The 288,358-nt window shown below is 39.4% G+C and overlaps 9 protein-coding genes, 4 long non-coding RNA genes and 1 other non-coding gene across 25 annotated transcripts; 8 read left to right on the top strand and 6 right to left on the bottom strand.

Moving 5' to 3' along the window:
• The first annotated feature begins 23,859 nt into the window (after positions 1 to 23,859).
• On the top strand, positions 23,860 to 60,570 carry LOC101742935 (vesicular acetylcholine transporter-like). The gene is made up of 3 exons (NM_001288670.1): positions 23,860 to 23,913; positions 25,887 to 26,330; positions 58,518 to 60,570. Exon 3 carries the CDS (start codon positions 58,649 to 58,651, stop codon positions 60,449 to 60,451), a length of 1,803 nt encoding a protein of 600 aa, NP_001275599.1. The 5' UTR covers positions 23,860 to 23,913; positions 25,887 to 26,330; positions 58,518 to 58,648; the 3' UTR covers positions 60,452 to 60,570.
• Positions 58,434 to 58,549, top strand: Mir3283 (microRNA mir-3283). The gene has a single exon (NR_107568.1). It is a non-coding gene; the product is annotated as a microRNA mir-3283 (primary transcript).
• Positions 60,571 to 74,271: 13,701 nt separating the features above from the next.
• On the bottom strand, positions 74,272 to 82,701 carry LOC101740279 (translocator protein). Its single transcript, XM_004926544.5, has 4 exons — positions 82,542 to 82,701; positions 81,745 to 81,982; positions 75,655 to 75,749; positions 74,272 to 75,077 (listed from the first exon to the last, which is right to left on the bottom strand). Exons 2-4 carry the CDS (start codon positions 81,977 to 81,979, stop codon positions 74,922 to 74,924), a joined length of 486 nt encoding a protein of 161 aa, XP_004926601.1. The 5' UTR covers positions 81,980 to 81,982; positions 82,542 to 82,701; the 3' UTR covers positions 74,272 to 74,921.
• An 8,181-nt stretch (positions 82,702 to 90,882) lies between these two features.
• On the top strand, positions 90,883 to 114,208 carry LOC134198692 (choline O-acetyltransferase). Its single transcript, XM_062669227.1, has 12 exons — positions 90,883 to 90,976; positions 93,183 to 93,262; positions 93,683 to 93,874; positions 106,270 to 106,442; positions 107,193 to 107,379; positions 108,832 to 109,009; positions 109,290 to 109,468; positions 110,096 to 110,316; positions 111,307 to 111,429; positions 112,453 to 112,654; positions 113,326 to 113,526; positions 113,990 to 114,208. Exons 1-12 carry the CDS (start codon positions 90,883 to 90,885, stop codon positions 114,206 to 114,208), a joined length of 2,049 nt encoding a protein of 682 aa, XP_062525211.1.
• Positions 114,209 to 119,918: 5,710 nt separating this feature from the next.
• On the bottom strand, positions 119,919 to 155,889 carry LOC101743223 (mitogen-activated protein kinase kinase kinase 4). 8 transcript variants are annotated; one of them, XM_038011563.2, is made up of 32 exons: positions 155,552 to 155,889; positions 151,141 to 151,278; positions 145,949 to 146,043; positions 145,288 to 145,427; positions 144,560 to 144,772; positions 144,183 to 144,355; positions 143,732 to 143,835; positions 142,196 to 142,383; positions 141,988 to 142,121; positions 141,295 to 141,491; positions 140,608 to 140,794; positions 140,002 to 140,116; positions 139,033 to 139,151; positions 137,843 to 138,002; positions 136,442 to 136,606; positions 135,175 to 135,311; positions 134,842 to 134,940; positions 133,479 to 133,632; positions 133,032 to 133,190; positions 132,262 to 132,417; positions 130,481 to 130,666; positions 129,710 to 129,924; positions 128,976 to 129,057; positions 128,476 to 128,586; positions 126,741 to 126,843; positions 126,025 to 126,209; positions 125,780 to 125,947; positions 124,007 to 124,172; positions 123,790 to 123,912; positions 122,540 to 122,640; positions 122,233 to 122,415; positions 119,919 to 121,345 (listed from the first exon to the last, which is right to left on the bottom strand). In XM_038011563.2, exons 1-32 carry the CDS (start codon positions 155,632 to 155,634, stop codon positions 121,295 to 121,297), a joined length of 4,590 nt encoding a protein of 1,529 aa, XP_037867491.1. In that variant the 5' UTR covers positions 155,635 to 155,889; the 3' UTR covers positions 119,919 to 121,294. The 8 variants fall into 8 exon arrangements, with proteins under 8 accessions (XP_037867491.1, XP_037867494.1, XP_037867493.1 ...); XM_038011566.2 differs by having other exon boundaries at positions 144,183 to 144,343; positions 144,569 to 144,772; XM_038011565.2 differs by having other exon boundaries at positions 144,183 to 144,343; positions 155,552 to 155,878.
• Positions 155,890 to 162,352: 6,463 nt separating this feature from the next.
• On the top strand, positions 162,353 to 173,790 carry LOC110385264 (retrovirus-related Pol polyprotein from transposon 297). Its single transcript, XM_062668916.1, has 2 exons — positions 162,353 to 168,070; positions 172,744 to 173,790. Exon 1 carries the CDS (start codon positions 162,726 to 162,728, stop codon positions 167,910 to 167,912), a length of 5,187 nt encoding a protein of 1,728 aa, XP_062524900.1. The 5' UTR covers positions 162,353 to 162,725; the 3' UTR covers positions 167,913 to 168,070; positions 172,744 to 173,790.
• Positions 173,791 to 178,792: 5,002 nt separating this feature from the next.
• Positions 178,793 to 179,767, top strand: LOC134199021 (uncharacterized). The gene is made up of 2 exons (XR_009973336.1): positions 178,793 to 179,460; positions 179,546 to 179,767. It is a non-coding gene; the product is annotated as an uncharacterized LOC134199021 (long non-coding RNA).
• A 1,215-nt stretch (positions 179,768 to 180,982) lies between these two features.
• On the bottom strand, positions 180,983 to 199,981 carry SCRB12 (scavenger receptor class B member 1-like). Its single transcript, NM_001279493.1, is given in 10 exon segments — positions 180,983 to 181,263; positions 182,994 to 183,119; positions 184,316 to 184,434; positions 184,836 to 185,071; positions 188,414 to 188,538; positions 188,898 to 189,098; positions 190,434 to 190,581; positions 197,862 to 198,025; positions 199,658 to 199,755; positions 199,962 to 199,981. Coding segments are annotated over 10 exon segments (1,470 nt in total). The 5' UTR covers positions 199,978 to 199,981; the 3' UTR covers positions 180,983 to 181,026.
• A 539-nt stretch (positions 199,982 to 200,520) lies between these two features.
• On the top strand, positions 200,521 to 204,663 carry LOC119628611 (uncharacterized). Its single transcript, XR_005244770.2, has 2 exons — positions 200,521 to 201,071; positions 203,520 to 204,663. It is a non-coding gene; the product is annotated as an uncharacterized LOC119628611 (long non-coding RNA).
• A 1,839-nt stretch (positions 204,664 to 206,502) lies between these two features.
• On the bottom strand, positions 206,503 to 228,673 carry LOC101743641 (lysosome membrane protein 2-like). Its single transcript, NM_001309541.1, is given in 11 exon segments — positions 206,503 to 206,950; positions 207,752 to 207,877; positions 208,737 to 208,855; positions 209,748 to 209,998; positions 210,702 to 210,823; positions 212,515 to 212,715; positions 213,418 to 213,565; positions 214,645 to 214,808; positions 218,129 to 218,223; positions 218,331 to 218,421; positions 228,514 to 228,673. Coding segments are annotated over 10 exon segments (1,515 nt in total). The 5' UTR covers positions 218,377 to 218,421; positions 228,514 to 228,673; the 3' UTR covers positions 206,503 to 206,707.
• A 152-nt stretch (positions 228,674 to 228,825) lies between these two features.
• LOC134199019 (uncharacterized) lies at positions 228,826 to 230,886 on the top strand. The gene is made up of 3 exons (XR_009973334.1): positions 228,826 to 228,981; positions 229,774 to 229,907; positions 230,185 to 230,886. It is a non-coding gene; the product is annotated as an uncharacterized LOC134199019 (long non-coding RNA).
• On the bottom strand, positions 230,874 to 252,018 carry SCRB11 (scavenger receptor class B member 1-like). Of its 5 annotated transcripts, none has more exons than XM_038011378.2 (12): positions 251,879 to 252,005; positions 246,410 to 246,463; positions 246,137 to 246,229; positions 245,272 to 245,366; positions 244,552 to 244,715; positions 243,142 to 243,289; positions 242,202 to 242,402; positions 241,005 to 241,129; positions 235,100 to 235,353; positions 234,790 to 234,908; positions 233,823 to 233,948; positions 230,874 to 232,353 (listed from the first exon to the last, which is right to left on the bottom strand). In XM_038011378.2, exons 3-12 carry the CDS (start codon positions 246,186 to 246,188, stop codon positions 232,129 to 232,131), a joined length of 1,509 nt encoding a protein of 502 aa, XP_037867306.1. In that variant the 5' UTR covers positions 246,189 to 246,229; positions 246,410 to 246,463; positions 251,879 to 252,005; the 3' UTR covers positions 230,874 to 232,128.
• On the top strand, positions 239,322 to 275,855 carry LOC134199020 (uncharacterized). The gene is made up of 3 exons (XR_009973335.1): positions 239,322 to 239,439; positions 274,180 to 274,465; positions 275,169 to 275,855. It is a non-coding gene; the product is annotated as an uncharacterized LOC134199020 (long non-coding RNA).
• Positions 269,728 to 287,876, bottom strand: LOC101743784 (scavenger receptor class B member 1). The gene is made up of 11 exons (XM_038011780.2): positions 287,724 to 287,876; positions 286,262 to 286,314; positions 285,287 to 285,381; positions 282,842 to 283,005; positions 279,689 to 279,836; positions 278,825 to 279,025; positions 278,125 to 278,249; positions 277,337 to 277,602; positions 276,476 to 276,594; positions 272,967 to 273,092; positions 269,728 to 271,088 (listed from the first exon to the last, which is right to left on the bottom strand). Exons 2-11 carry the CDS (start codon positions 286,272 to 286,274, stop codon positions 270,858 to 270,860), a joined length of 1,488 nt encoding a protein of 495 aa, XP_037867708.1. The 5' UTR covers positions 286,275 to 286,314; positions 287,724 to 287,876; the 3' UTR covers positions 269,728 to 270,857.
• Between the last annotated feature and the right edge of the window lie 482 nt (positions 287,877 to 288,358).

Raw genomic sequence — 288,358 nt, 5'->3', positions numbered from 1 at the left:
AGTCACAATATATAAGAGCGAAATTTAAGTTGTAATTTATTTAAGAAAACTACGTACGGTCAATACTTGCCATAGATACATACAAATGAATGAGTTAGCGTTGGGGTTACGATACAGTCCGAACGGATAATCTGTAAGATCATTGGGTAGAGAAAAGTTATTTAAATGGATATAATAAGGCAGACAGATTTAGTACTATTTGGTTTTATTGTAGTTCTCATCTCTATCTGTCATCTAAAGTATTATTTGTCAAGGCGCTTGTTTCTACCGGTGAACAAATTATGCATTCATGTTTAAAGAGTAGGATGGTATACGCTGGTTTAATGATTTTAGACTTCAATGCCATTTCTTAAGGTATCATTTACATTGCACTCCAGCATAAAGGCCAATAATAAATCAAATTGCTAAATGCACTGGTGGTAGGACCTCTTGTGAGTCCGCGCGGGTGGATACCACCACCCTGCCTATTTCTGCCGTGAAGCAGTAATGCGTTTCGGTTTGAAGGGTGGGGCAGCCGTTGTAACTATACTTGAGACCTTAGAACTTATATCTCAAGGTGGGTGGCGCATTTACGTTGTGGATGTCTATGGGCTCCAGTAACCACTTAACACCAGGTGGGCTGTGAGCTCGTCCACCTATCTAAGCAATAAAAAATAAAAAAATGCACTAATAATCCAAGTATGCCAATAAACAAAACTATAAAGAGAAAGCTAATGCTTTAGTGATTGTTACAAAAAATTTGCACAAATTTAGATTCCCCCATTTTATCACGGGCACTCTAATAACGTGTACAAATATGTTTCGTAATTACAATAATGTGTGTGGCTTGTGATTGTCGGGGAAGTGACCTCTTACGTCACCGACGATCTCGATTCGGATGACGGAGGATGGCCCGAGAGATATTAGCGAAAACGAGTGTAACGCTATGCTATAATTTTGTAATTTTGTGAAATTAGTTTTTATCTTATATAGCTATACAGTCGTATTTTGACTGCACACTGTTCTCGAAAGATTTTTATCGTAACACTTTAAAATTGCTTTGTAGTTTGAAAATTAAATCACCACTGTCTGAAAGCTAGGCGTAGTTTCTATGTATAATATAAATAAGCGTCCCAAACGCTAAATTCACTAAAGAACAACTTCATGTAAGAAAACCGTTAAGGTCAGTATGCGTGAGTTTCGGTAAACATTCGCCAGTGTTGCCAGCTTCGAGACAGCAATATAAAATAATTTAACCTCTGTGGAACTACTTGAAAAAAAAAAAAAAGATAACTATGTCAATTTTCGATGAGATTAGTCAATGACCACTTACAATCAAGAAGCCAGGTCACCTACACTTGCAGGTCAATGTTGAAACGGCTGTGGTTCAACATAAACACGGTAACTGCGCAATTTTATTGCCGAATAGGCAAACATATTATGTTACGTCATCTTACAGTATGCACAAGACAAATAGAAGGGTGACAAACCAACATTATTGCAGATTCAATCTTTTTCGAGGCCCGATGGTATGATTCACATCTCTCAAAATTATTTCAGGTTCGATACTGGGCAAGTAAAAGTGGGTGAATGATCTCACGGTTCACTTGCTGTTAAGGGCACCTTGAGACATGAATTCGAAGTCTCAGATGTCAAATTATCTCAAAGTCTCAAGTGTGATATTATTTAAATTTAGAAATTGTATAGAAATTCTGCCTTTTAAATGGCTAATGAAAATTGACTCGAAATATCGACAGCCTAGTCTCAAGACTGCTGCTTTTTCGTATTTTTAAATATATTTTTTACTAAAACCCCTTTTTATACTATAAAGTATATATCTTGTAAGTATCATCGAATAGTGGCTATGTAAAGTTACTTATACGTAAATATTTATTGATTATTGAAATTATAAAAATATCGACGCTTGAAAGGCAAACGTGACTAAGCGACAATAACTGCTTTGTATATAAATGATAGGCAATAACCATATTCGATGCGCAAAAAAATATATTTCTAGGTCCATTAAAATCATTTCAATCCTACAGCTAGATTCGTTAAAATAGAATTTTTTTCAGGTATTTCAACTTTAAATTAGTCTACTGTACAGTTCACACATTGTCGCTTAGTCACGTTTGCCTTTCAAGCGTCGATATGTATGGTTCTGGAAAAATCTATAATTTTTTAAATTTGAAATTTTCCCGCCTCCGCGCCTACATAACTTGTTTCATTTAGTTTAGTTTGATGGAGTTTCAAAGGGATACTGTTAATGTACGATTTATATATCTCTTTGAATATATTATTAAATAATAAAATGAATTCTTTTATTTGTTTAATTTAATAAAAAACAATTATGAAATTTTTCAATTGCATATTGTTCTGTTAAATATTTGTATTCAAAACGCAATTTTAATGAAATATAAATAAATATCATTTTCGATGATTCATTTTATGTTTAAGTCTTCAGAAATTAACAATACATGTCAAAGATGCGTACATGTTGACAGCTAATTGTGTTTTATTTTGCTATGACAAGTGAGTCGACTATTATCAAAGCCGGCAATGTGACTTTTGGACAATTATTGGTAAATCAGAAAAACGAATTATTGACTTTGTATTCCATTGGCAGTCACAAAACTCTTCTGAACGACATCTTAGATAAATAACAGATTAAGTATTAACCTTCATTTAATGCAGGTTTTGAACCGTATTCTCTGAAGGAGACGATTATATTCAAATCAATCTGTATTGACATATCAATAACATTTTTTTGTCCAAATGCACAGATTGCCACCTTTGATAATAGACGACTCAAGTATTATTTTATTCGAACATCAATTAATTCGTTGGCGTCAATCTTTAAATGCCAGCGCCATGGTAAAAACAAAAATGAAGTTTTCCTAATATTTGACTTGATTACGTGAACATGTTATCATTTAAATCTAAAATATCTAGTTTGGAAAAAGACTAGTAGTACATACAAGATTCAACAATAGACCAATAGAACCTAAGCATTGAAGACATGTGATCAGCTGCCGAATACAAGTTTTTGACTGAATGGAGAAAAAACAACCAAAGGATGACAAATTGAAAAAGTTAGGTAGAAACATTACGAAGACAGAAGATAAGAGAATATTCTAAAGCTCACCAGAGTTATAATACCGCGAAGAATTATTAGAAAGCGGGAAAAGAAAGAAAGGAAAATAATATAAAAATAAAATCAGAGACAGTACGAATCATCCACATACAGACGTCTTCATATTTTTATTAGAGTTGGCTCGCGGAATTCGAAAGTATTTTATTGAAAGCACGTAATAATATTTGAGTTAGATAATTTTTGTGGTTTCTTCTATTACAAATTCAACTTTTGAACTTGAGGTTCAATTTGTTAGAATTGAGGTCAAAATTGCTTCCTTAATCAATGTTTGAAAACTTATTCGTTTTAGTACATTTAATAGTTACAATTATATAACAGTAATATCCATAACAGTAATAATAGTGTCTTTTTTTTTCAACTTTCAAACCTTCGCTTCTGTCAATTTCTGATATTCGACGTAGGGATCCCGGACGGTTATTTCAAAAAATTGGCGCGCAATCTTTACGCACACAAATGAGCGAAACGCCATTACGTGTGACGTCAGTCGGATTAAAATTTAGTATCCATCTAAAAATATAAGTAAATCATTAATATTTTAAACCTATACTATACTATAATAAATAAATAAATGTGCAAGCGAGTCTGTTTGTTTTTTTGCACGTTGCAATTTTGCACGCACGTTGGTTGAGAAGGGCTGAGAAAAAGGCGTATCTTATAGACTCAGAAGAAAATACAATTCCCGATTTATTTTCTGCATTAAAACGAGCGAAGTCACGTTTTAGAGCTAGTCAATAAGTTAATGTTAATTTAAAGTGAATTTAAATAATTACACAACAGTGCTTGGACCACGTTTTATTTTAATTAATAATCCCAATGGCGACTTTTTAAATGGATTTGTTTTTGATTTCCGGTAGAATATTTCATCATTCCATTGTTACTAGTGGTCCCGCAGTAGTCGAAATTCGACTATAATTCATTGACATTATAAGTTTGAACATTACTTACTTATTATACTTCTATAATCACAAATTTCGCCAAGATTACACTATAGACAAATAATATTAAAGATAAACAATATTAACCTATTTTAAATTTGATCACAGACTTTAAGCATTAACTAAAGTTTGACAATAAACAAAGAGTATATATACATATGTGTGTGTGTGTCAAATACATGGCAGTGTGTAATGTTTTCTATATTAATTTAATGTATCTTTTACGCATTCTTTTTAAAAAATATTAGCATTGTGCACTCGTTCTCTATATTCTCTATAAGTGTGGGAAATTTCATACTCCTCCGTCCGCGCAATTTTCGTAAAAAGGGGTATAAAGTTTTTGCTTCACGTATTATTATATAGATAAGCACATTTATGGATTGCATTTATATTTTTTAATGAATATAAAATGATGAATATAAAGACCCTCATCCCGCAAGTGTTGTCTAACCCCATCTAGTTCATTCATGGATCCAGGGAATTCATCTAGTCTCTGCCTATAAACATAACAGTGGAAATTCCACTTAACCCCATCAGCGTAACACGGTTGGCATTTAGCGCGTTTCACCTCGTCAAGCCAGCAGTTGTGCAACATGACATGACCAAAGATGACCCGACCATTACTTGGTATGTCATTATTGACACGTTGATGTTAGATTATATTTATAAGCTCACTTGTTCCTGATGACCTACCTGACGTAAAAGGGGTGCCGAATATTAAAAATTCAATGCTTTTCGGCTCGAATCTTGAAATATTAGTTAGAAATTTTATTCCATTACCGGTATCTTGACCTCCATACAACATTTTATTTATTTATTTTTTATTGCATATATGGCTGGACGAGTTCAAAGCACACCTGGTGTAAAGCTGCTATGGAAGTCCATAGACATCTATAACGTAAATGCCACCACCATCTTGGGATATGAGTTCTGAGGTCTCAGTATAATTACAACGGCTGCCCCACCTTTCAAACCGAAACCCATTACTGCTTCACGGCAGAAATAGGCAGGGTCGTGGTACCTACCCGTGCCGTTCACTTTCTACTAACATGTGATTTTGACGGCGGAAACTAACTTAAATTTTGTTTACCTATTTTCTAAATATAGTGTGTGTTTGTTTTTTGCATTGTCGATTTCCCTAATAAATAAAATAAAATAAACATTATCCCGAATATTTTGTGACCTTGATTTAATTGTACTAATGTTAGCAGAACAGAGGCTCTTCAACTCCATGCGTGTTCTATAATTTTACTTGGTCTGTTGTTCGTCAGATTTTCCGGGTACACTATCTACAATCTTAATACATTTCAGATTAGAATCAAAATGCGGTGGAAAACATTAGGTTATTGAACTGACAATGTGATGAACGCCCGATATAAAACCAGCTTAAGTCGACCACAAAATTATGAACTCTCTTATTTATTTTTGCAACTAGTATAATGTTAGAAAAAAAATGTTTCATTTAATTAGAATTGTTTTTTTTACTTCGGTTGTATGAGAACAAAAAAGTACCTATTATCATTTTGAGAATGGGCAAACGAGATCTTGACATAGCTTGTGTTGTCTATGGTCAATGTGTTGAATATAATAATATAGAATAGAATATAATATAGAAGTCACACACGGTAGAGGAATATTGATAATCTTAATCGAATACCAAGAAATACATTTTAATTGGTAATAATGTAGATACCCCATTTTTTTTCATTATCACTAATTTCGTAGTGAATTATGGTAGGTAATAATTTTTTGCACAATTTAATATGGATAACCTTTTTTTACCTACCTAGGCTGACCTTTGATTAGGCTATATCAACGTTACCCTAGCGTGTAGGTGAGCTCTCAAGGCTCAAACCGGAGGTGTTGCTACAATGGCCCTAGCAAGAGCAATGCTTCGCAAATCTTCCACGGGATCGGAAGCACGACCCACTGAAAAGATCCGGCGAGAGACTCAGTGGGCTGTGTCTGTGGGTTTAATGGTCAAACGTATTGCGACATTTACTGAAGTTAATTGGGATAAAAGTGTTCAGTGGCATTATTCGTGTCGGCCTTTGGAAACTCATGCCTGATAGCAGCATGATAAGATGACATTCTGCGCTGACTCTACAGAGTGCGGAACAAGGACAAGTAAAAGAAACTGGTCTTAGTCTAGACCGCACTCTGTACCACACATCAAGTGCATTGGAAAGAAGGTTATTTTTAGCAAGTCCTTATGCAGCCGTACAAACCCACGCAGTGTGAAATAACTCAGTTAATAAGTTTAAGGATAGAGGGAGCTTTCCAACCTTTCCGCGGTTAATGCTTTAACAGCTACAAAAACTTTGATTAACCTCTAAAACGCTACAGCGATGCGGAGCTTAAAGCTTTACGGACTATCTTGCTCACAGATTAAGTTTACGACCTGAGCTTTTGATGTTGTTGTAATTTGATTTTTATGTATTACGTGCGGGACATTACATTTTGCGTGGCAGGACATTAACGTGGTGTGGACATGTGATGCGTAGAGAGAAGATGCATGAGATATGTGACTAGGAGATGTATGGAAAGGTAGTGCAAAGTACTGGGGGAAGAGGTCGACCGAAGAAGACGTGGATGGAGTGTGTGAATGACGATATGAGAGAGAGCGGAGATGACGCCTGATAGAAGAGAATGGAAGAGAAAAATTAGATGTGCCGACCCCCCCCCAGTGGGATAAGCTGAAGAAAAAGAAGAGTATTACGTACGAGAACTATCCAATATTTCATAATTTCAATACAATGAATATAATTTCTATCAACTTGCCTATTGATTTTTTCACACTTTAGAAGAATCATGAGTATACGGTCCCTTTGACTGAGAGTTGTCACAGTCGCTTATGTAAACTTAAACATGTATCAGTAGTGTAGAGTATTAAATAGTAGGCATCGGCTTGGCTCTGCCTCTGCCATTACTGAAGTCATTAGGTGACGGTAATTACTCACCATCAGGTGGGCCGCTGGCTCGTCTGCCTACAAGGGCAATAAAAAAAGAGCGTCAGGAGCACAAACGACCCGCGACTTACCGCTAAAAATTCTCAAGGAATCATTTTGAATGACATCAAAGTAATTAAGGAATCCTTTCGAAGGTCAGTTCATTTTAGAGTCAGATGATATTTGACAATAAATAATAGTCTAAAAAAACAAAAAACATATACGCATTTATAAAAAATCCACCTAAAAAATTAAAAATAAATTTTAATAAATTTGAATTAAAAATAGTGTAAGAACAAATGATTTTATTGTAAAAAAAAGTGTGGGGTGGATGGTATCAGTAGTTTAAATAGTTTATGAACATATATGAGTAGTAGGGTTATTTTGATAATATCCTAAAAAGCTCTATTACACAAAACTATTATTTATTCTTCATTTTTTAGTTGATTTTAAATTTTTTCAAGATTTTTTTTAAATTTTAAATATTGTTTTGTCATCGGTCCTTAATAAGTATGCCAAATTTCGAGTTAATCCGACGTTTTGAAGGGGAGTCAAAATCATGTTCAAAGATTCCGTTACATACTAACATACATACATACGTCCGAAGCTAATAAAAGCGTATTAAAAACGACGCCCTGAAGAACCACACTGAAGATGAAGGCAGCGGTTCTAGACGGGAGGGACGAACTCTACTCCGGTGGGGAGCGAAACGTCGGTGCATACGACTTCTATAAACGAGGATCCTACTGGCTTAGATACTAAAAAATGGTGGTAGGACCTCTTGTGAATTCGCGCGGGTAGGTACCACCACCCTGCCTATATCTTCCGTGAAGCAGTAATGTGTTTTGGTTTGAAGGGTGGGGCAGCCGTTGTAACTATACTTGAGACCTTAGAACTTATCTCAAGGTGGGTGACGCATTTACGTTGTAGATGTCTATGGACTCCAGTAACCACTTAACACTAAGTGGGCTGTGAGCTCGTCCAGCCACCTAAGCAATATATAAATAAAAACGTATACAATTTGAACGAGTATAATAGAACAACTAAACAAAAGAAAATGGCGGGAAAATGTTGTATACTTAATATTCATGGTTCGCTTCCTACTTTTTGTGAAAACGCTAATGATGCTAGCGTTTTTAAACGCGATTTTAATATAAGGGTACGCCGAGGTATATTTCAACTACACTATGCTCCTTGAATGAGCAGATTCGATGGAAATTCGTATTGTCCGTACATGCTTGTTCTAGTTTCAAAGATAAGGAGCCCTATGTTATAGATATTTGTATGTTTTGTATTTTTTGACTTGTTTTTTCGTTTATTGTAAATATTTCTACTAATTAAAGAAAAAAGAAGATATTTGAGAAAAAACAAAAAAGAAAGCCAGCTGAGTTTGTTTCGCCGGTTCTTCTCAGGACTGTGGCTCTTTTTGGAACCGGTGGTAGAGTTAACATTGTTATTTATATTTTGACATTCAACAAGTATGTTATGCTGACATCTAAGTTGAAATAAATGATTTTGAATTGAATTTGAATTTGAATACCGATTAAGCTTTTAAAACCTTTTCTTATTTATCCTATGACCATCGGACCTCAGCAATAGCAACAGCAACAAGAAATAGTTTCTGTTTTTTGGTACTAGGCCAAATGTAGCCGTTAAGATCTCCAGTAGACCAGATGCCCGTGGACACTACCACCCGTTAGTGGTGGTAGGACGTCCTGTGAGTCCGCTCGGGTAGATACCACCACTCTGCCTATTTCTGCCGTGAAGTCGTAATGCGTTTCAGTTTGAAGGGTGGGGCAGCCGTTGTAACTACAAGGGCAATAATAAAATAAAAATAAAAAACTATACTGAAACCTTAGAACTCATATCCCAAGGTAGGTAGGCGGCATTTACGTTGTAGATGTCTATGGGCTCCGGTAACCACTTAACATCAGGTGGGCCGTGAGCTCGTCCACCCTCCTAAGCAATAAAAAAATAATATACCCATCTCGGGCTACTTTATTTACAAAGTTCATTGCTTTATATTAAATTCCTTCACTATCCCTGAATAGTATGTTTAATTAAGTGATATATAGTCTGATACTTTGATTCAGTAGTTCTCAAGGTACCTACTCAAAGTAAAGGGCGTAACAAAATTCTAACCACTAATTGTCGAAAGTGCACGTAACTTGAGTAAAATATACCTAAAAAAATTTAATGGCATCGCGTTTGAGATATGTGCTGGTTCTTAATAATGATTAATGTAAGCAAGCTTGGAACAAGCTACCTCGTAAATATACCTGGGGTCTTGTCTCTTGAATTTATCATTCTATTTTATGAAATTATTCACGAACTTATTTCAGGTGAAGTCGATGAAAATAATTATTAGATATGTCGGCTTAGATGGGTGGACTAGCTTACACTCTAACCGATGTTATGAGAGCCGATGGAAATCGCAGCATCAGTGCGGTTGCCTCCTTGAGGGTCGATGTCTTATTTGGAATACTTAGTTTTGGCTTCATGAGTCGAGTCAAGCCTATGCACTTCCGCATGAACTTGGTGCTTATGATCTGATCTTTCTTGCTGCGAGTGTTGCCATGGAGCAGAGGATCGTATTTCTCGTAAATGGATTCAGCTGTATCCTTGGAAGAAAAATATTGAACATGGATTTTTTCAGGGTATTACAATATATATATATTATGTATATATTTATGCAGTTTTATTTTTGTGTCCAATTCGTATAGAGAAGAAAAAGCGCTCAGGTTAACGTTTACCAAGGCAACTAGTTCTTTTTCTATTAAAACTAACAAGGAAGTGTTGCAGTTGATAATATATATAGATAGATAGCCTCAGAGCGGAACACATGATGCTTGCAGCTTGTTCCTTAGTTAACTATTAACTGAGATTTGACTTGGACTATGACAACTAATCAGGTGAAAGGTCAAAGCAAAATTCAGCAGAATTGACCATTGTAAATAAATTTCACACGGGACTAATTTCATCTTTCAATATTACATATCTATTTCAATAAAAAAATCATATTAAAATTTTAATCTGTATTCTTTGATATACATTCCATACTACACTCATCATAAATTTAATAATATGAAAGATATAAGCCTGGTAAGATGTTAGCTAATGAAAAACTTAGCTTACGTTACAAGCTTCATTGACACGACATTGTATTTTTGTAAAGTCGTGGTTACACCGCAGCGTTGACTTATATTACGGTACATTACCGCTCTAGTGATACACGCCCTACATGACCCAGCCCTAGTAATTAAATTGAACACAGTATTAAATTGTAACAATTGTTTTTTATTTATTGAGCGCATATACTGCCACCCTATGGTACATGTATACGATGTACGTGTAGCGGTACAATTCCGTAGTTTTTTGTTTTAGAATTAGTTTTTATTCTTGTACAAATCATATTGTTACGCCGGTAAGAGTAACGCCATCTATTGCCGAATAGTCGAACGAATATCGAAGGACCTAGAAGGCTCGAGAAGTACAACGCCATCTATTGTCAGATAGCGGGAACGACTACTAGAGATGTGTGGAACTTTCTCGATATTTCTGGGGATGTGGTATCGGCTATATATAAATGCGTTGTAAAGATGGCACGCAGTCAGTTAGTAATTGGAACTACTCGAAGCGAAAAAGCGAACGGATCACCTGAGGCGAAGTGGAACAATCGAATTGAGAGTTTTAAAGTGTTTGTTGAGTGTTTTAAAGTGTTTGTGAAGTGTTTAAGTGCTTTGAGTGTTGAATAAAGTTGTTTAGTTGTACTTTGGTGGAATTTTATTTATCCCGAACCCCAGCGCGTAACAATATTATGATTCCTAATAAAAACATTTACAGTTGCTAGTGTACAAGCAAGGGCGTTCGCTCGACATCGCAATGAGTTGCATCATCGCGGGGTCGGGCTCTGGCGCAGAGCGTTTCCGATCTCCCGCGTGACCGCACCTCGGCGAGGCAGTGACCAGCGTCAGTCGCATAGATAATAAATACACTTAATATTTGAGAGTCGGTCGGCCATCACTACAAGAAGTAACCCCGAGCACGCCGCGCTCAAGCGCCGCTTGGCTTTCGCAAAATCTGCTTTTGTTTAATCCGTAACAACTCCTCACCTGCATCCGCCACAGCACGCGTAAAAGAAATCCTTCTGGGAAGGGAGCTCAACACGTCATTTCGGATCGTCGCTTGTACAATAAAAAGAGATAATGTAATAAAATAAATATAAGCTAGGTATAAGAGATTGTGGTCGAATGAAGATTAACAACACCAGTTTTTATAAATAAATACGATCCTAGAATAGTACGATTAAAGAATGGGGTTCTTAACATATACCCTCTATAATAGTGTACTCAATGTGGAGAAATCTGAGACGCAAACTTTACAATTCAAAGTGAGTTAAATACAAAACGAATGCTACAAAAGTGGATTCAATAGAAGGAAAAATCAAAATAAATAACTAGCACCAATATCTATCTGTAGGACACAATTGCTCTCTCTTCAAGACAATATTAGCACAATAAAGGCACTGCTATCAATTCTTATATTTAGTTTCATTGTTACTGTAATTTTGTAATATTTCAGTGAACATTTTTGGAACGAACTTCCTTATGGGACGATGCGGAGGAGTACCCTAACCGGGAAAAAACGTCCGTAACGTAAGATTTTTAATAGTAATGCACACAGTGTACGACTTAACTTTGTAATAACGTACAAAAAATAATATATTATTATTATATATTTTTTATAAATCATTGTGAATAAAATAAAGTTGATAACTTTGTAAAGTAGTTTTTATTTATTTTTATCAATACAAAAATCATACTAAAAAATGTACACCCGAATAATTATTTTCTTTATACCTCGAATAGAACTTAAAATTAATATTTTTATAATAAGGCACTTCGTTCCTATCCGGTGTCCCACGACACCACACATCTTTTTTTATTGTATATCCCGCTATCAGCAACGCTGTCACAGAATTCGTCCCAATCGCCGAGCGATGTCTGTTACGTGGCGAGCGAGACAAGTAGCCAGTAATGATATCCGTGAACGAAAACGAGGGGCGAATCGCTAAATATTTTATCAAAATACCCGACTCAAAACACACCCTTATCTTTTAACTTGAGTCTAGGAGTTGTCTAAATGAAAATCTAAGTACTGGAATGGAGGGACGGGGTGAAATTACTTTTATGCTTAAATTTGTTGCTTGTTCATTTATATTTAACGAGAAAATGAGGTTTTATAAAAAAAAAACTGTATTTTTTGCCTTAACAAGTCTGGAATTTAAATCTCGAGACCAAACTATCATACATAAATACAATGATCTAATTTAGGCTGGCGAAGTCGGAATTGTAATTAAATATTTTAACCGGGATCTTTTTTTTCCTACCTATGCTGATAGCCTTGAGAGGCAATTTCAGCTTCTCCTTGACGTGTAGGTGAGCTCACGGGACTCTAAGCGCGAATATTGCTAACACTGGCGCTAGCCAGAGTAGTGCTTTGCAGAATCTACCAACGAATCGGAAACGGGACCCACTGAGAAGTTCCGGCGAGAAACTCAGTGGTAATTGTAGGAGAATTACAGGGGGAGTCAAATTTTGTCTATGGACTGTACTATAGTCCAAAGTTTCGATATCGTAGCATGTATAATAATGATTATACTTCCTTTTTTCATTGCTTATACTTGTGGCCGAGCTCACGATTCACCAGAAGTTTAGTGGTTACCGGAGCTCATAGACATTAACAATGTAAATGCCACCACCTACCTTGTGTCATGAGTTGTAAGTCTCACTTTGTATAATACAACGGCTGCCCCACCCTTCAAATCGAAACGCATTAACTGCTTCATGCCAGAAATAGGCAGAATGATAGTACCTACCCAGGTAGGTTAGGAAGTATATGCCTCACAATACTTCCTAACACAGGCATTTAAGTAGTAAATTCTATAGACTTCCGTAACCATTTAATACCTGGTGAGCTCTGAGCGCTTCCATCCGCATAAAGCAGACTAATGGTACCACCACCACCCTGTCTATATCTGTCGTGAAACACTAATTAAAGAGTTTCAGCTTAAAGAGTAGAGCAGCCGTTTAACTACAGAAATGAGATTCTAAACTCATATCTCGAGGCGGGTGGTATTGTTGGCTTGTATATTAAGCCCCAGTAACCATTCAAGATCGGGTGGGCCGTGCCTTGTTCATCCGCCTAAGCAATGAACAAACACAAGCGCAACATTGTCTATTGTCTATACACATGTATGTACACTTCAAACTGGAAAGCAGGACTGCTATGTGAGTGGCAATGCCGCTCAGCTCAGCTGCTCTTTCTATTATGGGTGCTTTAGTTGCCGCTGAAGGTTATTTAGGCTGTGAATTCGTCTGCTTATATTAATTAACTAAAATATATTACATAACATAGAAACAACAGAATGCAACAATTTTCTTATGTAAATATTAAACACAATAGTAATAATAAGGTCGAGAATACGGCTTGCCAGTCCGGGGTGCGTTCTCCGCGGGATCTAACTGGATTACTGGGTATCATCACAATCGTGACGTCACTGGGATTTAGGGTCTTATATTGTGTGGAATGAAAATAATCCAAGTAGGGCTGAAGTCAGAAAGGCGGCTGATTTTTAACTCATGACAAATCCTTATACAGCGTGATAAGAGAACATGCTACGACGCCCCACATAATGTGGGTTTTTTTGGCAAGAGCAGTGCTTTGCAGAATCTACCGTCCGAACGCAGACACGACCCACTGAGAAGATTCGGCAAGAAACTCAGTATGCTGTGTCTATGGTTTAATTTGCTTGCCTAGTCCTTCGTCGCAAGCGACGGGTACGGCGAAGACGGTGACCGGTGCTTGAGGTACCCAAAGAACCGTGAATGGATCGGGAGGATCCGTAATGACGTGTAATGTGTGATAAGCGATAGAAGAAGAAGATCTTGCAGGGAATGAAACGCATAAAATAGGGCCTAGCCTTGAGATCGTAAGAGGGATAAAGAGAGTTTCTAAGTTCCTTCATGAGTCTTCTGTTGTAGGTTTGTTATAAGGCAGATCAAGATTTTATTTATGCACTCGACTTGCAGATTGCTAACTATCGAGTGGGATAAGGACTAAAAGATGAAGCTCTCTTAGTGTACAAAATGCCTTTGCAATATTATTCAGCGCTTCGTTGGTTAAGTTAGTAACTATGATGCATGTGTGTATCTTTGAGAAAGCTATTTGGCATTCGAGGTCAGAATACACCGGGTGTTCTGATCTCATCTGTCTCAAACAGGAGACAACTCCTCATGCTCATGCTGGTGAATGTAGAAAGTCAATTAACTTATTTAAGCCGTGTTTTATGAATAAACTCAATTCTTTTCGTTCTATACTCACTGTTGATCTGTGAAAATAGAATATGTATGTATAAATGAAAATAACACAGGCGTGTCGTTTCAAAGCCTCTGCTGAATATTTAAACCAAAGTTAAAAATGAATTGTACTTTTAAACTATTTTCAAACTACAGAGCTTTCGATTCAGAATTTAATATAGAGAAAGTTTATCTTTATACCTTATAAGTTAGAGGTTGTTTTAACCAACCTTTATGGTAGGCAGCGGCTTGGCTCTGCCCCTGGAATTGCTGACGTCCAGGAGCGACGGTGACCACTTACTATCAGGTGGGACGTATGATCGTCAGCCTACAGAGGCAATAAAAAAAAAACTTAACTCGCAATTCACCATGACACATGAGGTCGAAACAAGAATAATTACCCATCTTACCCTTCGAATTGGAATGTAGGATTGCTTTATGGAAGAAATAATCAAACGGGTTCCGTCTAGGTCAAATTTATTCAAATTGGTTCGTAGTGAAACTTATTTTTGAAATTCTCTTCACATAGTGAGCGCCATTGTTTACTTTGAAACAGTTTAATTGCTTGTGTCGCTATTATAGCTCCACTGTCGAATTAGGTAGAATGGTGGTATGCACCGCGTTAATTTTCTAACCCATAATCGCAGGTTTGAGAAGAGTTCTATAGGACCATACTCAGTGTGTGATTAGTCTCACACCAAATTTTTTTTATTGCTTCGATGGGTGGACGAGCCCATAGCCCGCTTGGTGTTACGTGGTTACTGGAGTCCATGGACATCAACAAGTAAAAGTTCTAAGGTCTCAGTATAGTTACAACGGCTGCCCCACTCTTCAAATCGAAACGCATCATTGCTTCACCGCAGAAATAGACAGGGTGGTGGTACCTACCCGTGCAGACTCACAAGAGGTCCTATCGCCAGTAAAGTTTGGGAATACTTCCTTAGGAACATAGTCAGTGTGTGATTAGGCCCACACCAGGTCTGCATTAGTCAGCACCGACCACAATTCTCTGCAGTATTATTGCTGGGAGGTGCCAATTTCAAAACCACAATTTCATAAGATGACTCGGAGAAGATGTGCTGAAGTCAAGCCCTTTGATCACAAAGTACGCTTCTTTGCTGATCTAAAAACACATATACAAACTAGCTAGTTTAGTTTTTTATAGCGCTCCCGACTCAGTGGCCACAGCGCATGCTCGCCGCTATCGATCTAGGCACCGATAGCCTCTGGCTGTTTCGAATACATGTTCAGACCCCTGTGCTTTTAGGTTTCACTGTTCTGAGCTTAAATAAATTACTCGAACTTTCTTTTCTCGGGTAACAATTTTGTTAAGTACCTACTTAATATTTGGTTAAATTGGTATAAAAAGTTTATTTTCTGGCAATTGTTTTTTTTTCTTCTAAATATTGGTAGAAGAATTGTGTTATGTTATGTATTGATTAGATGTGTGGATGAGCTCACGGCCCATCTAGTGTTAAGTGGTTACCGGAGCCCATAGACGTCTACAATATTAATGCCGCCACCCACCTCGACACATGAGTTGTAAGGTTTCAAGTATAGTTACAACGGCTGCCCCACCCTTCAAACCGAAACGTATTACTGCCTCACGGCAGATATAGGCAGGGTGGTGGTATCTACCCGTGCAGTCTCATAGGACGTCCTATCACCAGTAAAGACGACAGTAACAAACTTTTTAAAAATAGATGCATTACTGTTTTTGACATCTAAGTTGAAATAAATGATTTTGAATTTGAATTTGTATGATAAAATTCTCGCGATTCATTTTGGCAACGCTTGTTTGAATTCCCCTATGCGAAAAAAATAATTGGTTAAAAGCGCCACGGTCGCAGTGAAGGGTTCTCTGCTTTCTCTTTCATTTTTTTATTACAGCTCATCGGTGATGCTCTTCAAATATATTTTTTTATTTCTTAGATGTGTGGACGAGCTCACAGCTCACCTGGTGTGAAGTGATTAGTCCTAGTTTAGTCTGTAGTGGTGGCAATTATAGAAGCAACAACAATTTGAATTGTGTTAATGAAAATTTCTCGTTAATCTATACCAACATAATAACGAGATAGTTCAGGCGATCACTCACGCTCAAACCACGGAATCGATTTTGAGATAATGAACAATTAACTGGGAATAAATCACGACCCAAATTAGGATTCTCTGTTTTAAGGGTACCAGAGACTGATGATGAGATATATGTACTACAGAGACTGGTATACGTTTAAATGTATTGTTAGGAACATTATATTTATAAAAGTATTACTGGTGGTAAGACCTCTTGTGAGTCCGCACGGGTAGGTACCACCACCCTGCCTATTTCTGCCGTGAAGCAGTAATGCGTTTCGATTTGAAGGGTGGGGCAGCCGTTGTAACTATACTGATACCTTAGAACTTATATCTCAAGGTGGGTGGCGCATTTTCGTCGTAGATGTATATGGGCTTCAGTAACTACTTAACACCAGGTGGGCTGTGAGCTCATCTACCCATCTAAGCAATAAAAAATGCATAGTCCACGCGGGTGGAGTTGCAGACAGTAGCCTCGTCTTGTCTATATGTATTCACGTTTTCCCTAACAACATTCGAGACTCTGTTTACGAAGCATTATCACAATCTTTTAGAGGAAGTTTTACACTGTGTAACCTGCAATATCATTATAAATGTTTCCTTGAAACTATTTGTTTTGTATCAGAAAGTTAGGAGGGCCGTTGTCACTCCAAGAAGATTTCGATCTTATGCTTGAACGTGGGCGACGGATTTAATATGGATTTAAGAAAACCGGACTCGGCTTAACGCTATCCTTTTGACATTCCTACGATAACTAGAAAAGAGCTGAAGCTATCCACACTAGCGATGTGAACCGATTACAATTTCTGGCTCCGGTTTATTACCGGTTTTTTTCTTAAAAAACCGGTTTTTTTTAGGTATTTTTAGGTTTTTTCCATAAAGGCTAAATAATCTCTAAATAAAACAAATTGACGTACAAACGAAGAGTTTTCTTCATACAATTAATTGGGTGAGCATATTTTATATAGGCTTTTAATGATCATATATATTATCCAATAATAAAAAGTTTTTCCATCCAATCCATCCAATAATAAAAAAGTGTTCCAATAATAAAAATTTTTGATGCAATAGGCATAGTTGGTCCACTGCGTCATTCAGAAGCCTGCTCCTTCTGGATGTTAGCACATGCCAGCAATTTCGGTGTGGTTTACTGTGGCGGCTTCAACCTCAATATACATTCGCACTATATTCACTGCGGCCGCCGTGGCGTTCGGAATATCCCGTTTTCGCGAATGCAAAAAATCCAGAATACCAGGTTTTTTTAAATTGTTTGTGGTTTTTTCTGGCTGTTCCGATGATAAAGCGAGAGTGGAAAATTCTTCAAGAAGATTCCCCAGTTCACGATGCACCATCTCTTTTGCAGACAACATGTGCTCTGGTTGGCGAAAGCCATTTCTGAGTGTTGGGTGCAGATATATGGATATTTGGGTCACGGTCCTCATTTCGTACGCTAAAAGTCTACCAACCATATTGTGGTTATTGCACTGTAGTTTTTAAATGTAATGCACGGTAATTTGATTCTGAAACACGGTTTTTTATATTTGTAGCTTGTCTATTTGATCTGGTAGCACTGGTGTGAACTGTGAATGTAAAGCGTAAAAAACCGGTATTTTTAAATAAAAACCGGTATTTATCAGTATGTATAAAAACCGGTTTTTCTCCGGTTTTCTTCGAACCGGTTTACATCCCTAATCCACACCTCTGGATATAATTCTAAATAAGGATAAATATATATATTTTTATTGCTTGGACGTGTGGACGAGCTCACAGCCCACCTGGTGTTAAGTGGTTACTGAAGCCCATAGACATCTACAACGTAAATGCGCCACACACCTTGAGATATAAGTTCTAAGGTCTCAGTATAGTCACAACGGCTGCCCCACCCTTCAAACCGAAAAGCATTACTGCTTCACGGCAGAAATAAGCGGGGTGGTGGTACCTACCCGTGCGGACTCACAAGAGGTCCTAAAACCACCAGTAAAAAATATAATAAACATAAATTCTAAGGACTTCAATTATTCTTCTTCTCAATCGTGTCACTCTTGACAGAGTGGTCGTGATCGTCATGTAGTGTTGGAAGGGGCAGACTTGATGCGTCTCACGATGCCCCGCCATCTCTTATGCGGCGGGCATCGTATTGCCAATATAATAAAATAAAAGCAGTATTAATATCGGTTCATCTATTTGGAAGCATGATGCAACGCACAAACAGAGAAAAAAATATGTCTTTTTTTGAGATAAGACCATAGTTCCTTCTGATGTGTGCCTTCAGATGTACTAACCTATGAAGTGGTGATAGACATTCCGTCAACGCATCATTATTGAGTCAAGTTTCGTTCCACAGTCTCGTCAACCACTTAAATCTATCAATTTGGTACTTTGCCAACATCACAACTTAAAATTAATAACGCGCTTCTATCGCCTGTGTTATTTAAGCTTTAAATATGTGGAGCTTAAAAGTATCGCTTCAAAGGTTACAAGTTATTCTGTTTGTTGAATTTATGATATTGAAATTTTGAGGCGATGAACTACCAAGTATCAAGTAAGTTGTACATGTATGGAAATGATAGTGCAAGGTAGAGATAGAGGGGGAATCGGTGGACCGAAGAAGACATGGATGGGGTTTGTGAATGACGATATGAGAGAGAGGGCTGACGGCTAGAATGCTAGGGACCGAGCCAAGTCGCTGCCTACCGCTAAGTACTCTCCGTGGGCCTCATTTGAAGAAGGATACCCCATCGAATTCATTCCAGAGCCGGATAATACGTGGCAGAGAAGATCGCTGGATTGCCGTGGACGCACGCAGGTAGACCCAGAGTTTCCAAGCGATCGGTGAGATTGGAATTATTGATAATATTGATCTTAATTAATTCTTCTATATTATTAAGCGCTGCGCCTCACTATAGTTGCAATTTGAAGAAGTCCGGCTCTGGCGTTTCTGAGTTTTGAGTTTCTTTGATGGATCGAGTCAGAAATGATGAAATCCGTCAAAGAACTAAAGTTACCGACATAGCCCTAAATATTAGCAAGCTGAAGTGGCAATAGGCCGGACATACGTGTCGCAGAACCGATGGCCGATGGAGCAGACGTGTTCTGGACTGGAGATCGCGTACCGGTAAGCGCAGCGTTGGGCGTCCCCCTGCCCGTTGGACCGATGACTTGCGGCGATATGCTGGGAGCATTGGATGCGGAAGGCGGAGGATCGTTCGTTGTGGCGGACTATGGGAGAGGCCTACATCCAGCAGTGGAGAGATACAGGCTGATGATGACGGCTCTGGCGAATAGTACATATTTGGACTAATTAAAATGCTTTGTGAAATTGAAACGCTGTAATAGTTTAAAGAGTTTCCGTCCCTGTTTTTCTTGCAAGTCTTTCTTAGTTATGAAATAGCTTTCGAAATTAGCGGTGAAGTCTTGTCAAAGCATCTAGAAACATCTATTTAAATCAAAACTTTCTGAATTATTCAACAAAAATACAAGAAACGCTTTAACTATTAATGAAGAAGCAAACTAAGCATGATAAATTCATAACTTTTTTGGTTGAGTGTTTTCTTATAAATAATTTTCTTAACAAGTTTCACAATTGACAATAAACAAAGAGTACATTTATATGTATTTGTTGTGACAAATACATGGTAGTGTGTATAATGTTTTCTTTATTGATTTAATGTATTTTTATTGATTAATTTTTAAAAAATATTAGCATTCTGCACTACTTCTCTATATTCTCTATAAGTGTGGGAAATTTCATACTTCTCCGTCCGCGCAATTTTCGTAATAAGGGCTACAAAGTTTTTGCTTCACGTATTATATAGATAAATATTTATAATGTTAATTTTAATTTATAATGCAAATTTGTTTTTATTAACTAAAAGAAAATCACTGTTGGTAGAGCGTTTCAAGATCTCGCTTGAGTACGTGCTACCGCCCTGTTTATTTCTCCCCCGAAGATTTTATATATTTTGGTTAGAAGCTTTGAGAGAGTCGTTATACTATATAATAGAGATGGAGACTGAGTCTGACCGCGACGGGGCAACGCAAAGCCACCGTCGTCCAAAACATGTCTAATCAGATTCCCTGGATTCACTTGGAATTTAGGCCCCTCAAGCACCGACCACCATCTTCGTCGAATTCGTCGATTACGACGAAGAACGAACTAGTCCATGGACACATCCCACTGAGTTTCTCGCCGGATATTTTCAGTGGGTGGCAATTTCGATCCGGTAGTAGATTCTGCGAAGCACTGCTCTTGCTAGGGCTAGTGTTAGCAAATTCTCTTAAGTTGAGCCCGTGAACTCACCTACCTGCACGTCGTAAGAATAGCCTCTTAGGCTACCAGCGATTGGGTGGGGGAAAAAGACACAGGGCATTGTGGTGCCTACGGGCTCCCGCAATTACTTAACACTAGTCACATTAAAGTCGTCGTGGCCTAAAGGATAAGTTGTCCGGTGCATTCGTATGTAGCGGTGCATCGGTGTTCGAATCCCGCCGGCGGGTACACACTTTTCCAATGAAATACGTACTCAACAAATGTTTACGATTGATTTCCACGTTGTAGGAATAACATCGTGTAATAAAAATCAAATCCACAAAATTATAATCTGCGGAATTACTAGTGGTAGGACGTCTTGCGAGTCAGCACGGGTAGGTACCACCACCCTGCCTATTTCTGCCGTGAAGCAGTAATGCGTTTCGGTATGAAGGGCGGCAGCTGTTTTACTGTAAAAATTGAAACTTAGAACTCATGTCTCAAGTTGGGTGGCGGCATTTACGTTGAAAATATCTGTGGGTAACCACTTAACACCAGGTGGGTTGTGAGTTCGTCCACCCAAGGAAGCAATTAAAAAAACTGGGTGGTCCCGTCTCGGCATTTTAAATATATCCGTACTCGGTTTAAAAATCTGGGAGCTAATGAAATGATTCGTTCGTGACCGAAGTCAGTCACTACAACCTCGGAAAGGTATTTTTGATTCTTACTGCAGTGCGACTCTCTTAGATAACCGTTTTTATTGACGCAGTCGGGCTGGCGGGTATGAGGTTGACTTATAAAATCACGGCAGCTTTTTTATGTTGTATTTAGTGTGCTGTCTGCTAGTTCATATTATGGTGAGTGATCAGTTTTATTGTTATTGCCCTTGTAGGCACACGAGCATAGGGCCCAGGTGATGGTGAATGGTTACCGTCGCCCATGGACTTCAACAATGCCAGGGGCAGAGCCAAGCTGCTGCCTACCGTTAAGCGCTCTCCACAAGTCTCGTTTGAAGAAGGACATGTCATAGCGTTCGGGAAACACCGTGGAGGAGAGCTCATTCCAAAGCCGGGTGGTACATGGCAAAAAAGATCTCTGGAAACGCACTGTGGATGACCGCAGTGGCTCCAGGTAGTATGTATGAACTCTACTCCGGTGGTGGGCGGTGCGATGGTAAAAACGAGATGCCGGTATCATCTCGAACAATTCCTCAGAGCATTTTAGCACAATATACTATATTTAGGTAGGTAAACGTCATGTTGCATCTCTTCTCTCTCTCTCTTTCTCTGTCTCTCTTTCTATCTAGCTCCAGAGTCCGCTTACTACTGTTGAAGCATGGTCTTATTGAATACGATATGAATTTTTAATTTTTACAAACATTCCTTTTTAATGCTACGAATAGTAATATGGTTTTAAAAATAAATTATGCGTAATGAAGTGAAATACGATACAGTAAAAGCTCCTTATTCGCGCTTCCTTCGTTCGCGTTTTCACTATATACGGATGAAAAAAATGCGACCCATTTGCTATATTCGCAGCTAAAGATTTCTTTATTGGCAAATCAATAGGTACATCGGTACCTATACATTGATATAAAGGATTCCAAAATGTAGATATCCAACCGAATATACTTTGTAAACGCGCTTTTCCATTTTCACGGTTTCTGTATTCGCGGTATATTCACAGAGCATATATCCTGCGAATAAGAAGTTTTTACTCTAATATCTGTAATTTTAAAATAATTAAAATTTTCTTTATTGAACCAGAGGGTAGACTAGTTTCTAGTCTAATTGGTGGTTATCGAAGCCCATAGACTGCACAGAGGTATGAAGTGGTGGTCTCGATTGCATTGTATAACGATCTCACCCTTCAAACCACACGGCTCCTGGTGGTGACGCTCTGTACCCCAGGCAGCGGCTTGGCTCTTCCCGTGGCATTGCTGAAGTCTATGAGCGACGGTAACCACTCACCATCAGGTGGGCTGTGTGTTCGTCTGTCTACAAGGGCAATAAAAAAATCCATACACCAGTCTGTATTCTTTTTTTCTTTTTTTGTTCATTGCTTAGGTGGGTGGACGAGCTCACAGCCCACCTGGTGTTAAGTGGTTACCTACAACGTAAATGCGCCACCCACCTTGAGATATAAGTTCTAAGGTCTCAGTATAGTTACAACGGCTGCCCAACCCTTCAAACCGAAACGCATTACTGCTTCACGGCAGAAATAGGCAGGGTGGTGGTACCTACCCGTGCGGACTCACAAGAGGTCCTACCACCAGTAAAAAATTCTGTAGATGGTACAACAATTTTAACAGACAATTCAGGATTACCGAGTTAAAGTCAAGAAAATTTACATAATTTGATACTTTTATGGTTTGCAGAATTTGTGTACTGTATCAAATATAGCTAGCTGTCCAATATACATAGATGTGGGTGAGGGGTGAGTATTATATTTTTGACTTTCCACTGGGGCTCTGGGGTACGGATGTCTTAGCAACAATTAATAGCACTTAATCGAAGAAACCACAAACACGGTTTTTTGTATTAGCGTTTATCTGCATTTTGATTTTTAGCTGACTTAAAAAAAAGGAGAATGTTCTGAAGCGACCTTTTTTATGTGTTTGTGTTTCAGAACTTTGTTGACGCAACGATTGGTAATTTTCTTTTTTTATTTGTAATATGGTAGCTTTTTACTATCATTAATGTAATGCGTATTTAATTGCCCTCGATTACATTAATGATATTGTCATTTATTTTGTTATTTGAAGTTCGTGAGGTGCATTACCAGGGATCATACTACTGATAGGCTGTTAGCAGTCGTGATCTATAAGGGATGACTTCAAGGCTTCTTTTATCAATGCAGCGAAACAATGTCTGGCTCGTCAAAACGAATGATTTAATTCCAAGCGTCAATTCTGATTAATGGCTTGCGAATGTGTGGTCTCGCGTGCACACACGTACACAAATATCGACCAATACGGATCCCAAATGTCCTTTAGGTTCTATTTTTAGTTATCGACCTATCTCGTCTCCTGCCTACATGAAAGTTTCAGGGCGCCGTGGTTGGTGGGTCGTCGGTGACGTCAGGGCAAGCCGGGGCCCAATCACGGGGCTTCGGTCCGCGCATGTCAATACAGCCTTTTCAGGCATTACCGGCCAGCCTTGCCAGTCCGGGCAAGGTGTTCCCAAGTGTGCCAAGCTCGCCCCGCCACAAGAACGAGGTGATTTTTTCATGAAATTTATTTCTGTTTTTTTTTTATTTTTTTATTCTCATTTTTGTCTTAAGGTGTAATTAGTGAGAATGTGTGCGTGAGTATAAATGTTCTAGTGTGTGAGTTTGTTATGTAATTGGTTACGTAATATGTGTGTATATTTGTGATGGTAGTGGTATGTCTGTGTGTGTGGGTGGTTTATAGTTTTGCATGAATTAGTGTATTTTTTTTTTTTTTTTTAATTCTTTTCTCTTCTTCTTTTGACAGTATTCGTGATTCAGAAATTCTAAATAAATATTACATTTTTAGATTTTCTTTAAATTAATATAATAAATTTAAGAGGTATAATCATGAAATAAAACCGTATTTACGTACCTTAATATGATTAGAAAAAGGATAGCTTTAGTATATTGCAAATTAAGTAAATTTTGGCACAAAAAATATTTTCAATTTCTATTTTTAAATTTGCTTCTCAAAAAAACTGCTACATAAAAAAAAAATTCTAAGAAAAGCACTAAATTGAATTTAGCTTAGGAACCTTTGGTTTATTCTTAAAGTGGCTCTGAAGCTAGCTAGTCATAGCGCGTAAACCATACTACGCTGGTTCTCCGACCTACGGCACAGTTAAAATATAAGAGCATAGTTATTTTTTTGCGCAGAAAGGTAGTCCAGTCCACGCCCCTGCCGGTATTAAGTTATCACATCGACATGAACGAACTTAGGCGAGATTTCTATTCCATTGGAGCTTTAGCAATAATTTCCATGGGACCGGAAAATGGAGGGATTAAAGCTCTTAGTATAGGATAAAGCTGAATAGGGCCTAAATGGTATCTTGGAATCAATACGCAAAAGGACCATTAAGAATCCTTTTGTAAGATCGTGTGTTAATTCTGAAGCTCCCCGAAAGTACTTATTGGATTTGGAAAATACGACAGTCTTAACACTAAGTAGGTATAATAGATTACCTATTAAGGTATGGGTAATATATAGTAATAGGTATAGGTAATATAATAGATACAATATGTAATAGGTAATAACCAGAGTTGAGCTAATCTTGTCAAAAATAAATTAGTTTGCTCGCAAAGACGAATACGCCAGAAATATTTGTAGGATTCTCTCGAAGTGAGGTCGGAACTAACGCCTACCTCAAAGAACATTTTTATTATACACAAAAAGTCATGAATTTCAAACAATACTAATTATAAATATTTTAAAGATTTAATTTCGCGTTTATTAATTTTATTGTAGTATTTCTAAAGTTCCGAATAGCTTGCCATACAATTTTCTATAAAGCTAGACATTTATAAATGTTGGAAGCAATGAATGAGATATTATTCCGTAAATATGGCTATTAATTATATGTGCGACACGTGTAGTGCCAATTAATTATTAATAAACTAGAATATTGGCAAGCTATCTTAGAACCTGATTTCCAGACAAACTTAAAGTTTGTAAGAATGAATAATAATAATATGTGCTTTAAAACATTTATTTTATTAAATTATAAATGTAATCAATACGTCAATACCCGATACCTCATACGATATGATTCAAGGTAAATGGTGATATTGATTATCAAGTACAAGTTTGTTCTATATTCTAAAGTAATAGTGAACAAAAAAAACCATTTTTGCTGACTTCAAAATAAAAGTGCAACTCGATTCGCGTTAAATAATTGTAACAAAAGAATGTGAATTCAATTAAATCAAATTTAAGCTACCCTCAGAAGGAACATTCGAAAAAGTTACATTATTTCACACAAAATAACCGGATGTCGTAAACCGAAAGCGTTCCGGGAGCAAGATGGCGGCCGGATGTTGGGCGAGTGGTTGCTTCCGCCTGCACACATCCGGCTTCGCAGATTCTTCTATAGATACAAGACAAAGATTTTATGAATGTTTTTTTGTAGGACCGCATCGCTGTACGAGAAGAATAATTTGTTTTCCAGATGCTTTAACTATCGCATTTCCTGATTGTTCCAGGCACACGGCGCACTATGGTCGAGCACTGAACCCGCAAACGATACATATCAAAACAAACACTGATTTAGTCTTTAAACATTAGGTATTTTAAACGTAATTACTTATACATTTAAAATTGAAATAAAAAATTCAATTCGTAATTAGCCACCGGTCGAACTCTGACTTCAAATACAAACCTACATAGCCCCAGCGGTCAAACGAACTGCCTGTCCATACAGCACATTTGAATTTAGAACTCCAAGTTGAGTATAAAGTTAGGATTTGAAGGGTGAGGGGCAGTCGCCCCCAGGGGCTCGACCGTGGAGGCGGAGGGGGCCGCGCTGTTTGGGCGGCTGCAGGGCGCGCTGCGGGGGGGCGCCGCCGCCGCCTCGCCCTCGCGGGTCGCCAGCTCCATCAAGGGCTACCTCACCAACAAGGTCGGCTCGCTGCAGCTCAGAGACTCAGGTAAGGTTATGTTTCTAAATGTGTATTTTGAGGTCAAATTGTTTGATGAAGCAGAAATTTCATTTTGAGTCTATAATACGATTCGTAAGTGTTTTCCTTATTTACTCCGATAGCTACTTATCACCAGGTGTACTGTGTGTGAGCTTGCACATTAAATATAAAGCTCTTTAAGCAAAATTTTTGCGTTTTCCAACCTGCAGACAGGCTGTTAAACTGTAAAGAGACCACTCGCAGAAACATTCGGTATTGTAACTTGGCTTCGGGAGCAGGGTCCTTGCGTCCTGTGTGCTCTGTGTGCTTAGTGCGAGTTTTTAATTATTAGCGGCAAACGAAGTGAAGCTGTTCCAACTCCATACAAATTTGAGTTAACTTTTACGTGATCGAGAACGTTAAAAAACTCGCACTAAGCACACTGGACGGAGCGGCTATTCTCTTTAGGCAAGTTAAGGTCCGGGTCAGGACCGGCATCGCGCATTTTGCTCCGATTTGAAATTTAGGATGGAATGGACTATTATAGCGTTGAGATCTCGACCTATGGATCGATGTCTCAACGGTATTTAAAGATTTTCGTAACTTATTATCAATCAATAAGCTTTAAAAGCTGTCGACAGTTATTTAGCATGGATTAGTACAAGGATAGGGACACAAGCCAGCCGATCATGAAGCTTTAAGGTGTCAGCTACAACTTGCCGATACCTACATTTAGAAGTTGAAAGAGACTTCTCAGTTTCTTCAAACTGATTCTACCCGTCTCATTGAAGACCACGTGTTTTGCGGCTAAAATAGACAAGCCGGTGGTAACAAGCTGCGTGGTCTCACAACACCCTAACACCGACAGAACATGTGCTTGCTCCCTTATATTTCTAATAACATTACAACCCTCGTATATTTAATAACATCGCTTGCACAAATATTTGGCATTCGTTAGCGTTCCGAATAAACATCAATGCTGACCTTTATCACAACGAGTTAAGGTTTAATTTGGGCATTGGTGGCTCGTTGGGGCGAGAACAATATTTGCGAAAGGAAGGTGGCTTTTTTGTTTGGAAAAATGTTTTTATTAGTATTGTATTAACTCAGGGCATTGTGATCCTGTGTCTTCTATTCAAATACTAACAAGGTTTCAAAATGTGCAAATAAGTTTTTAGGTTTTTGAAAAGTGTATAAAGTTATACCTCTAACTTACCAGACCTTAAGAGGGCTAGCGGCATTCACGTTGTGATGCCTATGTGCCGGTAACCGCTTCACATTACGAGACCCATAGCTTTAATTACTTTAATTAAAAGCAATGAAACATTATTTTGTACAATAACTAATTAATGATGAAAACCGGGCGACTCGCTGAGCCTATGACCTTACGCGTTGACTTTGTTATACATGACAGATTCATAATATAGAAACTTACTCATATGACTTATCGTTTTGATATGGATAAAGCGCACTAAAATCTACATTTCGGCTTCGGTACAAGATTGTTTTCTGTAATTAGGCAGACGAGCGTACCACCTGATGGTGAGTAGTTACCGTCACCCATGGAGTTCAGTAATGCCAGGGGCATAGTCAAGCCGCTGCCTAACACAACTGCCTTTTACAATTTTCCTTGAATTACCAGTGCGAATCCATCACTGGTTACAAGCCATACAGTAATGCCCCCCCTCGCATATCTCCGCTCCAATTTGCCCGTCACAACCACACGACGAGCTTGTTACAATTCCCGATCTTTCAGATGTGGCCATAAAATGTGAGGCTGGTCGCTATGTGATTTGTTAAATTGAAAATTGAAGTCAATATTATATTCACGGGATTTATTTTTATCGATCAGTATCTGTGGGATAGTTCTAACTACGCTGCCTTATTTTAAATTCTTCTCTCAATTTCTCTGGGTAGAGCTTGTTATGAGCCGGCAGTAATGCTACTTTTCTTTCTAATCCGGTCGCAAAGATTATTATGAGTTCCAGCTAAATTTGTCGCTATGTGATTTGTTATGTTGAAATAAGTCAATATTATATTCACAGGATTTATTTTTATCGATCACTATCTATGGGAAGGTTCTAACTACGCCGCCTATTCTAATTCTTCTCTCAATTGCTCTGGGTAGAGCTTGTTATGAGCGGGCAGTAATACTACTTTTCTATCTAATCCGGTCGCAAAGATGTTATGAGTTCCAGCTAAATGTCGACTCGATTCCTTTAAAACAAAAATGGTGGTCTATTTTAATTAGCATAGAAGCGCTTATGAGCTTGCGGACCAATTTAATAGCGATTTTCCATTGCCTTTGTGTATAAATAAAAAACACTTATCTCGTGGCCCACACATAGCGACATCGATTGTGGAATTTGTCAAGCAAACTTAGTTACGTCGGGAAACCATTATAATTGAATCTATTGTCTCCACTTTGATATTCTGTTGTTACGTAATTTTGTGTTTAGCTTCGAGAATATTCTTTGAATTTTATAAAAGACAAGTTTCCAAGCCGCGAGCTTCGATCAGAGCTTAGGTGACGCCTGACCAGAAAGCTTTATCGAGCCAATAAGCACGAAGCTTCCCACACATCATGCCCTTCCGTTTGTACTGGCAGTCAGCTTAGCTTCTGGGATGGGGCGTATTGGAATTCCGTAGACATAGCACCATACTATTATTTTGATCCCAGATATGGATTCTCGTTTAACGGGACATAAAAGCCGTTATACAATATAACTGACATTTAGAACTAACCACTTAATAACAGGTGGGCTCTAATTAAGCCTGTCCATCGTTAGCAATAACGAAAAATAGAAGTAATTTGTACTTCGACCACATATAATTTTTATTCAAATAAGTTTGGGCTTTTTTTTCTTGCTTAGATGGGTGGACGAGCTCACAGCCCACCTGGTGTTAAGTGTTTACTGGAGCCCATAGACATTTAAAACGTAAATGCGCCACCCACCTTGAGGTATAAGTTCTAAGGTCTCAAGTATAGTTATAATGGCTGCCCCACCCTTCAAACCGAAACGCATTACTGTTTCACGGCAGAAATAGACTGGGTGGTGGTACCTACCCATGCGGACTCACAAGTGGTCCTACCACCAGTAAACCAGGTTTTCGATGTATGTCAATTGGCCTACTATGTTATATATGTAGCTGAATCTTAAACCTCCTGTCCCAAGGTAAGTGGCAGCATTGTGTTTATTATCGGATTCGGTAACCACTTAACACCAGGTGGGCCGTGAGCTCGTCCACTCAACTAAGCAATAAAAAAAAATAGCACTGGGTGAGCCATGACCACGCCCACCCGTCTAAGCTACAACAAAAAGATGTATGGTAAAAATAATAATAATTTACATTGATTATAACAGTGTAATTACTGAGCGCCTCCACTCCGGTTCAGTAATTGCATCAATTAGCCCCAATTCGACCCCCGCTCCGGTTACAGACGTTAACCCATCGACTAATAGACTCGAAACATATAAATCAGATTAATATTTTCCCTTGTTCCCCGAAAACGTTGTTAAAACCACGTCTAAAGACAATAAACGGTTTTTGGCTTATTTAACTATTTGCAGCAGTTCCACTTATATGACGAAACATTAAATTAATTGAATTAAATTAATAGTTAAAATCCTTTATTCACCAAGCTGCGATATTCTCCTGTTTTATTTTTATTTGCTGCAATTCAAGTATACATACCACAACCTGGATACCAAACATATTTACCAAAAATACTGAGATTAACTTTCACCATTAATGCCGCTTATCGACGAAGCAACGAATGCGAGATTAGAGAGTAGACATGTGTCTAAGTAGCCCCCATGTTACCATATCAAATACGCGGGTATAAACCCCTTTGAGATAATGTGAAGTGCAAATCTCGAATGCTCCAGAATAAGGACTATCTTACCCTTGACAACAAAATTGACAACTGCTTCACGACAGATAAAGTATAGTGACGGCATCGACCTATTTAGACAAACCCATCTTAAAATCTATCAAACCTAACATTTTCAATCCGAAACATAACAAACAAAATAACCCTGAAATATAAATCCAACGAGTATTATGTAAGAGAAATACAATTTTAGAAATGCCCTAAGGCTTTCGTGCACCAGAAGTTTCCACAGCGTGGGGTGGGAGCCCCCTCGTCATGAATATTTGATGGGTAGCGCCGCGGCGCGGAGCAAAGTCGAAACTTTTGTCCTATGCTAATATAATGTGGCAGGTGACGTGAAAGAAACGAATGTAGGTTTGAAACGCGAGGCTGTTTGATAGAAGCTATCTTAAAATACGCGCAGCTAGCTGTAGTTATGTGTTTTTCGTTTTGTTGAAACTTCTGAACGTGACGGGTTTTCATTGTTGATCAAGACAGGATATCCCGTTAGCGATACTATGTACATTGGTACAGTCTATACACGTGCCGCATATTTCTACTCCAATTATTAACCAATAATAGGGTACTTTAATGAACTGCTAATTAGGTCTAAGTACAAATAAATCCTAATCGATTATTTAGTACTTGGATATCTTAATTTAGAACTGATTATTTAAAGTGATCTCTTAAAACGCACTATCCGGTATTAGGGACGAATTTTGCACCATTATAGTTCTAGAATTCAAAACGATCGACAAATATAAAGAAAAAGTGCAGTTCAATGAAGATTTTGGGGTTTAATAATCATTAGCTAACCACAATAACCACTACGCGTATCCCTCAGACGATTGTCGTGATTCTATTATCGATTGTTCATAATTGGTAGCGCGTGTGCCACTCCAATTGGAAATGCGTGACAAATCCGGTGTAGGGGTGTTGGATTGTTGTGCCAAAGAATGCTGACTAAAGCGTGTCGGCAGGAAACAGGTTAAGTAATTTATTGATATACTTAAATAGACTACCTTAGAACGAATGGTGCTACCCACTTTGAGATTAGATGAAGTCTGTAGTGTCTTCATTCTGCTTCGCGGTAGAAATGGGTAGGATGGCGGTGTATATTCCTGCTTTTTTTTGGTTAGGGCGGTGATCTTCGTACAAGGTGTCCGAGCGTAGGGGACGCGCGGGGTATGCGGGATTTTACGGTCTGAATATGTTTTTAGGATATTTTTAGAGTCCTACCTACCAACCGACTCCCCTCTCACCGAAAGTCCGATCTCCACCTGTGGTTAGAAATCGATCAGAGTAGGGGTTTCCGCGGTTAATACTACAACCAGACTCGCGGTGCCATCCCAAGGAGCCCGGCCGACAGGTCGTCGAGGCGAATACGCCCTACCATCAGTTAAGGTCGGTTTGCAATTGCAGTACGCAGTCCAATATTCAGAGGACACTGCTGGCCATGGAAAAAGACAGGTGGTGCTATTCTAAGTCGATACCATACATTCTAACTCTAAAATACTCCTATCCAAGAAATCTGAGCAAACATTCGTAAACATTGGTTTCGTCTAATTGGCATGTTACCGTCAACAAAGATCCCACCATGCTAGCTAAAGTTCAGGTTCCCTTAGCCCTCTCAAAAATAGCCCCTACAAACTACATGTTAAAATATGTACATCTTAACAAACTCAACCCTTTGTTGCTCATAGGGAACTGTCGTCATAAACGAGAATACCATTTCTATGTTGCCGTATACGAGATAATCTCACTCAGAAATGTTATCACTATGCTTAGTGAGAGTTTTGCAACGTTCTCGATAGCGTAAAAGTTAACTCATTTTTCTATTTTTATTATTATTTAGATGGATGGACACATTTTCAGTTTATGGAAGTTAGTCTAGTAACTTTTAGACGGCAGAAATAGGGAAGGGTGGTGGTACCTCCCCAAGCGGACTCAAAAGACGCCTTTACGATGATGGTGACTCCATAAGATTGCTATTGCCTCATCGTAAAAGTCAATCATGAACATTTGTAAAGTACGTAGTTCATTAGAATAACAAAACATTTCAAATACATAAATAATAGCGATCCTTTACAATGCAAGATTAGATCTACAGCATCCGTATTCGGATCACGAGCTATCTGTAATCAGGGTAGAACCGGCCTATTTATCCCGCCGTAACTAACTGCTTCCGGCTGTAGAGTCGTGTCGAAGCTCCCCTCGTACGTGAGCATTGTCGATCGAAAGCTATTTTAAAGCTTTACAAAAAGCTTGCGTATTTATGATTTAAGATATGTTATACGAACAATATAATATACTAGCGGTACCCGTCCGCTTCGCTGGGTATTTAAAATTAACATTATTATTTCGCACCCCCACAATGATTGTCATCATTAACGCCTCCACAACTGGTGTAGGGAGTCCAACACTCATATAAATATTAGCTTATCCATTAAGTGCATGTATTTTCTACATGGGTACCAAGTTTCAAATCAATCGGATCCATGATTCAGTAGTTATAACGGAACATCCGTAAAAACTACTGTAAAATAATATATTAGTATAGATTATAGCAAACAAAAATTCAGGTTATATTCTGTTTATTTTCACAACAAATACATTTGGCGGATTTGAATCTTTTGTCGTAGTATTTACAAAAAAAAACATTAAACGTTTTGTGTACATAGCAGCTTTGGTCCTGCTTCAAACACGATCTACCTGGTCTAATGAGGTTATAAACATCAAACTTGAATACCACCATCCTGATCTTTCACGTTCTAGTCTCAAAAGTATCGCATAGCGGCTGTTTTTACTATGACTCGGAATCCTTGAAGACTTCGCGACAGATGTGGTGGCTGTACCTTCCGGTGCAGACTCGTAGTGCACCCTGACTCCTCCTAGTTGCGTCGTTTTCCTCATTATTGAAGGTCGTGGCTTTCCGTTGCATCATTCTATCACGTTTCTCTCTTGGCTTGACGGAGAGCATCGTGGAACATGTTACCCTGGTTATAGTAAATTAGAAAAAAAATGTGTGCGTGTACTAGTGTACACACGTAAGAAGTGAAACTTGTTTATGGCCTTATTTTTCGAAAAATGATCTACATGCAACTTTCTAGAAATTGGTTAAATAAAGTTAAATTAGATAAAGTTTAAACAAAAGGATTTTATTATCATAGACATGAATACAAATAATACAATTATTTCACTTTACCTTTTTGCTACTAAGATTATTACAGCATTTTAATAATACATCTCTTTGATATCATAATACCCTGGTACTTTTCTTCCTATAAATTAATAATAATAGCACGGTCCACGTGGTGTTAAATGGGGTTCCTGAGGTTCGTGAAGTTTGACCCACCTTGAGACATGAGGTCGATTTCTCAAATCCGAAACCATGCTTCAGAACATACCGCCGTTAATTATTAATAAATCTCTTTGCTATCATAATACCCTGGTACTTTTCTTCCTATTATTTTACGTAATAACAGTAATAAATAGCACGGTCCACGTGATATTATTAAGTGGGCTCCCTGAGATTATTGGAATTACAAAATGATTTCCGTAATCCACCTGGAGACATGAGGTCAATTTCTCAAATCGGAATCCATACTTCAGAACATACAGCCGTTAATTAATAAAGAAGGCTGTACGTCAGAGTAAAGTTATAATAATACATCTCTTTGATATCATAATACCCTGGTACTTTTCTTCCTATTATTTTACGTAATAACAATAATAGCACGGTCCACGTGATATTAAGTGGGTTACCTGGGATTATTGCAATTACAAAATGTATTCCGTGACCCACCTTGAGACATGAGGTCGGTTTCTCAAATGCGCATCCATACTTCAGAACATACAGCCGTTAATTAAAAGATGGCGCGTAACGGAAAAATGTGACGCGTAACCGAAAAATGTGACGGTAAATTTTTTTCCAACGCCGATAAGGAAGTTTCACTTCAAAATTATAAAGCAATTTATCAAAATCGAACAAAGGAACGAGAATTATTTCAACAAATTAACACGGTCGGTTGCAGGGGCTTCCGTCTCCCCCACAATAACCCGGACGACGCTAATAAATGTTAGTTGACAGGGCTTTATTAAAACTGGCATTAAGTTTTGGCATTGTTTGACGGTGTTGTTGCGAACAAAGGGTACTTTCACCGTAGGGGGATCAAAGGTAAAGTGGTGTTCTAAAAAAAGGGGTGTTGTTAATAAAAAAAAAAAATATTATCTGATCTGATGAGCCATAGGACCTTTTTTTTTATTACTTAGATGGGTGGAAGAGCTTACAGCCCACCTGGTGTTAAGTGGTTACTGGAACCCACAGACATCTACGACTTAAATGCGCCACCTACCTTGAGATATAAGTTCTAAGTATAGTTAGAAGGGCTGCCCCACTCTTTAAACCGAAACACATTACTGCTTCACGGCAGAAATAGGCAGGTTGGTGGTACCTACCCGCGCGGACTCACAAGAGGTCCTACCACCAGTATTATTCTTCTAATGAAAGCTTCTATTGCTTTTAGAATACTTAGAATTTTAGCGCATATGCAAGCTCATTACTTATCATTCACTAATCTGCAATGCGTTTAAATGGAGTTTTAACGTGCAATGGGATCTCAAAGTTAAATGAATTTCAAGCGTTCTCAACACTTATATTGTCATATCGTTCGAATTACTGACTAAACCACCTGACTAATTTTACTTCAGCGCTTTATTATGCCAATGTTAGAAATTTATTAGCTATTAACCCAACTCAACTAACCGCACATACATATTATAAAAACATGCTATCCAGGAACATCTGGTAATAGAAATAAAATATAATTTGATATTTATTTTCGCAACCAGCCAGCAGGTCCGTTAGAGTAATGATGCGTGAAACATTATCATAATAAGGTGTGGGGTGCGACATGCGGTTGTATTGCACGATCACACTTACTGTCTTGGAGGGGACCTTGCGTATAAGGGTGCGGGAACTATTCTTTTAGAAGAAAAATGGACCGGACATGCCGACGAGAACGGAACTTGTGGTGGACACGGACAAAATGACAGATGTGAATGCTATAGTTAGATGTCGCTTGGAACATCTGGGTCTACGGAGGGACTTCGGTTCTCTCTGTGTTTTATACCGTATGTTCCATGGGGAATGCTTTGAGGAATTATTCGAGATGATCCCCTCCTCTCCCTTTTATTATCGCACCTCCCGCCATCGGAGCAGAGTTCATCCATATTATCTGGAACCGCTGCATTCATCGATAGTGCATTTCCGAAGATCTTTTCTGCCACGAACCATCCGGTTTTGGATGAGCTCCCCTCCACGGTGTTTCCAGAGCGCTATGACATGTCCTTCTTCAAACGTAGCTCGCGGAGAGTACTTAATGGTAGGCAGCGGCTTGGCTCTGCCTCTGGCATTGCTGACGTCCATGAGCGACGGTAACCACTTACCATTAGGTGGGCCGTATACTCGTCTGCCTACAAAGACAAAAAAAATCGTATTGCTTTTACTTGTAACCACTAACCAAATTACTTCTGCTGCAAAACATTTGTACGTTTCATTCAGAAGGATAGCAAAGTCTAATGGTATTTCCATCTCAAACTTGCTATCACCTAGATGCTGACGTGTAGCATCGCTTTTACCGTCGCCTGACTTTAGCCGGTCTCAAATAAATCCAGAAACACGTTTGGCTTCGTAATCCAAGATAGCGTTCTATAAATCTAATATAAGCGCAGAAAAAGCTAACCGCGATCTTATCTAACGAGAGATTTTCCTCGTGAATTGCGGTAAGCTTTATTTGTACAAATTCAGGTCATGTTCTTGGGTCCTGCCCGAGCCGGTGTTACTTTGTATCAGCGCGATCGGCACAAATCATCGCGCCCTCGCGCCGGCCCTCCGAAGCGTTACTGACGCTCAATTTCACGAAGGGGAGATTGTACTAAATTGAACACGTCCGTGGATGTTTTGATGGAAATTCGTTTCTTATTTTTAAAATAAGCTGAGTCATTTCGTAAAGCCACTCGACATGTTGCTTGGCCGTTACTCACGTCTAGTGCACTGATTGACGCGAATATGTACGTCTAAGAACCTACTTCACGGCTTTTTGATGGTATATTCAAAGGGATTTTCTTTTTGAAAGTACGCGTTTACGTAAATTGAAATAATTAAAATGACCAATTCTCTGCGATTCTGAATACATTTTCCGTAGCTCATTATCTTTTTGGCGTTTATAATGCCACCTTCTCTGTCCAGTCTCCACCTCATGTACCTTTTGTACTGTGGCCACACTTTTTAACTAAGTAATATTTATAGTTACCATTTAACCTATAGACAAAGCCCACAGGGTTTCTCGCCAGATCTTCTCAGTGGGTCGGGTTTTCGATCCGGTGGTCGATTCTGCGAAGCACTGTTCTTGCTATGGCCAGTGTTAGCATGCTGATATAGCCTCTCAAGGCTATCAGCATAGGTAGAAAAAATAATAGTTAAAAAAAAAACGCTTTTTTAAAATAAAATCTTTTTTTTATACTATTTTTAATTCAAATTTATTAAAATGTATTTTCTATTTTTTAGTTGGATTTTCTATAAAAGCATGTTTTTTTAGTTTTTTTAAACTATTATTTATTTTTCATTTTTTAGTTGAATTTCGATTTATGCAAATTTTTTTAAATATTGAATTGTCATCGGTCCTTAAAAAGTATGCTAAATTTCGAGTTAATCCGACGTTTTGAAAGGGATCAAAATCATGTTCAAAGATTTCGTTACATACATACTAACGTCTGAAGCTAATAAAATCGTATTAAAAAAGTTACCATGCTTAAGGCTAGATGTAATTAAAAACAAATGTTGGAATTTGAAATTCGTGAATTCGATTATCGAATTGTGGAGCTCTTGCTTGCCCTTTTATAAAAATTGAAACTTATTCTCTCCAATTTGTATACCTCAATTAACTTCAAACGGAAGTAAGTTTGTGTTTCCTGTCATTAAACAAAATGCCAAAACCCTCAACGTTGACATTTCCAATCCTCCGAGGAGAATTCTTAAAAGGTATAGTTTTACGTTTCGCGGGGTCTGGTATCTCCGGAATATTCTCGTAAATGGTTTATTGGCGCGCGCTCGTTATGGGGTCGACGGGGGCCGTAATACGCATCATGGATTTACTGCGGTACACCACGCGATAGATGCGAGATAAGGGTTCTTTTCATTAGCATTCACATAGGTTTGGTTCATTGGTGAGGCAATTTTAATTTTGTACGTCAGCATACGCGATATTCCCTATACGATAACCAGCACATCGTCTATGTATCCTCATAGTTGTATTGTAACTCTAAAATTGTCACTGCACTATGAACACTAGTCTGTAAGGGTATGCATATTACACATATTACATCATTTGTAGACACTCAGAGTTTCTGAATTTTTAGTATACACTTAGTTAATACTAATGGCAAGCCCTAAACTCTTTCTCTCAAGAACGAAATAAATAATTAAAAAAAATACAAATACCCATTTTCTTTAACAAACACCTATATTGTGAGCACAGCACAAACACGTCTCGACTTACATGAATAAAATCATTATTTACAACAAACCACACATCTTGTAACACAACCCCGAGAGTCTAACAACAAATCTCACAAAACACTCTTATTTCAACAGCATACTGTCTAAAATTACTCGGCAACACCTATGAAATGACTGGTAAAATCCATGTAAGTCATTTCAAGTTTCAAAGCCGGAGAGATAAGGCACAAAATGCTTTAAACTGTGCTTGCAAATATATTTTTCGTCTAAGGTTTGTGGGAATGGCTTCATTTGTTCTCCCCTCCGAGCCGGTCGCAATTACCACGGTGTTTTGTGTTGTACACCGTGGAAATTTAATGATGCTGTGTTTATGTTTATCGTGTAGACAAAAGGTTTTTATGGATATACATTGTTAGTTTGTTTTTAAAAGCACCATTTTACCGTACCTAAGATCCTCAGATCAGCGGATGTTAAAAATGAAGTCGTGGTCTAAAAGATAAGACGCTCGGTGCATTTCTATCGAACGATACTACTGTTCCAGTATTCGGATTTTGCAAACAGCTACAACTTTTCTAATAATATACGTATTTAATTCACGAATGATTTCCACAGTGAATAGATTAACACGTGCAATAAAAAGAAAATTCTTAAAATTTAAAATTTCATTAAAAATACTCTTCCCGTATTATCCGTATTACTGAAGGTAGGGCGTTTTGTGAGCCCTCACGTGTAGAGACCACCAGGTAGGTTTCTGCTGCGAACCAGTAATGCGTTTCAATTTCAAGGGGATAATTAATTAGTTTTTAATTAGTTGTTGTAGGGGTTAATTAGTTGAAAGGAAACCTTCTTGGAAAGCGAGTAGCAAGTTGTTGTTGAGTTTCGACAGCCAATGAATACCAAACAACTCTGCAGATCTTCTGCTTGTGACGTCTATAACCCAGGAATGACACTCACCGTATACAGACATGAATCCGGTAACGGAAAAGATCAGTGATATTAGGGCACTAATGAGCTTAGTTGAATGTGGTCTCTCTTTAGTTCGACTCAGAAATATCTTATTGAAGAAAATAAACTTTTCTTGAATCTGATCGTGGTATTACCATCTACCGAAATATATACTGTCACTTTTGTCTTGCTCTCAAAAACCTTTGTATACCAAATTGTTTCTGGACATAGTTCTGGTGGTAGGACTTCTTATGAGTACGCACGGGTAGGTACCACCACCCCGCCTATTTCCGCCGTGAAGCAGTAATGCGTTTCGGTTTGAAGGGTGGGGCAGCCGTTGTAACTATACTTGAGACCATAGGACTTATATCTCAAGGTGGGTGGCGCATATAAGTTGTAGATGTCTATGGGCTCCAATAACCACTTAACACCGGGTGGGCTGTGAGCTCGTCCAACCTATATCTATGTAATTTAAATAAAATAAAAACTGCTTACTATCAGCAGGTTATTTATTATATACGATTACAGTATTGCGTAAATATCCCAGTGCCCCATTTTCTCCGGCCTCCCCGTCTCAAGGGACGTCGGGATAATCCAGTTTGGCCCATTCTCAACCAAGATCTTTTCACGAATTCTGTTTTATTTTCTTACCAAGAATTTCGATTTCGTAAGCGCATAGCTTTTTTTGTGTTACTCCAAACAGTATATTTATGATCGTAGTACGTTTCCAAATGATTCTTGTCCACCTTGATGGTTGTCTGGAAGAGATCGCTCTTAGCGATAAGACCGCCAATTGTACTTTTTTGTGTTTAATGTATCGCACTGTTTATTTGTTTTTTGGTGTACAATAAAGAATACTCTCTCTCTCTCTCTCTCTCTCTCTCTCTCTCTCTCTGTATGATTACGATATAAATCGGTTGAACGAAAATTAGAAGAGAACAAATCGACAGTTCCGATCGCAACACGGTTGAGCCCGGACGCGTTTTCCCGAGAAATTGTCGCTGCTGTCGCGATCGTGTGTTTGGATTGCACGACATTGTCGTCGACGTTGTTTTGCATTCCGGACGCTCTGTCGCTGGCATCGCGACCTTGAATCGGTAAAGCGTATTTCGTGTTCGTAGTTTTGCACTCGAAACGACAACTCATTTATCATCCACTCATTTCATTATTAAATTTATTTATCTATTCGGCGTGCAAAACAGTCTTTTTAAAGACTGAACCCCCACTGCGATCACCGCTTGTTGTGGCACTCACAACCCAGTGGGCCCCCACCTTCCAAACTCCACCCCAATCCCCAGCCAACTGCCGTTTTCACGGCAGAGGCACTCCCCCCCCTGGTTGCTGGTAAAGCACAGGGGGTGAACTCCTACTCAGGGGACTCGCCTTTCGGCGAGTGTGCCTTAAGTCCCGGGGACGCCCCCCCCGGGCAAGAAAACCATCATGAACACGAACAGCGCGCTATTCGCGCAGTTCGTGCAATTAATATGCCCGGACATTATGTCCCGTTTTGAGGCCTACAAGGCCACGCTAGAGTCAAACCCCGATGGTTCATCCGCCGCCGCCGCGATTATCATCCGCGACTCGCCGTTATCGCCTCCCGCGCCGGCACTCCGCGACTCGCCGATGTCGCCCCCCACCCCCGCGCCCGCGTCGATCGCGTCCTCCGTAGCGGAGAGCTCCGGCTCCGACTCCGAGTCGGAAATGGAGTACGAGTCCGCCGCGAGTCCCCAACCGGGAACCTCGGAAGGGTTCACCACCGTCGCGCGCGGGAAAAAACGCGCCCGCGCCGTGGAACCGTCCGCGGCGCCGAAGCAGCCCAAGGCCGCGAACGCGTCGCGTCCCAAAGTCGTGGTCACACCCGACTCCCCTCGCCGCGCAACTCCGTCGCCGCGCCCCGGGCCCGCGCCCGTCCGAAAAGTTCCCGCGCCGCCGCCGGTCATCCTGCGGGAAAAATCTTCTTGGGATCGCGTGTCCCTGGCCCTTAAGGCCCAAAAGATCAATGTCGTCCATGCGAGGAATATCCCGCATGGAATTCAGATCAAGGTAGAGACATCCGACGACCATAGGTCGTTGACCGCGTACCTCCGCAAGGAACGCATAGGGTATCATACCTATGCGCTCCAGGAGGAGCGCGAACTCCGCGTCGTAGTACGCGGAGTCCCAAAAGAGCTCGACGTCGAGCAAATCAAAAATGACCTGGTAGGTCAGTCCTACCCCGTCATAAGCGTGCACCGGATGCACAGCGGTCGCGATAAATTCGCGTACGATATGGTGCTCGTAGCACTAGAAGCCACACCGGAGGGCAAGAAAATTGCCTCATGTCTCCGCACCGTGTGCGGCCTATCGGGGGTCACCGTAGAGGCCCCCTACAAACGCGGCACTCCCGGGCAGTGCCACCGTTGCCAATTATATGGCCACTCCGCGCGTAACTGCAACGCGCGACCGCGTTGCGTGAAATGTTTAGACGATCACGCGACCACCGATTGCTCGCGCGTGAAGGAGACAGCGACGGAGCCGCCGAGCTGTGTACTCTGCCGCAAGCAGGGACACACGGCCAACTACCGTGGATGCCCCAAGGCTCCACGGAAGCGCCCGGCAAACGCGCCCCCTAAAACCGCTGGCCCAAAGACTTCGGCGCCCCGCGCGCCGAAACCGGCTTTCGTACCGGCTCCGGTGCCCACCGTCTCCGCGTGGGCGAAACCGTTGCCGTTCACGAAGGCAGGAACGACACCGGCACCCCAACCGCGGTACGCGCCGCAACCTCTACTCGCGCCGCGCCCCGCCCCCGCGCCCGCGCCCGGTCCCGCGCCTCGCCCCGGCCCCGCGCACTCAAACGATTTTACAATTATTCGCGACTACATCGCCGCGATAAACATCGACCGCATGCGTGCGTTCGCCGACGCCATGCGCAGAGCGGTCACGGCCGAAGACCGCCTAAACGCGACGTTCGAGTACATCGACGTCATCGAGTCCGTCCAGCGCACGCTGGTTTGATTACCGGTAATCAATGGCGTGCAACGGTAGGGAAAAACCGCGTTCCATAAAGTTAGCATTTTATAATGCTAACGGACTCGCGCGTCAGCGCGATCAAGTATATGAGTTTCTCCGCGATAATCTCATCGACATCCTTCTGGTGCAGGAGACCTTCCTAAAGCCCTCGCGTCGCGACCCCAAAGTCGCGAATTACGTCATGGTTAGGAATGACAGACTCTCCGCCCGCAAGGGCGGGACTGTCATTTACTATAGGAGGGCCCTGCACTGCGTCCCCCTCGATACTCCCTCGCTCTTACATATCGAGGCGTCAGTGTGCCGCATCGCGCTGACGGGACACCAGCCGATCGTCATCGCATCCGTTTATCTCCCCCCTGACAAACCCCTCCTGAGCAGTGACCTCGAGACACTGTTCGGTATGGGGGACGCGGTCATCCTGGCAGGCGATTTAAATTGCCACCACACTAGGTGGAACTGCCATCGCACGAATGTGAACGGTAGGCGTCTCGACGCGTTCATAGACGACCTCACATTCGAAGTATTCAACCCCCCGACCCCCACGTGCTATCCGTACAACGCCGCGCGTCGTCCGAGCACAATAGATCTGGCACTGCTGAGGAACGTAACTCTGCGCTTACGCTCCATCGAGGCAATGTCAGAACTCGACTCAGACCACCGACCTGTCGTCATGCAGCTCGGTCGCCCACTCAACCGCGAACCAGATACGAGGACCATGGTGGATTGGAAGAAGCTGGGCACGTGCTTAGCTGACACCGCTCCACCAATCCTCCCTTGCGGCCCGGATTCAACTCCATCCCCCGAGGATACCGTCGAATCCATAAACATCTTCACTGATCACGTCTCGACGGCGATCATAAGATCCTCGAAACAAGTCGATGTCGAGGACTGCTTCCACCGCATCAGACTTTCCCCCGAACTTAGGGACCTCGTTAGAATTAGAAACGCGGCAATCCGAGCCTACGATCGATATCCCACGGATTCAAACCGGACTCGGATGCGTCGCTTACAGCGGGAGGTCAAATCCCGCTTAAGCGACGCCCGAAACGAAAACTGGGATAGTTATTTAGAAGAACTCGCGCCCACTCACCAAGCATACTGGCAACTAGCTAGGACCCTCAAGTCCGAAACTATAGCCACTATGCCGCCTCTCGTACGCCCCTCAGGCCAACCACCGGCTTACGATGACGATGACAAGGCAGAGTTGCTGGCCGATGCACTGCAAGAGCAGTGCACCACCAGCACTCAACACGCGGACCCCGAACACACCGAGTTCGTCGACAGGGAGGTCGAGCGCAGAGCTTCCCTGCCGCCCTCGGACGCGTTACCCCCCATTACCACTTCCGAGGTCAAGGAGGCGATCGATAGCCTACAACCACGGAAAGCTCCCGGCTCCGACGGCATCCGCAACCGCGCGCTTAAACTGTTACCAGCCCAACTGATAACGATGTTGGCCACCATATTAAATGCTGCTATGACGAACTGTATCTTTCCCGCGGCGTGGAAAGAAGCGGACGTTATCGGCATACACAAGCCGGGCAAACCGAAGAACGAAACCGCGAGTTACCGCCCCATCAGTCTCCTCCCGGCGATAGGCAAACTATACGAACGGCTCCTTCGTAAACGCCTCTGGGACTTCGTATCCGCGAATAAAATTCTTATAGACGAGCAGTTTGGATTCCGCGCCAGACACTCGTGCGTCCATCAAGTGCACCGCCTCACGGAGCACATCTTACTAGGGCTGAACAGGCGGAAACCCATTCCGACAGGAGCCCTCTTCTTCGATATAGCGAAGGCGTTCGACAAAGTCTGGCACAACGGTTTGATATACAAACTGTATAACATGGGAGTGCCAGACAGACTCGTGCTCATCATACGAGACTACTTGTCGAACCGTTCGTTCCGATATCGAGTCGAGGGAACGCGTTCCCGGCCCCGTCACGTCACAGCCGGAGTCCCGCAAGGCTCCGCCCTCTCCCCGTTACTATTCAGTTTGTATATCAACGATATACCCCGGTCTCCGGAGACCCATCTGGCGCTCTTCGCCGATGACACCGCCATCTACTACTCGTGTAGGAAGAAGGCGTTGCTTCATCGACGACTTCAGACCGCAGCTACCACCATGGGACAGTGGTTCCGGAAGTGGCGCATCGACATTAACCCCACGAAAAGCACAGCGGTGCTCTTCAAAAGGGGTCGCCCTCCGAACACCACGCTGAGCATCCCTCTCCCGACTAGGCGCGTCAACACCCCCGCCCCCGCCGTTCGCCCAATCACGATGTACGACCAGCCCATACCGTGGGCCCCGAAGGTCAAATATTTAGGCGTCACCCTCGACAGTAGGATGACATTCCGCCCCCACATCAAGACGGTACGCGATCGTGCCGCCTTCATCCTAGGACGTCTCTACCCGATGATATGTAGGCGAAGTAAAATGTCCCTTAGAAATAAGGTGACACTCTACAAAACTTGCATACGCCCCGTCATGACCTATGCAAGTGTAGTGTTCGCTCACGCGGCCCGCATACACTTAAAATCCTTTCAAATTATTCAATCCCGTTTTTGCAGGATAGCCGTCGGAGCCCCGTGGTTCGTCAGGAACGTCGACCTCCATGACGACCTGGACTTAGAGTCCATCAGTAAGTATCTGCAGTCGGCGTCCATGCGCCACTTCGATAAAGCGGCACGACACGAGAACCCTCTCATCGTGGCCGCCGGTAACTACATTCCCGATCCTGCGGACAGAATGGAAAGCAGTCGACGTCGCCCTAAACACGTCATCTCGGATCCTCCTGATCCACTAACGGTGCTTTTAGGTACTTCAAGCACCGGTCACCGTTCTCGTCGAACCCGTCGCTTGCGACGAAGGGCTCGACGAGTAAATTAACTCTCAGACACAGCCCACTGAGTTTCTCGCCGGATCTTCTCAGTGGGTCGCGTTTCCGATCCGGTGGTAGATTCTGCGAAGCACGGCTCTTGCTAGGGTTCGTGTTAGCAACATCGTCAGGTTTGAGCCCCGTGAGCTCACCTACTAAAGTTAGGGTTACGCTGACATAGCCGCTAGGGCTATCAGCTTAGGTAGGAAAAAAAAAAAAAAAAAAATAGAAGAGAACATTTTTAAATCCAACTCTTAGAACTGTCAATGATAACAACTAATGTTATTTAATTATCTCATTTATTTCGTAGATTCTTCAAGGTATTTGTTCGCTCTAACTTGCTCGAATAGGAGGATTAGTTTACCGAATTTTAGTGAAAAGATAATCATCATATGGAACTAATGTAGGAAATTATTTTAAAAGCTTTATCAAATAAATAATAGTTTAAAAAAAACGAACAAAATACGCTTTTATAGAAAATCCAACAAAAAAATAGAAAATATATTTTAATATTATAATTTAGAATTAAAAATAGTGTAATAAAAAATGATTTTATTGTAAAAAAAAAACGTGGGGTATCGTGCATGGTATCAGTAGTTATAAATATTTTATGAACAGATATGAGTAGAAGGGTTATTTTGATAATATCCTGAAAAGCACCCCACGCTTTTTTATAATAAAATAATTTTTTCTCACACTATTTTTAATTCTAAATTATTAAAATTTATTTTCTATTTTTTAGTTGGATTTTATATAAAAGCGTATTTTGTTAGTTTTTTTAAACTATTCATTATTTTTCATTTTTGAGTTGAATTTCAATTTTTTTCATTTATTTTTTAGTATTGAATTGTCATTGGTCTTTGATAAGTATACCAAATTTCGAGTTAATCCGACGTTTTGAAGGTGATCAAAATCATGTTCAAAGATTCCGTTACATACATACGTCTGAAGCTAATAAAAGCGTATTAAAAACAAAGGCCACGGAATACCTCTTTGTTAGGAGTCGGCTGAGCACTGTCAAAGGGTCGAAGCTGGCAGCGATAGGGCACGTAGAGAGCCCTTCAGCTGTTAACCTTTGTTCCTCTCGACTCTGTCATTGGGCTTCCCTTTAAAGCATTGATGGTTTGTAACATGGTAGCCAACTGTAAAAATATAGTATTATTTTATAACGTTCACATTTTGTCTGGAATTCGTTTTGGAAACAAAAGTCTGATCTAAATTTTAGCATGATATTTATAATATTGTACATTTAGACTTTAGCATGGTATTTATAATATTATATTTTTAAAAGAATTTTGTAAATGTTTTTTACTTCTATCGTAATTCTGTATAAAAAAGTTAAGTGCAGGTACGGCATGAGAGGAACATGAGGAGCTAAATGCTTACGTGTACATTGCGGGCTTCCAAAATACTAAACTAAGACTAAACGGGAGTGCTAGCTTAGCTAGTGCCTAGCTTCGTTAATGAATTTTTTTTTTGTTACATTAAGACATTAATGAATCAAACCCACTGCTGTTTCTGCTTCAAGTTCACGGACACCAGCTCGAGTATCAAATTTTTGCGAGATCTATTGAGGATGTATCTATACAAGCATCAACTATGATGACGACTTTCCTGCCGTGACGTACTCTTAATACACAATGAAAAAATCACGTTGATCAGTCTTTCCGGTCACCGTTCTGGTCGAACCCGCCACTTGCGACGAAGGGCTCAGCGAGTAAATTAACCCACACACGCAGTCCAATGAGTTTCTCGACGAATCTTCCCAGTGGATCGCGTTTTCAATCCTGTGGTAGATTTAGCGAAGCACTGCTCTTGCTAGGGACCAGTGTTCGCAAATTCACCAGGTTAAAGCTCCGTGAGCTCACCTACTCGTTCTGTGAATCTGTTATAACCCTTCGAAGTTACTAGAATAGGTAGAAGGAAAAAAGATTAGTCTTCATAATGTCACCGAGACAGAGACATTAAAATGTCTTAAATTATATACATTCTAACACATTCTAACTTCATCACTAAAGGCACTCCTAGCCAGTGCCATAACTGTCAATTGTACGGGCACTCTTCCCGTAACTGTCACGCGCGCCCCCGATGTGTTAAGTGTTTGGGCGATCACGCCACGGCCCTCTGCGCTCGCGACCAAAAAACCGCGACGGAACCGCCAAGCTGCGTCCTGTGTCGAACACAGGGTCACCCCGCGAATTACCGTGGTTGCCCCCGAGCCCCTAAAATAAATCGCCGCGTCGCCCGCCAAAACCGCCTCCGAGCTTCCGGCCCAGACATCAAAGCCTCGGCACCCTCTGCGTCGCAGGCTAAGCCAGCGTTCGTTCCGGCGGCGGTGCCCAGTGTCTCGGCCTGGGCAAAACCGCTGCCGTACACGAACACGGCTACAACTCCCTCCTCCGCGATTCGTCCCGCCCCCGCGACTCGTCCCTCTCCCGCGACTTGCCCTCCGACCGCGTCCGACAATCTCGCTTTAGCGATCGACTTCTTTCAGTCGATCAACTTTGAGCGCGTTAACGCTTTGGGCGACGCCATTCGCGCTGCCTCCACTGCACAACACTTTATCGCCGTTGTGCAGGAATACGCCGACGTATACGCGTCATTAAATACGTACGTCCTCCCCTCACTCCGCCGGTAATCAATGGCGTATATAAGTAGAATAAAGCCCCTATCCGTAACGATAGGATTTTTTAACGCTTACGGTCTCGCAAATCAACGTGATCAGGTTTCTGACTTTTTGCGTGACCACCAAATTGATATCTTTTTAGTGCAGGAGACCCTACTTAAGCCCGCGCGCCGTGACCCTAAAATCGCGAACTATAACATGGTCAGGAACGACAGGCTCTCTGCCCGTGGTGGTGGTACCGTCATTTACTATAGAAGAGCCCTGCATTGCGTCCCGCTCGATCCTCCCGCGCTCGCTAATATCGAAGCATCAGTGTGCCGAATCTCACTGACGGGACACGCGCCGATCGTTATCGCGTCCGTTTATCTTCCACCGGATAAGATCGTTCTAAGCAGTGATATCGAGGCGCTGCTCGGTATGGGGAGCTCTGTCATTCTGGCGGGCGACCTAAATTGTAAACACATCAGGTGGAACTCACACACCACAACCCCGAATGGCAGGCGGCTTGACGCGTTAGTCGATGATCTCGCCTTCGATATCGTCGCTCCGCTAACCCCGACTCACTACCCGCTAAATATCGCGCATCGCCCGGATATACTCGACATAGCGTTATTAAAAAACGTAACTCTGCGCTTACACTCGATCGAAGTAGTTTCAGAGTTAGATTCAGACCACCGTCCCGTCGTTATGAAGCTCGGTCGCGCTCCCGATTCCGTTCCCGTCACGAGGACTGTGGTGGATTGGCACACGCTGGGCATCAGCCTGGCTGAATCTGATCCACCATCGCTCCCGTTTAACCCGGACTCTATCCCGTCTCCTCAGGATACCGCTGAAGCCATAAACATCTTAACGTCACACATCACCTCGACATTAGATAGGTCATCGAAACAAGTTGTAGCGGAGGACTTCCTTCACCGCTTCAAATTGTCCGACGATATTAGGGAACTCCTTAGAGCTAAGAACGCCTCGATACGCGCCTACGACAGGTATCCTACCGCGGAAAATCGTATTCGAATGCGTGCCCTACAACGCGACGTAAAGTCTCGCATCGCCGAAGTCCGAGATGCCAGATGGTCTGATTTCTTAGAAGGACTCGCGCCCTCCCAAAGGTCTTACTACCGCTTAGCTCGTACTCTCAAATCGGATACGGTAGTAACTATGCCCCCCCTCGTAGGCCCCTCAGGCCGACTCGCGGCGTTCGATGATGACGAAAAAGCAGAGCTGCTGGCCGATACATTGCAAACCCAGTGCACGCCCAGCACTCAATCCGTGGACCCTGTTCATGTAGAATTAGTAGACAGTGAGGTAGAACGCAGAGCCTCCTTGCCACCCTCTGATGCGTTACCACCCGTCACCCCGATGGAAGTTAAAGACTTGATCAAAGACCTACGTCCTCGCAAGGCTCCCGGTTCCGACGGTATATCCAACCGCGTTATTAAACTTCTACCCGTCCAACTCATCGTGATGTTGGCATCTATTTTCAATGCCGCTATGGCGAACTGTATCTTTCCCGCGGTGTGGAAAGAAGCGGACGTTATCGGCATACATAAACCCGGTAAACCAAAAAATGATCCGACGAGCTACCGCCCGATTAGCCTCCTCATGTCTCTAGGCAAACTGTATGAGCGTCTGCTCTACAAACGCCTCAGAGACTTCGTCTCATCCAAGGGCATTCTTATCGATGAACAATTCGGATTCCGTACAAATCACTCATGCGTTCAACAGGTGCACCGCCTCACGGAGCACATTCTTGTGGGGCTTAATCGACCAAAACCGTTATACACGGGAGCTCTCTTCTTCGACGTCGCAAAAGCGTTCGACAAAGTCTGGCACAATGGTTTGATTTTCAAACTATTCAACATGGGCGTGCCGGATAGTCTCGTGCTCATCATACGGGACTTCTTGTCGAACCGCTCTTTTCGATATCGAGTCGAGGGAACCCGCTCCTCCCCACGACCTCTCACAGCTGGAGTCCCGCAAGGCTCTGTCCTCTCACCCCTCCTATTTAGCTTATTCGTCAACGATATTCCCCGGTCGCCGCCGACCCATTTAGCTTTATTCGCCGACGACACGACTGTTTACTATTCTAGTAGAAATAAGTCCCTAATCGCGAAGAAGCTTCAGAGCGCAGCCCTAGCCCTAGGACAGTGGTTCCGAAAATGGCGCATAGACATCAACCCAGCGAAAAGTACTGCGGTGCTATTTCAGAGGGGAAGCTCCACACGGATTTCCTCCCGGATTAGGAGGAGGAATCTCACACCCCCGATTACTCTCTTTAGACAACCCATACCCTGGGCCAGGAAGGTCAAGTACCTGGGCGTTACCCTGGATGCATCGATGACATTCCGCCCGCATATAAAATCAGTCCGTGACCGTGCCGCGTTTATTCTCGGTAGACTCTACCCCATGATCTGTAAGCGGAGTAAAATGTCCCTTCGGAACAAGGTGACACTTTACAAAACTTGCATAAGGCCCGTCATGACTTACGCGAGTGTGGTGTTCGCTCACGCGGCCCGCACACACATAGACACCCTCCAATCCCTACAATCCCGCTTTTGCAGGTTAGCTGTCGGGGCTCCGTGGTTCGTGAGGAACGTTGACCTACACGACGACCTGGGCCTCGAATCAATTCGGAAATACATGAAGTCAGCGTCGGAACGATACTTCGATAAGGCTATGCGTCATGATAATCGCCTTATCGTTGCCGCCGCTGACTACTCCCCGAATCCTGATCATGCAGGAGCCAGTCACCGTCGACGCCCTAGACACGTCCTTACGGATCCATCAGATCCAATAACCTTTGCATTAGATGCCTTCAGCTCTAATACTAGGGGCAGGCTTAGGGACCCCGGTAACCGTACTCGTCGAACTCGACAAAGAGGTCGACGTGCAACCTAACCCATGCATCAGCCCGCTGAGTTTCTCGCCGGATCTTCTCAGCGGGTCGCGATTCCGATCCGGTAGTAGATTCATTCGCGAAACAATTGCTCTTGAGTTGTTAGGTCTCCTTCGGAGGCGCTCGGGCAGTTGTTAGCAAATCCCACCCCTCTTGGCTGAGCCTTTGCTCGCCCACCTGTCCTGGTGAAACTGGAAAGGCCTTCGGGCCACCACAATCATAAAAAAAAAAAAAAAACTTCATCACTGAGAATGGCCCTAAGCACGTCTTTACGGATCCTCCTGATCCATTAACGGTGCTTTTAGGTACCACAGGCACCGGTCACCGTCCTCGTCAAACCAGTTGCTTGCGACGAAGGGCTCGAGGACTAAATTAACCCATAGACACACCCCACTGAGTTTCTCGGCGGGTCTTCTCAGTGGGTCATGTTTCCGATCCGGTGGTAGATTCTGCGAAGCACTGCTCTTGTTAGGGCCGGTGTTAGCAACACTCCCGGTTTGAGCCCCATGAGCTCACCTACACGTCAAGGAGAAGCTGAAATAGCCTCTCAAGGCAAAGGTAGGGGAAAAAAAACTAAGGACGCTGTTTTATTTTCTTTCTGAATGAAGATGTAAGTGATGAAGTAAATGAGATATCGTGACGTGTTTGAACCCCTCACACACAGTCACTGAACAAAGGCGGACCCCGCCGAGAAAATAGTACAAAACGATTATATGTTTCCTTTATTTTTTAAATGAGTATTCGATCTATTAATTATGAATGAATCACAGGCTACACTTCACTATAATGATTCTAAAACCATATTTTATTCGTGATTCTAAAGTTCATAAAAGCAACTATTGTTACAATCTATCTAATATGCATTTAAAATTTATATTGTCTGATCAATTTTACTGAATCAATTTTATTCAAAGTGTTGAAAGAATCAAAGCATTTCCAGAGACAAGCCGTACTATCGTTAGATACCGTAATTGTTCTGTAATAGAAAGATTCTAATTAGAAGATCACAAATTAGCGTGAACTCACAACAACCCTGAACTCCAATATTATCTAGCTTCATCATTTACAAATGTCATTACGTGATCGTGTTCCTTCGTAGTGATAGACGTTCTTGTTATACTGGTTAATACGCTCAATGCGGTGTGGAGTCATATTGATCCATGTATGCAAACAACACAAGCAGTGAAATAATGTCCCGTTCTTTAGACTGGAGTGACTGCTAACTGTTAAAATAATCATGATAAGACTCAATTTATATTGCCTCACGAAAATTAGCCAAACTTACTAGAAGCTGCATGTTTTCTAAAAAAGAAATATACTCAAAAAGCAACAATACAAATTCCCCATCGCATATTCAATTCATGACAGAAGATATTTTTAAAACGAATAGAACAAACAAAACATTGAGAGCTTTCAGCGAAAAAACGCTATAAAAAATTCAAAGCTCAACGTCGGAGCTTTTCACCCCTCGAAAGCTCTACGGGACAGGTCACTCCCTGCTTTGCCCTGTCTGCACCCCTCCCCCGGGACACGTTGCAACCCCCGCTGAAATTAACTCACCCTACCTCACCTGCCCTTTGAAGATGCCGCCTGTACGGTCGAAGGTAGTTTTGGATCATGATAAAAAATTATTAAATTTTAGCCCACACAAATGTCATAAATTTTTAAAGTAATAACTTGAAGTGTTTAGTGTTTGTAAACATACGTTGTGTGTTTTAGATCTCTACGTTTCCAAAATAGACAAAATTTCCATAAAAAAATATTGACTTGGCGGGATGATAGTACGTATCCGAGCCGGTCCTGAATAAGCTACCAACAAACTTCCTGAAAGCTTAAAGTAACTAAAAAACAAAACGAATAAGTTAAGTAGGAGTGGGTAATATCGGTTTTGCCGCGTATCGAATCGTATCTATATATCGAGGATCAATATCGGATATTGAATCTATATATGTTCTGAATCTATATATTGATGGATGCTAGTAGATTTTCTCGATTCATGATATTTGAGATTTGAAACGATACGCTGATATAATATCGTAGTAGATATAGATTTAAGTCAACGTTATACGGTTGGTTTTCTGATATCAATTTATAATATGATCATAAAGTAATAAAAAGAACATGAAAATAAAAATATCAAAAAAACTTTCCTTCATGCTTTTACCAGGCTTAGGACTGGCTACATTATTTTCAGTTTTTAGTATTTTGTGTCTTAATTTAAAATTACAAAATATACCAAAAGAGTGTAGATTTCAAAAGTTTAATACAAACACAAGAAATAAACTCAATTATTTGGATTCAACTAAAAATAGAAAAATGTGTACTTTAAAATTCAAACACAAAAAACTTTTAAATATTTATAAACACTTGTCCAAAAATTCTAGTTCAAGGTCAAAGCGCGTGAAATTAAATTCAACGATGCAAATAGGCTATACTGCATTAAAGTTAGGGTCGAAAGTTGAAACTTCTTTCCTTAATTGTATCCTGCTGATACGCTAAGTATAATCTACAGACATATGGACTTAAATATAAGGTTTACAATTGTATGGATAATGCCTGTTTCTGTTTCATTCATCACATGATATCCCTATCGTGCGCTCACTCACTCTGGCCGATTCGATACGAACCAAACGAATATTGCTGATATTAACGAATCGGTACGATATGCCGATGCGCATCACATCGAGCAATATCGTGTATCGGCTGATATCGAAATATAGATTTCGATTCACGAATCGGTACGATATGGCGATGCGCATCACATCGAGCAATATCGTGTATCGGCTGATATCGATATATAGATTTCGTGCGGGGCGATATCGGATTCAACGATATTGCTGCGATATATAGATATAGAATCTATATACGATTTATATCACCCACTCCTAAAGTTAAGTATTCTAATAAAATTATTTACTTAACCGTCTACTATACACAAATAATTGATCGTTCACTTGCGTTTCAAGTTGCTGAAGCATTCGCGAGGTCAAATGTTATAGAAATAAACCAACAAAAAGTCTCTTGTAACAAAATATCGAAGAAGATAATAAATTTGAACCGCTTTTGTTTCTGAAACTATGGCATAACTCTCTTCTTCAACTCGTATCCACCCAATGCTGAGTGTAGCTTCTTCGAATGCACCCAATTCTCTTCGTGGCATAACAGTAATATAAAAATTTTTATTGTGATTTTTTGTAGTTGCACACCTGCGCAAAAATATGAATATAAAGTTTTTTTTAGGTCTTATGCTATAACATGCACTGACGCAATCCGCTAAATCCGCAGAAATTATCTATTCCATTATCTTTCTGAGATTGAATTTATATTTTTCTCATACTTTAAACCAGGATGCGTGACTGCTTCGCGGTAGCTCAGTCATAGCTGATAGTCAGGTCAGGGACACCTACCCGTATGTATAGTTAGCCTAACCACTAGTTATTACGGAAATTTATACATATTGCTGGTTTTATTCATATTACCTCTTATATTATTGCATGATCTTGGATGTCGTTGGTAAGAAAGCTTAAAAGTGGTATGCCTGCGGGATTTAAGCACTGGTCTTATCTTTTAGACCATCACGATTCTAGTAAGCGACTTTTTTTTAATTGCTTAGATGGGTGGACGAACTCACAACCCACTTGGTGTGAAGTGGTTACTAGAGCCCATAGACATTTATGACGTAAATGCGCCACCTACCTTGAGATAAAAGTTCTATTACGCAAATTAGAATTTTGCGGATTTGATTTTTATTTCACGATGTTATTCCTTCACCCTGGAAGTCAATCGTGCACCGGACGTGTTAGGTGTGTTATCCTTTAGGCCACGACGACTTCAATAAAATGACGTTCTGTTGTTCGAATGCCATTGAATCTGCCTTTGGTATCAGGTTGAGTGACTTTAGAGATGGGTGAGTTCCTTCAACTTAGTTGAAAAACTCATGATGTTAATAAAAAATAAGTAAATGGTACAATATCGCGTCAGTTTCGCCTGCAGCCGTACCGTCCCCGGGGGCCCCGGCTCCCATAGAAATAGCAATTTCATTCTATTTTAATACAACTGTTTACTTTCCATATAATTCGGTTAGGGACTCCTTCGTCACTCTACGTCAGTTATTGTACCACGACCCCCTACACTTTCAAAGGCTCAACTATATTTTTCTTTATAGAAAAAATACAATTTCAAATACTATTAGCTAACGCCAAATTTCCAATGCTATTGAGGCCTAAGAGAATGCCGTGGTCAGGAATTTATCACAATTTAAGAACTGTGGAAGTTAACTACAGGAAAGATACGGTTGAACTAATTAAAACAATTGTAATTGTTTTTATTTTTTGTCATTGCAATTGTAACTAGCATAGCCACGTCGCTGCCTACCGAATCTTTGGAGACGGCACAATATAAACAAGCGAGAGCTATTCGTTTTTCACAAAAATGTGAATAGAGAGACCAGGATAATGAAACACGAAATTTCCAAAGAAAACTCAACTCAACTCAAGAGCACGCTATATTTTCGTTAGATTAATACTTTCGTGACCAATTCGCCAGTTACGTATGGTGTTTTATACAAGCTTTAGCGGTTTCTAATCAATAAAAGCAATCTTAAGTATTTTGTATTTGATCACATTGAAATTAATATCGAAATTTTGTATTGGATTTTTACACTGAATGTATGTATTGAGCAATTAAAATTAACCTCATGTGAAATAATACTGTTTCATGAGCAGACCTCCAAGTCTCGGTTGTATAGCGACTGTTCTACCCTTTCACTGGAATACCAGGCTCTTGTGTAGTGAGATATTAGGCGTAAACTTTGTTCTAACAATAGTAGATTAATATACATACATTTTATTTTCGTCATTTAGTCATAGTGGTCAAATTGATAAAAGAGCGAAAATGAATTGCAAAATACATTGTGATTACGTAGCCATTTGCTTAATTTTAAGTGTTGGCCTGAAGTTTTTTGCAAAATGTACTTTTTTCAGTCGATTTATGATTTATTATTAAGAAAATAATGGCTTTCTACAAAATTAATAACATCTTATCAAACACGCGATCACTATATAAATTATACCAAACTTGTTTCGATTTTCCTTAACGCCACCACGTACGACACAGCCTTGGCCCGAACTTGCAAAGCTACCTAAGCTTTCCTTCAGAAATTACGACTCGAGAAAGTTCGAGATATTACTTTTTCTATTCAATTATCAAAAATATTATTTTGTGTTGCTATATTTTGTTTCGTCTTAGAAATGCTGTTTATGATGATAGTTTTTAAGTTGCGGGAGCTGGGACATTACTTAAAACAACCACTGGCAAAGATTTTAAGTCTAAATATATATAAAAATAAATTGCTGTTCGTCAGTCTCGCTAAAACTCGAAAGCGGTTGGACCGATTTGGCTAATTTTGGTCTTGAATTATTTGTAGAAGTCCAGAGAAGGTTTAAAAGGTAGATAAATATGAGAATGCTCGGAATTTAATAAAAATAACAAATTTCCGGACGGATTCCTTTTGTTTATTTTATACAAAAGCTTAGGTATTTTGTTTATTGATTGAGGCACTACGAAGTCTGCCGGGTCAGCTAGTATGTGTAATATTTATTTAGGCTGACAGCTTTATCAATTAATAGCACTTTCTAAGATACTAAGTATCGTTACCTTCAATATTTCTACGGCTAAACAATTTCGAATTGTGGTACATTTTAAGGTACTATTTTAATACAACTGGCACTTCAGCTTGATTTCTCTCGTTGAGGAGTGTCGTTTACGTTATGACATTAATGTAGACCTGAAAGTTATTTACGTCCAGGTAGGGCGTGAGGTAGACTGCCCATGTATAGCAATATGAAACCTAACATCGAGAAAGGCATGAAAACTTCTGTTAACATTGTATCTTTTACACATTAGAAAACTCAAAATTAATAAGACAATGTGACCCTAATTCACAAATCACGAAGCGCTTCTATGGTTTAGTAATACTAAATTAAATCAATAAACAGATTTCTTGCAGCGCCGTCATCAATGACCGTCAATTAAATGTCTTTGAAGTGTCTGAAATGAACTAAATCAGTAATCGCTGGATAGCTGTAAAAGTACTTTTGATTATGCTTACGTCATCCGCCTATCTTATAGTATCATCGAAGTATTAGTAAGTGGCATATTGCTTATAGTCTTAACCATTTTGGTTTTCAAAGTGCTGCCCAGAACGTTTTATCGAAGAAAAGGGTTGCTTACCCTAATCATTTGCCTCGTTAGTCACTGGATCGCAACCCTCATTAGTATTCGGTGGGCAGGAACGCCTAAAAAGTTCTACTCTGTGATGAGACTGTCGTTGAGTTTTAAATGGCTTGGTGGGGTCGGTTTAGTGCAGCGTGACGGATGGTAGGTATGCCTAGTGGCAGGTGTCATTATAATCGGGTAAACATTCGTTTAAACACAAGGTTTGTTTCTTATGTGATTGCGTGTCTATACCTATTTATGTAAATAATTATACGTATGTAAATACATAGATCAGTCTCCGGTATAGTCAGAGTACTGGGAATCGTAGTTTGGACCCAGATTATAATAAATGTAATTGTAAAACATTAATCTTTCAGATAATAATCCTATAATGGTTTTACTCCAATTTGAGTCTAATGTTCTGTTAACACAATACAGAATAAAAAATAATGATTTTCAATTATATTTTGTCGAAAAAAGCGTGTAAAAATGAGCGAAATACCCCTCCCATTTTGTCGAAGCTTGGATAATGAGGTCTTTAGACGGGCCGGTCGCTGCGACAAATTGGATTCCGGCTAAACAAGTCGTCCGGATTACTGACTAGAAACGTCTCTTTGAGGTATTCTAGAGATTTTCGGTGATATAATTACTTACCTGAGTGATGGAAAGCTAAATGAGGATATTCCGAGAAAATATTTTAAGGTTTCTAAATTATTTCTCGCGTAGTTGGATGAACGGGCTAATGGTTCACGTGAAGTGGTTACCGAAGCTGAAAGAAACACACTGGGGCTCATCACAATGGGGATGCCGAAATCCAATTTGACATTAGAAGTAGGCGTCTTAGGTAATATCCCATTCTTCATATATCCGTATCTTCTACGGCTGTTTCATGCTAGAAATAAGCAGAATGGGATATCTACTGATGCGGACGTAAAATATATAGGATAGACCACCGGTGTCTAGTAACGCATGGCTAGGCTAGTTAGGCGCAGTACTTTCGTATAAATACTCAGAGCAAGCTGCTGACCATCTCCAGTGAACCCTTTAGTCGCCTTTTACAACAACCAAAGAAAGAAATGCGGTAGTCCCATTTCAGGCCGATATGATTGATGATGATAGTCAAATAAACGTGGGTATTTTCATCCCTTTCTGAGATTTCAAACGTCAATTTTGCCAGCCACCTTGAGATTTTGGGCTTTACCATCTTTCAAATAAGACCCCAATGTGAATTTGTTTTTACCAAAGGGCTTGCCGATTTCCATGGGTAGTGGTAGTCATTCACAACCGGTGCGCTGTCTATGTTTAGCAACTCGAATACTACAGGTTGAAGAAGTAATTGCATTAATAAAGGATCCCTAAACTTCAAAACGAAATGATTGCATTAGGGTGCGCTGCATGCCCTCTACAAACGGTTACTAGTTAATTGCGATGTTGGAACGTTATTCTGTTAAATATTAAACTCTGTTAAATTTAATTCGACATTCATAAGCGTGCACGTTTGAAATTAACAAAGAAAACCTAGTTATATTGACAGTTTAAAAGTATTTTTAAAATGGAATGGTTGGCCGGACTAAATGATTGATTGATTGGTTTGAAATTTTGTAATTTCTATCCCAAAGGGCTTCTAAAGATGAGGTACATGAGGTAGCTTCGCAGTAGGAACTGGTAGGGTGGCATTATCAACATGTTTGGGCTCATACTACTTTTATCCGTCCAACAGACAATACATTTATATTTATTAAATCCAAACGTATTTCCAAGACTCTTTTAAATCATTGTAAATTATAATTAGATAATTGAAAAAAAATTAATAATTTAAAATTTTAACAAATTTTTAAATTAATTTTAAATACGTAATTTTAAGTACTAGTATAATCCTGATAAACATTATAGTGGCAGTTGCTGAGGTTGCTGAATTCGCGATTCTTAGACATGATTAAAAAACCCTTTTAAATTTTAATCTCATGTTTATTTGGTGAATTTTCTTTGCTTCGTATACTTAAATGCTTTCGTGGCAAATATCTCTGGTGCTTTAAGTCATTCAAAAATGTGCTTTGTTCAAAAGGACTCTGAATCGTCTTTGGGTTGAAGATGTTGTGTAACATGACCGCTCCGGACAGAGGAACCATGCCAACTGACAGAAACAAAGATCGAATCGAAATCCTTTTGAATCAAGTCACCCCATCCCACAACAGGGAGTTCCTTAACTTTCTTTAAACGAAATGATAATAAATGATCATTTCTGTTTGTTGTCAGGTTCCGAAGTCCATTGAGGGTTGTGGAGGACGACCGGTAGATGTATGAGAGTCCACAGTGGATTAGAAGATGATCAGAAGCTGCGATAAGAAGTAATATCTTACTGGTAAACAGATATAAAAGAAGTGAACATGGCGGAGGGACCACAGACGATATGGCAGAGGATCGACAATTCCATGATTCCAATCGTCAACTTGGAAGTGAGGGAAGTAAGGGAGATATTATGGGAGAAAATCAAAGAGCCGACCTCCCAGAGAAAAATCATCCTCGTTATAGTATCTATAGCCTTGTTGCTAGACAACATGTTGTATATGGTCATAGTGCCAATAATCCCAGACTATCTGAGATACATTGGCGCATGGGGTGAGGCAGCTTACGACCACGTGGTTACTTTGCCGCCAATCAAAGAAGGGAACAGAACAGTGATACCGACGAAGATCATTCCTGGTTCTCATGAGGGGCAAGATTCGGCTACTGGAGTTCTGTTTGCATCAAAAGCTATAGTTCAGCTGATGATTAATCCCTTTTCCGGTGCTTTAATCGATCGTATCGGCTACGATATTCCCATGATGATAGGACTGATCATTATGTTCCTGTCGACATCGATCTTCGCTTGCGGTAGAAGTTATAGCATGTTGTTCTTTGCTAGGAGTCTCCAAGGGGTCGGATCGGCGTTTGCTGATACATCAGGCTTGGCTATGATCGCTGACAGATTTACCGAAGAATCCGAGCGCTCTAAAGCACTAGGCATAGCACTGGCATTTATTAGTTTTGGAAGCCTGGTCGCTCCACCATTTGGCGGTGCTTTATATCAATTTGCGGGCAAGGAAGTGCCATTTCTTATTTTGGCATTGATATCCTTAATGGATGGATTCATGTTATTACTCGTCATGAAGCCAATAAAGACTCAGATCAAAGAGGCGAATGAACCAAAACCAGCTGGAACTCCAATTTGGAAGCTCTTGATTGATCCTTACATCGCAGTTTGCGCTGGAGCTTTAATGATGTCGAATGTAGCGCTTGCATTCCTAGAGCCCACGATTTCATCTTGGATGGAAGACAATTTGACTAAAGATAATTGGAAAATAGGCATGATATGGCTACCGGCTTTCTTTCCTCATGTTCTGGGTGTGATCATAACCGTCAAGATGGCAAAGAAGTACCCTCAACACCAATGGTTGATGGCTGCTGGTGGGTTGGCTCTGGAAGGTTTATGTTGTTTCATCATACCTTTCGCGAGTTCGTATAAGATGTTGATGATTCCTATTTGCGGTATATGCTTCGGGATTGCCTTGATCGACACAGCTTTGCTGCCAACTCTTGGATACTTGGTTGATGTTCGTTATGTATCTGTCTACGGAAGTATTTATGCCATTGCTGACATATCATACTCCTTCGCTTATGCTGTAGGACCCATCATCGCTGGAGAAGTCGTCGAGGCTATTGGATTCACTGCTTTGAACCTGCTAATTGCGTTCAGTAATCTTCTTTATGCACCAGTGCTGATGTACCTTCGGCATATTTATGACTTCAAGCCATTTGAGAACGAAGCCAATATTTTGATGGCTGATCCACCAGATAAAGAATACCAGACTTACACCATGCAAGACCAGAAGCCGATTAATGGAGACTATAAAAATCACTTGGAGTACAATAGTAGTGCCGGTCAAGCTACTCAGGAATCAAATGTGGATGCTGGGAATTATTCTTACGACCAGACGTATCAAGGAGGAAGTTATAGCCAAGGCTATGAACAGCAAGGATACCATCAAGAATATCAGCAGGCGGAGTACAACCAACCGAGGCAGTTACCGGCTCAGCCACAGACGGTCAGTAACCCTTTCAGGGCAGGGGCGTCTACTGCACCCGTCGCAGCCCCCGCCCCCACCCCGCCGGGACCCACCATCAAAAATCCTTTCCGCCAAGGATTTTAATCTCCTAATTCAGTGTTGTTGCAGATATTTTTGAAATTTAATTGTTGTGTAATTGTAACTAATCTATATTTGAGTATATGTATCTATAGTCTTATCTTCGATCACTGAGTCGCAATACGACCGCGGCGTTTGGTGTCTCCATAGCTGTGCTTGTAATTACTATGTAGGGTACATGTTGCATTCACAATGACATTTCAAATAAAGTGGAACCTCATTCACTTTGAAAGATTGATGAGGCTCTATTGGACTCTTGGTCCAGCGGTATCGTATCTACCTCATATTCATGGGGTCTCTGAGCCCTACAAATCAGCATTATGCTAACATTCTTTGTCAGGATTATGAATACGAAGCATAGCTTGTGTTAACAAGTGCCCACGGTTTGGACAGGTTGCTGCAAATATATGGCACTGCTAATATCATGGGTGACGGTTTCCACATACAAAGCGTTGGCTCTACCGCCTGCGTAGTGTCAACGGAATGATCAGCAACTAAGATGTCATTTTGAATGTGACCGAAATTTTACTGTTGATATTTTATATTGTTCTACTATATATGTATATGTTATGCCTTCTAGATATAAGACATATATTCGTGTAAATTTTAAGTGCATTTTTAGACCTGAATATAAGCTAAGTGCACTGAAATTTTAGGTAAGGACCTAAAGACCTTATGTAAATGACAATTGGTAAAGAATGGGTCATGCAGTCAGCGATATTTCATAATTCGTTCGATCGAAACCATCTCTTGAGCTTCAAAGGAATGTCGTGGCATAACACAGTTTGAAAGAAGCTAATACTTTGTAAATATTGTGTAATTTGTGATCAATTATATTCACTATCAATATATTTTTAGATGTTGTATCGTGATGGGATATGGTTTTGTTGCAAGAGTGTATAAGTTGCGAATTTTATTAAATGATATTGCAGTTACGACGTTTACACATGAACTAAGGTTCACGTATGAGTATTGGAAATGAAGGAACTAATCTATTATCATGGTATTTACTATAGTTGTATGGTGGTTTCTCTATAAATATGAAGCGCAAATATGAGGAGCCAGTCAAACAAGGCCTTGACGTTTCTAGTTACATTAAAAATATTACAGTTTCCTTAAGTGTACCTATGTCGAGTATATTTAAAAAAATATCTTATCCGTTGCATGTAATTTGCATCATCTGCGCGCTTGCTTCAAAACTGTATCCTTAAAATCAGCAATACTAGATTAATAACGCTAATATCAATTTAAAATATCAATTAATTGTTTTAAATTAGTTTTTAATCAACTTGTGATAAGTTGCAACCGAGGTAACGATACATATCAGAATCTTTTGATTCAACTTAATTATAGGAATATACATATTACTTTGTTAGATATTATGATTAAGTGTAGTATGTAGTTGTGAATAAAATAAGTACATAATATCGGGATGGTGAAAGCATTGCGGGACAAATACGGATAAACATCATTTGAGAATAGTCATTTCAGAGAAGCATCATCTAAAATACTAAATCGTCTTTTTCGAGTATCAAAGTACTTAAAGATTAACATTAGATATATCGTGACGTCATATTACGTTTTGATAGGGCACGTGCTAAGACGCATTGAGCGATACTTTATTTGCCAAGATACGAATAGTAGACGCTATAGACAGTAACTCAAATTTGTATGGAGTTGGAATAGTTTCCCTTCGTTTGCCGCTAGAGGCGCTGTTCCAACTCCATCCGAATTTGAGTTAACTTTTACGCGATCGAGAAGTTAAAAAACTCGCAATAAGTATACTAGTGCATATTTACAGTTTCAAATCGAACAACTAGTTAATTGTGTTTGAAAAGGTAATGGGAATGTACAATTAGGGTGCAGCTGTCATTGACTCGAGAATTATTCGATAAATATCACAAACAAATGCATTGGCCTTGTATTGCAATGTTCGCATGGCTGGCTGGACAAAATCAATGCGAGTTAGTTTAAAACTGATGAAAGAAAGAAGGTAGCTGATCCATTGTAAATACACCCTAAGGTATTGGTGTGATTGTGATACAAATACTTCATTAAACTGTTTGGTCGATGTGAGAAATGCAAATATGCCAGTTGCGTCTTAAGAGCTATAAACATAATGTGATAACTATATAAAAAAGTATGTGGGCTTAAAATAAAGTTCAAACGCGAAGAATCACCATCCCAGGGTTGTAATCATAGGAATATTAATGAGTGTGGTAATTAGCTGTTGTGTGTTTAGATGTTTGGTCGTTTTAATGGGTCGTACCTCTTGAAAGCTAATTTCATTATTAACTCTACTAAATGTAGAGTTTGCAGTAGAGTATGCTGTGTTATTTTTATGAATTGATGCCGTCATCTCGTTCTTACCATCGCACCACCCGCCACCGGAGTAGAGTCCATCCGTGCTACCTGGAACCACTGCGATCATTGACAGTGCGTTTCCAGAGATCTTTTTTGCCATGTACCATGTGGCTTTGGAAGGAGCTTCCCTCCACGGTGTTTCAAACGAGGCTTGTGGAGATTATATAACGGCAGTCAGCAGCATGGTTCTGTCCCTAGCATTGCTAATGTCCATGAGCGACGGCAACCACTCACCATCAGGTGGGCCGTTTGCCTGTCTGTGGCAATAAAAAAAATAGTAGTTTTAACCACAAAATACCATCACATCTTAATACTCTCAAAATTTATTTAAGAAAGTAATGTAGCCAAAGCTACCTCAATATTTATATTTGTTTTCAAAATATACTCATAGATAAAAGCGGACATTCCTAGAAGCGACCAAACACATTTATTTTGCATATATCAGAATAGCAGTTAATGAAATATTCTTATAAAACTATATAATTATTATTGTACAAGACGAACCCAACATGTCAATTGAGAGTGTATAGTAAAAAAAAAAGCATTAATTGTGTAAATATATTAAAATTATTGTACTTTTAAGACTATATTTAATTTTGAGATGCGTAATATTTCTTGCATTTATAAACTTTCAAAGCGAATTCTGGGATATTTTTCAAGCGAAAATGTTCAAAGTTTGCTGGAGAACCGATGCCTGTGCAGACAGAGGAATTAATTAAAGTTTTATTAAAATAATTTGTGTATTGCAAATAAAAGCAGTGATGTACACTTATCGAAGAAAACAATAGTATATTTAATATTATTAAAAAAGAAAATTGAATTTCCTCTCGATTGCACCTACCTTTCATTAAAAAAGGCACTGGAAAAGACTAAAATTGAGCGTGAACTCATTCTAAATCAGAGTCTTGAATTCCAATATACTCTTGAGTTATGTTACTCAAATATTCCCCAATACTTGGAGCTGAGAGACCGATTGAGATCTCACTTGATACTCGAAATATATTCGCTTTGAAAATATCACTGATTTAAAATTAATGGTCTCAACATTAAATAATACATGCATGTAATGGAATGTTAAAATTATGTAATTTGATATTATTGTAAAAGTTATTCGCCGTTTGGCGTGTGACTAGCAGATAGCCTGCGGAGTACAATAGATCAATAGATACTGTAGGATGAAAAGCACAAATGTTTATAATTTCGCACAAATCGTCTAATGTTAATGTCGGTAGAGGTTCTTTATTTACTCATATCGCTAGCCTGAAGTGTAGTCCGGTCGTAATATGAATTTTATTATAAGATAAAAAACCTCTTTGCTTCGGCCGTTATGTTCTAAAATAGTACCGAAAACTATTTCTCACAATCTACAAGGATGTCTAATCCATTATTTCCATTATTAAGCATAGAAGCATATATTTGCCGCGACCTTTACATTCGTCAGTCCGAAGGGTGGAATAATCGTATTATTGTTGAAGCTTCGATCTTACGCCTCAAGGAAGGCTTTACTGATGGTACCACCGCCCTGGTTGTTTCTGCCGCGAAGCAGTAATGCGTTTCGGTTTGATGGGTACGGCAGCCGTTGTAACTATACTGAGATCTTAGAACTTATATCTCAAGGTGGGTGGCGCATTTACATTGTAGATATCTATGGGCTCCAGTAACCACTTAACACCGGGTGGGCTGTGAGCTCGTCCACCCATCTAAGCAATAAAAAAGAAGGCGACAGCGGCGGCGTTCGTTAAATTATTAATCGTGAGTTTGATCTAATTCAATACAAACATTCTTGAAGGTATCAATGCTCTAGAATGACCTGATATTTTCCGTTTTATTTGTTTAATTTCTAAGGATTTCTCTCACTATAACAGCATCGAATCCAAAGTGCATTTCCACATATAATTTCGGCCGTATACCGCTAGACTCATGAGCGAACTTCACTTCTCCGCTTCGAGAGCACAAATTAATTCTTTAAGCATTATCTGATTTTTTGTCATGATCAGTCCTCCTCCTTGCGTCGATAATCCTCAGTGCTGAGGGTCGTGGCCTCCTCTAATAACTTTCTCCTACATTATCTTGCGCCATTCCTGCCTATCCTTGTCTGTGTGGATAGCAACGTGGACTGAAGTATTGAGAATGGAGCGTATCTGGTCCGACCACCGCATTGGACTTCTGCCTCTGTGCCTTCTCCCGCATACCTTGCCTGTTACCAGCAGCTTTTCCAGATTGTCACCTCTCTTTCTGGCGAAATGTCCAAAGAACTCGAAACTCCTCCGCGCGCATGTAGTGTGTTACAATAAAAAGTTTGAACAAGTAACAATCAAATAACAGCGAAATGCCTTTTAAATTTGCTATCGTGTGTAATCAAAAACATTATTTTTTATTAATTACTGAAACAAATTTACTGAAAACTTATATTCAAAATTTATTTTTCTAATAAGGAGCCTCACCCACAATTATATTCGTAAGTAATATTTAAATGTCAATTCATTCAAATTGGACTCTCCCGAAATTCAATTAATTAGTAGTACATAATTTTGTGTAATGATTCTAATCGAATATGTGCTTAGTCATACACGTATTTTGATGGTTTAATTAAATAAATTATTTATTTTAATGATTGAAATTTTGAAGTGATCACGGAGCTAGTGTAGATAAATGCAAATTTACTTAATGCCGTGTGTTATGTTAACTACATGTAATGTTTTTGTGGAATTTATTAAAGTTGCTTTTATTCATTTTTTTGCGAATTAATTTAAAAAACTCTTGAATGGAAATTTACTTTTTTAAAGAGTTCCCAGTCCCTAGACTATGCCTCAGGCATTTTTGATGTCATTCGTGACCATCGTCCGTCTTGAATGGCTAAAAATGAATGTTTGACATAATATATGTTATATTGTCAGTCTCAAGAATAAAAAAATACAAATGAGCACCCGAATAAAATAGTTTTTACCAAACGTGAAACGGGGCGCGATGCACAGCTCAAGTCATCGATACATGTGGCTTCATAAAGTTGAAAGTTAGTCAAATTCATGAACTTCAATAGAAAATGTATCTACCGCTGCTTTATCTTTACAAATAAATCTCATTAGTATTATCTAATTACAACCATCAAAATACATGTACTATGACACATTTGAATATCAATGCTTAGTGTGTTGTGAGAATGTATATTATCAATTTAATGCGCAATTATTTTATAATATGTACTTTTACCCTAGTTAAGAAACCGTCGATATCACAAACATATCACTAGCAGTTAAGTATACATTTTACTATATATATTATAAGATTTTTTTACTATATTATACTTAATATACAATACATATTTTTGAATTAATTGTTATATTAATATATGGATAATATTCTGTATTATCTAATCTGTATAATTCTAACTAATGTGATGAAACATTTTAGTGTTTCAATCTGTTTCTTTCTGGCACTTATAATTTGATGCATTAGAAAGATACCTACCCAACGTTGTTTGCAATCTTTAATTCGTTTTTGTTACTTGTTTATGTTATAATCCGTATGATTTTGAGAATTTATTTATATTTAAGTGACATATTTCAATATATCCAGTTAATTTATATTTCGGATTTGAAATTTACCACATCAAAGAACTATTTTTAATGATCATATCTTAAGAATTAAGCTATTTAATACGCACATCATTAAACTTTAAATTAAAATCAATAATCATTATCATACAATTAAAAAATACAAAATGTTGTACAAAATTCCTAAAATCCAACTGCGTAATAATTATTATCTACCCAGATATCAATAACCATTCTACTCTGTAGTCTGTCATAGATCCAAGATCTGGTGCACAATGCAAGACTATGCTAGAGGGCGTTCTCCTTGAAATTTTTTCGCGAGACTAAGCAAGCTTGACCTATCCTACTAACGTACCGTTGGAGTTACACATGACATCTTACCAAACCAGTACAAACATGTCATACGTAATCGATCTAAAACACACTTGCGATTGATCTAAAATTTAATTCATTCATATCTAGTTAAAATAATTTTCCATTATCATTTTCCATTACAAATCATTTTATATCACTTACCATACTACTTCTAACGTACTAAATTATAAAATTATTCTTAACAATCTGTAGCGTTGTGATTGCAAACTGTTTTCAATCCAAGCTAATTTATATCTTACGACTGAACTAACAAATATGTACATCTGAACCTCATAATTGACGATTGTATTAAAATGTCTTAACATATACTTAACACTTAACTGAATTAACCTTCATCTGGTGCGGGAAGGGGTCGAAATGCGCCCCCAATGATATTTCCACCAGTGCATGTGTGGCGAAAATATACTATACTATTATAATATACTATATATACAATTTATAGTATATAGTTGTCGTGGTAAGACCACTAGTAAGAGAGACAAAGTATTCCTCGTCCGCACCGGCTGAAAGTATCGGCGCGGGCCAATATGGACGTGTTTCGCAGTGAAGGTGTTAACTTTATCGTTCTCTGACTTATAGCCAGACAATTTGGTGTAAGATGTAGAAAAACATTAATAAAATGAAATCAAAGAAAACAGTTTGCAGTCGTACAAATCTAAATTAAATCAAAACCCGTCCTTTAGATCGTTAATTCTATTTCACTTAATAAGTCTAGCATTATCTTCTCTAAAATATATCCTTAAATCTAAGAAATACTATCGTTAGCCTTTAGAGCTGTTATCGTTATTCTCTTCCAAACCATACATACATTTAAATCTTGAACTGTCGTGGCTTGCCGCATTACATTAATGATTGTATTTGATGGAATGGTTGATTTAGGAAGTTGATCAGTCTTCATGACTCTTGAAAATCTCTGCTGCTCCCTTCTATATTTTATCGTGCCGAATATGCTGACGGATCTCTAACTAACCCACCACTGTAGCATATTCGTGAACCAGTATTGTTTATATACATGATGCGACACCTTAAGTCATTATCATCTTAGGCATTACAGCCCTGGATAGGGCCTTAGCCTGGTCCAGTAGTCCAGTATCCTCTCCAGACTGCTCTGTTCAGGGCTTTCTCCTTCCAGTTCCTGACACCAATAACTTTGAGGTCGTGCTCTACGCCATCTAAACCATAGGAGTTTGAGCCTGCCAGGACTTCTGCGGTCCTCTGGTTTGCCATACAGTAGTTATCGACACCTTAAATGGGAAATCAAAATATTGCAGAAATTTGCTGACATTAATCAAAAAGAACTGAAAATACTAACAACTACTAACCCCCGTTAGTTTCCACATATCTAGAATATTATTATAGTCTTTAGTTCTAAATAGTGTTGAGAGGTTTAAATTTAGTATTTTTTTAGAAGTAATTACTAAATTTTTGGATTTACTGTCACGATCAATTCATTTGAGCCCTAGTTACTCAGACGTAGTATTTTTACGCGAAAGAAAAAGTACCGAAAATATATCGTGACTCGTCTTTAGATTTCGGGCTTAGTTAGATATCGCAAGAGTGACAATACTGTCGATAAAGAGCAATCGATAGTATTACAAGCGTTACTGTTGCTGCTTGTAAATTTTAAAAGAAAAAGTAAAAAATTCTTTCCAAAACTTTCTCGCGAAATAACCTAACCCCATAAAAACACGATATCTTAAGTAAATATTACTCCGTAACGACGCAAAATGACCAGTTGATATACAAGTTGACACGTGAAGTAATGTGAAAAATTCTAATGAATGTAGTATGTAGTTAGTATATATGAACTTCATCCATTGTTCAAACATTAATTTTGCATACTAATTTAGTAAATTATGTCCTCATGATACGATATGATTTACTAAACATAATTTATCATATAGGTAATCCTTTCCATTTATCATTATCATTATTATGCATAATAAGATCATTAGTAGATTTAAGATATTAATATAAAAGGTTAGAGTAGTCGGTAGTATAAAGATAACAATATCATTCTTAAATATAACTTTATATTTTTAGGTGTTTTACGATATTATTAAAATCAAATTTAATCTTAAAATAAGTTAGGAGTTTAAGAGAACGACATTAGAATTTGTCAATTAAACAGTAGTTTTGCGATTAATGACCTTGAGTCGTTAATACGCATTTAGTGTTCGTATTTATTATTTAATTGCTTGAATTATTTGTTTTTGCTTGTTCAGTAGCGTAGACATATTGTACATACATAAAGACACACAATGCGAGTGATAGTCATCTATAGAATCATATATATTTAAATGTCATTTAATGAATGTACATATTTAAAAAAATATATTAATCTATTCTAACTATTGTAGTTTTTCGAATGCACCACTTTATACTAATTAAAAAAAGATATAGAAAACTTAATGTCGGGATAAATAGAGTCTAAGTTCTATTTTATTGCCACCAGCGTTTCAAATTTCATACTGTCTCTTTTCACTCGACAAATTTATTTCTTGTTAGCAACAAGCTTCCATTGAAGACACAAGGGAATGTTTGAATACTGTGGTGCATAATATTATCGTAGCTTCAATTTATCTTCTATCTTTTTAGGTCTTTAGGCCATGTTATATCAGTAATATTTATAAATTAAAAATTAAAAAAACGCTTACATTTGAAATTTATCATTATAAACTTTAGTAGTAGAAAATTATAAGTAGTGGAATTTATTTAATAAGTCATTATTAATGTAAATATTCGTTACGTGTTTCCAACGAAAAATATTGTATCATTTACGTACATACATATATTTAACTATATTTAACATTTTTTAATAACTGTCTATTGTCAAGTATATCTCAACCAATAAAATCTTAGATTCGTTCTTTGACTTAGATTTAAAAAGATAATCAAAATATTTACATAGCGTAGCTAATGTTTGTAAATTAGTTTTAGCGGAACGATAAAAGTACATGTTCTAACTTTTCAATTTTGTAAAATTGCTTATCATTTGGTTGATACATGAAAAGATAAGAATTTAAATGTCGTGATTACGGAATAAATCAAAATCAATCAAATCAAGATTTAAAAATGCGTAATAATAATAATATATGCATCAAGCACATTTTTCATGTGTCATATATTTACAAATTCAGAACATACATTAAAAATATGTAGTCAGTTGAATCATAGGTTATTCAAATATCGTTTCATTGCATTAATATAGATGTAGAACATAATTAAATCTAATTAAAGATAATCATTAATTGTTAAAAGGATTCAAGAATGTTATGGCTTTTGAATAGCTAACAATATTCTTTAGAACAAGCACTTGTATTTGTAAAATACTTTAAATTTACCGTCGCAACAACGGTGAAAGTCTTATTAAAGCATTTTATTTAAAATGACATTTTTCTTCATTTAATCATTAACATGTTTAGTAGTTATATTGTGTAATCGTATGTACTCATAGATGTATGTGAGATGGTAAACAATCATAATCAGTGATCGAATAAATTGTTACAACAGAAAAGTAATAATTGTTTTATTCTGAATCTATACTAATACTAATATACTAATACTAATACTAATAATATTATAAAGAGGAAAGATTTGTTTGTTTGTTTGTTTCGAATAGGCTCCGAAACTACTGGACCGATTTGAAAAATTCTTTTTCCATTAGAAGCCGACATTGTCCCTGATGAACATAGGCTACTTTTTGTAATTTTTTTTTTTTTTTTTTTTTTTTTCTGGTTTCATGTTTGTTTTAATGTTTCCGAAGCGAAGCGAGGGCGGGTCGCTAGTAAGGAATAAATTAACATTGAACATTTTAGGACATTTGATGAAATTATTTTACTGATTGCCATTTTCTAATTGACGGCCATTAAATATTGACGAAGCTTTGAAAATTGTGAAAAGAAAATGTATTTTACTGTCACAACCTTTAATGAGAAGAAGAATTTTATACTTTTAATAGATTCTGATGCTACCCGGGGGAAGCTGACGAGATCAATGAAAGTATCATTTAAACATGTTGTATGTATGCGTTCGTGGCTTAATGGTTAAGATGGTTTTTATTTTTTATTGCTTAGATGGATGGACGGGCTCAGAGCCCACCTGGTGTTAAGTGGTTACTGGAGCCCATAGACATTCACAACGTAAATGCGCCACCCACCTTGAGATATAAGTTCTAAGGTCTCAAGTATAGTTATAACAGTGTATGCGTAATGAGTTATTCGACTATAAAAGCTTTATAGCGAAGCTTTCATTCGTTGTTTTCAAACATTTACTTAAATGTAATTGTTTTGTAAGTCTTTTTTACTATAAATGTGTTAACTGGCTGTCCTATTAGTTGGGTACGGTAGTTATTTTTATGATATTTGTATCTACTAGGATCGTCTATGGGTTTATAATTATGATCGGGCCGGATTTCTTTATTTTCGGAGCCAGAAAATATCTCCTATGCCCCCGGGTTAGTTATTAAAACATATTCAAAAAACCTGAAGGTGTTCTTGTAGAGATATTTAACATCTTGCCAGGATGTTTAAAATAATTAGAATCCAGAGCTCTGACTTTCATATTCAATTATGCAGGTTTTTAAATGCGACGGTAAGCATCGGTTTTTTAACCCTCAGACAGCCCACTGAGTTTCTCGCCGGATCTTCTCAGTGGGTCGCGTTTCCGATCCGGTGGTAGATTCTGCGAAGCACTGCTCTTGCTAGAGTCACTATTAGCAACACTGCGGTTTGAACCCCATGAGCTCACCTACATGTTAGGGCAAAGCTGAAATAGCTTCTCAAGGCTATCAGCATAGGTAGGAAAAAAATATATCGGTTTTTTATTTTACTCCAAAATTATACTAGTATTAGCTAGTAAGCTATTGCTAGTATCTGTATATGTTATGTTTTATGTATAGAGCTTCGTTTTCTTACCACATACAACCTATTTTGCTCGTTCTATTTCAATTCACTATTATTCTGAATTATTAATTTTGTCGTTAGTGTGTTACGTCGCAGATGCAAATCAATCAATTACAGGATATTTCATAACCATACCAATAATAACGGAATTTGAACTTAGCTGTCTTAACAATAAAGTAAATAATTCATTGAACCAATACAGGAGTCGTCTATTATTCAAGCACTTAAAATTGGACCGTTTCAGAATTTTGCTTCAGTTCCCATGAAGTATTCTTAAACAAATTGGATTCGCGTTTGCTCCATTTCAACTGTATTACTAAGTGAATAAGATTGTGAATCGTTTGGTAAAGTAGTGTAGGGATGGTCTGTGTAGGGGTGAGTTTGTTATGGTAAGTAATTAGACAAATTAGCGAGGGCAGCATCTTTGCTGCAGTGGTTGAATCAAGATATTTGCGAATTGTTGGATAACAAATTTCGATCGTATTTTGTATACATATAGGTATATTTATTTATAGAGCAAGGGAATTCTCGGCGCGAAGTAAGGAACGTAGGCAGACGGACATTACGGCTATTTAGAAGGCCTTAAATATTTCACAAAATCATCGAACTATTTATATTTAGGGCTCAATGTTTATAAAAATTTTAGAGGAACCGCCCGTGTTGGAGTACTACAAGCTCAATCATGGTTTGTTTTTAATTTATCACGTTCTGGTCGTGACAAGAAATTTAAACAATTGTACAAATTTAAAAGCTGCATTCATTTTACAGATTTCGTACTGTAAATAAATATTTAAATAAAGTAAATATTTAAATGTCTGTGATAACAGTGAAAGCAAATGAAACAGGACTCGAGCCCTCTATAAACAAAATCAATTGAAGTCTTTGATCAGTCAAGCACCATCCAACTTGTTTGTGCCGGTTCGATTTCATTAGTGTTTTAGTATTTGTTTGTTTGTTGGTTTAGGGATGGGATTACATTAATGTTTTATTTATAAAATAATAGTTTTCGATATAGTTTTTTCAATGGTTTTCAATGGCAACTTGAAAAAGGTAGGGATATTTTACGTTTTTGACCTCACCAGTTTGTATATGTGTTTGATGTTTCGCTAAATATACGTCGGTCGGTCGTGTGATACGAATAGCATTCTGCATGCCAATTTGAAACGGGTTAACATAAAAAGAAACAAAAAATCTTCATGAACTTTGGGTCATTAGAATTAAAACGTTAAAGGTTTCACTTCTCCCAGTTAGTGTTCAAATATTAAATCGAATCGACCTTACAATAAAAAAGAAAGCACTTCAAAGAATCGCATTACGTCCTTGAAGCGATGTCGGGAAAAACCTTAACAGCTATAGAGCAGGGTTGGCAGTGGGGTTGGAAAGGGTCAGACGTCCGTGAAAATTTAACAAGCACTTCATCCCCCCGCTACACAAAGGTGGAACTAGGGCTTGTTACGATTTGGCAGTCGTACCTACCTGTGTTTAATTTTTAATTGGCGCATACGAGTGGATACCCAATTCTGATGTTTCTAAGTGAAGTAGTCAAGTATTTTTTGGCTTTAGCCAAAAAGGGCTGTGTGATTTTAAATATTTGCCGAAGATTATAAGCATCTTCACATGAATATCGCCATCGGCCTTAATACATGAGGTCGGAGTCTCAATTGTATGGTATAAAGACCACTAATCCAACCTAATGGTAGAAACGGCAGGATCGTATAAATTTTAAAATAGAAAATTTGGAGGGTATGATATTATTCGGTCATTTTGCGTTGCCATGGATGTGTCGTGTAAAGAATGGATAGAATACGGAATGTGTATGTTAGTGGAAGTTTGAAAGTGGCACCCGAGACAGAGATGTTGAGAAGTGCGCGTTTGGGATGGTATGGACATGTGATGAGATGAAATGACAATGAGGTTGTTAGGAGAGTTTTAATTATGAACGTGGAAGGCTTTAGACGAAGAGGTAGACTTAAGAAAAAATAGATGGATTGTGTGAAAGACGATATGTGTAAGAAGGGATTGAGGGAAGATATTGTATATGACAGAGGAGTATGGAAGGAGAAAACATGTTGCGCCGACTCCAGGTGGCTGGGGGAAGCGCAGGAGAATGATGATGATGATATTATTCGGTCATTACCTTTTCAGTATCTTACCACCCACCACCGGAACAGAGTTTCTCCTTATTACCTGGGAGTGATCATCGACTCCATATTACCACGCATCATTTGGCTCTATACAGAATTCATTCAAGGTGTTCTTTAAGCGCAATACCATGTCTTTCTTCAAATGAGGTTATAAAAAAGCATCAAAAGGCAGTTGGTTGGTTATGCCGTTGGTATAACTGGTACCTGATAGATTTATACGTATCGGGGCAACTTGGCATGTGGTACGCTTTTCTGTCTTCGAAAACTATGAACCATTTCTTGGAGAACGTCGTATTTTTTCAGATGTTTAATGGGTGGTCTTTTGATAGTAAAGCCCGGTATAGTATACCCCGGTTCATAGTTGGGTGGGATGATTGGAGATCATTATGACTTAGAAGACAAGTTGGGCGTCGCAGAACGAGGCAGAATGTTCAATCCATTTGGTCAATTCATCATTAGGTCAAATGAAAATGAAAACGAAAAAATCAACTTTGAGAGTATTATGTATTTATTATTCGAAAAACGAAGAAATTAAAAGCTTTGAAACCTGTAGTCTCTTCGTAGCAATCTACGGAGTATTTCGTAGCTAAGCTAATAACGCGACACTACGGGCTGTAGACTCAACCCAATGATTCATTAAGGTTTTGTTTAATGAATCATTGAATCCAATTTACCTTTCTTGTTTTCTTAATTTGAACATGGATATTTTGATAACTGTCTAGGGCCGGAGTCTCCGTCTTCTGATCATTCAGTCGGTAAGCTTAGTGTTCTTGTCTGCTATGAGTTTTAGCAAATTTGTATCTTATGCATTTGCCATTCGACATCAATACCTACTTTATATTGGAATTTATCCGATAACAAAAACTTGGATACGATGTAGGGCTTAGACGTACTCGACACATCTACCTTTTTGGTAACTAATGCAAGATGAGCCCTCAATGCGCCGTATATTATAATAAAATTTTGCAAATCAAAATATCGTACACACAAAAACTATAGTGGCTTAATCTCTAATCTAATATTTAATAATCTAATATGTCATTAATTTAACAATTGCTATCATGTCTAATGCTGTCTGTACTATTACTATACAAGTTAAACTAATGACTGCGTAAGAGGATAAAGACGATGTTCATTAATTAAGATGCCAAAGAGTAGCAGTTAGGCAGGTAGCAAATATTGACCACGCGATGTACGGTAGGAAGAGGCCAGCTGCCCATCTGTTGACCATATAGAAGCTTATTGCGCAGCCCACTGCTAGTATATCCAATATCACAATATGTAGAAGAGCCTGAAAAAAAAACAATATTTAAAAAATCACACAACGTCTTTGATCTAGGCTAGCGGTTCTCAACTACTGTGTTGGGATATCTCGCGTGTCGCCAGATTTACAATTACGACAATTTTTTCTAAGTTAAACTATTAGAAACCGCATCCTTGGGGTACATATTGGGTAAATACGCAGCTGCTCACTAGATGTCCCTTTCATAACTGCGTTTAATAGACTTATATTGTTTAATTTAATGAATGTATCTTCGCTTTATTTATCCAATGTAAATATTGATCTTTTAGAACGATAGTGAAAACAAATGTTATTATAAAGTAGATATTAGCATATATAAAAAGATTGGTTGAGTTTTAGTACATCACTGAATAAGATTTCTCTACTCCGCTTGTACGTCATTTTACAATGCTATTTTCTTGAAAAATATATTTAAATAATATTTTTTTTTATGACCTAAACATTGTACATATCAACCATACGAAAAAATGTTATTATTTTATTGTAATAAATAAAGCTATATCGGTACATCGACAACGGCTTTACTCCTTAGGATAAGAGCTTTCAATACTGATTCAATACTCACCAGTCCAAGCTTATGGAGTCCGAAGAACACAGGAGTCCACGTCCAGTTGACGAACAAATGAATCAGATAAAGAGTCAAAGGGAATTGCGACTTTTCTAGAAACATAAGGAGATTCACTTAAATTTTTTTTTTATTGCTTAGATGGGTGGACGAGCTCACAGCCCTCCTGTTGTTAAGTGGTTACTGGAGCCCATAGACATCCACAACGCAAATGCGCCACCCACCTTGAGACATAGGTTCTAAGGTCTCAGTATAGTTACAACGGCTGCCTCACCCTTCAAACCGAAACGCATCACTGCTTCACGGCAGAAATAGGCAGGGCGGTGGTACCTACCCGTACGGACTCACAAGAGGTCCTACCACTAGTATTTACGCAAATTATAATTTTGCGGGTTTGATTTTTATTACACGATGTTATTCCTTCACCGTGGAAATCAATCGTGAACATTTGTTGAGTACATATTTCATTACTTATATGATATTGACAATATACATGAGCACCAGCTAGCACCGTCTTTCCTGGGACATATTTATTTATAGCTTCATGTACATTTGCCGAACTAACGCCTAAGGTATTCCCTACTAGTCAACCAAGGGTTTTGCAGAAAAGAACCTATTATGTACATTGGTTGTTTAATTACAAGAAAAATAGATGTCTTACAATGCTTATATACTATATACTTACAATACTTAAATACTATATACAATAATTATATACTGAAGTATTCCAGATGTCTGTATGTATACTGATGTTAAAATTACGGCACAATCGTATTTATAGTGAAAACCAAAACTAGAACTATAACTATAACTTGTAGTCGATAATAATTTGCGCAGGAGTTGCCGCCCCTTTCAACATGTCCTCCGCCTGAAGAACAATAGATCAAAGCGTGGCCATCTTGTGTCTTTACCACTCCGACAAATAAGATGCGCCGGCGACATGTGGCAGGGGGCGTGGTTTAACATTCTTTGCACACGGCACTCGGATCACCTGATGTGACGTAAAATCGTATGATTTTGGTGCTTCGTTGAGATGTGCGAGTTGACTTGCTCACTCGCCACACTACTCCCCCGGCGAGACCGTGACTACGGGCGATAGTATTTTGGGAATCGGACTATCCTCCCACTCCTAGTCTTCCTGACTGGTTCTTTAGGCGTCACCGGATTTGGACTCTGGATCCTAGATTGACTAGCGTTGAGGTCCTCTCGTGCCACATAAGCTGGTTTGACTCGGTCAATTGTGACTTTCTGCGTCTTTCCTTGAACCTCGATGTCCACTGTCTTTTCGTCGCGACGTAGCACTTTGTATGGGCCCAAGTATGGAGCTTGCAGCGATCTTCGTGCTGGACCTTGGCGCAGAAAGACGTGGGTCGCTGTTCTCAGGTCTTTAGGGACATAAAAGGGTCGGCTCGAGCTTGTATGCCATGATGTGGGTTGCGGCGTTAACTTCGACATATGCGTGCGCAACCTGCTGACTAGGTTGCCCATGTCTGCAACATCTCCTGACGTCGACGTGAAAAACTGTCCAGGTAACCGGAGCGGTTCACCGTAAACAAGTTCTGCTGTGGATGCTCCTAGGTCTTCTTTCCAGGCGCTGCGTATTCCCAGTAATACCCACGGAAGTGCTTCCGTCCAGCTGGAATCTGCGTGGCACATAATTGCGGCTTTTAGCTGGCGGTGAAGTCGCTCAACGAGACCGTTGGCTGCGGGATGGTACGCCGTGGTGAGGTGATGCGTAGCACCTATGAGGGCGGCTAAATCCCTGAAGGTTTGGGAGTCAAATTGCCTTCCACGGTCTGTAGTGATGTGCTCAGGACAACCAAAACGTGATATCCATCCAGTGGTGAGAGCGGAAGCGCACGTTTCTGCGGTGATGTTCTGCAGCGGGTATGCCTCAGGCCAACGCGTAGCGCGGTCGATGACGGTGAGACAGTACTGGTAGTTGCAGGATACCGGCAGTGGTCCAATTAAGTCGAGGTGAATGTGGCTGAAGCGTGCTGATGGTGGTTTGAAAGCACGTAAAGGAGCGGAGGTATGGCGGCTCACTTTACTTCTTTGACAAGCTTCACACTGCTTAGCCCAGCTTCGACAATCTCGCCTTACTCCAGGCCAGACAAACCTTTGTGTTACTAATTGGACACTAGCTTTCGCTCCTGGATGACTCAGGTTATGCAGTGCTAAGAAAACTTGCTTACGAAAGGACTGCGTTATGAAAGGTCGTGGTGTCGCAGTAACGTCGCAGTAGACTTCTGTGGTGGACTCTGGTAATTTGAGTTTCTTCAGCTTCAGAGAGGATCCATTGCTCAGTAAGTCGTGGAGTTCGGCGTCTGTTTCTTGCTCTTTGGCCAGTGACTCATAGTCTAACGGAAGGGTAAGCTCTTCAATCCTCGAAAGAGTGTCTGCTACCACATTTTCCTCTCCCTTGATATACCGTATATCCGTAGTGAATTGGTTGATATAATCAAGGTAACGAAATTGCCGTGGAGAGCAGTTTTCGCGGTTGGTTGCGAAGGCGAAGGTAAGCGGCTTATGATCTGTTACGACAGAAAAAACTCGTGCTTCCACCATGAATCTGAAGTAACGTATAGCCTCATAGATAGCTAAAAGTTCACGGTCGTATGGACTATACTTCTTCTGCGAAGGGCTCAGCTTTTTAGAAAAGAAAGCCAGAGGTTGCCATTCTTGACCGTTCAGCTGTTGTAATACACCTCCGATGGCGGTGTCTGATGCATCAGTATGGATCGATAGCTCAGCCTTCGGATCTGGGTGAACTAACAGTGTGGCTTCCGACAAACTCCTCTTGCAGTTTTCGAAAGCTTCTAAATGTTCCGCTGTCAAGGTTATAGGATGTGATCCTTTGATTTTAGGACCAGCAAGTAAGCTGTTGAGAGGCGCTTGAATGGAAGCTGCGGCTGGCACGAAGCGGTGATAAAAATTCAACATGCCCAAAAAGCGTCTCAATTCTTTGACAGTTCTGGGGGTAGGAAAATCCTTGATAGCTTGGACCTTGCTTTCTAGTGGCTTAACGCCTGCTGCAGAAACTTTGTATCCCAGGAACTGCACCTCTGGTTGGCCAAATACACACTTGTTGGTGTTTATCAGAACTCCATAATCTGACAGTCTTTTGAAAAGCTGTTTAAGGTGGTCTTGATGTTGGTGGCTGCTACTGCTACTGACTAAAATATCATCAAGATAAGCATAGCAGAAATCTAATCCTCGCAGAACTTCATCCATAAAACGCTGGAACGTTTGAGCGGCGTTACGAAGACCAAACGTCATGAATGGGAATTCGTATAACCCAAATGGTGTTGTTATGGCAGTTTTCGGTATGTCCTCTTCAAAAACCGGAATTTGGTTGTAGGCCTTGACGAGGTCAATTGTTGAATAGATGGCGCTGCCTGTGAGTTGCTGCGTGAAGTCTTGCAAGTGCCTCACGGGATATTGATCAGGTATCGTGCGTGCGTTCAACATCCTATAGTCTCCACATGGACGCCAACCATCGTCCTTCTTGCGGACTAAGTGAAGAGGCGAGGACCACGGGCTGTCGGATCTGCGTGCTGTTCCATCCTGCAACATTTGATCAAATTCCTTTTTTGCAATTTTCAGACGTTCCGGATCTAAGCGCCGAGGACGACTGGAAACTGGCGGGCCTGCGGTAGTTCGTATGTGGTGGACAGTCGAATGCTGCACGATATTGCACTGTCTACCAGCAGGACGGGTGACATCTGGATACTCTCTCAGCAGTTGATGGTATACCGAGTTGTCCGTAGTGGTGCGAACGGATGAAATTGCCTCTGTTGAATTGTTTGTTGGTGCGGCAACAGTAAGTGCTGTAATGCCATCGATCAGGCGTTGATTGCGGCAATCGACTAGTAGGCTATAGTAACCTAGGAAGTCGACACCGATGATAGGCTTCGTCACATCTGCTACGACGAAACGCCAAGTGAAACTACGTCGTAGTCCTAAGTCCAGCGTAAGAGGCAGGTCACCGTAGGTGGATATGATTGATCCATTGGCTGCAAATAGCTCGTATTGAGTTTTGATGCGTGGCTCCCGAACAGCGGATCGCGGAAAGACGCACAGGTCTGAACCCGTATCTACCAGATATTGCACCTTCGTTTTGCGGTCCGTTATGAACAGGCGGCTCGTTAAGGAAAGGCAGTCGTTAACCGCCACTATTGGCTGCCTTGGGAGTTTCCCGCCTTCTGGTAGGTACATGGCTGGGTGCATCTTCTTGCTCGCTCTCCAAAGCGGTAGTGAAAGAAGCAGTATGGATGATCGCTTGGACGAGAACGGGAACGTGAGCGACTTCTTGAGTTCCAACTTTCTTTAAAGCGTGGCCGTGGGCGTCTGCGTAGATCCATACTCATAGTCTCGAGTTTTCGACTGAGTTCCTCCACTTTACGGGTCAACGCGTCAATGGTGCTTGGTATGACTGCAGATGTTGACAAACTGGCTACTTGACTTGCTACTTGCATGGTTACTGGAACGACATCATTGACACGATCTGCAAGTTCGGCTAAATCTTCTAGCGACATCTTAGTTTGCTGCGCTGCTATGCATGTCTGCAGATGAGTAGGTAAGCGACTTGCCCAGATGGTGCGGATGAAGTCGCTCGGAACATTTTCTCCGGCCAGAAGCTGCAGGTGTCGAAGGAACTGTGTAGGTTTGCGATCTCCCATCTCCTCATGCATCAACAATTGCTTAATCTTCTTTTCTTGCGAAGCTGATAATCTCCGTATGAGTTCATGTTTGATCGTCTCATATTTGTTGGTGGCTGGAGGTGACACGATCAACTCCCGGATTTCTGCTGCATGCTGCGGTTCCAGTTGCGACAACACGTAGTAGAACTTCGTGGCGTCTACGCTTATATTGGACAAGGTGAACTGCCCTTCCAGCTGAGCGAACCACAGTTCTGGGTCTTCGGGGTTGAACTTAGGCGTCTTCACTCCTACACGGTAGGTTCCTCCCAGTAGCACGTCGTCGGTAGCTTCGGACTGCATGTTGCGTGTTTATAGAATCGTCGAAAGGTCACCAGTGAAGTATTCCAGATGTCTGTATGTATACTGATGTTAAAATTACGGCACAATCGTATTTATAGTGAAAACCAAAACTAGAACTATAACTATAACTTGTAGTCGATAATAATTTGCGCAGGAGTTGCCGCCCCTTTCAACATGTCCTCCGCCTGAAGAACAATAGATCAAAGCGTGGCCATCTTGTGTCTTTACCACTCCGACAAATAAGATGCGCCGGCGACATGTGGCAGGGGGCGTGGTTTAACATTCTTTGCACACGGCACTCGGATCACCTGATGTGACGTAAAATCGTATGATTTTGGTGCTTCGTTGAGATGTGCGAGTTGACTTGCTCACTCGCCACAATACTATACTTCACAGTACTAAAATAGATGATTTTATTGGTGTTAGGAAGTCTTGTGAGTCCGCATGGATAAATACTACCACCCTGTCTATTTCTGCCGTGAAGCAGTAATGCGTTTCGGTTTCAAGAGTGCGGTGGCCGTTATACTGTAAACACTGAGACCTTACAACTTGTAGGAACCATAAATGTCCCCATAGCAACTAATAATAATATGTAGGTATGTGTTAGCGATAATTATATTGCAGTGATTCTATGTCAGTCTCGGGATTGTCGGGCTGTCGATAGCACGTTAGGTTGTAATCCCAATATACTTTAGTCACTTAACTGAACACGTGTCTTATTAATCCTTGCCCGATATAGAGACTCGACAAACTCATCTCTCGCGGTAAGTGGCGGCATTTACGTTGTAGATGTCTATGGGCTCCGGTAACCATTTAAACGGTAGGCAGCGGCTTGGCTCTGCCCCTGGCATTGCTGACGTCCATGAGTGACGGTAAACACTTACCATCAGGTGGGCCGTATGCTCGTCTGCCTATACGAAAATAAAAAAAAATAAAAAAAAAAACATGTAATGCGACGGTATAAAGGCTATTGTAGCGTAAATACTTGAGAACTGTTAGAGTTGATGGTTGCCGCTTCAGGACGATAATCGACATCTTTCTTAACCTTACACTACACAATGTACAACGATATACTTCCTGCACACACCTGTAAAGCCTCCACCGTCTCTGTATACCAAATAAGATGAAAATCCTATCATGGTGTAGAAAACTGTCCAAGCGGGACCGAAGACCCAGTTCGGTGGCGTCCAAGATGGTTTATTGATGGTGTCGTACCAGGAGTCTCCGTCAGGTCTGCTCACTTGACCCATAACTGAGATACTACTTAACCATCCTCCGACATTAGGTAGGAGTAATGCAACTATTAAGACCCAGACTCTCATTATCTGTAAACAAAACAAATCTTAACTCATTGTCATCATCATTCTCCTACCCTTCTTCCAGTCACTTGGGGTTGGCGCAACATGTTGTCTCCTTCCATACTCTTCTATCAAATACAATTTCTTCGCTCATGCCCCTCTTACACATACCGTCTTTCACGCAATCTATCCATTTCTTCTTAGGTCTACCTCTTCCTCTAAAGCCTTCCATATTCATAGTTAAACCTCTCTTAACAACCTCATTTTCATTTCGTCTCATCATATGTCCATATCAAAAAAACTCTTGACAACAGAATCTTAACTCATTATCATGTCTTTATTTTCGTTTTTATCAATGAAATCTCCAGTACTACAGACTGGATTTCTGTCTTTTAAGCACATCTCGTTGCTATCTTCGATAAAATAAAATTTGGTAACTTTAGCTCTTGGATAATAAATGCCACCTCACCCAGAAGCATGAGGTCGATGTCTCAATGGTATTTGGTAGCGGAACGCATCACAGCTTCAGGTCAATTATAGGCAGGTGCGACTTTCCTAGTCGAGTATTGTAACATAGTATACTTACATTGGTATAAATTTTTGGTTTTCTCCAAACAGTTGATGGTTTAACACTTAAAGGTTCGAAGAAAAGAAATCAAATATTTAAAAAAAAAACCACTTGTTTACAGACAGCACCGTAGCGCTCTTTATCTGAACTGAACAATGATGACTGATAACGTCATTGATATTAACATTGATAACGTGACAATGATTATCACAATTTTGTGATAAATCATACGGTCTACTATGTTACTATGATCCGGAATTTGGTCGCCGGGCAGTGGATCTGTCAAAATTATAATTTGTATAATGTGACAATTAATATTTGTAAATTGATTTTTGGAAGAAATTTCCCGCCTTAAAAACCAGTAAGGGTCTAAATTTAAGATTGTATTTGTTTTATATTGATTGTCGTCGTGTCCTATCGGATACAAATAATAATTATTATGAAATCCATTTATTTCAGATATAATTATTAATCAATATTATGTTAGTAGTGTGGCGGGTAGCCATCATACAACGCAAGATGGAAAGTGTATAATCTATGATGTTTTCGCTTACGACATTTTCAAGATAAGCTTGCATATATACAAGTTCCGAATACATATTTTGGATTCGTCGGTCTACCGAGCAATATCACCCGCTCGGTAGAAGATCATTGACTTCTTAAAAATATGTTAGTAAGGATACTGTAAGAAAACAAAAGTAAAGAACAACATACACTGATATATAATACAATTAGCATATTTTACTATTTCGAGAAAATTTATGGACTTTTCTAAAATGGTTGAGAAAAGGTCCATCTAATCTTGAGGACATCATGGCCAGGATGCTGTTGGAGCTAGCCCCTGTCCTACAGAGCAAGGACGCGCATCACTTTCTTAATATGGCAAAGAAATCGTCGATAAGCACCTCCGCAAACATTCCCGATGCGCGGCAGAATCGAGGCAGTCCCATCAGTATCCTAAATGCATCATTATACTGTACACGCAGGGCATTATACTGCCTTTGCGAGTAACTAACTGTTGGAGAATTGTAAACATAATTTCATCTTATCTGTAATGTCAAAAATGGTTCACAATTCGTTCACATGTGACGCCACCGTCTTTGCTTTTATAAGTTTGTTTCTTCCTTTTCCTGTTTGCATTAAAACTGTTACATATTTTATTCCGGAGTATTATTTCAACATTAACCCACAGACTGCACGTGTAGAAAGAAGTACAACATGCCATGAAGAGCGTAATCTTTGTTTCTCTGAATAAAAGGCCTGGTGAGCTCATATAGAGCGATCCCATTGTGCCGGTGCTCAAATCCTACTGACGGCCAACATTTTACTGTAGCTTTAACTCATTTATTTCATACATCGTTTCGAACTTTGCAGTCAATGGCTTCTGTACTGGACGAGTGCTCTTTGTCTGAAAATTGCTTATACTTAATGCATCGTGTAAAGTGTAAGCTCACGAAAATACAACATGCGATATAGCAAACACTCAATTTACAAGTTTCGTTGCAATACAACCCTCACACCTGACGAGGTGGGCGATCGATATGGCACCTGCGTTGTCATGGCAACGCCGATCACAGCGCCATCTGTATCCGGTCTAACTTGAAAGCGAAGAGCGGATTTTTCTTTTCTACGATTGCTGGATTTCAAACACGTTTCAGACTTGCGTAGTATTGGTTATTGTAATATAATTACAATATTGTCAGGCACGTGCGGCCATTTATTAAGAGTTTTACTGTATTTAGTACCAAATAAATCTTATACTTATTATTTGTTTAAATAGGTGGAGTCCAATTGATCGTAGGTACGCATATCGCCATTAATGTGCGTCGGCGGTTGAGTAATGAAACCAAGACGCTGTCCAGTGGCCTTTCTTTAGCCTGTTTTCGAAAAATGACAGCACCGGTGTAGCACAACTTGAGAAAAAAAAATCGGTTGTCTGTAATGTCGGCTTGCTTACGATAGTTGAACGTGACAACGTCATAAGAAAATACTGATGGAATGGTTTCATTTTTCAATTATCACAATTATCGTTGCTATAAGCAATTGACACCACATTTACTTTTCACTGAACTTCATACTTGACGAAAACATGTAAATGTATTATTGTACTTATAGCCGCTGTCCACGCGGATGCATCGCTCACCCAAGTAGGAGAGAGACAGATGTCGAACGCAGCCGAACGCAGAGTCCGATTGTGCCTCTTTGTCACTCGTTGCGCGCTCTCGCTTGCACTTCAAGGCTTAAATGGAACGCCTCAGAGCGAGCTAATGCCGCATGAGTCATGTTTTTTCGTGCGTGTAGCCGGCTCCATCGAATTATAAGACGTTGTCACGTCACAAAATTTTAGAATCGTATTTGCGTGTCTATCAAATCATGTTTTACCTACGAAGTAAAAAGGTATGACAACCCGCTTCCGCTCATGGCACGGGCAAGTCTCGTGGGACTGTAACACGCCATACATCACGTAAGGGTTGCGTAATTAAGTTGTGGAGGACGAGCGCAGTCGGGGCGCGTTATTATGTTATGGTCATCGGAACAAAAAAGTTGAATTAATCAATTTATTAGCAAGAACTGTTTTTGACTAAAATTTAAAAAACAATTTAAATTTTTTAATCTTACCTACCGCCTAATAGTACGTACATTTTCAAAGGAATGTATGTATGTAATAGAAAGGACTTTTATTTTACCCAAAATTATTCTTTGGATGCCAAACAACAATCGGGTATTGGCTTTGATTCGAAAACGCTACATTGAAAACTTCAAACGCCGAGTCGGCTCTTTTCACATGAGCAATAATGGTTAAAATTAATTAGAGCCGTTACTTGTTTTGACTCATTTTCATGGGACTCTTTATCCCGTAGAAAAAATGCTGACCTAATTCATTAGACGGCATATAGCCTCCCGACTAAAAGCGGTTCCATCCCTGCACTTAGGCCATTCCAGGGATGCAGAGGAAATTACTGATTATGAAAACAGTCAGTCACGAAGTATGTACCGTAACTATCAAATTATCTGTTATCAACTCAATCAGTCATAGTTTCTTCATGGTTATTTTCGTTCATTATTAAGTATGCCTCAGAACGAATTCTATCGTCGTTATTGCTGCCTAATGAAATCAACTCCGTGCATTAAGGTTGTAGCTGTCGGATAATCTGACAGTGATATTTTAGTGTTGACGCGGCGTGGCGCGGCGCGACGTGGCGCGTCTTGGCGTGGCGCAACTCGGTGTGTCTTGACGTTTTATATTTAATGTAAAACTTTGTAAAAAATTTAATGAGTTTATTGTTGATTATTTTTGTGGCCTTGAGTACTTTATACAAGTTTTAGTGTAGAATACTTTTGTGATGAGAATTCAAAATATTGAAAATGATAATGGAATTATATTAAAGGTCATCAAAAGGTTGTAAGACTATATTAACCAGCCACGATGATATTTTTTTATTTGCTAACAATATTCGTCGCTTTGCAATACAATACAAATAAAAACGAGTTGACATATGAAATCTACGGCCTCAAACCTCGTGTCTCAATGCGTGCATCCGAAATAAAACAAAAAAATGTTTAATTTGGTAAATTAATGTTTTCCCGTTACTTCAGATACTAATCCCATAACGATCTCGGAAACGATACAAATACATCTTAATTATAACTATTAAAATATTGTTTTTTTTTTTTTTTGATAGACTTAGTGTTAGGCGTAGTGCTTAGTCTGAAAAGCATTTTAGCTTCGCTGTAATCTTTAGTCAAGCTACGGATATAAATCCAAAATTAGATCGTTTTAAAACATTTCAAGCTTTGCTGGGTAATAAAGCAATTAATAATAATACAATCTGCGTAACTTTCGCCATAATATAAAATATTTTGAAAGCCGAAATCGATACTGGGCGGCTGGCCGTGTGAATCCTCACCTGTGCGGTGTATGGTCTAAGTGCTTTACGATGATTGAAAGCAGAGCTTAAGCGATGCGCTGAGACTGGCTTTGTTTATCTTAAATTGAACATTGCATAAGGGTAAAAATGTTTTGAATGATATCCATATACGTATGTGTAATATATAAACAACGTTGTTTAGATAATTTGTTGTCTGGAAACTACCTTGAACTACGCATTTTCACTGCGTATCTAGAGGTTATATCTGTGCCGTACTCTCTTTTTCAACCCGTATCTACCAAATGCCGAGTGTAGGTCTCTTCGGATGCACCCCATTCTCTTTGGTCTCATGCCTTTCGCATCCAGTCTCTACCAGCTACTTTGACCAGGTCATCGGTCCACCTCGTTGGCTGTCTACCCACGTTACGACGTGCAGTACGAGGTCTCCACTCCAGTACTTTTATGCCCCACCAATTATATTATCAGTGCGATATTAACTAACTAACCGTACTAACCGGCATAAATTTTCTTCTTCGGTGTTATTTAATTTTGAGCGCTACGTCATGTCGTTGTCTTATGCCGTTGTCTAACTTGCTTCTACGTTCATCTCCAGAGGCTGCGCCTCCCCCCGTCTCCAGCCAAATTTGCATGAGTAGCATGGATACTCGTTCGAACAAGGATTTTGATTGTCTCAAGATCCGTAGATAAACGTGTGTACTGATATTTTGATGAAGCTCTATCTTCAATTACTACTGTATTTTAGTTCATTGCAAAAAGCATCCAAAGCAGTAGACCTATGCTTTGATGAAGATCATTGGAATCTTGATATAGATACTTGGATTCCTTTCACTCTCATATGTCGATATCTGTTATTTTTAACATTTTTTAAGCACACAAACACATTTTCGTCAAAGTCCTCCTGGAAATAATTTACTCTTATTTTGGCGTACGAGAGTATGGTTATTGTGAGTAATTTATTATAGGGTTCTCTCTCTTCTCAAGTTACGGTTGTGCACAGAACCTGGCAAAAGAGATTTATTGTAAATACTTGCCCGAACACTACTACGGAACTATCAAAGGTAATTTGTCGACATTCATTACTGTGGCCGGTCCTATAGGGGAGAGAAATCACCAATAATTAACGAACAGAAACTGCTGTGAGGGTGAATTTCGGATTTTTTCCGTGAATCAACGGACCGAAGTGAGATTTTTTTGTGAGATGACACAAGGATACCCGACCAAGTTAATGGAAGGAAATTAACTGTATTTTTTGTTTGGTTCGATTGCCTCGACGGCCATCTTAATGTACGTCCAATTTTGTGGTTGGTTTTTGATGTGATTGTCCCGAGATTCGAAAGATGGGTCATAGCGCATCGCTCACAAACGAATAGAATAGCATAGATATGAATCGCGCTATCAATATTTTCAACAAAAGTTTGCATAGTAAATACAATTTCCAAACAGCAACATTCCGTTAATATTATTATATTTAAAATACCTAGTGTAATAAATAAAACGTTATTTAATTATAAGTCTATAATTATTAAGGATCACCACGGCGGACCGCAGTGACCTTGCTTATCGTATCCAGATGCTCAATCGAATTACTGGTGGTCTTGTGAGCCATGCCAGCACGAATTGGTACCACCGCCCCGCCTATTTCTGCCGTGAAGCAGTAATGCGCTTCGGTTTGAAGGGTGGGGCAGCCGTTGTTCTATAACAAATGAGACCTTAGAACTCATGTCTCAAGATGGTAAGGTCTTTTGCCTCATGGTATTTTAAGTGTCTCAAGGTATTTTATAGCCTATATACATTTACATTGTAGATGTCTATAAGCTCCGGTAACCACATAACATCAGGTAGGCCGAGAGCTTTTTTTATTTATTGCTTAGATGGGTGGACGAGCTCACAGCCCACCTGGTGTTAAGTGGTTACTGGAGTCCATAGACATCTAGAACGTAAATGCTACCGCCCCCCTTGCGATATGAGTTCTAAGGCCTCAGTATAGTTATGAGTTATATGTTGGCGTCTAATGTGTGGTTTGAACATTCATACCACAGAGGCTGACCTCGGATAGTCCACTGGCTGTGAGGTCCTGTGATGCTGGCGACGATGACCGCTGTCTCGGCGTCTTGTGTGGGCGGGGAAGGATGTGTTTGAGGCGAAACACTCCACCTTGCCCCCGCCTGCTTGGGTTGAGTTCTCATCCGATGCTCGAGTGTGGGTTATTGAACGACAGAGAGTTTAAGTAGATTCCACTCTAACTTGCTCCGCCTACCGCCCCAACGCGTAGGCGGAAATCGATCGATTTTTCTCTAGTACAAATTCCCATACAACAGGAAAACGTCTAACTTGGAGCTGTTCAATAAATATTTTGTTTTATTCTTGTTGAATACAATAAAATTTTAATCGGTTTATTTCTCGGGTGCTGGCAACAGGGCACTGAAAATCTTTGCTTCCAACTCGCAATGCTGTTTTAATTCTCCTGTTTTATTATACATACCTCAAAATACGAAACAAATTGATAATGTGGTTAGCAAATGAACCGTGATATTTATATATTTCAGTCAAAATAGATAAATACTATTTTCTTCTGTTTGTTGACCTTTTTTATTTAATCATTAGCTATCGAAGTACATTTTTAAAACAGATGAGAAAATGCAATACATAAAATGAATCTAAGAGTTTATGTATACCACAATACTGTTACCATGGAACAGTAATGTTTTATTGTAATGTTGAGTGAACCAGCTCACGACCCAGCTGGTGTTAAGTGGTGAAAAGAGCCCATGTTATAGCTGGAATACCACATCGTGAATGGCGTCACCCACCTTGAGATACAAGAGCGATCTCTCAGGTGTGTGTCGCATCTACGTTGTAGATGTCTATGGGCTCCAGTAACCGCTTAACACCAGGTGGGCAGTGAGCTCGTCCACCCATCTAAGCAATAAAAAAAAGTTTTGTTATATAGCGGCTAAATCGCCCTTCGAACTGAAACACATGATTGTTTTGCGGAAGAAACATGTGGGATATTGGAACCTACCTCAATGGGCTTCCAAAACGCCCCGCCACTTCTTATAACACGCTATTCCTTCATCGCATTCATCGATCGCATTTGTTTGCGAGCATGTTTTGTATGTACTTGTTTAGAAAAGTGTGTGCTCAGTGCGAGTTTTTTGACGTTCTCGATAGCGTAAAAGTTAACTCGATTTTATGGAGTTGGAATGTTTGCCTACGTTTGCCGCTAAAGGCGCTGTTCTAAACGCATACACGTTTGAGTTAACTTTTACGCTATCGAGAACGTTAAAAAATTCGCACTAAGCACGCTGCCTGCGGGACTTGAACACCGTCCTACATGCATATTTAGAGACATATTTGGGGTATCTGATAAAGACAGTTACGAGATATGAAAAGTATAGATCCCGAACATCAATTATTTTTTTTTATTTTTTTATTTTATTGCTTCGATGGTTAGCTCACAGCTCACCTGGTGTTAAATGGTTTCTGGAGCCCATAGACATCTACAATGTAAACGCGCCACCCACCTTGAGATATAAGTTCTATGATCTGAGTATAGTTATAACGGCTACCCCACCCTTCAAACCGAAACGCATTACTGCTTCACGGCAGAAATTGGCGGGGTGTTGGTACCTACCCGTGCGGACTCACAAGAGTTCCTACCACCAGTAGATAATGAAATGACTCCGTTTGTTGATTGTAGCCATATTCTCTCGCACGCCCGCCAGCCCCGCTAACCACTAGACTACTACTCGATAAAATCTAAAGTTTTGTATACAAATGTACATGTACTGTAATAATATAAAGTTTTATATATAGAGCCCAAGATACACGACTCTCAAAACAGCAATAAACGAAGAAATATCTCGTAATCCCAGCGGGACCAGATGCACTCTCGCTCGCAACGGATATTGCCACTAAATCTGTAAGGCCATCCGTACTCTCCTTGTAAAGTACGTGCTGCTACGAATGTATTTAGGGTTCGATGTAGGGGGGTCTTTTAAACTTTGATCATTATGAAAGCGGGTTCCAATGGAATTTAGAAATTTATTTTCCGTACTCCTAAGCTGGGTTATATAGGCAAATGTCTAGCTCATTCGAAGTTGAACAGTTATTGGAAGCTTGCAGATATCACATAAGAATTTCACACACCATAAGGTCAATGTCGCCGTGCCTTAGATAAATGCCTAGAATACAGATTGAATTGTTCTAGATAAGTATTGTTTCTACTGGAACACACTGTGACTATGACCCCGTCTGTGTGGACTCATAATAAGCTCTACAATATATTTTATTATTCTGATATTTCCTTAAAACCTTGTACTATTATATACTGTATTATTTGTATTATAGACATTCGAGCAAACAGCCCACTTGATAGCAAGTCATGCACATCAGCTATGCCGCGGATACAACCAAATCGCAAATTTTAAATTATATTGCATGAGAAATTCAGGTAAACTTGTTTCACTATGATGGATTATCGTTGCGGGCTGGTTCATGTCGTTTCTTTGTCCTACTTATTCACTGATAGTCTAAGGGGCAATCCGAGCTACGCTATGGCTGGTGAGCTCACGGGACTCGACCTGAGAAAGTTTGTTAACACTGGCCCTAACAAAAGCAGTGCTTCGCAGAATATGCCCCCTAAACTAAGGCTTAGTAAATGTAGTAAGTAAGTAATAATAGAAATAAAGGTCGAGATTTTAGTGATGAGAGCGCGTCCGGTGCGTGTACTTGAGATGCTGACTAAAGACATTAATGACACAGCTTTTATGTTCGTCGCATCGTTGAAAACGGACTTTATTAATCACTGGTTTTTACTCGAGGGCTCACTCGCGTTAATGCAGGAAACAAATTGACTCTCGGGAATTGTTTACTTTTTGAAAAGTGATGAAAAGTGTTCTAATCCTCTTTTAAGGTTAAGTACATAGATAAGATGTGAAAACATAAAAAGAGTAAATTCATTTTCGTGTTTAAATTATTCAAATGGATGGATTAGAAACAACACTAAATAAAATAATAGTACCTTACAATTATCTTTACTTTTTTTTACTATTTACTTTATTACTAAGTATATTTCATGAGTAGGTATCTAAAAAATATTCTTTTTTTTTAATTTTTTTTATTGCTTTGATGGGTGGACGAGCTCACAGCCCACCTGATGTTAAGTGGTTACTGGAACCCATAGACATCTACAACGTAAAAGCGCCACCCACCTCGAGATATAACTTGTAAGGTCTCAGTATAGTTACAACGGCTGCCCCACCCTTCAAACCGAAACGCATTACTGCTTCACAGCAGAAATAGGCAAGGGCGGTGGTACCTACCCGCGCGGACTTACGACAGGTACTACCACCAGTAATTACACAAATTATAATTTTGCGGGTTTTACTTTTATTACACGACTAGCGACCCGCCCTCGCTTCGCTTCGGAAACATTAAAACACACATGAAATCAAAAAAATAAAATAAAAAATAAATAAAAAAAAGTAGCCTATGTTCATCAGGGACAATGTCGGCTTCTAATGGAAAAATAATTTTTCAAATCGGTCCAGTAGTTTCGGAGCCTATTCGAAACAAACAAACAAACAAATCTTTCCTCTTTATAATATTAGTATAGATGTTATTCCTTCACCGTGGAAGTCAATCGTGAGTGAACATTTGTTGAGTACGTATTTCATTAGAAAAATTGGTACCCGCCTGCGAGATTCGAACACCGGTGCATCGCTTCAACACGAATGCACCGGACGTCTTATCTTTTAGGCCACGACGACTTAATATTTCATTTACTAACATTTATTTAATGCCTTATACTCTTCTTATATATTTTTTGTGTACCAGTTACATAATACGCTTTGACGCGTGAGGTCAGATTTTATTTCTCAATCTTTTTTATTTTATAATCGGTGTAGGCAGACAAGCACACGGCCCACCTGATGGTGAGTGGTTACCATCTCCCATGGACGTCGGCAATGCCAGGGGCAGAACCAAGCTGCTGTGCCAAGCCTACCGTGCATATACTCCGAATGGTTATATACTATACTTGTCCAAACAATAAAGCCCCCTGAATTTTCAACTTAAGACGACTCTGGTTTTTTCCGTTCGTAAGAGCCCGTCGCTCCTAACACTAAGCAAACAGCTGCCAAGACACTTGAGAGAAGATAGAACGGATCAGATTACAAAATCATGTTAATTAAATGTTATCGTTGACCTGTTCAATATTCACTATTATATATTCTTTAATAACTTTTATTCTGTGTTTGTCTGAAATAGAAATGCAACGAGATATTGTGATTTTAATACGCTTTTATTAGGTTCATACGTATGTATGTAACGGAATCTTTGAACATGATTTTGACCCCCTTCAAAACGTCGGATTAACTCGAAATTTGGTATACTTATTAATAACCGATGACAAAAAAAAAAGTTTAAAAAAACTAACAAAATACGCTTTTATAGAAAATCTAACTAAAAAATAGAAAATAAATTTTAATACATTTGAATTAAAAATAGTGTAAGAAAAAATGATTTTATTGTATAAAAAAGCGTGGCGTGCTTTTTAGGATATTATCAAAATAACCCTTCTACTCATATCTGTTCATAAAATATTTATAACTACTGATACCATGCACCTCACGCTTTTTTACAAGAAAATCATTTTTTCTTACACTATTTTCAATTCAAATTTATTAAAAAAATATATATATATTTCTGATTTTATTAGTGAAAATCGGATTTTGTTCGAAATTCTTATTTTTGTTGCGGATTCCAGCATGGGGAGAGTCTCTGCTCTCGCTGTCGAAGCGGTGGCTCAGCACCCAGCTCCACAGCACCGACGACGAAGAATTTCAGGTACAGTAATAAATTTGTAAAAAAAATATTGAAAACTTAACATGACTTCAAATATCTTATAAGGTAACCTCTAGTTTACCTCTTATATAAATACTAGCTTTTGCCCGCGACTTCGTCCGCGTGGAATAGTTCACAAGTAATGCTTTATTTTGGAACAAATTTGGTTAGCATAAAAACGTTATAGTGAGCCAACCTTAACATGTAGACATATGCTGTCGCGGACTTTTTTTTAGATCTTTTAGAGGGGAACAATTCTGTCATACATTATTTTAGCGAAACTTTAACCGTTTCCGCAGCGCACGCAGCGAAAACTCTCAAAAGGGGAAAAAACCCGATTTTGAAACATACTTTATTGGTGCTCCGCTTGTATTGGTCTTAGCGTGAGGTTAGCCTATATGCTTCTTCAACGAATTCTTTTAGAATGTACAGCTGCCCAAATTGCCGGTGCCAGATCTGCAGATGACCATGGACAGCTACTTGGAGTTCGCCTCCGTAGTCGTGAGTCATCAGCAACTGGAACACTCCAAGGGATTGGTTCGAGGGTTTATGGAAGAGTTGGGCCCACAGCTTCAGGAATCACTGCTGGATAGGCAAAAGGAGATGGAGAATTGGGTTAGAGGGATTTTTTTTCAATTTGTTTTTAAATATTTTTTTTCTATTAATTTTACTATCTTGGTACTATGCTGCTTGAGATGAGTTGTCTTATTGTATTTTATAATAGCTTCCCGCCCTTCAGACCAGACTGCAAACCTGATGGTGGTAGCTACCGATACGGACTTTGTTATTACAAATTTGTTTTACGGGAGTTATTTTATTAAACTATGCTATGCCCTTATAGTGGATATCATTCGTGATCAGGTGTTGAGTACGTCTGCTTTAGAGATTGGTATCTAACTACGGGATTTGAACCCCGTCATAGTCGTATCACTTAATATCACTGCTAGGCCTGTCGTGAGCATGCCAATCTCGTTAAAGTTATATTTTTAATTAGACATATTTAAAAAAAAGATACATGTGGCTTTCTCAAATACGCGATATGTTGAGAGCCTAAGACAGGCCTTAAACAGTTACAGCTCTTACGATCGGACTTGCAGTTAACTCGATTCGTGTTAAATCTTATCGGTAGTACGCGATTGATTTATCTCTAAACAAAGTCGACGTTGTTATTCAACATTCATTTGTTTCTTTTACAAAACTCATTTTTCCATTTCCTATTGATAAGAAACAACAGCGAACATGTTACCCAAAAATTATCCGACTTAAAATGAAAATCTATTTATTATTTGTTACCGTGGTACAATTGAATAGTGCTATAAAACAAACGGATTCAACATTCAAGAGTGACAGTCCTTTATTAATGAAGATTTTACAATCTGTGGACACGGCGACTAGTAATGAACATCTCCTTAACGTAACATTAAAACTATTAAAAAGTTTGTGTGTGTGTATGCGTGAGACTCTCAGACAGAAAGAAGAAAGGTTTTTCAACAGTGAAAACAATTTGTTAGAAAACGAAGGGAGACAGTCATATGATACGGATTTATTAATTTATAGAAAGATTTTCAATAACACGTGTTATAACCTACGTCAGGAACTGGCTCAGGAAATAAATAAAACTCATGTCATATCGGTGGACCACGACATACTTCCTGATCGTGGAAATTGTGGAAAACATCGTGATATGACTGTTAAACCCGAATTAAGAAATCAAAATGATATGAATTTTCAAAATCTGATTTTCAACCTTTTGTTTAAAAGCAAAGAAAAACATAAATACAAGATAAAATCATACAATTTATTTGGGAAAGCAAAAATTCGTGTAGAAAACAGTGACCGACATAGCGTAATAGTGATTTTTACATTACAAGCAGATAAAGATCTCCAAAAAGATGAAATTAATGAAGAAACGGTTAATGATGCCATTGATTCAAACACATCCATCGACATAGACATCATTGACGCGAAATATGATTCGAAAGAAAAAGAAAGTAAAGAAAATAAAAGTGATACAGTCTTAGACTGTAACTTAAAATCGATTTACGTTTTCCTAGTACGAAGTAAAAATGCAGGGCTAGTTAAAGTCTTCAAATTATTAAAGAAGAATGATAAAATTAAGGTTTATGTAGATATTACAACTAAAAGAAACCATACCGATTATACTTCAACGTGTTGTAATAATGCATCAATCTGTCGTATAGAAAACTCTGATTCAGACACAAATACAGTAAAAAATCTATATTCAACAAAAAGTGTAGATGTGATCGGAAATTATAAAGACACGATATCAAAAATTAAGTCTTTAGTAAAGTTGTACGATTTTAAATTGAAAGGGAATAGTAATCTTACACAAACAACAGATATTATAGCTAAGTACTTGGATGATATAAATTTTTCGGTTAATAAAATAGAAGAGCCAGAAATTGATATTAAAACAATTAACAATGTGACTCCCAAACAAACAATACCCATAAAGACTTTATTTGGATCCAAAATATCTAATATGCACAATAGCCTTTTAACCAGAGATCCAAATAAACTTGATTCTGAAGATATAAAACTTCCATTTTCAAATGTAAAAAGCTTAAATTATGAGCTTAGTACATCGGGCTCTATACTAAAAGGTGAAAAACAGAATACAAGCATAGTCAGTACAACAGAAAATATTTACTTACATCAAAATATAGCTTCATCTATTAAAAAACACTTAACCAATGAAATCAATATCATAGACAGTAATGAACTGAGTCCAGAGCTTACGACGAATATTATAAATTCTACAGTAGAATTTTACAAAACTCTGGTAAACGCTACGGAGTCTGTAATAAATGTTACGAAAAAAGTTCAGTTCATTGAAGACTATTCGAAGATCTCGGAAAATGTTACTCTTGAAGAGAAAGGTGATTTTTTTGTAAACGAACCAAATAGAATAATTTTGAGAAATAACAATTTACCTGACGACAACACAAAATCAGAAGCAAAGTTAGTTACTAAAACGAGTCAAACCGAGTATAGTAAAGATACAACTACTATTAATGAAGCCAAAAAGTCAGCTAATGACACTAAGTTTCAGAGTAATAACTTTAGTAATATTGCTCAACACAAAACAAAAAAACATGCCTTGACCAATACAAAAGAAATTCTCGACGGATATTCAAACTTTAGCAGCACAAAATTTTTACCTACACTTAATGTCAGTAACAATGAAGACGCCACCGTTAAATCTAGAAACGTAGTAGTATTGAAAAACGATGATATATCTACAAAATCTTCTAAGCTTACAAGCGAAATTATGAACAAAACCCAATTCTTTAAGTATTCTGAAGACCACATAACTGCAGGATTTAAAGTAAGCAATATAAATGATATCAGCGAAAACATAATAAGCACAAACGGAACTAACAATTATGAAGGTATCACGAAAAATTCAAATAACAGTATTACAGAATTTGGTGCCAACATAATGAACAACAATAAAAAGAAAACCGAATCATCAAAACCTAAGCACGATATTTCTTTACACTCTGAATCTTACAATGATAGTTCGAAATTAAACTCGTTAGAAGCACAAGCAAGAACACAATCAAATTTCAACAAAGATCTTGAAAGAACGGAAACAAAAGGCGCTTACGAAATAACTGAAAAACCTAATAAAAATAAGCATGAAAATAAACTACCAATTGTTCAAGAAAATAGCAATATAATAAATATACCACAAATAAATGTAAAGTTTCCAAATGAAAAAACACATTTCCAAAGTGCCATTACACTTCCTAGAGTAGAAATAAATAGCTTAGAAAATAAATCGAATCAATCTCGTTCAAGATCGTTATTAATGAATAATGTAGTTCCTGAGATTCCAAAATATAACAAAACTTTTGCACAAAAAGGTACTTATACAACAAAAAATCATATTACTGGAATTCATGATTATTCCAAAAACAACATGAAAAATTATCTGGATAGAATGGAAAATTCAATTTTAGCCACCGAAAAAACCACAAACTTAAATTCAATAAAAACAAAATCTAGTTTGAGATACAATCTGTCTGGAGGTAAAAATAATACTGAAATTCCTACAATAACTTTGAAAAATGTAGATCAAATTGTTCAAGATGAAGGTATTTCAAGTTCGGTGTCGATTTTAAGGCCGAAAAAATTACTATTTGATGAATGGGTCAATAAAAAGAATGACGTACGAAGCAACATACAAATACATATCTTGGATCAGCTTCGTAATCATACCACAAAAATTCCTCAAAAAGAGTCAGTATCAACCAATACTTTCAGGGAATTAGTGAATAGTGATAAAATCAACGAAACAACAAATATCAACAATCAGAAATTTAAATTTTCAGATAATCTAATTTTATTTACGGACAGAACGACTGAATCTAACACTTTATTCAACGACGTTGAATTAAAAAATAAAATGGATAAAAATTTACAAAATTATACTTCAGTATCTATTATACCAATTACGGCAGTTGCAAGATTTTTGAACAGTAATGTAATGGATTCTTCAGGAAGCAGTAATACACAGAATCAAACAGAGAGTGTCATTAAAGCCAGACAAAATAATTGGAATCCTATGAATGCAACTGAGTATACAGAATCAATTCACAAATTCAGAAGTCCAGAAGATATAAGAAAAGATAGATCAAATTATATGTTTTCTGAGGAAATAAATTCACAGCTCACGCAACATGCTCCAGAAGATGTAACAGAAAACCTTATTTTAAAAGTTTCAAAAACACAAATAGGGTCAAATGTAATTGATCCTGTAGTAGATTTTACAGAAACGATTAAAGGGTCTATAAATAGTGATTATAAAATACTTTATCATAATTTCGATTCTGAATCGACTACTGAACAACCTAAATTTTCTTTCACATTAAAAAGTTCTGAATACCCTTTTACGAATGAAAATCATGTTACCGAAGATTACGCAACAGTTAATTTCGAGAAAAATCAGATTGACCCACCTAATTATGACAAAGAGAGCAAATCAAACTTATTGCGTACTGTGGTTGAAAAAGCAAATTTTAATAAATTAAAGGGGTATTTACAAACACCCAAGAAAATATCTTCCTTAGAGACTATACCAAAGCCAGACTTGATGTTGATAAGTACTTTGCCTTTGATTAAGAAATATAATTCAAATAAAATAAATGAAAAACGACCTACAATACAACAGCAAATAAATACAACTGAAATGCTAATAAATGTTTCAAGTTGGAATTTAATACCACCAGTAAGTTCTGGTAACAAAATCACAGCTAACAATATTCCACTTTCTACATCAAGTTTCAGTACAAATTCTAATAATTCCAGTATTGAAGAAAGCGGAACCAAGTTGACCTTAAAGAGCAAAATTTACCCATTTGATGAAGTGCGTAATGAAACTACTATTAGTAAAGACATATCGGATTTATTAGCAAATCAATCATCTCCACGTATAACGAAAGCAATTAACAATAATGAAACAAAACATGGAAATAGAAAAATAGTCGGTAAAATTAACACAAAATCTATCACTACCATGAAAAATTTTGCGGGAAAAATACCACTATTTCCACTAACGAGCACTTCTGAAAGAAATTTGACTTTGAAATGGAAAAAAGAACTTTGCGATCTGAAACCGAAGCTGGGCACCTCACAGCCAGTAATTTTTAATAAAATTAATAAACTAAGAAATAAAACTACGTCACCAATGGATATCTATAAAACATCATCTATAAACATCAATAAAGATCTGAACAGTAAATACAGCTTTGATAGCAAAATTGAATTTGATAAATTCCATGGTAAAATAAGTGAAACTGAAAAAAGTGATACTCCATCTTTTGATCATAGAGTCAAGAATCTATATAAAAGTAAAACTGACTTACGACCTAATGAAATTAGTAATGAAATTGACAGTGCTAATTATACTATAGTACACAAAATAATGAATAACATTGATATTAATAAGAATTTTTCACATTCTGTACCGTTTAATAAAAAAACATCAACTCAAGAAATTGACTTTGATAAGAAAAGCCCAGTGACTTACAAATTTAAAGAAAATAAACGGTTTTTATTAGATATGAGTAATATTAAAGAAGACAAAATGTTAGACGCATTAAAAAATACAAGACCAAATATTATAGAAAATAATTTAAGGATTACTTCGCCAATGGTTAAGAGTTTAAATCACAACCAAATATTGAGGAACAAAACTGCTGCATTCCCTTCAAGTTCTGATGCAATATTCACTAATTATGTATCTAGTAAAAGCATCGAAAACATGCTACAAAACGCTGTGTTTGGAACTGAGAAATCTACTAAAACTATGAATTATAATCAAACAACTTTACATCCTCTTTCCAACTATCATAATACTACTTTTTATATGAAAAAGTCTGAACAACCTTCACAAATTGCTAAACCAATACCAGAGTTTGTCGAAACGGGAAAAGAAACTATTAAGCCGGCCAGCTATGGAAACGATGTAATATATAGGACATCAACAGACAGAGTTGCCCATCAAACATTATTTTCAATACCTCAAGCAAAGTCTGGGGTATCAAATAGTGAAGGTAAAAAGACTAAAATAGTAACAAATAAATTCAGCATAATTGACCCTAAACTTTATAATCATACAACAGTTTCCGGTAGTCCGAATACAAATGTTTCGTCTATCAGAAGTTTTGATAATAGTAGTGAACTAACAATGCTGGAATATTCTACAGCCTCTACTATTGAACTATTGCCTACTACACAACCAATCGAAAATTTTTGGATTAGTAAATGGAAAGAAAACATAGCCACAAAGATACCTTATTACGAAAATTATGAAAATCGAATAGAAACTTCATTGGAAAAACACAGTGAAATGACTCTTCATTCAACTGAATCAAACAATAAAATGGTAACTAAATTTGGAATGACCGAAGATACCAATGTTTCTGAAACATTGTTAAATGGTTTCTTTATCAATCGACCAAAAGTAAGAAATGTGGAAAAAGTACAGAAATCAAACAATTCATTTGTAAGTAGAAATGGGAGGGTAGTAAAAAATCATTCTGAATTAACGACAATCTATTACACATTTCCTTTTTACAATGCTGCTAAAACAAACACAAATAAATTACCCAGTAAAAAAGCTGTATTTTATGACAATTATTCCAACGTAATTCCACAGAATAAAATTGCAAATATTTTACAGAATTATGATAGGGGAAGATCAATTGAAAATTTAGTTAGGGAAGAAAAGAGTACCGTTGATAAACTTTTAGTTCCAATTAGTACAAAAAGAACTAAACTAGTGACGAATATCGAAACTGGAGTAGATCAGAAAATAGCTGATGAAAAAAATGACATGGAAACAAAAAGTAACGATTTGTATAAGAAGAGAAGCAATGTAAATTATCCAGTGAAAAAGAACCCCAGTAAATTTTCTACAACTGTGAACCTTCCCAGTCAATTGAACACTTATTCCAATAGTTTACGAGCAAATAAAGATTTCATTAGTGAAAATACGATAAAAAATCTCATAAACACTGTAGAAGGTAGATTTGATACTAGCGGACCTAATTTCAATATGCACCCAATGTCACTACTAGAACATAAAATTAATAAAATGTATCCCAAAACAAGCTTAGCTTGTAAAAATAATTCAGGAATTCAGGAACATGAAATGAGAACACGTAATGATGAAAATGATTATACTAGTAAAAAAGATATTCGAAATGTAAATTTAGGAAAAACTCTCAATGCTACATGTAATATCAGAGAATGCCTTAAAAATGACAATAATAAAAAGGTACATGAGCAAGAGCTTGAACTTAAGAATGATCCAACTACAAAATATTATACAATCAAAAAACACTTAGAAATTGTTGATGATACTTCGATACCTATCATTTCTATAACAGAGTTTGGTAACGAAGATAATACAAATATGAGTGAGTATTTACATGAAAACGATCCTGTTAATAACACAAATCATAACAACAAATTACAAATAGAAGAAACTAATGACTCTACATCTATTATCGACAAAATATATACCCGGAATGAAACCGCGGATACCGCAACTATTGCATTGGGTCAATTGAAGGTATGCTCCGATAATTCACAGTACATCGGAGATGGATGCAACATTAATAACGAAGAAAATACTATTAAGACATTACTTGGAACTCCTGAGTATGTCAATAATTATAGACAAATAGATATTGTCAAACGGAATACCCTTCAAAGTACAGCGTTGGTAACAGATGTAGAAACCGAAGCTAAAAATAAAAACCATTATTCAAAGACTCACGAGAGTGATCCTGATAAAAAGATAGTAACAGCATCTTCAACTCTACTTGACAGTTTATCAGTACCGAGTAATCTCACACTACGTACACCGAAGTTGCAAAATATGATGAGTTTGTATAGTGATGTAAAAAATTACTCAAAAAATAAATTAAACAAAATAATTCAAAAGAAATATTCAAATAGACACGTGGTTGTTGAAAATACGATTAAACAATTGGCACATGATTCTACTACAAATCTTAACGTATATAGGAATGAGCATAAAGCGCCAAGCTTTTTTTTTCAAACTCTTCCTTTTACTAGTAGCTTAAAGAAAAATGAAAGACAAAACAATTCCAGGGTAGCTGTTTATAGTGAAGGTGAAACAAAATCTTACAATAATAACATGAAAATGGTTTATTACAGCTCAAGTTTGAATAGTACTAAAAAGCCTAGAAATAAACAGATAGATCTAAAGACTGCACATCCCGAAATTACAAAATCATTACAAATAACCACGATTTCAAGCTTAGTATCAAATCGGGCTTCTGTTCTTGCCATTCCATTACATCTTATGAAACAGAATGAGAAACAGAAGGGGTTTCTCAAAGAAAAAGATAACTATGATCTTAAAATTGTAGTTGAAAATACAACGTCCACTCAACATGTTTTTCCAAAAACATCTTTCGACCCTTTGGTTGTAAGGCAGTCTGATGAACAAAAAAGTATTACCAAAAAGTATTCTAGTAGTAGAGGAACTAGTTTTGACAGTGACAATAATAATAATATACTTGAGAAGCAAGGAAAGGAAATTATACCAGTAACCGAATTAAGTATTGAATTAGAAAAACCTACTATAAGCCCTATAACAAATACTAGGATAACCAAATCAACAAATGCGCTTAAACTCTTCGAAGTAGAACCTAGAATATTAACAAATTTAATTGTTAATTCAACAATTCCAATTTTACTAAATACAGAAAGAAATATAATTTCTTCGGCAGTGAACAAGAAAAAATTTAATAATTTTATTAAGTCTCCTGGTTCTAATATTTCTTTTGTTAAGTACACTACTGCTACAAGTACAGAAGTTACTTATACAAGTTTAAAAAGTAATGTTGAAGAATTAATGATGAACAATAATGGAAATTTGGGACACAAACAATTTACAGAAGATCAAAAAAGTCTTAAAGTAACCATTGACTCACATTCAACTCAAAAAATTGAAGAAAATACAAAATATATTGGAAAACAACATAGAACTGGTTATGTTGACAGATTTTTTTCTAATACTACAGAGAACTTCCTCAATACCAACAATAACGCCAGCAATAGCCGTGAAACAACTTATGATAAAATAAATAGAAAAGCGTTAAATTATGTTCATAACAGCCTTTACAAAAATAAAGTTTCTACTACGCCTGTGCTGGAAAATAGCACGAGGGCTGTGCTTTTATCTGAAAATAATAAAATCAATAATTTTGGTCCCTCAACAACAGAAAAATCGAGAGATAATCCTACAGAAGGACATTATACGTTTCAAGAGTTTAATGGAACAAAAACTAACGAGACAAAAAAAAATTTAACAGATGATATATTGCGATCTAGAAAGTTGGAAAAAGCTGTTACATATACTATGGTACCGGCCAATGATATGTCAATTTTTTTCTTAAATAAATCCAAGTCCAAATATTTTGGAAACAATGCGCATAATCGCAAAGACGCAAACGAAGCCCTTACCACTACTAATACTACTTATCAAAGTAATAATATGAAGGAAAAAGTTAGCCTAACCACCAGTAAAACAATGTTAGCTTTAAATGGTATCCCTGAAAAGGAAAATTTCAGTAAACCAAAAATGACAGCTGAAGGAAGCAACAATATAACTGAAAACATAATTAGTAATAAATTAAAAGTAGATACTAAGGAATGGAAAACACAAATCGTGACAGAAAGAATGACAGTTGAACTGAATACTACACTTCAGGACAATTTTACGCATTCCATTATTTCAAAAATGAAACTAGCACCAAAATTAAAAAACCAATATAGATCTCAGAGACCAATACTTTTATACGAATTACACACAAAAGACAGAAAGAGTCAACCAAAAATATTAAAATTAAGTGATTTTAAAATCTCAGAGAATAAGCTATATCAACGAGATATTAAAATAAAGCTGATTCAAAACAGTCAAAGTCAAAACCAAAGTATCGACAAAGAACTAAATATCGCCACAGTCAAATTGAAAACTTCTTTTGATAAAAAAGAAATATCAAATTACGCAGATTATCCGATCGAAAATATACCAATACTTGAAAAGCAAGCGACCGTAAGTGACATTGATAAACATTCAACAGTAAAAAGTATAAAAGATTTATTAATAACAACGCAAAGGAATGCACTAAACAAAAATGTTATACCCGGATCCAAATTGAAACTAATTACACCAAGCAATAATAACACAGCTAGTTCTGCGAGAAAATGGCATACTGAGATTGACAATACCCTCAAATTCGAGAAAACTTCATCTGTGGATTCAGTAAAAAGTACCTATACTAATGCTGTTCCAAATTTTACCAAATCTTCAGAAATATTTAGTCCGACTTTGCCATCTTTATTTATATATCAAATCAAAACGAATCCTGAACGAAAAAATGTTATAAAATCATTAAAAGTCAGTCGAATAAACGTATTTGATGATAGAGTACATAAATACGATTATAAAATCAAAATCGACCGTGAAAATATAAAAATTTCCAAAGATACAACCAAGATTCATCGAATTAGAAGTAAGGCTTCTAAGGATAATAAAAAAAGACCTAAATTGTCAAGAAAACTTAAGACCATCAAATACAACACGTTTCGGCCTAGTATCGACGACGATGCTTCTACCTCCGACAAAACTAGAAAATCTCAAATTAAGCATAATTTGACTATTAATCATGGTAACGGCCAAAACATAGTCCAAAATACATATTTCAAAGATCATTTACCTACATTTTCCAAAACACTAACAATAAAAAATAATAAATATGAAACTAAAAGTATGCTGGAACCTTTCCTGAAGACTAATCTTTATCCGATAAAATTAATGCCAGCAAAAATTCAAAGAAAGGTCATGAGGAGAATGCAGTTCAACAAAAAAGAAACAGCACTAGCTACACGACAATCCGCTGCAAGTATGACTAACAATTTATTTAATAGGCCAAAATTTGTACACAAGTCTGTTTCGGCAAACACAAGGCAACGCGTATTAAAACCGACTTTTGAAAATATCGATAGAGCTAAAACAAAACTGATTAACAATTATCCACAAACAGTCTATAGGCAAAACGATCGTGACTTTTACAAGGAAGATTTTGAGACTCATCACAAATTAGGATTGACTTGGAAAGAAAAAGTTAACTACGTCCAAGAAGCATTGAAACAATTCATGCCGAATCCCCGAAGTAAATATGAGAATGTTATTGAAAAGCCTTTTATTCCGAATAATAAGCCTGGATTTTTACGAGATAGAATAGACTCAGTCAGGAGCTATTTATATGAAGCTGATTACGCAAAACCAGAGAAAGGTAACAAAGATTATTTTCTGAAAACTTTAGATGGTCCCACTGGATTAGAACCGCCCTACGCAGGAGAAAGGGTGGTGGAAGAAACGACAAAAAAACGAAAAAAGACTCGAAGGAAAAGGCGAACTCTTTTCTTTTTGAGTCCCACCGTACCTTATAATAGATATTTTTAACATTAGACACAAATAAACTATTGAATTTACAATTTGTCTCTTTAATTGAAACATCATTACACCTTTTTTTTTATTGCTTTGATGGATGGACGAGCTCACAGCCCACCTGGTGTTAAGTGGTTACTGGAGCCCATAGACATCTACAACGTAAATGCGCCACCCACCTCGAGATATCAGTTCTAAGCTCTCAGTATAGTTACAACGGCTACCCCCACCCTTCGAACCGAAACGCATTACTGCTTCACTTCACCTTAGAATGAACTCCAAGATAAAGCTTTAGCTTAGTGTAACTTTGTAACTTTCCTCTTCAGTCTTTTAATTGTCTTTCTACGGAGGTTGTTAGAACCTACAATAATGCAACCCGTGATTCGTAAAAATATAACTAAATACAGTTTTTAGTTTGTAAATTGTGCTTCCGATATGAAAAGTAAAATTAATTCTATTTTTCTTTCGACTGTGAGGGAGTCGGCGGCTTAGAATAGCACTGACAAGGGATTCGCTGGTGGATTAGCAGCAGTGTTCTCTGAATATTGTATCATTTAGAGTTAGTAAGGTGTACAGTAAGCCCGCACGTATAGGTTCCACCATCCAGTCTATCGCATTGGTATTGATGAATTTTGGGTCGATCGATGGGTTGTATAATATAATTGACACTTAGACCTCATGTCTCAAGGTGAGCGATGGCTTTCAAGCTGTGATGACTATGAGCTTCAGTAACCATTTAACGCCTAGTGGGCCGTGAACATATTCAACCATTTACACAAAAAACGATAAACCTAACCATGTTGTTCGGCTTTGTACTGCGGTAGTATTGGTAAATCACAAGAGGGAACATCTAAATTAATTCTTGACGAGGTCTATGGTTTCGTGCCTAATAATAATATACACTTTATTATCTACAATATGTATATATTTACTACAACATTACTATAGACTTATGATTCTAAATAAAATGTTTTAAATTATCTGTAACCAGGTGACTGAGTGGTGGTTGGATGACATGTACTTGAAGGTACGACTGCCTTTGCCGATCAACTCGAACCCAGGGATGGTGTTCCCTCGTCGCCACTTCGTCAAGATGGAGGAGGTTGCTGACCTTGGAGCCTTGTTCATCGATGATCTGCTTGACTACAAAGAAATGTTGGACAGGTGAGAAGAAATAATTGAATAGCACAGTTTTACGAGCTATTTTTTTCAGGTTACATGGAAATGGAAGTAACTGGTCCGAATAGAATTTGCAAAAGAGAAATAGCAATAATAAAGATGCTAATCTATAATTGAGTGCGCTATCGCTCACACCAGACTGAGTTATAAAGTTTATTTTTTATTACTTTGAATTGACAGGCATACCTAATGACCAACAACTTTAACTTCGGCACAAACAAGCCAAACTTTTCACTGCTCTTTTTGTAATTCACTGATAAAACATTAATAAAGTAAATAGTGCTGGTAATAGCCATTTGCTCGGTTGTCAAGCTCTAGTATTGAAAACGATGTAAGCTGAATTTAGTTCTAAAATAAGCCATTATACCAAGAATGACTGTATGTATGTAACTATATATTTATTTATTACACTTCATGTAAAATTTACATTGGCGGACTTAATGCCTAAGGCATTCTCTACCAGTCAACCAAAGGTAGTGCAGAGTAGATAGTGGTAGGTGCAATGATATTTATATTAAGTTACAAAAACTATATACATACATACATACATACATACATACATACATACACACATACATACATACATACATATAATAGTTTGAGATATAAGTTATATGTCAAGGTGGGTGGTGCATTTACGTTATAGATGTCTATGGGCTCTAGTAACCACTTAACACCAGGTGGGGTGTGAGCTCGTCCATCCGCCTAAGCAATAAAAAAAAAATGATTCCGCAGAGGTGAGCTTCCTCTGGAGAGGGCCACGAGTCGCGAGAAAGGCCAGCCACTATGCATGGAGCAGTTCTACAAGCTGCTGGGAGTCTGTCGCGTTCCAGAAGTGGGGAGGGACCGTCTCGAAATGCCACGAGCGGGAGACGGAATCGAGGAGACAGAGGAACTGATTGTGGTCGCGTGCAGGAACTATGTAAGTGTTGGTTAATCAGCTTTTCCACCAGACGTCAATCACGATGATTAAAAATACTGAAATGGCTCTGAACTACGTCTTGCAATTTCTTTCAGCAAAACTGACATGTTGATTATGCTGTTTTCATTGGCTTAAGGCAAAGGGAACGTTATAGAATTCGAGACAATGCATAAATGATGCACATGATTGTTGTAGTGAATACCTAATTTTCTCTCAAATATGAAAATCTCACCAGTATTGTAATAACACGATAATAACGAGATATGCACTAGTACTCATCCATTCATACAATAGGGTGCAATAGTACCACTGCAAATTTTGGTAGGAGTAAGTGACAAGGATTGCAGACATAGAATGAGTCCACTGATTTTCTCACTGGATCTTCTCAGAGGGTCGTGATTCCGATCCGGTAGTAGATTCTGCGAAGCACTGCTCTTGCTAGGGATAGTGTTAGCAAATTCTCTCAGGTTGAGGCCGTGAGCTTAACTACTCGTCCACGCGTAGCTGGAATGTCCGTTAGGTTTCCAGCGAATAGTTAGGAAAAAAAGAGGTTCAAATCTAAAACTCAAAGAACCCAGTCTAAATTAAATTTTGTACTATAATTTTAAATCAAGCTTTTAAAATTGTTTCTGAAAATCCTATCTAGTTGAGAAAATTCAATTGGCTTCGATTCTGTCTGGTCTGCCGTTGTCTAGACTGTTAAGGATCTCCTAATTCAATGAAAGTCTGTAGTTACCGAACTTTGTAGTTCACTCACATCTTGGCTAGCACTTTGCTGAACGATTTATGTTTTGATTCTTTTTTATGCAAAGAAAATTGTTTAAAAAAGTCTTATCATCAAATTGATCTTCATTTTAATAAAGTTATTCGATGCGCATCCTTTTAGTTGTTAAATATTATTGTAAATTCTATATCACCTCGAAATTTCTTTTTGATTTAATACTTCTGTTATAAGCAAATTTTTTTTAACTCATGGACCTGTCGATCCTTATATAGTAATAATAAAAACGGTACGCCTGCAACTTGGTGCACGTGAATGAAGTGAAACTTCTTTTTCGATGAGTAGTATTGTGGTTTTTTTCATTTGTCATCCTTAAATCAGATCGGTCTTGTAATAGGGAATGCTGGTTATAAGAGGTGCCACATTTTCAACATTTATACTATATATATTTGAAATTGTACATAGAAAAATAAATATGTATAAATTTTTAAATACTTCATTAAAATATTAGACGCTACTATATGCTAATGCTCGCGCTGGCCTGTAACAGGTATACTACGCGCATGCGTTCGAGTGCCACGCATTCACCCACGCTCTGTTTCTTTCTAGTATGGTAGCGTTAAACGTTTAACGCAACTTTGTTGGAAGTCGCATTAGAAGTTTCACTTCAAAAACTTCACACTCATTGGTACAGATGGTTGAAATTAGGCTTAAATTGTCTTCGTTTACAGTTCTATCCGATCCCAGTAAAGGCAGTTGACCGCGGAAGGCTGACTCCAGGTGAAATCCAAGCTCAGCTATTACACGCCTTGGTGGATGCGGCTGGTGCTCCTCCAGCGCCCAGAGTCGGACTTCTCACCAGTATGAATAGAGACCACTGGGCTAGAGCCAGAGAGCAACTTATTAAAGGTACTGAATATTTTGTTTTGTGGAGAAGTAAGCTCGACTACATGGAGTTCATTTAGTTCTAGGGAATGGATTAATTCGGTTTCCTTTCATTTCAAAGAATATATTTACATACAATGTTCTGTTCGTATTTATTTTGATAATCTCAATTTTATATGTGCGGGGCTCCGCCATGCAATTTGCTCTACCAAGTTTTGTTCATTTAGTTATCAGATAGCGCCTTAATATTATAATTTAAGCACATGTTATATTCACAACGTGATCCTCTCTGTGCTTTTCTAAGACGAGAACAACCGCACTAACTTGGAGTTGATCTCGCGCGCTCTCTGCATACTGTGCCTCGACGAGGCGGGGGGAGATCGGGCTGATGCTGATGCCGACACTAACGCGATGCTGAGGGCCATGCATGGAGCGGGCACCAAACACCACTCCGCTAATAGGTGGTTCGACAAAACGGTGCAGGTAAATAGACAGCAGAAATTACTTCTACGTTACTTCTTGGTCTTAATGTGTCCTACCCACGTCATGTGTCCTACTCACAGCACATGTTCTACCCGCAGTAATGTAACCATGGTAGAGGTCAAGGCAAAGAGATCAGGATTATCCACTCTTTCTTTTATTTGACTGTGTTGGAGTGAACAAATTTACGACCTACACTGTGTTCAGTGGCCACCGGAGCTCATAGAATTCACAGGGCGAATGTAGCCTCCTTGAGATATTAGGTTCGAGTCACATTTGCCCTGTATTGTAATGACTGGCCCATCCATGAAACCGGAACTTCTGACTGCTTCGTGGCATAAAAACTATTTTCAGAGATTTAATTCTTATTTCTTTTTTTCATGACTTCTGTGTTTTTATTTATTATTATTTTTATTGCCTTTGTAGGCAGAAGATCACACGGCCCACCTGATGGTGGCTACGGTTGCCCATGGACTTCAGCAGTGCCACGGGCAGAGCCAAGCCGCTGCCTACATACTGTGTTCCTTAATGGTTTTCTTTGTCTGTTCGTAGGGCTGTCAGGAATATAAAGTTAATAGGAGATTAAATTCATTGTATTGTGTAATAAACTTCTTGAACTCCTGGTCGCAGCTGATCATATCATCCGATGGCACCGTGGGCATGTGCTACGAGCACAGTGCTGCAGAAGGAGTGGCAGTTATCAGGTTGGCTGAACGAGCCCTCGCCCGCGCTGAAGTCGCTGACAGACCTGCCCCCCCACCGGCGCTGCTGCCGGCTCCTCAGAGTATGAGATGGAAGATCACCCCGGACGTACACAGGAGCATTGATCAAGCTGCTAGGGAGTTGGATCGGTGAGAATTCAAGTAACCTGTAAATAGGCAAATTGTCTTTTCTTATTTATTTATTTATTACACTTCATGTAAAATTTATATTAGCTGAATTAATGCCTAAGGTATTCTCTACCAGTCAACCAAATTAATGCAGAGTAAATAGTGGTAGGTGCAATAACATTTATATTAAGTTACGAATACATACACAAAAAAAGATCGTTTTTGGTGCTTGAACTCACAAAACTTCTGCATTCATTTAATGTCTATTATTAGAAACGTACAAATCAGAGTAAAAAAACTTAAAAGCGTGGTTGGGAAGACAAGCTCACAGGCCAATAATTGGTGGGTTAAGTGGGACTCTGATAACCGCTTAAAAATACCTTGACGTGAATAATGAGGAAATTCTTCAGAACTATGTCAGTATTCTAAAAACTGCACACTTTTAGCATCACACAACGATATATATTTAATATTATATCCATTGATCGGGCTACGATTGCACTCGGGTGCACAGTGGATGCTTAGGCCGCTAGTGCTGTCTGTGCACTCGTCTACGTGTGACAGAGATAGTCGGGCTGCTGTCTATACAATGCGCGCGCCCTAATCACGTCCTTACGGATCCATCAGATCCAATAACCCTTGCATTAGACACCTTCAGCTCTAACACGAGGAGCAGGCTAGCTGTACTCGTCGAACTCGGCAAAGACTTCGACGTGCAACGTAACCTAAACATCAGCCCGCTGAGTTTCTCGCCGGATCTTCTCAGCGGGTCGCGACTCCGATCCGGCAGTAGATTCATTCGCGAAGCAGCTACTCTTGAGTTGTTAGGTCTCCTTTGGAGGTGCTTGGGTAGCTGTAAGCAAAGCCCTTCCTCACCCACCTGTCCTGGTGAAACTGGAAAAGCCTCCGGGACGCCAGTAATCTCTCAAACATAAAAAAAAACAATTCGCGTCTTAGATCGGGTGCTAACATAAGCTATTAAAGAACAAACATTGATAATTTCTTTCCTAGTGCCATATCTGATTTGGACTTCAAAGTTTACACGTACCGCGGCTACGGGCGGGAGTTCATGAAGTCCTGTCGCACCAGCCCTGACGTCTACATCCAGCTGGCGCTGCAGTATGCTTACTACAAGTTAGTAGACGTTTGTGTTCCAATGATTGATGTGTATCTACTATGTAATAGTAAATTTATTATATAATTAATGTAATAGTGGTCTCCAGGTAGTCGAAATTCGACTATAATTAAACACAAACAACATTCTATTGTCAAAGACTATTTATTATACTTCTATGATCACAAATTTCGGCAAGACTACACTTGAGACAAATACGAGAATCTATTCTCAATTTGACCACAGACTATAAGCAATAATAAAAGTTTGACAATAAACAAATAGTTATACATACGTGTGTGTGTCAAATACACGGTAGTGTGTGTAATGTTTTTTTTTATTGATTTAATGTATTTTTTATGCATAATTTAAAAAAATATTAACATTTTGCACTCCTTCTCTATATTCTCTATAAATGAGGGAAATTTCATACTCCTCCATCCGCGCAATTTTTGTAAAAAGGGGTACAAAGTTTTTGCTTCACGTATATAGATAAACACGGCCTATGGTACGAATTCAGTATTTACAAAGCCTCCATAAACATAAAACTACAATGTTTTCCTTTTTAGTGGATTCAAAGCATAATATAGGTCTTATATTATAGTTTTATTGATCAGTGTGTCACTGACATAGAGGCCTCTTTCAATTCCTCCCATACTCTCCTCTTCTGTTATTGCCTGTCCTTGCCCAAATTGCGTTTCTTACTTTTCTTATGCCATCCTATCTCATTTAACAATCTTTTTTTTTTTTTTGTCAGTTCATAGCTGACACTCTGATGATTTTTAATTGCCATACTCGTCACGTAGCCATTTTAATTATTTAATATTTTATCAACATCATCATATTGAGTCTTTTAACGGGTAATTTATCACACTTCATTCGAATCCTCTTTAGCACGTTCGTAACTTCAGGGGATGTTTCTATGACAGTTTCCTAGTTTGATGTCACATTTTTTTTATTAATAGCCGGAGGAGCATACTTTTCGATAAATTTTTAAGTGACAAATTTCTCTGCAGCTATGAACCCCTAAATCGTTCTTCTAGGATGTACGGGTACCTGGTGTCTACATACGAGTCAGCTTCACTGCGGCGGTTCCGTCACGGGCGCGTGGACAACATCCGGTCCGCCCACAGCGCCGCGGACGCGTGGGCGGCCGCCATGTGTGCCGCCGAGACTCCGCCACTCAACGACAGCAGCGACGATGGACAGAAGAAAGTCTCCTTCAATTTATATGGGGTTGGTTGCGCTATCAGCATTTTTTCCTACCTATGCTGATAGCCTTGAGAGGCTATTTCAGCTTCGCCCTAACAGGTGAGCTCATAGGGCTCAAACCGGAGTGAGTGCTAACACTGGCCCTAGCAAGAGAAGTGCTTCGCAGAATCTACCACCGGATCGGAAACGCGACCCACTGAGAAGATCCGGCCAGAAACTCAGTGGGCTGTGTCTGTGGGTTAATTCGCTCGTCGAGACCCTCGTCGCAAGCGACAGGTTCGACGAGGACGGTGACTGGGTCAGCATACACGGCTTTAGTAGTCGAGAGAGTTTTTCTACACGCTGAAAGAAAAACAAGCGGTATAAATTGTGCTCTGTAATAAAATGATTAACTTTTAATGACAAGCAGATAAAAAATTAATTATTAAAAAAAACTGAATTTTATGAAATTACGTAGTTTGGCGTCTTACGAACTACCTGGGATACGCATCACGTCTATCGTATTTTTTCCTATTTATTCTTCGAATCTATGATGCGTTTCGATTTGCTGAGTGAGACTGGGACCTCATGTCGAAATGTGGTGGCATTCATGTCTTTTTGTTCACGTGGCTATTTCTTGTCGCACAGGCCATGAGGTCTTCTGTCCATAATTCTTACAAATAAATTCTTGTTTCAATCCGAAATGACCTACAATAACCTTCTAGGAACAAAAGAAGCTAGAACTATTCGAAGAAGCGGCCCGTAAGCAGACTTCTATCATGGAAGCCAACATTCTTGGCAAAGGCATCGACAACCACCTGCTGGGACTCCGCGAGGCGGCTCGCGAGACTCTGGGTGAACTGCCCCAGATCTTCACTGATGAAACTTACAAGCAAATGATGCAGTTCAAGCTCAGTACTAGTCAGGTAAGTTCAATCGGAAGGCCTCTGCTATACAATACAACTGAGTCTTAGATCTCATATATCGAGGTGGGTTCCGCTAACGACTTAACACTAAGCACGTTGTTCATCATTCAGTGCTTCATTCTATAAACAAAAAACCCTCAGACACAGCCCACTGAGTTTCTTGCCGGATCTTCCCAGTGGGTCGCGTTTCCGATCCGGTGGTAGATTCTGCGAAGCACGGCTCTTGCTAGGGCTTGTGTTAGCAACGTCGTCAGGTTTGAGCTCCGTGAGCTCACCTACTAGTTAAGGTTACGCTGATATAGCCTCTCAAGGCTCTCAGCTAGGTAGGAAAAAAATATATATAAACAAATACTTAGTTTACTCGGAAACTTGATCATATCCCAATATAAGAAGTCTTTGTTACTTCGCCACCGAGAGAAGGAAATATTCACATATCAAATTCAATGAACAATTCTATCACCAGGTGGCCACCACAACAGAAGGTACATTTATGGGCTACGGAGCGGTAGTCCCTGATGGCTACGGCTGCAGCTACAACCCTAAGAAAGATTGCGTCATCTTCTGTATTTCCTCGTTCAGCTCATCGAGCGTCACTAACACAGAAGCCTTCCGCCAGTCCTTAGAAGAAGCCTTAGATTCAATGAAGCTAATGTTTCAGGCCAAGGTCGAAGAAAAAGCTTAAAAGCATTCGATGAGAAGTATCATGAATTAGATGTTTAAGCAATTATTTACAATTACGCTTATTTAGAAAAACTTATACTCAATATAAAATTTATAAACTAATAATATTTTGCGACATAATATTAATCAATCATTGAAGATGTATTTTGCAACATCAAAATTGAATATTTAAATTTTTATTATAATACATTGTTGCAATGAAAAAATAGTTTTAAGGTAACGAAAACATATCAATTATTAACAAATTTAAAGATACTTAATGTTTAGGTATTGTAGTTACTATTATTATACAATGTGTACTATCATTAGAGTAACATTATCACTATTTGCACTTTATAAAAGATTTAAAAGAATTATTCTGTAAATCAAGAAAAAATAATCAAAAAATATTCGCTTGGCAGAGTAAGTAAAAAAAAAAATTCTTTGTTAACCGTTATTTATTATACGTAAATTTTTACAATATGTTTATCATAATCTTATAATATTCTATTTACAATTGTTGATAATAGAGACATAATGTCCGATATCCATGATTCTAACTTAAATTCGATTTGAATTGTTATTGGTTGTAGTCAAATATAGATTCGATCATTTTAGGACCTTTTTAGATAATTTATCAACAAATTATATTAAAGAGGTAAATGTACACACGATTTTATGGTCCTGATGTCGTGTCGTGTCGTTTAGTTTTTTTGCAATTTAATTGCTGTTTAAAATATTTTAGAAAAATTGTTTTAAATGGAATTAAAGTAAATTTTATTGATAAGTTGGGCAACGTTAGGTTTAAGTTAAATCGATGTTATCGTTAATTTATAACTGCCGTGATGATCTTATGTGATATAGTTTAGATTGTTCCAGTAGTTTATTTGTCTATAAAAATACGCCATAAAGCTAACTTATTGTGACTAAATGTCAATTGTACTTTATGTATTTGCTTAAAACAAACCACAATGCAGAGTTAAGAGCTAAGCGGCAATAGATCAACATAACCACATGGTTGATAATCGCATTGGTATCTGTAGGATATTCGTTGTTTCTGGTTATTTTGATAGATATATAGAATCGAAGTTTTCAAGGTATACTCATTATTATACCGTATAATTAGTATAACGCATTTATCAATTATGTCTTTCGAACGAATTCTTAAATTATTTACTCATATGATATAAGTAAGTTATGGCTTAATGCACATATTTAATGTTTCATTCTAGCCATTCATTTAATGTGTTTTCTTTGAAAACCATTGTTATTTATTATACCAAATTATTTTTTTGTATAAAAATTCCCCATCGTATTGTAGACTGAATTAGTTCAGTGCTTGCTGAAAAACTGCACATACCTCATTCAGGTTCTGACCTCGGAAGGGATCGGACGCTTGGGCGAAGAGTTCACAGGAGTCGTTTAGTGTGTAGGATCCTAAATAGCGTCCATGGGCCCGCGGCTCACAGTCGTGGACCAGTCCCACATACATCGCGCGCCCTCTAGGCGCAGGGACCTTGTAGAAAGTTCGACTCCCGGCCGAAAAAAGGCGATAATGGCGAAGCGTCGAAAGCTGTAGATAAATTATCGACTTCTCACTATTGACAACCTTCGATCCGACCCCATTGGATCTACATAATGTAGACCTAGCGTTAATAAAGTCAAGCTTCAGACATTTTATCTTGAGACTAACGACGAAAATTATTATATTAAATAAATTATTTATTTCCTATTTAGCCTTTGAGGTTTATCGTGCTTGTGATTGTTAGTTCAATTAGAAAACAAGTTTCTTTATGCTTAAAATTACTGTGAGTAAAATCATTGTTAGTGTTACACATATATTTTATTATTATTCTATTTAATGAATGTTAGGATGTAAAAGAGTATCTTGGCATATTAATATGTAAAAATGTCGTAAAATACTAGGCCACTTTTCTTTAGAAACGAAAATGAATTAAAATATTGAACTTATAAAAGATAAGGTTAAAAGTTATTTGCATTAATGCACGCTTTATCTTTAATAAATATTTTCTCTAGGACCTATAGCATTCCACAGACTTGACTTCCAAAATAATTGTATTGTCAAACTTTATAATTTATTTGAGGCTATAAATAAGGCGCTGATTCAATTCAGTATATAAACACGTCGATCAAAGCTAAATTTTTTTTTTTTGACGTATGGTATCCCAGTCATCTGTGATCACTAAAGGTGTGGAAGTATCCCAAACGTCAAAAATAAGAAAATGAACATAACGAATTATAATTAAAAAAAAATATTTAAGCACATAAAGTCAAACTCACGAAAACCGAAGACAGTATTAAATATGTCAATACGAAATTGATGTCGGCGACTTTAGCTATAAGCTCAGTACATGTTTAATTTTGTATTTAATTTGATCGTTGGTAAATGAGTTCACGGGGCTCAACCTGAGAGGACTTGGTAGCAATAGCTCTATGAATAGCAGTGCCTCGCTGAATCTAACACCGGATTGGAATCGCGACCCACTGAGAATATTCGGCGAGAAAGTCAGCGGATTGAGCCACTGAGATTCTTGCCGAACCTTTAAAGTGGGTCGGGACTGATCCTTTGAAGCCACTCGGGCAGCTGTTAGCAAATCCTCATATTCTGAAGAAGTTGGGAAGGTCTCTGGGCCACCAGTGATACCACCATTCAAAAAAAGTTATAATCCCGGCCGCTTATTGTCCGTCTCCTTAATTAATAGCTTTTAATTGTAATTTCCAATTGTGACTGTTATCCACGCTTCCGTCCGGAATTATTACAAACACATGCACCACTTAAGTAGAAAATTTTATTTGAAACGGACATTGACGGATACGGAAGCTTCATAAAGTTGAATAAAAAACCTTTTTTTTTTTTTTTTTTCTTCAATATGGCGATCAAACTTCATTCGGAAGCTTATTTTAGCCAGAGTCGAGTCAGCCAAAGGCGACATAGTAACTTCATCTTGAAGTGTCAAGTTGCCATGATATTCCAGTGTAGAGGGATAGGAGCAGGGACTTTAGAAATAGGCGGTAGTAAAAAACCTTAATCTTGCGGCCTTACTTCCACAGATAAAAAATATCTACAACGATTACGTGGCTGATTAATTAAAAATAAACGGCTCGAATTCCGAAACTCTTCTTGAAGTCTGCTAAGAATAGAAGTCCGTAGTGTCATTATCTTCAGACGATTGCTTCCGGTAAATTGGCGGGAAAAAAATCATTTTTGTCATTATTATTTTGTTGCATTTTTTTTTTCTTAAGCTCATTCTGATTTTACATTTAATCTATTAGAATTAATTTTCAGGCGCTACTACTGAATTGGGTCAGCATAATATCATTTCATAGATTCTGTTGAACCACACAGATTAATGTTACTAAAATAAAATAGTATGTAATCTTAGTATTTAATGTAATTGAAACATATCAAGAATGGTGATTCGTCATGTACGAACATGACCAAGAATATCAAAAACATATCAAAGTTTTAGAATGTAAGGTGTATCTTAATATAAAACATATCGATTGAAATATCAATGTTTAGATTGTAATACCTATATAGTTGTTATTATATATAAATACTCTTATATTCAGATGTTTTTTTGTGTCCATAAATAGTTTGGATAGTTTGTTAACTTCATAGAGTATCTCGTAGGTTGATGTTAGAGGTTTATGAATCTCACAATGTAGATGTGGTGGCTGAGCTTGATGTGTTCAAGGGCACGACCTGATTCTTGTATTTGCCGATGATGTTCTTTGATAGAAGTGATGAGTTACACACGGTAGAATAATTTATTTAGTAAGCACGTAAGCACGTTCTTTGAAATAAAAAGTTTAGCACCGTTGTAATTTAAAACTCGATTCAATGAGACTTAAAAGAGACAAACATAACGATAGGAGTTAGCCTGCGAGAGAATGAGACAGAATATGTACTTCTATTAATTTATTTATTGACACGATAAATAGAATTTAATTCTGCATTTACTATGTGAGTTAACACGGTAATTTTACCATGCTAGGCTTAGAGTATTAGATATATCAAGTAAGGTGTTAAAATACCTGTTAACGAAATCTATGAAAGATTTGCAATTCAATGCATACATATAAGAGATATAGAATGTAGATGTGCGATGTATCACGTTCCTCTGCCAATTGTCAAATTATATTCAATGTAGTAGATAAGTAGTAAGTTCAATAAAAAAATGTCAAATTAATTATCTAACATAATGTAAATTACTAAGCTTGTATTCAAATTAGTTTATAGTAATCATCACACATACGGTGCGTTAACGTCACTTATGCAAATTATGTATTTTTCAGGAGAATCGTTGGAAAATTCAACGTCACCACATAGTATAAAACAAAGTCGCTTTCTCTGTCCCTATATCCCTATGTATGCTTAAATCTTTAAAACTATGCAACGGATTTTGATGCGGTTTTTTTAATAGATAGAGTGATTGAAGAGGTAGGTGTATATGTATAATAACATCCATTAGTGGAGAAATCAATAATAAATTATAGTTTCTGAAGCGAAGCGAGGGCGGGTCGCTAGTTTTATTATATAATTCTTATATAGTTCAGCTAGACTATAGCAGTAAAATGATAATATTTAATCTACAAACTTCATCAGTAAAGCAAACATCTCCCTCGTCTTACTAATAACTATTAAAAAATGTTTTTCTCATACACAGTCCAGTGTTAACAAAAATTGCATAGGTAACTTTATAGCATCGTATGTGCGATGTATGGAAGAGTTGACGTTATAAGGGTACTGCTAAAAACTCAACTCGAACTAGCAAAAGGTTTCAAGGGGACTAGACCTGAATTATGTTAATACCAATACTTGCTGGTCCTACCGTGTTGAAGTACCTATAGGACTTGTGTAACTCAAACATATCATATACACGTAGTTTACGTATGTCAATTCGATGTTGTTATTTCAATAAATGGATGTATTAAACATGTTTCTTTTTATTTAATTCGTCATTGACAGAATGTTTTTGAAGTGAAACTTCTTTAGAAACGCTGTGATTTCAAACTCGATGAAACGAAAAAATAAGTCCATAGAGACACAAACACATAAGTGTATAGGATTCAGCCGGCGAGAGAATGAGATAGAAACACATTAGACGTTCTCATTGTAGTGTTTTTTTTTAATACAGCGCCATCTATGACATTTTTAAATACTAACGTGTGTATGAAACCTGTTGTAGTGAATTTTAATTTAGGATATACGTGAAGTTCAAATATCAATTCACAGAGGGCGCTACCACATACTATAAAAGATTATTTATAATAATTATTTACTAATGACAAAATTTTACATAGACATTTAGGATAATTTTATTTTAATTTTTGAAGGTTGCACTACTACCACATGTAAATTGCACAGATTTTTTTTTTCTCAACCAGTTTTTCACTACATCGCTGTAGCAACGGTAGGCAGCGGCTTGGCTCTGTCCTGACATTGCTGAAGTCCATGGGCGACGGTAACCACACACCAGCAGGTCGGCCGTATGCCTACAAAGGCGATAAAAAAATGAAAAAGAGTAATACTGGCACTAAGCACACTGATCATAGTTGCGCCGGCGTCTTACCAATTAGGCACCGGACGCTTCCATCTACTCACCATCACAGTCGGCTACTCTTGGCAGAGCAGTCGTGGTCATGTGGAATCCTTGTTTATTAAAGCCTTCACAGCCTAGTATAGAATAGTTATAAGAACAAACACATTCATATTTATATCATTTATTTTTCTCCAAAAATAAATCCTCACATAGTACATAACACGTTCAATAAACAAATACATATTTCATTACATAATTTTATGTACACATTTAAATGAAAATTTTATTATTTAATGGTTTTAGAGTTGTACAAAAAAACACAAAGGTCAGCGAATAAACACAAAGGGATGGGGCTGGCGACAATGTTTTTATCGTTACAATTTGACAGAGGACCCGGTCACGGACTGACCTGGTCGACAGTCTCGCGTGACCAGCTTCCGTTCTAATATTCTCCAGTTGTAAATAATATTCATAATATTCATTATATTCATTATATCATTAATATTCTTTTTTTGTTCTTTTTTACTGCCTTTATAGGCAGGATGGTGAGCGGTTACCGTCGTCCATGGACTTCAGCGATGCCAGGGATAGAACCAAGCCGCTGACTACCGTTAAGTACTTTCCAATATATTAAAACTATTTCAGTTTCTACTGGTAGTAGGACCTTCGTGGGAGTCCGCGCGGGTAGATACCATCACCCCGCCTGTTTCTGCCGTGAAGCAGTAATGCGTTTCGGTTTGAAGGGTGGGGCAGGCGTTGTAACTATACTGAGAACTTAGAACTGATATCTCAAGGTGGGTGGCGCATTTACGTTGTAGATGTCTATGGGCTCTAGTAACCACTTAACACCAGGTGGGCTGTAAGCTCGTCCACTCATGTAAGCAATAAAAAAACGCTTACTAGCTCCCGCCCGACTTGTTGTTGATACGACACACGGTACCATGTGGTATATACTATTCATAATATATTTTACTAGCTGACCCGGCAGACTTCGTAGTGCCTCAATCGATAAATAAAAGACCTAAAATTTTGTATAAAATAAACTTAAAACAAACAAAAGGAATCCGTTCGACGGGGGACACATCAAAGGAACAACAAAATTGTTATTTTTATTTAATTCCGAGCATTTTCATATTTATCTAACCTTTTAAACCTTCTCTGAACTTCCACAAATAATTCAAGGCCCAAAATTAGCCAAATCGGTCCAGCCGTTCTCGAGTTTTAGCGAGACTAACGAACAGAAATTCATTTTTATATATATAAGATATAGATATTGTTTAGTAATGTTTATGGACACACTAGTTTTATTATATATAAATGATTACACAGTTGTTGGTCTACAGTATGATGGGGCAGGCAATAGTTTCAGTGACCTAGTTCCCAGAGTGTGGGTCTCGCCAACAGCAGTCCGTGGCTTTAGGACGCAGGTTAAGATTCCAATATAAGTACTGTGGGTCGTCTGTCGGGAGCTATCAGCGGAAGTGCTTGAAGCCTCTCGACCCTGTGACCCCGAGGTGTGGAGCAGGGGGCCAGTTGGAGCCCTACGTCATCAGGTAGGCCGGCTCGCACTGACAGTCGTCGTCAGACTTCACCTGGAAAGTGTGAATAGCGTATCTCAATATCGACGAGGGTCTATAAATATTGGAATATAGCACACACTGAGCCAACCGACGAAGTCGTCGCGGGCTAAAGGATAAGACATCCGGTGCATTCGTATGTAGCGATGCACCGGTGTTCGAATCCCGCAGGCGGGTACCAATTTTTCTAATGAAATACGTACTCAACAAATATTCACGATTGACTTCCACGGTGAAGGAATAACATCTATATATATATATAAAAATGAATTGCTGTTCGTTAGTCTCGTTAAAACTCGAGAACGGCTGGACCGATTTGGCTAATTTTGGTCTTGAAGTATTTGTGGAAGTCCAGAAAAGGTTTTAAAGGTAAATAAATATGAAATTGCTTGGAATTAAATAAAAATAACAATTTGGTATTTCCTTTGATGCCGCCCTCCTCCCCTCGTCGGATGGATTCCTTTTGTTTGTTTTAAGTTTATTTTATACAAAAGTTTAGAGGTATGTTATTTTCGATTGAGGCAATACGAAGTTTGCAGGATCAGCTAGTCGTGTAATAAAAATCAAACCCGCAAAATTATAATTTGCATTATTACTGGTGGTAGGACATCTATTTCTGCCGTGAAGCAGTAATGCGTTTCGGCTTGAAGGGCGGGGCAGCCGTTGTAACTATACTGAGACCTTTTAGAAGTTATATCTCAAGGTGGGTGGCGCATTTACGTCGTGGATGTCTATGGGTTCCAGTAACCACTTAACATCAGGTGGACTGTGAGCTCGTTCATCTACCTAAGAAATAAATAAATAAATAAAGGTGGGTGGCGCACTTACGTTGTAGATGTCTATGGGCTCCACCAGGCGGGCTGTAAGCTCGTCCACCCATCTAAGCAATAAAGTAAACCCACCATGAGGAAGGTGTGGAAGCTGAGGGTCTCCGCGCGCGGTCGCTGGTCGGGGTCGTGGGTGAGGCAGGCCACGCAGAAGTCCCGGCCCTCGTCCGACAGCGTGTCGGGGATGTCGGGGCGGCCCCCCATGCCCACCTTGAACATTATCTGGTAGTTGCTGTAGTCCTGCTCCGAGAAGGGACGCTGCGGACAGAGCCACGGGTTACTAACTGACGCGTACAAAAATAAATATCATTAAATGAAGCTTCATTACTGCCAGCTCAGAGAGCGGCTTCAGGCAACCTTGGACAGCTCGGTCTGTACTTGCCTTCCCCGACGCCATCTCGGTGACGACGCAGCCCAGGGACCACACGTCGGCGGCGCGCCCGTGCCCCGACGACTTCATGAACACCTCGGGCGCCATGTACGCTGCAACCGACACGCTCACACAACACCGGCCGCGGCCAGCAGCGGGGTACAACAGGACATCAACCAGGGGAGTGATACCCCGCCCCGCTTAGCTTACTATGTATTTATAGTAATGAGCAATATACGTTAGTTAGTTAGTGGTTAACGTGCAGCGATCCACCACGATCGCTGACGCGAATAAACATGTACTTTATACTCAGTGTTTTATTGACCACTCTGATGAGGTTTCCGGAGGAGAACGTAAACCCTCAACATCAACAAAATCTCACTTAATATATATAATATATAAATCTACAGTTGTTTTTACGGATGTCCCGTTATAACTACTGAACCGTGCATCCGATTGACTTGAAACTTGGTATCCATGCAGAAAATACATCTACTTAATGTATAGACTAATATTTATATGAGTGTTAGTCTCCCTATACCAGTTGCGGGGGCGTTCATGATGAGAATCTTTGTGGGGGTGAGAAATAATAATGTTAACTTTAAATGTCTAGCGAAGCGGACGGGTACAGCTGGTCAGTTAATAAATCTCTAGTGTTAATAAGGGTTCCCTTTTTAATACGCTTTTATTAGCTTCAGACGTATGTATGTTTGTATTTAACGGAATCTTTGAACATGATTTTGACCCTCTTTAAAACGTTGGATTAACTCGAAATTTGGTAAACTTATTAAGGACAAATGACAATTCAATATTAAAAATAAAATTTGAAAAAATTTAAATTCAACTAAAAACTAAATAATAGTTTAAAAAAACCAACAAAATACGCTTTTATATAAAAACCTAACTAAAAAACAGAAAATATTTTTAAAAAAATTTGAATTAAAAATAGTGCAAAAAAAAAAAAATTATTGTAAAAAAGCGTATGGCGCTTTTCAGGATATTATCAAAATGACCCTTCTACTCATATCTGTTCATAAAATATTTATAACCACTGATACCATGCACCCCACGCTTTTTTTACAAAAAAATCATTTTTTCTTACACTATTTTTAATTCATATTTATTAAAATTAATTTTCAATTTTTTAGTTGTACTTTTTATATAAGCGTATTTTCTTAGTTTTTTTAAACTATTATTTATTTAAAGTAGTTCCCGGGTCCCACCCGTGTGTGGGGGGAGGGGGAGGGGGAGGGGAGCGTCACCTTGCGTGCCCACGAAGCCCTGCAGCTCGCAGGGCGCGGTGGTGTTGGCTCGGATCTTGACGGCGCACCCGAAGTCGCCCAGCTTCAGGCAGTGGCCCTCGTTGGTGAGGAAGATGTTGCCGCCTGCAACAGTGCGCGGGTGAGTGACGTCACGGTGCGTGCGCGGGGGTGCGCGGGGGGTGCGCGGTGCGTGCGCGGGGGGTGCGGGCGGACGTACTCTTGATGTCGCGGTGCGCGATGTTCCTGGCGTGCAGCTCGACGACGGCGCTCACCAGCTGCCTGGTGTACCGCCGCACCGTGAGCTCCGTGAGCGCGCCCGCCGTGCTCACCAGCGCCTCCAGCGAGCCCTCCACGCATAGCTCCATGAAGAGCAGCATCTCCTCCTGGAGGTCCAATGTGCGGGGTGAGACCAGTCACTGCGTCTAGACACGCGCGAGGGGACAGTCCTCTATCGGTCGTAGCAAGTTGGGCGAGTTGTAATCTGTATTGTCCGAATTACTGAATTGTACAATACGACCGATGTGTCTTGGCGAGTCCGAACTTCGCGCAGAAGGCTGCGCACGAACGTTTTTTAGGAACCAAATGGTGGCATGAGCGACGTGCGCGGGGTGGAGGTCTAGGCTAGGGATTGACTCTATGTAAACACAATCGTCCCTTTATTTAATCAAATATCGCAATCAATTTTTATCGATTTAGAATTTATTGATTTTTGTTTTTATGAGATATTGAATATATGATATTGAATGTATAACACGTTATTTTCTTGGTTGAAAGACATGATTTAGTGAAATATCAGTTATTTATAAACAACTACTACAATAGGGAATGTTTGTGAATATTTTAAACCTCCTATAAATATATTTTTTTATTTAAATTTCAATCAATTTGAAAAAAAAAATCGATTAAACGACATCCTCAAACACGCATATTGGACATCCCTTTTTCTTGTCATCGTATAAATTCGTGCATATTCGGTAATTCTCGGCACGCGGTAATGTGTCTCACTCACACGTTAGCATTAGTGTCGTGTTCGTGTCGCTATCTCTGTCTTGAGTACGGGCGGCTACGAAACTTTTTATTGATTTGTTATTATTATACTGTTTTTGTTTAGTTTTAAATTTGTTTGTGTTTAAGTTTGTTTTAGTATTAAGTGTCCCTTGGCATTTATATTATTCGTCAACAAAGATGCCACCAAAGCATAATAGTGTTTTATATCGCCAGGCGAGAAAAACAATTTTTGATCTAATGCAGCTTTTTTAAAAAAGAAAAAGAAGAAGGCGTAAAATATTTTGACAGTTTTTTAAGAGTTACTAACGCAGCTGGTGTATCGCAACGCACAGTACAGCGGATCGCAACTGAAGGCAATGTTTCGGGATTACTTTCTAATTAATTTAATTACGTTATTTTTACAGCTTTCAGTCTTAATTTATTATTTCTCTTTAATTTATTACATTATTTTTATAGCTTTCTCTCTCATAGTGTTTTGATATTAATTTTATTTGTACTTGGTCTCTGTATATGGAAGTTTTAATTCGTATTTTGATTTAAAAAAAATGAATGACAATAACACTTTTTTTTACGAGTGTAAATGCGCGAAAGTTGACCTGCGGCTATATTCAGACTCGTCAAGTTACGTCGGTCGTATTGTACAGGATCGCGTTAAGGAGTATAATAAAGTTTTTTTTTATTGCTTAGGTGGGTGGACGAGCTCACAGCCCACTGTGTTTACTGTGTGGTTACTGGAGCCCACAGACATCTACAACGTAAATGCGCCACCCACCTTGAGATATAAGTTCTAAGGTCTCAAGTATTAGTCACAACGGCTGCCCCACCCTTCAAACCTAAACGCATTGCTGCTTCACGGCAGAAATATGCGGGGCGGTGGTACACCTACCCGCGCGGACTCACAACAGGTCCACCAGTAATTTTAAAACATTTCCCTATCATCGGGACAACGGTACAAAGGTTCAGGTGTGTGGTGTGCACGCACCCGGTGCAGCTCGCAGCCGTAGTAGCGCACGAGGTGCGGGTGCGCCACGCCCTCCAGCACGCGCAGCTCGTTGGCGGCGCGCTGCAGCCCGCGCCGGTCGCCCGCGCCCACGCTCAGCTCCTTCATGGCCAGCAGCTGCCCGCTCTCCGTGTTCACCACCGTGTACACCTGCGCACCACAACCTCCGTCACTCTGCATCACTCTACGGCACTCTACCGCACTCCACGTGCTGCTGACCACAGTACCTTGCCGAACGAGCCGGCGCCGATCTTCAATCCGCGCTGCCACTTGAACGTGAGCTGCCTCAGCTTGGGCTCGTAGCTGGTGACGGCGGCCTCCAGCACCCTGCCCACGCTCTTGGACTCCCGCAGTCTCTGCTCTCTCGCGAACTCCACTCGAGATATCGCTTCGGTTACTCTTCTGCTGTGTACTATAACAAATCAGTTTTTTAAAGGTAAACAAATATATGATGGCGTCACGGATGGCTGAGCGGGAGTTCCGTCATCATTCGTATTCGGTAGAAGTTAGTTTATTGCGATAAAAGTCAATAAAACTTTTTGAATATTATTATTGAAATTCTAAGCAAATAATTTTCACAATGTTGCTTTTGTTTTTTTTAACTTAAATTTCTCTTCTCTGTTCACTTTTTACATGTTTATATGTGATTTTGATTGTGGTTAAATAAATAAATAAAAGGGTAAACCGACAGTTTCGTTTCAACTGACCGACTGACGGACTGACTGACTGATACTGACTGACAGACTGAGACGACTCTGTCCACGTATTTTATATTCGCCATTAGTATTATATATACGCCATTTTATACTTTGGCGTTACGACGTCTACCCTACATTTTTGTGATATTTATCAAAACAATATTTTATCATTTAATCAATACAATGTCTTAATATTAGAGAAGTCGTTACCCACGACATATATGTTGGTGTCTGAGCGTACTCACGCGTGTTCTCCGCGCCGGGGAAGCACAGCAGCGGCTCGGGCTCGCTGGGCGGGGTGGGCGGCGCGGGCACGTCCTTGTGCAGCGACGCGTTGGACAGTGGACTCTACACCCACATGCATAGACAAGGTTCACTCTTAACCCTGATGCTTGTATTAATTATAAAATATGTCGCAATGCATAATGTTTACGGCAGCATATAACAAACAGAACAAGGGGGACTTTTTGGTGTTTTTAATTTAGTGTTATTAACTTTTTACCATTTATGAAAGTGCACCAGTGTAGCTTTTTTTTCCTTACTTATTCGCTGGTAACCTAAGGGGCTATTTCAGCCACGTGCGGACGACTAGGTGAGCTCATATGCTCAACCTGAGAGAATTTGCTAACACTGGTCCTAGCAAGAGCCGTGCTTCGCAGAGTCTACCACCGGATCGGAATCGCGACCCGCTGAGAAAATCCGGCGAGAAAATCAGCGGGCTGATGTTTAAGTTATAGGAGTGGGCGATATAAATCGTATCTAGATTCAATATCTATATATCGCAGCAATATCGTTGAATCCGATATCGCCCCGCACGAAATCTATATATCGATATCGGCCGATACACGATATTGCTCGATGTGATGCGCATCGGCATATCGTACCGATTCGTGAATCGAAATCTATATAACGATATCAGTCGATACACGATATTACTCGATGTGATGCGCATCGGCATATCGTACCGATTCGTAAATATCAGCAATATTCGTTTGGTTCGTATCGAATCGGCCAGAGTGAGTGAGCGCACGATATCATGTGATGAATGAAACAGAAACAGGCATTATCCATACAATTGTAAACCTTATATTTAAGTCCATATGTCTGTAGATTATTCTTAGCGTATCAGCAGGATACAATTTAATTTCACGCGCTTTGACCTTGAACTGCAATTTTTGGACAAGTGTTTATAAATACTTAAAAGTTTTTTGTGTTTGATTTTTAAAGTACACATTTTTCTATTTTTAGTTGAATCCAAATAATTGAGTTTATTTCTTGTGTTTGTATTAAACTTTTGAAATCTACACTCTTTTGGTATATTTTGTAATTTTAAATTAAGATACAAAATACTAAAAACTGAAAATAATGTAGCCAGTCCTAAGCCTGATAAAAGCATGAAGGAAAGTTTTTTTGATATTTTTATTTTCATGTTCTTTTTATTACTTTAAAATCATATTATAAATTGATATCAGAAAACCAACCGTATAACGTTGACTTAAATCTATATCTACTACGATATTATATCAGCGTATCGTTTCAAATCTCAAATATCATGAATCGAGAAAATCTACTAGCATCCATCAATATATAGATTCAGAAAATATATAGATTCAATATCCGATATTGATCCTCGATATATAGATACGATTCGATACGCGGCAAAACCGATATTACCCACTCCTATTAAGTTAGTTGCACGTCGAACTCTTTGCCGAATTCGACAAGTACGGTTACCGGGATTCATAAGCTTGCGCCTAGCGTTAGAGCTGAAGGCGACTAATGCAAGAGTTATTGGATCTAATGGATCCGTAAGCAAGTGTCTAGGGCGTCGACGGTAACTGGCTCCGTGATCAGGATTCGGAGAGTTCCTTCGTACAAACTCCCCAAATTAGATTCAATGCACAAAATATTAGCAACGTGTAATTTTGGATCTTGAAGTGACAAGATTAATTGTTGGGCGGAGTTAATGGGGGTGCGTACGTGCAGGCGGGCGCGGGGGCGCGGCGAGGCGAGGGGCGCGGGGTCGGGCGTGCGCGCGCTGCGGGACCCGATCACGTGCGAGATGCAGCTGTCCATGCGCTGCTTCAGCTCCTGCGCGACACAAAACGGGGCTGATATAGTGTCCTTGTGGCCCACGGGGGAGTCTCTCACCAACATCGTGTAATAACAATCCAACCCGCACGAATAGTGGGACCACTTGTGAGTTCGCGCGGGTAGGTACCACCACCCTGCTCATTTCTGCCGTGAAGCAATAATGCGTTTCGGTTTGAATGATGGGGCAGTCGTTGTACCGTAAAAACTGAGACCTTACAACTCTTGTCTCAAACTGAGCGACATTTACATTTTTTGATGTTAAATAATGGTCTCTGGTAACCACAACAGATGAGTAGTGAGCTGGTTCACCCATCTATGTAACATAGAAACCTGAGAATACATACGGCTAGATATAAAAGTAGAATTAAATGTTTTTTGACAATAACCTCAAATTCTTCATCAGTCAAATATTGAGTGTTGCAAGGATCACAGGCTAACATCAGAAACTCGAGCCCTTGACTCGCCCATCTGTGGAAAGGAGACTCCAATTACTACGAGAATCCGACACGGTAGCAGTCCGGTAGACTCACTGAGGAGAATCAGCAGGCCTGGCTACCTCCAGCTGCTACCGACTTGCGCGTCGCCAGCCCGCACTAGGACCCCATCACAATGAATACCGCAACGGTGTCTACGTCTCTATGTCCACGGTACCAAGTTTGTTGTGATGGCTCACGGAGCTGCACAGCCCCGTGTGACCCCCCGCCCGTTCCCCCTGCAGCTCCCCCAGCACTCATACAGACGCGGCTACACAACGGTGCTTTGATCAGTTCTGTTGTTGGTGTCGGCGGCGCAGGATCACACTTGGCTCAGACGTGAAGTCATCAACAGTGTAATTTTTTTTTATTGCTTAGGTGGGTGGACGAGCTCACAGCCCAGCTGGTGTTAAGTGGTTACTGGAGCCCATAGACATTTACAACGTAAATACACCACCCACCTTGAGACATAAGTTCTAAGGTCTCAAGTATAGTTACAACGCCTGCCCCACCCTTCTAACCGAAACGCATTTCTGCTTCACGGCAGAAATTGGCAGGGTAGTGGTACCTACCCGTGCGGACTCACAAGAGGTCCTACCACCAGTATTGTTTATTTAGTTGGAAACGACAATGAGGGGTTCGAATACCTAGGTCTGGTGCCTCTGCCGCGGTCGCAGCGCTCCAGCACGAACTGCATCCAGCAGGTCGCGAACTGTATCACAGCTCGCGCCACCCGCCCCGCCCACCTCCGCTCTACCTCCTCCCCCTCGACGACCGCCTCCCCTCCTCCCCCCTCCGCAGCCTCCACCGGAGGATCTGACGCTCGCTCACCGGATAGTAGTAGTTCGATGCTCGTTTGAGTCTATTAATAATTACTTGATGCTAAATTATTCTAAAACGCTAAAAGTGTTGGATATATCGTTTGCAAAATCTATTAATACGTGAAGCAAAAACTTTGTGCCCCTTTTTACAAAAATTATGCGGATGGAGAAGTATGAAATTTCCCACACGTATAGAGAATATAAAGAAGGAGTGCAGAATGCTAATATTTTTTTTTAAAATATGCTTTAATAATACATTAAATCAATAAAAAAAGCATTACACACACTACCGTGTATTTGACATACACACACACATATATATACTCTTTGTTTATTGTCAAGCTTTTGTTATTGCTTCAAGTCTGTGGGCAAATTGAGAATAGGTTAATAGGTATTGTTTATCTTTATATTTATTTATATATAGTGTAGTCGAAATCTGTGATTATAGAAGTATAATAATCTTTGACAATAGATCTTTAATAATGTACTAACTTATAATATCAATTAATTATAGTCGAATTTCGACTACTGCGGGACCACTAGTATTTATTAATTGCTACTCAGTGAATATCTAATGTGTTAGCTTCAATGAACTACCTGATTCTCCCCGAACTGGTTGTCAAAGAGTCTGTCATCAAAAACGCTGGCTTCTCCGTCCTCCAAGACGCTGTCAGTCCTGAGCACCCTCCTCCGGTACCGGGAGGGCGCGCCGCCCACCGACCGGCGGGGGGGCAACGATAGCCGCGTCGAATCGTTCGCGAAGCGGTGCAGCTCCTTGTGGATCTGTGGCGTTTATAATCTATGTATATACTCAATATTCGATTGAACAAGACTTTTTGGCGGGAACGCGAGGAGTGAAGTTGTGTGATTTGTTTTATTTGTTCTATTTAGTGTTTCTTCAGGTTTAAATGTGTAATAACGGTGGTTTATTAACTATTTAATATCTGTGAAAGTGCTCATATGTGGGAAAATAAAATAAAGCCGCTGAACGTAACTTCTCGGGATCCTACAAAAAGTCCACTGAAAAAGTCTCAGTAAATGACCACAATTTTACTGAGATTATATTCATCCCATTTCATTTCATTTCACTCCATGTTATCATTTTTCACAAAAATAAGAATATAAATTAAAATAAGACATGACCTAAAGGTCTTAGTTACCAGGTCATAAAATCCCTTAAAAAAAACGACTGAACAAAATTTTCCCACTACAGTGAAATATCCAATTTGGTACGCACGTAATTTGTAACAACTTTCCCCTCTGAAACGAAAACAGTGAAAAGAGCCAAAACCAACAAAATTGCAGTCCCATTTCGCAGCGCAAGACTGAATTACTGCAACCGAAAACTACTTTAAGCTTTCGTACGCACCCAACGGACATCAGCAAACGCGATGTCGTCCCTGGGGACGTACAATTGTATGAGCGGATCCACTTTAAGAACTGATCTCTTACCTACTGTCCGGTCGGCGACATTATTGTCTTGCAAACTTTAATATGGATAAAAACACATCTGAAGCAAGCACACACATTGAAACCGTAAAGCTCAAACATAGACAGGGAAAACGACCAAAGACAGACAAAAAGGACTTACCTATTACCCTAAAACCAAAATGGTTGGCTTCGATCAAGAATTCCCAAAGTTATTCTAAATGTGGTTTATATCGCTTTGCCAGGGGTCGATATAAGCGGACACTTAATTGGGGGTCGATGAGGTTTTAAAAATAGACCCCTATTGATTAAATTAAACACAAGTTCTTATTTGAAACATTCGAGACACGGTATAAGTTGTGTTACGTGCACCTGCTTGTTAGAAGATTGACTAATATTGTAGTAGGAATTATTATTGTTGTACTTTTACTTATATTTATTGGATTTATTTTATTAATTGTTGATGAGAATATAATGTTAAGTGTCACTTAACCAATCACAAAGTTTTTAATTTGATAAGTTTTTTTATGATTGAAAGTTTACTAGTGGCCCGGAACCTTTTCTAGTTTCACTTAGGGAATAGTGCTTTGTATAAATAGGGCCAGCCTGGGCGTAGTTGGTTTAGCTTCTTAGGCTACCAGTAAATAGGTAGGGAAAACAAGTCATAAGGAAAAAAAATAGATTTTTAAAAGTAATTTGAGGACTTCGTTTATTTTGGAAGAGTGGTCTCTCGCCCAAAACGGTATAGGGATTCCTGGTTAAGATCATGTGGAAATTGTCGGAGAAAATAGTTAAATAACCAATCACGCATCTTGAATGAAGTGAAAACCACACCCCACAGAGAACACAACTCACAGATTATATTGAAACTTTGCCCTGACACCCACAGCAAGCACACGACACTAAGGGTTGGCGTGTCCGGTGGAGGCGGACCGGTGTGGGCAGTTTACCATACGGTCGAAGTCGTGCACTAGGATGGTGTCGGGGCGGCGCAGGCGTGCGGGCGGGCGGGGCGGGGGGCGCGGCTGCAGGGACGAGGGGCGGGGTCGCCGCTCGGCTCGCACCACCGGCGCCGCGCAAGCAAATTTGTATAGCTCTTTGTGGAACTGTTGGCATCGACGTTCACTGTCACTGCGGCGGCCGGGGGGCGCGGGCCCCGCTGCAGCCGAGCCGCGGGGGGTCGGCACTCAACGCGCTCAGCTGCGTGCGGAGCTGACGGTTGTTTTGGTTGGAACCGTAATATCACATGTAATTAAATTAGCATTCATGCTCACACATGTACGTACTAATGGCAGTTAATACATTATTCTCTTCACCGGTGTTTACTTTATTTCATTTTACGTCACGGACTACGATCGGACGCTGTTTTCTTCTTTAATTTTCTTTATATCTACACAATGGGCATGTATAAATTTACGCAGTATTATATTTAAATATCTTAAAAGGAATTGTATTAAAATATTAAATAATTAGTTCTCATTATTGATATAATGTGAGTCGAAACGGCCACGCCACTGTCGACTTTATTCACTTGCCATTAGGTACAAAGTTCAATGTTCGCGCAGACCTCCTTGAAGTTCGCAGCTGATATAGAGTGTGATTTTATAACATATATTTTTGCGGGAGTTAGTATTTATTTTCTCGATTGGCAACAAAGGAGTTTACAGCCGAATGCGGGGGGGGTTAGGTGTGTATGTGCGAGTAACGTAGGGGCGCTCACTTCGAATCCTAATTTGAATATCTGCAGCAGGAGCTCCCTGATCCTGGCCACCACGTTCTCGTGCATCTCCTTGGTGAGGTCGTCCGGCGTCGTCTTGCTCTGCTCCAGTATGTACTCGACGTTTTTCACTATGAAGTCGCGTATTTTCATGAGGCTTTCCTGTTGAGTTAAAGGCAGTTGGAGAATGACGTCACCTGTCGTCGATCGGTTTTGCCGTGACGCTCTCCTGCTGTATGGTGTACCTTTATCATGCTTTTTTACAATAAAATCACTTTTTCTTACACTATTTTTAATTCAAATTTATTAAAATTTATCTTCTATTTTTTAGTTGGTTTTTCTATAAAAGCGTATTTTATTAGTTTTTTTAAACTATTATAATTTTTTTTAAATGTAAATAGTGTTTTGGTGTGCAATAAAATATATTCTCCCTCCCTCCCACACACTCACGAAGATGAGGGCGCGCTGCGGCATGTAGGCGGGCGGCGGCGCGCGCTGCAGCCGGGCGCTGAGTGCGCGCGCCCACTGCGCCGCCTGCAGCGTGCGCTCCCGCTCGCACGTGTACATGCTCTGCGCGAGCCGGCACACGGCGTACACCGCGTGTCTGGAACAACCCGACACATCTAATAAGAGCCCTTACACACATAGTCTCCGTGTATACGGTACCCGTTTTAACGGATACGACATAAAAATTGTTTTGTTCACACGTAGGCACCGTATAACGATTAACGTATCCGTCATTACTGGATGCGATGTTCACAAGCAAATTCGTCTCAATTCTACCAGGATGAAACTTGTTTGTGTAGCTGCACCGCCCGCCGGCCCCCTCGCCCCCGCACAGTTTCTATCCGGTAAAATTGTACGGAAACATGACGGATACGTATTCCGTTCATCCAGCATTCGATGACGAAACGGAATGTCAATTTACCGGATCGTTTTTATTTACTCTATACTAAATACTGTACCATATGTGAAGTCGCACATACAACTCTATGCTACATCGATGAAAAAAAGCATATTCGACAAAACGGACCAGTAAATCGGAGACGGAGAATCATGTGTGAACGGGCTCTAACTGGTAATAACCACACTGAGATCTTTCCAGAAATAAGGGACATACGAGCGCTTTCAGTTAGTGTGATAGGAAATCATCATTATCTCTTCTCAATCAAGCAACTGTGCACAATATGTATTTCTATAGATTACAATCAAATAAAAGTTTAGAATGGAAACCGGTTTGGGAACACTTTGTATCAGTAGAGAATTCATCACAAATTCCTGGTTGACAAATATTGTTCGAAACCAATCTGTGGGTTCTTAAGTTTTTACCACGGCAACACTGGTCGCGATTTGACATGTGTCAAATCGTGACAGATGTCACTTCTTCTCGGACGAAAAGATGCGCGTGCGTAAAGATACATATTTTCCTAACCACATTCTCACCCTGAAGCCTCCTATCCTAAATGATACGTCATAATTCAACGCGGTCATCGGTTCTGGTGAGTGATAAGCCAATACTTTATGAAGACAATACATACGGCGCCACGGATCGCGGCACGTGTGCGACGGGCCCCTCGTGCTGGTTTCCGGAGCCCTAGGCTGCCACGAGGGGGCTGGGTTCGGATCGAACAAATATAATACATATTTAATGTAGTCATTATCTGAGATAAATCTTAAGGGCGAAAACGGGATTGATTAGTATGATAAAACTATAATCAATTAGGTGCTCGCCCGAACCGTCAATGGCTGAAGTACCGGTTTACACAGTGTTACAGTAACTGAGATAGTGTTAGGGTTATTAAAAAAGATGTACCTGTTAGTTTCGATGTCAGCATGCACCGACTGAATTAGCTGTTGAAAGTTATCTTCGAAGCTTTTCAACAGCCTATTCAACTGGTTGCAAGCTATTTCACTGGAAAAAAATACTTTTATTTATTTTGTGCCGTGATCGCTAACGACTTGAAGGATCTCGATGCTGTCATTCTGAGGGAAGGCAGCAAAGGGCCATATACATTCGCTAATTAAGTGACGACATATTTCGCAGGCGTGTTGTACTGAATCTGAAAATAGGATGGCGTATTAGCAGTTTACCAGCGACATCAGTATGGGGGGAGAGGAGGGTAGGGGGCAGTAGGACAGTACTAACGAGAAGGCGAGCGGCGCCAGCTGCGAGGCGCAGTGGATGCGGCGGGCGAGCCGCGCCGTGTACTCCCACTCGGCCTGCAGCCCCGCGCGGGACATGTGCTCCGTCTCCGACATCAGTGTCAGGTACGACAGGTATTGCTGAAACAAAATATCGGTACCCGCGGGTCAGTAGTTTTCTAGCGTTTTTTATTTATTGAGACATCGGTTTACTGTCGTACCAGTCGTCACTAGAATAGCCGTCACCAGTTACACTTTAAAGCTTTAGATATCAAGTCAGCAACGAGTATTCATCCGTTTAGAACAGGGGTTCTCAAGCTTATTTTGTCTACTGCCTACTTTGAGAATAAATTATTTTTTAGCGCCCCACTTTTTTGGCCTACTTAAAAACCACTAAGAGGTTTAAGAGTCCTCCCAGATGAAATTACGAATCGCCTCCCAAGCCTCTATTTTTTTCTGGTTCTCTTATCGCCCTCTTAAAGCCTGCAGGGCCCACAAGGGGGCGTTATCGCCCACTTTGGGAAAGGCTGAGTTTAGACGCACGTGGTTGCTTGGGGCAAAACGGTCGAACCGGTGAAGTCGTCGTGGCCCAAAGGATAAGACGTCCGGTGCATTCGTATCTAGTGATGAACCGGTGTTCGAATCTCGGTGGCGGGTACCAATTTTTCTAATGAAATGCGTACTTAACAAATATTCAAGATTGACTTCCACGGTGTAGGAATAACATCGTGTAATAAAAATCAAACCCGCAAAATTGTAATTTGCGTAATTACTGGTGATAGGACGTCTTGTGAGTCCGCACGGGTGGGTACCACCGCCCTGCCTATTTCTGTCGAAAAATATGAAGCGGGAATATTGAAGTCAGTACTGATGCGACAGTACTGTACTATTTTGAAATCAATTTACACGATGGCAATGCCCGGTCAGCACTGACTCGGTGGTGCACTGACGTCAGTTACTGACTCAATATAAATCTGCCTTAACACGTTGACCGCCACATAAGTCACCGGTGCCCTACGCGGCGCACTGAAGTTATAATGATGATTTTTCTCTTCGATCTATATACTAAAGCGCTGGAATGTCTAGTGGACTCTGGGAATGACGAAGCTGCAGATACTAAGAACAAATCTATTTTTTAAAAGACCCTAAAAGTCTAAAACGTACATTAACAAACAAGAAGGCCATGTTAGGTAATCCAGGTGCTCAGTAACCCGACCTCGTGCGCAGATTTAAGCCTATAATCGATCAAATAAGTTTTGTGTTCTGCGTACCTTGAGCACATCCCTCACGGTGTCGTCGTACGTGTTGGTCATCAGACGTAGCTGAGTTGCCGCTGTCCCGGGGCTCCGGCCCGCGAGCGCCGCGCGCACGTTGCGCACGAAGTCAAAGCGCATCTCGGACGCTATGTCCAGACCCTCCTTCAGCTCGTGGATGAGCTGGGAACAGAAAAACGTAACGTGCCCTCATCATTTATTATGTTTTGTTGAAGTGTTTTGCGCGGGGGCTCGCAGCCAATACGCATTGGAGCTGAGGTGTGGGCAGTGACCGGTGACGTCATTGTTCAATATAATGCCGTTTGTTTAACATATCGTTTTTTCGCATTAAAAGTGTACAATTTCCAAAAATATTCGAAATTAGTTTACGAGTTAATATGCGGAATCATTTGGTATCACCAGTATTTTTCTCATAAATACTGTCAAAAGAGCGTAGTTTAGTTTTAATTTTTGTTTTTTTTTTAGTTTACTTATGTTTTGACTACTATTAACAAAATTAATACATAATATTATCTTACTTTAAAAAACAGATAATGTAACTGGTAAAAAATAAAATAAAAATGTTGCAAAGATAAAAAAAATATCACATGTTAAACCTTTTAAACACTCTCCTGTAAAATTAGTAAGTTTTGAGATTATACAGTTTTAATGCGACAAGATGATTATATATTTATATATTTGTATAACGAGCGTTGAATTTCATCTTTTTATATGAGGTCACGTGTTGAATGAAATCCTTAAGCATTCCATAAAAGTTCAGACCAAAAATACAGCCGATTACACTTATATATGTATAACAAAAAAAAATGTGTATGTGTGTGGTGGGTGGCGCATTTACGTTGTAGATGTCTATGGGCTCCAGTAACCACTTAACACTAGGTGGGTTGTGAGCTCGTCTACCCATCAAAGCAATAAAAAAAATTAAAAATAATAATAATACGTCGATTCACATACTAATATTTGAGTATACACATGAGCTATGACAGTCGACGCAGTTGTGGGTCCAACACGCAGTCCTGCATCAGCCTCACAGCACCACATCTTCCAATATAAATCTTCAAATATAAATGTGCTATTTATATTTCTAGATTCATCAACCATTTGAAAGGCTGGCTGGTGGTAGGACCTCTTGTGAGTCCGTACGGGTAGCCTATTTCTGCCGTGAAGCAGTAATGCGTTTCGGTTTGAAGGGCGGGGCAGCCGTTGTAACTATACTGAGACCTTAGAACTTATATCTCAAGGTGGGTGGTACATTTACGTTGTAGATGTCTATGGGCTCCAGTAACCACTTAATATCAGGTGGGCTATGAGCTCGTCCACCAATCTAAGCAATAAAAAACGTACATGCAGTAACGTTAACTATGTTCTATGAGGAGTGGGGTAGCCACTGTACAATACCTGTTTAACGGTGAGGCAAGAGGGCCGGTCCGGTCGAGCCTCGAGCCTGAAAGAGAGGTAGTCGTGTACGGCTTCGAGACAGATGCTGGACAGCAGCAGGAAATGTCCTCGGTAGGAAGGCAGGCGCATCGCTGACGTCTCTTCGGACCACCAGCCGTATCTGTTGACAAACCAATTCGCCGTATATATAATACCAAAGCCGTATCTGTTGACAAACAAACCAATTCATTTATTGGTACTTGCTGTGTCGACCACTGTGAGGCCTGAAGCTGGAGCCGCGTATAGCAGACAGACCTTCACAACCGGAGTCACTTGATTTACAGTACTCTTTATTCGCCAGGTATGTGTTCCATAAATATACCGCGAATACGGAATGGTAATTTCTACGAGGATATAGGGGATACGTTCCTAGGTGACAAAAAACAAATATGTATTTAAAAAAATGAATTTAATTGAAGTTTTTGAACATTTTGGTTATCTAAGGCAATGGTCGAAAAATTGGTACCCGCCTGCGGGATTCGAACCCCGGTGCATCGCTACATACGAATGCACCGGACGTCTTATCCTTTAGGCCACGACGACTTCACCGGTTTTCACCGGTTCGACCGTTTGCCATTGAAGAATTTTGTAATTTTCCTCCTGAGGTCCTCCCTTCTGATTTCCTTCTGAGATCCTTCAATTCAGACTGATACGCAGCGTCGCATTAGCAATATGCTTCTTAAAAATATGTTACTCGATCACAATTTTTGTAATGAATGTAAAAGACGAAACAATAAAATACGCAAAGCGGTTTGCACCATAGAACGGAACAGCAACATTTGAAAATATACTTTATATACTCAGTAATAAGGTTGCTTTCATTCTGTTTGCTTACATTCCCAAAAACACCGATCGCAGCGAAGACGGCTTATGTCAAAGTCCTCGGCGATATCATTTAACAACATACTTTAGGCAAAGTTGTAATAAGATCTATTTTACTTTTTATTAGTCTATTTGACAGCATTTAGAAAGGATACTGGATTGGATACATATTATTATGATGTATGTACTAATTAGATTCGCGAATACAGAAATTTTTAGCCGCAAACTGGGTCGCATTTTTTTATTCCGCGAATAATTAAAACGCGAATGAAGGAAGCGCCAATAAGAAGCTTTTACTGCAGTTAATATTCTTGTTCTGCAGACGTTACCTTCTGAGCTCGTAGTTTCTCTTGTCGTTCTCGTCCTGCATCGATTCCGACTTGTCTTCGTTCTTCGAGTCTTCAAACACCTCGACGGGCTCGTGCTCCGCGAACGTGTCAGTGGTGGCCTGTCAAATGTCAATGTCAAAAAATGTCATTCAAAATTTTAAAGCAAAGACTAAAGTTATGTACCTTATTATTTAGTTTGACAGTCTTTTTTTTATTGCCCTTGTAGGCAGACGAGCATAAGGCCCACCTGATGGTGAGTGGTTACCGTCGCCCATGGACTTCAGCAATGCCAGGGGCAGAGCCAAGCCGCTGCCTACCGCTTAATACTCTCCACAAGCCTCGTTTAAAGAAGGATATGTCATAGCGCTCGGGAAACACCGTAGAGGGGAGCTCATTCCATAGCCGGATGGTACGCGACAAAAAAGACCTCTGGAAACGCACTGTCGATGAACGCAGCGATTCCAGATAATATGGATGAGCTCTGTTTCGATGGCGGGAGGTGCGAGGTGCGAGGCGGGAGGTCATGTACAAAAAATACATGGCAATAATAAAACAAGTTTTTTTTTGGTATTTTTATTGCTTAGGTTGGTGAACGAGCTTATGGCCCATCTGGTGTTAAGTGGTTACCGGAGTCTATAGATATCTACAACATAAATGCCGCCACCCACCTTGAGATATAAGTTCTAAGATCTCAATATAGTTACAACGGCTGCCCTGCCCTTCAAACCGAAATGCATTATGCTTCATGGCAGAAATAAGTAGGGTGGTGGTACCTACCCGTGCGGCCTCACAAGAGGTCCTACCAGTAAATGTGTGAGTGCTAATGTTAAAATTAAGATTACGTCGCGAACACTAGTTGCTTTACGAATAACAGCTCTAACACTGTAACACAAGCTTTCATTTTGAATGTACATAAGAATATGAACTTGGCCCCTTATCTAAATCAGTATGTGCGGACTGATGACTCACGTCAGGCTTCTCCAGGGTCAAGTGTACTTTGTGCAGCAAGTTGTTCTTCATCTTGTATATGAACATCATGCTGCGACGAACGCCCTGCGTCTTCAGGATCTCGCGGTGATGCTCCCTGCAACATCAGGAGGGGGTCCATCACTGCCTCTATGGTCCCTAGTATACATTACGCAACGGATATCGAAAACAAAAATTAACTAAATATTATGTAAACTTTCAATAAAATAAAAAATCCTACCTACCTATTTTAGTAACCTCGAGGGTTATTCTAGATTTACCGAACTAGTACTTGAGCTCACGAGGCTCAAACCGGGAGTTTTGCTAACACTGCCCCTAGCAAGAGCAGTGCTTCGCAGAATCTACCACCAGATCGGAAACGCAACCCACTGAGAAGATTCGGCGAGAAACTCTGTGGGCTGTGTCTATAGGCTAATTCACAGACAAAATAGGCGGGGTGGTGGTACCTACCCGTGCGGACTCATAAGAAGTCCTACCACCAGTATTATGTATGTGTTTGTATTTTGCATGTGTTTGTATTTTGTATGCATGTTTAAACACAGTTGCCGCACGACTCAAACACTGCAGCGCTAGTCCACAAACACTAACCGGTAGAGGGACACGGGGCACTTGTCGAGGAGCCGCAGCTGCGTCAGCTCGGACAGCGGGCCCAGCTCCAGCGGGTCGAGGCTGGACCACCACGACGACCAGCTCTCCGTGGAGTAGCTGCTCTCCTCGCCCGTGCTGTACTGGCTCTCAGAGATCACTATCTCGGGGGTCACTTGGCCGTTCAGCTCTGCGGAATGGGACAGTTTAAGTTTGAACGAAGAAAGGACCCTAAAATTCAGTAGATAAAATGGAGTTGCGTTATCACTATCGATATCTTCTTCTTTTTCTTCTCAATCGTGTCACTCTTGACAGAGTGGTCGTGATCGTAATGTAATGTTGGAAGGGGCAGACTGATGGTAGGACCTCTTGTAAGTCCGCGCGGGTAGGTACCACCATCCTGCTTATTTCAGCCGTGAAGCAGTAATGCGTTTCGGTTTGAAGGATAGGGCAGCCGTTGTAACTATACTGAGACCTTAGAACTTATATCCCAGGATGGCGCATTGTACGTTGTAGATGTCTATGGGCTCCGGTAACCGCTTAACACCAGGTGGGCTGTGAGCTCGTCCACCCATCTAATCAATAAAAAAAGTAAAAAAAACTTGATGCGTCTCACGATGTCTACTATCGATCGATCTATCGATGACTGTAGTATCGATATACACGTAAGTACAGACTGCACGAACTCACTGGAGGGGTCCCCCTCGCCCCCGCCCCCCCGCCGGTGCGCGCCCGCGGGGGACTCGCTGCTGCCCTCACTCCTCACTTCTGTTTTCGGTTCTTCCTTTATCTCCGAGTGGCCGCTGCTGTCGCTGCTGTTGGAGTCTGACGCGTGGACACTGACGTTGAACCTGACCTGGCACTGCCTTTGGATCTCCGAAGACTGCCTGGAAGTCAACTTCTACACTGATTACCGAGTATTACCATAAGGTTTTCATACGAGCTGTTGACAAGGTGAGATACTGTTATACTTGAATATGATGCACACAGAATATGGCCCGATGGTTCCACGTGGCCGACACTCAGAAAAGCTAATAAAGTATAAATAGACATTGTGGCGATCACCCAAAAGAGAAGTTTAATATTTTCAGGGTTCATAATTGAGACTTCATTTATTTCCTCATAATTTCCAATCGTCTGAATAGGTCTGAACAGGTCCGAATGCATTGGGTGTCGCCAACTCCTCAGATCGGTCCTGTTCTTTAATTTAATGTTTAAATTGTAATGATATTAACGAAATTGTTTAAACATTCCCAGAGTTACATCGAGACGCCTGCCATTCTGATCGACACCAATATTCGTGCTGTGGTATTTATGGGCGATTAAAATTTAGAGTTCGGCCAGGCTTCCCGGCTCGTGCAAGTGTGGACCGGGGGCCGCTACCTGCTGACGTCGGAGTCCACGGAACTGCGGTGCGGGGCGGGGCGGCGCTTGAGGAGCATGGACCGCAGCATGCGGCGCACCGCCAGCAGCTTCACGCGCATGTTCAGCGCCGTGTTGTACCAGAGACACATCGCCTGCAACGGACGCGCGCTTGTAGTGTCGCGTGCACGGGTACGTGGGGGGCGGGTGGTTACGCGCCGGTGGTTACCTTGATCCGGTTCTTGAAGAGGTTGGTGGCTATGAGCGGGTGCTCCGCCGTCATGGCCTTGCTGGAGGGATAGAGCGCGTGCGCGTTGTAGAAGGAGTCGAGCAGCGTGCCCACCTCGCGCATGGCGCCGCCCACGCGCCCAGAGCACGTCTCGCACTCCAGCGACGCGCAGCCCAGCGCGCAGCCCTCTGCGGCGGGTACATGTCGGGGACTGTCATTACTTCGGTAGCCAAACGAAACGATTCCCGAGAGATGGCAGCACGATTGCGGTATCATCAGAACTCGGCTAACTCAAAATTATAATTTACGTAATTACTGGTGGTAGGACCTCTTGTGAATCCGCGCGGGTAGGTACCACCGCCCTGCCTGATTCTGCCGTGAAGCAGTAATGCATTTCGGTTTGAAGGGTGGAGCAGCCGTTGTAACTATACTTGAGACCTTAGAACTTATATCTCAAGGTGAGTGGTGTATTTACGTTGTAGATGTCTATGGGCTTCAGTAACCACTTAACATCAGGTGGGCTGTGAGCTCGTCCACCCATCTAAGGAATAAAAAAAACTTCGTGCTACGACAGATGTCCTAAGAACTGTGATTCGTTTTCATTTGCTAATGTCAAGAGAAGATTAATAAATTATTCTAAGACAACAAACGTGATTGGAGTACTCAATATTTCTCTTAGCTCGAACACCCTGTTCGCCCCTACGATGTCTGACGACGGTGTTAATAATTGTGGCTTCTCCGACATATATGTATGTCACAAACAGAGAACCACACATAATTCATTCCTATCTTTATTTTTATATGTAATAATAAAATGCCTGCAGTTTTCCTAGTCTTTATTGCTATTGATACCGAATTTATTGTTACGCCGGTAAGAGCAACGCCATCTATTATCAAACAGCAGAAACCCATATCGAAACTACTCGACTCGTAAAGAATGTTCTCGATAATTCTAGGAGTGTCATATCGACTATAAAAGCGTTGCAGACACGAAGTCAGTTAGTAATCGGAACTACTCGAAGCGAAACAGCGAACGGATCACCTGAAGCGAAACGGAAGAAGTGAACTACGAGCTGTAAGTGTCTTAAGTGTTACGTTAAATAGAGTTTTAATTTGTACTTCGGTAGAATTTTTATTTATCTCGAACCCCAGCGCATGACATTATTATATTATTAATGTTCTTTTTTTCTACCTATGCTAATAGCTTTGAGAGGTTATATCAGCGTTACCGAACGAGTAGGTGAGCTCACGCGGCTCAAACCTGGCGACACTGGCCCTAGCAAGAGCAGTTTTACCACGGATCAGAAACGCGACCCACTGAGAAGATCCGGCGAGAAACTCAGTGGGTTGTGTCTATGGGTTAATTTACTCGCCGAGCCTTTCGTCGCAAGCCACGAGAAAAATGACCGGATAATGTGGATTGGGAGTGTCGAGATGTAACTCAAAATTGGGTCGACTGAAGACGCCCCCCTCCCCCCTGCGTGCGTACACGTGCGTGCGCGACTACGCTCACGTGCGTGCTACATTCAAACTGACCGTCATCATACTCCTCTCCGGCGACATGTTCGACACTGACATCGGCGTTCACAGCTTCCGTCAGCTTCTTCGACTGGTCCTTACACGGGTTATTGTCTACGAACCTAAAAAAGGATTCATATTTAGATTGAACAAATGCGCACAGGCACTACAGCCACTACTGACACGTGGATGAGTGATGAGTTAAAAAATACTATTTTTTTTGTTATAGTAATGAACGTCCTTTAAATTAGATAAAAACTGATTTCTGCGTACGACATTCCTCATCAATCATATCAAAATAAATGTTGGGTTTTTTTACACAACGTCCTTGTCCAATCTTTAATTTTACGTTATGAATAATAGATAGAACTTTGAACTCTACTATTTCATGTTAAGGTTGAGGTTCTCTGAATAATGAAGCCTGTTCGGATGATACGTTACTATTCGCTGCTACGTTTCCCATACTCGCCTATACTCAAAAATGTTCTTGATGAGAGTTGGCACGATGTCTCTTTGGGCGCACAGGTACTGGTCCTGGTCGGCGAGGGTCCGCCCGGCGATCTTGGCCTGCAGCTCCAACCAGATCAGATCCTTCAGCTCGTTTTGCCAAACTTGTTCTTCGCGGCTGATCTGCAACGCGCCCTACGTTGTAGCGGGCGTGGGTCAACTTACACTATCAGGGGCACTAGTTGTGGTCCATGGACAATGCCGCGGCTCTGTCGTAAAGTCAAGTTGCCTCCAATATAAAACACTTTAAAAAACCAATGGAACTTGCTATAAATAATTTGACCCAATATTTGTTTAATGGTACACGTTTGGCCCGGTTATCCCTCAAATCTCATTTACCACACTCACAGTCCTTCTGCACCCTTTCTCGATATTCCCCATGTTGATTAGCATACTGAACGTCTTGTGGAAGTTGACTCGGCTGGGGGGCACTTCGTCTGCGCGGTCCGATCGCCAGCGCTCCTCCACTTCCGTTTCCGCCGCGTCCTGAGCTATCATCTCGCGGCACTTGGGCCGGGACGTCAGGGACATGAACCGGCTGCACGACTCTACCTGATTGAATTAATGTAGCTTTTAGTTGACAAGAGATTTTTTCTTTATTGCTTAGATGAGTGGACGAGCTCACAGCTCACCTGGTGTTAAGTGGTTACTGGAGCCCATAGACATCTACAACGTAAATGCGCCACGCACCTTGAGATACAAGTTCTATGGTCTCAAGTATAGTTACAACGGCTGCCCCACCCTTCAAATCGAAACGCATTACTGCTTCACGGCAGAAATAGGCAGGGAGGTGGTACATACCCGCGCGAACTCACAAAAGGACCTACCGCCAGTAATTACGCAAATTATAATTTTGCGGGTTTGATTTTTATTGCACGATGTTATTCCTTCGACGTGGAAGTCAATCGTGAACATTTTCTAAGTACGTATTTCATTAGAAAAATTGGTACCCGCCGGCGGGATTCAAACACCGGTGCATCGCTACATACGAATGCACCGGACGTCTTATCCTTTAGGCCACGACGTCTTGTATTCGATAAGCCATCCTAACTTTGAAAATAACAAACCAATGTAGGAACAGTCGGGATTGGATTGGGCGAGGGAAGAGAGTCCGCCTTGCTCTCTCTCTGATTGATGTCTTGTTTCCAATCCCTCTCCATGTTCCGAATGAGTTTCAGACTGGCACGTTTCTTGAGGCGCTCTGGTGCTGTGGAGGAAATATTTTTTAAGAAAATGACATAGAACCAATTCGTACAGCCGTATAACATAAAAAATCTTTGAACATTTGTTATATCAACAGATAGAAGCTAATTTAAAATTATAATAAAAACTTATATGTAGTAAAATTTATTATTATTCCTTAGATGGGTAGACGAGCTCACGGTCCACCTGATATTAGGTGGTTACCGGAGCCCATAGACATCTACAACATAAATGCCGCCACCTACGGCATCTACGTATCTCAAGATTCTAAGGGCTCAAGGATTTTTACAGTACAACGGCTACCCCACCTTTCAAACCGAACGCATTGCTGCTTCACGACAGAAATAGCCAGGATGGTGATACCTACCCGTGCGGACTCACAATACGTCCTACCAGCAGTAAATATTCGTAAAAATTTTATTAGTTTGCATTCTGTGCCTATTCACCAGAACGTGACGTCAGTTTGAACACCAGGGCTCCGTAAGTTTCCAATCATAACGGAAAGCAGTAAAACCTTTAACATACCCAGAGGCGGCTGGATTGGTTCAGGTACCAGTTCAACAGAGTCCTTCTTGTCTCGCAGTAGCCGTTGGAAATTCAGCCCGGGGTCCATGGTGCTTCTGTTGAGAGCATATTACCCTGTGCTTATCAGAAGGTTGCGTGTTCAAATAACATTGGTGTTGCCAGTTAATAGGAATCGACAAGGGACAGTATTCCACCGAGCGGGTGAATTTTCTTGGTACGACCGTCTAGATGATTTTCTTCGGAGCTTGTATACATATTGTTACGCCGGTAAGAGCAACGCCATCTATTGTCGAATAGCAGAAACTAACATCAAAAAACTAGTAAAATCGAGAACGCTCGAGAATTACAGCGTCAAATAGTGGAAACACATATCGAAACTAATCGGCTTGTAAGGAATGTTCTCGATCATTCTAGGGATGTCGTATCGACTATAAAACGTTGCAGAAGTGATACGAAGTCAGTTAGTAATCGAATATACTCGAAGCGAAACAGCGAACGGATCACCTAAAGCGAAGCGGAAGAAGTAAATTAATAATTGTATTTTAAGGTGTTCGTTAAGTGTTCTAAGTGTTAATACAGTTTTAATTTGTACTTCGCTAGGATTTTTATATATCCCGAACCCCAGCGCGTAACATAATATACAAACTTGTTTTGAAAATTTCGTTAGCACGATTAAAGCATTTGGCAAATAACTTCTATTCTATGATAGTTACCCATGCAGCGCTATTTAAAGACTTGATTATTTGGTAGTTGCAGTAAGGTTTTATGTATATCTCTAGCTGAACTGAAAGTAAAATTTAGTTTGAACCGAGCACTTGTCCCGTCCATATCAGTTGGCGGTTCAAGCCCGAGTATATTCTACACATTTTATAACATTAGACGCAATGATTTTTTATACAACAGATATGTTATCTTCATAGTAACTGACTCTTAAAATCTGATCGCGCCATATATATCTACATACCTACCGATATAGTGCATACACATGTTGACAAGTAGCATTAATGAAAAGTACAAAAGATGGGATAAGCGCGTGAGTAAAAAAGATAGCTATAATTGGAACGATTGCACTTGTTATATTATTATTGCATTTGTTTAGACGCGACTAAAGACGAAACGTCCCAATTGGCCTGTTTTCGAGTCTTCACTTGACGTGCGCTTGAAACATATCTGCTTCTTTTTACATATAAAATATAATTGATTAGATGTCAAATTTTCATCATTGTCAGAGACGTCTAACAGTATTTAATAATAAAGAAATCATTTCGAATTCATCATCACTAACTAGTTTACCAATCATGCTCCTATCCGTGAGCGTAATAAAGGGTTAATTTATTTATTAAGTGATCAATTAGTACGTACCGATACATGTCTCACTTATATTTTTCATAACGAGATAGAAGAATTTAAGCATATATGTATATAGACAATTTATTGAAAAAAATAAACAAAACATAAACTAAACGTAATTAATTATTCATTGAAAGTGCTAATTGATGACGAACGGTGCTCACATTAGGGGTGGTGTTTGAAATACATTTTTTCGCAGTATTATGAGTCCTATACACCAGCGGCGAAAGGATCTCGGGAAGATTCGGTCACGGCCCAAAATGAATGTTCCATCATGCCACTGACGTTATGGCGTGCTGGAGGTGGTCAGACCCACATTTCCTCATGCCAACATTTAAAAGATTAATTTTGTACGTCACTTTGTTACAATATTTTTGTTATTTTCAAACTGATTTCTTTGTTTTTCTATACTGATATGATAATTGGAAAAGTAAGTTTTTTGTTTCTTTACGCTTACACATTACCGTATTTCCATTCGGAAAAAAGTACTATTACCGAGGAATATGTTTCATCTAAACTATGAACGAAGTTATGTGTAACCAAGAAAATCAAACAAGAAACATGCCTACAGGCGAATGAGAATAAAGATTGTCATAAAAAAGCGTCGCTCATACGTAACTTCAAACAAAATTTACCAGATTCTTTTTAAGTAGCTGTACATAAATTTAAACCTTGAGACGATCGTATCGGCACAATGGATGACGTGTAATTAGCGAGTCTACAACAGATTTTTCTAATGCGTTACGTAAAATTTTCGGCGAAATCTCAGTCCGGGCGTAAAACTGATTAGAATTGTTTGTGAAAATATCTAACGTTTTTTTTAAGCTTACGCATTTCAAATGCTAGCCTGACATGTAAATTTCGCAATACACCATAAGACTGTAGATTTAGTTCTGGGGTGTGTTTGTCAAGTATTTTTTAAATGTAAATTTATCTATTTTATTGAGGCCTGTCTTTTACATTTAAAAGTGAGTCAGGAAAATTACTTTTATAAAAACTGTCTAGGGTTGTCATGAACGACTTCCACGACGGAAGGGTACGATGCGTCACAATATCAACAAGCTTGATAAGTTTACGTGATCACTGACCGATGGAGAATCGCATAAATTTCCGATCTCAATTACGTTAAAAAAACATCCATTCTATCCTTTAAATATGAATTGTTACAAAGTAGCAGTTTCAGGTCATACTGTTTTTTCGCCTATTCTCCGGTAGCCTGAGGGGCTATTTCAGCTACGTCCAGACGGGTAGATGAGCTTACGGGCTCAACCTGAGAGAATTTTCTAACACAAGCTCTAGCAAGAGCAGTGCTTCGCAGAATCTACCACAGGCTCCGAATGTCGACCCCACTGAGTAACTGTGGGCTGGCATAGTGTCCTTCGAGTCATATAACCTGTAATACCCGATAAAGTGGGGCTTTCCTGAAAACTAAATTCGTATAATCCAGGCGTCTGTGATAATAGCTTATCGTTTACTGATTATTTATTCGCACGCATTTTAATTGTTACTAGTGGTCGCCCAGTGGTCGAAAATCGACCTTAATTAATTGAAATCATCAGTTTGAACATTATTATGGTTCTAGTGTCAAATACCATATTTCTATAATCACAAATTTCGCCAAGGCTATACTACAGACAAATATGTAATATTAAAGATAAACAATATTAATCTATCTTCAATTTGACCACAGCCTTTAATAATAAACAAAAGAGTATATATTCGTCTGTGTGTGTCAAACACATGGTAGTGTGGGTAATGTTTTAATGTTGATTTCATGTAACATATTTTTTATTCATAATTTAAAAAAATATAAAACATTCTGCACTCCTTCTCTATGAGTGTAGGAAATTTCATACTCCTCCGTCCGAGCAATTTTCGTAAATGGTACAACAACGTTTTCGCTTCATGTATTGATACTATATAAATTTACCACTTTATTTTCAAAAAATACAAAAATTCTTTATTTTCAAAAACGAGTCAAAACAATATACCTATTGATTGGAGTCTCCTTTTAAGCGTGCAAGTATGTACTACTGTGTCTGTACCACTAAATATGAAATTAAATAAAAACATAAAAGTATACTGAAATTATCTAAACTGAAATGTCCAATGATCGAAATTAGACGATAATCACCGACACCTGAAGATGAATTTCATATAGGTCATTTTCTCTGTAGTTATGTTTTTGACATTTTGAAAGAAAGAAAAAACGAGTAAACTATTTAAAAAAAAATGCATCTTCAATAGCTACTAAACAATAAAAACAAGGATATCGGTTGAGGAATTATGTTTCATTTTTACGTATTTTTATATTTTTGGGTATCTTGGTCCGACCAGATTCGCGCCGCTCTTGGTACCACATTTCACAACGCCAGAGATAGATACAGATGGAGGAAGAAGAGTCTTGACGACCCTCAGCGTTGAGGAATACGACGCAAGGAGGAGGAGGTATGTATAAGTAGATAAACGATTGCTTATAGTTGGTGAATCCCTGAGAATACCCCAGTTGGTGAATCCCTGAGAATACATCAGTTGGTGAATCCCTGAGAATACATCAGTTGGTGAATCCCTGAGAATACACCTGTTGGTGAATCCCTGAGAAAACATAGTTAATAAATAATGGACAACGTTGCTGCCCTTTTAAGGGAAATCCTTTTGTCGCTTTTTACGACACTCGTCGGAATAGGTGGTTTGGTGCTAATGGGCCACACGGCCACAAGCGCATATTTACTCTCAGAATTTAGTGAATTTGTGGCTCAGGATTCGAACCATAGCCGCAGTCTCGATATTTTAAATTGTTTTTCGAATAAATGAAGGGAGAAGTCCTTTCAAGTTTTAAATATTCTTATAACCAGTCTTTCCTTACGAGGCCATTGCACCGAGCCGACTGTGACCTTGCATATTATCACAATTTCTACTCACACACGGACGCACACGGACACACACGCACGCACACCACAAACCCGTTCGCGATAATCTCAAAATCAAATATACTATGGCGATGACGTTTTATTTAAGTATGCGAATTTTATATAAGTTTTTCGTTTGGAGTTGCACGTACTTTGAAATCTTATAGACAATTTATTTTATTATAGTAAGAACGTTGAAAAAAATCTTGTAATAAAATTTATGGCAAGACCGAAGTAAGTACATGTTTGCGAACAGTATTCACGATGAATGAATAGCATCGTGTAATTAAAAATCTATTTCGTAAAATTTCAATTACGGTCGCATTGCTAACGGTTCATACTGGTTTCGCTAGTATCTTATTTATTGGATGACTAAAATATGGCAATTGTCAAATCTGCCATTGTTACAATATACCGATAAGGTTTAACCGTTTATAAGTTTATCAGCTATTTCCGAAACATATTGCTGTGAGATCAAAAAGTATCGAATATGACATGCAAGGTCAGGAGCAGAGGCGGATTATCCGTAAAGCAAACTAGGCACATGCCTAGGGGCGTGTAGTTAGAAGGGGCGCGCGAGCTCAGAATTTTTAAATAAATAAAAAAATAACATATCGACGATTAAGAACTAAATGCTGATCTATAATCTAAATCTTGTCGTCCCTCTTGATTTCTTCACAGTTATTACGTCATGTTTGATTCGCGCATTAGCGTAAGTACAAGGGTCTTGGTCTACTAAAGTCTAGGGTTTGATGATACAACGTCATCGTAATTACAAAAACAACTGGTTAAAATTTATAGTATTATGATGGTCATTTATGGCCGGTACAGGGGCGCCGATAAAGTGATTGCCTAGGGTGCTTTGGACCTTTAATCCGTCACTGGTCAGGAGATTCCATTTTAGTTTTGTTAATGACACAGAAATGTGTTCACCTTCTCTTTTCTTTATCCCTGATTCTTGAGCGTGGAGGCGTCGTACCTAGGAGGTCGGCTTCAGCTCCGTCGCCGCCGTCGGCGAGCAAGTACCTGGACGACTGGCGCGGATGTCTCATCACTACATCTGATGAGTCGCTGAAAATGCAGAACATATTAATATTATACATAGTATAGCTAACAGTTGTGGTGTAAGCCGAGAATAGCACTACTCCATCTCTTTCCGTGGGTACACTTTCACTTGTGATAGGATCTCTTGTGAGTCCGCACGGGTAGGTACCACCACCCTGCCTAGTTCAGCCGTGAAGCAGTAATTCGTTTCAGTCTGAAGGATGGGGCAACCGTTGTAACTATACTGAGGAACTTATATCCCAAGGTGGCGGCATTTACGTTGTAGATGTCTATGGGCTCCAGTAACCACTTTTTTTTTTATTGCTTAGATGGGTGGACGAGCTCAAGTAATTACGCAAATTATAATTTTGCGGGTTTCATTTTTATTACACGATGTTATTCCTTCGCCGTGGAAGTCAATCGTGAACATTTGTTGAGTACGTATTTCATTACAAAAATTGGACCACTTAATACCAGGTGGACTGTGAGACTACGCAACTAAGCAATAAATAAAATTCCGTGGGTGTATTAAAGGCGTCTAGGGGTTTCATGTCTTCCGGTTTGAAGCTTGAGACAGCCGTAATACAAATTAGTACTTCAACCTCGACTCCAAGTGGATGGCGACATTCACGTTGTAATGTAACCGCTTACCATTATATGGACCGTGAGCTAGTTTACCTGCACAACAAAAGAAAATTCTTCATCTACTTATTTTCATTGACCACTATAGCAGGGGACCGCGTCGGATTTCCGGTCGGTGACAGAATTTTGGTGTTTTTTTTTTTTTTAAACTAGAAGTAAACTTGTTATTCCTTTGTATGTTTACAGCAATCGTGACAGGGGTGGAAATCCTAGCTTGGTAAATCATGTAAATACCTTAGGACGACCTTAGGTATGATGTCCAGCACTACCTAAGGTGGACGTCGACAGTCGTAAAAAGGAGCATTACCAAAATAATTAAGGGGCGTTTTTAATACAGTAAATCACTCTGTTGTTATCCTTTTAGCAGACACGACAATGATATGGAGATTAAAGCTGTTTTTATGATAAGCAGCGAGTACAAAATGCAAGTTAGTAACAGACACAACAGGAAAACGTTTGTTCTCATTGGAACGTCTACGAAATAATTGCAATAGAATATTAAAAAGACTTTACTATTGTTAAAGTTCAAATCTTGTCTGGTTGTTTGATACGCAATGTCTGTTACCGTTCAATAAGGAAGCCATTTTGAGGCCAGTGGTTGTTATGATAGCATATTTAGCCCTTAACGGTTAGTGACCGTAGCTACTACACTAGGTACTATGGGGTTCAGGATCGAATTGATGTCAATAATTTTCAATATATGCAGAGTCTAATTTTTTTTTATTGCTTAGATGGGTGGACGAGCTCACAGATCACCTGGTGTTAAGTAGTTACTGGAGCCCATAGACATCTACAACCTAAATGCCGCCACCCACCTTGAGATATGAGTTCTAAGTATAGTTACAACCTACCCCCTACTAGCCCTACTGGCTACCCCACCCTTAAAACCGAAACGCATTACTGCTTCACGGCAGAAATGGGCGGGGTGGTGGTACCTACCCGTGAGGACTCACAAGAGGTCCTGCCACCAGTAATTAAGCATAGAATAATTTTGCGGGGTTGATTTTTATTACATGATCTTATTCTTTCACCGTGGAAGTCAATAAATATCATCATCATCATCATCATGCTTTCCTTTTACCCTCTGCTGGGGTGTAGGGCCCGAATCAAATTTTTCCATTTGTATCGGTCTTGGGCAGTCTGTTCTAGCTCCTCCCATGTCATTTATTGACTTTTGACTTTAACAAAAGTCAATAAATATATAATAATAAAATAATGAAATTACACAATATACATTTGAGATACATAATATGGTAGGAAAATCAGTACAAATTCCAGTGTCAACCTAAATTAATTTAGATACATAGGTAATTACTATCTGAACTAAAAGTCAGACTAAAAATAAAATATGCAAATAGTTTGCTATCACAGTACATAGTCTGTCGGATGTCTGTCTGATATGATAGCTACAAACATGTGATAGGTCAGTGACATTGAAGTAGGCTGAAAAACTATTCTCTAAAATGAGATGTGACACATTTACTGCTTAGCATTCGTTTAATTTGCACTACTGGTTTTCAACACATTGTAGTTGATACCTTCATTTATTTTTTAATATAGTATAGTCTGTCACAAGAGCAGAGTTTACCCTTACTACATGAAGCAGCTCTGTTAGCTGTGAGGTGGGCTGTGAGCTCGTCCACACATCTAAGCAATAAAAAAAAATCATGAAATTTAACCCACTTTTTATTATTATTGTGAGATTCATACCGCAAGATGTAAAGTATGATTGTATAGTACCTGACTTGGCGTGTATTATTTGCACTCTCAGATTTGTTCTGATCTGAAGAGACACTTTCAAGTTGAGTGACTTATCAGTGGCAGTGGATGAATGCTCTGTTGCTTATATACATCACAAAAGTCACTGCTTAGTCATCAAGCAGCAACGAGACTGTTGTCTGGGGACTCTGCACCTGTCAAGCTGACAGTATCCGATTTACGTTATTGAAAAAAAAATGCCTTTGTAGGCAAAGGAGCACGACCCACCTGATGGTTAGTGGTTATCGTCACTCTTAGATGGTCAGCAATGTCAGGGTAAGAGCCATACCACTGACTACTGTTAAATTTTTAATTAATTTACTTTTACTTCTGAGCTACAGTTACTTCTGAATCAAGCTGTTGGTAAGTAACTTTTTATATTCATAATATGCAAATTACACTTTTTTAAAAGAGGTGTACTAATTGATTTCAACATAGCAAACAGAATCCTACCAAGTTCCTTTTTAAACCCACTAAGAGAGGTGAGGTTGAGCTGTTCTTAATGACACTTAAAATTATATACTAAACTAGCTGACATGACAGATGTTGTCCTGCATACACAAAATGAATTATTATTATTAAATTCATTTATTTCCGTTAATATTAATCCATATTAATGTTAGTAACAGTAATTTCTTAAAAATATAAGGACTAGTAAGGACAAATGAAATAATGAATGCATACATTCATTCAAATCAGACCAGCCGTTTAGGAGGAGTTGCAGTGATATACATACATCCAGTAGAATCCTACAAGAATATAAAGATACTTACATTATAATGGGCGTTACACAGAAGAAAAGTGCTTTTCGTTATTTAACTGCCCTTAATTATTAAACAGAGACACTAGCAAAGATAAAAGTTTCTATTGTTACTTTATGGTAAATCTACCCTATATCTGAATGATTATAATTTTGATATTGAAAGTACATTGCAAGTTCTAATAGGCAGATGCAATTATTACCTCTCACTGTATGAACTACATATAAAATCCACAATAATTTGGGCCAAATATAAAAATAAGTCAGATACAAAAAAAATAAAAAAAATATTATGATTAACCATACATCCTACACTAGATAATAATATTGGTTCTCTGATATGTAATCTAGCGTTACTATCTAAGTTTTTTATGAGCGGCTAATCACAGACAAGCATGTTACGTAGAGTGCTTGATAAAATGCAATTAAACTACATTGATAAAATGGTATTAATCTGTTTGTGAATCAAGTTGTAATAGCATAATATGATTTAGTCCTAAGATGAGAGGCAGACAAACCCTTAATACTGCCCTCCTTTTGTAGTAGGTCAAACAAAAGGCTTCTCTACATTTGAAAATGGCACACTTTACTGTTTGCAGTAAACTGTATCTCCAAGATTTGAAATTACAAAAAACCCTACCAACACTAGTGAATGACTCCCAGCTGTGATTGTATGTCTGATGAATGATGTTGTTATCACAAATGAACCTTACAATGTTATTTGGAATCTAATTTGCAACAACTGGTCCTATAGTATTCAGTATTATTCGAATTTAAAAAATATATTTGAAATAAAATTCAAAGGACTGAAACATTACTTACTTTGTCAGAAAATTATTGTAAAGATACAAGATATTTCAATCATCATTAAAAACGAGTTTAAAGATAATTTGTTTGTTTGGGTATAACGATTCTGATTGTCCTTGGGCGTTAAACAACCATTATCGGTACTTGTTGGATAAAAGCATATCAATTTGATTCTGAGATTACGTGACAAAAATCTATAATCCATATAGTTACAACTAAGCCTATATATCAAGTTTTCCCCAGAGACAAACAAAGGGTTTGAATTGCTAATCGCTTTGTAATAATGCGGTCGTTAAAATTCAAACGTGTTTTAAGTCGCGCAATTAAACTTACAACTCATCGCTGGAGCTCTGGTTCGAGTCGTAATTGATCGGAAATCCAACTTTCTTCTTCCAGTCACCGTCTGGCATATCCATTATCACTACACTACAAAATATTCTGGTTGCAATAATAATTTTTCTGTCACAACATCATGTTTTAAGTTTATCACTAAATTAACACTAATCACCAGCACAAATCCGTATAGAGATGCAATATAATGCAATTGACATTTTAGCACTGGATCGTAAAATAAAATTTATTGGATAAAACGTATGTAGATAGAATTTGCAATTTACTCAAAAACCACGTCTTTCAGCTGATAGCGTTACGACGAAAGTTCAAAAACATTTAAATGTCAAACACTTTTTTTTTTTAGGGATGATATGACCTGGTAACTAAGACCTTTAGGTCATGTCTTATTTTAATTTATATTCTTATTTTTATGAAAAATTATAAAATGGAGTGAAATGAAATGAACATTATTAATTTGAGACATTAATTAACTGGGATGAAATGAAATGGAGTGAGATGAGATGATATGGGATGAAATATAATCTCAGTAAAATGGTGGTAATTTACGGCCATTTTTTCAGTGGACTTTTTGAAAGATCCCGAGAAGCCACGTCCAGCGGCTTTGTTTCATTTTCCCACATTTGTGCACTTTCACGGATATTAAATAGTTAATAAGCCACCGTTATTACACATTTAAACCTGACGAAACATTAAATAGACAAAATAAAACAAATCACACAACTTCACTCCTCGAGTTCCCGCCAAAAAGTCCCCCGAGTGTAGTTTAGTTACTTGTATTGATTTAAAAAATCAACATTTACTATTCGATTAAAGTTCGAAGCATCTTTTTTTTAAATGATAAATAAGTGAACGAGCTTACGACCCACCTAGTGTTATGGGGTTACCAGTGATAACATGTATATTTTTTTATCTACCTTGAAGCATGAGGTCGAAGCCTAAATTTAATCGTTGGCTGTCCCACTCTTTTAATCGGGACGCAAGACTGCTTTGCGACAGAAATAGGCAGGTCAACTATGCGTGTGACTTACGCTCTACTGCCAGTAAATAATCAGTAAATTGAGAACGTTCCTGGTAGAGGTCGTTTATCAACGTGTGTCAAATACGCAAGTCGTGACTATGTATTACTGGCATATGCGCGATCGTCGCGTTAGCGATCGTTCAGTTCGTTTATCAAGTTATTTTACCTTGCCAATTTGGAACACTTAGATTAATATTGTTGAAAACTACTGCTGGCCAGCAGTACAGTGAGTTGTGTCAGTTTCCATATCGCCTTTAATTTGTTGTCGTTGACTTTGGTTTTCAGTCGACCACGGCAGAAACGTTCAAACTAATAATGAGCCGTGCGTTCGTTTAATGTTTATTAAGTACACGTATTTAATGTCATTGTTGTGAGCCGTTTGCGCGGCATTCCTACCGCGACGGAACTTTTCTATAATTATTCGTATTGTTACGCCGGTAAGAGTAATTTCATCTATCGCCGAGTAGTCGAACGAATATCGAAAGATCTAGTAGCACTTAGAACGCTCGAGAAGTACAACGCCATCTATTGCCAGATAGCGGAAACACAATACTCGAAATGTGTGGAATATTCTCGATAATTCTAGGAATGTGGTATCGGCTATAAAAGCGTTGAAGAAATGGCACGCAGTCACATTTCGACAAAGCGGCACGACACGAGAACCCTCTCATCGTGGCCGCCGGTAACTACATTCCCGATCCTGCTGACAAAATGGAAAACAGTCGACGTCGCCCAAAACATGTTATTTCGGATCCTTCCGATCCACTAACGGTGCTTTTAGATACCTCAAGCACCGGTCATCGTTCTCGTCGAACCCGTCGTTTGCGACGAAGGGCTCGACGAGTAAATTAACCCCCAGACATAGCCTGCTGAGTTTCTCGCCGGATCTTCTTAGTGGGTCGCGTTTCCGATCTGGTGGTAGATTCTACGCAGCACGGCTCTTGCTAGGGTTCGTGTTAGCAACGTCGTCAGGTTTGAGCCCCGTGAGCTCACCTACTAGTTAAGGTTACGCTGAAATAGCCTCTCAAGACTATCAGCATAGGCAGGAAAAAAAAAAAACGCGCTGTCAGTCAGTACTTAATCGGAACTACTCGAAGCGAAGTAGCGAACGGATCACAGCATAAACAGCATTCAATATTGCAAATAAAATTCCTATAAATTTAAAATTTATATCCAGACTTACGTAAATTAGTTTTCAAATGGGCAGTATTGTAAAACCACAAATTCATAGGGTGAGAATTACCTGACGTAATTAGTTTCAAATATTAAGTGTATTATTTATGCTTATTATGTGGAATCTATCTATGGCATTCTTTGAAAATAGAGTTTAGAGAGAATTTTAAGATAGAGTAGAGGTAGGGAGCATCATCTTGTTCACCTGTAAACAGCAAGTTAAACATTAACTTGTATTAAACAGCAAGTTAAACATTAACATTAACTTGCTGTTCAGGAAGACTCACGGAATATCAAGTTGAAATTATAATATGGTAGTTTAATTATATAGCAGTAGTAGTAGTAGTAGTTGTTGTAGTAGTTTTAAGCAGAGTGAAGTAATGCGTGTTAGTTTAAGGCGCTGTTTTTAAGATCTTTCCACTTCGGCTGTCCAATTTCAAAACCTAGTATCTGACAAATTTAAAAAAAAGTGTGTTTTTGCATTTTTCGACCTTGTAGACCATTCTCCACATATTAGGATAGCAAAAACCCCCAAAAATTTGTAAAAAACGAAGTTACACAAAGTCGGAAACCTAGTATCTACAGTAAAGGTTTTCAAAATGCAAATATTACAAGATTAGAACATAGTATATAACATCAACCATTTTAAAAACCTAATAAGTGCTTGTAGTTACTTGGATTTAAAATGGTTCATGCAGATACTAAGTCAATGAAATGGTTGAAATAAACGTCAAAACTCCCGCGAAACTTTAGTAAGTGAGAAAATCGTTGCACGTCGTTCGTGTTTTTGTCTATAAAATGAGTAAAAATCAGTTTTATAGGTCGAAATTGATCTTGAGTGCTTTAAAAGAACAACATGGTGAAATGTAAGTACGCTTCAGTGTGTTTTATTATTGTCAAGGTTTTTTGTTTTCCAAAATTGCAACCTACTACGACACATAAAGTAAATGAAGGTGCAAATATTCCAGAGGATGTTAAAACTGCATACAAGGATCACAAAGCTAAAGCAAGTAAAGCAATACAAAAGTATCAAGAAGATGCCTCCCTACAAAATACTTCCTCTGTGAGATACTATTCGATGGATTTACAAAAAGTTATGTTGTTACCCGACATGCCTAAAGTCAAAGAATCGTTTTTCTTGAGTAGAATGATAACTTTCAACTTGACATTTGCACCAATCAGAAAGAAAACTAATGTCAATAATATTTGTATTCTATGGCATGAAGCCTATTCTGGACGAGATGCTCATGACATTGTTAATGCAATTGCAGCAATGATCGGAAAAGAAAGAGATTTTAATCATTTGATATTGTGGTGTGATAATTGCACAGCTCAAAATAAAAATTGGATCCTCTTTACATCACTTGTTACTATAATAATCTCTGAGTTTTTCAATTTAAAAAGTTTGACTTTGTAATACCTACCTAACTAAAGATCACACACGTATGTCAGCTGATGGAGTTCATGGCAATATGAAGAGGCAGATTAAAAACAAAAGATGCTGTGTACGATTTTGAAGACTATAAGAATGTAATTTTGGGTTGCAGATTGCATATTGAAGTTATCGAATTCCAAAAATCGTATGAGTGGGTAAAAAAGAAACGCATACCGCGACGCAATGATGACCTTGTTCCCATTAATAATTTTTGGCTTAGTTCTTTGGTTGAAGTAATATTTGTAAATGGGTGCCGTAATATGTTTTATAGGAATGATTTTGAATCTCCGTATTCGGAGTTGGATTTTCTTATTAAAAAACACAATCCCTTGAACATGCCAACCTTAAAAAATATTCCAAGAGGCATTAACGAAAGTAAAAAGGAAGGCCTAGTAACAACTTTATTTAGCTTAAAGAAGTTTTGGCAAAGTGTACCGATTAATAATAATCCAGTTAATTTAGTTTCTAGTGGACAATTATTTTTATTTGACTGTTTTCAAATATTTTGAGTGATTATTTTTTGATTTTTTACTGTGAACAAATAGTGTTTGGTTTCCGATTATGTGTTTTTTTTTCTTTTTCATTAAAACTGCTTATTTCTGCCCATATTTATGTTGTTTTATTCTGTTTTTTCTTACTATGTTTATAAAATTGCATTTAGTTCCTACTCAGTAAATTCAGACCTAAATGAAAACAAAGCAAGTGATCTTACTAAGTCTATTAATTTGCGTTTATCCCCACTCATTATATTTTAGAACTAGATGAAAACAAAGCAAGTGATCTTACTAGGTTTTGAAATTGTCACACTCAAAAAGTTTGATCTAAGAAAACAATCTTTTTATTAGTAACTGCTCCTCTACGTACATCTTTTGTGATAGACGCATGAAATCTACTTTTTTATAAAGCCTGTTATGTACCTCAAATTTTGCAATCACTCTCAAGAAGGTACGACTAATATTATTGAAACGGCACGCTGTCAAAGATATGAAATTGTTTTTCGGCTCTCCTGTAAAATTTAGTTTTATGCAGATACTAGGTTTTGATATTTCAAGTGCTATTATGGCGTTACCCAGGGACGTCTTAAACTAGGCTGGGGCCCTTGGGCACACAAGAATTTGAGACCCTTTTGGAAAGTAATAAAAGCGAATTATAATAACATTTTTTTACTGAGTATGACCATTTATTATAGGTAATCAAATACAGTATGATTTAATATTTCATTAATGATATTAGAAAGCTGCTGGTTTTTTGGTTACGATTTCGATAACGGTTTCTTTCGGAATGTCGTTGAGCAAAATCTTCTATTATAGGCATAGTAGGTATATGTAGATACCTTCTGATTACTGATTTGTGAAAAAAGTGTAATGTGCTCGACAAAAATGTTTTGAGAATAAGCGTGTGAGAAAAATTGTCGGTCTTTCGGGGCCCCCTGAGAATGGGGGCCCTGAGCACGGGCCCCGTGTGCCCTTATGGTAAAGACGGTATTGGCGTTACCTTAATTTGCTCCCTTTCAGCGAACACTTTATTATACAATGAGATGTTGTTCCTTACTTCTACTATATCCATTATGACGGACCCGTCAAAGAGTTCCTAGCCATAATCATGACGTTTTTATCGAGCGTTATTATTGAGCTCACGGGGCTCAAACCTGATGACGATGCTAACACGAACCCTAGCAAGAGCCGTGCTTCGCAGAATCTACCACCGGATCGGAAACGCGACCTACTGAGAAGATCCGGCGAGAAACTCAGTGGGCTGTGTCTGAGGGTTAATTTACTCGTCGAGCCCTTCGTCGCAAGCGACGAGTTCGACGAGAACGGTGACCGGTGCTTGAAGTACCTAAAAGCACCGTTAGTGGATCGGGAGGATCCGAGATGACGTGTTTTGGGCGACGTCGACTGCTTTCCATTCTGTCCGCAGGATCGGGAATGTCAATTTCATCATATTATATCATCATCACAAAATAAATGGGAAAAGACAGGAAATAATCACAAAAAAAAAAAAAAAACTTTTTGTATTCGACGTTTACGTCAGCTTCTAAGAACTTTACAACAACGAAATAGGTAAACAAAAGAAATTGAAGGAAATTGAAATTGGTTTTCACTAGGTTTCTACTCTTACCGCGACGAGGAAGACACAGCGGAACACACGCTGGCGCGTTGCTCTGGATTCGACGAGCAACGCGCCGCCCTCGTCGCGGTCATTGGAGAGGACCTCTCGCTGCCGCGCGTCGTGGCTACGATGCTCGGCAGCGACGCGTCCTGGAAGGCGATGCTCGACTTCTGCGAGTCCACCATCTCGCAGAAGGAGGCGGCGGAGCGAGAGAGGGAGAGCTCTTCCCTTTCCGCACCGATCCGTCGCCGTCGAGCCGGGGGCCGGAGGCGGGAATACGCCCGTACGTCCCGGCCCCTGTAGGTGGCGGCCTCTCCCCGGTGAAGGTCAAGGGGCGACCTGAGGGGGTGAGGCCGCGCGGCGCGCTACCAGCACTCTAGCGCGCTGCCGTGGAGTGATTAGAGCGACCGGTCGACGGTGTATCGCGTCCCGACCCGGCAGGCTGGTTCTGGTCCAGCGGGGTATTCCGGGACACCAGCGGCACCGTCTGGGCGGCCCGACGGGCTGCCGTACCGAGACGGCCGACGTTTCAGAGCCTTCGATTCGCCTCGAAGGCTCCGTCGGCTGGGCGTCCTTGGGGTGAGCCGCGCCGTCTGGTTGTAGTGTTGACCGCGGTAGCCCCCCTACTTCATCCGGGTTCTGACCTCGGAGGGGATCGGACGTCGGGTGTAAGAGTGCAGAGGAGTCGTTTAGTGGGTGGGCTCTAAAATCCTTGGGCCCGCGGTCTGCTCACAACACCATGCAGATCGTTGAGTCTCACATACCCCGCGCGCCCCTTTTGCGCGGGGACCTCGTAGGAGGTTCGGCCCTCTACCCGAAAAAAAAAAAAAGAAAAAAAAGAAAAAAAAAAAAAAAAAAAAAGGTTTCTACTCTTATGAAATTATAAAAATTACACACTCATATTAACAAAGGAAAGTCGGTGTGTTCATTTTTCATCTTGTTGAATGCAAAATTAAACTATTTGTTGTTCATCCAGATTAAGTTGTGGATCATTATTTCGAACTTGGAACACACGGTCAAGATTTAAAAAAAGAATTGTAGCAAACCGACCGGTACGTCACTCTCGCGGCCGTATGCCCGCTCGCTATACATAGTTAGCATCTATGTCGATCTTTTCAACAGTGTATAATCTATGTTCCGGGCGCTTCCGTTTTGAGTGTGAATAGCGTGCGCCCGCGTCTAAATGTATTTATTGTTTAAAATTGAAAATTGTTTGTGATAAAGGAAGATTAAAATTCGAAATTCGATATTGGTGACTAACCCATAGTTTTAAATACCCCTGAGATCTACCCCTCACTATATCTGGCTGCCCAACGTTTCCTAATTTTTTTCTTGCTTGGACTAACAAAATGGCGCGCACGCTTTTGTGAAAAATTTGCTAACTATTGTATGCTGTTGGTGCTTAATTGTAAAGAATGCCTTTAACTAGAAATCAAGATCGCCAGCAACGTCGCGAAGACGACGTTATTCCCGCTGCAGATGCAAATGCCAACGAAAATCACGAGGAGCATGATAGCCCCCATGATCGCCCCCACGCCGAATCACGTAGCAACAATTCTACGTTCAACTTGGATGATGTTTCAGCGTTGATGGCCTCGCTGCAACGTTCGCAGGCCGAAACATTTAAGAACATTATGTCGTACGTGATGGAACAAAGATCGTCGACTCCGGCACCTCCGCCGATGCCCCCAGTGAACGTAGATGGTACCTTGGCGCGTTGCAGAGCTTCTTTCAGCGGTGCACCTGGTGAATCTGTTGAGGCCTTTATAGATGCAATTGAAAGCTATACAGAATGCGTTCAAGTATCTGACGCTAACATCATACGAGGCCTAGCCATGCTTTTGTCTGCTGATGCAGCTACGTGGTGGCTAGGATTAAAGCATCACATCTCCACTTGGAACGAAGCCAAAGAAAATTTAATATATGCATATGGCACCCGCCTTCCACCACATAGAATATATTTGGAAATATTTGCTTCCCCGCAGGATAAAGAAAACACAGACAAGTTTGTTGCTCGTATTCGTGCGCTTATGGCAAAGCTACCGCGGGATGATATTACTGAAAAAGTACAACTTGATATGATATACGGGTTGCTTCATAATAGAATACGCACAAGATTGCGCCGTGAAGAAATCACATCTTTCAATTCATTATTAAACCATGCTCGGAATATAGAAGATTCGATAGAGGAGACTCAATCGAGACCAGTGTCGTCCACTAGTGGTGTGCGTTCGATCCGTGCCCAGCCGGCCCAGGCTGCGAGTCTGCCTGAACCGTGCGCCGCTCGTGCGAGTACCCCGGCGCCGCGCGCGCGCTTTCCAAACTCCGCCGCGGCCGTCGTGCCCGCCACCGCTGTGCCTGTCGCTGTCGCCCAGCCTACCGTTGCCACGCCTGCCGCTGCTGTGCCAGGTTCTGCAGAGCAATTCGTGACCACGAAGAAACAGCGTCCAGTGTGCTCCTACTGCAAACGGTTTGGACATACACGGGAACAGTGCCGTAAGTTAAACAACCGAGGTGAGCAAAGTCAATCTAACTTTTCCGAGGGTGTGCAAAATGACAATAATGCGTTTTATAGTGTTCAGTGTAATGTTAATAATACTAACACAATTAGTTCTAATTTACCTGTTCAGAATGCAATGTATGATGTTAAGCAGCATGACAAAAATAATTTTCTGAGTAATTTTGAATGTCAAAATTTTTGTAACCGGGATGCAAATATTAATTATGCTACCATTAACAGAGGCCCTACTTCCAGAAAATCTTATTTTCATGCCTGTAATGATTCTGTGTCAAAGAATATTAACTGTAATTGCACTAGTAATAATGAGATGCCAACCTTTTGTGATTCTCATGTTTTATATAATCAGGATGTTCGGACAAAGTGTAAAAATTTAAATATTTGTTATAACCAGGGAACTAGACCTAAATGTAAGAACTCAATTTTACCTTATAATCAAATAATTGAACCAAATTGTAATAATTTAAAATTTTCAACTAACCATGACTGTGACACAAAAGGCAGTAAGTGTAATTTTGGAAAAATTAACGAATGTGTGGAAATTGATAATTGTTTGAATTTTAATTATTGTACATGTGAGGGAAGTGTTGTAGCGTCCGTGTACGACCGTGAGAGTGATGATAGGTATTTGCATTTACGGCCTATTTTCAAAATTCAAGTTCTCGGTAAACAGGGTACTGCACTTATAGATACAGCAGCTAAGCATTGTATTGCTGGTCACACGCCGTATGCTCTCCTTCTGCATAAGGGTCACCCTCTTACTCCCTCCACTAGGCGAGTCAAACTTGCTGATGGGCATGTTCGGAATATGGATGTATTGACAACCATATTACCAGTGAGGTTAGAACACATAGTGATTAACATTCCATTTATAATCTTCCCTGATTCTAATGATAATGAAACTCTATTGGGTATTGATTTTATTAATGCTGCCAAAGTTATTATTGATTTTCATCGTCATGAATGGTATTTTAGTACTGATGCTAAGGTGCATTATAAATTACTTTTTGAACCTATGTCTCGTGGTGTGTGCATAGCTTCTGCTAACATGCTTCGGGATGATGAAGGCATGCACTTGCAATCAGCTGAGCGCCAAGCATTATCTGAGTTCCTTATTCGGCATGAAAGTATTTTTACAGCAGGGGGAGGTCCGACACCATTCATAGAACATTGCATAGACACCGGAGATCACCCCCCGATAGCTGTGCCGCCCTATCGCCTTAACCCTTCCAAGAAGGAGACGATGAAGAATGAAATAGAGAAGATGCTGGCAGATGACATCATTGAAGAGTGCGAATCCGCCTGGTGCTCTCCTGCATTGATGATACCGAAGTCCAATGGTAATGTAAGATTCTGCGTGGATTACAGGCGCTTAAATGAAGTAACCAAATCGGATACTTACCCACTCCCACGCATTGATGATCTTCTCCAGAGTACGAAGAAGAATTGTTACATGACCACAATAGACCTTCGTTCTTCATATTGGCAAGTTATGGTCCGAGAAGCAGACAGAGACAAAACAGCTTTTGTCTGCCCCCTAGGCACTTACCGTTTTAAAAGAATGCCGTTCGGCTTGAAGAATGCGCCGGCGACTTTCCAAAGGCTTATTGATCGTCTACGCTCCTGTGCTGCTTTGAAGGATGTTACAGTACTTGCTTATCTAGACGATTTGTTAATTATTTCAGAAGGATTCCAGCAACACCTACAAGATCTGGAAGCTGTTTTTAGACGTTTGTCTGAATTTAAACTTCACGTAAACAGAGAAAAGTGCACTTTTGCCAAAGAAAGGGTCCGTTATCTGGGCCACGTCATCACTCCAGACGGTGTGTCTCCTGACCCTGAGAAGGTCAGTGCTGTCCTTAATATGCTGGAACCATCTAACCTAAAACATTTAAAAACTTTTCTCCAAACATGCTCTTGGTTCAGGAAGTTTATTCCAAACTTTTCAAAGATAGCAGAACCGCTTACTCGACTGACCAAGAAGAATTACACATGGAGCTGGGGACCTGAACAAACACAGGCATTCAAAGAATTGAAGCGTCTGCTGACCACGGCGCCCGTACTTGTTCAAGCGAATTTTAAACAACCCTTAGTACTGCGTACTGACGCGAGCAACTATGCACTTGGCGCAGTTTTAGCTCAAGGGGAAGGCAAGGACGAAAGGCCTATCGAGTATGCTAGCCGCCTACTCACCGCAGCGGAGCGCAACTACTCTACTACAGAACGGGAAGCGCTTGCTGTAGTCTGGGCCGTGGAGCGTTTCAGGCCATACCTCGACGGCCAACCAATTATTATAGGCAGTGACCACCAACCCTTGCGTTGGTTGCTTTCTTTAAAGTCTCCTGCTGGTAGGTTGGTCCGTTGGGCGCTTAAACTCCAAGAATTTGACATCAGATTCGAGTACACCCCAGGAAAAGCTAACGTTGTCGCTGACACGTTAAGTAGACCGATCTGTTCCAACGAAACACAAAATAACTGCGGCATCTGTTCTGTCATTTGCGACCTGCCCACCAAGTCACCTACCCAGTTACGTCAAGACCAGTTGACTGATCCGGAAATACAGAAGATCGTCACAGAACTGGAAGGAGTGGATGAACTTGCTGCTAAAAGATGGTCAGAAAGAGGATTTCTAATGGAACAAGGTGTTTTATATCGACTTAATCCGGATTCTGATGCCGAGGCTCCACAATTAGTCATTCCTGCCCATCAAGTGACCGACATTCTCAAAGAGCTTCACGATGCCCCTACCGCTGGACATGCAGGAATTGACCGGACTTACCAACAAGTCTCACGTCTGTTCTACTTCACAGGAATGAGAAGAGTCATAACCGACTATGTAAAGGCATGTATCCATTGTCAACGCTATAAGGCTGCTAATACCAAGCCTCCAGGTCTATTGCAGACGCCGGTGATGAACCAGCGCAACGAAGTCTTGGCAGTTGATCTTTTCGGCCCGTTACCACCTGGAAAACAGGGGGAGCGTTGGATCTTGCTAATAGAAGATACTGCTACGAGGTGGACAGAACTTTTCCCATTGAAGGAAGCTACTGCTGAGGCGTGTGCACATGTCCTCATTGAGGAGTATCTTATGAGATTTGGTCTTCCACGCCGACTAGTTTCTGATAATGGCGTACAATTTATTTCGGCAGTCATGCGTCAATGCATGTCCATCCTGGGGATAAAGCAAAACCTTATCCCTCTCTATCACCCAGAAGCAAACCCCGCCGAACGTAAAAACAGAGATCTTAAGACTTTATTAGCACAACTCGTGGAATGTGACCACACTTCCTGGCCAAACATGTTACCAGTGATTCGATTCGCTCTTAATAACGCTAAATATCGCACCACAGGTATGTCACCTGCTTACTTGTCATTTGGCAGAGAGATGAGGTCCCCCACAGAAGTCGCCCATGACCTTCGTGCTGTTCTAGACAAAGATAACTTTGTTCCCCAAATAACTCCCTATCTCAGGAAATTTGTTAACTCCTTTTCAGCGGTGCGCGAACGTGTAGAGACGCTTCAAGATAAAGCTAAAGGGTATGCTGATCGTTCGAGACGGCCCATTGAAACATTCAACGAAGGTGACATGGTTCTCATCAAATCACACGTCCTCAGTAAGAGCGCTAAGAGCCTTACTTCTAAGTTTGTTCCAAAACGCGATGGTCCGTATCGCATCGTTAAAAAGGTCAGCCCTACTACTTACCACGTCGCGCATGTTGACAAACCTGATGAAGTTTTAGGGAAATATCATGTGAACGATCTCACTCTATACCGTGAGAATCAGAGTGATGCTCTTCCGCGGCCGGTGATGCCTAAAAAGAAACGTGGTCGTCCCCCAAATAATGTTAAAACAGATTCTCGAGTTCCAGGGCATATGACGACACGGCATGCTGAACCATGTGCTGAAGCTCCACGTCTTTCTCCCGTAGCTGGTGGTATGGTTGGTCTTGCGCCTGTCCCTCAGCCCAGTAGTAATGAGATGCTAGTCCAGGAGCGAGGGCGTCCTCCAGGACTAGAGGGGGAGTATGTAGCAAACCGACCGGTACGTCACTCTCGCGGCCGTATGCCCGCTCGCTATACATAGTTAGCATCTATGTCGATCTTTTCAACAGTGTATAATCTATGTTCCGGGCGCTTCCGTTTTGAGTGTGAATAGCGTGCGCCCGCGTCTAAATGTATTTATTGTTTAAAATTGAAAATTGTTTGTGATAAAGGAAGATTAAAATTCGAAATTCGATATTGGTGACTAACCCATAGTTTTAAATACCCCTGAGATCTACCCCTCACTATAGAATGAGAAAATGCGTGACTTACCTACATAATATTATGTCTAAGTTTAAATTAGCAAACAAAATGGAGAACGCGCTAATTGTTTTTCATATAAATTTTATTTAGATATTTTGTTAACAAATTTTACCGCTTTTAATAAAATTAACAGTGTTCAACCGCTGAAATATAACGGCCAGACGTAGTGAGGGTCATCGTATTTATAACCGGGCATCCACGGCCAATATTTCATTTGATTTGATTTCATATGTATTTTGCTTGAATCCCAGTTTTCACAATTATCAATGCAAACATTGAATGTTACCACGACCAATATTAAACTCAACAATAATAGAACTTTGAAGAAACTATTAGGCATGGTTAGTTTTGTAAATTTTTTTTGAGAACTTTAATTAAGAAACTAATGTTTGTACTCAATGACTTGATTTAGTAGCGTGAATGTCAGTATGAATGTCAAGTTAGAGATTTTATAGGGTTTGTTATCTTTTTTCTTTATTTCGTGAAGTCATTTTGTTTCTTTCATAATGAACATGATATAACGCGGTTTGTTCATTGTTTATAGTCAGACATTGTTTGGAGTTTTCACGTAGGAAGCTATGACATGGATAAGTGAGTCGACTATTATCAAAGCCGGCAATGTGACTTTTGGACAATTATTGGTAAATCAGAAAAACGAATTATTGACTTTGTATTCAATTGGCAGTCACAAAACTCTTCTGAACGACATCTTAGATAAATAACAGGTTAAGTATTAACCTTTATTTAATGCAGGTTTTGAACCGTATTCTTTGAAGGAGACGATTAAATTCAAATCAATCTGTATTGACATATCAATTACATTTTTTTGTCCAAATGCACAGATTGCCACCTTTGATAATAGACGACTCAAGTATCGTAATTAAGTTTCATTTTTTTTTATTGTTAAGGTCGGTGGACGAGCTCACGGCCCACCTGGTGTTAAGTGGTTACCGGAGCCCATAGACATCTAACTACAACGTAAATGCCGCCACCTACCTTGAAATATAAGTTCTAAGGTCTCAGTATAGTTACAACGGTTGCCCCATTCTTCAAAACGAAACGCATTACTGCTTCACTATAGAAATAAGCAGGGTGGTGGTACCTACCCGTGCGGACACTGACAGAAAATGATGAAAGCATCTGTCCGTTGCCAAAGGACAAAAAGTCTAAGAATTATGAAATAAATAAGGTCTGACAATTTAAAATATTGAAACATATCGAATAAAAAAAATTAGAATTAAACACTAGTACTTTATATACAACGGCTGTGTGATTTCACGTTAAAATAATTCTTCTAGATGAACTTCATTCTGTAAATTCTCTTGACTAATGAGTTCAAATCGCCCACGTCATTCATTTTCCAGTTCCGACGGATTCCTGCCAATATCAAGCCAATCTCTAGCTCTTTCTCTCTTTACCTTTTTCTGGTAGACCACATTTCCGTCCTTCGTAATGTACGAGATCACGGGGGTTAAGACCTGCCTTCTACGATGCACTCTGCTGGATCTTCTAAAGTCCTCATCAGAACAAGATTCACTGTTAGAATCTTCTATTACTCTTTTTGGGGAACGTCTTCTATGGTATCTTGTCTTTTTATGATGTTTGGGTACATACGGCATGACCACAGCCGGGAGCCTTTGTTGAAATGGGAAATGCATGGGCATCTGTTGCGGTAAAGATGGTCCGAGGGACTGGAAAGGATTTCCGTTTGGCTGGGACATCTGGAACTGGACGGGAATTGGGGGGAATTGAGCGTTGATGGACGTAATTGTTGTTAATAGAACCAGGATGATCATCTGTAATCAATAAAAAATATTAAACCTAACCGAAAAATGTTGTATCGTGAGATCACCGGCATATTCGTTGTTTCGTGCAAGTTACAGTATAAAGATGGGCCCATAAGTATTGTTTTAAGTCTGATAATGTTAACGTCTACTAAATTTTAATAACCAATGTTGAAATTTTTATTTATGTTTATCTACACCATTACACTTTAATTAATGGCCGTGCCAAGCTAACTTGTTTCGCAACTTAAAAAATAAGAAAAACCTGTACCTATAGAGAAAACTCAAGCTCAAGATCGATTTGGAAGTTTTATTCAAAAAACCCAAGCATTCCAACATTCAATCAAAAATGATATTTTATATAGATTATTGATATGCATGATTAAGTGCAGTGGAGGTTAAACATTAATTCAGCAAACCGACAGATTCTCTTCACAAAATATTACGAAAATTTCATGATGATTTTAGCATGTTTATTCTATTGACCGATAAACAACAATGTTTATTACGCTTTAAGCATGTTATAATTCAATTATTATTTCTTATTCTTACCGCCGTGAATTTGTTCGACTGGAAAACTAACACGAAAAGATATTTGAAGTCAATCTGATTAAACTCGGTCGTGTAGGCGAGGAAGGCAATGTTTAACTGTTCAGTGCACACGTTATTTTAGCTTTATATACCATTAGGACCAGTGTACTTAGTGCGAGTTTTTTAACGTTCTCGATAGCGTAAAAGTTAGCTCATATTTATATGGAATAGGATCGTTTGCCTACGTTTGCCGCTAGGGGCGCTGTTCCAACTGCATACAAAGTTGGGTTAACTTTTAGGCTATCGAGAACGTTAAAAAACTCGCACTAAGCACACAGTTTGGGGAGGCTTAAACGACAAAAGGTAGATCTGCCACCAAGCGGTTGATATTGCTCGGTAGACCGACGGTCCGAATGCTGTTGTTCGGAACTTGTATTTATGCAAGCTTATCTTGAAAATGTCGTAAGCGAGATTCAGGCATCTGTCAAAATATCTTGCGTTGTATGATGGCTACCGCCACACACAGCATTCGCGCGAATGGTAGTAAATACGCAAGTGTGCTCTTCAGGGCCGCCTTGTGAGATATAGCTACCGGAGTATCACAACATCAATGAACTAACTCCGCCCTCCTTCCTCTTTATGCCTTAGCTTATGTAGTAGCTGTTGTATTATCCTGTGGAGAGGAGGCAGGTGGCAGCCAATCATACCAGTTCACAATATAAAATATTATTTCAATGAAGGCATAAGATGAAACTAGTAAGCTACTTAATCGCCTCTTCTACCAGAATTTCACGTACCATGGAAACAGAAATAGCCTCTCGAGTAGTAATTATGTAGAAAAAAAAAAACGAAAAAGTTCAAATAATTGTTTCGAGCAATTTGTTAGTCGTATAACAGTCGAAATTGTTGAGTGTAATTACATTATTACTTTACGATAACATTTTCCATAATAAACAAAATCATTAAAATTAGTCTGTTGTTTTGTTTTTCCTTTTCAATTAATCTAACGAACGAATATATGTCTAAAATGGATGCCAAAGTCCTTGGATGATTTCAGATATATTGCAAAAATTTAAACTTTAGTTAATTTCTTGAGGATTTTTAATCTGTGAAAAAGGAAACGGATATCTTTCATAATGAAAATGTCCATGAAAACGCGAGATCAAATCTATTTATAGTTATAGTTTTTAAATTGTTTTAAATGCACTCATGGAACATAGAAAGGACAAAAATAAAAATATACAATGGGAGCACATAACGACGCATGAATATTGAACAATAATGACTGTTGATTCGTTACATAAAATCCATTGTGACACATGTAGTCTTTTTGTACTGCTCTTTTAATCGGCACAAAAGCTAACAAAAGAGCACCGATTCCGATTAGAAATCATTTTTATAACTGAAACTGAAGTCAGTAGTACTAGGATCTGAAGTCGAGTGATTATGAGGTAATGGAAATCAGATTTTTTTACTAATATGAATAGACAGATGAATTCATAGTTATTTGGAAAGGTATGAAGCAGTCACTAGAGTCCACAGAGTGGCTGGCATCTATACCTAAATAAAATACTGGTGCCCATCTCGACATGTGAGATCGAAATTTCGATTGAATCGAAAAGATGCCTGCGAGCGACACGACTACTGTGCCGGCGTTCCTGCAGGCGCGTGCCAATTCTAATGAAATACGTACTTAACAATAAATGTTCACGATTAATTGCCACGGTAAAGGAATAACATCGTTTAATATAAATCAAACAGGCAAACATTCTAATTTGCGAAATTGCTGGTGGTAGGGCGTCCTGCGAGCCCACATACCCTATCCATTTCTGGCGTGAAGCAATAATGCGTTCTGCTTTGAAGGGTGGTACTGTAAAAACGGAGACTTAGAACTTATGTATCAAGGTGTTGATGTCTATGGGCTCCGATGACCACTTAATACCTGGTTGGCCATGCGCTTCGTTCATATATTTATAAAGGCTAAAAAAAGTATATATAAATATACTAAATACAACTTCTACTATGGTCACTAATACTGTCATACCAATACTATAAATAATAATCTGTGTGAGTGTTCGAAGCATTCGTAAGTGCATTATCTTGTACTACTTACTCGTAATTTGTTCACTTGTATATTTGTTCAGAAAACTTAAAACAGTGGTAGGTACACCACACTTACTTGATCTCATGATTTGACCAAAAGGCCTACTATTAGTCACTTATTATTATAATCATTACAATAATTGTGTTATTAGCTAATTGTAGAATTTAATAAACAGTCTTCCATCTTTTCAGATAAAATGCATACTTCCGAAACACTGACATTTTGCATTTTAGTTTGCTGGGTCGGAGCAGAACCAGAACTTCCGTTATGTCCAACAAACATACAATTTTTACCCCAAAACCTCCCAATGCACTGCCGGATGCCAACAAATTCTGATGTTTCGACTTTGCCTAAACTCCCAAATTTGCCGGAAATACCCACAATGCCACCTTTCCTTCCCCCATTTTACCAGAGTCCCCCACCAGATAGTCAACCACCTCCAATTCCTATACCTGTTCCTGGAATGCCAGCTTTCCCTGGGGCTATGATGCAACCGATGCTGCCACCTCCAAACCTACCTCCACCTGGAGTAGGACCAATGCATAAGCTACCAGTCATAGTTATGCCGTTTTACTCGCCTGATCCCTCCTACAAGAAAACAGAAAAATACAAAAAAAATAAGAAAAATGGAATCAAAAGTAAGCATCGCAAGAGACGCCATAGATATCACAGCGACACCAGTACTGGTACAGATTACTCTGATACTGATACCGATACTGATACAACTGATAGTGATGAAATCTTTACTGATACAACTGGTTCTGACTCATCAAGATCTAGTGATACTTCTAGAGAAAAAAGTTGGTGGAATAAAGGTATCGGTCGAGGTAAGAACACCAGAAGGTTTTTGAAGAGACACAGAATGAGGAAAAGCAAAAGAAGAAGCAACCAAAAAGAGCTCCTTACTCCAATACTGCAATATGTCACCAAGGATGGTTACGTAATATATGAAAAGAAAATATCTAAAGGCGAAGCTAAAAGTTGGCTCGGTGAAAAAAAAGCAGAAACATTCGATGGGAAAGAAATTGAAGAAATGAACACAGACAAAGACTCAAGTATCGAAGACAACAATGACATACGAAGAAAGGTCATTAAAACAGAAGTTGCGGCTGAAAGGTCTGGTCCCAAGAAGCATTTTCAGAAAACAGGTTCTGTAAAATCAACAAAATCACAGCTTCCGAAGTAATTGTATTTATATTGTTTTGTATTTTTGTACTAACAATAAATTATTAAAACAATATAGTGTATTAAGTACGATTCCTTATTCTGCTTACCATAGAACAAAATCTATTCTGTCTGGTCATGCGTTCCAGAAAATGAATGGTGTCTGTGTCTATATTCAATACAATTGTGGCTTCAATCTTGTGTCTCTAATAGGATGGTGACATTCACTTTGTAGTGATGTTTAAATTAATTGTTTACAGAAGTTTGTAGTTGGGTAAGTTAATAGTAACATGAAGAAAATGAAGGAATAGGAGAGTAGTAATTAATTGCAGGGATAAACAAAAAGATTTTGCCAATGACGAAAAACGATATAACAATATGACTAACGTAAATAAAATATATTCAACGGTGATTGACGCTTACTTTACTGGTGGTAGGACCACTTGTGAGTCCGCGCGGATAGGTACCACCGCCCTGCCTATTTCTGCTGTGAAGCAGTAATGCGTTTCGGTTTGAAGGGTAAGGCAGCCGTTGTAGCTATACTAAGACTTTAGAACTTGTATCTCAAGGCGGGTGGCGTGTCTACGCTGTAGATGTCTATGGGCTCCAGTAACCACTATACACCAGGTGGGCTGTGAGCTCGTCCACCCATCTAAGCAATAAAAATTTTTATTACGTACGTTCGTCAGTAATGAGTGTTGTGATCTCCATGTAACAACACTATTCTGCTAACGACATTATTCCAGCAAGCTTGATCTTCAGCGGCATCATTCTCTTTAGAGATCAGGGACCTGGTCAGATTAATATATTAAACTAATGTCATTAAGTATTTCCTTCCATATTGTCAATCAGCATATTATTATATGAACACACGCCGCATCTGGTGCTAATTAAGTATTTATATATTTGGAACTTTGTAGTGATCATCGAAACTCATTTACAGAGAGAGATTGAATCGTAAATATCGCAACACATCAATAGACAAAAGTACAATGATCCATTATATCGCAAAAATGCCTACCCCATTCTTAAATAAAGGAACACATAATATTAACTGAGACAGGCAGGATGGTGAGACCCAATAGTGCAGACTGACAATGATCCTCAACTGATATTTTCTAGGAGAAACAGTATTTCTGGCATGACGTGGAGCCGCCATCTCCAAGGCTAGAACGGACAGATGTCATATTTATTTAATTTATGTACATTATAATTTTATACACTAAGTTTGCATATGAATCCTAATCGACAAGAAATATATAACCAGTGTGTAGGCCCAGTAAGTTGAAGTCGTCGTGGCCTAAAGGATAAGACGTCCGGTGCATTCGTATCTAGCGATCCAACGGTGTTCGAATCCCGCAGGCGGGTATCAATTTTTCTAATGAAATGCGTACTTGACTTCCACGGTGAAGGAATAACATCATGTATTAAAAATCAAACCCGCAAAATTATAATTTGCGTAATTACTAGTGGTAGGACCTCTTGTGAGTCCGCACGGGTAGGTACCACCACCCAGACAATTTTTGCCGTGAAGCAGTAATGCGTTTCGGTTTGAAGGGTGGGGCAGCCGTTGTAACTATACCGAGACCTTAGAACTTATATCTCAAGGTGGGTGGCGCATTTACGTTGTAAATATCTATGGGCTCCAGTAGCCACTTAACACCAGGTGGGCTATGAGCTCGTCCACCCATGTAAGCAATAAAAAACAATCTAGATACAAGAGGCAAACGAAAGACACAAATGATTCCAAGAGTCGATGTGTCGGGCAATATGTCGCAGTTCCTAAAAACGTGAAGTGTAGAGCAGCCCCTATTCAATTGGAATCGAGACTGACCTCATATTCCAACCATTGCGTTGTCAATAGGGTCCAAAAACGACCCTAATGTCGGGTGGCCCTTCATATACCCATCAGAAACTAGCAACGGCTGACTCTAAAGTCGACCTCTCGTGTGCCAGAATCATAAAATAAGCAATTTCAATATTATCGCTCAGCTAAGCCATAAAATATCAAGTACCATACAAATATTAAACGACGCCAACTGAGTTCCCACACAATGCAATTTTGTTATGTAAGAAAACACGTGTTAATATAAAGAGTGCAATGGAGAAAATGTTAAGATTAATCGTGAGACGGTCATAGAGCGCTAGTAAAATGATTAATGTGAGTGATTAAAATTATAATTTATTCAATTCTGGTAGTTATTAAGGTCGGTACCGCCGTGCCAGAATATCTATAATTATTGGGGAAAACCACGACCCTCTAGTCCGACTAATTTCATCGTACAAACTCACGGTAGTTTCTGCCACAAATTGGTACTTTAAATTATAATATTACAACATATGTATGTACTGCAGATTCACTCATACCTCGCCGGAACTATCATCCGCACCATCTGGATGGTTAGCGTTCCACTACAATGCGTTTTAAAAACAGTTTTCTGCCACGCACAGTAAATCTCTGGAATTCGTGGCCATCAGCGGTCTTCCCCAACAACTGCGACATTGGGTTATTCAAGAAAAGAGCATATTCTTACCTGAAGGGTAGGCAACGCACTGGCGTAAACGCTGGTGACCGTGGGCGGCGGTGAATCACTTACCATCAAGTGACCCGTCTTGCGCGTTTGCCTCTTAGTTGTTATAAAAAAAATAGAAATAAAATGGGTGACAGCATTATGTATAATATAATTTTATCTATGAAAAAATAAAAATAAGTGTTATAAAGTATATTTTATTAATTCAACTTCTTTTTAATAGATACCTCGCCTATGGATGACCTTATTATTATTATCAAGAATATGGATGGCAGACCTCCAGATACCGATGTCAATGTATCCAGTGCAGACAATATTTGCTGTGCCACCTCCACCTGTAATGCTGCCAGTACAAGTCATTCAACTGCCGCCTGCAACAAGAAGTACCACAACAACCACAACAACCACAACGACTACAACTACAGAAGCTAGTGTGGCAATAGCCTTTCCTTTTCCTATGCCTATGCCAGTACAAATAGCTGTACCAGCCATGCCAGCTCAACTAAGTTGCCAAAATACGCCAAGACCGAAAAACTGCCCACCTTGTCCTCCTTGTTTGTGTACTCCGTCTTGCACCCCAGCTTTCTTCTCCTATTGCTCTCCGTGTCATCTGAAATGTAGGTGTCGAAATTCCGAAGACACGCCAACACCTTTACCTCCAAATCCGCCGATGCCAATGCCAGCTATGTATCCCTCTCCAGGCATGGTGATACCTCCACCAGCAATTATAGTACCATTTCCGCCATCGCCAGTTGGAAACAGACCTAGAAATGGGTATAGTGATGAATCAAGTTCAGATACTAGCTACGACTCCTGTGGCTCATCAGACCGTGATTACAGGAGGGACGGGAGACGATTAAAAAACAGACGCTTACGTGATAGCAGAAGAAACATCGATAGAGACGAGACAGACACCAGTGATGACGAGCTACTTAAGCCCGTCCTATCTTACATCTCAAGAAACGGCGATGTGAAACTACAGAAACGCTTAAATTCTGATGAAGCGGCCAGTTTACTTGGAGAACGTAGAAATGGTAAAGCACTTAAATCTAGGAATAAAGGAATTTCTAAATCTAGAGTTGTTTTTGAAGATGAAGAACACAAAGACAGAGGGAGTAGGGGAGTTTTACGGAAAGATATATCGAACCATATCTTAGATAAAGGCCATAGAAAGGTGGTTTTTCATCCGGCTGGCGATAAGCGTATTACAAATATGACTCTTACATTTAACGTAGATTAAGTTTAAGGTACATACTTTTGTTTGTTTTTGTTATTTTTATAACCTTTTTTCTTTTAAACAAATAAACTGTATAATCATATATGTTTTTACGTCTTTGAGAGTCTTTGACACAAGCATGGTGATCATGACTATGCAAAATTCTTCTTCCTACCTTTATTCTACTGGAAGTGATGGGCACACTTTCCCACTTTTTTTCTATCGCTCTAGATGAGCATAGAGAGACATAGCTATCACAACTTGAATCCGCTACTCATCCTGAGACATGAGTCAGTTGTGGATTTTATGTTTATTACACGATGTTATTCTTTTGTCGTGGATACTCATAGTGCATTTGGATGACATTTGGTGTTAATTGTTTATGGGAGCCTGTAGATGAAAAAATGCGAATGCTAGAATCAACCTTGAAACATCAGATGGTAGTCTCGTTATTATGGATCATAAATAGTGGCTGGCCTCCTCTGTAAGCCGGAACACATAACCGCGCTTGAATTCAACGGTATACCATCATACCGTTGAATTCAAGCCATGAAGGTTTATACTATTCTTTCAGTTTGATTATAATTTAACACAATGCACTTGCTGTATTACGAAAGCCGTTGAAGACAAGGTATAAAGTAGTTGTTGGTTTAAAAAAAAAGTTTTTGACGCATTACTTCCTAGTAGTAGCCTAGTTCGCTAGTAACATCTTCCCATTATAATTATCATTCCAGACGTTTCCAATATATGTTATTGAGTGAATATGTTCTTCTGCAGTTGTGGACAAATTTTAGTGCTTTTTATATTTTGTACAGTAAAGCGTATTTATCTATTACTATTTATTTGTGACGATTTTATTAGATATTTGGAATGTTTAACGACGGAGGGAAGATCATCCACCGAGCGGGTGATATTGCTCGGTAGACCGACGGTCCAAATGTTGTTATTCGGAACTTGAATATCTTGTGTTGTGTGATGGCTATCCGCCACATATAATTAGTTAGGATCGCGGGTACAAAATACATGTAAAGAAAGTGGACTTCTTTTAACGTTTAACTTTTTCTGTGCTTTCGCTGCTTGCTAAAGCAGTTAGAATTAATGTGATATATCAAGAAAACAACGGCGACAGAGATGGGAAAATATGAAAGATATAAAACTAATTTCTATGTAGAATTGTAAACGAATTTACTATAAAAATAGATTTTTAATATAATAATCAGTGCAATCACTATCTTTGAGAATAGAACGTTTCCTATTCCCAGAATTCCCAGAATTATAATCTATTTTGTTCCCTCAGCAAAAAATAATTTGTAAACATGACTTACCACACAATACTTCCATTCTTATTCAACTAGAATAGGCTATTCATGCTTATGTAATCATATACGAGACCTAATAAATCTAACTACAAATCATTTCTCGACAATCATGGAAAGATTTGGTACAATATTGTCATTCGTATTAATCGTAAGGCAAATTAGATGTTCAGACATAAAAAATGGTTTAGATTTGAACAGTATGTCGCTATTCAACAGCAAAGAATTAAATCTAGCTGATATTTTTGAAATGGACTTAAAATTACCAAATGGGTTACCAAAAGTTGACAATGTAGATCAAAATGTAAATAAAGATATCAGCCGAAAAATAATTAAGCCAGATGTCACGGAGCTAATGTCAAGGAGAAAGGAAGAACAAGAACCAAAACACCGTCTAACACTGCCAAAACAAGTTGACAAACCCAATTACATGACGTATCCAATACCAGTTTATCAAATGCCACCAATAATAGTGCCCGCCAGAGCATATTTTGAGCCAGTGCATCATGATCATCCTTCACCTAATACAATACGGAAAATGATAAGGAATGATAAAAGAAAATTAAAGAGAAGAAAGTACATCAGTAGCTACGAGTACTATGATAGCTATGAGGATTCTTATAGTGACGATAGTTCTGACTCTTATAGATAGATCTAGATGGTCTTCGAAGTGCTTAAAATGTAAGGGATCAAGCTTAAAAGCTAAATCCGAAATCACGATCTAGTGTTTTATTAGGGAGATTTTTTAAATATCTTTCGTATTTAGGTGGCTCAACAATTCTGCCACTGTCAGGTGATCAGAAGAGAGATGTGGACCGGAAAAGAGAATTACAAAATAAAGACAAGAACTGTGACATAGATATTAATATAATGTATAAGAAACATTTGGTTTTATGTTTATATCACAGCGACTTAGTTTAGTACACTAATCTCAGATTATTATGTGCCAATCCAAGATTTTCAATGATTAAAACTTTTTGAGTCTGTTTTTACTGTGTTTATTGGTTTGCTCACAATATATCTGCTGCAAATTACTTGTTCTGCTTGGGCAATCAACATATAAGAGTACCTATGTGGTGAGCTTATTCCTTCTGACACTGACACTCTGACACTGTGTTGGAGACTATAATACTGATACCTACAAGGACAATAAAATTTGTGGTTGCAGAATCTTGTAGCAAATGAAATATAATTTATTATTATTAGGAATGTAGTAATTAAAGTTTTGTGAAATAAAACAATAAACAAGGAAAATAAGAGATCTTTATCATACAATTATTCAACTATTAAAATTAAAGTCTTGCTACAAAACATATTTTACTTACAAATGTGATGTCTTTTTCGTATTAAAAAAAAACCGAAAATGCAGACGAGGAAAATTATATAAATGCAATCATAAAACTTATATTGGTAAAAAAATAAAATTAAAAATATTCTCATTAACAAAATTATTCTCGACAGAAGTATTCGACCGCTTAAAATAAGCACAGCTACACAATAAAAATTGAGCGTTCTGTGTAACATCCAACTAACACAGATCTTGGACGTTGAACATGGTGCAACTTCTGAGGCATCTGAACTATGTGTTCATACATCGACAGGTCAGAGGTCGATCTGTATTCACATTCTGCTGTCTATAAAATCCGGTAAACACTTAACTTATATTACTTATATTACTTGTCGTGGCATTGACAGCGTCGGCATCATGCAGATATATGAGACCGTCAGTGCAAAAGTGACCTAACCCACATTTTTTCATATTCGCGCTTATATATAATATTTAGAACATAATCAATTTGAAGGCAAAACCGACTTCTCCATAGTCTCATCCATAAAGAACAGATGGCCTTGTAAACATTATTTTTGCGCGTAATGTTTTTGCCTACGAAGCAGTGTAGAAATAAATTCCACCCTCATTATCTTCATACTAACTATGATAAGCTTAGGAGACTTTTGCGCTGACTGCCTCATATAGATGAAGAAATAATTGAACAAAAAAACCACATGACAGCAAAATAACGCTTAAACCAGAAAGAGTGTTCTAATGTATAACTAATAATATCATTTACAATATAATATGCATTGTAATGCATTTGGCACAAAAACGAAATCTATTCGAAAAACTTAACAAGAAACTTAATTTACTTTTTATCTTCCGCGAGTACACAGACTGACAAACTGATTTACTAAAAGTATTGTCTAAGTCGTGAAAAATTCCCTAAGACTGAACGATGACAATTTTTTTAATTACGTCTTTGTAAGTTGACACTGTATTAAAGGTAGGTTTTGTCTTAAATTTAACTTGGCATAAGCCTTTTTCTTGGCTTTACATTTACTTCTTCTGTACAGCAATAGTCCGGAATACGCCAAAATAGCTACTGCAATTAGGAACATTGTCACTTCAATTGATATTAATGTGATCGGCGCCGTTACGTGAATGGTTCTCAGAATTCCGTAAAGCGCGTCAAAAACATCTTGTTGGACCTGCAAGCATCTGTATATTAATATGTGAAGCAAAAACTTTGTACCCCTTTTTACGAAAATTGCGCGGACGGAGAAGTATTTTTCCCACACTTATAGAGAATAAAGAGAAGGAGTGCAGAATCAATATTTTTTTTTTAATTATGCATAAAAAATACATTAAATAGATATTAATAGAAACATTACACACACCATTTATTTGTCACACACGCGCATGCATATTAGGTATTTGTTTATTATTAAACTTTTCTTATTGCTTATACTCGTAGTCTGTGGTCAAATTGAGAATAGATTAAATATTGTTTGTCTTTAACAATATTTGTCTAAAGTTCAATCTTGGCGAAATCTTTGATTACAGAAGTATTTAGTCTTTGACAATAGAATCATAATAGTGTACGAACCTATAATTTCAATTAATTATAGTCGAATTTCGACTACCGGGGGAATAATAGTTATAGTTAATTGTGCCACGACAATTGACTGTGCGCGCCTGTACAACAAAATCCCACAAGATGTTCAGAACCTACATATACATAGGTTTAAGAAAACTGTTAAAGAACATCTGTGCAATAAAGCTTACTATAAAGTCAATGATTATCTAGAAGATTGCACAAAGTGGGAATGAGTTGCTCGCTCCGGGCATTTCAATATTGTAGTAATTGTTACGTTATAATACTCATTGTAAAAAAACTCATATTTAAAAAAAAAAATGTAATATTAAAAAATTTATAAATAATAATTTATTAAAAAAAAAAAAATGCCCGCTGAGTTTCTTGCCAATTCTTCTCAGGACGGAGGCTAGTTCTTGTGAATCGGCGGTAGTTCTTTTGACGTTCAACAAGTATGTACTTTCATTTATGTTGAATAATTTTTTTTTTATTTGATTTGATTTGATTTCATACTTAACAAATAATATTGGTCTAGTCCGAATATTCGGATATCCGATTAGATAATTATTATTGCAACTTCAGAGAATATTTATGTTGAACAAACTCATGGCCCACTTGATGTTAAGTGGTTACCATATCCCATAGACATCAACAACGTAAATACAGCTACCAACCTTGAGACATGTGTTCTAAATCTGTAGTATAACGGCTGCCTCATCTTTCAAACCGTTGTTTCGCGACAGAAATAGGCAAGGTCGTGAAACCTACCCGGGCGGGGTCAAAAGACGCCTTATCCGCAGCAATTACTCAAATTAGATTCTGTACGGGTTTGATTTTAAGCTATTGCATAGCTTTTATCGCGGGCTTTGAGCGCGGCAGCTGAATCAAGAAATTCCGTAACGAAAATAACCTGACACCACCACTACGCCTACTATGTAGCTCGCGTTCAACACATTCACACGTTGCGCTGGTGTAATGTTTGTGAATAAGCGCGCGGCGTGACGTCGCACTGCATGAGCATCATGAAAAGTCTGCCCATCTCTCTCTCACGCGGTCTAGCTAATGAGTGTGAAGGCGACAGTTAATGTTTTGCTTTTGTTAATGTTTTAAATATAGCGTGGTCTTATTTTTATTTTTGTTTTAATATTAAATTATTATTGTCTAATTGTAATTGCATAAGTTGATAAAAAATGCTTTGCAATAGCTTTACCGCGGCAGTCCCCGAGTGCCACACGTGTTTTTTTTGTTTCACGATGTTATTCCTTTATTTTAAAATTGTAATGAAGTTCTTAGCGTGATTATCTCTCGTCTCACTAATTGTTAAATATAACTACATATACTTACAACTTTTATATAAGCAACCGGCAGAACCAAGTCGGAAAACATTTCAGTTTTATCACTAAACCTCAAATCAGCCAAGTTCATATTCATTTGTAGCGACAGCGATGTCGAGAGCGATATCCCAATGTTCTGGAAAAGGTAAATATTATTTTCTACTGTGTTATTTATTATTGTAATCGCACAGGAGAGAAAAACAAGTAAGCTAGTGTTTACTTGTTTTACACTTTTACACTACTTAGTGAATACGCAACATCTTTAACAAAATTATTTGTGACTGTATTTTGTTATTGGAAAATTAAATTACTATTCTTTTTTTTTTTATTGCTTAGATGGGTGGACGAGCTCACAGCCCACCTGGTGTTAAGTGGTTACTGGAGCCCATAGACATCCACAACGTAAATGCGCCACCCACCTTGAGATACAAGTTCTAAGGTCTCAAGTATAGTTACAACGGCTGCCCCACCCTTCAAACCGAAACGCATTACTGCTTCACGGCAGAAATAGGCAGGGTGGTGGTACCCACCCGCGCGGACTCACAAGAGGTCCTACCACCAGTAATTACGCAAATTATAATTTTGCGGGTTTGATTTTTATTACACGATGTTATTCCTTCACCGTGGAAGTCAATCGTGAAGATTTGTTGAGTACGTATTTCATTAGAAAAATTGGTACCCACCTGCGGGATTCGAACACCGGTGCATCGCTTCAACACGAACGCACCGGACGTCTTATCCGTTAGGCCTCGATAACTTCTATTTTATTGGATAGTTTTACTCATTAATTCGGAACGGGAACGTGATTTTACGTACGGTCTAACAGTACGCACTACAACCAGTTATTAGCTATATAAAATAATCTTTTTAGGATATATTTTTAATCCACTATGTTTTATTGCTTCGTTGTTGGAGTCCTTCGAAGCCTATACTAAGTATCTCCTAAAATGATGCCCATGGGGTCAAGACGTTAGCAATGTCACTCACATGTTTGCTCGAATTGAAGTAGATATACCGGGCGCCTGCCCCTTTAAACTCTGTAACTTATTAAGTTTCAATATTGCCAAGCACAGCTATTTAAAATCTAATCGTGGTAAACTAGATTTATTTAAAAATATCGGACTATGTACTTGCCGATTCTTCTCCGGGGTGAAATTGCTTTCGGAACCGGCACTAAAATCATGAGTATTTGAAAGCGTCTTTATGAAAAGCTTACATGAATAAGAAGACTTTTCATTTGATTCCATAAATAAGTTGATATGTATTAGCGCCCCTGTGACGAAGAGTTCGGCTTACAGCGCTGTATCCGATAGTTCAAAAGTCAATACTTACAGGCTCTAATAGAAAGTGACTATCATGTTTACTAGGATCTGGATTGATGCCCTTGATGCGCTCATATATCTTCGGGTCTGTCTCGAGGAAGTGGGTCCTGGACATCGTTATAGGAATACCTAATAATTAAAAAAAAACTAGTTTGTATCTCTGTTTTTTTTCGTGCAAAAAGCTAGTCATTTAAAAAATATAAGGTGGTATAAATTGTAGATGTTAATCTGAGCTCATTGCCGCTGGTAGCCAGCACCTTGTGAAATAGAAACTTTAAACAATCGAGCCATATTATTTTTTCCTCTAAGCCGAAATCTAAGATTGCTTTGCCGAAGAATTTACCATTTAAAGAAATTAAAAATCGTCCGCCATTTAAAACCTTATCTTTATAAATGTACACCATTAATATATTTATTTGAGAGTTCTATCTTGTAACAATGATACGGGAGTATCAATCGATGCATTAAAAAACGATCCAATCACAACGTAGTACAGGAGGGATATCAATCATGAACTAGCAATCTCTTACCGTAAGTACAACTAGAAAGGTCCATCATCCCACAGACCCCTGCGGCACAATCCCTGTTAAATGTTTCATTACTGATTCTGTATATCCAGGCATCGCCTCCATATTCCATGTTCTTGGTTCCGTGGAACTCAAGATTCAGTTCTCTGCAGACTCCCAGCCGGTAGATGTTGATCGGAGTCTCCACATTGAGCCCAGGTGGATAGGCTGCTCCCTCGTATGTGTTCTTGTATTTGTAGCTTGAAGCAAAACTTTCAATTAATCACTGATGCGATTTAATTCGTTCATAGCGTAAAGTTATTTGTATAACTTGTGTGCTTCTTCTTTTTTGTCTCCACCTTATCCCACTAGGAGGGGTCGGCACAGCGAATTTTTCTATTCCATTCTCTTCTATCAGCTGTCATCTCAACACTCACTACACTCTCTCTCTTATCGTCATTCACACACTCCATCCTCGTCTTCCGTCGACCTCTTCCCCCTCTACCTTGCACTACAATTTTCATACATCTCCTAGTCACACGCATCAACTACAACTTGTGTGCCTAATGCGAGTTTTTTTAACGTTTTCGATAGCGTAAAAGTTAACTCGAATTTGTATGGAGTTGGAACGCTTGCCTACGTTTGCCGCTAAGGGCGCTGTTTAAACTGCATGCAAAGGACAATGCCCATTTTCTATGGGCGTTTGGGCCCCTAAAAAAAGTTGTCCTGTCATGATGGTTTTAACTTAATTTGATAGACAAAGAAATATCGTTTCATATTCAGAAAACGATTTTTATATTCTCACCCAGGTTTAAGAGAAATCTGTTTTTTTTCTGCAGCTAAAATTAAGTTGTTAATTGTTTTCTTCGAAATCAATAATCGCTCTCATAATTATTTACAGTATTAAATAAGTTAATTGTGGTTAATGTTGCTAGAAATAAGCCCTTACGTATATTTTATTATTATTATATCCTCATAATAATAATAAAATGAAATGAAAATCCGGAAGCCGGCAACGATATTGTTGTTGTTGTTTTTAAATTCACCAATAAGCAGGCAAAGAGCGTAGCCTATACAGCCTAGTCTGTCGAAGTTATATATTTTTTATGTCAATAAAAAGCCGGTGTATCTCTTTTTATTGCTTTTTGGGAGTTTTGACGTCAACTCGACGAATACCACATTGACTGAGCATGAGCTTACGCAGACCTTTTATACACAATATTACAAATACAAATAATACAAATTACACAATAAATTGTTAAAAAAACATTAAAATAAAAATTCAAGTGACGCTTCACTCGGGTTGCTGCCAAAACTCTCTGATCATATATAATAAGAATAGAGTAATGGTAGGCCATTGATAATTTTACTAATGGAATCATTAATATCTAAAAATATTAAATAATTCATGGTTTTAAGTGATAATTATTATTACAATAAATATTGAATTGAACAAAAATAAACTAAGAAGTCTGTGAATTATAAGCATTAGCTATTTTTTTTTATTTGTTGTTCAAGTCACAAACAACTCTTTCGTTTGACAGCATATATGTTTGCTATAAGGCTGTATGGGCTAAGCCCTTTGCCTATTGGCGAATTTAAAAACTATGGCATGGATAGTTTTGGGATGTTATCAATTAAGTAATTTATTTTTTTGGAAAACAATGCCAGGTTGAAAGAAATGTTGATACATAAACTAAACAACGTGAAAAAATAAGGCATAGTTTTTGAAGTACAAATAGTTTTGACATAAAGTTGGCCCACTTTTGGGCATTGTCCTTTGAGTTAATTTTACGCGATCGAGAACATTACAAAACTTAGCATACTAAACCGATCTTCCCATCGATTCTTTGAATTTCGTCGGTCTTTACTTTATGTTAAAAAGCACCTATTTGTGCGCATTCGCTATGGTACGTTAGTAATACATATTACGGAAAAATCTTATTTTATACAATGTTTAGCGTAGATGTTTTTCGTGAATGCGTAATAAATATATATTGAGAGTCGCATTAGGTACTCGAAACGTATGTAGCGGGCTTATTACTCGTTAACCCTAACGAACACAACAAAACTGATTTATATCTTTTATTCGTTCGGGATCCATTGATCGAGTATTCAATTTAAAAAAAAAAGAAATAATCATTATCCTGCCCTTCTCCCAGTCACCTGGGGTCGCCGCAACATGTTTTCTCCTTCCATACTCTTCTATCACATACCATTTCTTCGCTCACTCCCCTCTTACCCATATCGTCTTTCACGCAATCCATCCATTTCTTCTTAAGTCTACCTCTTCCTCTATATCCTTCCATATTCATAGTTAACATTTTCTTACCAACCTCATTTTCATTTCGTCTCATCACATGTCCGTACCATCCCAAACGCGCACTTTTCAACTCCTCTGTCACAAGTGCCACTTTCAGACTTCCTCTAACATATTCATTCCCTATTCTATCCAATCTCGTTACTCCACACATCCATCGCAACATTCGCATCTCTGCTGCATGCAATCAATGTTAAATGAAAAAAATTAATGTAATTATTGACGATGACAGTCTCAAATTTGAAAATTAGTGGAAAATTATATGTTCAATTTCTGAACGTCAAAATGTCAGCGAGCGACGTCCGCCATGACACTATTTCTCTTTCAAATCCAGCCGCTAAGAGCAACGCATCAATTTTATATTTCTCATAAATTCAGTCTTTAAATTTGTTATATAAAGGTAAAATAAATATCTCAAAACAATAAATACAGTCCACGCTTAATTGCCACAACGCAACATTATACATCCATAAGATAACTACGGAATTACGTAATTAGTGTCATAAACGAAAATAGCACACGGCATTGACTGAAGTACTTGCCAATTAAAGTGTTACGCCAATGTGGATTGTACTATTTGTATCGTTAGGATATGAACCATGGCCAACCAAGTGTCAAGCATATGTCGGTACATCTCACGAGCGAGAGATTTAGACTTAGAAAATACATGTCAATCATAGTAAATTTAAATTAAAACCCCTAAAAATTATAAGTTTAGTAGTATTTTATGTATGTTATCCCGTGATATCTATTAGTCACGCGAATTAGTCACTTTTGCGTGGTCTATAGTATCCGGCAACTCGAGTAATAAGTTAATTAAAAAAAAGAAGAAAAAAAACTTTTCTCCACGAATTAAAACTTTCTTGACCGCGATTTTGAGGTAGGACCTCTTGTGAGTCCGCACGGGTAGATACTACCACCCTGCCTGTTTCTGTCGTGAAGCAGCGTTTCGGCTTGAAGGGTGGGGCAGCCGTTATATGAGTATACTGAGACTTTAAAACTTATATCTCAAGGTGGGTGGCGGCATTTACGTTGTAGATATCTGTGGGTCCCGGTAACCGCTTAACACCCGGTGAGCCGTGAGCTCGCCCACTCAAAGATCAAGCTTCGAGGCAGATTCACTCCGGGTCCTAAGAACGCAAGCTTAGTGTGTGAAATTTAAACAGCACGGCTTAAAACGGCGTAAAAGTGCCGCGCGGTACTATTTATGACTATAATATTTTAGACTGGCTAGGTTATCGGCGATAGAAGATCTATTTTGTAGAAATTCATTTACCATTACCTTTCTAGAGCTCTTTCATTCATCCAGTTATCGCTTTTCATGTATTTCTTTAGAGTTTTTATGCTGAACCTGTCTTCATCACGGATTCCCACCCTCATTCTGTAAATGGTCTTGTTGTCGTAGAGCTGGAAAATCACAATGATTAGAAGATCACATGTAAATTAATATGGTAATTATTCAACTATTTCTTCAGTACGGATTGCTAAATAGAAGTGACAGCAACAAGAGTTGTATGTGTGCAAATGTGACCTTGATTTGACTGAGGTTCCAGCTTCAGCTGTTACTTTATTCAAACGGAGCTTAAAGGGACTTCAATTATAGTCTATTATCGTTTGCATAAATATTTTTCATCCCTCAGTATTCAGTTTGTAAGGGTGCAAAATAAAAACGGTAGAGGCCGCCCAGTAAGTGTCTGGCACGGATAGCATCGGAGTCGGTGACGTAGAGTTCGGTCTCAATAAAAATATACACATATCTCACTTACTCTGTCCATGATCCCGAATTTATCAAAGTAGACGATTCCAGGGACAATGTTGTAGGCTTGCGAGATCAGAGGGTCACTGTATCCCCATAGAAAGCTGTATACATCGATGGTCGTTATGGACTTGCAGTTGAGGGTGGAGAACAGCAGTTTAAATGTATTCCTAATGAAGAACGGTAAGGAGCTCACCAATGAAGCCACACTCTGTATGCATGAAATAAAAAATACTTTGAAAATGTTCCCTAGCACATTAATGAAGTCTATGTCTTTGCCATCGATGGAAGAGGAGCGTATTTTTGACTTCGCTTAAGTGTTTTCCTTTGCTCACAAGAGTTTTATTAAGGCTTTAAATCGTGCTATGTGTTTATCGAAAGACATAGACATCGAGAATGGCGGCACTTACTTTGATATATATATATTTTATTGCTTAGATGGGTGGACGAGCTCACAGCCCACCTGGTGTTAAGTGGTTACTGGAGCCCATAGACATCTACAACGTAAATGCGCCACCCACCTCGAGATACAAGTTCTAAGGTCTCAAGTATAGTTACAACGCCTACCTCACCCTTCGAACCGAAACGCATTGCTGCTTCACGGCGGAAATAGGCGGGCTGGTGGTACCTACCCGTGCGGACTCCCAAGAGGTCCTACCACCAGTGATTACGCAAATTATAATTTTGCGGGTTTGATTTTTATTGCACGATGTTATTCCTTCACCGTGGAAGCCAATCGTGAACAATTTGTTGAGTACGTATTTCACTAGAAAAATTGGTACCCGCCTGCGGGATTCGAACACCGGTGCATCGCTACATACGAATGCACCTTTAGGCCACGACGACATGAGGACAAAGTTTTTTTTTTATTACTTAGATAGCTGGATGAGCTCACAGCCCACGTGGTGTTAAGTGGTTACCGGAGCCCATAGACGTCTACAATGTAAATGCCGCCACCCACCTTGAGAGATGAGTTCTAAGGTCTCATTTTTTTACATTACAACGTCTGCGGCGCTCTTCAAGCCGAAACGTATTACTGCTTCACGGCAGAAATAGGCATGGTGGTGGTACCTACTCGCGCGGACTCACAAGACGTCTTACCACCAGTGATTGTCAAAAAGCATCCTGAATGCTTTGTGACAGAAATAAGCACGATGGTGGCTTCCACTCGTGTGGTCTCACAATACAGACAGTTACCAATACTGTTTTATGATTACAACAATTAATGCCGATTGTATTTATTTGACGATTAGTATGTACATATATCGTCATCATTCTCCTGCCTTTCTCCTAGTCCGCTGGGGTCGGCGCAGCATGTTTTCTCCTTCCATACTTCCTCTATCATATACCATTTCTTCGCTCACTCCCCTCTTACATTCATATTTTCTTAGGTCTACCTCTTCCTCTATGTACATATATATTGCGTTAACAATTTGGTGCTGCAGGATTAGAGCATCGACACAATATTATTGATTTCATGTTAAACAGTTGGCTTTAAGTCATTTTCTCCGTCTGAAAGCTGAATAATATTAAATTTCGTTCCTACCAACAGAGCCAGATTGGGCACAGTGACGATAACATCTTCAGGTCTGGCCACCGACTGCTCGGGCACAAAGCGAAGCTTCATGTTCGGCGTGAACTCCAGCTCACCGGCTTCTTCGTCCAGATCTATATCAATGTTCTGCCTTATTTCTCTGGAAGAAACATAAAAGGCAAGTTAATGTTGCTTTCTAGTCGCAAACGGATAGATTTCAGAGATCGTTACGGATATATTATGTTACTTCATCACAGCTGCGGTATTCTAAAGAATGTCAACATAACGCAAGAGCTCCGGTCACAGCAAGGCCCTGAAACTTCGATACTTTAAGACAAATATTTGTTTGTATGGCAACTAACGACATCTTGTAGCGGATGCCCCTAAACTTATATGCAGTTAATGTTAAGGTGTACAACTAAACACAGAAAAAAAATCATACAAAACTATTTGTTATAGAAAAATTACAAAATGCTTCAGTAAAATAAAATATAGGATAGGAAATATTTTAATGCCATCTACAGGAGCAATGAGAAACGAAATAGTAGTCGTCGTGGCCTAACAGATAAGACGTCCGGTGCATTCATGTTGAAGCGATGCACCGGTGTTCGAATCCCGCAGGCGGGTACCAATTTTTCTAATGAAATACGTACTCAACAAATGTTCACGATTGACTTCCACGGTGAAGGAATAACATCGTGTAATAAAAATGAAACCCGCAAAATTATAATTTGCGTAATTACTGGTGGTAGGACCTCTTGTGAGTCCGCGCGGGTGGGTACTACCACCCTGCCTATTTCTGCCGTGAAGCAGTAATGCGTTTCGGTTTGAAGGGTGGGGCAGCCGTTGTAACTATACTTGAGACCTTAGAACTTATATATCAAGGTGCGTGGCGCATTTACGTTGTGTATATCTATAGGCTCCAGTAACCACTTAACACCAGGTGGGCTGTGAGCTCGTCCTCCCAACCAAGCAATAATAAATAAATAAATAAATCAAATGGACAATGAATGTAGTGCGTAATTGGATAAAAAATTAAATAACTTGATTAAATTGTGGTTATTATTATATAATTATTGTTAAAATGAATAGCCATGGTAAACCGGTTTATTGTTTGTTGCCTTGTTTGGTTACAAAGCTCAATATTTGACTTTCCTCTGAACATACTAAATAAACTTCGTTATATCGCAACGGTTAGAAGCAAATAAATAAGCTTGGATACATACACATACAATAAAACCAAGCTAAAACTACAAAAAGAAGATTACTCAACGAGTCTGTACCCAGCAACGAGTTGCAGTGGACAGACGATTGACTTTTTTTTCCTACCTATGCTGATAGCCTTGAGAGGCTATTTCAGCTTCAGCCTAACGTGTAGGTGATCTCACGTGGCTCAAACCGGAGTGTTGCTAACACTGACCCTAGCAAGAGCAGTGCTTCGCAGGATATACCACCGAATCGGAAACGCGACCCACTGAGAAGATCCGGCGAGAAACTCAGTGGACTGTGTCTATGGGCTAATTCGCTCGTCGCCCCCTTCGTCGCAAGCGACGGGTTCGACGAGGACGGTGACCGATGCTTGTGGTGCCTAAAAGCACCGTTAATGGATCGGGACGATCCGTAATGACGTGCTTTGGGCGACGTTGACTGTTTACCATTCGGTCTACAGGATCGGGTATGTAGTTTCCAGCGGCCACGTCAAGAGGGTTCTCATGTCGTGCCTACGATTGAAAAGTTGCTGTACGGAACTTGCACAGATGTATAAAATTGTTTACGCCATTCAGGATTTTGTAATATTTTTTTAATTCATCAGTACCTCAAGAAATCAAAATAAATATGTATTTATCGTAAAATGTACGTTTATTATAATAAAAAAACTGAAATGCATAAAAAAAGACACTACCTACCATTACATAAAACAGTATATATTATGTAAATTAAAATTATTGTTCTCCATTAAAACAATTTTTTTTTCGTTACGACGGATCTTTTTGTCTCATGAATATATTCACATTCATTACAATAACTAAATTACATATTTTTTTTCTAAAATGTTTTCAGTTTATCGGTAATACATACATATATGATCCTCATTTATAGGCTTCTCATGTTTTTATTTGGGGTCATCTGCTTATACAACATACCTATACATTACGGAATACAACTTCAGAATCCGTTACATTAACGGGATTGCGATCCGGTAGTATGATGCACTATCGAAATAATAGTCGTGGCCTAAAGGATAAGACGTCCCTTCGTTCGAATCCCGCAGGCGGGTACCAATTTTTCTAATGAAACACGTACTTAACAAATGTTCACGATTGACTTCTCTCTGGCTAATGTGTTTGGTGGCTTTTCGTTACATTTTTTTTTTTTTGGGGACGGGAGATAATCAGAGTTGTGGGTGCTCCTACGTCAAAGCACGAGCACCCGTGCTCTGTTTCTCCGTCTTCACTAATTTCCATTGCGATATTATTTATTAAACAAAAGAGAAGATCGAGGTTGGGTAGTGTAAAACCAAAAAATGTATATTAGACTATCTAGTAAGGCTTGTAAGTAGCAGGTTTTATAGGAGCGAACGGATATCCATTTAAGCAGCAAATTAAACCATATCATGGCAATCAGATCAGTCAAGAAAAAATACCCCAAAAGGTGGGGTCGGCACAAAATGTTCTCTTTTTCCATTCAGGCCTATCATAACGTCATCACTGTACTCACACCCTTCTCTCGTACTGCCAACTTCTTTCATACCGTCCATCCAAGTCCTTTTAGGACGTCCCCTCCTCACATTAACTTTCAAACGTAAAAAGAAAAAAAAATATGGCAATGAAATTTAAATTTTAAAGAAATATAGCTTTTTGAGAAGAGGGCCCTTAAAACCTGTTAATTCTCCGAATTTAAATTTCAAATCTCAAATGATAAATGTTAATTGTTTAACATTGGCAGGTAGACAACATAGTGTAATGAATACATTTGTAAATTAATTTGAATACTGATTTTCAACTAAATCATTTTTATTTTTATTGCCTTTAATATTCAAAGGTTTATCTATCCTACATCGTTAGACCAGTTTTATTTACATATCATTAATATTATTTTTTTATTGCCCGTGTAGGTAGACGCGCATGCGGCCCACCTGATGGTGAGTGGTTACTGTTGCTCATGACTGTGAGTAATACCAGGGGCAGAGCCAAGTCACTGCCTACCATTAAGCACTCTTCACAAGCCTTATTTGAAGAAGGACATGTTATAGCGCTCGGGAAACACCGAGGAGGGGAGCTCATTCCAAAGCCGTATCGTACGTGCAGAAAAAGATCTCTGGAAATGCACTGTGGATGAACGTAGTAGCTCCAGGTAGTATGAATGAACTCTACTCCGGTGGCGGGCGGTGCGATGGTAAAAATGAGATTATGGTATCACGGTGCAAAAAAACAGGGGGTGCCGAAGTCCCTCCGCAGACCCAGAGATTCCAAACGATCCGTGAGAATTTCTGCTGAAATTGCGCTTTAAAACTAAATTCTTTTTCATCTTTCGAGTCGGCAAATGAGTTCCTATCAATTAAAATGAGGTCGTCTTTCTGGGACTTGTGTCCGTGAATCAAAAATTAGTTTAAAATATCATTCTGATTTTTAATGTTAATTATTTCTAATTCTAATTTTCCTGTCACGATACCTTTAACCAGCAGTAATTAGGCGGATAAAAGAGACAAGACGACATTCTTCGCGTTAGATTTCCTCTCAAAACAACATTTATTTAAAAAAAATCCTATTCAACATAAAGAGCTACATTAGAATTAAATTTGTTACTGAAAATAAATTATGATTGTTCAGGGTACCTATGCATACGATTTGAACAACTAAACTTTGTTAAAGCAATGAAATATATTTCTCAAATTTGAAAAATGAAGACTTCTCATTGTTTTCCTTGAATAAATGCAGTTTTATTTACGATCAGGATCCCTAATTAATAAAAATATATATTATAGCCTATCTCACTCAGGAATAGTGCAGCTTTCAAATAGTGAAAGAATTTTTAATATCGGTTCAGAAGTTTCGGAGCCTATTCAATACAAATAAACAAACAAATCTTTCCTCTTTATAATATTAGTATAGATAGTATAGAAAACAACATCCGAAGTGTGGCGCGGTTTAGCTTGATGTCACAAATCGTGACACCAGAGACTTAGATCGTTATTGTAACACGAACCCGAAGGAGCCTTGAACGTGTTCAAATAAAGGTTTTTTTTAGGCGATTGTTGTGCTGACTTTACCACCGTGACTATAGAATTATGTTGAGATGTTGTTTAGAATTATGTTAAATTACGTTTTTTCATGCACACCGATACTTAGGTTTTTTTTTTTTATTGCTTAGATGCGTGGACGAGCTCACAGCCCACCTGGTCTTAAGTGGATACTGGAGCCCATAGACATCTACAACGTAAATGCGCCACCCACCTTGAGATATAAGTTCTAAGGTCTCAGTATAGTTACAACGGCTACCCCGCCCTTCAAACCGAAACGCAAGACTGCTTCACGGCAGAAAATAGGCAGGGCGGTGGTACCTACCCGTGCGGACTCACAAGAGGTCCTACCACCAGTAGGTATGCGAATTTCTACGCAGCAACCAAAATATAAGCAATTTAAACGCGTTGCTATTGAGTGTCGTGGCTTTACTAGCCTGGTATCGAGTCCTGGGCAGGCGTTCGAACGGCTCATCCGATGCTAAGGCTAAGTTACCAAGATAAAAATGCTGCAAAAATAAATGCATTCCTCGCTCGTGCCGTGTGCATCCGGGCTTAATTCAAAGTTTAAGAAGGTATCAGCACGATACTATGGATCTTGGTAATGAACAATAGGTATGGAAAGTATTACCACGGACGAATCTTGGAAACGGCTGTAAATGCTCTGATACGCGGCTAGGTTATGCAATACCATTTAACGTTGGTAGCAAAGTTTTTTTCCTAAGATTCATCTTTAAGTTTTTATACGTCTTTATATACGTCTTTGGGTTTTTTCGTTTTCCGACCCGGAAGCTGTTTATAGACTAGCGCTGTAGGATAATTACTGACATCTTAAGGTTTAAATTCAATTTAGGTATTACTTTTTCTCTTTTGCATCGACATTGACCTTTTAAAAAAAAACACATTTTTTATTTTTTTATCTAAAGTTCGCTTATCTAAAGCATTTGTTTTAAATATAGATTTTGGAATGTCAATGTCGGGAATAAAATGGAATTAATAAAATACGTTCTATCTTCTTTGTCTTTCACCACTAAGCCTTGATGTATAAAAACTTCAAGAATTTTACTAACTCGATCGTAAAGGTTCACATGTTCATGTCAACTTTGTGAGCAGTGTTCTTAAATAAAAAAACATATTAGTCGAATAATTGCAGTCCTAGAGAGCTGGCTACATAACACGTCATGTAGAAGATTAAGTTTATAATAATTATATCTCGAATCATTACGAAGTTGTTGAGATAAGCCTACATCGCTAGACGGCATGTACATACATACTGGTTTTAAATTATAAAACCCTATTCTTTTATAGTAAAATAGACATCAGCCTCATGCCTCAAAATTGGTGTGGACAATTACTGCGATGGACATCAGTAACCCGCGTCTACCAGTCTTCCGTGATTGTGAAAAAATGTGATGTAATTTCGTGTATTAAGAAAAAACTGATTTATCGCGTGTTCAATCAAACTCGACCTTATTTCCAAGATAAGGACCTACCTCGTAGACTCGATAATAATACAATATGTCTGAAGCATTCAGAGTATTTTCTAAGTCTATAATCAAATCAGCTCTCTATGAACGGGGAAATTAGTGAGGTTAAATGTTAAAACAACTCGTAAAACATAACAAATTGACACAACAACAAGTTTACAACTCGCAAAAACCCAAGAAATACTAGTTGAACAACTTCCCTGTGAAATACAATTTATTACTAATAATTTATATTTCAATACACATTCCAATATAATATTTTACGACAAAAATTTCGATTCCAATGAAATTATGTTAATGTATATTTCTTAGTTGAACGTTTGCCGACATTAACTCAAAGCATTAGTCTCGTGACTCAAGGACCTCATGAACTTGTCTTGTCTATGGTCTTTAATTACAACTGCTAAACATTTCACCTGACCATCTGTGCTAATTGATTTATCACGTAAACAATAACGTGTACATTTGTACGCCGCGCCGTGACGAACCTCACGTGATTAGTACTTGAGTTTATTTTTTTATAATTAAAGACGTAAATGTTATAATTAAATACATAAATATAATCAAACTAGCCGTACTCGCCCGCTTCGCTGGGCATTTAAAATTAACATTATTATTTATTGTCATTATTATTAGGGAGTCCAACACTCTTAGAAATGCCTATCCATGAAGTACATGTATTTTCTACATGGATACCAAGTTTCAAGTCAATCGAATGCATGGTTCAGTCAGTAGTTATAACGGAACATCCGTAAAAACCACTGTAAATTTATATATTACTATAGAAGTATAGATGAGAAGTGTCATTTTAAAGTGCCAATTTCACTAAATAATAATTAAAATAATTAGCAAGCCTATGTATTTCTGATATCCAATGTGGTGCATAACCACAAGAGTTGAATTATTACAGAATACATACTGACTAATTTCCGCCGTATGAGTATGAAAATAATGCAGTCCAAAGACCAGGTTTGCATTGCTGCAGATGTGTAGAATATAGGTACGTATGAAAGTGATGCAGTCCAAAGACCCGGTTTGCATTGCTGCAGATAGGTAGAATATGCGTATGAAAATAATGCAGTGCAAAGATCCGATTTGCATTGCTGCGGTTGGGTAGAAAATGAGATCACGACACTCCTGATATTAAGTGGTTATTAGAGCTCGTAAATGTAACTAGAATGTAGCCTTGAGTTAATAGGTTGAGCCCTCAGGTCTGAAGATCGGACCAAAAATAATAATACGCACTCTAACCGACTATTAATTATAAGATACATATGTGAGTTTCCGGCCTCTTTCGGACTACTTCCTTATCAGGTATTCGCATACTGTAAATTAGCTAATCCATGGTGCTTAGAACGAAATTACAAGACGCAACCTCTGTGTGGGAGCGATGAAGGACGTAGCAGTCAAAACATTAAGCCCGAGATCATTTTGTGTTGGACATGCGTCCGACCTTAAGCTCCTTCCAATTATAATAACATAAAGGTTGGATTCTAATCGATATATATTATGTAGAATTCGAACAGGGCACGATGTTTTATAACAATTTCAAGACCGTGGGGTTCATTAGATTACAGACCCAATCAGCGGTCGCGTTTGCGGCACCCACAGTTCGTCATTTAGGTGCAATATTGACGAATCTGCGTTATCCCTAACCGCCCAAACACGTTATACAATGACTCGGCTATAAACGGGGTGTAATTAAATACTTACGCGTAAGTAAACGGTCCAACTTCTTGTACGTTTAAACTGTGATCTTCTCCCGACATGAACTCCTGAGCGTTGGTCACATTAAATACATATAAAGACAAATGGGCACCTTCCACCTCTTTTTGGAACATATTGAACATAAATGAATTGTTGGTGACGCGGGTATTCTGAAAAAAAAAAACATATTTTTTATTTCCCTAGTAGGCAAACGAGTATACGGCCTAGCTGATGGTAAGTGATTACCGTCCCTAATGGACGTTAAAAATGCCACCGTTACCCTAGTAGAGTATGCTAATAGTACACCTATACCTAACTCCAGATGACAGCATGTGTATTATCTATGATGATAGCTGTGACTGATTTAATGAGGAGTAAAACGTTGGCATTGGTCAGACACGTAATGAAACAATGAACAGGTTAAAATTACGAATGATGGGCGCAAATGAGGCAGAGATCGTGCAAAGACAAGTGTATTGTGAAATGTATGATAGGACAGAAGATTTTGTTCAGAATTAAAGAGAAAGCACAATGTGTCGACCGAAAGACATACCTACTTGGAGTTTACTTTTTAAAAAATAACTCGAACGATGAATAAAAATTCAATTTGTTTTAGAGCGTTCATTTTACTTTTGGCTACGATGACATTATATTATTTAGAACCTCAAACTTTGAAGAGAGTGAAACCGCCCGGTATTTTCAACTACTTAATCTTAAATTATACTAACAATATGCCTTTTAAATAAGTCCTCTATTGAAATGGGCACCTAATTAGTTTTTACAAATGTCTATTGTTTAGTAATAAAATCATGACCCAGTTCTAAACACATTCGCTCTTAAACAATAGACTGCGTAGACAGTTTAATATGTCAACGAACTGCTTAAAATAGACTAGAAAGATTTCCTAATGAAACATCAAACGGATGTATACTAATATGAATTTAATAAATAAAATGAGTTTTAGAAGCCTTTTCAGGGAATCCTCTATACAATAGAGATGTTTTGTAAATGATACGCCACGCTGAGCTGACCTACGTGGTCTGCAAAAACAAGAGCAAGGTTAATGGCTATTCAAACCTAGGGTGTGGTTCTTCTCCACCTTACGACAAAAGGTTGAATTATTTTGAGTATTGATTTTAAAGGAGAAAAAACCACAGTTAAAGCATGTGTGACCGAATGGTAAACAGTCGACGTCGCCCTAAATACGTCATTACGGATCCTCCTGATCCATTAACGGTGCTTTTAGGTACCACAAGCACCGGTCACCGTGCTTGCCGAACTCGTCGCTAGCGACGAAAGGCTTCACGAGTAAATTAACCTATAGACACAGCCCACTGAGTTTCTCGCCGGATATTCTCAGTGGGTCGCGTTTCCGACCCGGTGGTAGATTCTGCGAAGCACTGCTCTTGCTAGGGCTAGTGTTAGCAACACTCCGGTTTGAGCCCCGTAAGCACACCTACACGTCAAGGAAAAGCTGAAATAGCCTCTCTAGGCTATCAGCACAGATAGGAAGAAAAAAAAAGCAAGATGATAGACGCTGCTAATGGGTTAACGCTTACAGTCATTTGGTTGTCACAGGATGTTGGGGCACACGGACGATGGAAAAGCTAATGGCGGTATCATGAAGTTGATGAATATGTGTGTGCTCTGCAGACAGTGGTAACGAAATGTTTATGAGTTCTCATGATCTTATGAAGGATATCAATTTTGTTATTGACAGGAGTAACGATTGCGTATAGTCCACTAGCCGATAATTCGTGCGGTAATAACAGAACGCTGATGACATCTGCTATTATACTTACATAATTGATTAAAAGCTGTATAGGATCCAGAGCCATGGTGACTAGTGCCGCAGCCAATATTGTCACTCCGGCTATTGCCGTTATAATTATCAATCTACCTGAAATGCACTCGGTTACTTGTAAACAATTCTGTAACAGGAAAAAATTCTTTTGAAGATTCTTGGCAAATCATGCTTGGTCGGTAAGTAAGTCTGGTGGTACTTACTCCCTTTTTTGTAGAATAGATTAAGATTTTCGCCAGTCACCGCCATTTTAATATATTATGGGAAAATTGTTTATTTCACTACTTAACAATAAAAGGTACCTTCATTTCGGGCCATATTCAAATTCGTTTCCAAACAACTTCACGGTCGAATGTACTAAAGAAAAATAAATCACTCGATTACTTTGGTCGTCTAATTCATTTAAATCGTAAAATTTTTATTATAGTTAATTAGTTATATTACAGGAGAAGGTAAACGCAGCCGTCTCAGATAGAATTGAAAACGCACTAGCTAGCGACCGGCACTGTCCGCTACACTGAGCTCCTCGCGAGCAGCATCTTGCTTTATTTACTGCCGTAAAGAAAAACTACGCCAATATTTGAATATTAATTTAGTTAAACAGCGAAACAGCACTGCGTCTTGGTCCGTGGGGTGGGGCACTCGTTAATACAATATCTTGAGATAATTGTAATTCTGGCCTCACATCTCGAGCTGTGAGTATCATCCATGTAACGTCTACGTCAGTTGATGATCAAATCATATCAAGTGAGATAATATGAGCACGTTATCTACAGCTGAAAAAATCTACACTCGACTGCCGGACTGAGTGGCCCGTTGTTGTTATTTTGATAGAAATTCAAATATATAAGAGTCATTCGACGTGGTCTGTTGTTTAATTTATTTTAATGAGATATTTTCGTGGATATTCATCAAAGCACTCTCGAAGGTTTTTGCAAATCTTATACGAGATTCCTAATTCATTCAGAGGTATCTCTTTTATTAACTTCACAATTTCTGAGGTCTGAATTAAACATACTTACGTCTAAATTTAATGAAAATTGTTGATCATTGTAAACTACTGTCTGAAAATTATTGGAAATTGTAATTGCCGTTCACGTTCCTTTACACTCAGAGATATTTAGCGCGTGATTAGAACAAACGTATCACTTTTTCATGTTAAACGCGAAAAATCCGTTTTGTAATCTTGCAATACATTCGGCTTCGGCTTGAGCTTCAAATTGTTTGTCCACCGTCGACTTGGATTAGTTAGGTACGTTGTGCACTGCGTGAGAAAGCAAGCATCTCTCGACAAAGTACACCGCACTGTACCGGTTACACCGTCAGACTAACGTCAATGTTTTATTTATACTTGCACCGCCTGCACGACCGCATGGGGACCGCTGAGAAAATGTTTTTTTAAATTCTATACGGTAAGCTGTCTTAAGACATTCAGCCGTATTTTTGAGAAAAACAATTTCTTAGGCGGTGCATACACAATGTCCATTGATATGTCCATATCAATTAATCTACAGTAGATCTAGTAGATCTTGGGCACTCTTCTTCTGAGTCTTCTTGTAGTTATTTGGTTGTCCATTAAATGCTTAGCAAGGTTATTCGGATGACCTTCCAATCTTACACAGTAGGCTTTAGCTCGATGGATTACTTCATCTTTGACTTTTCTTATGGCAAGATCATAATGGATTCTTTCATTTGTAACATACCATGGTGCGTTCACTATAATCCTGAGCGTTTTTTATTCATACCTTTAAAAGATTTCAATATTTGAGTTTGACGCAGTATGAGTCATTTTAGGTTTCATACTTCGGTGGTCATTTGTCATGTAATCTCAAAAAACGTCTGTGGCGTATCTTGTATCGCAAAGGATGTTTAGATTTTATAAACAAAACTAGCTTTTGCCCGCGACTTCGTCCGCGTGGAATAATTCACAAATAATGCTTTATTTTAGAACAAATTTGGTTAACATAAAAGACGTTATAGTGAGTCAAGCTTAACATATAGATATATGCTGTCGCGGACTTTTTTTAGATCTTTTAAGGGGAGACAATTCTGTCATACATTATTTTAGCGAAACCAACCGTTTCTGCAGCGCACGCAGCGGAAGCTCTCAAAAGGTAAAAATAACCCCGATTTTGAAACATTACTTGTTGGTGCTCCGCTTGTATTGATCTTAGCATGATGTTATATAGCCTATAGCCTACTCGATAAATGGGTTAGATAACACTGAAAGATTTTTTCAAATCGGACTAGTAGTTCCTGAGATTAGCGCGTTCAAACAAACAAACTCTTCAGCTTTACAATATTAAGTATAGATGAAGGAGTGATTCCAAGTAACTCCTGCGAGTGTTTAGCTGCAGACATGTTGCGGCGCGTTAATTCTTCTGTTAATTGCTGATTTCATAAATTATTTACAGTATCCCACATGTCGTTTCATCAGGTGCTTCAAACGGTCGTTTAGCTCGTTCAAAAAACTTCAAATTGTTTCAAACTGACTTCGTTTTACTAAATTATAATGGGATTTAAATCTTTTCATTTTGATATTCTCGACTAATAAAATTAAAGTAACTTATTCTAATAAGAATGTGGAGCGTTAATTAATGACACGTGTACATAATAATATATTGAAATTCTATGGTTGATTGCCTTGATACCTGGGTGGTGCGCCTGTGTCAGGGAGCCGGAAATAATTCAGGGATTCAAATCATTGTTTTTATTTGCGTAGGCCCCCGCAGGTGAATTTAATAACTACCTATTTACCCCCGATTCGGAATGTAGTTTCATCGCTCTTTTTTTTCCTACCTATACTGATAGCCTTGAGAGGCTATTTCAGCTTCGCCCTAACGTGTGTAGGTGAGCTCACGGGGTTCAAACCGGAGTGATGCTAACACTGACCCTAGTAAGAGCAGTGCTTCGCAGAATCTACCACCGGATCGGAAACGCGTCCCACTGAGAAGATCTGGCAAGAAACTCAGTGGGCTGTATCTATGGGTTACTTTACTCGTCGAGCTTCATCGCTCAAACGTATAGTAACGACCAGATACATAGAGCTGCTCTTTTCCAAAACTCGGTGTTCTTTTTTTTTTATTGCTTAGAAGGTTGGACGAGCTTACAGCCCACCTGGTGTTAAGTGGTTACCGGAGCCCAAAGACATCTACAACGTAAATGCGCCACCCACGTTGAGATATAAGTTCTAAGGTCTCAAGTAAATGCAAGTATATGCTCAATTAATGCAATCCGACCATCACAGACAACTCAAGATTTCGATAGATTTTTTCATGTATTACATATTTTGTCTTTGGTTTTGTTAATGGTTTTTACAAAAAAATAACGATTAAAAAAAAAAAACATTACTCAGTTTCAGGGCCCTGAGACAGGTACCGATTCACTCGAGCAATGATATCTCGACTCTGCCGAAGCACAACACCATTTTTTTTTTTTCTCCTACTTATGCTGATAGCCTTGAGAGGCTATTTCAGCTTACCCTAGCTTGTGTAGGTGAGCTCACGGGGCTCAAACCGGAGAATTGCTAACACTGGCCCTAGCAAGAGCAGTGCTTCGCAGAATCTACCACCGGGTCGGAAACGCGACCCACTGAGAAGATCTGGCGAGAAACTCAGTGGGCTGTGTCTGTGGGTTAAAGCACACCACCCGAAGTGAGCCGACGTTTGACGAGTAGTTGCGGCTCACACCCACTAGATGGCGCGCTTTCATCCCGTTTGTCGTTTCCGGATGCGACACATAATATAATAATATGTATTTAAAAAGTCTTTAATATGTGGTTATTCGGATCACGTCTTCGGTGGCGAATTGGATCACGTTTTTAAATGAAGATAATGATGCATTTTTATTTCATTTTATAGGGTTCGCAGGTATACAAGAAAGACAAATGCGGCAGAATGGTCTCAAGCAATATGAGAGGAGCTGCAAATAAAATCCTGGCCAAAGAGTTAACGTTACGTCGGGCCGCTGAAATTTACGAATTACCGTACACAAGTATACAAAGAGAAGGCTCTTTCTCCGGGGGTGTCACTACTACTAAACTACACTTGGTAGACAGCCAGTCTGAGATGAAATGCTGCCGAAGATGCTGAAAAGATTTTAGCACACCGTAAACTGTATTTGGCAAATCGTGGCTTCGGAATTACACCCAAGGCGGTTCGTAAATATGTATTTCAATTAGCAGAACGTCAGAACATTCAACCCAAATTTAATAAAGAAATAGGAGTGGCTGGTCAGGGCTGCTTTCATCGCTTTATGAAAAGAAATAACGAATTAACTATTCGGAAACCAGAAGGATTGTCTAGAGCAAGAATAGACGGCATGAAAAGGGAAAAAGCGGCCGAATTCTTTAAGGCTGGAAACAGTAATAGACAAGACCGATTTAAGAGGGAGACTGGAATAACAGTACAATGTGGACATGAAATGTCGTAAACAACAAAACCAATTTTACATTTGACATCACCCCAGAGTAAGAGTAATCTCCTCGAATAAGACGCTAGCAGTAAACATAAGACTGACAAAAAAGCAGTGGATAAAGAGAAAAAGACTGAGCACAATGTTAAAGAGAAGAATAACAGAACGCTTGGAATAAAAATAAAAGGTTTGCATTGTATTTACTGATCTGAAAAATTCATTCATCCACCATCAGAGGATTGGATTCAGTGTCATGCATCCAAAGAACGGCGCCACGAAAAATGTGCTGATATGGGAGGGAAAAAAGGCCCATATGTATGTGATTTATGTATTAGTAATTACAAATTGTTCTTATTATTATTTATTTAAAAAAAATATGATTCCAAATGTATAGTTTTAAGAAAAAAATCATTTAAATATTTATTTTGTACGATCCCATTCGCCTCTAGAATTAGGGCGATTCAGATATTTATGTTTCAAGGATTTAGTTTATAATTTAAAGAACCTATGAACAATTTAAGTTTTAAAATGTTTATTGCGTAGCTGGATTGTTACTGATTTCAGTTCTGTCAATAAAAGTTACATAAATTATGTTTTTGTATGATTTTCATAATCTCAATATTTTTTTATCGTAAGTACTCTCCACAAGCCTTGTTTGAAGAAGAACATGTCATAGCGCTCGGAAAACACTTGTATACATAAACTATGTTATAAGAAAAATGATTTAGAATGAAATGCGTTTGATTTATTTGAATTTTTACTCAAATACGATGCACATAAATAACATGGAATGAGACGTGTTGAATTTGCAGAGGGTTCGGTGGACAGAATACAAACTGTTTTTCACAAAGAGACGGACTCTGATAACAAATTATGTAATCCGAACAAAAATGAAGTACTGCGAAGTACTTCATTTTTATTTATAACCGACTTCTAAAAAGAATGGAAGGAGGATATTCATAATTAATTAGCTTGCACTTTTTTTTGTGCGTTAACTCGGAACTTTATTCTAGATACCGGAACTCATAGAGATTCGTAAGTGAAGGCAACCACCCGCTATTAGACATGAGGACCCATCCTCAATTCTTAATGTGCACCTACAAGCACAATACTAATCGATCTTTAGTCAGTATTCGGTAATACAGTTCTAGTCGTAGCGGTAAATATCGTAGAATAGAGGAAATACAACATGAATCTGAATCGCCCTAATGACATTTTCAGAATAGCCTTGCAGGTATATAGACCCAATAACAACCGTGGAGTCGGTCTACCGAGTAATAATACCCGGGTGTTGGCAAATCTTCCCTTTGTCGTTTTCCAATATCGCATCTTCCTCATTACTAAGAGTCGGCAATTCCACGATGAGAGGTTAACTTTCTTTTGATGATGTTTCTCCACCTGTGTCTGTCTTTTGCATCAGAGAGAGCATCATGTAACTTGATATTGAGGGTTGAGCGAACCGTTTGAATGGTCTACGTTCGGCTACCAGATTCCAAGTAGTCAATTTGTGGATCAGAGCTGGTAGGTACCATCACGTTTCCCTTTGCTGCGAAGCAGTTGTATTCCGGTTTTAAAAGTGGGACACCCACAATACAATACAGATTTGGATCACATGTATCAAGGTGAGTCAGTCCTAAGGGCTTTGTTAAGCTTTTTTTTTTATTGCTTATATGAATGGACGAGCTCACAGCCCACCTGGTGTTAAGTGGTTACTGGAGCCCATAGACATCTACAACGTAAATGCGCCACCCACCTTGAGATATAAGTTCTAAGATCTCAGTATAGTTACAACGGCTACCCTACCATTCAGACCGAAACGCATTACTGCTTCACGGCAGAAATAGGCAGGGCGGTGGTACATACCCGCGCGGACTCACAAGAGGTCCTGCCACCAGTAATTACGCAAATTATAATTTTTGCGGGTTTGATTTTTATTACATGATTGTATTCCTTCACCGTGGAAGTCAATCGTGAACATTTGTCGAGTACGTATTTCATTAGAAAAATTGGTACCCGCCTGGGATTCGAACATCGGTGCATGGCTCAACACAAATGCATCGGACGTCTTATCCTTTAGGCCACGACGACTTCAAAAGTAACGACTTTCGGTAAGCGGTGATAGATAAACGATCCTCCAGGACATAATATGCTTTGGGATCAAGAGTTTCGTCTCGGTTAGTGCTTTTTTTGAACTAATTTCTAATAACATTCCAGTTTCCAATCAAAGGGTAGCGACTACAGATGCTCGAACCAGGAATATACAAACAAAGAAGGTAATTTATCAGCTTTAGTAAAACCCAAAACATTTTATAATAAGCTTTTATAATATAACTAGCTGACCCGGCGGACTTCGTAGTGCCTCAATCGATAAATAAAAGACCGACGGGGATGTGTCCCCCAAAGGAAAAACAAAATTGTTATTTGTATTTAATTCCGAGCATTTTCATATTTATCTACTTCCTTTTAAACCTTTTCTGGACTTCCACAAATAATTCAAGACCAAAATTAGCCCAATCGGTTCAGCCGTTCTCGAGTTTTAGCGAGACTAACGAACATCAATTCATTTTTATGTATAGAGATAGATATAATAATAATAATATTTATAATAATTTTATCAATGCAGTCAATCCTTACATTAATTTATCGTCAAATAACTCATCAAAGGCTCATTGGCCATTCGGCTGGATATCTGCAGTTCTTTCTCTGACAGTGGCTGTTTTTTGTGAACTCGTTTCCAGTGCAGCAACCACGCTGAGTAGACTAAGAGCAGCAAACAAGAGAGCATCAGAAGTATTTCGGTAATGAAGAGCGCTTTTGGAACCGTTATATACATCATACGCAGCGCTGTGATAGCTATTGACGGCAGGTGAGGTTGTTTCTGAAATGACCAATAAATACCATTTGTGTGAAAGTTGGCGAAGATATCCTGGCTTCAGCAGCAAATATTTGAATAAGATGGGTGGACGAGCTCAAGGTATACCTGGTGCTCAGTGGTCAACGGAGCCCATAGACACGTGAATGCCACCACTCACCCTGAGACAGGTACTCTAAGTTTTACATTACAATGACCGCCACACCTTTCAAACTAAAATGCATTACAGCTTCACGACAGAAAAAAGTCAGAGTGGAGTGAAACCTACACACAAGGCTTCACAAGGTGCGCTACCAGCAGTTAGCTGCCGGCTACTCTTGTTCACAAATGTAATTTAAACTAACCAATCTAGTATCAATCGGAGATGGATCAGGTGCTAGCTCAGCAAGGTACCTTAGCTCCCCGGTGTAGGTACGTGTAGGGGTAAATGCGAGTACGGAGCTGGTACCGCTATAAAGAGTTGGATGTGTGCACTATTGAATGGTCACTGTAGGCCTGGGTTCTTTTCGGTTATTATTTATTAATTTAGCACTGTTTTCTCACAGTTACTACCTTCAATGTACTGGAAACTTTGCCGAATTGGCTCATATAACTTTATTGACATACTTGTAAATGCCAAGTGACATCACATTGCCACTGGTACTGGATCTCCAAACGAAAGCATTTTTTTGACCAGCTTTGAAACATGACGTCGAAATCTGATTAGGAATTTTCTGCAGGCCCGGAGAAGGGCTTACAGAAGACGAAAGCTCTGACAAACAGTAGCTCGCCTGTCTATGCAAGGTTGAATAAATTAATGTGACTTACAATCTTGAAATGTGCTATAGGAAGGATCATATTGGAAAACATCTTAGCTTCAGCGTTGTATGTGATATCTCCAACAAAGATGTTTGCTTGTAGTGACCATGACGTTTCTAGAGTCAATCCAATTTTCTATAGGACGTAAAGATATAAATTAATTGAAAAACATTGTAATTTGTTGCATAAAATTAAAGTCAGTGTAAGTGTTCGTTGTTGTGTGACGTGCTTCTATATTGCTATTTATCAATGTACTTCCTCCTTCTCTGCACTAATTTTTAAATATTAAAGCCCTTCCAAAATAATGAAACACAGGACCAGTTACAGAAATATTCTGAAGAAAATGTGCCTACCCATTCCCTTGCAGCCTAAGGGGCTATTCCAGCTACGCGGATGGGTAGGTGAGCTCACGGGCTAACCTGAGATAATTTTGTAACACTAGCCCTAGAAAGAGCTGTGCTTTACAGAATCTTCCATCGGATCGGAATCACCATCCGCTGAGAAGGTCCAGCGAGAAAATCAGCGAGCTGATTCTATGGGTTAGGCTTTTCGTGGACCTCTTTGACGAATGTGACGAGTACGTTTACCACAATCCCTGTGCCTGCTCCTAGTGCTAGAGCTGCAAACGAATAATAGCCGTGCTAGTGGAGCGGATGGATCAGTAAAGACGTGGGATTTTTAGTATGAATACGTGAAGGATTAGATATTTTTTGTCTCAACTAAAGAGAATTGAACGGTGTTATCAATATTCCAGTAGGCGAACGTTCTACTAATACCAAACAGACGGTGAGATTGAAAATTGCATTTGGCTTCACGTCTGCAGCAGTGGGATGAATGGTAGCTTATGTTCTTTGCCAGGATTTAAACTATTTCGATATCGAATTTCGTCCATTTGAGTTCAGCACTTTGTTTGTGACATACGAGACTAATAGCTTACTTTCGTATTTATGATAATAATATGTATTAGTATGTACATAGACCATCATTTTCTTACCGGTTCTATGACTAAGTGACTAGAATGTTTTTCGGGATCTGGCTTCAAGCCCTTGATGCGATCGAACAGTTTTGGATCAGCATCCAATAAATGCCCCTTTGATAATCCCATGGGCAAACCTGTAGAATAAGTTTTGCTTAGTTTCTCATCTCAGTGAGGTATGTCGAATAACTTAAGTGTCCTAAACACACTATGCCGAATGTAGGTAAGTACGCGACCGAAGTTCCGCGGCTGATTTTACATTCCGACGTAATTGGCTGACCTATAAGCACACATAGCGCCGAACTTACGCGGCAGAAATTCAGTTGCGCAACTTTGTGTGTGTATTCAGTGTCTCGATCACTGTCGTGGCGTCGTGTCGTGTGCTATTTAAACAGTTGGACAGACAGAGGCGAAATAAAGTGATCCTGTTAGGGTTCCGTTATTACTTTTGAGGAGCCAAACCCGAATTATTTGCCGCTGAATTTATGCCCGACCGGAGTTACCTACGTTGTACGCTATAACGCAACGCAATTTCGGTATAGTGTGTGACGAGCCCACAGCCCACCTGGTGTTACATGGTTACCGGAGCCCATAGACATCTACACCTACCTTGCCGCCACCTACCTTGAGATATGAGCTCTAAGGTATAGTTACAACGGCTGCCCCACCCTTCAAACCGAAACGCATTACTGCTTCACGGCAGAAATAGACGGGGCGGTGGTACCCACTCGTGCGGACTCACTCGTCTTACCACCAGTAGGTAATTACGCAAATTATAATTTTGCGAGTTTGATTTTTATTACACGATGCTATTCCTTCACTGTGGAAGTCAGTCGTCAACATATTTTGTTAAGTACGTATTTCATTAGAAAAATTGATACCCGCCTGCGGGATTCGAACACCGTTAACATCGCTAGATACGGATGGACCTGACGTCTTATCCTTTAGGCCACAACGACTTCAAATTGCAACGGTTCCGGCTAAATAATGACATATATTTGTTTGCAATTCTATACAAGAACACCTTACCATAAAAGCAAGCTGACAAATCCATGACGCCTTTAGGGCAAGCCCCCTTAACATCGCAAAGATTGTTCTCGAACATCTTCTCATTAAATTTGTACACGAAAGCATTCGGGCCGTATTCCGACGTCTTATTGCCGTGGTATTCCATCTCGAAGGACTTGCAGATGCCTAATCTAAAGATGTTGATTGGTGTGTTCTTGCCAATCATCGGTGGGTATGCCATGCCTTCATAGGTGTCGTTGAAAGTTAGTATACTGGAAAAAGTTGGTATATTTACTGGCGTAATTTACAAGACGCTTCCACGCATTCTTGTGTTAAAGAAGCCCATAAACTCTTCCTCCAGTGACAGACATATCTTTCTTCAGATTAGGCTTTCAAAGAGCCCTGGGGGCTGGGTGTTTTTTTTTATTGCTTATGTGGGTATAACGTGAGTGACACTTGCTTGTGGCCCGGGCGAAAACAATCATGAGTTTGCCCGCCATGCCTGTGTAGGGATGGCATTCCTCATCGGTAAAATCCTAAGGTGGGGCCTCGAGGAGGTGCCATGATCGTATCGATGGTAGAGCGACCCTCTCTGAAGCCTAGTAGTATTATCAGATCTTTATTTATTTATTGCTTGAGTAGGTGGACGAGCTCACGGCCCCATCTGATGTTAAGCGGTCACCGGAGCCCATAGACATCTACAACGTAAATGCCGCCGCCCACTTTGAAATATGAGTTTTATAAGGTCTCAGTTTTTACTGTACAATGGTTGCCACGCCCTTCAAACCGAAACGCATTATTGCTTCATGGAAGAATAGCAAGGCAGAATAGGCAGGGTGGTGGTACCTACCCGTGCGGACTCACAAGTCGTCCTACCCCACCAGTAATTAAGTGATATACTTGAGCGACAATAATATCTTTTCGATAAGTAGACTGCTCTCATAGTTCATAAAAACGAAGAAAAACGGTAGGTACCTTTCATCAAAAACTTCAGACTCAGGGTGGAGTCGAGTATATTTATGTATTCTCTTAATCTTGAATTTATCATCATCATTAGTTCCCAATTCCATGCGATAGTGTACGTTCTTATCATACAACTGCAATGTTAGAAACTAGTTAATTATGATTAAAATCCTTACGATTTAATTACGTACATCTTAATTAATTTTATAATCTAGCGATTAATTAACTTTCAAATACACAAAAAATTGTATTAAATGTTGTTTCGATATTGTTCGTAAAAGATATCCATTATCGATTTTGACCTAACGAAGGTTAAAAGGCCTGTTCCAAGGAAACACAAAAAAAACATTTAAAAATACTAGGTTTACAACACACTCTACTGGTGGTAGGACTTCTTGTGAGTCCGCGCGGCTAGGTACCACCACCCTGCCTATTTCTGCCGTGAAGCAGTAATGCGTTTCGGTTTGAAGGGTGGGGCAGCCGTTGTAACTATACTTGAGACCTTAGAACTTATATCTCAAGGTGGGGGGCGCATTTACGTCGTAGATGTGTATGGGCTCCAGTAACCACTTAACACCAGGTGGGCTGTGAGCTCGTCCACCCATCTAGCAATAAATTAAAAATAAATTTTGATGAAAAACCGTCCTATCTCTAGTTTCACCCATAGATAACAGATGACTTTGTAGACATAATTTTTGCGCGTATTGTTTTTGCCTGCGAAGCAGATTAAATTCAAAACTCATTATCTCCTTACTGACTATGGTAAGCTTAGGATGCTTTTGTGCTGACCGCTTCATATGTCGCAACTTTTATTTTATTTTATTGCTTAAATGGATGGACGAGCTCACAGCCCACCTGGTGTTGAGTGGTTACTGGAGCCCATAGACATCTACAACGTAAATGCGCCATCCACCTTGAGATATAAGTTCTAAGGTCTCAGTATAGTTACAAGGGCAGCGCTACCCCTCAAACCGAAACGCATTACTGCTTCACGGCAGAAATAGGCAAACATCGGCTCAGTGCGAGTGGCGTGCTTCGGCAGAGCTGTCATATCGTTTCGTGCTGTGCAAGCTCTTTGTTCGATTACCCACCTTACGCCCACTATGTCAAGAAATACTGAAGATATCGGCCCGTTCTGCGACCTATATAATATGTCTTAGCTTAGCGTAGGTCATATTATGTACTATCCACGTACATAATGAATGGTGTAGTTTGCATAATAACAAGTTTCTGTCTTCGGTGTGATACATTGAAGAATCAATTTAAATGATAAAGTTTTAAAATTTATCCGACAGAGCACACAGCTGCTATAAAATAAAAATGAATAAGCTTTTGAAGTGAAACTTCTTTAGAATCGTTGTGATTTCAAACACGATGAAACGAAAAAATAAGTCCATAGAGACACAAACACATAAATGTATAGGATTCAGCCGGCGACAGATCATTCTCGTGATAGAACACATTAGACGTTCTGTCTTTAATGCATGTGCTTGCACCTGCTTATTAGAAGGTTTTAGTATAAATGTGTTGATTGTTGATGATTTTTTTAATACGGCGCCATCTATGAGATGTACGTGTGTATGAATCCTCTAGTAATGAATTTTAATTTAGGGTTATACGTGAAGTTAAAATATCAATTCACAGAGGGCGCTAGCTCATACTGTAAAAAATGATATGCAATTTTATTATATAATTCTAATCTAATGACAAAATTTTATTTATGCTTAAACATATCACTGTATTTTAATTTTTGAAGGTTTCGCTTTTACCGCGTGTGAATCGCACACATGTTTTTTGTTATTTTTTTTAAAAGAAATTTTCTTACTCTATCCATAATTCCAGTAGTGTTAAAATATATGAGACCAGGCACCAAGCTGTTAGCGAAGGTCAGGACAGGATCCTTGTAGCCCCACAAGTATTTACTGGCGGCCAATTTCACGATGGGCTGGGATCCGTATTGGCGGGCGACTATGTTGTAGATATTACGAATGAAGACGGGCGATGATCGGATCATTGTTGTTGCGCTCTGAAAGCAAACAAACAGTTCAAAGATGGCAAATTTTCTTTTAAAGCACTGTCTGGCTTTTTTTTTTATTGCCAACTATTATTGAATTTGTCGACAGATATGTATAGGGCTCCGGTAGCCACATAACATCAGGTGGGCCGTGCGCTCGTTCACCTATCAATGCAATAAAATAAAATAAAAACAGTATTCTCGAACATTAACCTGATTTTTTATTTATTGATTTAACAAAAGGTGGAGTTGTTTTTTTTTTTTTTTTTTATTGCTTTGATAGGTGGACGAGCTGACAGCCCACCTGGTGTTCTGGTGTTAAGTGGTTACTGGAGCACATAGACATCTACGACGTAAATGCGCCACCCTCCTTGAGATATCAGTTCTAAGGTCTCAGTATAGTTACAACGGCTGCTCCGCCCTTCAAATCGAAACGCATTACTGCTTCACGGCAGAAATAGACAGGGTGGTGGTACTTACCCGCGCGGACTCTCAAGAGGTCCTACCACCAGTAAATCTCTACTACTACTCTGTACTACTTACTCTGTGTTATTCCTTTAGACTTTATGATTGTTAATTAAAAGGAGAAAGGTTTTGGATAACAGGTTTTTATAAATTAAGTTTCCATTAAAGTCTGCTAAATACGTGACGTGTATCGTATTCACAGCTACACACGGTTGCTCATCTACCAATATAGGCTAATAAAATTCTTACTAGCATTGGTATATTGGGCATGGTGAGGAAAATGTCTTCAGGGTTCCCGATAGATTCTTCAGGAACAAACACAGATCGCATCCGCGGAGTGTACCTCATTACTCCGGCTTCCCTATCGAACTGCAGCTCAGAGTGAGTTCGGTATTCTCTGCAATAGAAAACAATTAATCTTTAAAGCGTGTAAATGCGCAGACTAACTATTTCGGTGTAAAATGATTAGCTGAGTCTATATCGACCCTTGAAAGGCAAACGTGACTAAGCGACAATGTGTGAACTGTAGGCTAATTTAAAGTTGAAATACCTGAAAAAAATTTCAATTTTAACGAATCTAGCTGTAGAATTGAAATGATTTTAATAGACCTAGAAATATTTTTTTTTGCTCATCGATTATGTTATTGCCTATCATTTATGTACAAAGCAGTTATTGTCGCTTAGTCACGTTTGCCTTTCAAGCGTCGATATGCATAATTAGAAGAAAAAAAATGTGTGATGTCGTGGGACACCGGATAGAAACGAAGTTCCTTATTATAAAAATAATAATTTTAAGAAGTTCTATTCGAGGTATAAAGAAAATAAAGCTGTAGGCTTCGCAACAACCCACGGTCATTCTGTAACGTGCGAACTTATTGTGGTACACTTCATTCACGGGTTAGTGTATTGCGCAAACGAACGCTCCGAGATCGTGGTCAATGAATGATAAAAAAATATGTTATTTTTGTACGTTATTACAAAGCTAAGTCGGACACTGTGTGCATTACTAATAAAAATCTTACGTTACGGACGTTTTTTTCCGGTTAGGGTACCCCTCCGCATCCGGGCGGCCTGGTAGGGCCACCGTACCGCGAAGACCGACGTCGTTGGTTGTCGACTATCGCCTCGACGACCCGTCGGTCGGGCGTCCTCGGGGTGGCACCGCGTGTCTGGTTGTAGTGTTGACCGCGGGAACCCCCCTACTCTGACCGGGTTTTGACCCCGGACGGAGATCGGACGTCGGGTGTAAGAGTGCAGGGGAGACGTTTAGTGGGTGGGCCCTAAAATTCCTTGGGCCCGCGGTTTGCTCTCAACACCTGCAGATCGTTGAGTCCCACATACCCTACGCGCTCCCTAGGCACGGGGACCTTTTAGGAGGTTCCAACCCCGGCCCGAAAAAAAAAAACTCCTCCGCATCGTCCCATAAGGAAACTCATTCCCAAAAAAAATTGAGAATAAAATATGAATTAAACTCACAAATAAGTAAACGGACCCACTTCGTCAAGTTTAAGGTATGGGTCTTCGCCCGATAGGAACCGGTCAGGGTTAGTTATGTTGAACAGGTACACCGCGAACCTTCCACCTTCCATCTCCGATGACAAGAGCTCATGGAGTATACTTCCATTGGCAAGACGAAATTTCTGGAAAGAATCGCTTTATATAGCCGCCGGACATTATAGATCAGAAGACAGTGCTATCAAACACATTGGAACTGATCCTAACTGAATTCGTTGTTATTTGTTTTGGTTAACTTTGGTCTGATATTTATTTATTTATTTATTTGGGAAACAAACAGTACAATACAAACATATAATATTTAAAAAAATATAGCTAAAACAATAACCAAAAATGTTTCCACAATCAAAATCACATATAAGTAGACAGTGAACAAGAAGATAAATTTAGAAATTTAAATTACAAAAAAAAACAAAAGCAACACAATACGCACATATTATTTTATACATCAACTATACTACTTATCGGGCTAAATCACCTTATAAAAGTTTTAAAATAGCTTTTCTATATGCTACAAATGACAAGCAAAAGATGTCAGCATTAGAGAACTTAGCATCATAAAACCTACAAGATCTACGGACAAAAGAGTTAGAAGCATATTTCGTTCGAGCCGTGGACATGTGGAAAGTCTGTTTAGAACGCGCGGAAATACGACTACATTTAAATAAAATTTTGGAAAGAAGATAGCTTGAATCAATCTCGTTATTTATTATTTTATATAAAAACATTTGATCCCTCAGTAGCCTACGATCGACTAGAGAGACAAATTCTGTCGGTTCTGGAGAGTTAAAGCGACGACACTGGTATAAAAGATGCTTAAAAAACTTTTTTTGGACTCTTTCTAGTCGCTGAATATAAATATTATATTGGGGATTCCATGTGACGGAGCCATATTCCAATATAGACCGTACAAAACTGTTGTACAACAGAATCAAAGTAGATGGTCTTTTAAAGTCTTTACCAACTCTAAGTATGAAGCCTAACATTCGAAAAGCCTTATTTACTATTTCATTAACATGAACATAAAAAATCAGACTAGAATCCAAATAAATACCCAAATCACGAACAACTGTGGTGCGTACCAAAGTTTGACCATTAATAGAATAGTCATACAAGATATTCGATCTTCCACGTGAGAATGTTATAATAGTACACTTGTTAGTATTCACTGTGAGTAAGTTATTTTGACAGTAAACAAATAAGTTGTTCAAATCATCCTGTAATTCCAAACAGTCATTTAAGGACTTTTTAACTTTATATACTTTTTTGTCATCGGCGTACATAATGAATTTGGATTTCTTGAAAACATTTGAAACGTCATTGACATATATATTAAATAACATAGGACCGAGATGAGGAGAGCCCTGAGGAACTCCCGAGGGAACAGATGCAAATGAAGAACAAAAACCATTGAAAGTCACAGCCTGACTGCGATCTCTAACATAAGACTCAAGCCATCGCAGCAAATCACCGTGGACCCCAAGTCCATGCAATTTCACAATCAAAATGTCAAAATTTATTCGATCGAACGCTTTGGAATAATCCGTGTACACCACATCAACCTAATGACCATCCTCCATGGAGTTCAATACATAATCCAAAAACTCACATAGGTTTGTCTCAGTAGATCTGTGGCTTATAAAACCATGTTGTTGCTCTATAATATGAGGCCTAATCAATGGAAATAAAAAATCATAAACTATACGTTCAAACATCTTAGGATGGCACAAATTTTAGAAATTGGTCTGTAGTTAGCTATGTTATGTTTATCACCGCTCTTAAAGACTGGCACCACGAACGACCGCTTCCAAATACGGGGCATAACACCAGTTGATAATGAGAGATTAAAAAGAAGATGCAAAGGGTAACACAGCTGAGCGTAACATTGTCGCAAAAAAACAGGCGGAATACCATCCGGACCAGCACCCTTGGAAATATCAAGATTTTTCAAATATTGTTTGACTTTACCCACCGAAACAAAAAATGAAGAAATATCTACACAGTTAAGGTCGTAAGAGGCAGGGGTATAACATAACGATGATGCTGACGGTGTATTGTTAGTTAAAAAGGCAGAACCAAAATGAACATTAAATAAATTACATATTTCAGAACCATCAGATGAGCACCTATCATTAAAGAACAATTCGTTAGGAAAATCCCCAGCACTCCTCTTGGATTTAACAAATCTCCAAAATTGCTTACTGCACTTCAAGATATCATCCTCACACTTTGTTATGTGTGCATTGTAACAGTAAATTTTTAAGGCTTTTTGTCTTTCACGAAGAACAGAAAAACTTGAATAGTCGGCCAATCGACCATAACATTTCCATTTCCTATGAAATTTTCTTTTTTCTTTAATCAACTTGATTAAAGCAGAGGAGTACCAGTAAGGGAAATTGGAGTTACCTTTTACAACCTTCACAGGCACATTATCAGAAATAATTTTGTCTATGATTTCATGAAACTTGCCCACGGCCATGTCGACATCTAAATTCATAAAAAATTGTTTCCAATCTATTTTAGAAAGTTCCTCGTTAATAATAGAGTAGTCACCTTTATGGAAAAGCAATATAGACCGGCCGGGAGAACGAAGGGTTCTCACGTCTAACCCCTGAATCTGAATGTCTAAAGCTGGATGATGATCATCCTCAGATACAAGAGGAAGGGACGAACGAATAACGTTACAAGCTCAATTACTTATTACTAAATCTAAGCATCTTTTATTTATATTAGAAATCGAATTAAATTGTTTAAAACTATTAAAAGCTAAAAAATTAGAAAGACCAAAGACAAGTGAGTCCCACCGATCACCATTCAAGATCACCAGGTCCACCAACACCGATCAGCTCCCAAGAAGCATTCCTTATATTGAAATCGTCCAGCTGTCTTTTTTTTATTTTTTTTTATTGCTTAGATGACTGGACGAGCTCACAGCCCACCTGGTATTAAGTGGTTACTGGAGCCCAGAGACATCTACAACGTAGACGCGCCACCCACCTTGAGATAGGTACAAGATCTAAAGTCTCAGTATAGTTACAACGGCTGCCCTACCCTTCAAACCGAAACGCATTACTGCTTCACGGCAGAAATAGGCAGGGCGGTGGTACCTATCCGCGCGGACTCACAAGTGGTCCTACCACCAGTACTTACGCAAATTATAATATTGCGGGTTTGATTTTTATTACACGATGTTATTCCTTCACCGTGGAAGTCAATCGTGAACATATGTTGAGTACGTATTTCATTAGAAAAATTGGTACCCGCCTGCGGGATTCGAACACCGTTGCATCGCTTCAACACGAATGCACCGGACGTATTATCCTTTAGACCACGACGACTACCATAGCAGCGTCTAAGCAGTAAAAAAAAACACTAATTTTGTTTCATGTTTTCCATTCAATTGCACTGTTATTGTAATTCAATGAGTAATAAAAAGTGAACTTACGTATTTGGCGATGGCCCACATGGGATCTGTGAGGATCAGCGCAATGGATGAAATTAAAAGGAATGCTCCTAAAGAGAGTGCGAGAAGAAGCCTTCCTGGAAGTAATGAAACGAGGTATTGTCAGCAATCCTACGACTGTATGTAATACTGGCTCTAATATTTAATGTGAAAATAGTGTCCGCCGTTAAATTTCATTACTTACTCTTGATGCCCTCTTGAGGCGGAGAAACCTTGAATATCGAACTCATTTTCTTAGTCTCTTTTGCGAAAATTCATATATCTTCATCATAGTTCTGAAACATATCGTAAATCTGTATAATATCAAATATCGAACTTCGACTTCGTTGCCTGAACTATATTGTAAATAAATACTTTCACTGCATACAAAATTAAATAAAAAATATATTTAATTACTACAACACTTAAGGTACACTTCACAATTAACAGTTAACTTCTTTCGTTTTGCTTCAAGTGATCCGTTCGTTGTTTCGCTTCTAGTAGAACTAATTACTTCGTGTCGTCTTTGCAACGCTTTTATAGTCGACACAACTAGTTTACAGTTTTTCAGAACATTTCGTCGTCGTGGCCTAAAGGATAGGACGGTGTAGCCGTATCTAACGATGCACCGGTGTTCGAATCCCTATGCAAGTATCTACCAATTTTTCTAATGAAATACGTACTTAACAAATGTTCACGATTGACTTCCACAATGAAGGAATAACATTGTGTAGTAAAAATCAAATCCACAAAATTATAGTTTGTGTAATTACCTCCTCCTAGGTAGGACCTCTTGTGAATCCGCCCGGATACCACCACCCTGCCTATTTCTTCCGTGACGTAGTAATGCGTTTCGGTTTGAAGGGTGGGGCAGCCGTTGTAAGTATACTGATACTTTGGAACTCATATCTCAAGGTAGGTGGCGGCATTTGCGCCGTAGATGTTTATGGGGTCCGGTAACCACTTAACACCAGGTGGGCCATGAGCTCGTCCACTTACCTAGGCAATAAATAAATAAAAAATCTGATAATATTAGTAGGCTTCAGAGAGGGTCACTCTACCATCGATACGATCATGGCACCTCCTCGAGACCCAACCTTGGGATCTTACCGATGACGAATGCCACCCCTACACAAACATGGCGGGAAAACTCATGGTTTCTTTCGCCCGGGCCACATCGCAAAGACCCAGGAGACAAACTGAGAGTTCCTAGTCATTCTCTCAATTGTTCATCAAAACGATTATGTTTAAGTGCACTTTATACGAAAATTTTTAGTGCATATAAATTGCACTTAACTTGACTTATAGATAATCAAAATATAATCACTGAGCTTACAAAGCATATATGGGGGTCTAGATCTTATTACAAAGAGGGGGATTGCATAGATTTTAAAACGTGTATGTTTTAGTGACATCAATTATCTGTGGTGATCCACACTACCATTCGAATATTCGAATTAGCGGCCCTAGTGGCCTTGTTCTTCCCCTAAACATGTGGTTAAAGAACCTATATCCTTACACTGTCACCTACCATGTCCGATTGTGCTTCAAAACCATCCAGGGATACTCTTAAACATGTTTCTCTTAAAGATCTTAAAGATCTTTCTCTTAAAGATCTTTCTCTTTAAACTCTTAAAGATGTTATACAAAATCCATATTATTATTAAAATATTTGTTAAAAGACACACAAAGAACAATTTTCGATTGACTAGCTTTTACTCGTAGCTTGGCTCGCGTTAATATAGAAAGACGACTAAAATAGAAAGACAAGAAAGTAAAGTAGTGATATGTCATTTTCCGAACCCCAGACGGAGTGTATGCGAAATTTCATCAATTTAGAAAAAAAATAAAAAAACGCCACATCGTCTTAAGATCTCTCTGAACTCTCTCTTTGAGATCGACTGACTCGCGAGCAACAAGTGTTCACGCGAAACCCTTTTCCACCTGAGTCTTCTAGAGCCACCCTAATGAGCGGTTGAGTAGAAGATATGTGAAAACGTAAATAAACAAATTCACTTTCGCATTTGTAATGTTAATAATTTTTAAAACCGGATTCAAAATGGCCTCGCCTAAAATATACAAAACGCAGATAAGTCGGATAACAGGCTCCCCCATAATAGCTATTGAATGTTTTAAATGAATTCTGATTTTTTATTTTTATTTTAAATTTTGTTTTAGAAAACACACAAAAGGCGTCGGATTTAAAAGCGATAAATCATGTTTCGATGTTAGATGTTACAATAACTTATATAATTTATTTTTTCAAGTCTATTTTCGAAAGGGTAATTGATCCAGGCAACATTGTTTCGACACTAAGTCACATTCTGATTAAAAGCTGTATTTTTTATGAATGAGGGATTACTGGTGATCCGGGGGTCTCTCTAGTTTCACCAGATTAGGTTGGCAAATTAAAGGCTCAGCTAGGAAGGGTGGGTTTTGCTAACCGATCAAGAAGACCTAACAGCTCAAGGGCAGCTTCTTCGGGAATTAACTTACTACCGGACGGAATCGCGACCCACTGAGAAACTCAGCGGGCTGATGCATGGGTTAGGTTGCACGTAGAGCTCTTTGTTCGACGAGTACGGTTACCGGGGTCCTTAAATCTGCTCCTAGCAGATTAGCATGCATTAGACGAGATGCATTAGATGCATTAGACGCCTTCAGCTAGAGCTGAAGGCGTCTAATGCAAGGTTTATTGGATCTGATAGATCCGTAAGGACGTGTCTAGAGCGTCGACGGTGCCTATCTCCTGCGTGATCAGGATTCGGGAATTCGGACTTAAAAAGATCTTATCAGGTGGAATATAAACGGACGCGATAAAGATCGGCGCTTATCCCGTCAGTGAAATTTGGCACACTGATGCTTCGATGTTAGCGAGCGCGGGAGGATCGAGCGGGACGCAATGCAGGGCTCTTCTATAGTAAATGACGGTACCACCACCACGAGCAGAGAGCCTGTCGTTCCTAACCATGTTATAGTTCGCCATTTTAAGGTCGCGGCACGCGGTCTTAAGTAGGGTCTTCTCCACTAAGAAAAGGTCAATTTGATGGTCACGCAAAAAATCAAAATCCTGATCATGTTGATTTGCGAGACCGTACGTGTTAAAAAATCCTATCGTTACGGATAGAGGTTTCATTCTACCTATGTACGCCATTGATTACTGGCGGCGTGAGGGGAGGATGTACGTATTTAACGATGCGTATACGTCAGCGTATTTCTGCACAACGGCAATGAAATGTTGTGCAGTGGAGGCAGCGCGGATGGCGTCGCCCAAAGCGTTAGCAGCTCAAAGTTGATCGACTGAAAAGTCGATTGCTAGAGCGAAATTGTCAGACGAGGTCCGAGAGCAGGTCGCGGGAGAGTGAAGAGTCGCGGGGGAGGGACGAATTGCAGGGGCGGGACGAATCGCGGGGGAAGGAGTTGCAGCCGTGCTCGTATTCAGCAACGGTTTAGCCGTACACGGCCCGAAGGTAGGCTTAGCTTTCGCCACAGAGGTTGCTGGAAGAGGAGACTTTGGTGTTAGAGCCAGAAGCGCGCAGGCGGTTTAGACGAGCAACGCGGCGATTAATTTTGGGGACTCGGGCGCATCCACGATAACTCACGGGATGACCCTGTGTTTGGCACAGAACGCAGCTAGGCGGTTCCGTCGTGGTTTTTTGATTGCGAGTGCATACGGTCGTGGCATGATTGCCCAAACACTTGATGCATCAGGGGCGCGTGTGACAACAGTTGGCAGTTATGGCACTGGCTCGAAGTGCCTTTTTTGTCGAGGGTTTCTCCGGTTATTCTGGAAAGCTTACAGACCGTTCGGACGTTGAAGATATGTTTACCCTCAGGGCTAGCCGGAAGAGTGACGAGAATCATATTGTATGGCTCCTTCCGGCATCCTGTGTGCATGCGGTGCACGGAATTGACCGGCAGACTTTGTTCTAGAAGGTCGGCCTTGACGAGCTCGGCATCTAATTCCGTCGGGATGCCGCGTATGACCGCGCGGAGTTGTCAGACAATGTAGACGTTATTTCCGATCTAACATCGTTTGTAATTATCGTCACGTGTTTAAAAAAAATTGACTTTAATATTGTGCTAAATAATAATTAATTAAAATTCATTTGAGTTAAGTAAATTAATAAAATAAAAAATATAATAATAATTATAAATATAATAATATAATGAATCAAATTAAAAAATAAAATAAATTAAAAGTAATTAGTATCTTATTATCTCTTGATGTCTGAAAATCGACGGCATTATGCTAGTTTCCGGCTATTCATTAACAGTTAGATATTCGTGTGATAGTGACTTCTAATGAATACTGTGAAAAACTTGATATTGTGACGACGGCTGTGCGACAGAAATATGTAGGATGATGGTTCTTTCCCAAGAGGGCATCTTACGTCTAACAACCTGTTAAATTTCCTAATAACACTGCTATCTTCCGAAACGGGAAACGTAACAGTCGGATCTATTTACATGGAAAATAAGCACAAAAACTACAAAATATCTCCAAGTAAAAATAAATATAACGCAATAAATAAAACAAAACTTATTACCGGTACATAATTACTTATACAAATTCGCGTTTAGTTTATTTAACTTTACTTTTAGACGAATCAAGTTCTAGATTTCAAAATAATAATAATAATAATAATTACATTTATTTACTCCACAATACAAATAACAATTAATTTTATTTCTAATTCTATCTAAACAATGTCTATATTATATAAAAATGAATTGCTGTTCGTTAGTCTCGCTAAAACTCGAGGACGGTTGGACCGATTTGGCTAATTTTGGTCTTGAATTATTTGTGGAAGTCCAGCAAAGATTTAAAAGGTAGATAAATATGAAAATGCTCGGAATTAAAGAAAAATAACACATTTGGTTTTTCCTTTGATGTGTCCCCCGTCGGACGGATTCCTTTTGTTTGTTTTAAGTTTATTTTATACAAAAGTTTAGGTCTTTTATTTATCGATTGAGGCACTGCGAAGTCTGCCGGGTCAGCTAGTTATAATATAAAATTCAATCAATTATACATGAAAATCTTCGTGGCCTAAAGGACACGACGCCCGGTGCATTCGTATCGATCGATGCGACTGTCCCGATGTTCGAATCCCGCAGGCAGGTGCCGATTTTTCTAATGAAATACGTATGTACTTAAACAGATGTTCATAAATGACTTTCACTGTGAAAGAATAATAAATCGTGTAAAAAAAATTAAGGCCTCAAAAAAATTGCGTAATTTACTGATGGTAGGACGTCTTATGGGTCCGTACGAGTAGGTACCACCGCCCTGGCAATATCTGCCGTGAAACCGAAGGCTGGAGCAGATGTTGTATGTATTATATACAACGTCTGGTGTAGTGGTAAGTGACATGGTCACTACACAAGGGGGTTGCGGGTTCGAATCCCGCCAAGGGAAGATATTTGTATGATAAATATAAATGTCTTTTCCAGGGTTATGGATGTATATTAAATATATGTATGTGTATAATAAAAATCTTACATTTATTTCCGTTATCTGGTACCTGTAACACAAGTTCTTTACGAACTTATCACGGGACCAGCTGTTAACGTGGCGTGATTGTTAGTAAATATTTATTTATTATATAAACTGAGACTAAGAACTCATGTCTGTGTGCACCGGTTACCACTTAACACCAGGCAGGCCGTGAGCTTGTAGAAATATACTGGCAATAAATAATATTAATAAAAAAAGTGTGTGTGTCCGCTCCGACGCACGACTGGAGTTTACTGGATATAAAAAATTAAACGAAACAATACGAGAAATAGTTCTATATTACGACAACACGATACACTACAGATTATTAACAAATTAACGAGACACAAAACAAACGACTAACAAATATATGAAAATACAATAATGAGAGAAACGCGCGATCAGTACGAGGCTTTGTGGCGGACTGCCGGCGCAGCAGCCCGGCGTCACCTGCGATAACGCATTTCGTGTGACATGCGCAATCAGGCGCATAACGCATTTCGTGTGACATGCTAGTACGATTTTGGTCCCCATAATTTTCATACCCCGGGCCTATATATGTAAATCGATTCTAAAGGAGTAAACTCCAAAAAAGAGCTTGTATCTTACGTTAAAAATGGAAGTTTTTTTTTGTAAAATATTGTTAAAATTATCCGTCAATTCCTACCTGGTTTACGCATGTGTTCATTGACCAGACTTAGCTTACTCCAAAACACACTCAAATTCTCCACAAAATGAAATAACTTTATCTTAACTCAACTACACTCAGAATACAAATAGGTACGAGAGGTAACTTGATTTAAAATAGCGTTATCCTCACCACTAAACCCCTCCCCTAGCCTAACGGAGTACTCAATGCAAATCTAACAAAAAAACGTGCTTAGCGTGTGCGCCTTAGTCGTTTGCGTAATAACAACGGGTCTGAGCGAGGCGAGGGTAAAAAATACTATTTTAAGTGAAAAACTTCATCAATGTCTGTTAATAATGTCACCTGCAGATGTAATGCTAATTACCAGTGCTAAATTAAGTTTTTAATTGCACTAACAAATAACAATGTCATTAAAAGTAATTATGGCTAAATAAATTGTATTTATTTTTACAATGTTGTCGTCTAAAATATGTTCTTGTTTTTTTCTTAATAGAAAAAAACAAGAACATATTTATTATGATATTTATTATGAACATTAATATGAAGAATTACTAGTGGCCCGTTAGCCTTTGCAATTTCACCAGGACAGATTTTTTTTATGATTGAAATATTACTGGTGGCCTGAAGGCCTTTCCAGTTTCACCAGGACAGGTGGGAGAGCAAAGGCTCAGCCAGGAGGGGTGAGATTTACTAACAACTGCCCGAGCGCCTCCAAAGAATATCTATCAACTCAACAGCAGCTGCTTCGCGAATTAATCTATTACCAGATCGGAATCGCAACCCGCTGAGAAGATCCTGCGAGAAACTTAGCGAGCTGATGCTTAGATTAGGTTGCACGTCGAATTCTTTGCCGAGTTCGACGAGTATGGTTCACGGTCCCTAAGCCTGCTCCTAGTGTTAGAGGCAAAGTCGTCGTGGCCTAACGGATAAGACGTCCGATGCATTCGTGTTGAGCGATGCACCGGTGTTCGAATCCCGCAGGCGGGTACCAATTTTTCTAATGAAATACGTACTCAACAAATGTTCACGATTGATTTCCACGGTGAAGGAAGAACATCGTGTAATAAAAAATGAAACCCGAAAAATTATAATTTGCGTAATTACTGGTGGTAGGACCTCTTGGGAGTCCGCGCGGGTGGGTACCACCACCCTGCCTATTTCTGCCGTGAAGTAGTAATGTGTTTCGGTTTGAAGGGTGGGGCAGCCGTTGTAACTATACTGAGACCTTAGAACTTATATCTCAAAGTGGGTGGCGCATTTACGTTGTGGATGTCTATGGGCTCCAGTAACCACTTGACACCAGGTGGGCTGTGAGCTCGTCCACTTATCTAAGCAATAAAAAAAAAGGCGTCTAATGCAAGGTTATTGGATCTAGGGCACGAGTCTATGGCGTCGACGATCCTGCGTGATCAGGATTCAGGGACTAGTCAGCAGCGGCAACGATAAAGTAATTATCATGATGCATAACCTTATCAAAGTACCGTTCCGACGCTGACTCCATGTGTTTTCGGATTGATTCAAGGCCCAAGTCGTCGTGGAAGTTGACGTTTCTCAGGAACCACGGAGCTCTGCCTAACGTGAAAAAGCGGGATCGTAGGATTGGAGGGTATCGATGTGTGTGCGGGCCGTGTGAGCGAACACCACACTCGCGTAAGTTATGACGGGCCTTATGCAAGCGTTGTAAAGCTGTTCCGAAGGGAAATTTTACTCCGCTTACAGATCACGGGGTAAAGACGGCCGAGAATAAACACGGCGCGGTCGCAGACTGATTTTGTATGCGGGCGGAATGTCGTGGATGCATCCAGGGTGACTCCCAGGTACTTGATATCCCTGGCCCAGGGTATGGGTTGACTGAAGAGGGTAATCGGGGGTGTGAGAGTCCTCCTAATCGAGGAAGAAGTCCATGTGGGGTTTCTCCTTTTTAAATAGCACCACCACAGAACCACTGTCTAAGGTAAGGCTGCGCTGTAAAGTTTCTTCGCGATTAGGGACCTGTTTCTACTCGAGTATTAAACTGTCGTGAAATCAGCAAATAAGGCTTTTTTTTTGGTCAGGAGAAAATCGCCGGACTTCCGCCCTCCACTAGGGACGGCGGGCGGAGCATGTCGGAGTCGAACCGACTAAAACCTCCTGTCGCTCAACAACAAACGTCCAAACCTCACATGAGACAGAACTCATGAAAAGACAAAGGGGGGAAAGTGAAGTGCATAGTGCGGAGCACATCTCTCCCATCACCCTGCCCCTCGGGACGCCGGACTGGCGGTCGTCGGCGCCACGATCACCACGACCACCAGCTCCCTCGGTCGGCAGGCTATCCGGAGCCCGCCTAGATGGCGCCGGTTAGAGTAACTTATCCTACGGAATACACCGCTGGGTCAGAACCAGCGTGGGTCGAGGATAGCCAGCCTTCCATCACCCGGATGCTCTTGCGTAAAACGCGTGCAGAGCAGCTTGCACATCGTCTTCTTAGGTCTCCCTGGCCGGTCCTCAGACCGACATGTGAGGGGGACCCGAAACTCTTAGAGGGCCAGAGCTTGGGCGAGATCCGCCTCCCTGGCCCCTGCTCGACGGCGGCGGGCTTGTGCGTCTCTAACGCGCCCCGCCGCCTCCTTCTGCGAGATGGTGCACTCGCAGAAGTCGAGCATCGCCTTCCACGACTCGTCGTCGCCGAGCATCGATGCCACAACACTCGGCAACGACAAGTCGTTTCCTATTTTTGCGACGAGGACACAGCGCCACCCCTCCCATGCGAGGCAGGCGACGAGCCTGTGCTCTGCCGTGTCCAAGTCGCAATCACAATGGTGGCACTCTGCCGTCGGCTCGGCTCTGATCCAGTGCAGGAACTCACCGAAGCAAGCAAATAAGGCTAAATTAAAGACATTTCCTGGGTCGGCGTGGCGACCTGGGGATGTCTTTAATTAATTAATAATTAAACTAAATAGGAGCGGAGACGAGTCGTATCCATTTTGGTAAGAAATAATATTGGAATAATATTATATAGCAAAAAAAAAAAACATGTGCGTCTCAGCACGCCCGACAGAAGTGATAACCTAAAGCCTTCGTCAAACAGAACGCGTAATTAGCGCGCGTCAGGGCGCTAAACTGACGGCGCGCTATGACGCCGAGATGTGTTGTACTACTAGGGTAATATACCGTCAAACAGAGCCCCAGCGCTATAAGTACGCAGCGCTCTGTCGCGGCGTTAGGACGCTTTGCGTCAGGCGTTGTAATTTTTTACAAATTTTATTTTAGCGTCCGAGTGAATGTGTATTAAAATACTAGATAATGCCCGAAAAAATGATATAAATAGTTAGAAAATACCCATGCTTATACAATGCCACATCTGAATCACTCGATTTTTTAATACTTTTAAATTTTCACACTGCTATCGAAAGGCACTATGATTTGGCGAATACGTTACGTCAAGGAGCGTTGGACTCATCTAGTCAATTTGAACTAATTTGAAGAGCGCGACGTTAAGTACGCGTTCTGTTTGACGAAGGCTTAAGTTAATCTAAGTTAAACTTTATATCAACTTGAGAAAGGCTTAGGTTATTACTTAAATTTTATGTATATTACTAGCTGACCTGGCAGATTTCGTAGTGCCTCAATCGATAAATAAAAGACCTAAAATTTTGTATAAAGTAAACTTAAAACAAACCAAAGGAATCCGTCCGACGGGGGACACATCAAAGGGAAAACAAAATTGTTATTTTTTATTTCATTCCGAGCATTTTCATATTTATCTACCTTTTAATCTTCTCTGGACTTCCACAAATAATTCGAGACCAAAATTAACCAAACCGGTCCAGCCGTTCTCGAGTTTTAGCGAGACTAACGAACAGTGATTCATTTTTATATATATAGATAGATTATGATAATGTAAGGCAAAATGTAACATAAATTGAAACAAGATCTATAAATAGTTAAGAGCTACATACGCTCTCATTACCTACCACTGCCGTGTGCGTGAGAGAAAGGGAAGCTAATAGACAGACTGACGCCGTAACGCGTAATGTGACGAAGCGGTTTACCCTTCCATAAGAAGTTATCACTTCAAAATATTCCAAAACATTATAAAATTTACACTATCACCTCACGGGCGTACACACAACACGCGAGAAGATGCAATAATCTTGCCTACTACAGCAAAATATCTCACACTGAATGAACTTCAATAAAGCTACGACTTAGTTAAAAGGGCTTAAGTTTGATATCGACAGTGGAAGAGAGATACAATACCTTGCTCCTAACCTCATTTGAGACTCATCCAAGGATTGAGTGACAGCAGACAATCTTCTGTTATGGAACACTTTCCCAAAAGTCACTGACTGAGTAATTATGGAGATACACTATACGTTACAAACACATATTCAACTAGGTTAAGAAACGGCAAGAGCTCAGTTTTAAATAGTTGCCGGCACAATAAATTTCAGAATTTATAGCAAGTTTTAAATCGGATGAGTTACGACAATTTCACTTGTCGATGCAATAAATTATTTGCATTATTTACTTTCCTTATATCAATGTTTTAATAGTTGTTCATACATGATAGAATTAAAACTAATTTTCGTTGGGAGAGTTTCTCGAATAAGAAGAACCGGTGGGGACATTCATATGTGTGATCAAGCTCACAAGCTTCAGACTGTGACGACCACATGAAATTGAGAAAATTAATGAGTAAATAACTTAGGATTTATTTACTTTTTGGTGAGTCGAGTGATGTGAATCTTAAACTTTGACCAAGATCGATGCAACCTTATCGAATTATGTTTTATTGCCCTAGCAGGCAGACGAGCATACGGCCTACCTGACGGTAAGTGGTTACCGTTGCTCATGGACGTCAATAATGTCAAACACCGCTTGAAATCTAGAATTGTCAAGACTACGTTCTTTGCGACCACATTTATTTAATGTATTGCACTCCAACCTCAATTAACGAGCTAGATAGAAGAGAATTACCCATTTGCTATCTTTCTACGATGTTCGTCTTCTTGACAGTTCATAGAAGATGCTGTAGTGAAAACATATACGCATAACAAGTCCTTTGGCTCAAGAGAAGTTTGAAACATAAGCATGTACCACAGATAAAATATAAAGAGTTCTAGATCTGGCTCGTCGACCCCACCAATGACGTGTCCACTAATGATCATCAGATTTTGTGTATTATGGGAATGATTTGCATTAATATATTTTAGTCCTAGTATAATATCACATACCTCACTTTGTAACTATTATTAAAACTGGTCCCACTTCTGGCTTTTTCCTGATGTTATTAAAAGTATTTGACTTTGTATTGGATTTGCTGACTTAAACTAGTTACAGTATAGTAGTAAATATAATAGTAGTACCATCTCATCTCGTCGCGTAGATGCTGCAAAAGGCGACTAAGGCATTTAGTAACATCTAGAGCTCTCGAGAAGTACAACACCACCTATTTATTGTCAAGGGCGGAAATACACATCGAAAATACTCAACTCGGAATGCTCTCGACCATTGTAGGGATGTCGTATCCACTGTAAAAGCGTGCAGAGATGGCACGAGTTATTTAGTAATCGGAACTACTCGAAGCGAAACAGCAAACGGATCATCTGAAGCGAAGCGGAAGAAGGGAATTAAGAATTTTAAAGTGCTCTGTGAACACTCACAAGTGCTAATACAGTTTTAATTCATACTTCGGTAGAATTTTTATTGATCCCGAACCCCAGCGCGTAACATCATACCACGTAGTCCGGATTACTGTAGTTGCTATGAAATTCAGACTCGTATCTCGATCCAGATCAGTACAAGTATGTTGCTGGCCTCATAACCTGGAAGATATTGGCCTGAGGTCCTTGAATCAGCAACGACTCATTCTTGAAAAAGGCGAGTTGAAAAATACTTTCGTACAGAGGGGCTTTTATTTTTTGTCAGGAGGAAATCGCCGGACTTCCGCCCTCCACTGGGCATGGCGGGCGGGGCATGTCGGAGTCGAACCACAACTAAAACCTCCTATCGCTCAACAACCAATAACCAAACCTCGCATGAGACAGAACTCATAAAAAGGCAAAGGGGGAAAGTGAAGCGCTGAGTGCAGAGTACATCTCTCCCATCACCCTCGCCCTCGGGACGCCGGACCGGCGGTGGTCAGCGCCACAAAACCAGCCCTCTCGGTCGGGAGGCTATCCGAAGCCCGCCTAGATGGACCGGTTAGAATGGATTAACCTACGGAACACCCCGCTGGGTCAAAACCAGCGTGGGTCGAGGATAGCCGGCCTTCCATCACTCGGATGCTCTTACGTGAAAAGCAGCTTGCACGTCGTCTTTTAGGCCCCCTTCGCCAGTCCCCAGACCGACATGTGAGGGGACCCGAAACACTTAGAGGGCCAGGGCTTGGGCAAAATCTGCCTCCCTGGCCCCCGCTCGACGGCGGCGGGCCTGTGCGTCTCTCATGCGGCCCCGCCGCCTCCTTCTGCGAGATGGTGCACTCGCCGAAGTTGAGCATCGCCTTCTACAACTCGTCGTCACCGAGCATCGATGCCATAACATTCAGCAACAACAAGTCGTTTCCTATTTTTACAGAGAGGCTACTGGGTAATTTTTACACTAAATAAAAACAAAAATTACCATAAATAATTGTTTATTTCAAGCATACTTCGGTTTGTACTCTAACAATAAATTAACTATATCCTATACTTTAAAAAACCTTACAAATAAACCTATGAGTATATTATAAATTAACTGAAATATCTACGGCTAACCGTGGTTGGCAACGGTGGACCGAAACCTCAACTTGGATACTTGTGACTACTCATGCAGCACAGAATTATGCTGAGTGGAACAGGAGGGAGAGAGGGAAAGGGAAGTAATAAATTTCAAACCTGTAGAAACAAAAATACGGATGGTAGGGTTTATTCTGTATTCGCCTCTTTCTGCAGCTGCTAAGCGCAGTGTGTGTAAGCCTCTATGAGAACACTCTTTGTGTGTGCATTAGTATGTAGCGATACAACGGTGTTCGAATCCCGCCGGGAGGTATGTACCAATTTTTCTAATGAAATACGTACTTAACAAATGTTCACGATTGACTTCCACGGTGAAGGAATAACATCGTATAGTAAAAATCAAACCCGTAATTGCGTATTTGCGTATTTACTGGCGGTAGGACGTCTTATCAGTCCGCACAGGTAGGTACCATCACCCTGCCTATTTCTGCCGTGACGCAGTAATGCGTTTCGGTTTGAAAGGCGGCGCAGCCGTTGTACTGTTAATAGTGAGACCTTACAACTCATGTCTCAAGGTGGGTGGCGGCTTTACATTGTAGATGTCTATGGGCTCCGACAACCATTTAACACAAAGTGGGCCGTGAGCTCGTCCTCTCATCTAACCAATAAAAAAAAACTCTTAAGACTCGGACTTCATGTTTCAAGGGGGATACTGTCTACAATAACAGATAACTACTTGACACATTGGGTTTAACTTGAGCTTGTCCGCACACCTATTAAATTGGGGTCAATACTCTAGAAAGACAAATTCCATATCAACCGCTTTCTAGTTTGAAGTAGCTGTGGGCGAAGGGTGTTGGGACGAATATGTTTACGTTTCAATTCTTCGTTATTTACCAAGAATGAAACACATGAGTTAGTTGGATCATATGGATGGATCTGGATTCACTGGGTTACTGTTATCACATGTTTCGATATTTGGTGCTCTAGGTCTGATTACACTAGTTGTCACTGATATGTATTATCTTGGTCTTATTACACACGAGAAGACCGCTTACTTGATGCACTATCTAAGGCCAGGTTTATCTCAACCAAGCTTGATTGCTCAGGTCTAACTAAACATGACTCACACAATGTTTCTTTTGTATAATTTAACTCAGGAACTTAGTAGTGGTTGTGCGCTAATTTTTCCTTGAAGCGGTGTGAACGTCTTTGGGCCTAGTTCTCTACGACGCTCCCGCCAGGCCAGCCTTCCAGAATTCAACAAAAGTAAAATGCCTAGAGAGCACGAGATTATTTCTAGAATAAGCAATATTTGCGGGCCCGTTTCGTACATTAACTTTAGAGAGGACCTCGTTTCTTCTGGTGGTTCCGGTAAGGTCTGAAAAAAGAGAATTTGCTTTAGAAGCTGAAAATCTTAGACTGCTATCTCGTCAACAGCAGACTACTCGTAATCAACTAGGCAAGACGACTAGCCTCCTCATTTAACCACATGTGCTCATGCTGAAACTAGTATTTATTTACAAAACTAGTATATTATGTAGCTATACATTTTATGAAGCAAATCCACATCGTCGTGTTATGAAAAAGATGTTACAACCAATTCATTGTGTACGTAATTATTAGCAGCTAAGTCACTGATCGTAATTAAATTGCTTTTTGTTCGAACACTCCCGGAGAACGCGATGCCACGCGTGCCACGCACTCGTGCTGAACACAGACTTCACACATGGATCTGCTGCTAGTGTAGTTTGAAATTAATTGGTATTTGTCAGTACGCACGTGTTAGTATGCACTGCTGCCGCTCGGTAGTTGTTCGCTTGATTAGTCAAATTCATTTGTTTTTATGTCCAGCAATTAACGAGTCAACTACCACTTTAATCATGCAATGTTTCAGGGGCTACTTATTTTAAAATTGTATATATGCCCGGCTTAACTATCGAAAGGGAGAGGACAGTTTGCTTTCCGTCTTGGTGTATCCCACACAAAAGTGCATCTTCTATAATTTCGGCTAACGGTTAGTGATGTTTTTGGACAATAAAACATTACTTTAGCAAGTAACTTTAACAAAAGCGACTTTTTGCAAACTGTTCAGTCCAATGCCGAACACTTTGGGTTTATTTATTTATTTTATACACTTTATGTAAAATTTACATTGACGGACATAATGCCTAAGGCATTCTCTACCAGTCAACCAAAGGTAGTGCAGAGAAAATAGCGGTAGGTGAAATTAAATTTATATAAAGTTACAAATACATATACAAATACATATAAATATACATATACACATACATACACATACATATATACATAGAGAGAGAAAGAGAGTATTCTTTATTATACCAAAAAACAAATAAACAGTGCGATACATTAAACACAAAAAGAACAATTGGCGGTCTTATCGCTAAGAGCGATCTCTTCCAGACAACCATCAGGTGGTCAAGAATCATTTGGAAACGAACTACGCGCAGTGTACCAATCTAGTGAAATACATATGCATATATGTACACAGTCATATACACATACATACATATATCAGTAAATATACATACAATTAATACACAATGTATTATAATATAATAATAATTATTAAAAAAAAAGAAATAAAAATTAAAAATGTTGCTTCTTTACACATAAATAAGAATTAGCAATTTACATATAAAAAAAACTTACAATACCTTGAAACATTTATACTATTGAAATAGATACCATTTTCAGAAATCTACCTTATCACACATTAAACATAGTAATTAACATACACACATACAATAAATTTATACAGTATTAAAAGGAATATATTAATAATTAAGGGTTTAATGTGGGCGATGTTAGGCTCATGAATGTACTCACGATTTTGGCTCGCGCTATAGGCACTATTGTGTCGGAGAACAGCCGGGACTGGTGGTTGAACGTCAAGTCCGTCGTCATGATGTTGAGCTGCAGCTCAAGAGTCGTCCCTATTGTTAGACCTGCCTTCTGAAATGTAGCACAGTTGATTAGCTACAATGTAAACATGTTTTTTACAGGTTATAGAACTTCTATGGAAAGTATTAGGCTCCCCGCGTACTAGGCAGCCAAGCTGCGGCAACCGAAATATTTGAGCAGCCAATCGACGCCAAGTTATGATCTTTTCGTCGAGCGATTTGCAATTTATCTCGTAAAAACGAAAAGCAAAGAAAAGATACTGGATTCATCCTCTTTTTCTAGAACGGCATTCAAAAAACTCATTCTATAACTATTTTAAAGATGTTCACTACATACACAGACCGGTTTTTTTTAATACAAGAGATTGTTATTTATTTTATTTTTTATTGCTTAAATGGGTGGACGCGCTCACAGCCCATAGACATCTACGACGTAAATGCGCCACCCACCTTGAGATATAGGTTCTAAGGTCTCAGTATAGTTACAACGGCTGCCCCACCCTTCAAACCGAAACACATTACTGCTTCACGGCAGACATAGGCAGGGCGGTGGTACCTACCCATGCGGACTCACAAGAGGTCCTACCACCAGTAATTTTGTACGCAAATTATAACTTTTGTGGGTTTCATTTTTCCTTCACCGTGGAAGTCAATCGTGAGCATTTGTTAGTACGTGTTTCATTAGAAAAATTGGTACCCGCCTGCGGGATTCGAACACCGGTGCATCGCTAGATACGAATGCACCGGAACGTCTTATCCTTTAGGCCACGATGACTTCCTGAAATAGCTGGAGAAGTTTTTTGTTATGATATTTTTTTCCACCCATCTAAGCAATAAAAAAAAAGATACAAGTTGTAGAGTGGTCAAATATAGTTCGGAAACTATGTACTTACTGGATCTACCAACAAGCTACTGTCATGAACGGCTCTGTTTGGTTTCAGGCCTTCAACTTTTTCAAGCAGTAAAGGATCAGCGTCGAGAAAATGTGATTTCGATAACGCCATTGGAAGATCTGTATTAGAAAATAATTTTATTTATACTAATCTCCCATTATCCACTTTTATTTTTATTTGCCCAATTTTATTTTAACCAATCAAAAAATATATTCCAAAACATAATATAAAACCTAATTCTATGTGTGATTACGTGGACTCGTGGACTGATATTGGTGATAATAAAACCAGGAACCACACCAATACTCACGGTAAAAACAAGACGACAAATCCATAAGGCCAAAGGGGCACCATCCCTTACTGTCGCATATCTTGGTGTTCTCAAATGTACTGTTACTGTACCCGTACACAAATAATTTGGCTCCCAGCTTTAGGTCCTCTTGGGTTTGGTACTTCATTTGGAAGCTTTTGCAGATTCCCAGGCGGTACAAGTTAACTGGGGTTTGTGGAGTCATCAGTGGGGGAAAAGCTGCACCTTCATATGTGTCATTAAATTCAAAATACCTGAATAGTTGAGATAAAGGCAATTAATTACAAATGTACGAAGAGGATAGGAAATTGCGTTAGTCAGTTAATTTATAAGAGATAGTACCACACTGCTTTCCCTTTCTATAAAAAATCCCGTATAACAGGTATAAAATTGAAAGGCTAACTAACTCAGTGGCCGGCAAACTTATTAGCCTTTTTTTTTTTTTTTTTTGGTCTGGAGGAAATCGCCGGAATTCCGCCCTGTTCTGGGGATACTGGGCGGGGTATGTCAGAGTCGAACTGACTAAAACCTCCTGTCGCTCAACAACCAACGTCCAAACCTCGCATGAGACAGAACTCATGACAAGGCAAAGGGGGGAAAGTGAAGCGTTTAGTGCGGAGCACATCTCTCCCATCACCCTCCCCCTCGGGACGCCGGACTGGCAGTCGTCGGCGCCACGACCACCAGCCCTCTCGGTCGGCAGACTGTCCGAAGCCCGCCTAGATGGCGCCGGTTAGAGTGGGTTACCCTACGGAATACCCCGCTGGGCCAGAACCAGCGTGGGTCGAGGATAGCCGGCCTTCCATCACCCGGATGCTCTTGCGTAAAACGCGTGCAGAGCAGCTTGCACGTCGTCTTCTTAGGCCCCCCTCGCCGGTCCCCAGACCGACATGTGAGGGGGACCCGAAACACTTAGAGGGCCAGGGCTTGGGCGAGATCCGCCTCCCTGGCCCCCGCTCGACGGCGGCGGGATTGTGCGTCTCTCACGCGCCCCGCCGCCTCCTTCTGCGAGATGGTGCACTCGCAGAAGTCGAGCATCGCCTTCCACGACTCGTCGTCGCCGAGCATCGATGCCACAACACTCGGCAACGACAAGTCGGTTCCTATTTTTGCGACGAGGACACGGCGCCACCCCTCCCATGCGGGGCAGGCAACGAGCGTATGCTCTGCCGTGTCCAAGTCGCAACCACAATGGTGGCACTCTGCCGTCGGCTCGGCTGTGATCCGGTGCAGGAACTCACCGAAACAACCATGCCCAGTGAGCACCTGCGTAAGCCGGAAAGTGAGGCGTCCTCTGTCACGATTCACCCAATCCACAAGGACCGGGCGAATCGCCTCGACGGTCCTACGACCAGCCGAAGGATCGGCCAGCCGTCTGGACCATGACTCCAGCACGGACCGCCGAGATTGGGCCCTCCGTGCTCTGACCACACTGGGGCTGGGACGCGCCCCGCCCCGGGCACGAAGTTCAGCCCGCCACCTATAGTCAGCGGCGAGCGCCTCCGCTTCCAGAACCCAAGGCGGCGTCCCAGCCAGTACACACGCCGCCTCAAAGGAGATGGTGCGATAACCACGGATGACCCTGACCGCGATGGTGCGTTGCGGCCGTTGCAGCAGCTTCGCCACCCCCACGGCCAGGGACTGGCCCCACACGGGCGCCCCGTATAGGGCCATTGATCGCACCACCCCCGTATAGAGACGGCGCGTCACCTGGTCAGGCCCCCCGACGTTGGGCAGAAGCCGGCTTAGCGCGCCGGCCACCCCCAACAAACGAGGGACCAGGTTCTGAAAGTGAGCACGGAAGGTCCAACGACTGTCCAGAATGAGGCCGAGGTACTTCAACTGCACCCCGACCCCGATACGGACGCCTCCAACCACGATATGGGCATCGACAGGTGGCACTCTCCGGGGCCTGTGGAACCACATGGCCTCGGATTTACTGAGCGCCACGTCGAGGCCCAATCTCCTAATTTTGCCGACGACATGCGCCACCCCAGCCGTAGCAAGACGGGCAGACTCAGCAAAACTCCCCCCCGGGCCACGACCAACGTGTCGTCCGCGTAACATACTACGCTCAGGCCCGGGAGGAGGGCACCTCTCAGCACCCAGTCATACCCGATATTCCACAAAAGGGGGCCGAGCACCGACCCCTGTGGAACACCGCGCACGACCGGGAACCGGTGCAGGATCCCACCATGTCCGGTACACGTGACCGATCTGTCCTCTAAGTAGGAACCCACCAGCCGGCGAAGGTAGGGGGGCACTCTATGTCGTTCCAGCGCCCCCCCTATCACGGACCAGGGCAGGGTGTTAAACGCATTGGCGATATCGAGCGACACCGCCAAAGCCACCCCACCCCTGGAGACGGCCTCCTCCGAGAGGGCCCGCACGCGAAGGATCGCGTCTACCGTTGAGCGGCCCTCTCGGAAGCCATACTGCTCCGCCGACAGATCGGGTCCCACCCCGACCAGATGCTGGATGATGCGGGCTGCCAGAATGCGTTCCAGCAGCTTGCCCACCTCATCCAGCAACACGATGGGACGGTACCCGGCGGCAGTATCCGCCGGGCGCCCCTCCTTTCTCAACAGCACGAGTCTGCCCGTCCTCCACGATGAAGGAAACCGTCCCGACTCGAGGCAGGAGTTGTAAAGTCTCAAGAGTCGGTCCCCTAGGGCACCAAGAGCCAAGGCCCAAACCCGGCCATGGACGCCATCCGGGCCGGGTGCAGTGTCCTTCGCGCACATTTTGCGAACGGCCACACGGAGCTCCGCCCCCGTTATATGGGGCACCTCAGCAGGGACTTCGCCGTCGTAGTCCGGCGGCGCGTCCATAGCGGGAGCGACAAATCCCTCCCGCTCCTGCGGGAAAAGCACCGAGACGATGTCCCGCAGCTGCTGAGGCTGGAGACGTTCCGTGATCGGGGGGGCCCATGGGCGCATTTTATTGCGCACCATATGATAGGGCCGCCCCCACGGATCCTCATCCAGCGTCTCCAAGAGACCCTCCATGTGTTGGTTCTTGGCTCTTCTGATGGCCAGCTGCAATGCCCTCTGCGCGACGCGGAATGCGCCGTGCAGCCGGGCCTCTGCTGCCGCGAACACAATCGGATCGTTGCGCCGCGGCAGGCGGCGGCGGCGATGCCTGGCGCACTCGCGCCTCGCCCGAACGCACTCCACGCGGAGTTGCGCAATTTCGGGCGACCACCAGTACGCCTGGCGATTAGGAAGTCGAGGGCCGATCCGGGGCATCGACGCATCACAGATGCGACGCATCGTGTCCCGGAACCACCCTGCCTCTCCCTCGACCTCGACCGGGTGTGGACGCATGGGCGCCCACGCCGCCACCGTAGAGGCTTCCATCAGGAGCTCCTTATTCAGGCGCTTCAGTGCCCACTTGGGGAATGACCGGGACGCACCACGGGGGTGGTCCCCGTGGACGTCCGCGACTGTGGAGCGGGCGGAGAGATCAAACCGAATATATCGGTGATCTGACAGTGTCTCCGCCCCCTCCAAAACTCTCCAGTCGCGGATACGGCGTGCGATGGCCGGGCTTGCGAACGTAACGTCCACAATAGACTCGCCCTGCCACCGCACGCACGTCGCAACCGAACCTCTATTCAACAAACAGAGGCCGGCCGCGTTCGCCCACCTCTCCAGTAGCCTACCACGAGCGTCCGAGCGGGGGGAGCCCCATGCGACAGACTTCGCATTGAGATCCCCCGCGAGAATCACTGGACGAAACTTATTAGCCTAAGAGCTAAATATGCAAATTAAAATGACATAAAAAAAAATTAGAGCCAAATCTGTTTGTAAATGTAGTAAGCATTTATTGCATATTATTTATTGCATTTTAAATTTATTGCATATTATTTATTGCAATTTTAATTTTATGCATATTATTTATTGCAAATCATTAAATAAATGCTATATTGTATACTGTTTCGATTAATTTATCTAATATTCGATATCAGTCAGGGGTGCTGATATTAAATGACCGTACATACTAACCGGCTTTTTCGTCTACAGCCGGATAATATTAGAGGCCGGGCAAGCCCAAAGGATATTTGTGCCAGAGCCACACTCAAGAGTTCAAAGAGCCGCACTTTGCCGACGTCTGGGTTAACCGATGCGACAAAACTATTAAAACTCCTCTACAGTTTCGGAAGGTCGTTAATCCAATGCATTTATAGCGTTCAATAGCCATTCCTTAACTCTGATGAAATCTACAGCCCTATTTTACTGTTTTCAGAGCCCTTTTTTTGGGATTGAAGGATTTCTGGTGTCCCAGAGGCCTTTCCAGCTTCATCGGGATTGGTGAGCGAACACGGTCTCGGTCGGGAGGTGAGTCCATAGCTCATAGATACCTTCTTCAAACGAGGCTTGCGGAGAGTACTTCATGGTAGCTTGGCTCTGCCCCTGGAATTGCTGACTTTTTTTTTTATCGCTAGATGCGTGGACGAGCTCACAGCCCACCTGGTGTTAAGTGGTTACTGGAGCCCATAGACATCTACGATGTAAATGCGCCACCCACCTTGAGATATAAGTTCTAAGGTCTCAAGTATAGCTACAACGCCTTTTTTTTTTTTGGGTGGAGGGCCGAACCTCCTACGATGTACCCGCGCAAAAGGGGCGCGCGGGGTATGTGAGACTCTACGATCTGCATAGTGTTGTGAGCAGACCGCGGGCCCAAGGATTTTAGGGCCCACCCACTAAACGACTCCCCTGCACTCTTACACCCGACGTCCGATCCCCTCCGAGGTCAGAACCCGGATGAGGTAGGGGGGCTACCGCGGTCAACACTACAACCAGACGGCGCGGCTCACCCCAAGGACGCCCAGCCGACGGAGCCTTCGAGGCGAATCGAAGGCTCTGAAACGTCAGCCGTCTCGGTACGGCAGCCCGTCGGACCGCCCGGACGGTGCCGCTGGTGTCCCGGAATACCCCGCTGGACCAGAACCAGCCTGTCGGGTCGGGACGCGATATACCGTCGACCGGTCGCTCTATTTACTCCACGGCAGCGCGCTAGAGTGCTGGTAGCGCGCCACGCGGCCTCACTCCCTCAGGTCGCCCCTTGACCTTCGCCGGGGGGAGGCCGCTACCTACATAGTTACAACGCCTGCCCCGCCCTTCAAACCGAAACGCATTACTGCTTCACGGCAGAAATAGGCGCGGACTCACAAGAGGTCCTACCACCAGTAAGACGTCCATGAGCGACGGGTGACCACTTACCATCAGGTGGGTCTTATGCACGTCTGCCTACAAAGCTCGCCGTAGGTATTTTGATTTAATAATTTTTTACAAAATTTTACACTCCCATATAGATTCCATGGAACTGCTGTCGAATATTTCTATCAACACCCACTTCAGAGCCCGAAATTCGCATTGGGTAAACCTCTTTGCGTTGCGGACATAGAAAATACCTATAAACCTCAGAACTGAGGAATACAAATCAAATCAATCAAAACTATAACCCTATGGTAAAAATGGTCAGGCAGTATAATGATTTGGCTAAATGTCACGGTAACCTTTATATCTTTGAATCTAGACTCAGGGGATTTGTCTGATGTGTGAAGGATATCCCATTTAACAATGGCTAGTTATCAATATTTGTAATTTCAGTTGTTTTCAATAGCCAAAGCTATGTACATTCAAATGGATTTGCTGAGTGCACATACACTATTTAGATTGCAATCCAGATTAGATCTAGGTACTACTTGTACGATTTAGCTAATATATACCGTAATGATTGTAATTTGTTTTGTGCATCAATAAATAAATAAAAAGGCAATAAAAAAAAACATTAATGATCACAAACAAAAATTCATATCTGGTAAAAATTGCTTTTCTTAGATACTTAGATACTTAGATTCTTAGATACTCGATAAAAAAAAACAAATAAAACTCACTTATTAACAGAATCGTTTGAATCAAACATCTTCTCTTTGCGTGTTCTCTGAACATTTAAAACTTTGAATTTATCTGCTCCTTCTCTACCCATTTCAATTCTGTATTTAACATATGGATCGTACAACTGGAAAACAGGTATTACTAACATAGATTAAAATTATGTTGTTGATGTGTAGTGAAACCAGAGCTTTTTCAGTTTGGCTTTAAATGATTTTCAAGAATCAACACTCTCACTATCATCAGCTTAAGTTAGCAGGTGAGCAACAGAGGTAGCCTCAGCATTACGTGGGATGTGCTTGCAAAGTTCTTTGAATTATTTTTCTAAAGATGCATTATTTCTAAGGGTGCTCTTCCTATAGTTTAATGAGATTTTAAGGAACCATGATTTCTTTGTTTTATTACAATATTACTTATCATATACTTGATACCAATTCGTTAAGACTGTTTCAAGCGCAGGGGCGGTAACTGAAATTCGAGCTTGTTTTGGCATCTTCCTCACATAAATAAAACTAACGTGATTGTGCACTTGTAAATCATGTGACTATGCATTTTCAGTGAGGTAGAAAGTTCGCGCTTTCACTATTCAATCGTCAAAGAACGCAATTTGTTATGCTTAATTTGATTAAATCCATAAAATAGGTCTAGCTTAGTAAAATAGATCACAGTAGTTTTTTGAATTTGTGCATCCCAGTTAACATATTCGAATCCATGTTTTAAATTTCCCCAATCATTCGGTTCTGATTTGTATTGTAGGCATAGTACATAAATGCACACTAACAAAAGTACAAAGCATTTTTTTCTCCATTCTATCAGCCCAGAGACGTCCACAGCTGGACATAGGTCTCCCCCAAGCTTCGCCACAAAGATCGTAGCTGCGCTGCTTGCATCCAGCGGATTCCCGCGAACCTCAATAGGTCGTCGGTCCATGTTGTGGGCGGCCCACCCACGCTACGTCTTCCGGTATGCGGTCGCCACTGAAAAACTTTCTGGCCCCAACGGCCATCTGTTCTACGAGCAATGTGCCCTATCCACTGCCACTTATACATCGCAATTCTTTGGGCTATGTCGGTTACCATAGTTTTCTTGCGAACCTCCTCATTTCTGATTTGATCTCACAGGGAAACTCCGAGCATAACCCTCTCCATTGCTCTTTGCGTGACCTTGAGCCTTCTCATAAATCATTTCTTACAGCATACCTTTTCTAAGATTCCTATACTGTCATAGTATATCGAGCCTGGAGCAAGAGTTTTGGCTATAGACACAATAGGGTCGCGGAAACCCCAGAGGCAACTGTGGACATCCCTCGCCACGATCCCCTCGGTATCAACCTGATTCACCAGGATGTTATAGAGCTGTCGGACCACGAAGGGGTATGGTTCCATTAAAGTCGACACAGTCTAAAAGAGAATAATTCAACATTAATCTAAATAAATAGAAGATACTCTTAGCTATTATACTAGAGTTGGTAAATAATGAACAAAAACAGTGCAAATCAGTTTCAATCTGTTATCTATATATATAAAAATGAATCGCTGTTCGTTAGTCTCGTTAAAACTCGAGAACGGTTGGACCGATTTGGCAAATTTTGGTCTTGAATTATTTGTGGAAGTCCAGAGAAGGTTTAAAAGGTAGATAAATATGAAAATGCTTGGAATTAAATAAAAATAACAATTTTGTTGTTCCTTTGATGTGTCCCCGGTCGGACGGATTCGGATTCTTTTTGTTTGTTTTAACTTTATTTTGTACAAAAGTTTAGGTCTTTTATTTATCGATTGAGGCACTACGAAGTCTGCCGGGTCAACTAGTGATTTTATAAAACATATTATCCTTTATTCAAATAATGATTTCACTAGATAATTTTTGAATATATGTATTATGTAGTTCAACAATCGATATCAGGTTAATGGTTGATGCGAAAGGCAAGAGACCGATATATGGAGTGCATAATTATGAAAAGAACTACAATTAGCCTCGTGTGGATACACGTTGATGAACAAAAGAGAGAAGTTCAACAATTGTCTTTAAAATAAAACAGAAAACTAAGGACATGAGCTAAGAGACGTCAGTAAAAAAGTTAAAATAAAAAATCGACTATCGTATATTTTCCAGGGTCAATACAGTAAGGAGAGTACATACCAGTAAGGAGATGTTAGGCACGTTCAGTGTAATATCCTTCGGATCACCTACTGACTTATCAGGCATGAAAACAGTTCTCAACTTCGGTGTAAACCTGATTACTGGTGCTTCATTATCAAAATCTATGTCTTCATTACTTCTGTATTCTCTGAAAATTCAATGTTCTTTTTAAATTTAATTATAAACAAGATAAACCTTATTACGTAGAAAATATTATACTACTTAATTTTCTTGTATTAAATGCTGGTAGGACGTCTTCTGAGTCCGCACGGGTAGATACTACTACTCTGCCCATTTCTGCCGTGAAACAGCAATACATTTCGGTTTGAAGCCACAGTATTGTAAGAACTGAGATCTCAGAACTATTGTATCAAGGTAGGTGGCGGAATTTACGTTATACATGTCTATGGGCTCCGGTGACCATTTAACACCATGTGGATCGTATCATAGCAATAAATAAAAAAGTCAAAAAAGACATCGCATACCGATGTCTTCTGATCAGTAATCCCTATTACATATTATCTAAAATCGTCTGACTTGATTTAATGTATTAAGTTATTCGTGAAAACCTCAGAAACAATTAAACTAACCGCAACTACATTGTTCTAACCTTTTAATTAGCGTACAAGGTAAACTAGTCAAGAGCTTGCAAGAAATGGTTGTCACCAGATCCAACGAAGTCAAAGAGCTTCCATTGTTTTGTTCGTTAGCTAACTCGTATCTCGTAACTCATTAGCTCCTACGAGTATGGTAATTATCGGATTTACAAAAATCTGATTTTAATCGATAAATCTAGACTTTGTGGTTCATTTTAATCCATCCATTGTAAAGCCATCGTGCCTTCTGATTTTAAGTGAACCTATACTAATATATAAATCTACAGTGGTTTTTTTTCTTATTGCTTAGATGGATGGACGAGCTCACAGCCCACCTGGTGTTAAGTGGTTACTGGAGACCATAGACATCTACAACGTAAATGCGCCACCCACCTCGAGATATAAGTTCTAAGGTCTCAGTATAGTGACAACGGCTACCCAACCCTTCGAACCGAAACGCATTAGTGCTTCACGGCGGAAATAGGCCGGGTGGTGGTACCTACCCGTGCGGACTCCCAAGAGGTCCTACCACCAGGTTTTTACGGATGTTCCGTTATATCTACTGAACCATGCATCCGATTGACTTGAAACTTGGTATCCACGTAGAAAATACATGTACTTAATGGATAGGCTAATATTTATATGAGTGTTGGACTCCCTACACCAGTTGCGGGGGCGTTAATGATGAGAATCTTTGTGGGAGTGAGAAATAATAGTGTTAATTTTAAATGGCCAGCGAAGCGAACGGGTACAGCTAGTACCGTAATATAACTGAATGGGTTTTGAGTTCATCAAAAAAGATGAATTCGCTTACTGGTAAACAAATGGGCCGATTTCTTTCATTTTCATCTTCTTGTCTGCTCCATCGAGGAACCTCTCGGCGTTGGTCACGTTGAAGAGGTAGACCTCCAGGAGAGCTCCTTTTAACTCCTTTTTCAAAAAATAGGAGAGCAAGCTATTCTTCGTCAATTTTAATTGCTGTGGGATAAAATGTTTAACTGTTACATATAATTTTTTGTGATGACGAACTCAAATACGTAATCATAGATTTTGATAGTCACAAAGTTTAGATTATTTGTCTAAATGAGGCTTGAATATAGTGCTACGGTGTTGACAGAGCTTATGTACTTATGATTTGGAGAACCGTAAAAAGGGAAAAATATCAGTGTGATTTCAATCTAGGGCTTAATGGCGTAGCACACTCTCTCACTAAATAATCGTGTAAATACGTTCTGGTTTTTGGAAAAATTATAATTTTCGTTACTATTGATGGTAGGACGACTTGTGAGTCCGCACGGGTAGGTACCACAACCCTGCCTATTTCTGCCGTGAAGCAGTCGTTAATGCGTTTCGGCTTGAAGGGTGGGACAGCCGTTGGAACTATACTGAGAACTTAGAACTAATATCTCAAGGTAGGTAGCTGCATTTACGTTGTAGATGTCTATGGGCTTTGGTAACCACTTAACACCAGGTAGGCAGTGAGATCGTCCACCCACATAAAAAAATAATTATTAAGTACATTGCTTTCACTTACATATTGTGCAACCAAAAATATAGGGTCAATGAAAATAACTACTACAGGTATAATTAGGAATGCTACGCCGAAGGCGGCACTCGCCAGTATATTTCCTAAAACAAATGTAAATTAGATTATTGAGGGCTTGTTTTTAGTCAGTGCAGTTTGGTAGCACTTTTGTGTCTATTTCTGACATGAGCCAGTGATGGGTTTGAGTTAGAAAGGGTGTGACAGTCCTTCATACAAGATACAGTTGAAACTTCGATTTAATTGTCAAAGACAGTCAAGGGTGGTAGCATTCACACTGTGATATCCATGAGCTTAACTGCAATCATTACTAGAAGGGGATAAAATACGCCTTAAAGGTGCCATCACATTATTATCAACTGGTCCAGTTCAGTTCAGGTTGGTTTTTTCTTATGTACGGTAGCGAAACATGGGTGGCAACCCAAAGAAACATGCATGCCATTCAAGTTGCTGAACTGAAGATGTTGAGGTGGATGTGAGGAGTGCCCAGGCTTGATAACATCCGCAACGAGTATGTGCGTGGAAGCCTAGGTGTACGGGACATCGCTGACAACATACAGGAGAGTAGGCTGAGGTGGTATGGTCAGATAAAAAGGAGGCCACCTGACTACGTCGGAAATTGGCACTACTGCTCGACCTCCCCGGTCGGAGACCTAGAGGTAGATTCAAGATAAGGCGGAAGGATGTAGGGCAAAAGGAAATGCAATGTTGCTGACGAGGATGTCGAAGATAGAGCGAAGTGGAGGAGTAAAATAGGGAAAACTAACCCCACCAACATTTGAGATAAATAGCTAGGAAGACAGATAGATAGAGTGTCCTCAAGTCAAGTTAATAAACACGTCAACGATCAACTTACTTCTGCTTTTCATTTTCGCTTTGATGCTGTTCCTTCGCGTTTTCACAACCATGCTTGCTAAGTTTCAATGTCAGTAAAGGGTTGTGAGATGATCTGTAAAAATTTTAAACTGTTGTGTTGTTTGAAATTTGATATTTCTATCACAATTGTTCACCATCCGAAGGGACAAATCTATCCTCGGCTGATAGGTAAGAGGCCGCGTGTAATTAGCAATAATCGTGATTCGCGATAGCTCGATTGTAATACGTACATATAAATAATGTAATGAAATACCTTTATTATATAAAATTCTTTAGTTTTTAAAAAGGATTTTTCTTCAGTGTCATTCTGTAAAAAGAGAGGTCAGTTTTGTATAACTTATTAATACTGTTTACTGTTTTATTTTAAATATTAATTTTAAAAGAGATTATGTGATTTAAATGTTGTTTTCTTATTATATAGCAGAGAACGCAATTAAGTCTTTAATTAATATATTTATTCATTCTGAAATACTCCATGTTATTATATATATTTAAATTATAAATTCTTATAAGGCTCACAATACACAATACAAGCTAAAAATAAGATACACAAGAAGGAACAACAAGTCAAAAATCTGACTTGTAACATAGGCCATGCGCGCGCGACTAACATGAAAATAAATGTTATAAGTACACAACGTTCCTTACAATATAATGGTGGATATATTATTTCTGTCCTCTAATTGTATTTATAACGCGTGTTGCGGTGTGGTTGAGCATGTTTAATTAGCTGTTATAATGTATTTTAAGGTTTAGCTTTAATTGTGTGCTATAAGGTACACACATCATGCGACGGTTGTCCAACGTGAGCTAATTAGCAGGTCACGTTGAATATACAGGCAATTTTAATAGCCAATTAATATATTCAAAAGTCCACCACATCACGTTACATACAATTAATTAAAAAAAAATCTCACATTATTGTGTAGTGCTTTGGGAAAATACCGAAAGAAATCTGCGCATATGGGAACTTTCAAGACGGCCTACTTTGGGTATATTTAGCTGACAGTAGATTTGTTTTGCCACGTTTTTGATACATATTTGTATCTTGCTTTTCCTTAGTTAGTTAAAATTTAGAATGCTTCCCGTATTTGGATGTATTTATTTTCAAGCTCTTGTCAAATCACCTCATTATTTTTTAACAAATACGTCAATGAATCAATTCTCAATGATTCCATCGACCTGACATCCTATGGGAGGGTCGCGTGTCTGGTTTTAATGTTAACCGCGGAATCAGGATCAGGCGTCGAGTGAGAGTGCAGGGGAGTCGTTTTGTAGGTGGTCCTTTAACATCTTGAGCCCTACCCTTTAACATATTCGGCCACCGAGTTCCACCAGGGCCCTAGACTGAGGAACCTTCTCACAATACGCGCCATGCTATGAATGACCGGTATTGGCATCAAGCCCCTAGCTTACTTGTTGTACAACTATTGACAATGATAGTTGAATCAACATGCCACATGGCACATGGTAGTCTCGTGGATCAGGTCTAAATATTCTATCTACTCATCCTTTTCTGCCTCCAGCTTAAGCATAAGCTCCTCGTCATGTGGAATGGTGGACTCAACCAACAAAGCTCGACGCCAGACCGATCTATTGTCACGACTATTATATCGAAGTTTACGAAGTTATGATAAATATTTAATTTATTTTATTGTTTAATATTTAAATTATTATTAATAATATTTAAACTATTTTATTTTCATTGTTTTAATGAATGCTACTATCAACTGGTAAATTTAATTTAATTATCGTCGCATACTTTTTTTTTTCAAATTATTATCCTCCATCTTAATTTCATTATTAGCAATTAACTAATTTAAGTAAATGTTTGGCATGTGACAATAAGTAGTATTACAATTTATATTGAATTGAAGATTTGTATTTAAGAATAATTATGTTTATAATAGAGTTTTTTTACCGACGAAGTTGCCCTATTACAATACTGGCCCTTTAAAAGGTTTTTTATTACACGTATGAAATCTAATATATAAAATTCTCGTGTCACAATGTTCGTTCCCATACTCCTCCGAAACCACTTGACCGATTCTCATGAATTTTTTTATGCATATTCAGTAAGCCTGAGAATCGGCTACTATCTATTTTTCATACCCCTAAGTGATTAGGGTTGTCCACCCCTAACATATTTTTTTTTATTTGGACATTTTTTTTTTGTTATAATGAGGTATTATGTGGTTGAATGAGGTTTTGTTATTTTTATTATATACTCCCTCATCGTTCACAGCGCTACATACCTCTTTCACTCATTTACCACACCCTTACACACTTACAATAAGTTAGTTTTTTTTTCTACACTAGAAATTCCCTAGAAATCTTATTTAAGGCAAAACAATGTTTGCCGGGTCAGCTAGTAGTATAATAGAATAAAGTCTAAATTGAAGTGAGTTTCATTGAAAGATTTGGAATTCAATTTCAAATCATTTGTTCATTGATTATTGTTTTTTTTTTATTGCCCTTGTAGGCAGACGAGCATACCGTCCACCTGATGGTGAGTGGTTACCGTCGCCCATGGACTTCAGCAATGCCAGGGGCAGAGCCAAGCCGCTGCATACCGCTTCATACTCTCCACAAGCCTCGTTTGAAGAAGGACATGTCATAGTGCTCCGGAAACACCGTGGAGGGGGCTCATTCCATAGCCGGATGGTACGTGGCAAAAAAGACTTCTGGAAACGCACTGTGGACAGTCTCTACATTTTTATCTTGTTCATCAATATGGACACGATAAAAATGTGAATATTGATGGAAATAAGGGTTCCGTTGTGGTAACTATGGTGGTATACATTAAATGAGGTGTCACATGCGGAGTGATCATTACTAACGAACGTACTGTTATAGCGGGATTCGCCACGTAGTTTTAAAAAAATGAAATACGGAGTTATGGAGGTCCGACGACAGTCACGCGCACTGATTTAGGAGGATAGGAGAAGACTTGACCGTTCAGGTCGAGAAGTTGTAGAAGACTTGACCGCTCGGGTCGAGAGATTGAATCAGACTGTCCGTTTGCGGGGCGGACGGAACAGGAGAGCTTGGGAATGCTGATCGTGCAGCTTGGTTAGGGCTGTCAGCCAAATAGTATTCATACTAGGGTTATAACAGTACGACTCGTTATTACTTAGAAAGTTTCCGACATGAAATTTTTTATATTAACGATTATGTAGGAAAATATTGATGTTGCTTGAAACTTCGGGAGATCTCAAACCCACGCGGGCTACAGAAGCTAGCGATTCCATAATCCCACGTCCACTTGATAACAACAGTGAGAAGGTGAAAAAAAAATTATTTTATGTATTTCATTATATATGTACGTGTATGTATATGTTTATGTTATTTATGTGTGTAATTGTGTATGTTTATAGTCTGGTATATTATGTATTAGTGTTTTTATTTATTATTGTTACTATTATTGTTATTGTGTACTGTATCAATAAGTAAATTGATTAGATTGTACTTTTCTACCCACCTATGTAAAGCTCACCCTCTTTAAAAACGGTTAGCTGGTAGAGAACTCAATTGTTGAGTTAATTGTACTTTTCTACCCACCTATGTAAAGCTCACCCTCTTTAAAAACGGTTAGCTGGTAGAGAACTCAATTGTTGAGTTAAGCTCGCCATGCCGAAGTGCCACCACAGCAGTGGCTGCAACGAGGACACGGCGGAGCACACGCTCGCGTACTGCCCCGCTTTCGCGGAGCAGCGCCGCGTCCTCGTTGCAAAAATAGGACCGGACTTGTCGCTTCCGACCGTCGTGGCTACGATGCTCGGCAGCGACGAGTCCTGGCAGGCGATGCTCGACTTCTGCGAGTCCACCATCTCGCAGAAGGAGGCGGCGGAACGGGAGAGGGAGAGCTCTTCTTCCCTCTCGGCGCCGTGCCGCCGCCGTCGGGCCGGGGGTCGGAGGAGGGCGTTTGTCCAGCTCCAGCCCCTATGAGGAGGCAGTCTCCTCCCGGTGATGGTCACGGGGCGACCTAAGGGGGTTGAGGCTGCGCCGCACGCTACCGTCACTCTAGCGCGCTGGCACCAGGAGGACGGGACGGCGCGTCGGCGGCTGCGGACTGCGATGCGGTCCGCATTTTCGTCGTCGCTGTCGTCGCCGAACATACTGTTGAAGAGCAACCCGGTCGGCGGTGTATCGCGTTCCGACCCGGCAGGCTGGTTCTGGCCCAGCGGGGTATCCCGGAACACCAGCGGCACCGCCCGGGCGGCCTGGTAGGGCCGCCGTACCGCGGAGACTGACGTCGTTGGTCGTCGACTATCGCCTCGACGACCCGTCGGTCGGGCGTCCTCGGGGTGGCGCCGCGTGTCTGGTTGTAGTGTTGACCGCGGGAACCCCCCTACTCTGAACGGGTTCTGACCCCGGACGGAGATCGGACGTCGGGTGTAAGAGTGCAGGGGAGTCGTTTAGTGGGTGGGCCCTAAAATCCTTGGGCCCGCGATCTGCTCTCAACACCTGCAGATCGTTGAGTCTCACATACCCCGCGCGCCCCCTAGGCGCGGGGACCTCGTAGGAGGTTCGGCCCCCGGCCCGAGAAAAAAAAAAAAAAAAAAAAGTTCGCCATTTTGTAACTTTTCACAATTATTATATTTTATTAACTATGTGTACAATAAAAAAAAGGTGTTATAACTTTTGGTACTGAATAACTTTGAATAATAATATATTTCTTAGCTTAAATTAGGAAAAAATAACTGAGAGGTTTACGAATACTAAGACACGTTTAAAAAAAATGCAAAAGTACCGCTTCATTGTCCTCAAAGCGCTCTACAAAGCTGCGTCACTAGTCGCTTAATAAATTGAAATTAACAAGATATCCGTGACCAACATCAGCTAGTTTACGTCGGAATCGGTGCGAGAAATGAAATATAGACGCATTTCATTCCTACTCATATTTATTAGGTGAATTAAATAAACTTATATCTACTTTTTAATTCCGTGGACGGCCAAGAGGACAAATAAATCTATCCTGGATCAGCTTCGCATCCGAGTCAGGCTCTCAACAATCTGTTACTAGCTCTGATCCTCAGCTACTTCGGTCATATTGCACGCCGACAGTCAGATAACTTGGACAAAGTGATTGTGACGGGAAAAGTAGAAGGAAAGAGACCCCGCGGCCGATTACCTAGCCGTTGCAGTTGGTGTGATCAAGTAACCGCTCTAACTGGGTTGCCAGTCGCAACCGCCATTCGAGCAGCCGAGGACCGGACGAGATGGAAACAGCTCACGAGACAGGCAACGGTCAAGTTTCAGGGACACGACCTTCAGCAAGAAGAAAGCGACGAAGAATAATATCTACTTTTATGAACTAATATTGAATATATATTTCTAACAAACTAACGTCGATATGTATTTTCAATGAAAATCAAAGATAAACAAAACATTTCGTGCACAAACCAGAATACAAAAAGAAAACCAGATGTTCTTATTTCTGCCGCACAACAACTAATTACCCTTAAAGTTTGAAGGGGATATCTAAACTGAATAGTTGGTTATTTCCGTAAGAGGGTGCCGATACAAATGTTTAAATTTAGGTGTCTCGAGGTGAGCAGCCACACTCACAAGTGTTCACGAGTGTCTATGGGTTCTGGTAACTGCCTAACGTCAGGCGGGCCTTAAATCCACCTCAAAAAATAAAAAACTTATGTGCACATATTTGTTAAGTTAAGTATAAATTTCGGTTACCGATAAAACAATAATTAAATATACTCACTGTGTCGATCAAATGCCAGTTCTCAAATGCGAAATGCGAATTCAAATGCCCTTGGCTGTTACAACACGCTTAAAAAATACTGTAGTTAAAATGATTTATTAAGTAAAAATATGAACACTCAAACGACTCACAGCTTAATGAGTTAGTAATTCTGAGCAGTTTGTATTTATGTTTTCCTTTTAGAGTTCTGTAGACGAATACGAGACAGTGAAATCTTTTTAAATCTTAAATTCTTGAACGACGGGTCTCCGCACAACAAGGTTACACTTTTACCTGAGGGCTCTCCGTCTGGTCTCTGCGGCTCCTACAGCAAGTCAACTAGCTGCTTAAGGTTATTGACGACTTTAGAGAGTGCCTGCTATTTACGGCTTTACAATTTCTTCAAGTCGAAGCATGTACGAGTATGCTTTGGCTCTGCTCCTGGCATTGCTGAAGTCCATGGGCGAAGGTAACCACTTACCATCAGGTGGGCCGTACGCTCGTCTGCCTACAAAGGCAATAAATAAAAAAGTGCCTCCGTGTGTGAGTACAGTAAAAGCTCTTTATTCGCGCGTTATATGTTCCGTAAATATGCGGCGAATACATAAATTGAACGGCAATTTACATATATGTATATGTATGTGGGATTATAGGGTACACGCTTATAAGTGATAAAAAAACAAGAATTTATATAAAATTGAATTTAGTTCAAGTTTTTAACTATATATTTAGATTAATCTTTATCAATCAGGCTTAACAACACAGTTTAGGCATAGTTGTAATGAGGTCTATTTTACTTTTTGAATAGTCCATTTGACGACGCGCTTACAAAGGATATTCGATCGATACGTAATAGAACCCTTTGATGTGTGTACCAATGTACCGATCAGATCCGCGAATAAAGTAATCTTTCACCGCGAATATAGAAATTTGGTCGCAATTTTTTTTAATCCGCGAATAGTGAAAACTCGGATGAAGGAAACGCGAATAAGGAGCTTTTGTTGTATTTCCAACACCGCCTTCCGCGCCGCATCAGTATTAGAGAATGATGTCTTCAGATAAAAGTTAGTGTAGTATGAAAAATTAGCTAAGGTATTTTACCATTAAGGTATTAAACTAAAGGTATCAAATTATATTTTTTAAATACTTTAAATTCAAATGAAAGTTTATGAGAAATACGCTTCTAAAAACTTAGAAGTTTTATATATTCCCTGAAAGTTTTATATTACCATTTGAAATAATCTGAGAGATGTAGTGACTGCTTTCAAAAAAACTCAATTGGGCTTCGTAATAAAAATGTACCTGCGACAATAACCCGCAACGGGCTCTTTGCGCATTTTATAGACATCTACAACGTAAATGCGCCACCCACCTCGAGATATAAGTTCTAAGGTCTCAAATATAGTTACAACGGCTGCCCCACCCTACGAACCGAAACGCAACACTGCTTCTCGGCAGAAATAGGCAGGGTGGTGGTACCTACCCATGCGGACTCACAAGAGGTCCTACCACCAGTAATTACGCAAATTATAATTTTACGGATTCGATTTTTATTACACGATGTTATTCCTTCACCGTGGAAGTCAATCGTGAACATTTGTTAAGTACGTATTTCATTAGAAAAATTGGTATCCGCCTGAGATTCGAACACCGATGCATCGCTCAACACGAATGCACCGGACGTCTTATCCCTTAGGCCACGACGACTTCTACGTTGTCTACGTTGAAACTTTCTCAACATTCATATTTTGATTCCGTTCAACTTTATTTCTATTTATTTTCTATTTTCTGAATATTTTAATTTTTTACACACCAAAAAAGGAGCGTCCGATGTCTAAACTAAATAGAAATTTATCATAACGAATTCGTCAGAAAGTTGTATTATAGCTATTAGAAACTTGCCACTCGCTAATTGGCAACAAAAGAAAGTTACATTTTGTCAAAGTGAAAACAAACAGATAATGTCCTGCTCGTTTTGATTTATGATTAATGACGTCACCGCTATCAAAGTGAGGCTGTGCGAGAGACAGCGAGATGGCTCAACCCCCCTCTTCTATCACGAGCCCCGAAAATTAATAAATACATTTGTAACCGAATCTCGCTTATTTTTTTTTATAAAATTAAGAAACACATTAGTCTTGGTTATCGGCTAGCGTGGTATGAACATGTGATGCGTAGTATTGCGTAGAATGGAGATTTATGTGACTAGGAGATGTATGGAAATGGTAGTGCAAGGTAGAGGGGGAAGAGGTCGACCGAAGAAGACTTGGACGGTGTGTGTGAATGATGATATGAGATGACGGCCGATAGACGAGAATGGAATAGAAAAAATCGCTATGCCAACCCCACGTAGTGGGATAAAGTGGAGACAAAGAAGACATTAATCTTGATTTTATTATATATGCATTTTACTTTAAACTTCCTGCTATTGTAATACTCCGCGCCATTGTATTTGATATAAAATTAAAATCAAATAATACGTAATCTAGAAGTTTTTTGTATCTTTTTAGTAAAGAATACCAAATAATCACTTTGTATTTGCATGAATTGTCGGAATTTATTTATTATTGTTATTTATGTAACAAAGTCATTTATTATAACCATACATTTATCATTTATACAGCATGCTCAGTAAATTTTTACTTTTCAATGCAATGTTTACTTATCAATGCTAATAATAAAACATTAGGAACGATGTGGCTGTACATTGAAGAAATGTAATAACAATAGAAAGGGGATAACTGAAGAAGTCAAGTCGGCAGTTAGCAGCTGTTTGCATGAGTGTACCAGACTCACCACAAGGCGGGAGGGGTGGCGATCGCTCGTGAGGCGCATCGCATCTGCCCACAGCAATGATACTGAATGACGAGCGCTCTGACAAGTGGGATACCACAAAGGAAGGAAGGAACTGAAGAAGAGAAATAGAATATAAATAGACTATGTTTGCGTTTGTTGTTTGCTCTAGACGTGACTTCCACACATAGACAGATCAATTTAGAGAATTCAGAATAGAAAATATTACATTGTTTCACAAAACTGAATGTTCCGTAAAAAGAAAATGGCGATTTGAATTTTAGATTTTCGATATTCGTGAATTTATAATTACTGGTGGTAGGACCTCTTGTGAGTCCGCGCTGGTAGGTATCACCATCCCGCCTATTTCTGCCGTGAGGCAGTAATGCTTTTCGGTTTGAAGGGCGGGGCAGCCGTTGTAACTATACTGAGACCTTAGAACTTATGTCTCAAGATGGATGGCGCACTTACGTTGTAGACGTCTATGGGCTCCAGTAATCACTTAACACCAGGTGGGCTGTAAACTCGTCCACCCATATAAGCAATAAAAAAAAATTAGAGTAGAAGCAATTTGAACTCTGAGATAGAATATAAATAAGCTACCTTTAATCTCACTGAATACAGGTCTCCGACTACGCCAAATAAAAGGTAGATATACGCAGTGAATCGGTTGCCGCGATATTAAAATGAATAGATATATTTACTTCATAAAATAATCTAACAGCCACTGATATTACAGTTACGTGACTTCAAAATAATAATAACTGTTTTGTTCTCTACAACTTTCTAACTGCGAGTTGATTCTTGTATATTTGTGCTCAACTAGATGTGTATCGTAATGTGAAATAGGCCAACCACCTTGAGATATGAGTTTTAATTGTCAATTTCATTGTACATAACGACGATATAACATGCTGTTTCCTACAAACCATTAGTATTTGATAAGGGACTCAAAAAGCGCACTACTAATTATAATGTAAAGAAAAGGCGAGGTTTGTTTTTCTTTTTGAAGTCTTTTTGAAGTCGTCGTGGCCTAAAGGATAAGACGTCCGGTGCATTCGTAGCGATGCACCGGTGTTCGAATCCCGCAGGCGGGTACTAATTTTTCTAATGAAATACGTACTTAACAATTGTTCACGATTGACTTCCACAGTGAAGGAATAACATCGTGTAATAAAAATCAAACCCGCAAAATTATAATTTGCGTAATTACTGGTGGTAGGACCTCTTGTGAGTCCGCACGGGTAGGTACCACCGCCCCGCCTACTTCTGCCGTGAAGCAGTAATGCGTTTCGGTTTGAAGGATGGGGCAGCCGTTGTAACTATACTGAGACCTTAGAACTTCTATCTCAAGGTGTGTGGCGCATTTACGTTGTAGATGTCTATGGGTTCCAGTAACCACTTAACACCAGGTGGGCTGTGAGCTCGTCCAAACATCTAGGCAATAAAAAAATAAAAAAAATAAAAATCTTACTCGAAACTGCTCCTTCGCCTTTGAAACCATTCCTGCTATTGTTTTATTTAATTGACTAAAACATTAATCACAGCTTATTTCTATATTAAAGCAAGCCATGTTCAAAACTTAAAAACATTGAGGTAGATACATATATGTATGTTCGTATGATGTATATGACCATTTTCGTGTCTCAGTTTTTATTATTAAAAAAACAAATTGCGCAGTTCACAGGCCGTATAAACAAGTGAAACCATTAGAAGTATTTCGTACCATTTTCTCGGTTCGCCTAAAACCTATAGTTTTTCATTTCATCGAGTTTTAGTTCACAATGGACTGAAACAAGTTTCATTTCATTACCAACTTAATTAAAAATAAATGTAATTTTTTTTTTTTAGTAACAGCTAAAATTAACCTAAAGCAAAAAACAAATGTATTCTAATAAAACAGGTATATAAGTAAATTAGATTATTTTAAGCCGAGTGGCATTGTTTGGTAACACGCGACCAAAATTAAATCATGTCGTCACTGCCTTTCCTCAATTTCATGAGTACTGTTCATTGTCCTTTGTAATTATTTCTGACAACCAAACTTACGAAATCCCTACATAATTTGTTTATTATATTAACTGACCTAACGCACTGTAGAATCAACTATACAAACTAAGGCTTCTCTTTTTCAATCTATACATTTATTTTGATAGTTTATGTTGCAAAATTTAATTTGGACAATGCCCATTTTCTTAGGGCGTTTGGGCCCCTAAAAAAAGTTGTCGGGTCATGATGGTTTTAACTTAATTTGATAGACAAAGAAATATCGTTCCATATTCAGAAAACGATTTTTATATTCTCTCCCAGGTTTAAGAGAAATCTGTTTTTTTCTGCAGCTAAAATTAAGTTGTTAATTGTTTTCTTCGAAATCAATAATCGCTCTCATCATTATTTACAGTATTAAATAAGTTAATTGTGGTTAATGTTGCTAGAAATAAGCCCTTACGTACATTTTATTATTATTATATCCTCATAATAATAATAAAATGAAATGAAAATCTGGAAGCCGGCAACGATATTGTTGTTGTTGTTTTTAAATTCGCCAATAAGCAGGCAAAGAGCGTAGCCTATACAGCCTAGTCTGTCGTAGTTATATTTTTTTTCAGTAAAAAGCTGGTGTATCTCTTTTTATTGCTTTTTGGGAGTTTTTACGTCAACTCGATGAATAGCACATTGGTGAGCGTGAATATCCGCAGACCTTTTGTCTTGAAAAAAAAAAACAGTCGCTGCTATGTTAGCCACAGCTTTATTCCAATGCCTCAATAATAGTGAACAATGATTATTGACGTTTAATACACAAAACAAGACCCAATTTTATATATTATACATCACAATAAACTATTAAAAAAACTTCAAGTGACGCTTCACTCGGGTTGCTGCTAAAATTCTCTGATCATATATAATAAGAATAGAGTAATGGTAGGCCATTGAGATTTTTACTAATGGAATCAATAATATCTAAAAATATTAAATAATTCATGGTTTTAAGTAATAATTATTATTACAATATATAAATATTGAATTGAACAAAAATAAACTAAAAAGTCTGTGAATTATAACCATTAGCTATTTTTTTTTAATTTGTTGTTCAAGTCACACACAAATCTTTCGTTTGGGAGCTTAAAGGTTTACTATAAGGCTTTATGGGCTAAGCCTTTTGCCTATTGGCGAATTTAAAAACTATGGCACTCAGTTTTGGGATGTTATCAAATAAGTTATTATTTTTTTGTAAAACAATGCCAGGTTGAAAGAAATGTTGATACATAAACTAAACAACGTGAAAAAATAAGGCATAGTTTTTCAAGTACAAATAGTTTTGACATAAAGTTGGCCCACTTTTGGGCATTGTCCTTTGCAAAATCGAATTATTTTTGGTTTCAAAACGTATTCAATAATTTTACTTAATGAACACTCAACACTAGCTCGCGACATCTGTTCACAACATAAGCTACCATAATCTAACTTAGACAGGTCCCGGCTGGAGATCAGTAATACAGGTATTTGAAGCTAGTACAAAGTTCAGCTCTTTCAAAGGCTGACAAAATAAATTTTAACGTCGAATTGTATTTGTGCTATAAGGCTTTTACTAGCTGCCTTTAGGAGAGAAAATAAATAAAATATTGTTACTGTTCTAATTATTTTCTACTATGTTTTTAAATATACCAAATAATAACATACATATAATTAAAAAAACCGAATATTAATTCAGTAGGGGTCCGACGACACGTTCCCACGGTGTGTTGTCGAGTTAATAGTCATTAACTTTACAATATACCTTGTAACGTAAAGAAGTCTTGATAAAAAATGATATTATAATAAAATAAAAAATTGCTTAGATGGACGAGCTCACAGCCCACCTGGTGTTAAGTGGTTACTGAAGCCTATAGACATATACAACGTAAACGCGCCACCCACCTTAAGATATAAGCTGTAAGGTCTCAGTAGAGCTACAACGGCTGCCCCACCCTTCAAACCGAAACGCATTACTGCTTCACGGTAGAAATAGGCGGGGTGGTGGTGGACCTATCCGTGTGGACTCACAAGAGGTCCTGCCACCAGTGCAATTATTTTTATGAGCAGGTTGTAATTAAAATAAGCTTGCATACAAGTTCCGGAAAACAACCTTCGAACCGGAAACGTTAGGCTTGAGCCTCGTGAGCTCACCTACTAGTTCGGTGAATCAAGAATAACCCCTCAAGGTTACTAGAATAGGTACGAAAAAAAAAATCGGACCGTCGGTCTACCAAGCAATTTTACCCGCTCGGTGGAAGATCTTCCCTTTGTCGTATACCCCTCCATAGTACCTACATAATGTTTTGCTGATTGTGTCCGCCATTAAATACTCGCGATGCTATTTGTGTAGTCTGAGAAAGATCTCGTTTATGTTTTATTTGCCACTTTTTATCTTGGTCAGTTAATCGCTTAAAATAAAAAGAGGTAGCTTAAACAACTTTTTATTTATTTATTTACTATTTGGATTTGAATTGAATTAAGAAATAGAATTTTATATGACGCAAACGATATCATTTTAACTAACTAAGTAACTTCTCCTTTTTTTATGAAGGAAGGATTTTTTGTGGCACAAAGACTTTTCCGGTTTCCCGAGGACAGGTAAGAAACTCAGCGGGATGATGTATGGGCTGCACGTCGAACTCTTTGCTGGGTTCGTATTTGTATGTATATATATTGTTTTGTATCTTGTAATATGTACATATATATTATTATATGTAATGTTTACTCTATGCACTAAGTTTGTGTTCCTAAATCTTCTTTCCTTTGGCGGGCCTACTGGACAAGGGCACTACTTATTTCATGTTGAAATCTCAACATGAAATAAGTAATGCCCTTGTACTCGGTATCCTTATTGTCGTATTTTTTCTAACAGCTGTGTGTACAAAATATATTAAATAAAATAAATTTACTCACTCATCTTTCATTTTAATTCCAACTTTCACCTTCCAGCCTTTCCCACCTAAGCCGCGTTCTGAGTTCGCAGAAGTTGGCACCCGCCATCTTTCTAGTTTTACCACGAAGTAATTAAGTGTGCCGGTCGAAAAGAGTAGAATAACAGCAATTACTTTCCAACTGAGATATCGATCTCGTCCTTAGAGCTTGTGGTTGCATCTGGGTCTACTAACCGATTCATATCAGTCGAGGCGTAAGCTCTTCTGCTTGCCAATTATACATTATGTTGTACATTTATGTTGGCTTGATTCCGTTCTCAGGCAACGGACGACTCAAAAATGTTCAAATAACCTATTTGGTTGTGCCATAATCTTTCCATGTATGTATATCGTTTTGTTTAAGTTGTTCGAGGCAGCATTCCCTTGCCGCATTCCTTTGTATCACTGATCACGGTGGCCTAGTCCACTTCGATAAAGCGGCACGACCGAGAACCCTCTCATCGTGGCCGCCGGTAACTACATTCCCGATCCTGCGGACAGAATGGAAAGCAGTCGACGTCGCCCCAAACACGTCATTTCGGATCCTCCCGATCCACTAACGGTGCTTTTAGGTACCTCAAGTACCGGTCACCGTTCTCGTCGAACCCGTCGCGTGCGACGAAGGGCTCGACGAGTAAATTAACCCTCAGACACAGCCCACTGAGTTTCTCGTCGGATCTTCTCAGTGGGTCGCGTTTCCGATCCGGTGGTAGATTCTGCGAAGCACGGCTCTTGCTAGGGTTCGTGTTAGCAACGTCGTCAGGTTTGAGCCCCGTGAGCTCATCTACTGGTTAAGGTTTCGCTGAAGTAGCCTCTCAAGGCTATCAGCTTAGGTTGGAAAAAAAAAGTGGCCTAGATAATATGTCTTTGGTAAATTTCTATTTCTTTTACGATTCTGAGTAGAGCTCTGCTACTTATTGCTCATGTCTATATTGAAAAACATTGCAGTGTCATAGTCTGATACGATCACACTATTAAGCCCATGCAGACTAAAGTACTCTGTGCGTCGACCATGGGTGCCCATGGACGCAGATATGAAATCATAAATCAACTGTCACCAATATATTGTTTGCTAAGACAATACAAGAAAAACTATATGTGGTTTAAATAATGTATTTGACCAAGTGGCTTTGAATGACAAGGTTGCCTGTAAATCATCAGCAATAGAACAAAAATGTTGTTATTCAGTACGTGTGGCACCGCCACGAGCCTCATAAGTTTATGCCTATTAGAACATATTCTTCTTCAAATGAGGTTTGTGGAGAGTTTTTAACGGCAGGCAGCGGCTTGGCCCTGCCCCTAGGATTGCTGAAGTCCGTGGGTGACGAAAACCACTCTCTATCAGGTGGGCAGTACGCTCGTCTGCTTAAAAGGGCAATAAAAAAAATTATAAAAAAATGCCATCATTTTTGTTTGTGTACCTTGAGACACAAGTTCTAAGTCACAGTTTCTCAGTAAAACGGCTGCCCCACCCTTCAAAACGAAACGCATTACTGCTTCACCTCAAAAATATACAAGGTAGTGGTACCTGGCTGTGTGGTCTCACAAGATACCAGACCTAACACATTTTTTTAGAAAAGCAACCTACTACAAGCCGTCCTGCTTGCGAATTGCAGACCTCGGATCGGCAAATAGAATATTCAGTGAAGACTTTGCTAATACGGACTGATGGCAAAGAAAAGTATCAGGGCGAGGGTGAGGACGCTCCACGATACCTCTACCGATGCCCGGCCAAACAGAGTATTCACAATTACAATTCATTGACGATTCCCAATGATAATACAAGCTACCAAATATTAAAATTAGCGTGAATACCTAATGCTAAGTAATTAAAATTCGTGCGCACAATACGTTTAAAAAACAACAAAATAAATCTTCACACAGCCAACGGTCAGATAAGCTGTTATGTCATCATCACATCAATAAAAATAGTATTCGCCCAGTGGTTTTGTAATCCGACACATTCAAAGATTCCAATTTAATTGATGGGTATTTTACATTCTCTGGTAGGATTTAAAATACTTAAATTATTTAATCGCATTGCTCGACAAAGACACATCAGTCTTAGCTATAATGTACACACACCACGCAGAAGTATTTGTTGGACTGCAACAGTAATAATCGTCTTCTATAAGCGTCGAATGTTGATCATTTAACTGGTCTAATGTTTTATGTAAGCCGATGATAGATGGGCTCATACAATTATCTTGGTGAGAAACGGTTTCTGGAACTTAAAGAGGAGGAGACGATAACGGTTACCCTGACTACTCAACCTGAACACACTATTGCTTCGTTACAGAAATAGGCAGGGCAGATTATCTCAAAACTTCATCACATACATATCCCGCAAACAGCCAGTTAGACTATCATTAAGATTCTTTTGCATGGATATAATTGATGTCACAGCCCATACTGATAAATACGACTTTCTGTGCCTAACCCAAAACAATGCGATTAGAATATTCTTTCTTATTTACTTGGTGTCTTGAAATGTCTTATTAATTTATTGCATAGACAAATGAGCAAATTCACGACCCACCTGGTGTTTAAGTGTTTACTGGATGTTTACTGAACCTATAGATATCACAACGTTAACACTGCCAGCCACCTTGAAGCTTGTGGCCTATGGGCCTCAACTGTATAGTAATTACGAAAATTCAAACTTATGCGGGCTTACTTTTTATTGCACGATATTATTCCCTGATCGTATAAGTATTACTGAACATGAGTTCAGTTCTTAATTTATTAGAAAAAATATCCTTTAGTCTACTTCTGATCTTGTTTGAAGAGGCCTCCCTTTTTCAAACGAGGCTCATGGCGAATCTTAACGCAGAGGTTGTGGATCTGGTTGATGACCATAGACAGCTGTGGCCACTGGTGGTAGGACCTCTTGTGAGTCCGCACAGGTAGGTACCACCACCCTGCCTATTTCTGCCGTGAAGCAGTAATGCGTTTCGGTTTAAAGGGTGGGGCAGCCGTTGTAACTATACTGAGACCTTAGAACTTATATCTTAAGGTGGGTGGCGCATTTACGTTGTAGATATCTATAAGCTCCAGTAATCACTTAACACTAGGTTGGCTGTGAGGTCCCTCATCCATAAAGGAATAAAAAATAAATAAATAAAATCCCATGAGACTATCAGCGGTAGTGTAGTAAGCCAGCTCTGAAGAGAAGAGAAATTGCCGTTAAATGTATAATAAATTTACGACTTCACGTAGTACAACATCCATATATATTACCACACATCTAAGCAATAAAAAAAAAAAATTACATGTGTGCAATTCACACGTGGTAGAAGTGAAACCTTCCAAAATTAAAATACAATTATCCTAAACGTCTTAAGTATATGTAAAATTTTGTCATTAGTAAATAATTGTAATAGAGCAAGAGCCCGCGACAGCCAGACCTTCGTTATTTTATAAAAGCTGAAAGTTTCTCTGTGTATGTCTCCAACACAGGTAAGAACGACCCGCGATTATAGAGTTCCGATTGTGGTTACTTGGGCAGATAACAGGCAGTAAAGGTATATAAAATAGTACCTTAAATTCGTTAAAGTATAAAGGTTGTTTTTTTAATATTTAGTCCAGAATATCTTTAGAAATCATGATATCCGTTGCCGGACACTTTTTCCAGTTGTTACCCCCTGCCAGACACCCTTAAACTTTAATAAATTTTAATTATACTTTCGTTATACTATAAAAGCTAAATTTTATATATGTTACTTAGGGACTTATAAAAATATGTTACCCCAATAGCCGGACAGTTTTAATGGTTCTTACATCTTGCCAGACACATTGAGAGCCCGCTGTAGGTGCGAGCGCGAGGTAGCAACTGTTCAAGCGGGTGTGAGCGAGATAGAGTGCTTAGTCTATTGTGATCTTTTACTGCACATCAGCTGTCGTTTATAGGATTTATCCGTTCTAAGCAGTGATATCGAGGCGCTACTCGGCATGGGAAGCTCTGTCATTCTGGCGGGCGACCTAAATTGTAAACACATCAGGTGGAACTCATACACCACAACCCCTAATGGCAGGCGGCTCGACGCGTTAGTCGATGATCTCGCCTTCGATATCATCGCTCCGCTAACCCCGACTCACTACCCGCTAAATATCGCGCATCGCCCGGATATACTCGACATAGCGTTATTAAAAAACGTAACTCTGCGCTTACACTCGATCGAAGTAGTTTTAGAGTTAGATTCAGACCACCGCCCCGTCATTATGAAGCTCGGTCGCGCTCCCGATTCCGTTCCCGTCACGAGGACTGTGGTGGATTGGCACACGCTGGGCATTAGCCTGGCTGAATTTGATCCACCATCGCTCCCGTTTAGCCCGGACTCTACCCCGTCTCCTCAGGATACCGCTGAAGCCATAGACATCGTAACGTCACACATCACCTCGACATTAGATAAGCATCGAAGCAAGTTGTGGCGGAGGACTTCCTTCACCGCTTCAAATTGCCCGACGATATTAGGGAACTCCTTAGAGCTAAGAACGCTTCGATCCGTGCCTACGATAGGTATCCTACAGTGGAAAATCGTACTCGAATGCGTGCCCTACAACGCGACGTAAAGTCTCGCATCGCCGAAGTCCGAGATGCCAGATGGTCTGATTTCTTAGAAGGACTCGCGCCCTCTCAAAGGTCTTACTACCGCTTAGCTCGTACTCTCAAATCGGATACGGTAGTAGCTATGCCCCCCCTCGTGGCCCCTCAGGCCGACTCGATAGTTCAATATCGACAACAATGAGGAAAATTATAAGAACGATTAAATATTTTTCTTTGACATGTAATATTTTGTTTGTACTTTATAATATTAAAATAACCTTTTTTATTTTCTATAATATTGCTATGAACGTAATAAAATAATTTTTTTATTGGATATCTTAAAAGATCACAATAGACTAAGCACTCTATCTCGCTCACACCCGCTTGAACAGTTGCTACCTCGCGCTCGCACCTACAGCGGGCTCTCAATGTGTCTGGCAAGATGTAAGAACCATTAAAACTGTCCGGCTCTTGGGGTAACATATTTTTATAAGTCCCTAAGTAACATATATAAAATTTAGCTTTTATAGTATAACGAAAGTATAATTAAAATTTATTAAAGTTTAAGGGTGTCTGGCAGGGGGTAACAACTGGAAAAAGTGTCCGGCAACGGATATCATGATTTCTAAAGATATTCTGGACTAAATATTAAAAAAACAACCTTTATACTTTAACGAATTTAAGGTACTATTTTATATACCTTTACTGCCTGTTACCTGCCCAAGTAACCACAATCGGAACTCTATAATCGCGGGTCGTTCTTACCTGTGTTGGAGACATACACAGAGAAACTTTCAGCTTTTATAAAATAACGAAGGTCTGGCTGTCGCGGGCTCTTGGGCCATAAGGTAGCGCCCTCTGTGAATTGATATTTTAATTTCACGTATAATCAAAAAAACTCGATGTAGTCCAATTACAATAAAAAAGGCCGAATGCCCGTCATCATATTGAACCAATAAATAAATTACAGACCGCTTATAGACTTCAAGGACTCGTAACCGTTGTCAAAGTCCATGAACTGCAGACAACTAATTGCAATCTAATTGGACTACAAACCAGTTTATCATATTTCATATTTACATAAATAATGACGAAATATCCCTCACTCGGTGTGTTGAATGCAACGTGTTTTGCATGTTGCGCAAATGGATCCTCCTCCTTCAGTCGATCGCTCATTGCTGAGCATCGTGATGCGCACGCCTGTGACCTTTTTTTGTAATTTGTAGCCACTTTTGTCGGTCAGTGGCACAGTGTAGTTCGTGGCTCAGTCTCATATCCAGACACTCGGACACTTGGTCACTCCATCTTTTTCGGTTCCGACCTCTGGGATCATCCTCCATCCACTTTACCCGTCACTATGAGTCTCTCCAGGTTGTCAGAGGGTTTTCTTGCTATATGACCAAAATATTAGAGCATTCTATATAGGCATTTGGTGGATAGCCTCTGGTCAACTTTTAGCTCGTTGAGGATGGAAGCGTTCGTCCGGAAAGCCATCCAAGGGATGCGCAACATGCGCTGCCAGCACCATATCTCAAACGCGTCTATGCGTCGCCTATCAAACTCTTTCAAGATCCATTTCTCAGCTCCATACAAAAAGATTAAGAAAAGGAGCGTCCCAACAATTTGCACTTTCGTATTCTTGAGTATGTTCAGATCTCTCCATGTTTTGTTTAGCTGGCTCTTAGCGAATTTGGCCATTCCGATGCTTTGCCTTATTGCGGTTTCCGATCCGCCTCTATTGGAAATAATCGAGCCGAGATACACGAAAGTCTTGACGATGTCGTATTGGCCAAGACGCAAGACGCATTGGCGCAAATGGATAACGAATACAATAGAAACCACAATGTGAATGCCACCACCAACCATTGAACCGTGAGATCAGCTTCTTCTCGCAGTTTAACTAGCGCTATTGTGAACAGAAAAACAGTTGTGTCGTGACGTGCAGCCTTTTTGACAGGACATTAAACCTACAATAACTAGAAGATATAGACTAAAACGCAGACTTGATATTGTAACTTTTGAGATTTAATAAGACGACTGGAAAAGGGAAAAGACAAGTATTACAACTTTAATACCATAAACAATGACAAATGATTGGATTGGACGTTCAACTGGAGAATAGTATTCAGTTTTTCTGGACGAAACTATGTATGTCCTTTTCTGTGCCCCAACCACCTGAGACTACTCATCACCGAACAAGTAGAAGAAAAGAGGCCTAGGAGGCGTAGTCCCCTAGGCCCAGATTAAGACAACTTTGGACTTCAGCATCACTGTCGCTATCCACTGCGCTGAGGACTGGAAGGAATAAAGGAACATAGTCCTAACAAAAGTGCTGCGTAATGGTCACGACCCTCAGCACTGAGGAGGAACCACCTGTTCGCAATTCACGAGGACCGGTTGAGTAGTTATGACGTGAAAGGGTAACAAACAAACAAACAAACCTGGCATTTATAACTAATATGTATGGATTAATATGGATGGCCGTGTGATATGAGGTCATAATCGCATATACACTACGCGAGGATTGGGTGTTTGACCTATAAGTTCACTGCCGTCTCTTACATTATATTTAATTATTTATTTAAAAACGCAACTCGGACTACGATTTAAATAATATTAAACATTTATCTGTCTGACTTCTCATTAAAAATTAAGAAGTTTGATTTGTACTAGACAATAAACGTTTAAGGAATTTTCTGAGGCACAATGTTCTTCTACAGGAAATGCGCTATTCAACGTACAGGCCCTAGGTGGTAGGGGTGAACTTCTTGTTGGCTTGTGGTTTTTTTTATTTATTGCTTAGATGGATGGACGAGCTCACAGTCCACCTCGTGTTAAGTGGTTACTGGAGCCCATAGACATTTACAACGTAAATGCGCCACCCACCTTGAGATATAAGTTCTAAAGATCTCAGTAGTGTTACGGTGGTGCGATGATGAAAGATATGACAACGTGTTTTCACTGGACGTGGCAGTGTAATCTTAATGATGCTCAATCAGGTTATACTGAATACGCTATACCAATAACACGTCTCCACCGATTCCAAGACGACGCGACGCGACGCCTGGTGGAAGTTTTCATTGAATACGGCCCTGACGAGCGTATTTGTTGACTCCGTGACAGCGATAGCAACATGATCACTATCACAATCATTATTGTCAGAGTACATTTTTTTTTTTTTTTTTGAAGTCATCGTGGCCTAAGAGATAAGACGTCCGGTGCATTCGTTTTGAGCGATGCACTGGTTTTCGAATCCCGCAGGCGGGTACCAATTTTTCTAATGAAATACGTACTTAACATAATATGTTCACGATTGACTTCCACGGTGAAGGAATAACACCGTGTAATAAATATCAAACCCGCAAAATTATAATTTGCGTAATTACTGGTAGTAGGACCTCTTGTGACTCCGCCGGGTAGGTACCACCACCATCTCGTCCACCCAGCAATCAATTAAAAAAAAAACTGGTTTGGTAGCGATATACGACAATACGACAAAGGGTAGATCTTCCACCGAGCGGGTGATATTGCTCGGTAGACCCATGGTTCGAATGTATTTGTTCGGAACCTGTACGTATGCAAGCTTATCTTGAAAATGTCGTAAGCGAGATTCAGGCATCTGTCAAATATCTTGTGTTCTGTGAGGGCTACCCACAAAATTATATACATACCCACGTATGTGTATACGTGTCTACGTGGACGTACGAAATTTTAAATGGGGTAGATATATTCTCGTTTCATTTTCTAGAAAGACTTTTTGGCGGGAACGCGAGGAGTGAAGTTGTGTGATTTGTTTTATTTTGTCTATTTAGTGTTTCTTCGGGTTTAAATGTGTAATAATGGTGGTTTATTAACTGTTTAATATCTGTGAAAGTGCACAAATGTGGGAAAATGAAACAAAGCCGCTGGACGTAACTTCTCGGGATCCTCCAAAAAGTCCACTGAAAAAATCTTAGTAAATGACCACCATTTTACTGAGATTATATTTCATCTCATATCATCTCATTTAATTTCATCCCAGTTGATTAATGTCTCAAATTAATCATCTTCATTTAATTTCACTCCATAATATTATTTTTCATAAAAATATGAATATACATTAAATAAGAAATGACTTAAAAGTCTCAGTTACCAGGTCATAAAATCACTTAAAAAATTTTTTTCTAGAAATGGACGGTATTTAATATAAAACGTACTTTATTTAGGACTAGCTTTTGCCCGCGACTCCGTCCGCGTGGAATAGTTACTTTGGTATAACGCTAAATTTTACCCGCCTCTTCATTTACGTAGAAACTGAAAATATTTTTGAATAATAGAATGTTAAGGAGCTATTTAAGATACCAAAATCACGCTTTTTAACCGACTTAACAAATGGAGATTATTAGTGCTCCGCTCGTATTGGTCTTAGTGTGATGTTATATAGCATATGGCCTTCAATAAGTGGGCTATCTAACACTGAAATAATTTTTCAAATCGGACCAGTAGTTCCTGAGATTAGCGCGTTCACAAACAAACAAACTTTTCAGCTTCATAATATTTGTATAGATTACTGTTCACAGCCTATTTATTGGACATTAACTGGAATCCTAATTGGAAACTCAGACAGCCGAGACATTTCTTGTGGCGTGCAGCATCAAGTAATGAAAAAAAAAAACAAACACAAAAATTAATGCGAAAATAATAAAATTTCAGACGTCACATGTCCCTTAATAACTGAAATATTTGATTTTCTTATCGCTTGTTGAATGTAATTTTTTTGTTTGCAATTTTCTTAAGGATCCGATATAATTTTTCTCAGAATTGACGTCAATGGTTCATCGTTAGTCGTCGTCGTGGCCTAAAGGATAAGACGTCCGGTGCATTCGTATCTAGCGATGCACCGGTGTTCGAATCCCGCAGGCGGGTATCAATTTTTCTAATGAAATACGTACTTAACAAAATGTTCACGATTGACTTCCACGGTGAAGGAATAGCATCGTGTAATAAAAATCAAAACCCGCAAAATTATAATTTGCGTAATTACTGGTGGTAGGACCTCTTGTGAGTTCGCACGGGTAGGTACCACCGTCCCGCCTATTTCTGCCGTGAAGCAATAATGCGTTTCGGTTTGAAGGGTGGGGCAGCCGTTGTAACTATACTGAGATCTTAGAACTTATATCTCAAGGTGTGTGGCGCATTTACGCTGTAGATGTCTATGGGCTCCAGTAACCACTTAACACCAGGTGGGCTGTAAGCTCGTCCACACATCTAAGCAATAAAAAAAAAAAATTTAAGCAGGTCCTCGAACCGACAAAGAATATTGATGTTTTGATCTTATTGCTTTAGATTGGTCGCCGTAGCTGCTTTGAAGTCGTAATCTGAGCTCATAGATGCTCTCTTCAATCACGTATAATATCCTTTCGCTATGAAAGTACTAACGCTATATTGGCGAATACCTACTATTCACCCTGTACAAATATCCCACCTCCCACGGCACGCGAGATAAATGGGCACGTCTTCTACGCCAAGACAAATGTGTATATCTTTATTCTATATCAATTACTTTGTTAAATAGCTGATGAAGTATTATAAAAGAAAACAACAAATTAATCTAATTAATTTACTTAAGAATAATACAAACAATTATCACTATATTTAAAGTATGTCACAGATTTTTTAATTTTGTCTACTTAGTCTAGAAGTACGGCATCAATATTTATTTAAAGATCGCAACTGAATGAGCCACTGGGCTGAAGACGTTTTACTGATGCTAAAGAGCATTCATTGACTTTCTTTCTCTTATTTAACATATTATGTTCAAAAATCCATCCAGAGCAGACTTACAGACAGACGGACAGACTTCTCCTAGCTCTTCCTATTCCTCTAAGCTCATGTGAACCACACAATGACATTAGCACGATGCCTTCAGATGCGCGTTAATTCTAATATCACTTAATTTCCTTGCATATAATATAATATAATATTTAATGAATATAATATATTCATTATATAATATTTAATGAATCCTATATTTTCGTAATAACTATAATAAACGTAATAACTATATTTATTGGTGGTAGGACCTCATGTGAGTCCGCACGGGTAGGTACCACCACCCCGCCTATTTCTGCCGTGAAGCAGTAATAATGCATTTCGGCTTGAAGGGTGGGACAGCCGTTGTAACTATACTGAGACCTTAGTGCTTATATCTCAAGATGGGTGGCGCATTTGCGTTGTAAGTGTCTATGGGCTCTAGTAACCACTTAACACCAGGTGGGCTGTAAGCTCGTCCACACAACTGGGTGGGTGGACGACCCATCTAAGCAATAAAAAAAAACCGGGGTCAGATTCCTTGATTTATTTACAAATGATGGCATTATTGGTTCTATGCAGTGACCCCTCGCGGCGAGTATCTCCCATGCCGCAATCCAATAATGCGTTTAGGTTCGAAGGAAGGCACGGGACAGCCGCTGGACCAAAACAATTGAAACTTCAATCTTATGACTTAAGGTGGGAAGCTGCATTTATGCTGCCATATCTAAAATCTCCGGAGCCGATAGACATCTACAATGTGAATGCCGCCACCCACCTTGAGATATGAGTTCTAAGTCTCAGCTTTTACAGTACAACGGCTGTCCCGCCCTTCAGATCGAAACGCATTACTGTTTAACACACTTGTAAAACAACCAGAGGTGTCATTCAATAACGAATTCTCAATTTCCTGTTGTCAATGTTTTCAATAAATCAATGGCTGTTCGACTTTAGCTTTCTCCGCTGTGCTCAAATAAAAAGTAATTTCCTTTCGTGTGAGATAAAGTAATCCGCAATTCATGTTCCGACGAGAATAAGCCAATATTGTTAAGCCGAGAACCAAGAAAATAATTTGTACTGCTAACACCAAATATGGTCCATAGACATATACCAATCTCAGTTGAAATATCAGAGTGCTTTTAAGAGGTGGCTGTACCTGAAATAGAAAAAAAATTAAGTAATTTTTTTTTTTATTGCTTAGATGGTTGGACGAGCTCACAGCCCACCTGGTGTTAAGAGGTTACTGGAGCCCATAGACATCTACAACGTAAATGTGCCACCCACCTTGAGATATGAGTTCTAAGGTCTCAGTATAGTTACAACGGCTGCCCCACCCTTCAAACTGAAACGCATTACTGTTTCACGGCAGAAATAGGCGGGGTGGTGGTACCTACCCGTGCGGACTCCCAAGAGGTCTTGCCACCAGTAATTTAAACATTTAGGACAACCTCGTATGTACATATCTGTGTGTGTGTGTGTGTGTGTGTGTGTGTGTGTGCGTGTGTATTCACGAAAGCTTCCACGATGGACTAATAGCAACGTGTAGTGAAAATAAAAACTTTCAATATTTATAAATTTGCCTGAATTGAGAGCGTAGAGCGCCCTAGGGGAGGATCCATTCTGCCTATTTCTGTAGGGAAATTCGTAAAATAATGCTTTTTTGGGCTAAGATTGGTTAATGAGCTCACCGCCCACTTAGTGTTGAGTGGCTACTGGAGCCCATAGACAACAAAAATGTAAATACCACCACCCTTTTTAGACATGAGTTCAAAGTCTCAGTTTTAAAATACAACGGCTGCCAATCACTCTTCAAATCGAAACACATTACTGATCGCTGCATGGTAGAAGCAGGCGGGGCGGCGAATGTCTTTAGGAATATTGATACCTGCCCGCTGGATTCGAACACCGGCACCGTCGCATGGCTCGATACGAATGCACGAGATATCTTATTTTTTACGACTGAAAAATGCACTCCAGCCTAAAGAGTAAAAGTTCGACCTTACGTTGAGAGGCTATTTTAGCGTAACCTTAACTAGTAGGTGAGCTCACGGGGCTTAAACCTGACGACGTTGCTAACACGAACCCTAGCAAGAGCAGTGCTTCGCAGAATCTACCACCGAATCGGAAACACGACCGACTGAGAAGATCCGGTGAGAAACTTAGTGGGCTGTGTCTGTGGGTTAATTTACTTAATACTAATAAACTTTAATAATCTCGTCGAGCCCTTCGTCGCAAGCGACGGGTTCGACGAGAACGATGACCGGGCGTCCAAGTGGAAGGCAAGCGTGATACCAATAAATTTGCTACAGTAGTTCGTAAAGTACACACGTATCGATAATACCCACGCCTTACTCAAACCAAATAAACTTGTTTTAGTTTTCTTTTCCAATACTGAAAATCTGAATATAATCACAAATCGAATTCGTTTTCAGCATTTCAACAGCTGCCAATTATTCAGCTGTTATACATATTATGTTTGCAGATGCAAATTATTTTCGTATTATTTACGTCAATTACATATTTGTATTGTTACTTTGTAAATATATCTTTAATATTCTTGTTTAATTTTGTTTGGCAGTTAAAATTGCTATTTTGTTTTGGTTTTTGTGTTGGTGGCTTATTTTTTTTTCCTACCTGTGCTGATAGCCTTGAGAGGCTATATCAGCGTTACCCTAGCGCGTAGATGAGCTCTCGAGGTTCAAACCAGGAGATGTTGCAAACACTGGCCCTAGCAAGAGTAGTGCTTCGCAGTATCTACCTCTAGATCGGAAACGCGACCCAATGAGAAGATCCGGTGAGAAACTCAGTGGGCTGTGTCTATAGATTAGTATACTCGCCGAACCCTTCGTCGCAAGCGACGGGTTCGACGAGATCGGCTTGAGATACCTAAAAGCACCGTTAGTGGATCGGGAGAATCCGAAATGACGTGTTTAGGGCTGTTGGCGACGTCCACATTGTTGTGCTTCAGCAATACGTGGTCCGTCGAGCAGAGGATCGTCCATTTACGTATTTAAATAAAATTAGAGATACTAACAATTTTGAAATACCCCACTGGTACCAGCATTTTTGAGAATCTTCTAGCGTCACTGTTGAAAGTCACATCATCAACCACTACGTTTAGTTGTACTGAAAATTCGGTTTTCAACGCCAAGCCCATTATCTGGAACAAAAATATTTTAATAAATTTCATTTAGATAACTCCCTATTCGGAGTGATAAAATGAAAAATACTAGGTATAGTTATATATATTTTTTAAATCAAGTATGTAATTATTACACTATTAATTATATAATTATTACCATATTATTACATATTACATTGTAACATGATAACAGTGTGTATATTAATTAATATAATTAAATTATATAATTAATTATTAATATAATTAAAATTAAACATTAATAACGTTAATGACGCAAGTTGTACTGAATATGAAATATGTAAAAAAATGTCAAGTAAAAGTCGGTGAGATTCTCAAAATGTTCTGCTTAAAATATCTACCTACATGGATTGATGAAATCAAGCCAACATTTTTTTAGTTCTTCACTATCGAAAGCCCTGCTTACCAATTCAGAACCCCCCTTTTTTCACGCGAACGTCCCCCGTCGAGTGTCTCATGGACCCCTGGAGGTCCACCTGGACCACTTTGAGCACTAAGGTCTAAATGATAAGACGCCCGGTTTCTCGTATCGGACTATGAGACTATTCCGATGCTCAAATCTCGCAGAGATAACAATTTTTTTAAAGAAATACGAACTTGATACATGATCAGGTCTGACTTTTACAATGATTAATTAACATAATGTATACAAATCATGTGCAAAAAAATATGCTTAATCACAATTCGAAGCAATCTTGCGTTCCGGTTTGTAGGGTGGGAGAATCCTTGTACAATAATACAATTCAGGCTTCATGTGTTTGATTAATCACTAACGAGTTTGGCCTATGTTAAAATTAGATGAATTAATGATGTTGCCCTGCTACATATTTCATTCTGATATACGTATTGAATCTAAAGTGTATTTTTTAAACATGTGGGGAAAAAACTTAAGTATTTAAAACCTTTAAAACTCTTTAGTTTAAAAAAAGGTTTTTTTTAGACGGATCCACTGACCTGTCTGTCATTCAATGAAGAATAAGTTCGAACAGAATAGTTCAGTTCAGTTTGCATAATTTAATAATACTATTTAAAACATGAGTCTCTCAAAAGCCGCAACCAAGCATAAGACATTTTTTTTTTTTGTCAGGAGGAAATCGCCGGACTTCCGCCCTTTTCTGGGGATACTGGGCGGGGTATGTCAGAGTCGAACTGACTAAAACCTCCTGTCGCTCAACAACCAACGTCCAAACCTCGAATGAGACAGAACTCATGACAAGGCAAAGGGGGGGAAGTGAAGCGTTTAGTGCGGAGCACATCTCTCCCATCACCCTCCCCCTCGGGACGCCGGACTGGCGGTCGTCGGCGCCACGACCACCAGCCCTCTCGGTCGGCAGACTGTCCGAAGCCCGCCTAGATGGCGCCGGTTAGAGTGGGTAAGCATAAGACATAATATAACCACGACCACTCCGCCAGGAGTGTACGACTGAGATGAAGAATTTAAAACATTAATTTAAAAATTTAAAAAGGAGATTAAATGCTTTAAATGTTGTTTTCTTAGTTTATTATAGAAATGCCAATGGGTTTAAGAATACTTTTTTTTTTAAGTGAAACTTCTTTAGATTCGTTGTTATTTCAAACTCGATGAAACGAGAAATTAAGTCCATAGAGACACAAACACTTAAATGTATAGGATTCAGCCGGCGAGAGAATGAGATAGAACATATTAGACGCTCTCAGTTTAGTTTTTTAATACAGCACCATCTATGAGATATTTTAATATTAACCTGTGTATGAAACCTCTTGTAGTGAATTTTAATTTAAGATTATTCGTGAAGTTAAAATATCAATTCACAGAGGGCGCTACCTCATACTGTAAAAGATGATTTACAATTATTTACTAATGAGAAAATTGTACATATTATTATTATTATACTTAGACAATGACATTTAGGATAACTGTATTTAAAGTTTTGAAGGTTTCACTTCTAGCACGTGTGAATTGCACACATGTATTTTTGTGATAAATGGAAAGATCATATATTATTGTATAATTTTTATAAAAAAACAATTTTTACAACTTTTTTTTCGCAATAATTCAAAAGTTATTTCAAAATAAAAATTAATTTTTTAATCCAGTACCGAAGACACGCCGACAGCTCCCGATCAAACCCGAGCGCGTGTGACGTCATAATGTTAGTTTTCCCTCAATGCAATTCATATAGAAATAATAAGTGTACAGTGTTTTGATCTATTTAATTTTGTTGTCATTGTTAAATATACAAATATTTATATTGAAAATGTCGAACCTCAAACGTTATCGTTCTTTTTTTGTACCATTATGCATGAATACTACAAAAACAACTCCTGAAAAACTGTTTTTAAATGTTTCCTAAGATGACAAACGTCGAAATAAATGGTTTCTAGCAGAGCACCGTGATAATCCCAAAACAAAATCGATTTTTTTTTGTTGTGAAGATCGTTGCGGCTTAATTTTTTCTTAGCACCATTGTTATTATTTATTATTAATCTAAGTATACAAATAAAATAATTATTATATATTCAAATAGAGTTCAGTGAATATTTTTTTTAACTAGACTCCAAATCATTACTTATAAAACTATAGCATTTTTTTTATTAATAATTTAAAGTACTTAAATAATAAATTCATGTATCTTTATCTAATGAGTGGGATTTAAATTTGATATATGTATTTATAATTTTATAACGTTCGAAGTTATGTATTTGACTAGATATTTTTTTTTTAATTTTATGTCATAGTGGTTTTGCTGTTGTTATAAAATAAAATTTAAATAATTTTCATGATTTCTGTTTTTTTATTCCAGCTGAAACATGACATGGAAAATTATATTTATTAAACAACGATGGGAGTGATGTGGTACCACACAAGTTTAACTGTCAACCTAATCGTAAAAGACCAGGCACTACAACGATTCTTAGATAGCCCGCTGAGTTTCTCGCCGGATCTTCTCAGCGGGTCGCGATTCCGATCCGGTAGTAGATTCATTCGCGAAACAATTGCTCTTGAGTTGTTAGGTCTCCTTCGGAGGCGCTCGGGCAGTTGTTAGCAAATCCCACCCCTCTTGGCTGAGCCTTTGCTCGCCCACCTGTCCTGGTGAAACTGGAAAGGCCTTCGGGCCACCAGTAAACTTTCAATCATAAAAAAAAAAAAAAAAAAAAAAAAAAAAAAAAAAAAAAAAAAAAAAAAAAAAGATTCTTAGATCAGCTGCAGAAAAACGACGGAGATAACAAATCATCCAAGAATTTTTTTGTGAATCGTCAGAAAATATGGATTTTTTTTTTCTTCTGTTTAACTCTGGGCCACTCAAAGTAAATTGTAATGTCTACGATTGGCGGAAACTGATGTACATATATGTTAAAGTAAATACTTAACTAATTAGGTATTTGACTACATGATATCTTACCGGGTCAATTAGTATATTGCTGCCATGTTTCTCTTCGTCAGGTTGAATTCCTTCTATTTTGCTATAAATTTCTGGATCGGCGTACAGGAAATGTGCATTAGATAGAGCCACGGGTAGACCTAAAATAAAAAATAAAATCCTTGACAATGGATCCTGTCTATAGATTTTTTTGCTTGTTTATTGACTAGGCTACATTTCAGCTTGGTTTGGTTTGGCTACATTATGTTATAACCGTTCAAAATATACTGTAGATCTTGATCACTGTTTACTGTGTGTGTGTGTGTGTGTGTGTGTGTGGGTTTATTACGCGGGCTGTTCGAATGTAATTAACAGTGTCAATACAATGTATTTTTTACGAATGCTCTAGCGCCTGAATCTATATAATAATATTATTGTTTTGTTTCTGATACTCAGCTATGACAATGCTTGGAGATTATAAGAATAATTTTTGAACAATTTCGTTTCAAGATATAAAAATCGCAACAAATTCAAGTTCTTCCATATCTAGTTAATAAAATATTGGCCCTCTATTGCGACGTCCTTACGTTCCGGTGCCTACACGGGTCTTTACTAGCTGACCCGGCAGACTTCGTAGTGCCTCAATCGATAATCGATAAATAAAAGACCTAACCTTATGTATAAAATAAACTTAAAACAAACAAAAGGATCCGTCCGACGGGGGACACATCAAAGGAAAAACAAAATTGTTATTTTTATTTAATTCCGAGCACGTTCATATTTATCTACCTTTGAAACCTTCTCTGGATTTCTACAAATTGGTCCAGCCGTTCTCGAGTTTTAGCCAGACTAACGAACAGCAATTCATTTATATATATATATAGATTATTTATTGAAACTTACCAAAAAAGCAGGGTGACAGATGAGAAATGTACTCTTGACATTCTCCAATACAAAGACATTTGGTATCGTTATTTGTCGTATACGTTCTGTTACTAATTCGATAGACCAGACCCTTGGCTCCATAGTCAGTTGTTATCGTGTCAAAATAATCCAATTCCAGAATTCGACAGAGAATACTTCTGTATATTCTTATAGGCGTTTCTGGGGTCATCATGGCGGGGTAGTTGATACCTTCAAATGCGTCTATAAATGAGTTGCATTTGGACCTTAAATTTCAGATTAAATAGTACAGTTTTGACATATATTTTGATTAGAATGTGAAAAAAGTGAGAAGAATTTGTTTGGGATATGTGGAATATTCCAAATATTAGGATATGAAATATTCGAAACATCTTTGGCTACGATGATAACCCCGATTGATTCTGTGAAGCACTGCTTTTGCTAGGGTCAGTGTTAGCAACGTCATCAGTTAGAGAATAGGTAGAAAAAAAATTAGATAGATGACGATACTTATTACTGTCGTGAAGCAGCAGTGTGTTTGATGGGTGGGGCAGCGGTTTTATTATAAAACTGACACTTCACTTGAGAACCGATGTCTCATGATGGGTGGTAGATGATGTCTCTGGCTACCATTTAACATCTGAACCCACCCAACTAGGTAATAAAAAATACGAAAATATACCAGTAGGCTTAGAATAAAATCCCTTTCTCGATGTTTTTGGGAAGTCAACCTTAACACCTTATTTTCGATCTGTAATGTATTAATGACATTTGCAGAAGAGAAGTACCTTTTCTTGGGATTTTCGTAATTCCACATTTCAAGACCTTCAATTCCATTTACAGACTTAATGGCAAACTTGTCTGAGTTTTTAGCGCTCACCACATAGTTATAGACCGCTTTTTTATCGTAAAGCTGGAAAATCATAAAATACGATATGAAATAAGAGGATGAGTGAAAGGTTCTGATGCGGAGACAATGGCACAGGAGAAACAGTATAAGACGCAGAATAATAAAGTGGAGAGCCTATGGGACAAGTTAGAGGAGCATGTTGGATAACCTTTCCAATCTACCTACTCTAGGGTTAATTCTAGGGTTAATTTTGGATGATGGACTTATATTATAACTGACTGATATTACGCTCAGCATTTTCAAAAGGCTCGTTATATGATATCCAACACGTATATTTATCATTCATCACCTGGTGGTAGAACCTCTTGTGAGTCCGCACGGGTGGGTATCACCACCCTGCCTATTTCTGCTGTGAAGCAATAATGCATTTCGGTTTGAAGGGCGGGGCAGCCGTTGTAACTATACTGAGACCTTAGAACTTGTGTCTCGAAGTGGGTGGCGCATTTAAGTTGTAGATGTCTATGAGTTCCAGTAACCACTTAACAACCAGGTGGGCTGTGAGCTCGTTCAGCCATCTAAGCAATAAAAAATAAATTAATAAATGGTGCAGCTAGCACAAAAAAAAGTTATTTTCTTACTCTATCCAAAATTCCCAATCTATCGAAGTTTATTATCCCTGGTATAATATTATGCCCTAATCTTATAAGAGGCTCGTCGTAGCCCCAGAGGTAGTCCTTTGCTCTCATCGTCACTACTGGCTTGGAGTTCAGCTGCGATGCCAGAAGGTTGAAGGCTAGTTGAGGAAAGTAGGAGTAGGCACCCACTTTGGAGGCTATGCTCTGAAAGAAGAATGTAAATATTCATTCTAAAGGTTTTACCGGTCTTACCCACTTTACCATCAGCATTCTCGGGAAATCATTTCCATATTAAAGGCATGAAATGGGAAACCGATGACTTAAAGTATTCGAAAGGGACATTTTCATGCGCAAATTATTCTACTGTACTATATAATATGTATGTGACAATTTTCAGGAAACTATGGATATATATATAATTGGTCCAAAACGCTTAGTAATGGGTAAAAATTAACAGAAAAACTGTATTAGAATGTAAAAAAAATCTTTTAAGGTTCTGTTGTGAAATGTAAGAATCAAAACTTGAAAAGTCTGCAAATGAGCGTTGCTATTATAATTTTAAAAGTCAAATTGACAGTAAGTAAAGTTGTATTCACGAGTTGATTCGGTTTTCGGCCTATTTTATGGTATTGTTATAATTTAAAGGATTTTTTTATGTATAACGCACCTGCACGTTACTTCGCACTGGTTCAGACATTTTAGGCTCTAATCAGGGTACTGTATGCTATATCTGATTATTTAACTAACATACTTATCCAGAATATACCGACCGAAAGACGGAAGCCCTTTGGAATTGATCAAATTCACAGGGAAATTCACACAATATGAGACCGAAGTAACCGAACATTATATTATGTAGATACTCACCAACATTGCGATATTCGCCAACGTGACATCTATATCTTCAGGCCTTCCCACAGACGCCTCGGGTATGAAGTTCACATCGATTCGAGGAGTATACCTCATTTCTTCAGCTTCTTCATCTATCACAAAGTTTTTATTCGTTCGAGCCTCACTGAAAGAGAAGAAGTGAATGATAATAAAATAATTGGTTCAAGATTTTTTTTTTGTATTTATTGTAATACACTTAATGTATTTGGAAACGTTGGCGGATATAATGTCTAAGGCGTATTCTACCAGTCAACCAAACGTGATGGTTTTACTTGAAGCTAGACGTATTGTGAGCCCTTGCATGTGCCTATCACTAATGAGTCGTGCGTTGATATTTGACAGATGAAGCATCAGTTGATGCAATAAAATTGAGCCTTGGAGCTTATGTTTTAAGGTGGCTTATGGCATTTATATGTTGATTTACCCTTAATTCGTGGTGCGTTGTGAACGTGCCTGTGTATGCCAGCAGAAATGACGTCAAACGAGACAAACAAGCTACAAATTAATATATTAACGTAATTAAACAGTTGTTTCGGATCCCTAATATATAAAACATACTTATTCGGAAACCTTTTGTGTAATTAACACAACAATCAAATGTACATTACAATATCGTGACTAAGTGAGTAAACATTACCTTTATATACCCATCAATCAGCATTTCGTAATTCCGTATTTGGGATAAGCATGAATAAACTAAATTGATGTTCAATAGTGACATCAGGCTGGGTCCAATCGTCGTAAGGGGCTGCCCGCTTCAAGTTGTCCAAGAATATATACGGGCAGACGTTCCAGGTGGGTGAAAATAATTTAGAGAGAGAAGGTAATAGAAGAATCCAACCACCCTGGGCAGCGCTTGACAAACTAAGCAGTCTCTTCGTCGCCCATTCAACAGTGCATAAAAACGAAAGTTAAGAACCAGTGCCATTGATCAACTCCAAGCTAGGATATCTTCTTTTTTCTCAAGGAAGGAAGCCTACTGATAATTTGTAAAGTATTGTTAATACTAAAACAATATCAAGTTTGTCTAAGAGATACTACTTAAGTTTATTGCTGTCAACATATACTATATGTGTGCAGTGTATCTTAAATGTATGTGTGTCAGAAGCACATGCAAGTAAATCCTAATTCCGTAATACAAACAGTTTTTTGTGCTTTCCGGTTACGACAATTAATAATACAGATTAAATTCAAATTACAACCTTTTGTAATACATATATAGTACAAGGCTGGCTTGATTTCAAGGTAGACTAATTAGTTAATACTAGATTCCTGTCAATTAGTAAGTCTAACAAACGACTAGCTACGCTTTACTGTAACAAACACAGCCGCCATGTTACTTGGATGGAAAGATAAAGATAAGTCTGTATTTATATTGTTCATCTATTTTAATTTTTGTGAACTGAACTGATTTGAATGGAATTTTCGCAAAAACTTTTGATTTTTATTTATTGCTTAGATGGTTGGACGAGCTCACAGCCCACCTGGTGTTAAGCACCTAGTTAGGCAGGGTGGTGGTACCCGTGTGGACTCACAAGAGGTCCTACCACCATAAAAATATATTGTATGGATTAATATTAATGAAATATTTTCATATTTTCTTTGATATCTGCGAGTACTAGACAGAATTAAAATTACTTTCAACTTTTAATCTAGAGTAAATTAATGCTGTCTTTTCGAATATATTAGAGTTTTTGGGTCACGGACGACTAAAGGGTTATTCGTGGACATTGGAATATTGTGCTAACTGCCGTCTATTTTTCTATATTTCTCGTAGTTAAATAGGTAGTTAGGTAATATTTTAAGTTTCGAAGAATAGCACCTTGGTCGCCCGTGTGACCACGGAAACTGTAGAGTATACAAAATTTTGCAAACACAATAAAATGATCATAGCAAAAAAAGCGTGAGATTAAATCGAAAAATAACTTTTAAAATATAATAATATGAAGATGCAAAAAAAAGCACATCTATCATAATTCAGGGACGCATCGCAAAACTAGTATTTAAATAACAAGATTCATAGCTCAATAGCAAACGTAGTTAATCAATAAAATTCCTAATGAATAATTTTATATTGACAAAAACTCGATTATCAAAATTCGCGATACCAAGACGTCTTAGTCAGCTGCGACAAATGGCATTTTTATTTTTAGAAAACTGCGTTTTTACTGATCGAACTTAAGAAGGAGACCACTTATTTACTGCTTATGTAAATGAGCAAGCTCGCGGCCCACCCGGTCTTAAGTGGTTACCGGAACTTCGTTATATAATCCCAACATATCTTGCATTTAACAACAGCTTGCCCATTCTATAAATCACAACCACACCGCGATAAAAAATGGTAAGAATTGTGATATCATTCCGTGCGGGCAGTACTACCAATAGGAATTACGAACATGTATAGTTTTTATTTTATTATTCCTTCAGCGCGGAAATCTTCCGTGAACTGATGTTGACTACGTATTTAATTCGTACTAAAAAGACAACGCTTATCCGTGAATAGAACAGCGCCAGTTTTACACTATTTAGAATCATTGCAGCCAGAGTCAACCTATGTAATTAATTGATTAGGCTACCTTGCTCCTAGCCATGCAGCCTACCATCATTGGTAGGTACAACTCTATAATAAATTCATAGGGAAAATAACAAGTTCAATCTGCATAAAAATCTATATGTATTTCCGTAGCAAGCTGGATTGTGCTTATGACATTGGAATTATTAAAATAAATACCTTCTTATTGATGAATGGTTGCAAGGAATAACATGATGGCAGAGGCGAATTATCCGTAAGGCAAACTAGGCATGTGCCTAGGGGCGTGTAAGTTACAAGGGGCGCGCGAGCTCAAAATTTTTAAATTAACGATTAAGAATTAACTTCATTCGCGCATTAGCGTAAGTACAAGGGTCCTGGTCTACTAAAGTCTAGGGTTTGATGATACAACGTCATCGTAATTGCAAAAACAACTAGTTAAAATTTATGGTATTATGGTCATTTATGGCCGGTACAGGGGCGCCGATAAAGTGTTTGCCTAGGGCGCTCTGGACCTTTAATCCGCCACTGCATGATGGTATCTACCTCTCTACGGCACGTTCCACAACCCGTAACAGAAAGTGAATAAACAAACAAACCTATAAGTAAACGGCCCGACTTCTTGCACTTTCAGCTTATCATGCTCTCCGGACGTGAACTCCTCAGCGTTGGTAATGTTGAACAGGTACGCCGATATGTGTATACCTTCTATAACTTCCATCATGGCGTTGTGAGTAAGCGTACCATTGGCTGCTCGGGAATACTGGAAGCAAGACAGATCATATGGTATTGTGTTTAGTCAAATCCGGATAGCTCCGCCAATAAGACGTGCCAGGGACTAAAACTAGCAAAACTACATGAATGAATAAAACTGAATATTTAAAAAATCAAACTTCTTTTTGTGTTAGCGACAATGATTGCTAATTGCCGTCTATGATAGTAAATTTTTTTTCTATTGAGTAGATGGGGCAAATGCCCTACTATCATACACCCATTATCCTTACCTTCCCCCTGGTTCTTGAGTAATGATAGAAGGACGCCTTCGCCTAAGGTACCTTCGCCCTGCATATGCATTCCGGTTCGGAAGGTAAGACGCTCGTCTATGAATGGAATAGAGGCTCCAGTCTCTGGAGTTGAGCTACTGGAGTGAGTAGCCACGAGCTCTCGCAGTTGACAATTATGTTACTAATGCGATTAGAACTCGTCTGGTCCAAAATGCCCAGAACGGGATATGGCGACAATGACGTCACTCACCGTGAGACTCATGCTCACTAAATAATAGCAAATCACCGAATATGCAATATGCAAATTAAAAAAAAAACAGATTCATATTTATGGTTCGGTAGTAGGTACGCTAAGGTTAGCTTAACGATTAATAATGAATATAATTTTACGACTAGGAATTCTATTTTGACTGACGTAATCTTTATATATGAACTAACAGATCCGGAATTAATTTTCACTGCCGAGAACGAGAATCAATTAATAAAAATGTATGCTAACTATCAGCCTAAAATACTTTCACTAAGAACATTATAATGGGAACAACTCCGGTTCATATTTCAATGTATCATACCTCCAACCTCCAATTCAACTTCCAAAATCTAAACTTTCTAGCCTTGACGATTAGGTATGCAAAATCTAAAAGATAAATTAGTTCAATGACTCTTAACAAAATAGCACTAGATTTTAAACACATAATGAAGACAAACATACAATGAATTAATAAAAAAATTATAATGTATTTAAACATATGATGAAGATAAAAGATAAGGATTGTTAAAAACTGAAGACGCAGAAAGGGTGCTCATTTGTGCTCAAACGACCCCAATTCTTACTTCTTATGTACAACAGTTTTACACCAGGCGATCCGAGAAGTCCAGAAGTCATCCATGTCAGATGTATATTTGTTTTCGTTTTGCCCTTGTCGGCTCAACTTAATTATAATATTCCAATAAAATATTATAATAAAATATTACGTTGAGAGTCGTGTGAATAAATTAATAAAATAAAAATAAAAAACTCTTACTCGCATAGCTAATTAAAATATTGAAAAAAAAAACAGGTTTGTTGGCAGATTCAAATAATGATTTGACCTTGTTATTAAAAAATGATTGTCTAATGTTGGATATCATTTTCTTCTTGGAACGGTCAAAATTGTTGTGGTCAAAAAAATATTGTTACCAGTATGGCCAGACGAGCTGTCGGCCCACCCGTAGTTAAGTGGATAACGAACTTAAGATTATGGCTAAAAGTCTAAATCACATTGGAATATCGGTCGCAGTCGGGATTGGCACGCGAAATAACTACGCTAATGATACGTTTGGATTCGCAATTATAATCACAAGCGTTCCGGCTATGCGTTAGAATGATAATAGGAAGAAGTCGAGAATTTAATTGGACACTGGTGGTAGGACCTCTTGGCCACTGGTGGTAGGACCTCTTGGGAGTCCGCACGGGTAGGTACCACCACCCCGCCTATTTCCGCCGTGAAGCAGTAATGCGTTTCGGTTCGAAGGGTGGGGTAGCCGTTGTAACTATACTGAGACCTTAGAACTTATATCTCAAGGTGGGTGGCGCATTTACATTGTAGATGTCTATGGGCTCCAGTAATCACTTAACACCAGGTGGGCTGTGAGCTCGGCCACCAATCTAAGCAATAAAAAAATATTTAAAAAAAAAAAAATATTTAAATAACATTACAAATTTTCAATATTTAGCCTGTCAATAGACAATTCTATCTGATTGCATTTCCCTGTAAATCAGCTTTGAATCCAAAGAAAAACAAAATATCATGGCCGCCATGTCGCGCGATCTTAAAATCCACCCAAATCATCAAATATCACCAATATTGTTGGTGAGCAAAGTTCATTAAACAAACAACATAGATGGTTTTAGTGGACGAAACTATAACTTTAGATCAATGTACAATCGGGGATATTGTTTCAAAGCCGATTACATGTTTTAATACCTCATCAAATGTTAAAGAAATGAACACGCGGCCGAACTTTGAGGTCGTCAACTGTAAAACTTGAAATACTCACAAATAATGTAATAGGTATTACTGGATCGAAGAACATTAACGTAATTGATACACCGATACTCATCAAGCCCAGGACTAAGCCCGGAAGCGGGTTCCCTGGAACAAAATATATATACTGAATGAACCAAAACAAAATTACAATTGTTATTAAGATAATTAATAATCTGCGGGATATTTATAACTATGAAACACATAGTTGCTGTTGCCAAACATGATAATACTTTTAACTCTCTTTTTATTTTGCACTACCTTTGATTGACTGGTAGAGAATATCTTAGGCATTAAGTCCGCTAATGTAAATTTTATCTCAAGTGTCATGGATAATAAAAAATAAATAAATATCTGACTGTGGAGTGTTTACTGGTGGTAGGGCCTCCTGTATGCCTACACGGGTAGATACCACTGTTCTGCCCACACCTGCCGCGACGCGTGTTCCGGTGGACCAGCCGTTAGTTACTATAAAATTAAGACTTAGACCTCATATCTCAAGGTCGTTCAAGGCGATGCCTATGTGTACACGTGTTTGGTTGCAGTATTTTTTTTATTACGTAGATTTTGTTTTGACCGCGATGACCCCTCCTATTTTTACCGGGTTCTGACCCGGGTGAAGCTCGGACATTTAGATGAGAGCGTAAGAGAGTTCTTTAAGGAATGCCTTCGCCAGTTCCAGGGAACGCACCCATTCCATAGAGGCAATAGGAGATTCGGGCCTGTGTCAAAAAATAGGGTTTTTAGAACTTTTTTTAGCACAAGCACAAATCTCTCACGAGACACTTCTACAAGACAAGTACTGACTAGATGATGTGTCGGCATTGTGGAATACAGATTTTGTTAATGATTCGACACGAGGTCATCATATAAGATCCTCACACGCTTCCTGAATGAGGCGCGTGAGAAAAGCCTCTCAATTAGATTCTTGACTCGATTCTTGAGCTCTTTTATGTGCCTGATCTGATGATCTTGATCTGATACTTACTTCCGTTCTTCATCGTTGTTTAATGATGCCCTTTGATCAGGTCTCAGTCTAATCTGAAATAAGAAATTTTGGTTTTTATGCGGATTCCTAGTTATGCGAAATAAGTCGCGGGGGCTTATTTTTGTTATACGATGTTATTTCTACATCACATAGTCATCACTTAACAATTGACGGGTCGTGAGTTCAATTGTTCAAATACAATAAAACCCTTTTTTTTTTCAAAAACATCAACAAGTCGGAGCTTTGTGTCATAAAACATTGAAAACGCGAAAACTTTGAAGTAATTAAATTTTATTAACAGTTTAATTAATGTATGTTGTATAAATATTTAAAAAAATTGCCATAAAATAGAACAAAAGAATGAGATCAAATTATATTATATATTATTCTGACAGTCAACTGCTATATGGCAAAAAAAATATTCAGCTTGAAATAATGAATAACTCAGCTAGACATGCTGCGCGGTTTCGCCTGCGTTGATTTTTTAATTCAGAGAGGTTGAAACACGATGCATATTCTCGGAATAAAAAGATCTATAGACTAGCAGTCGATTTTTCGATCGGCATCGGCGACCGGCATTCACGAATTGAAGTCTAAGGCTTTCGCTACCGCCAACTTCAGACACGCTTTTTTCCTACCTATGCTGATAGCCTTAAGAGGCTATTTCAGCTTCTCCTTGACGTGTAGGTGAGCTCACGGGGCTCAAATCGGAGTGTTGCTAACACTGGCCCTAGCAAGTGCAGTGCTTCGCAGAATCTACCACCGGATCGGAAACGCTACACACTGAGAAGATCCGGTGAGAAACTCAGTGGGCTGTGGTGTTAAGTCAGACGATCTCAGTGGCCAGTTGATGTCGCCACCACGCGAGATGACGAAGCCTCCGAATTTCTCATCAGATGTAACAGGAAAAATTAAACACAAATAAATCAAAGAGAAAGTTTTTAAAATAGAGGAATAAAAAAATTGGTACCCGCCTACGGGATTCGAACACCATTGCATCGCTAGAGATACGAATGCACCGGACGTCTTATCCTTTAGGCCACGACTATATTATGAAATCCGCTTTACTGAAGATTCATATAAAACATTACAAAATAAAATAAAACAAAATATCTGAGCAGTTAAAAGGTCAACAATTAAATGTTTTAATAATTAATTTAACGAATTGAAATAAAATATTTTCTTGGACTGTTTGACACGAAAATTGTGAAATATTTCTATATTTTGAGTAGTTTTAACGATGTCTAAGAGTCGCGAAAGTATGTTATTTTGTTTAAAATCGTTTTAATTAAAGTAAATCTATGGAAAATAACATTTTGGCTGAGCTATCTTACGAAACATCTCGTGTACGGACTAATAAACAGCCAATGATGTCTTCGATTCATAAATAAAAAATGAAAATAACTAGAATATTGAAAATAAAAAATGAGAATAAGTAACTAAAACGAGTATACGTACTTACATTCAAAAATAAACTAGAAATAATGAAAACTGTCTTATTTTATACAAATTAAAAAAGTGTGAAGTTTCACTTAAAATAATTAAAAACAATTGATAAAAAAAATATTTTTTTCACAACACATGTATTTCGACCGCCGTGTCAAACTATTATGTTGTGAAACAATCTATTATACATAGCTCGGATGTTCTTGGTGGCTATTTATCATAACATGTCCTGAATATCCTTTCTCGTTGTCCGTCGATCTGACAGACGGCTGAGTCCCGCTCAGTACTGTCGGATGTCACCCACGGGGTCCACTCACCGTCAGGTAAGTTCGATGCTCTTTCGCCTTCTATTTAGAACTATCTTATAGCTGAACGACAAAGCATTCAATTAAATTTAATTAAAACAATAGAAAAATATATTCTTTAAGTCGTTAAAAATAAACAAAAAAAACATAAATTAATAATTACAGCATAGATAAATCTCGCCATTCAGATTAATTATTTACGAAAAATATTGAATGTTCAAAACTGAAGTGTCATTAACTTCAAACATAACAAACCCGGTGCATTCGTATCGAGTGATGTAGCTATGCCGGCGGTGGTATCCCGCAGGTGGATACCAATTGATCTAACGAAATACGTACTTAATAC

This window comes from Bombyx mori, chromosome 6 (genome assembly GCF_030269925.1).
Source record: "Bombyx mori chromosome 6, ASM3026992v2".
NCBI classification, from domain to species: Eukaryota; Metazoa; Arthropoda; class Insecta; order Lepidoptera; family Bombycidae; genus Bombyx; species Bombyx mori.
This window is presented reverse-complemented; position numbering and strand designations above follow the sequence as displayed.

Excerpts from the sequence above, each read along its gene's own strand:
- LOC101742935 (NM_001288670.1), top strand. The coding sequence starts at position 58,649 with ATGGCGGAGGGACCACAGACGATATGGCAGAGGATCGACAATTCCATG.
- LOC101740279 (XM_004926544.5), bottom strand. The coding sequence starts at position 81,979 with ATGAGAGTCTGGGTCTTAATAGTTGCATTACTCCTACCTAATGTCGGA. Across the intron at positions 75,750-81,744 it reads AGACGGTGGAGGCTTTACAG|AAAAGTCGCAATTCCCTTTG; the intron begins GTGTGTGCAGGA and ends TTATGTTTCTAG. Across the intron at positions 75,078-75,654 it reads GACTCCATAAGCTTGGACTG|GCTCTTCTACATATTGTGAT; the intron begins GTGAGTATTGAA and ends TTTTTTTTTCAG.
- LOC134198692 (XM_062669227.1), top strand. The coding sequence starts at position 90,883 with ATGATGGATTATCGTTGCGGGCTGGTTCATGTCGTTTCTTTGTCCTAC. Across the intron at positions 107,380-108,831 it reads TGGTCGCGTGCAGGAACTAT|TTCTATCCGATCCCAGTAAA; the intron begins GTAAGTGTTGGT and ends CTTCGTTTACAG. Across the intron at positions 109,469-110,095 it reads GGTTCGACAAAACGGTGCAG|CTGATCATATCATCCGATGG; the intron begins GTAAATAGACAG and ends TCCTGGTCGCAG.
- LOC101743223 (XM_038011563.2), bottom strand. The coding sequence starts at position 155,634 with ATGGATATGCCAGACGGTGACTGGAAGAAGAAAGTTGGATTTCCGATC. Across the intron at positions 125,948-126,024 it reads GCGCCGGCTCGTTCGGCAAG|GTGTACACGGTGGTGAACAC; the intron begins GTACTGTGGTCA and ends TGTGGTGCGCAG. Across the intron at positions 122,641-123,789 it reads GGGCTTCGTGGGCACGCAAG|CGTACATGGCGCCCGAGGTG; the intron begins GTGACGCTCCCC and ends TGTCGGTTGCAG.
- LOC110385264 (XM_062668916.1), top strand. The coding sequence starts at position 162,726 with ATGCCTTTAACTAGAAATCAAGATCGCCAGCAACGTCGCGAAGACGAC.
- SCRB11 (XM_038011377.2), bottom strand. The coding sequence starts at position 246,188 with ATGGTTGTGAAAACGCGAAGGAACAGCATCAAAGCGAAAATGAAAAGC. Across the intron at positions 242,403-243,141 it reads TGCCTAACATCTCCTTACTG|ACTGTGTCGACTTTAATGGA; the intron begins GTATGTACTCTC and ends ATTCTCTTTTAG. Across the intron at positions 234,909-235,099 it reads TTTGTCGTCTTGTTTTTACC|ATCTTCCAATGGCGTTATCG; the intron begins GTGAGTATTGGT and ends TTTCTAATACAG.
- LOC101743784 (XM_038011780.2), bottom strand. Across the intron at positions 283,006-285,286 it reads TAATACCTATTACATTATTT|TATTCCCGAGCAGCCAATGG; the intron begins GTGAGTATTTCA and ends TCTTGCTTCCAG. Across the intron at positions 276,595-277,336 it reads TCTGTCACCCTGCTTTTTTG|GTCTACCCGTGGCTCTATCT; the intron begins GTAAGTTTCAAT and ends TTTTTATTTTAG.